Source organism: Numenius arquata, chromosome 3 (genome assembly GCF_964106895.1).
Source record: "Numenius arquata chromosome 3, bNumArq3.hap1.1, whole genome shotgun sequence".
Classification (NCBI taxonomy): Eukaryota; Metazoa; Chordata; class Aves; order Charadriiformes; family Scolopacidae; genus Numenius; species Numenius arquata.
The window spans coordinates 37,936,075-38,190,035 of NC_133578.1; the positions used below are offsets into that span (position 1 = coordinate 37,936,075).

Below are 253,961 nucleotides of genomic sequence, written 5' to 3' on the forward strand. Positions count from 1 at the left end.
GTAGTTGTGTGACTGCTAGCCTGAGTGGTGATTTGCCCTATCGCTACAGGAACTACTGCTTTCCTAAAGTGACAACAGATTTAATGAAATCCGATCAGCCATTTTTGGGGAATATTTCTACAGAACTTCATCCACCTGCCGGCATGGCAGAGACTATGCTACTGTGTTTACAGCTGCCAGTCCTCACCGATCCCGCAGGTTCTCCAGCTCTGTTTTCAGGAGATAACATTCAGGCGCTCAGGCTGCATTGCTAAACCCAGTGGCAGCAAATGTATCAGTTCATTAAACCAGGTGCTTACATGCTAAAACATCTGTAATTCAGATTGGGTAACTGCTCATGGACTGCTGATTTGTGCAGCTAGACAACTGTGGGCAAATATATGGGCATGAGCCAGCATGAATTTACAGATGGCATGTATGTGCTACCCCTCAGGACTCCAGCCCTCATCTTTCATGTACAAAGCAGACTGTTAGAGTCATGTGCTGCTGATGACCCTGGATGAGAAGCAGTTTTATAACATAGCATAACCAACAGGTAGTCTTCAGGCATTCAGGACCACCTTCTTCAGGCCGGGGAATTATTTCTGTCACACTAGGACGTGATGGGTGTGCTCATCGATCTGGCTGAGGCCATTCTCAAACCCAGACCGGACCACTGCATTTGTTGTTTGCACAAAAACTGAGTATACGAGGCTGAGTTTGAAGATGGTCATGGGAAAGAGCCTAATTACATTGATGCTTAACCACAGTTTTGATGAGAAAATAGACCCTCATTCTGTCTGCAGTGTCTCCCCTCTCTTAAGAAGGAACATCAGTGGTTTATTCATAGGCAAAAAGAAATACAAAGCCCAAACCCAAGATGAACTACGTTGCCCCATATTGTGGTGTTAACTTGATTAGGCTAATCTATTTTCAGCTGATAATTTAAGCTTTAGGCTTGGAAAATGCAGTAACATTTACATGTTTGAACATAATAAGAGGAGCATATTAAAAAGCCTTATCAAAATTCCACATTAATAAAACAAGCTATCAGCACATCAGAGAACTGAAGAGCTTCCATGTGCAAGCATGCAAGCATAGTAGTAGATTCCTTCTAAGTTCTTTAGTCCTCCATAGCTACTGTTGGAAAAATTCAGAATTTCCCCCAGAACAGGAAATTAAATCTCAAAAATAGTGCCTCATGTTCTGACCAGTTTGACTGTTTAGTAACTTGTACATCATATTTATTTTGAAATGCAACTTTTTCATACAGTTTTGCTACAGATGCAATGTAAAGAGATTTCACTACTTAAACCTTAATGTGTGTTCTGTTCATCTTCTGTTTGATCTTGTAGGTAGGCAGTGGATGGTTACTTTTTCTATTTCATTAGAAGCCCTAGTGAGACTGAATGATGCAGTAGCTTTATCGCCACAGCTTTCAGAACACATAAAGAAGGCAGTGCTTGTACTAGTGAGAAGCTAGGGATGGCAAAACAAACAACCCAAGCTCAAACTTGCATTTATTGCTTCCTGTCAATCATAATTCCCTGTTATAACTAGAAAATCTTAAAAGTGACAAATCTTATTTTCCTAGAGAGTTTGGTTTCTTTTTTTCTTTTTGTCGAGATGAAAACTTAATAGCTGAACTGTTCCTCTGTAGCCCAGAAAATGGGGTAAAGCAGTGAAAACTGGTTTAGGTTAAGAACTTTCTACAGCTGAATCCTGCAGGGATCAGTACTCCCCTCGCTTCCTTTTGAGTACATTCGCAAAACCTCCTGTGAGATGTCTCTAACATAACAAGTCTGACATCTAGCTTTTTCCTCTTCAGCAAAGGAACCAGCCCCATAACAAAGATGTCACAAAGCCTCAAGATCTGAGGGGAAAAAGCAGCTGGGTTAGGTAAATGACAGGGGAAGAAGGAAGCTCTGCGCATAGCCACATACTCTGTAAGGGACCTCTACTGTCCTTTTTTCACATTGGCATGTTATCTGGGGACCCTTCGCTTTCAGTCGCAGCAGCGAGAAACGGAGACGTCCACTGGAGTGCATTCTCTACGGCAATTCCTGTCTCTTGGCATTCCCAAGAGCAGGTGGCACCAGTATTTTGTACCCTCTCTTTGCTTTCAAATTATTCTACTTCTCATGCAGAGACTGACTTTTGACATCAAAAGCATTAAGTAAATTAGAGTGTAGCTCCCTGAAGCTAATTCTTCCATCATAATTCATGTGGGTATCTACGGTTCCTTGGACAAAAAGAGCAAAGATAACTACAGAGGCAACATTGCTCTGGTACAAGTCCTTCCACTGTAGCTAGATCTCACCTCTCCTTAAAGCTTTCCTGTAGCAACCCAAGACATACATTTGCAAACAGGTAGTATCTCTAAATAATCTTTAAAAGCTAAATGTAATCAAAAGGGAGACAGGCTTTTACATGGGAACGTTACTATATGAGCTGATGCGATACAGTTGGTTTCTTGTCCAAAACAGAAAGAAACTGAACATAGTTTATTATGCAAAGCCAGGGTTAAATACATACTATTTTCAGTGGAAGCTTTAACTTTGCTTAGTGGTTGATCATCATTTGAAGAAGCTTTTCAGCTCGCCTTTCTGCCTTGTTGCCTCTGTTGGGCACTAGAGGGACCCTAGAGTTTCTCAACCGATGGAAACATCTCGGCAATGCCCAGGCAGGAGCGCTGCCTTTCCCCGTCACCTTAGCCTAGGTGTTTCCAAGGGGAAAGGTGGCAAAAAACTGCTCAACCGGTTGTTGAACATGCCCAGAGACTGCGAATACGCCCCTAGGGAAATTGTGTAAAGGGGTCATGGTCATACTTTCCACTGTCTCATCATCCTCGTTGGTCCTCGTCATCCTCGTTGGTCCTCGCAGCTCTTCCCATCATGAATAGATAAGAGCTGGCTTTGCCTTGACCGCTCAGTTCGCTCAGCTAATGCTGTGACATTGGCACTGAGGCTTGAGTCACACTGTGTCTTTGAGAAATTAAATGTTTCCTTCTCCAGTCTGAAGTGAAGCCAAGCACAGAAGTTGCCAGCAATTGCACCTCGATAAACTGTCAGAAGAGCGGCAGTGGTTTGTTATTGTAGCTATACAGTAAAAGAAAAATACATATTGACACAAGTCCCTTTTCAAACAGCGTTTCCCAGCCACAGTTTCAAATGAATCTCTTCTAAAAAGGGCTATAGATAATGCAATTCCCTTTTCTTTTTGCAGGCAGGTAAAAATTCTCTGTATTTGATTTCCCAGACCTCCATATATAGATCCATAATTCAGTGTGTCAAAGTTTTGCTATAAACCTCATCGTTTGTGAGGTTATGTAAAAATCTATTTTTCCTTTGTAAAAAAAAATCTTTCCCCACTATCTCTTAGTGAGATGATGCTTTTTGATCTCTGCATGAATGTTTCTAATGAAAATATGTGCATGCATTTTAATATCTCTAACATAAATTATAAGACTTTTTCCTGTCTTAAAATGTCTAGTGTCAACACTGTTGTTGAATATTTAATGTAAAGTATAATGTAATTTGCCTAGATAATTATCTCGGGGAAAATGGTGAATGCCATGTTGTTTTTCTCTGTGTTTATTTTTCATCATCTTTGATGATTGTTTAAAGGAGAGCTGCAACTGAATGACTAACTTCCAAGATTCACCTTCCCTCTCTCTCTGCAGGCTGCTGCTGAGAAGAGACAGGCTGCTACCATCCTGCATTTGAGCTAGAGGCATTGATTCCTCTGTGGCACACGGAATATTCTGAGCGTTTCTCCGGTTATAGTTGTATCGCCCGTCTGATCTCTAGGAATGTTTATGGACAGTGGACAGCCTATTTATTGTACATGATGTCTTTTTGTTAAGACATCTCTTCCACGACACCCACTGCAGTATTTGTTTCCAACAAAAGTATAAGCTGTCTTTTCTTTCTCTCCCTTTTTTTTTTTTTTTTTTAATATTGTAAGCTTTAAATAAATCTAATTTCCATTTGGATGAAGTGTAACTGTTTCTCCTTGATCAAGTCAACTGCTTATTCCCTCTCAGGTCTCCTTCTGATTAGGCTTTATGTAAGCCTGCATTCCTGTTATCTAGGTGGTGAAAAGAAGGGCAAAGCCCCCGTGCTTGGGGGGGAAGAGCTCCGGCAGGGTCTGCCCATGGCCGCATGGGCCTCCAAAGGGAGGTATGGAAGAAGACAGCAGGGGAAAGGCATTGCTGATCCTTGGGGTGGTGGGGACACTGGTGCACATTTCTCTGTACTGAATGAATGGATGTCTTTGCTCCTGACAGTCTGGAAGAAAGACTGCCTGCAGCAAATTGGTTTCCTCTGGAATCTTCTCCTCTGGGTGGATATACACCACTGATGGTGGGTAACCAGAGGGGAACATTACAGCTTTCCCCTCTTGGCAAGATCCTGCTCCCTTTGCATGCCACTAATTTACAGATGAAACGCTAGAAGATGGAAGTGGCAGTGGTGGGAAGTTCTCCCAAACCACTTGAGGAGGGATTGGGAAAGGGACTGGAAGTGAAGATGTTTGTAGCCCTGACTCAGAGATTCAGAACTTTAAAGGAAAAGGAAATTTCTTTATGTATTTGTAAATCAAGATGCTTACCAACATAATTTTGCATCCCCAAGTCACTTTGCTGACATTAACATGGGATTGGAATATAATCCAATGTAGTTGTTGTTGAGGGATGGCCATCTCTGTATTGCAGCTGAAGAAACAGAAGCAACAGTGAGGCCTAGGCTTTACCGAACCTGCCTTTCGACCACCCAGTCTAAGACCCGTGTGGCCCAAATCACAGATAAGAAGCATTGTAGGTCACCTGCTAACGTCCAGAGAGAAAAAAGGGTGCTCAGTACTCCTGAAAACCTTGCTTGAAATCAAGCTGGGTACCTAAAATTAGGGAGGCTTAGGAAAAAAAAAATAGATGGAGTACTTGCTTAGAGTAGTGCAGCAAAATTAAAGAAAACTGAAATTAGCATTTAAAATTTTCGCAGTGCAGTCTGGGTTACAGTTAGTGTGTATTCTGGGTGCCCAAATATAAAGAAGAATAACAGTATTTATCTTTACCGGATCAAAACATAGTACCTGTTCCAAAAACATTTATTAGGCTAATACACACATGATACTCAGAATTGCTGGTGATGATTCTGTCAGACTGGCTTTTGCACGTTCATTTTTAACAAACCCATTAGACTAATTTGTTTAGGAAATGGAAAAGGGAAGAATCGCTTTTTAGTCTTTCATCTCCCACAAAGAGAACTGAAACAAAGTGACTTTGACTGGAAAGGGTGAGATGAGCCGGTGCTGTAGCTCCAGCACATCAGTGGCATCGCATGAGGGATGGCTTTGCCCTTGCCTGCTTTACTTTCACCAAAGGAATACAGAAACAGTAATTGACATCCCGAGGAGGAAAGTTCAGTTCGAGAAGCTGGTAAGTGACAAGCAGTAGGGTATCTTTTATTGCTGGATTCCAGTAAATGGCAGGGGAGCCCGGTCCTACACGAGCACGATTTCTAAGTTAGCAGCAGTGCCGTTTTCTGAGGTGCTGTAACATTTTTTTTAACCTATCTCAGCGTTATTGGTTCTCTTTTTTTTTTTTTTCCTAGAAGAAAAAGGAGACATTAGATTGGGCTGAGACTTGCATCGTTGGAAGAGCCAAACGCAAGCAGGTGAGGGAGGTTCGGGATGCGCTGCTACGACGGTGGGAACGGTTAGACCACGGGCAGGGCAGGGCAGGGCAACACCACACCGGTTCGGCGGAGGGCTGGGTACCGGGGCCGGTTGTCACGGAGCACCTCAGCGCCGGTGCCCGAACTCGCCGCGTAAACACCCACCACCGCGCCCTGTCAGACACGGGTCGCGGGAACGGGGGCGGCCCCGCACAGCTCCTGGGGCAAGCCGCGGGGCTCCTCCGCAATGCAGGGGCCGCTGCGGGCAGGGCGCGGGGCGGGGCGGCGGCGAGGGGCCGGCCGCAGCTACCGCCGCCGCGGGGGCCCTGCGGGAGCGGCGCCGGGGCCGGGGCGGGGCCGGGGGCGGAGGAGGGGGGCGGGTCCCGGGGGCTCGCGGCGCGCAGGCGGCCGCGTCCCGGCGACAGCCCCGAGAGCGGCGAGGCGGGCTGAGGCGGGCACGGCGGCGGCGCGCCCTCTCTCTCTGCCCCTCGGCGCGGCAGTGCGTCCCGGTGCCGGCAGCCGCCGCGGCGCTCAGGTAAGAACTCCCGCCGAGCCCGCTGCCGCCCCCCCTGCTGCGGGCGGGCGAGGGGCAGCGGCGGCTCCGCAGCCCGGGGCGGGGAGTGCCCGTCGGAAGAAGAAGAGGAGAAGGAAGGACGAAACGGGGCGGGGGGAGAGATCGGTGCCCTTCGGAGGGGTGGCCGCGCGCCGGCCGTTTCGCGGCCGTTGGGCGCGCGGGGCTGGCCCGCGCGTGCTCCCTCAGGCGGGCGCGGGCTCTGACAGAAGGCGACCCGGGCCGAAGTTTGCAGCGGGTCGCCGCTGTGGACCTGCCGGAGGTAAAGGGAGGGGGGCGGCTCCCCGATAAACGCCTGCTTAACCTTTCCTGGGGGCAGTCGACTTCTGCCAACTGCCTTCAAGGGTTTCGAGCATCTCTAGGCCGTAAAACCCCTCTAAAGGATGTAACCTTCTGTCCTCTCCTGCCCCCACCTCTAAGCTCCTCTAAAGGGATCTGTAAGGCTGAACAAAGAACGTTGTGTCAGACAAGGGGGTGCGATGGTTGTAAGCGCTTTTAATTTGCATCGGGGAGAGGGGAAAAAAAAAAAAAGAAAAAAGAAAATAATCATTCCCTGTATTGAATGGATCAGCTGCGGAGAGGAAACAACTGTGCGCGGGGAGGTTGGTAACCGCAGCGAGGCGGTGGAGAACAAAGCCTTTTTATGTAAGAGAAAAATTATGCAAAGTGTGCCTCGCTTGAACTGCTGCAGGTACGAGCCCTGAGCGTATGCAGCTCTGCGGTGCCGTAACGTTGCGCCAAATGTGAGCTACCCAAATAAAGACTGCTTGCCTCAATTTGTTGCCTATGTGCTTGAGACGCTAATTGTCACCTGCCGTTTGAATCAGGTGCGCTTTGTGAAACACCTTTGGGAAAAGAAGGGAGTGTGCCGCATGCCGGAAGAGTTGCTTTCGGTATATAAGATACCGATATTTATTTGCCCGTGCTAAGCATGAACTTTTAGTTTTCCTCTGAATAAAGATACTCTCTGATTTGTTGGTGGATTTTCATGTAGGCTTTTTCCTGATATGAAATAGCTGGCTTTCACATGTAAGTGGTCATTAACATAAAATCATGCAGTAGAATGGGGTGTATACCTATGTATTCTGTAAGTCTTATTCTAGCTCTCTAGCATCCCTTTTCATAATTTGTCATGTCTTTGTGGTTGTGTCAACAAATCTTTCTCTTTCCTTTCTCAAAAAAATCATTTGCTGTCCAGCATTTGCGCTGCTCACAGTTCAGAAACCTGTCCCTTTTGTTTTCAGAAGGGTTCTTCCTTGCAAGATTGAAGCACATATCCTTTCTGTTCTGTTTCTTCCCATTTCCTCCCCAAACCTTTGTTTTCTGCCTGTGAAAGAACCTGTTTCATTTAACCTGTGCTGGTTTAGACTTGCAGGGATGTCTAGACAGATCTCATAGCCAATGCACCCAACAAGAGGCTCAGCTGCAGGATGTATTTATTTTCTATAGCTTCTCCCGCTTCCCTCCCTCAACTGGATGACGTGATCACAGCATCCCAGCCTTTGCTGGGAAGAGAGAGATGATATGCTGAGAGAGCATTACCTAGAGAAGTTGCCCATGCCATTACTTTGTTGATCACTGAGAAGTGATTCACCAGCGATGAGAGAATGGGCACCTTCCCTGCATGTGCTAAAAACTCTGTCAGTTAGCATGGAGACAGTTAAGTTTGTGGATGGGTGTGTATTTCTGCTGCTGATGTTCTGAAAGTGTGATAAGTAATATGAAGGCCAAACTCACCGTTGTAGCACCTAGGTCTAGGAACTGGTGAATTCCTTGCTGTGTATTTCATTTCACCTAGTTGCAAAACACTCATGATGCACTCAGCAGTGGACAGGACCCCAGTCTTAACGTGGTGCCACTCTCCTGGAGCTCAGGCATTCACAGGTGAGCTAAAGTAACACATTGAAAATAACCCCAGTGGCTTAGTGAGACCGTTCGGTGTCGAAATGAAACGCGCAGGTGAACCCTCGTACAGCAGGGCTCTGGGAAGAGGGGTGGTTTCAGCAGTGAAATGCAGTGGTGTAAGTTCTAGCTCTTCTCATCTTTTACCCAAGGGACAGGATTTGGTTAATGGAACTTCACAGTTTGTTGCGCCCGTATTGCGCATTGCCTGTGGGTGCTTGAGAGAAGCCAAAGAGCTGTCATCCTGAGAATAAAAAGTTGCTGTTCTTCCATGGAGAATTTTAGCATGCTTGGAGCATAGAGGGCAGTTCATTGTGCTTATAATGCAGTTTGTTACATAAAGTGCCATTTGCACCCTTGATCTAGAGAGCTGATGTAATTGTTACGGTATGTTATGTCAGTACTCACTTAGCTGTGTTCTTTAAATACGTTCTGACAATAAAGAAAAAGTCATCATTTAATGGCCCCTGAGGTGCTGTGCCTAGACATGAGTGATCTGATTGCAGTAGTCCCTAAATGGATCGCTGCAGTCTGGGTTAAGAATTCCTTTGTTGCCAGATGTTTTTCCAGAAGCATACCTTTTCTTTCAGCCTGTGTCACTCTGTATGAGTTACCGTTTGCTAAAGGATATACCTGGATTCATGGTGGGAAGCGTATGCCATGTGTGCTAATACTAGAGCAGGCCGTGGCCCCTTTAGCTCTGGTCCCTTGCTCACTAAACAGTTGTCTGAGCTGTGGAAATTGCTAGAAATGTCTAATCACAGAAATGGGTGGGTAAGACTCATTGTAGACTCTGCTGGACTATTTCAGCTGTCACCCCCAAATGTGGCATGTCATACACATCTTGGAGGCAGGTTTATTTTCTTAAAGGGGTGAGAAGAGGGAGAAGTCAAAAAGAATTTAGGTTGTGAGGACTTTATGATGATGGCTTTCAGAAAGTTACCTCTCTATTGCTACAAGCTCTACAAAGTCACAGGGTACTGACAGAACTTGCAATGCAGCTGCAGCATCTGTGAGATCTGGAATCTGATCTGCCATGATGGGACAAATGACAATTAGTTTAAAAAAGGGGGGGGGGGGGAAGCTCCAGTAGTAGTTCTTCTCTGTAAATGGTGGGTCAGTACAAAGGCCTGAGTTTCTTACAGATCTTTCACCTACTGCACAGGCAGTGATTGTGCTGCGAACTGATCTGGTATAACCTCTGACTCTCAGGAAAAGGAAAAAAAACCACCCCTTGGCTTTATTGGGATTCCCTGAAGGGGAATCTGCAGAACTCCTGCCTGCAGGACATTTGTTGCTGAACTGAAGCCTCGCCTAGAAAGCGATCAGAGAGTATTGCAGTTAAAATGCATGTGAACAGCTAGAACTTTGGAAAGGTATAGTATCCTGGGGTTCTTGGACTAGGTAACTTCCCAAGATCCCTTCTAAACTGAATTATCTGACGATCTGGATATTTTGTTCGTGTGCTGCCTTAAAGTCCATGTGTGTACTTGATGAAGAAATAAAATTAAGCATGGGCTGATATGTAGAACTGTTCCCTAAGACTCAAAGGTGCTTGTTTTGGTCCATCTGGATTTATTCAGTTGTTTAAACACGTGTTTAATTGCTCTTGAAAGTGAGCCGTAAGCGTGCTTGAAACTTAAGGATTTTTAACTGAAAAGGAAAAGAGTGTAGATTAAGGGTATGTGGGCTCAGTGGTGGAAAACCCTTGATGATGTTTGGTGGTGCAGAGTACCTCCAGAGAAAGCATGGAAATGAACAATGTTCCGTGAAATCACTGCATTGTTTATCCCTCCCCAGACACATATGCACACACTAAGGAAGAGTATGGGTGGGTCTTGGCATGTTTAGAGCTGGTGCTTTTTCTTGTGTTCTTTTGCTTCATGTACAGGTGCGCTGATTAGCAGCAGTTCTGTAGTGCCTCTCAGCTAATAAGAAAAAACAGCATGAGACTGATTTCTGTAGGTTGGAGGTGATTTAGAGGATTGGTGCTGGAAACAGAGGTGGTTCCTTAAGCTGTCTGCCTCAGTAGACGGAAAAGCTTTTATTTCATGGGTAGGTTTAATCACAGGTTATGCTACGAAACTATAGGAAAGTGAGAAGGAGATTCAACGTGACATTTGTAATTGCTTGCCAGGTATTGGAGGAAAAGGACTGATGTATCTATGGGGTTAATTTGGATTGCTGTGGCCACATGGGTTGACTATGCTAGCTGTTAAGAAGATTTGAGGTCTTGATTGACCCATTTTACTTTAACACTAATTGTTTGCTGCTGTATTTAGGAGAAAAGATGAGCTAATGCTATTGCTCCTTATGGTTTTACACTCACTGCTGTTTTTTCCTCCAGCAGTCTCGCAGATGAAACTGATCTTTGTTCTTTTGTCTTGGAGGTGGGGGGGAGCCCGTCACAATCATTCAAAATGATAACAAGACAACAGTTTCAGAGTGTCGGTGTTTGTACTCAGTATCTTGCATCTTTGTTAGGGTGTCAGTTTGAAAGGAATTCTGGTGAAAAGGTGGAGCTTGGGCAACCTCAGTAATATAAAGATTTATCAAATCTCTTTGTTTTCTTTAATCTGCGAGACAGCTTAGTGCTGGTTAATAGTCTTGACCAATGTTACAGTATACTGTTTCTCTTTTAGCATTTTTTAAATGTGTTGCTTTTCTAACTTTCTGTGGTGCAATAAGTATTTGTTTATTTTAGCACATGGTGTCCATCTTCCGGATAAAATATATATGTGCATCTGTGTGTTCATATAGTACAAGGGAGACAATAGCCCTATTACAAGCAAGAGTGTTAAGTGGAGAAAATCAATATAACTGTGTTGAATTCATTGAATCTGCACCTGACTCGCTCCATCTGGAAAAAGACAATGCCCCTTTCAGCTCTGTTTTCTCATTATTGAAAATCTGGGGTACTTTTCCCCTTCAGGGAACTAATCAGTTTATACCTGAGAATTCTGAAGGTATGGATTTGTAGGTAGAATTCAGCCCCTCTGGCAAATTCTGCTCCTTCATTTACAGCTGGCACTCATGAGTGCGGGGATCTGAGAAATATTTATAGTCTTGTGTTGGTCAAGCCCCTGGCAAGAAGTAGGAAGAGTTTTCTGTTAGTATTTCTACTAGCCGTAATGCAGTTAGATTGCAATAGCTTCCAGTGAGTTGGGTCTATGAAAACTTACTTTTCTGTTTGTGAAACTTGTCACTTTGTCCCCTGAGGGAGATTTAAACCAAATTTCAATAGTCGTTTACAAAATTAGCTGTATTTAAAATGTATGCAACCTTTGGATAAACAACATTAAAAAAACCAACCCGAAACAAAACCAGCAGTCCAATCATATCAGCTAACTTGGCAGCATTTAATTATAAGATCTATTGATTCAATTAACCCTATGTTTTCACTTTATTTTCTGGAGAGAATGATAGCTGGTTTCTGGTTTAAAACTAAGAGCTGTCAGTTCTATTTTGAGGAATGTACATTATCTGTTAGAAGAGCTGCTTCGTCATGCAAAACTTGCCATTTTTCCTGAGGTTCTGATCTTGGATGAACAAAGTTAGAAAATATCTCAAATTGAGAACATAGAGTAGGAATATTATAAAGGTTTAGAACAGAGTTAGGGTTATGCTTTTGAAAACTCCAGCCTTGGTCCAAATTTGATCCAGAGAAGAATCAGTAGAAAGTGCTGTGAACCTTCAGAATTGACCCGGGTGCTTTACTGCTGGGCCAGAAACCCAGATCTGCTGGCTGTGAGTGAAGTTCTGCATTGGTTGGCCTCCTTCCCTACATAGCTCAACCATGGTGTTGCCCAGGCTGTGACATGAAGAACCCCATCTGGGTTTGAGGTAGAGCTAAGTCTCTCTCTCTCTCTCTCTCTCTCGTTCTTTGCATTTTCTGTAGAAGGTATCTGTATAACTTGTTAAGCCAGTGCAGGCAATTGCAAGGTGTCGGACCTGAAGTGTAAGGTCCCCCTTAACCTCTGGGAAAGCTCAGAGATTGAGGGGGACTGTGAGGAAAGCCTCTTTTCTGTGTTTGCTGTGAAATGGGCTGAAAATGCCTGTTTGAAGTCCTTTGACTTTAAGGAGGGTTCAGGCCCAGATCTGAATTCTGGTTAGCTGGAAAGCTGGTTAGCTTGTTCTAGCTAACTAGCTATTTTTGTGCCAAGTTACTCTGTTTTCTCCAGCAGCCCTTCCGTGGCTGCCAGGTCTGAGCAGAAAGACTTGATCCCCTCATGGGGAATTTGTCTGGACTCTGGACCCGAGGCTGTGCACTGCAATGTAATAACTCCCAGTGCCGACATCCAGCACTTGCTAATGTTGATATGATTTCACTGTGCTCTGGCCGATTTAAAGCCCCTGTCCCATTCTTGCAGCTGCTTCCATGTAGTCCGTTAAGGTATGCTTGAGCACCCATTCCTGTTCTGGCCATGTGGTATCACTCAGAAAGCAGAGCTGCTACCTTTGTTTGAGGTATTGTGACTATGGCTTTATTAACAGCAGCTGTATTTCATGTGCAGGGTGCCTCTTGCTGACAAATCCCTGTCTGCTGGTGCCTGACATGCTTTTCAGGTGTCTCAAGCTGCTGTTTGGTGGTTGTGTCGCAGGGTGTGGTGGGCAGGCAGGCTGCTGCTCCTGCTTGCAGCAAGGCTGTGTTCATGCAGTTAGGCATTTGCCTGTTTCTCTTGAGTCATGATGAAATCAATACTAGCTTTTATTTCCCTCAGCAATTAGAAAACATTCAAGAAGGCTGAGGAAAAAATCCAGGGGCTCAAAAGAGAGATGCAGGGGTGGAGTTGAATGATTTACAAAGGAAAAGGAGATTGAAGCTTGCTCCTCAAGGGGTGGTCTGGGTGTTCAGTCATTCACATCCCATCCTGCTTGTTGACCTGTAGCTTGGGGCGGGAGGGAATCAGAGATGAAGCCAGGTGTGCTGGCCTTAAGCCGTTTCCTGAATGGCAGAATTACCCTGTCCTCCTTCAGCACTCCCCTGCCTCTGTATTAGAAAATATGTGGTGCAGGGAGATAGCCACAAGAATAAGAGGGAGATTTCTGAATTAAGAGAGTCAGCTCCTCCAGATTTGTATCAGAGTTGTTCTTGATTTGCACCGATTCAGTCAGGGCAGAGTTTGGCCCTAAGGAAGCTCTTCACAGGCTGTTGGCATGCTCGGAATACACCTGGGAGTTAGTGTCTGTGTTGCCAGGAGTCCAGAGCAGACCTGGCGTTTAGGGTTGGGGCTAAGTGTGTCTGGAAGGAAAGTGGCATGCTAATTTTTTGTCCCCATCCCTGTCTTTTCTAATATGATCGATTTGATGTCCCATAAAGAAAATTTTCCCCAGGAAAATGATGAAACCCATAAATTAGGAGGAAGGAGTCTGTATATTTCTTCTTGTTTAGGGAGATAACATACGTATATTTCTTGGAGTTGTAAAGCGAAAGTTGGCAAACATGTGTGAGAGAGTAATTAAAAAAAAAAAAAGAAAAACAAACCTCTTTGGGGGGGGGAACAGTTAATAACTTGATTCATTCCAAAGAGCAAGGGATGGTGTGTGGTAAATAAGAGCTTTCATTCCATGTTGTTTTCTGCAAAGTTAAGCTTTTCGGGGTATAGAGAGCTGGTTGTGCTTCTGAGTAAGACTTAGCAAAGTATTGAATGTAAGTATTTCATAGTACCCAGTGCTATCTGTTACAGCATATAGTAAATTTATGTCTAAGACATTGAATAAAAGGCCTTTTGTAATATGACAAACTAATATCTAGTATAGATTGTTATCCACATAGTTTGCCAAAATTAGCAGCAGTGATTTATAGATAACACAGTCCTTTAGGATAGATTGTTTTAAGTAGCATCCTACTAGTGTTGCTTAAAACACTGTCAGTATTTTGAATGCAAGATTAAAAATACTCTTAAATATGTCTTTCAATGTGAATAGTTGAGAAATTTTTTTGTGAAGTGCATTTGGAAAAAAAAAAAAAAGTGTAGTCAAATTGCATTCACTTAGAATGACCTCTAGTACCAAATTGTTTCTACAGGCACAAAATCCTGAATTCAGTTAGGCTATTTCTAATTTTTTTTGCCTTCACTTGTTTTGGTCCACTGTACACTTGCAGCATCACTGTTAGCAATAAGTGGAATTAATAATATGTTGCAAAGTTTTAACTGATAATTACAGGCATTTGGAAGTTAGAAACATATTTTCTCATTCTACCATATTTATGATATTGATTCTTCAGATGACTGAATGGTTGTTTCTTTAGATGGTAAAGCTGGTATTGAGATGCCAGCACTGACCTGCCTTATTACCTGTATTTACCAACAGGCAGAGAGTCAATCAAGCCTTTCCCATCAGCTGTCTCTGCAGCCCTTGAGTCCATTTAGAGACTGACTTTTGGGTGAGTGCTGACTTCAGCAGGTGCTGTCAGTGTTGCCTGCTGTGCACCAAGCATCTGTAATCACAGGACTTTTCTGTTCTTTGGTTCATCTGGACTATGGTGTCTTTGAAGCCCTTATCACAAGCTCAGGCTTTGAGAAATTGATAGTAAGTCAAGTAGTATCTACTGAAATCATGCCTTACGCTGTGATCTGCAGTCTCTGTGTGAACTCGATTCTGCCTGTTGTCTTGCAGCACAACTGAGTAAGTACACTGCTATTTAGGAGAGAGTAGCTCTTGATTGTAACTGTTGTTTGTTTTTTTTTTTTAAGATGCTGACAAGGGCAGAGATTAATTGGTGGAAGGTGTGTACCTTCCTGAACCAGGAGGTGAAAATGCTACTGGTTGTTTTAAAGCAGATACTCCTTTTTTGGGTGGTGTCATGAATTTTGTGTTTTGTTCCAGAACATGGTGATGGTGAAAGCTGTGCTTGGAGTAGCTAACTTGTTTACACTTTGAATGAAGAGCTTTTGGACTGAATTTTGTTTACAGCATATGATAAACAGGAGAAGAGGGAGTAAATACTTGGAAAAAATATCGGGCAAACCTAACGTTTTCCATACTTCAGGACATGAAGCTATGTTTACTATTAGGATCAGAAAGAATTATTTCCTTGAAAACATGGTATTGCAGAGTTGGCATTATGGGTCATTTCTCTGAAAGACTTCTGACTGTGATCAGCACCAGGTGATTTGTTTTGGCCTTACTGCCCTGCCATTCTCAGGTGAATTTCAGTTCTGAGGTTTCAGTCGCTCGAAGAATCTGAGTTATTTTTGTTTCTAATTTGTTTTATATACTGATAGAAGTAGTAAATTTTTTCAGAAGAGGGTGGAATTTTCTTCTGCACTTTAAGTTACTGCAAGATCAGCCCCGGTAACATTGCTTATTCCAGTATGCAATGGAGTTAAGTGACCTGTCTGTGTCCTGGGATGCACAAGAGAATGAATATTTTAGATATAGCATGTTTTTGTGTTTTCTCTGGCAATGTTTTGGTGGCTTTCTCTTGCTTGCCTAAGGGAGAGGGAAGGTAAGTGAAAAATGAGTTTTCCTCTGGTGAGGGAGTGATCTCTGCATGCATTGAAAAGACAAAAAGAGAGGTCAGAGGCATATGTTATGTTTTTATTTGAAAAACTAGCTGTAGAGACTTGTTTCAGCTGTAGCTGGTAGGTTTCAGAGCTGACACAATAGTAGGAACAGAATTTGTCTATCCAGGATTTCCAGAGACTGTTGAACAACAGATATTAAAGAAACTGCTGTCTCTCTATGTTCACTTATTTTCCCCATCCAAACATGATATAAACATAACTTTCTTTTGGATTCTGTTCCCCTCATACCTTTAGAGTTGGAAAGTCTGGTGTATTTATTGTTTGCTCTACTGCCCTTACCTGCAGGCAAGGCATGATCTAGGTTGATGTGTAATCCTCCTAGATTAGTAAACAAGCCCTGCCCCATGCCTGTGTCACTAAGCAGATGAGTAGCTCTTTGAAGAATGTTTTGAGGCTTGTGAAAATAATTTCTAGCAGAAGCTTTCCTTTTAAAAGATATTAAAATGTGCAAACAGTCAAATGAGCAAGCATGCCTCAAGAATAAAGGTCCTGTGTCTCTGGTTACTTGTTAATGTTTCCCTTTCCATGATGCCAGACTTTGCAGCTGAACTTGAAAATTCTTCACAACTGGCAGTGCTACTGGGCAATTTCCCCTTCTACTGTTGCTCTGGCTGCATTTAAGTGTGTGTTTCTTTCCATTTGTTGCTTTTCAGTTTTGTCACTCATTTTGCATTGAAACACAGCTCTGTGCAGAGCTCCACATAAATAAGAAACCCACTATATAGATGAAACCATGGAATAAGAACCGGTGATGCTCTCCTGTTGGACCTTGTTTTGAAATGAGGAGTTCCTCCTCTTCTGAAGGGTTTATGGGAGTCTTGGATCATGGGCAAGACAGCCATAGGGTGGACAGTGTGTGCTAGCTGGTGGGGCTCTGGACCAGTGGCGAGAACCTCTGGCATGTCCATCACAGGTACACTGTTGGTTTTGTTTTTAGCTTGTCCTGTTTGCTTAGGTCCTGATGCACAGTAAAACCAGAGAAGCTCTTCTTGGCTTGGAAATTATTCCTTTGGGGATTTTATAGGAAAATTTCAGCCTTGTCTCTGCAAAATCATTTTCTCTGTATCCACCAATAATTTGATTAGGGTCTGACATCCCCATAGGCAGTGAGCCCTAAGGTACCTACAGACTGTGCCAAGGCCTGTGGACTGCTGGAGTGGCCTGCAGGCTGTAGCTCTGCTGGGTATCTGGCTAATGACCAAGCCTGGAAAAGCAGGTTCCTGGCTGCCAGGGCAAAGTACACATTTCTACCCTGTGTGTCTGCTGAGCAGTAGCAGTTGCTGTTTCTTACCCTGCTAATTTCCAAGGACAGCAGGAGCATCAAGCCTGAGTCTCTGGAGTTCGCCAGCACAGAGTCCCTTTCCATACACTGGAAGCAAGCCACAAGGCCTTTTCTCTTTGGTGTAGCAAAAATCAGTTTTCCCTACCCTGTTTGAGAAATATTGAGGCAATTTTGCTATGTATGTCCACTGACCCTGGTACTTATATTTAACCAGTCTGAAGCCATTCCCGAGAACAGACTACTGGAAGTGCCCAAGTAAATGTTTTCTGGGTTTAGCCTGAAATGTAAGACGCTTTATGCAAGCTAAATCTTAGTGTGATAGTGGGAACCAGGAGAAGCCTTTCAGTTTGGTAGTGTGGGTTGCTGTCTCTTGGCAGTCAAGGCTTGTCTCAGCTGGTGCTGTGGGGGTGCTGTGCCTGTTTGCTCTCACGGTGCCTGGTCCTTGCCTGACCCCATGAGAAGACAGCTCAGGAAGTTGAGCCAGGGCAATGCTACTGCTGTGCAAAAATTACTTTCTACCAGTCCAGGTCCAGAGTGGCAGGAATGTGCATCTGAGAGGTAGAAAGCCTTTACCTGTCTGAAAGACAGGGATTTTAAGGAAGTTAATGCTCCATTTTGAAAATAAAGACCACAGGATCTAACCTCCCTGAATAGGTTGTGTTGCTCCCTAAAAGACAAATTAAACTGGCTGTAAATCTTGCCTAGTATACTTTTTGGATCACCTGCTTGTTATATAAATGGTCCTGTTCTAAAAAACTGCTCTCTTAACTTTCTTTTTTTTTGATGGTGAGTGAAGGACACAAGACATGGGGTTACAGTGAAAATGTTGTACTTGGCTCCTTTCCTATTAACAGTCAGAAGTACACTTGGCGCGGTCTTTTGCTGGTAGTCACAGAGATATGTATGGTAATAAACAGCCCCCTAGGCTTTCTGCTGCAGCCTCTGAACATTGCTGTGCTGCAGCTGACTTGCTTGCCATAAAACCCTTGCCTGTGTCTTTAACGAAGGACTGTCCTGAGGTAGAAATTGCCTTCCTTGGAATTAGAGGAGGAGGAGGGATGTGTGTTGTGAGGAAAAGCTAAGCCAGGAAACACCTGGCAACCAGATGGCCCTTCGCATGCTGCATCATACCTATACCTTCATTAAGGATTACTGTGGCTGTCTCTGGGTAATAGATTTAGAGGTTTGGGGTCACAAAGAATTACAAAATTGTAGCCAGTTGCAATTAAATGTAAGTTATTTTTAGAGGACAAAGAACTGAGCTGAACTGAAAGCTGAATTAGAGCTACTTGAAATGTTAGGGCTCAAATACTATGGGTGGTATTTTCTAGGCGACCAACAAAAGAGCTCATGTACTTCAGTCAGAGGCACAAAGCAGCCCAGGGTGGTGGCAGGTGGGCTGGGGACAGCAGAGCTGTGAGCAGTGGCAGTAATGTGGAACCAGTATTGTTCTGCTTCCCGATGGCAGCTGGCATCATGTACTTTTCTCTGAATATTTATGTGTGCAACAGATAAGGGTTGCTTAGACTGTTAGTAGGCTAGGACTGTGTGGTTTGCACTGTGATTTATATAAGCTCGACTCAGTATCTTACACTAATGTTTTACCTGTATTTAATTTTGTTTTATATTCTCCCTTCAGTGTGCCTGCATTCCAGAAAGAGCAAACTCAGAGGTTTGTAAATTTTCAAGTGCATTTTGAGACTTTCAGTAGGGAAATAGAGATTTGGGAAGAACTGTGCTAGTGCACAAACCCTTTCTATGTTGGTGACCATTCAGCAGCAGTTGGTGGCATGTGGTGGGACAGGGATTCTGGCCGGCCCTGTGTGGGTGCACGGAAATGAGCATGAGGAAACTGCTCTGCCTCCTACATCCTCTGTACTCATCTGCCTACTCTGGCAGGTAAAAGAGGCAGTACTGAGATGGGTGGGTAGGTTTTGGCTGTCTCACTGCTGCACTGGAAAATAGGAGATGCCTCTTCTTGAGGGGGTTGTTTCTGTGAATCAGCGGTTCTTGTCTCCCAGCTCTTGCTGAATCTGGGACCGATTGATACCGTCTTGCACTGCTAACCTGCTCACTGCCCTGCTTTGAAAGGTTTTTAGGTACATTATGGGAATAAAAAGCTAAGAAGAAGAAACTTTGCTAATCCAGGGGCTGTGTAAACTCTGATTGCTTTCCTTACAAATGCTTTGGAGCATCCACAGGAAGCTTGAATAAGTTGTTTATTACTTCCGTTCTTGTGATGTTGATGGAATAGTAAAATGATCCCTGGCTGTTATCCTGTATATTCTTTGAGCAGCCTCTTTGCTGACAGTGTATCTCTTGTCACTTTTGTATTAAAATGTTGATAAGCACAACTTGAAAACACTTATCATTGAAATATCTATTTAATTACTTGTTAGTGCTGATATCAAAGCCTATTGTGAATTTCATGCAGTGAGTTCTGAGGAATCCACCTCAAAACTTGTTTTAAATATCCCTTTAAAGCTGCTGCTTGTGGGATTGGTTCTGCAGCTGAGATCCTTGTCCAAGATGCGCTAACTTGCATTATGCAATGGAAGTGTTTGTATTTTATTAAAGACAAGCCAATGACACCCTACCACATGATATGGGGCAGCCACATGAATATCGAACAACTCTGTTTTGAAAGGGTGGATCAAGTTGTTCAGTAAGTCTTTTCATTTTCTAATCTCTTTGAATCTGAAAGGCTATATGGTATTTCTTATTTTACCCTTGGGAGAGGAAAAATAAATCTTCTTAGTTCTTGAAAGCTACTGCCCCAGGTTAGGCAGTCCTTACGTTAACAGTTCGTTACCCAGAGAGGCTAGAATATCCTTTTGTTGTGCACTGATGGTGTCTTCAACCAGTGCAAAACCCCACAGTAGCGACTTGGAAAGAAAAGGAGGGGGAACATGCCTGAAAGATTTACTGTGCTGCTGTTGGTTTTCCCCTGAGAGGAGCCCAGCTGTCTTGAAGCTGAAATTAAAATGTAAATCCTTAAATAGGCATAATTATGATACTTTCTTTAGACAAAGTCTGGTGCAGGCAGCTTCAGGTTTTGAGGGTGTGCAGGTTTTTTTCAGTGAAGAGGTGTTTGAGCAGTGAATGAGGGAGGGGAAAATTATTGGTTGCACAGTGTGTTGGTGCTCTTCGGCTTGGGAAAGTTGTGGCAAAGAATGGCGCGTGAGTTCTTTTTCCCCACCAGTCTTGCTGCTGCAGTGTGTAAACCTTACGAAGACTTGTCCTGAATGTATGGAATTACTGCTGCAGTAACACATTGGTACTAAAACGAGCAGAAGGTGCTGGTATGGACCCTGTTGTAATTTTGTATGGCATTTTGCACAGTAGGGATGGAGAGCTCCTGGGGTGCCTTGTCTTAGGGGGAGCCTGCTAAAGTGCTAAAGACCTCTGTGAATCGGGCAGTGAGGTGGCTTGCCCTTGGTGGGAATCTTTGATTTAGCTCTGCTGGATTTTGGGTTAGTCCTTGAAAGAAGCATATTTTGCAGAAACATCGAAAGCAGAAACCAGGCAGAATAATCTCATTTTTGTTTTGGAGTTTGAATTCATTGTAACACTGTGAGGAACTTGCTGGCGGCCTGAGCATGTATGAAGTAGTAGGGAAAATCAGAGCTAAGTTTTGGTTGGAATGGGCCTGGAAAAGCAGGCTGGGACTTGTTCCCAGCTGAAAGCTGGGCAGCTGTAGTGTTTGTTGTTCTTCTGTATTAGGGTTTTGGCACCCACTTTCATACAAAATCAGCTGCTGAGGATGTTACTTGTCTATGTAAAGGTGCTTAGAGCTGCATGTGTGTGTCTGACAAATTTGGCATATTTGCCTGATAGGCGTTTAGCTACGTTTTCTTTTTTCTTTGTTATGTTTTTTTTCCAGGTAGACTTTTGTAATTATGTAGGGGATGTTAATGACAGAATAGTTTCAAGACTCCAAACTTATACCCACTTAATAGTATTAATTATTGTTTATAATATTATTTTGCCTAGGGAATGTGGTGAAGTACTTTGCCTTATTGGGGTAATTTTGATACAGACATTCATGATCTGAAGAGATCTTAAATGGTCTTGAGTTTTATTGCTGAGGCCAGCCTTCAGTTTCAAACCAGAAAAAGAGACCTTTCAGCCTGGCTTTTTAACAGAGTTATGAAGTGGTGTTGTGTTTGATTTAATCGTGGTCTTGTACATGTTTAATTTTGATGGCTCAGAGGTGTGAATAATGTTAAAACAGTGCTTTAAAATAGTGTTTTTTTCACATTGTCTAGCTTTACACATTAAAAGCCCCAAACCACTGAGGCAGAAACACAGAGCAGATGTTTGTTTTCCTTTTCCCATACTAAAGAATCTGTAGTTCAATTTTGCTTTTGCCATTCAGGTTTTTTATGGTGACAACTGGTGAAACCATGCTGTTGGTGAGGTGCAAAAGTACATCTTTATAAAATGTATTTTGAGATACTGACAAATGCCTGGCTGGGCTAATGCTGTCACCTTTTCTAAGCAAATAGCTTTGATACTTTCTGCAATTTCCTGGAGTCTTTAATGGTCTACTTTAAATCCTGTATTTGTGAATCTTGGTCAATGACTTGGGTGTTTGGTGTTTTTTTTTTTTTTTTTTTTTTTTTTTTTTTTTTTTTTGTTTTTTATTTGGGGTAGAGACTGGACAAGAGCCTAATCCTGAATCTGACAGAATTTTGTAGAGAATTGCTACATTCCTGTGAAAGTTTTAAACCAGCTCCTGTCCTTGACTAGAGAGGTCTCCCTGCTTTATTCTCCCTGCTTCATTACACCATCTGTTAGTTAGCAAAAATTCTTCAGGAAAAATATTTTTTCCAAAGTGCTGAGGATATTTGGGCCAGTCTTTTTTCAGTGGTGCCCAGTGACAGGACAAGAGGTAATGTGCACAAACTTTAACGTACGAAGTTCCATCTAAACAAGAGGAGGAACTTCTTTCCTGTGAGGGTGGCAGAGCCCTGGAACAGGCTGCCCAGGGAGGTGGTGGAGTCTCCTTCTCTGGAGACATTCAAAACCTGCCTGGACACGTTCCTGTGCAACCTGCTCTAGGTGGACCTGCTTTGGCAGGGGGTTTGGACTAGATGATTTCCAGAGGTCCCTTCCAACCCCATATCATTCTGTGATTCATTCTGTGAGGATATCAGGTTTTGTTACAAAACTGAATTCCACCCCTGTGATGTTCACCAAAGCTTTTCCATACTGATCAGCGTAGAAACCTTTTATGAAATTTTGGTAAACTTTCCACTGTACATCCTTACTCTTGAAAATATTTATGTATGGGAAAATGTATGTATGCACATATATAACTCCACTGAGCTGAATGGAACTTGTTATACAAATACTACTGGAATCTAGTACTTGGATTTTGTTAAATAGAAATAATGTGAACAATAGGACCATTACTGTCAATAGATGAGAGTTGTCACCTGGACAGTTTCCAAGAGAAATATGCTTTACCTGCAATCAATGCTACTTCATTGAGTTTCCTACTGATGCACATGAACGACTTTAAGTCCTTCTGCATACTACTTTCACATGCTAGAGCAATAGCTCCTCCGCATATAGAAGGACCGTAAATAGGAAGCTTTTCCTATGACAGTAGTGACTTCTGCAATAAGAATAATATAGTACTGTACTAAAGGAAATAAATTGTTGTAAAGAACATCTTTGGATTGTCTGTCAAACACAGTGTGCAATAATGTATATATAATCTCTGTCCATTCTGTAGAAATCTCTAAAATATGAAGAATGACAGAATAAACTGTGCATGCATGTTGAAATATGAACATTCATCTTGTAACCATCTTTATAATCAAGTGACAAGAAAAGAGTTATTAAATAATCTTACTCATTTCCTGTTTTGCCCTACTTGCCATGCTGACACCTGGATGACTTCTAGAGTGTACGTTGATAAGTATGTCCCTTATTTCTCTTCCCTCAGTGGTTTGGTAGCATTTTTGGTTGTACAGATTGTAACTGTGAGGATCTTAAAGGGAAGAAATAGATTTTCATTGTTGCTCTGTGAGGGGGAAGGTTTGGTGATCTGTTTCCCATTGCAGTGGGAGAAGTTATGCAGTTGTGAGATGTTTGTTGAGAGGCTGATGTCAGCTTCAGTTGTGAGTCTCAGCTTCTTGATTAACAGTTTTATTGTCCTTGAGGAAGGTAGCTGTCATGGAGGACTCCTGGATAGCATATCAGGCCTGGAATCTCAGTGTGACTCCAATAGGAGAGCAGGAATAAAGGGTAGAAAAGTCATGATATGTGATCTAGATCCTGTTTGACTCAATGAAAAGAAGCACGTATTGTTAATTATCATCTTCCATTGAAAGATCTTCAGAAGGCAGATTGTGTTGTTGGGGAACCCATAATCATCACTAATACAGTCTTTGACTCCTACAGAGCTGTTCTTTCATTCTTTACCTGGGATCCTCAGAAGAAATAAAGGTAGCTTTATTTCCAGTTGTTAGTGCAGCACTCATTTTATAACAAGCCCAGAGCTTTCATTTAGTCTCTACTAAGCCTGGGGGAAGGACAGTAATGACCTAGATCAGATTGTCAGTGATTTGCACATCTTTTTTCTCTGTTTTTATTCATTAAACCTGTCAGAAATAGTGGATTTGCCACAACTTTCTAGAGTGCCTTACAACTGAGCTACATACACACTTTGCTAAAGATTGTGGCTTTATTGCTGATTTGTGGGATGTATGAAGGGACCAAAGGCAGTGTGTAACAAAAGCAGTGGCCTGTCAATTCCACAACAACGTCTTTCTTTAAAGGGGGGAAGTGCAGGTCCTTCAGTGTCACTTGCCAATTATTGCACGTAACTTGTGTCAGTGAATTTTGGCGAGAAGGAGGGAGGTTTCCAGCATGTTTGGGCCATGAACAACAAGCAGGCAAATTCATGTAAAAACATAAGTGTGTGTATGCATGCACAGAGGTGAGCATTCATGTTTCTTTTCTGTACTCCACTGAAGTAGCAGGCAGAGAAAAAGTGTTTTGTGCTGGGTCGGAATCTAACTGCATTATTTCAAAGGTAACTGACATTTCTATTTACTCTTTCTTTATATGGTATTATGTGGACTAGATAGTACTACAGACTGTAATATCTGGAAATCTTGTTAAGTGTGATAGAGTTATTTTCCAGTAAAATAGCTAGCAGGCTTTATAAATCTTGATGTGTCAATGGAAGGTCACCTGCTTAAACGCCACCAAACAGGATTTGTTTAGGTATAAGAGAAATCTGTGCTTGAATTACTTGTTGGCCATTAGTTGATTTTTAGTTATTGTATCGGAGTTTAATTTTGACATTTTCCAATTGGGGCCAAAATCTGCTTTTGAGTGTTTTTTCCAGTTGTGATTGAGGCCCTAATCCTCTAGCAAAAAACAGGTATCCGTGGCATCAGTACATGCATGTGAGGTCCCAGCCTCTTCATTAGGGATAAAGAGGAGTCTGTACCTTTAGGCTACGTTGCAGGATTAACACCTAAAGCATGATTATGTGCTTACCAGCATGTTTATTCCCTTTGCTGCCCTTCGAACAGTACGCACCCTGCTGTGGCACTGTCCTGAGACCTTTCAAGCCTTTCGGGCAAAAGTCATCCTTTGCTCAGAAAAACCTATGTTAGGAGAGTATCTGTGGGTATAAATTTGAGAATTGTAGGTGTATTAACAAAAAGGTGGGTTGCAGTCTGCCCTTGCAGATTTGGCTGGCATTATCGTGCACTTAGCTGAGGGATGCTCCTAAATATGCAGGGAGAACAACACTGATGTCAAGGGATCCAGAGAGGAAAGGCATGCTTGAACTGAACATTTTGTCTGCATCCTGCTGCCCTGGTCCTGGACTCTTGCGTTACTTCTGAGGTAGGTATTTGCATTTGGCTGTTTGGTTGAGCTGAAGTTCGCCAGCGAATGCTGATGGAAATGGCAGCCACCTCCTCTGCCCAGCCTCCCTAACTAAGGTGGGCAGGCAGAAGAGTGCCTTCTTCTGGAGGAAATGGCACTTTGCAGTTCCTCTGTCCTGCAAGGACCTCTGGGTGATTTCGTTATTTCCTTTGTGGTTTTTAGCTCAATAATGTCATTCTTGACATAGGCTCTTAAAGCCCTAACACTCTTTCCAGCTGCACTGCTGGCAGCACCACACACTGCCCAGGTAACCACGCAGAGACCTCCTGATTCATGAATGTTCATCAGTTCCTATCAACAACATTAATCCCATGAGACAACTCCAATCAGTGGCTGAATTGGGGCCAGACTTATTAGGGGAACCAACAAGTTTCTCTTTGAATGTAGGGCATACAGAGGAGAAAAGGGCAGGTCTTAAATCAGTGTGTAGCTTAATTGTTTTTATTTTCTCAGAGGCCCTGAAGCAATGTAATGCAGGTTTTTCAACGCTGACATCACAAAATACTGGGACATGCTGCCAAGTCCATGTGGGTGGAGAAGAAAGGAGGTGTTCTTGAGAAAGGAGGTGTTCTTGATTCTTATAAACACTCATGCTTCTGTTCTCATGGAAGAAAAAAGGAACAAACTTTCCCGATGATTCTCTGAGAATGTAAATGCCACATGAGCATTTTGGCTAACGGCAGAAATGGCATTTCCTGTGCTGTCTTCACTGCTCAATTGTCTTGTCCTAGTTACATAAGTTGTGTTTTATCAACTGGAGCATATGCATAGAAAACCAGTTGGAGAACTCTAAGAGTCATTTATCACCTCCTCACAATTTCCAGCAGAATTACTCATACTGACAGTTGCTCTGAAAAGAGTGTTCAGGTATTCTACATCAAAGCATTGAAGTTGCATCCTTTCACCTGTAAACTAAATATTTTTTGTCTTATATCTGAGGATATTTAGGTTGCAAAACCTGAAAATTAGCAGGAGTATCCATCATTTTCCTTAGGAAAAAATCTCAAAAGTTTTCAGTCATTATGCTACTTTTTGATAGAAGGAAGATTGTTGGGTTAAAGTCATCCTTGATGAAACTTTATTTCTCTTAGTGACTTTAGAGAAATTAATTTTCACAGTTATATTTACACCTTTAATGGGAGGGGTGCTTGTCACCAGTTTACATAAATCATTTGCCTTACAACAGTATATTGGCCAGCCTAATATAGTGTTTTATTTATGTAACTAAATCTAAAGAAGATGCTTTTCATTCAGACATTCTGTGTATAGAAAATGAATTATAACACTTGTGTAGATAGTGTTCAGATCACTGTGAGTTCCTTAGAAGAGCAGGGACAGTGGCTTTGAAGATGTTCAGTTTAATTGATTTGTAGTAGAAGAGGCTTAGAACCACCTGGACTCTTAGTGCTGTTTGATTTGCTTTCCTTTTATCCATCATTAAGAACTTTTGCTCTTGCTACACTGACACAAGATGGCCCTTTAAAGATGCTGTGTAGTTTTTATTAATCTTGTTATTAAGTGGGCTCTGCATAAAAAGTGCTTTGCTGTTCCAGAGCTCTGAGATGCTGCAGGGCTGGGGCAACATTACTTGAAAAAAAAATGACTGACTTGGTTCCTGGCAAGCAAAGGAAGGAGATGTGGGAAGAAAGCAAATTTAAAGGAGCAGGGGACACAGCATTTAGCATAGCTCTGAATGGTTTGGACATGTGAATCTGGAAGGCTCACCTTATGTTGCGTGTCTCTGTCTGTGGGAGCTGTGAATTGTGTAGTGACTTTAGCAAGGTGGAATGCAAATGGAGGAACACATTTGGTTTTGCCTCTTTTTGCAAGCCTACCCTGAGCTTGCTTGCAGGTGGAAGCTGTTAGCTGTGGACCTGTTGATCCCAGCAGGGAAAACAGATTGTGCTTCTAATCATTGGGGCAGGTAGTGGACTCATAAATCTTGTTTGCTTTAATTGGCCTAGTAGTGCCTTTGAATCAGTGGGACTAGGGTGAATAATGTACTCAAGATTTGTCCTGGTATCTTCATCTTAGGCCATAGGTCTTACAATGTAAACTATTAATTTACTGTAGATGAAACACCAGAGAGACTGGTCTTGGAGTCCCTTGGGGACTGCGGAATTGCAAATTAACTCCTCACAATTTACTTAATCAGAGTGTGTATTTATTTTTTCAGAAGACATTCTCATGTGAGAAAAGTTCATGAAGCGGCTAATTGGAAATGAGGTACAGCTGGGACTCCCAGCTTCCTTCTGAGAGTAGCAGGCTCCTTTTGCATGTTTCTTTGTCTGCTCTCTATGATGTACTGATACGTAAAGACTTTACATTGAACCTCCGGCAGGACAGATAGGCCCAAAACTCCTTTGCACTCAGTATGGGGGGGGGTGGAGATTAGCTTCAAATTCTTTCCCAGAAGTCCTGGTAAATGATGACTTAACAAGACACAAAAACGCACGTGGATTAGAATAACTGGGCTGACATGGTGCCTTGTAGATAGTGCGGTTCGCTCCCAGGTTCCCAACATGTTCTTCTTTGTTCTTCCCACTATAATTAATGCTGCAAGAGAGATTTTTGTTAATGTTACTTTTGTTTCAAAGCAAAAATTTTTACTCTGTTTTGCCATAAAGTGATATGTCCCCCAGTTCATTGGATCTGCAGTGTCAATTACAGTTTGGATTGTAGAACAGCTTTTGAGCATAGGAACTTTCCTCATAGTCTGGAAAAAATCTAGGTCCTCAAAGAAAATGAGTACAAATGTTTGGTTTTTTTCTTTTGTGAATTGATCTGTTGCCTTCCACGTGCTTGCAGGTGTGGATGTAGAGGCCAAAACTCGTAAGGTTGGCACTTGAAATGTAGTGGGAATTGGGATGCTCACAAACCCTGGATTTCTTTGTACACAGTCCCATTAAATCATATGCAGCTCCTGGGGGATGCTGCTGCATGTGTAATGTGTTCCCTTGTGTGTAATGCAAAGTAAAATGTTTTCCTTCTGAGCAGCTCAGTGTTCTGGGTGGGTGATAGCATGGAGCTGTGTGGGGTGGGCATTCAGACTTCCTGGGTGCCACCTGGCTGAAGATACTGCGTCTGCAGCTGTCTGAGTTGTCTCAGAGGACTTGAGGGTAACTCTTAGAGTACCTGGGCCTTAATGGAGGTGCCATTCATGTTGATGGCCTGATTCCCTCCATGCGGTGTAAAACCAAAGGAGATAAAGGCCTTTAGGTCTTGAGTACAGGGACAATATTTCTCCTCAAAAAGTGAGAAGTGTGTCACTATTTCAGCTCACGAGATGGAATGAGGAAAAAAGTTCAGTGGTCATAGTTAAGTGTTTATTTTAATAGGGAGGGAGAGAATGTGTGAATTTGTCACTCAGTTTGCTTTTCCTAATGCTCGTTAAATTTTTCTTTACAGAATCACAGAATGGTAAGGGGTTGGAAGGGACCTCTGGACATCATCTAGTCCAACCCCCCTGCCAAAGCAGGTCCACCTAGAGCAAGTTGCACAGCAATGTGTCCAGGCGGGTTTTGAATGTCTCCAGAGAAGGAGACTCCACTACCTCTCTGGGCAGCCTGTTCCAGTGCTCTGCATTTAGTGCATTTGCATTGTGCTCAGATTATCTAATCAGCTTGCAATTACTCTTTTTCTTTTTTGTCCCCCATTTCTCATCTCTACCATCATTATGAAAGTAAGCATTCTATAGCAATAGGTTTTGCTGCTCAACAGGAGGGGACTTCTGTTTAATAGAAGTTGATTTAGTGTCTAAAAATAGAAAAGCCCTGGCTTGTCTCCTGGATCAGATGGTTATAGTGGTGAAGACCACCTGTCACAGTTTTTTATTTTGTTCTTGGGGACAAGTATTTTTCTGACAAAGAAGGATATGCAACTTTAGGAAATTGGGAATTGTAAGTACTTTACATCTGTTGTCTACCAAAAAATGAACTGTGTTCAGATATCAGAATATTATTTTTATGTACTTAAGGCTGTGTTTCCATCATAAGGACTTTCAATATCTTTAGGGATTACAGGATAATAATAACTTGGCAATTAAAAAAAAAAAAAAATTGGCATTGGAAGTTGGCTTCAGATGTGTTCTCCTGAGAGTAGATTTCTTTAACAACATCATAAAAAAATTAAAAAAATGTTATATTTAGATTATATCAGATTAAAAAAAATTCCTAGCAGTTTATGATCTGGGGGTTGGATTTCTGTGGTGAGAGCTGCCATCTCAAAAGGAGAAATGCAGTTTTGCTATTGCCACTTGATATCTTACTGGTTTAGGTAGAGCTTTTTAAAATGCATTGGTGATTTCCAGCTGTTTTTTTAAAAGTGTGCTTAATCTTCCTGTAGTTGCAAACAATTGTGGTGTCTACAAATCTTAGCTCCTACTGGAAGTGCTGGGAGGTGAGGTGCTTGGGCATTATTGGTAAATCTTAGCATGCCCCCATCTGCCCCTCTAGAGACACTGTTACATTTAAGGTTGTGTCCCTGCATACCACTGGCTTCTTAGTCATGCAGTCATGCTGTGACAGTGCCATGCGGATGCACATTTGTGGATCCAGATCTTGATCCTGCAGTGCACACTGTATAGAGGTATTCTGGTTCCACTGGGATCCTTTGAAAAGGAGTGGTTTGCTCTGGGAAGCCATGCCTCCACTGCGGCTCTGCGCACAGGATGGCTCTCCGTTCCCCTTTCTTCCTGCACCTTGAGGAGAACCGATGCCTTGCACAAAACTGAAGTGATCTCCAGAAAGTCATTCCAGCCTGCTTTGCAGTAATTCTTTCTCCTTCTGGTTTGTTTTGTTAGCAGTAGTGTCAGGTGTATTGAGTGCACAGTGTCCTGAAAGAAAAACAAATACATCCCTTTAATATGAAGAGATAGTTTATGTGTTTCTGCTTTGAAAATGAATTTTTGCATTGTTCTGGAAGCTGGATGGAATAGTCCTGGAAGCACAGAGAAACAGAAATAGCAAATGTGTAATGTGAGTGCAACATTTGAGATACTGTCTTCCTCTGCAGAAGCAGACCTGGATGCTCCACCCTGGCACTTTGAAGTGGAGTTGCTGGAACAATCCTCTGTAAGTAACAGATCTTAGTGTTTGCTTTGCTGTTTTTGTAATGAGCCATTTGTGAATCATTGTTTTCATTATTCATCTAGCCTCAAAGATGGAGAAATAACATTTAATGAATCCATGGATTAATATTTTTCCGTCAATAACTGAATAAATTACTGGGGGGCAAGCCATCCACTTCCATTTGAGGTGTGTGGCTGTTCAGTCCTTGGCCTCTTTGCTGGTGCTGCCACTGAAGGGGCCAGCTGCGTTGGATAATGGATCTTGTGACCTGGATTTCTGTCCATCAGCAGCTGGATTGCTCCATCAAGGAATTTCACGTAGGCCATTTATACAGGGGTTGGGTGGAGCAGCAGTGTGAGGTCTGGGAAAGAGTAGTGCAGATAGACAATGGTGTAGTACCAACCAAAATAATACTGTTTATTCTCAGAGCACCGGTGCTTGTAGCAGAGTTTAAGGCTTCAGCCACTGATGCCTATTCCTGGCTGAGCTACCTGTGTTTGCAGGCTCCCTCTCCCAGTCTGATGAGCTGAGTTATTGTGCAGTGGTAACTGTGCTAAACTAGCTTGGTTCAACAAATTTGTGCAAGTGGCTGGGTTGACAGCTTATGGGGAGGCAATCTCAAGTAGACAATGTTTATGATGCCTGGGGAGTAGTGACTGGAAACCTACCGATAGGTTTTCTTTTTGTAGACAGTATAGGAAGGCCAGCTTTGTGTTTAATTTTTATTTTTTATTTAAAAAAAAACCAACCACCTTTCAATCTAAGTCCAGCTCTTCATTTAGAGCAAGTGTTTGCGTTTTAGCCTTAAATCTGCTTGCAGTCAGAGCCACTAGCAGCACTTGCAGGCTGACGCCTCGGTTAATACTTGGTCCCTTTTCAGTTCTGCAGGAATTTGGGAAGGGAGATTAAAAGACTTGGGAAGACTGGTAAGGATGAGTAGGTGAATTGAAAACAAATTGGGTTGGTCCAACCTGTAATTGTTGAAAGATGTCTTCCCCTATACTGTAGACAGGAGACTTTCATAGCCTTGCACTTGCAGGCCAGGGTTACATGTGTCAGGTGACAATCAAGGGCATTCTTTGCTGACATAAACCAGTGACGTCTCACAACTGGATGGGTCATGTAATGCCAGACTTTAATTTAGCTGAATGGATCACACGATGCTAGACCAACTTCTCCATTTGTTTAGATGTTCTTGCTGTACAGAAACTCAAGTTTGTTTTCAGAACCTGGTGAGGGTTTTGCCTTTCGCTTGGGCTCAGCTGAGTCACTTAGGAGAGTTTTATTATGTTTTCTTCTTGGTAGGGAGTCCCTCCGCTGGGAGCTCAAACAATTACTCCCTTCTCTGTGAGAAGTATCTGTCCCAGCAAGCAGTGCTGATAGACCTGAACTCCGTGTGTCCCATTGCAGCTCCAGGAAATTCCATAACAGCAGTATAATGTGTCATTGGGAGCTATTGTGCTATTTCCCAGTAAGATTTAGCTCGAAACTGGAGCTTGTACCCATAAAATACATGCTTTTGTTGAGATGTAATACACTGCATCAGAGTGGGTGCAGGTGAGCTTTTGTTGTGGTTTGGGCTGGGCTGGGCTGGGCACTAAATGAATGACAGATGTTCTCTTTTACTTCTTTCCCCTTCAGAGTGGGAGAGCATCTCCCTTCAGGGAGAGAACGATGAGAGGGAAAAGAGACTTACGAGTTTAAAACCATTTTAATGAAAATATTACTAAAACAATAAAAAGAAAATAATGAAATATATACAACATATATATACATATTGAGCTCCCAGGATGACAATCACGTCACTGGCACGCACTGAGAGAGTCCCAGACTGGACTCAGCAATAGATGGGAACTGGATTCTGGATCTGGATGCAGGAATGCATGGATCGGTAACAAAGGCAGAAGAACAGACAGAGTCCTCCTTGGATGCCCACCACTGAAGAAGGAGAGGTGACCCTTCGATCCCTCAGCTTTTATACTGAGCATGATGCAGATGGGATGGAATACCCTTGTTGGTCAATTTTGGGTCATCTGTCCTGTCTGCTCCTCCCTGCAGGTGCGATCTCTCGGTGCGTTTCTGCTTCCGACCCTCCAACAGGGCATATAACAAAGTTAGCTGGCCTTGGTTGTTATTGCAGTAAGTATAAACAAGAGTCTCTCTGCATATGTAAATTGATATATATTATAAACATCAGGTCTTATCACTCTAGAAATGGACTACTGTCTTAAAAATACACCCTTAATTTCGGAGAGTTCAGTTAGTTAGAAGAGGCTTAGCTGAAAAGTGAAACTACCAAAAAGAAAATTGGTTCTATTTTAACTCAAACCAGGACAGCTTTCAAGACAGAGGAAAACATGGTGGAGTCTCTAAAATGCTTCATGATGGGAGCAGAGGTCTTGCTACAAAGCGAGTTAAGAGCAAAGGTTCGACAGAAGGTCAGTCAGAATTTCTGGTTGGTGTCTTTGGTGTCTTTTACCTGTCTTTGGGAACTGCACTCAGCCATTTCTGTAAAAAGCAGAATTATTATGTTTTCACGCCATGTTTGTGTACGTTGTTTTTAGCTGAAAGATACTGCAACCCACCCTTCAGGCAGGTGCTCTACAGAATCACAGCAGAGTATGAGAGCTCACATCTGGAACACTATGTCCAGTTTCAGGTTCCCCAGCATAAGAACAACATTGATATGTACTGGAATAAGTCCAGTGGAGGGCCACCAGGGTGATTAATGCGACAGTGAGGTATAGGGAGACACAAAGAGAGAAATTATTTTCTTCCATCTGGAGGAGAGGAGGCTATGGGAGAGTCTTATTGCTGCCTCATGGGTAGAGGGAGGATATAGAAAGGTGCTGCCAAACTCTTGAAAATGCACAATGAAGGGGTCAGGGTAAAGGATACAGGTTGCAACAGGGGAAATTCAAAGTAGATACAGGAAAAACGTCTGTACAGTGAGGATGGTCAAACACTGGAACAGGGACTGTGTAGACTCTTCAGTTGTGGAGGTATTTTGAAGCTCAGCTAGATGAGGTCTGGGTGACCTGCTTGGGATAGGTGCTTGGGCTAGAGACCTTGAGGGACCCTTCCAACCTGTATCATTACGTGTTTCTAGTTCTGTTTGAAGATCATTGACTCTTGAATGGAAACTGATGACAAAGATCAGATGTGCTGAGGGTAGTCAGCTGTGGTGCAACTTGTGCAACCATCAATTTGAGTTCTAGCATTGACTTTGAGTGTAACAGACAGAGTAAAGCAGGAGTGCGGGTCCTCCCTCAGTCCCAGCTCATTTTCCACTGCCGTTCTGTCGTGGGGAGTTTGCTGTAAGTTGTTGAACAATAATTGTATTTACATACACTTGGAGTTGTGAAGAACAGTGAGAGAACATCAGTGGATGTACAAAACTAGCAGAGTAGCTTTCTGAAACAGAGTAGGTTTTTTCCTGTCCTATCTTTGTATGCTTTATTTGCTTGTTAAAAGGGAATCTTATATGTGATGTTCTTGGCTCAGTAAAGAGTCAATTTTAGGTGTCAGGGAAAGAGCTGTACTGTTTTTGTTGAAAAGAGAGGACACGTAGGCCCAAATGGGCCAACAGAAGATCATAGCAAAGATAGGAAGAGGCAGGTTTTGATTCTGACACTTAAGAGTTCAGCTGCTGAGCAACCATAGGGTCTGCATGCAATTCATGACCAAAATAGCTGTTCCTGCACTGCAGCGATTCTCTCTCAGCAGCAGAACATGTCCCCTGATCATCGGTTACTTTTTTTTTCTCCTCTGGCCAGTCTGTGGGTGACAAATGTTTTTACCAAGATCAAGCTGCTGGCTGTTTTTGTGGCTTGTGCCAAGGTTAAATCTCTTCTGCCTGGTTAAGGCTGACTTTTGTGAGGCAGGACATGAAAAGTGCATGAGCCCGGGAGAAAAACAGAGGAGCAATAAACCAGCTTCTGGTTTGTATCTCGGAGCCTCCTTGGGAATCTGCTGTGGAAATCCTCAGTCTACAAAATTTCTTTCTTTAAAGGTTGAAAACATATTTCAGAAGCTTTTAAAAAGCGCTTGGGATAAACAGCACCTTTCATATGTGGCTAATATTGGAATATTACTAAGATTTACTGCTTTCACAATGATCGCTTCGTTCCAGTGCATTACTGTGCTTGGGCTCTCTGCCAGGTCTGAGCTGTGCCCAGTATTCCTTAGCAAATGAACATGGCATGTGAACATATGAACATGATATTTATGTGTAGATCACTCTAACAGAGCAGAAATCTTGCTGAACCCTGAAATTTTATCTGATAGATTCTGATTAGACACAGTTAGTCTGCATAATTTCTGTGCATTCTTTTGTACTTGGCAGTTTGAAACAGGTCTATAGGCCATGTCAGGCACCATAATACCACAGCTGTGCATGACCCCGAGTTCATTTGTGTCTCCTTGAGACTGAAGCCGGCAGACATCGTAGTTAAAACGATGCCGTTCACAGGGGCTCTCGGCGGGGTTCGGTCCAATAGATGTGGGCCTTGGAGCCACCTTCTATCACAGATCCTGTGTGGCCTGAGCTGAAAGCTTCACACACATAGCAAAATGGGGTTTTAGAAAATGTACCATAGCGTATTTCCTGAACAAATCACGTTGCTTCTCTGTATTGGGGAAGTATTGCAATGATAATTCTCTAGAAACGTTTGTTTCTCTTCTGCGTTGGCGAGCAAGAAAGGGCGATGGAGTAAGAGATCTGAACTTTGTTTTAAAGGACTTCCCACAGGCAACGTTGCCTATAGGCAGTGTGGTGTTTAGCTACTAAGGATCCATTTGCTTAAACTACTGGAATTCAGCCAGGAGCGCTTTACTTTTCTCAGTATTAGTACATTCTCTGGGAGTAAAACATTTTTTTGTTTCTGCTCTCTGTGTTCTTACTACACAAAAAAAAGATTGATACATCCTTTGCAGTTGTATTTGAATAGATGGGTCACACACAAAGACAAATAAGCATTGAAGAAGCAAACCAAAACTAGCCAAACCAACAACAAGAAAACAAACAAAAGAACTGTGTCTGGGTAGAAATACTTAATTAGTTCTCCTGTGTGGTCTGTTTCTTACCCTGCTTAAATTGCTTGGGTCAGGATTAAAAATACATATGTTGGTGTTTCCTAAACACGTATATGTAGCTATTGTGTGGAGGTGTGCTTGCGTGGGAGGAGGAACTGGGAGATTTGGGAGGTGCTTGGGTACCAGGACCTCTGCCTTCACATCTCCCTGTCTTCCCTGCTTAGGCAGGTGCTGCTGGGGGCTGTGCTGCTCCCCTTGGGAGAGTGGGCGTGTGTTCGGTGTCTTTAAATGAGAAACTCTTCAGAACAGCAGTCCTTACAGTATTCATGATGCAGCACGTGACTCAAGTGAGGTCCTGATTTCATCTCTTGCTCCATGATACATGTTTGGTATCAAAAAAATTGACTGACAAGATTTGATTTTCACACTTGGTAAATTGCTGCATACCACTGACCTTTTCTTAACGGGATGGTAAATTATTTCCAAGGATACTAATTATATTATGATTAAAAAAGTAACAGTGTACTGCAGGCAGTAAAAGGGGTCTTCTGTGAATGGTAAACAAAACAAAATTTTTGAGTGTCATGATACTAAATGAATTGCATTTGCATCAAATAATTCTTCGTTTTCTACATTGCAGTTCCTGGTTTGCTACTTCTTTCCTGCTATTAATTACTGATTTCAGTTAAGATACTGATACTTTCTACCTTTTTACGATGGTGTTAGATTTCTGCAGGAAATAATGACCAATGAGTTCCCCTCATTGGTTTTGGGATTTTGTAGTTTTTTGCACAGTTAAATATGTTTTAAAAGGCTGTAACCCTAAGTATATCATTGCTGCCGCAACAAAGCTAGAAGTGCTTCTTACCTATTTCAAAATCAGTATTCAGGATTGACTGAATGATAGGTTTCTTCCCCCATATGGTATAATAGGCTGAAAATATTAGGGGGTTTCTTACAGAGGTGCCCTATAGAATTTACAGAGGTGCGATATAGAACTACTGATTGCCTGGACTTGCAATCCTTTAGAGTATGACCGATACCATAAATGCAAACTATGTGCTGCACAGATACTTATCAGCAGAAGACTATATTTGTAGATTTTGATGTTCTTGACTTAAGACTGGGACTGTGCCAGTTGTGTATCCCAAGTTTGTGGGAAGATTTATTTTCCAAGGAGATAACTAATTTCCTTTGGGCTTCTGATATTCTGATCTTAATTTGGCTTAAGGGCGTAACTGTTATTGTAAATGATACAGTAATACAATTCCTGGGAGAGAAGCTGAAGAATAGTTGATGATCACTAATCAGTACTTTTTTCCCCTTCCTAAATAGAGTGGAAAACAAAGCAGTATGCCCGTCAAATGAATACGGAAATTATTGTTAATCTTTTTGAAGTGCCTTCTGCTGGTAATGAAAACTGCATACACAGTTAAGAAACAAAAAATAAATATTTGTCCAGATGAGAAGTCACAAGGAGGAGATAAACAAGGCACTGTCACAACTGTCTTGAAAGCCAAAAGAACAGAGAAGAAGATCAGTTTGGATTTTAGCAGCTAATTTAGGACAGAATGTCACTGAGGGCAGCAAAACCTAAACTTTATCAGTATTTTGAGTATGTTCTGATATGTTCCAGGGTATGTAATTATTTATTATTTCTCTTACTGGGCTTGGAGATGTTGTTTAGCTCCTAAAGCAGAGCTTTCCCGTTTTTATTCAGCCACTGTAGGAGAAGTGAAGTAGCTCTGAGGAAATCTTAGTGCCTGTAGAGAGATGTCGAGTGGAGCCTGCTGAGTTGCAGCAAGCCTGAGAAATGTTTAAGTGACTCTTGAAATTGGGACTTAAGTTTCTATGTAGCTTACGTTGATGCTGGAGCCTAAGTGTCTTTGCTATAGAACTATTTGTGCAGTGTCTACATGCTGGAAGGGAGGCTGCCTAGGCTAGACAACATAAAGACTTGTGGTAAGGTGTACGTTGTTATTCTGGACAACAGACATCAAAGTACGAGGATGGAGTGGCATTGAGCACTGATTAACCCAGAGTTATTCGGGGCTGGTGGGGGTGAGGGAGGTGGGGATGTATTGTGTAGAAGCCAGACCTGCTGATTGCTGTGCTCTGCTATTCCCACACATCAGTGAAATGTTTGCTTTCTGTTGTCCCCAACCTGCACATGTACTTCTTCCTCAAAGGGGGATAGCTGGCTTTGAAGGGCTGCAGAAGGTAGTTTCTCCCCTGAGCTGGTTAGAGTTGTCCCTTACTGGTTTTACTTTCAGAGGGGTTGAAAATTTGCATCTTTGGCTAATGGTACTTCTTAAGAATTGGGTTGCAACAGCCCCTGGGTTAACAGCAGAACTGTGAACTCTGCTCCAAAATAACGGAGGACCAGGTGTGAGGTGTTCACATTAGCGTTGGTGGGTAATGAGGCGTGATGTTGTGCCAGCTGCTCACCATGCTGTACCATACCCAGGCATTCTCTCAAGTTAATCCTTGTGGCACATCTTTCTACCTAAAGGAATTTCTTATCAGAGGACCTGCAGAAGTTGTTTTCCTTCTGTATAATTTTTTTTTTACCTTTTCTGTTTCAGGTTGTTCTGTTTCTTGGTCTTTTGCCATACTGTCTCCCTAGTCTACTCCCCCCTTTCCCACAGCACTGGTTCTTTGGTCCCATCCTGTTGAATAGCCCCATGTCCTGTCATTCCCACAGGCTGAGAAGCATAGCACGTGGCTGGGCACTCTTGAAAAGAGAAGTCAAAGAGCAATAAATGATGCTCATTAGCCTAAATGTGCCAGACAGCCCTGGACACCCAAAGAGGATGCTCATGATGTTTTAACCTAACTATTGCAGGGTTTATATTAGTTTAAATCAGTTTGTATTTGTCTGCATTTGAAAGGGAGAGGAGTTTTCCCCTTCCATTATTGCATCTAATTCTTCTCCATAATCGTTGAATCACAGACTTGTCTGAAACTCTTGACATCACAAGGGGTAGTATATGCTGGCACAAAGTTTTTTGGGTTTTTTTGGGTTTTTTTTTTTTTTTTGGTGTAAATCAGGCCAGCCTGATAGTTAGATTTTAAGGGTGGGGAGAGGAAGGCAGTGAGACATCTGTGCTTTAATCCCCTTATGGTTGTTTTCATGGCAGTGAGAGATATACGAGGAGTCGTGTTTGCAGGGAGGACTAGTGAAAAGTTCTGTGCCTGACTGGGTTATTGCTGGGCTTTGCTTTGAACAGATGCAACTAGTTTTTCTTATGCAGATGCCACATGCTTGTGCGTTGGACAAGACCAGCTTCTAGCTGAAAACCAACCCAGCTGCAAAGCTGGAAGCAGCAGTAACAGACTCCCTTCCTGTACAGCGGAAGCAGGTCTTAGCAACGTGCAGCAGATGTTGCCCACTGGATGACAGATGCATTTAAAATCAGTTGTAAAACTGGATTTGGGAATTTGCAAATTAAGTCGAACAAGGACAAGTGCTATTTAACAGTCTGCATGCTTTAACGGAGAACTGTATTTCTGTTACACTGAAGTTCTGTGAAAGATAAAAGTCAAGACATTGAGTTCTGCTCTAAGAAATATGACACTGAATTGCACCTGGACTCTGGAAAACCAGGTTGAGTCCTTGTTTTGTATATAAACTCCATTTGGGTAACCATGTCTGGGTAGTGAAGTGGCATCCTATATGATGCAGAGATCCCTGATGTAGTCCAAGACCCAGAAGTGGGGATATTAATGGAGATATGAAGGCAATTAGCCTGTGAAAAAATGCTGCAGTATTGCAGCTGTACAGCTTCTGGGATGCAGTGCCAAATGTGTTTCTGGGCTGTGTGGTCAGTGCAGCCACCTTAGGATTCTGTCACACAGGACTCTGCTCTGGTCTGTTCTGCTGTGGGAGTGACTTGGTGGCAGTGAGGCAGCTGGGTACAGCTGTGATAAGGACTCTGAAAGTCAGTGAGTTACTTCAGTTGTGTTTCAGATCCTGCTTTGAAGTCATGTAGATGTCAACATAGATTATGCTGCAGTAGCACTGCATTGCATATTTTTTTTTTTTTCTTTCTAGTTTTGGAGGTGTATTCTGCAGGTACAGGAAGAGGGTTGGGCAAACACCAATGTCGGTGTCAGTTTTGGGAACTGGGAGTTGAAACAGTTTGTACTGGTCCACTTTGAGGCTTTCTCTCAAATAACACCTAAAGTGAAATCAAACTTCTTAGTGTAACATGCTGGGAAGACCATTTGAAGGTGTAAACAGTGGCTGAAAACAGGTGATGTGCCATACATGATGCACTTCTTGCACACAGGAGATGAGGTGGAATGGTGGTGTGGCATTGTGTCAGGACCTCTGTTTATTTTATCTTTTCAAATGTCTATTGTTCCTTTTAAATATTTTTATTGTGTACTTCTGAAATACAGTTTTGATCATTCAAGGATAAATGGAAATAAGATGCTGTTATATACTATGGCTGTCTGAATGGCTAAGGGTGGCTGTGCTGATGGGAAAACAATGGAGGGACCAAGAAATGACTACTAAATAGAATATCCCAGCTATCCCAAGCACTGAGAGTGTAGTATATGATGGTTAGAGGCAAAAACCCTGTGTATTTTAGAAGAGCACAGAACATAAAAGATGTAGCACTTAAATGTATAAAACACAAGGTAAATACATGCACTTCTAAGAGATGTCTTATCTTTCCTTATATTGATTCTTATTTGAGAATGGAAAGGAAGGCTGTGGTCAGGTTCCCAGCTCTTCAGTGGTTGCTCTGAGGAATATCCGGTTATTCCTGTTGTGTTGTCTGGGTGGAGTGCGCTCCTTTGTCCTTGTTTATTGCTGACCCGATAGAGGTGCCATGAAAAAGAAGGTTGAGGAGGAGTTATGACCCTCTCTGCCACCCTATCATTGTTCTGCATGGAGATTTTTTTTCTTTAAGCTGGTGAGGTTTGCTACTGTATAATATACTGCAAATTCTCATAGGAAAAAAAAAACCCCACCAAAGTACTGATATCTTTTCTAACTTCAAAACATTTATTTGGGGTAGAGGGCAAGACACTTGTCAAGCATCTTTTTTTGTGAATTAAGTAGCGTCAACAACAAAGTGAGAACAGCAGGAGTGAATAAAATACATTTTCCCCAGGAGGTTGCTATTTGCAAAGGAAACTCCTTTAATAGTTTGAACATAGAATCTCCTTTTAAAACTTTGATACGTTTGATAAAGAAACTGAGGGATTTCCACTGGGGAAACTTGAGATCCGAGGAATAATCATCAGGAACAGTATATAAAATAGAAAACAAAGATCCTGAGAGCTCTACAGATGTTTGACTTCAGTATGCAAAAAGCAGGCTGAAGGCGAGCGTGTGGACGGCATTCTTTGCTACATCTGATGTACACAACACAGAAATGGTTGGGAATGTTTTCACAGTTAGTCATGTTATTATAGGAGCTAATTTAGAAAAGAATCTGAAACATTTTTATCTGAGGGACAAGTTTCAAAAATAGTATTTTAGAATTTATCTAGTAATGTAAATTCTTCTTTCTGTGGCAACAGGATCTTATAATTACTAATAAATATCTTAATTAAAAGGTATGGTACAGCATTGTTGCTGAGATTGATTTTATATACCATAATGAGAGTGGCTTGAATAATATAAACAAGCATTTCTGGCAGGTTGAAAAGGATGGCAAACTTTCATCAGCGAAATTTCAGGGACGTGACTTTTTTTAAAATTTTTTGCAAATTTTTCTTTCAACTGAACTACTTGCACATTGTTTGCAAATGGTTTGAAATTCAGAAAATCTCAATCTTTCATTGCTGATCAAAGAAAAACCAGCCACCTTGAAAATTAAAGAGACTTCCGTCAAAAACCAGACCTTTTGCTGGTTTTATCCGAGTAATAGTTTTTTCCAAGATTTTGCCTGTTGTAATCTGCAGACAAGACATAATGGAAGAAGAGTATGTTCCCATGGTTGCTTTTTTCTATCTGGATAAAATGAGATTTACAAAAAAATTCATTCTCTTGTGTGTGCTTGAAAGTTTTAAACGGGTAAAAATGCAGTAAGCCTATTCTGAAGAACAAAAAAAATAATCTTTTTGTGACAGCTGCTGAGGCAGCCCCATTAATTAGCCTTCCTGGTTACAGCATGACAGTGATGCAGAAACTACTGAGATACTTGGTTTTCTTTTTCCCCATAGCCTTTGGTTACAGCATGACAGTGATGCAGAAAGTAGTGAGATACTTCATTTTCTTTATTCCCCATGGCCTTTGCAGAAAAAGGAGTATGTTGGGTACCTTTTCCCAAGGACACCTGCAAGCAGAGATATTGCTTTTAATATAATAATAAATAGAATTATACCTTTTTCTCCTGCATGTTGCTGGAAAACAACATTGGAAGTTATATTATTGTCAAACAGATCATCATATGAAAAGTCTTTATTTCACCTTGTAGCACACAGTTTGAATGAGTAGTCTAATTTTTCTGGTTATTCTTCCTTAGCTATTGTCTAAATGTTTAATATTGAATATAATCTGTGTTTTGGAAATTGCACATGCAATTTATAGGCTCCTCCTCTTCCTATTATAAAGCATAATTCATGCACGTACACTTTCCTGCAATCTTAGGTAATATGAAAGCTTAGCTGCTTGTTATGGAGCATCTACTTTAATAGATGGGCAAGGTTTTGGAAGCTTGTGGTGAGGTGTTTGCAAAGAGAGGAAGAAATCCAATTACACTTTTTGTTGTGTTAAATTCCTTAATAATGATTAAATATTACCAATACCATTCAGTCAATAATATTTTTTAATTGGAAGATTGCCATTTTGATGAACTTTAAACTTTTGTAAAAGTATTTTAAAGAAAAATGGAAATCCTTTGCTTGTGAGGTAAAGAGTAAAATTATCCACAAAGCCCCAGAAGAAAAGCAGATTTAACTTATAATTTTTCACAAAGCTGCATAATTCTTCCACCAGCATTACGCACCACTAGAGAGCTGTTAAGAGTTTATTTGATTACAGGATTAGCCAGGCCACAACCACCTTTTTGCTTTGATTTTCCCCTTGGGAGGCTGTCATGCAAGAGGCTGCCTTCCCACTTGCTCAGCATCCACCTTTACGCAGGATGTCCTTCCGTGCTGGCGGGACACTGGCATGGCCATGGGCCAGGCCTGCTCCCACTGCTGGGCGTTGTGTTGGAGCGGCTCTGCTCTTACCCGCAGCTTGATGGAAGTGGAAAATCTCGGAGTAGGGCAGGCTCCCACACTGGGATTCAGGACGGTTTTCACTGGCTCGAGAAAAGATATATTTGGTAGCCATCCAAAAGCTGCTGCTGTGTGTTTAGCTGGACAGCTGTGGTCTCTGCAAAGATCCACAAGGACCCTCCAGGAATCTTGTGGTTCTGCAGAGAAGCAGCCAGCACTGTATTTTGAGGTGTGTCTGTATATATATATATATATTACCTCCTCAGTGGATCAGTTGCAAACTATCCAAACTAGACACATACAAGAAAAAGATCCTTTCTGTGCAGTAGAATTTAGCTTTTTTCCTTCTTAGTTGCAGAAATCTCTTAGATTTTACTTGATTAATTGTGTGGTCAAAGAATGTGGTTTATAATCCCCTGTTCCATCTTATTTTGAGTATAACTAGTACTGTGGGTCTTGTTACCCTCTTCAGAAGGGACTGAATATTTGAAGGTCTGCTTTTTTTGAAAGGTGATTAGGAATTTGCATTCTGTGGTCTGTCCAGGTGCTACCATGTTTTTAAAAATTTCTACCCTAAAGCTAAGAAGTCTAAAGAGTTGGTGTAACACATCCATTTTCTTGGAAAGCATGAGAAATTTTATCAACTTATTTTCTAATCTGACAAGAAATTAAATCCTTTACTGAAATGGATTCCATATATGCCATGTTTAGCAAATCTTCTCTAAAGAAATCCTTACTGTAGCAGATAACGGAATATTTAGGATGATTCAAAGACTGACAGGTATAGAGTACATAGGTGAATATTTTAAGTGTTGGATAGGAACCAGAACTGCTATCCTGCACAGGTATGAATGGTAAAAGCAAAGCTGTCAGTTCATATTATTGGAGTTAACACTGGGTAAGATGATGAGGATGATTTTTCTGTAAAAATAAAACATTTGGAAATGAGTAAGTCCCTCAGCAACCATTGACTGTTTTTTATGTACCCGTCTCTTATTCTTCAAGAAAAGGAAAAGTGAAAACAGTGATGGGGATGGCGAGTTGTATTCTATTTGCTTGTCTCATTTACCTTGTTTAATTTTTGGTTTATGGTTCTCAGTTGGGAAGCTGTGCTTTGGTTCTGTGCCTTGTCTTAAGGCTGATACTTGCTGAGTAAATGTCAATGAAAGAAAGTGCACAGGCAGTGACCACACAACCAAGTCTTGCATGCTGAACGTGTGATTGGTTGTGCTTGCCTGCAGTACCGCTTTGTTCTGATGCAGTGATGCTAGGCCTGCCATGCTATCACGATGGCTTCCTCTGCTGCGCCTAGACCAGGTGTGTCAGCTTTGTTTAACAAGATCTATTCGCAGTGCTCAAGTGTCTCGGACTTGCAGGTAACAGCAAGTGCCGAAGCTTTCTCTTGCTGGGGATGTTCTAGCTTTTGATTCAACCGTTATGAAATGTTTTCTCCTTAGGGCAGTTTTGGTTCAATTACCATTACTGCTGGCATATTTGCCTTTGAGCTGGAGGCAGTGCAAAATAGGCTCTAGCCTTAAAGACATCATCAACTCAATGTACCCATGTATGTAACCGTGATTGCATTTGACTTGAGTGCGGTTTGCTGATTGTTGCTTGGTAATTTTCTCTATTGAATGCTCTTTCTTCCATGGTCAAGTGCAGAAGATTCGTCTGTGAGGTAATTATGGCTATGCAATGTTATCTGTAGGGCTTTAGCACGGAAATTTTGCCTCTCAAGTGCATACATCCCATGTTTGCCTGAGGGCCGTGGATGGCAGGACTTTGTTGCATTCAGCTGATGGGGGAAATCATCATTGAACTATGAGTGTTTGTATCTTGTGCTTTGTAAGGAGGTACGGTTGAGATGTTAGTGCTAAGCAGAGGAGAGAAATCATGGGGATTGCAAGGAAAAAAGCGCAGGAGATCCTGTGCCTTATCTGTTTGGTGGTGATGATGGTACCCCTCTGCTGTTAGAACACTTGGCTTATGTGTGTACTCGGGACTTCTGGAAACAGTAGAGAAAGGTGGTGACAAGGGTGACAGTAGCTGCCCTTACAACAGCACATTGCCACAGTTAAGTGGTGTAGCGGAAAGGTATACTTGAGGATTGCAAGGAAGCAGTGGGAAATCAGTGGGAAAAGTGTTGTATTTGCAGAGCAACCTGCTGAGGATTGAAACCTGAGGGACAAATTCTGCAACAGTGTAGTTTGTCCAGCTGGATGATGACCGGTGCTTCACTGAGCACTGAGTATCCTAGCCAAAGACAGCTGATTTTAATCACTGACATTAAGTGGCAGAGTAAACACCCTTATCAGGGTTACCTGATGTGCACATGTGCCTTCTGAAGTGTTCCATGAATTTATGCTGAGGCCATATATCCCACAGTATTCCTGGGGTCAGTGTGTGTGGGTAAGATCCCACTCTTAACACGAGGGGAGGAGATGGGAGGAATCCTGAGACCTGGACAGAAGAGCATACACTTATTTGCTCTGTGTAGTTTTCAAATAAATTGACACCCTACAGATTTTTGCCTGAGTGTCTTAGAGAGTCTCAACCTCAATTTGTCTTGGCTAAAGGTGTCCAGCTACCCACAGCCAGTGTATGTCTCACTAATGTTATTCAAGAGGAGTGATGGAAGGACGACCAGAGGAAGTGATTTGTCTGTGTTGCTGAGAGATTGCAAAGTGCTGCACAGTAAATTGGGAGGAGCGAACGAGAGAGAGAGCCTAGAACACAAAGCTAGTATAGTGCAGAGAGAAACTGAAAATTGGATGATGGGACTTACTGGTAAGAGACAGCAAATTCTTTTCTGAAGAACTGTATGCTCACTGTACATAGCAGGGAAAACCTAGCTAGCTGCAAGTGTAGAATGGTGCAGTGAGGCCACAGAGTCATTAAGTCCAGTTTCCTGTAACTCCCATATGTTCCAGGGTTTGTTCAGCGGGGTCAGAGCAGGCTGTTGGAGGTAGAGGTTCACCAGGGGTGAGCAGCAGAACTGGGTCCCTGGCTCGAATGTCCAGCAACCAAATGGTCAGCAGTGGAGTTTCTGGACTCCACCTTTGTAATTTGAGGTGTCTGTACCTAAATGTAGGGACTGGTTTTGCACCTAGGAGAGGCTATATGCTTGCAGTGTGCTCTTGCAGGTTGTTGCCTTACTATATCTCTGTGGACCCACATAGAGGTAATTCTGCCTATGGTTTGCCATTGATGCATATGAGGAGATTGAAGCCATTAGTACAGGCTTTGCATAGAAATGATTTGGCATCTGAAGTCCTTTTTTTTGTTGTGCTGTCTTCTGCGTTGCTCTGTTAATAATCTTATTGGTGCTTTTTGAAACCTGCAATTACAGTGAGCTCTGTGAGTGATGGGAAGCAGCATTAAAGGATTAATGAGTTGAACTGAATATTTTGTGATTCCTTGAAGTGTCAACATCAGCATGCAACAGCACACTACTGATTAGCTTGATTCAGTCTTTGGCAGCCAGCACAAGGCATTATCCTGAGATAGTGTGCACTTCAGCCACTGTAGAAGGACTCAGTGTCAGAGTTACTGTGATACAGCATTAAAAAAATATTAAACCTCTTTAGAACTGGGACTGTGCCTATATGCTTTGCAGGTATAAACTGGCATGGCATGAAGGGTCAAATCAGGAGTGCTGTTGGTTTTGCCTCAGTGGAAACGGTCATTCTCATTCTTGTCTCAAGCAGTCTTGTGCTCGTAGGAGCCAGTGCTCAGAAAATACTTGTAGAACCTACTATAATTGAATAGGATGTTTAATTTTCAAAATATTTACTCTTCAGATATTTGTGTCCTGGCTGCCTTTCCTTTCCATGTGCTTTTCTTTCCTATCTCTCCTTTAAAAAAAAAAAGTTTGTATAATTACTCTATGTGTATATATACATACAGGCACATACATGTGCACCTGAATACTGAGGACCAGAACATGTGCAGCTTTCATAAACCCTCATCTCTCTTTGATGTGGGTCCTGAATATAATTAATTCAAGTGGCTTCTGTCTGTGTGGTTAGGTTAACATTGCATGCCCTGTCAGACACCTTCTCTATCTCAAATCAACATATGGTCTAGAGTTTTGACAAATGTATTCTAATTTATTTAATGCTGCAGCTATACTTGCTTGCTCCCAAGTACTTTCCTTGTATCTTTTGAAGAAAATACGCTGTCAAAAAGACTATTCCAGAATCAGAAAGTGTCAGTGGAAATGCTGCATGGGATCCCTTGAGCCCTGTGCTTGGCACATCTTGGTTTTACAAATGGTTATGTGGTAGGACCCACTGAGTTTAGTATGGCTGATTGCGTGATTAAGGACAAATTTCAAGAATCACAGCTTGCTGTGTCAGAGCCCAGTTTTCTTTTTTGCTTATAAGTATAGTTGCCACAGTGGTCAGCTTAGGCCTGTTGGAGCAGTTTTCTAAGTTATCTGATTTGAGTGACCAGCCCCTGTTAAATCAAACCCCTCCATTCCGAAAGCCCTTTGAACCTTTGAAAATCTCTACTTTGAAAAATAGCTGGAGATTAATTATATATGTAGCATTTTGAAATGTACCGAGGCAGGCTCTTTGCTCAGCACCTATAATTACAAACAGCATTCTGATCCTGAATAGAGGGTTTTAAAAGAAGATCACATTCAAAGCTGCTCATTAATTATGTTACTGTCAGCCCTTTTAATAAAGGAAGAAATGCATTATTCTTTGGCTGAAATACAAATACAATAGAGATAATGTCACTGCCCAAGGAAGTATTATTTAAGACTAGAACGATGCTTGTACCTACTAATTAGAAGTTAATAAATCTGTAAAAAATGGGATTTCTGAGCCAGATTTGAATCAGTTTGCTGTTGTGACTTGTGACAGGTCTCTGGGTGAGGGACCCAAAAAGCCCTGCTATGTGTCCTTGTCTTCCCCAGTTAGCCTTTAGACTGGGTAGCATTGTTAATGTGCTGTTTCTGTGATGCCACAGTCAGTCATATGGGGACGAGGAGGGCACCAAAGACTTAGTATTTATGTATTTTATTCAGAATAATAAAAAAAAAACTTATTTGAAATGTTGGGTTTTTTCATGAATTCCAAGTTCTGTGCACTTCCACATATGTTTCTAGTATGGCTGTAGAAACAGATTGAGTCCTAGTCAGCCCTTGCAGCTCAGACAGTGCCTTTTTTGTCATGTTGCAGCACAAAATGTTACTCTGATTCTTAATGCACTTGACCTCGGTTACATCTAGATGATGTATCACAGACCGAGAAAACTGTTAAAGGAACCTTTTAACGTTGCTGAGCCAAGTGGCTCATTTCAGGAAATACTGGAATAAAGGGTGTTTGTGCAGTCTTTGTGGCAGCCTTCTGCATATGTATTATAAAGCAGCCTTTAATTATGGGATCACTTTATTACTTGTTTCCACATAACTCATGCCTCATTGAGTGCATTACATAGATGTTGCTCCATTTAGGAAAAGCCCTCAGTGTTTTTTGTTTTCTCCTGTATTTTCAGTGCATGTCGTCTTTCTTTTTGTTTTCTGCAAACTGTGTAAGACTGTTTTGAAAATACTGACTTTTCCGTATCACTCATTCTTATATTATCTTGCTGTGTCACATGTTTAGGAATTTATATTTCAGAACCCTGCAGTGAAATGGAGGTGCACTTGCACTGTAGAGGCGGAACAAACTTTTAGAGTCCAAGTAACCCTGCTTGTTAGGTGTCCAGTGGAAGCTGCTCAGGTTTACTGTGAAGTCGTCAGCACTCTGCTCTCCCCCTCTGTGAGCAGTTTGGGCATGGAGATGCAGGTAGGACATCAGACCCTGGGCAGAGGCTGTGAAAGAAACAGTGGTCTAGGACATCCTGCTTTGACTCCAAGGCTGCCCTCCTCATACCTGCATGCTCCTTTCCACATCCCTAGTTCTTGTTTTATTGTGTGCCTTTCAGTTGTGGTGTCAGAGAGAGCTGTCCTTCAGATACCTCCTTTTCTTCATCCCTGGAGTACCTTTAATTTCTCTAAGAATGAGGAGCAGGTCCTGTGGAAAGACACTGTGATCTTTTAATTAAAACCTGTGCATCAGGCAGCTGGAGTTTAAACTGCTCAGAAAAGTTAATTCTTTAACTTCTTAATTTCTTTTTCTTATCTAGAATGGCAGACTCCTTTTAAATTACTCAAGATTCATATTTATCAAACCCACCCATTTGCATGTTTCAGATCTTTAAGGCTATCACAAATAGAATTGATCCTTTATCTAATTAAGAAATATGCTTCCTCAAAGTAATCCTTCATGTGTGTGACACTTAAAAAGTCTGGAAGAACTCTTACTGATTTCTGATATGAATACCTTAAATTGAACTTGATTTTTAGAAATGAGTGTCATTTGACTGATGTTTGGTTTTTTTTCTGCTCTGTATTATTGAAGCTTTGTATTATATTCTTTGATTTGCTGGTTGTTGAAGCTGCCTATGGTAGTTATTAAGGAGTTTTTCTTGACTATTAACCCTTAACTACGGCTGCTTATGGACTTTCCAAAGTTGTATAGCTGCTGTGAGCCTGTTTAACAAGTACCCTTAGCATCAGCTGAGGCTGTGTGACAGATGTCATCTGAATTGGGGTCTGTGTGTGTTTTCAAAGATTTTCTTGGAATCTTGCAATAAATAACTTAATCTCTTTGTGCCTTGTGTACCCTTCTGTACTGGGATAACTAATCCTTTGTGACCTTTGGAAAGTGAAGACTGTAGACTGGGAGCTCTTTGGACATTAAAATGGGAGTCTGTAAGGCAGAGGGAGACACTTTATTTAATGCTTCCTCTTGAAAAGTTGTGATTGGCAGAGCTAACTCTGGTGATGTGGTTGGCAAGTGCTGGTCAGTGGTGAAGCTCTGATTGCCTTTCTGGACTCGGGACCAGATGTTGTGAGAGTAACAGGACAAACACTCAAGCATTTGTTTTGGGGAGAGAATGGGAACATGTAAGTTCTCTCGCAGCAGAGGAAAGCAGATACTTTTCATCTTTTCATCACTGCAAAGAGAGGAACAACTCACGTTGTGGTTCCCCGAGACATGCATCCAAGATGGATCCTTATCTGCTATGAATCGGTGGCATTCCCTGGCATGTTGGTAGAGCTGTGCTGATCTGTCCTAGGTAGGAGTCGGGCTTTTGAGTATGAAATCTCGTGGAAAAAGTTTCAGGCAGTTCTTTCCTTGCACAAAGCTTCCAACCATGTTGTCTCTTATAGGTTGATGTCAATAAATTGAAAATTGGCTAAGTGGGTAATAAAAGGATGTGGTTTAATTTTACTTGCAACTGTATAGCCTGGATAAACTCCCTGGAAATCAGAGTTGCTATCAGGAAGACATTGCCTATGAATGAGAACAGGAAGCAATTCAGAATTTTCAGGTTCATACTAACAGAAGTGCCTTGCCATGAGAGGATAAAGAGTTTACTTGAATAAGAGCAGGGTTAGAGAAGAATTGATTGCTCTCGAAAGTAAATTTTATTTTGTTAGATGTTTTCTTGCACTGTTGGTACCCTTGCAGTGTGTTGAGTTGCACCTTTGAAAATGTGTTTAAGCATAAAAAATGGCAAAAGGATAACAGGATCAGTCAAAGAACCAAACAGAAGCTTTGAGGTTCTGTCACTGCAGAAGTACCAACAGCGCACAATGTACTTTTGGTGTGAATTCCTGTCCCTGAGACTGGCAGATTAAAGTTGAAAGGGTATGCACTCTGAATAGCTCCTGGGAAAGTAGGCTCTCAGCTTCCATTAAAAGTATTGAATATGTATCTGCTCCTTTTTTGCACAGCAGGGAAGATGCCCCACAGATCTGTTACATTACTTCCTCTTCAGCTCTGAGCCATGGATCATTTTTCATGTGTAAACAATCTAAAATATTCTGGGTTTTTTAGAACTCATTAAACTTTTCATATCATGAGACATAAGAGAGGCTATCAAAAGTACCATAGCAGATGAGGAGCAGCCTTACTCCAATTAGAGATAAAGTGGGCTTTGAAATTTCTGGCTTTTTAAAGAAACAGAGGATTCATTTGTTCTTCCTTCACACAGACTGCTGTGAGCGGCCTGCAGCAGTGGGCTTCAAATGTGAACCTCAGTTCAAAATGTGAATTAGCCTAGTGTATTTTCAGGGATAATGCCTTCAGAGTGCATCCACAGCTCCTGCTGCTCAGCTTCATCACATGCAGGCAGGCAGACAACCAGAAATCTTGTACTGTCCATTATCTGCACTGGGCAGATCAAAGAAAAGTAAACGCACAAGGCTGGAAGAAAATGCAAGAGATAATGATGTAGACCTTCGTTATGGAGGCAGATTCCTGAGATATCCCTGTCCTGTTTACCTGGTTCTTTTTGACTGTCCAGTGAAGGTGGTGTACAGCTTCAGTAGGTTCCTAATTTAGTTAGATTAGCCTAAATCTCCTTTGCAAGTCTTTCAGACATGTTGAACAACTGCTAGCTTTATACTTTGGAGGATTATCTCTTGTGTTAAGGCATGTCTGTGTTGCAGACAACAGCTAATAGTACTAGGTTGATTGCTCTGACAGAAGAGCTCTGGAAAATCTGACTGTGGAAGCTGAATATCTAGTTGTTCACTTTGGTTTTCTGTGGGGTGTGACTTGCCTCCACCTAGGAGTCAGCACAGCAGAGAGGAATGTGGGTTTGCACTCCAACTCCTCCTGCGCAAAATCGTTTACCTGGGCTCGGCCCCTTGGGCTTCAACTAAGATACTGGTGGGTGAAGCTGCGTGCTGAAATGTTTCTTTTTGTTGTCTCTGCAGCAGCACTACTGCAGCACTTTGCATCATTGAGTTTCATGGCATCATTTTTGGATGATTTTGGACCTAATGAAATACTTGTAAACTCTCCCAGCTCAGTGCTTTCTTCTGGCTATTCACACAAAATATTGCAAAGAAGTAAGCCTCGGACTGACCCCTCTGAGAACTCATTCAAACCCCTGAAGGGGAAGGCACAGCATTTCTGTGCTGCCCCTTTTTCCAGTAAATACGGAAAACTAGATTAGACCAGTTTGTCTTGGTTGGCTCTTTACAGAGGCAGATTTGCTAATTTTGATCATCTAACCATCTTCTGGGTATTTATAATTGATTAATGGTTTGTTTCAGAAATCTGAGTTAGACTAACAGGTCTCTAGTGTGTGGTCGTCATCCTCTTTCCTTTCTATGGTGGTCCTGTGCTTGCTTCAAGCAGCACTTGAGGACTTCCCTCATCTCCTGTGAATTCGCGGTGTCAGTAGTTTCATCCATCAATGTGTGGTTGTTTTGTTTTGATGAAGTTTTTTTGTTGGTGGCTGGTTGTTTTGGTGGTTTGGCTTTTTTTACATAATAAAAAAATTGCATTTTAATTTCATCTGTTTCAGCTGACTTACCTACACGAGTCTCTTCTTAATATTCTTTAAACATATCTCTTCTGTTTTGGTCAGCACTGTAATTACTTGAAGTCCCAGCTTTCTTTTGCCACATAATAGTTTACGTTTGTATCTTTATTCTATCTCCAGCACTTGTAGCTTTCCTGCACTCTTTTGGCCTCCCATGAAGCTCTGCTGACCTCTGCAGAGTTGGTTGAAGTCTGTCTTTTTTTTTTTTTTGGGATTCTCTACCCTTAATCTACTGCATTCATTTTGTCCTTCTGTTGGAATAGTTGGTGGTGTAATTTCATCATCACCATTACCCAATCTGTCTCCTGCCTTCAGATTTTCAAATAGTTTCTCCCTTTTAGCCAAACCAACTCCATCTTCTGAAATGTGGGTGATAGATGGATGTTAGAAGATCTTGATGTGTCCAGCTGCACCAATGGATATTTTGCAAGCACAGCTATCTTCGTAGCACATGCCCCTCTCTTGGGGCCGGCAAAGGCTGGAAGATGGAAAATACCGGACAACTTTATTTTCCTGTTGCATGTTACTGGAAAGCTATTCGTGATAAACTTTGCTAACCAGATCTGTCAGTGTGGCTCCTTGGGGAACACTGACTTTACATAAAAGCTGACAGAATTAGAAGATGCCACTGTAGTTAGAGGAAAGGGGTAGATAAATTATTCAATATAGGCATGTTCTTTAAAACAACTCCTGATTTTATTAGCCAACAAGTATTCAGAAGACAAAGTGCCAACATGTAGCAGTGCTAATTGTGTTTTCTCTGAGTCAAGCAATTGGCATGATGCTGTTTATTAGTAGTCTTCTCCTAAATGTGTCCTGGGTGTTCACCACAGACTCCATGAGTCAGGACTGTGATTCTCAAAATCTTGAGGTTCTTAAAGCAGAGTTAACTGAGTGTAACTGTAGCAGAAAATTAAATAGGTGTCTGATTAGTGTTTCACAGCCATATTATCTTGCTAGCAACAAGTCTGTTTCCCTTTTATCATGACCCAAGATATCAGGATGAACCTAGAGTCTCTCAAGGAGTAAACGTTGTGGACCAGGCCTTAAAGATGCTAGAAGTTCTGCTTGCTGGAGGTGCAAGGGTTGTGTGCCTGTCTATCATATGCTCATCAGAAACTTTATAAAAGGGATCCTGCTGGTACTGTCCCTAGTCATCTCTTGCTTTGGATATGCTTTGTGTACAGAATGGGAGCTCCTCAGAGATTAGGAGGTGCTGAATGGGGTTTTGCTCAAGAGAGGAATATTATATATGAGTTGTTAGATGGTTGTGTTTTGCTGACCATTATTAACAGTGTCTGGACAAGTAGCATCTTCCTAAAGAATGCCAAATCTTTGGTGCATGACACTGCACCTGGGGGTGGGGCCCTAGACAAATCTCATTTAGCAAGTCTAACCGGCTTAGAGCTGATTTCCTTCTCAGACATATGGAATTAACCAAAGATAATAGGGACCACGCCTGGCCAGCATATTGTAAGAACTGACTTTTCATTTTTTGGTATTGGAAGGAAAGAAGAAATAGTTGAGCTTGAGTTTTCTGCTTTTAGCTTGATAATGCTTCCATCTTTATTTTCCATTATGACAGCAATGCGCAATACAAACTTAATCTGTTTTTTGCTTTCAGAAAGTTGCACTATGCTTAAAAGCAGGAGGTAGGGATGGGGTCCTTGCTTTCTGCTCATGTTTCAGCCACTGCCTCATGTTAACTTTGGCAAGACACTGAACCTGCCCTTCACTACCTTTCTGTGAAATGAAATGCTTCATTTCTAAGTTTGATGAAGTCAGAGACAAGACTTCAATTGGTTTCAGTAACAATCCCTGTGCTCAGTGAGAGTTAGCAAAGTTGACTAAAAGTACAAAGTGCTTTTATTCCTGCTAGCATTTATCTTCTCCCCAGCCTTCTCCTGTCAAGCAGTGAATATCTTATATAGCTTTGTTCAGCTGTGATTTTTGTTACCCACATACTGGCAGAAGTTAATTCAGCAGGTAGGGTGCATGCTGATTAAGGGTGACAGTACTGGAAAATGGTCTGTTTGCTGGCTGTTGGCTTGAAGCTGGGAAGGGAAGCCTGTCTGATCTCCCTCCTTCTTGGGCAATTCAATGCAATTCTTAAATACCAACAATTTGCACTTTATAGGTGCTTCTCCCCTGCCCAGCCTTTCCCAGGATTTGCAAAGCGGTAATTAATCCTCATTTATGCTGTTACGATAATACTATACTCACCATAAGATACAGTAGTAACTAGAGCACAAAGTAGTTAAGGATATGACCAAGGTCATACAATAAACAGCTGTAGCACTAGAGAGAATTCTCCTCTGTGACTGCTCAGCAGCACTTCCCCATTGCAGCTCTTCTGTGGTACATGATACTCAAGTTACATGATGCTGAATTTATAGATCCCATCAGTCTGGTCTGCAGCTTGTAAGCACATCTTTTTTTTTATTGGGATTCCTGGAAACAAGGAAGTTTGTAATAAATGAAGTCATATTATCTATGTTCTTTATTTGCTGATTCCTGATGCTTTTGGTTGTTGCTGTTACTGTCTTTTCTAATTTTTGGTGAATCATCCCTGGTGAATCTAGATATATGAAAGGTCGTCTGCCTGCAGATCTTCTCCTTTCTGTAAAGGAAGAAGGGGTTTAGCTATTTCTGTGAAACTCTGATCTTAACAGAAACCTGCAGTGTAGCCTGTGTTTCAGTGGAATCTGCTTTTCTGTGGATATCCATTTCATAAGAGAACAGGCATTCTGAAGGCCCAAGCTCTTTGGTGGGACATGGTTTTGATGCATTCAAAAGCATGTAAGCTATGATGGCAGGAGAGGTTCTAGTTACTGGAAAGGAGAGTTTGGTGTAACTTTGCACATGTTACCAAAAGCAGAGAAGGAAGGTATTTTGTTAACCTCATGATGCAATTCATGAGTCTCTAATTAATTTAATAAAATGAGAGCCTTTTCCCTTTAATAGCTGCCACTAATTGAGAGCTCTTGCTTTGTTTCAGATTTTGGAAACCTGGACTAAAATATTTTGTGACTGACCTGACAACGACACCAAAGGGTGGGTTTTCTGTTTTGGTTGATCTCCTCTCAGTCATTCCAGAGCACTGGAAATGCTGTACATCTCTACTTTGCTAGGATAGATTGCCTAATGAATCACTTTGTCTTGTCCAAACAAAACCAAGTAGTTTGACAGGACTCCTCCTATGTCTGCCTGTACACGTGTTATGTAATTTGATGATGTTTTAAACAAAGAGAATACATACATTTCCTGGGCTGTACAGTGAAGGTGTTTATGGTACAGAGGTGGAAACTTAAGTGAAAATAGAAACGCACTGGGATTTTTGCCAACTTTTTTGTGCAGGTGTCTGTTTTCTGTAGGAAATGTTCTATTTGCAGTACGAGTTGAGCTATCCAAAAGCCGGTGCTGCTGAGTACAGCGCTGCAAGCTGAATCTATGACATGGCGTTTTTTCTCTTCTCACACCTCAAATTTAGGGTTCATGGTTGCCAAGAATGTTCTCTGCAACATGTGCTGATTACTTGTCTGTCAGTCACCACATGCCCACTTTGTTTGAGGGTTCGTTGCTCTGCTTTGTTGAAATGTTTTATTGAGGTTGTTTACAGATGCAAAGAAATGCTGAACCCTGGATTTCCCATTGTACCCTGGCGTCTTCTGTTCAGAGGAGGTTTTTTGTAATGGTTGCAGATGGCTTTTGGTTATTTAAATGGCTCAAGTGAAAAACAACACAAAGAGAGACGATAAATACGATTTTCACTTTATCCAGTTGTTGTTGCAAGAACAATTATTTGGTCATTCCTCTTCAGCCCAGAAAAGTGCTGGTCTCAGCTACTTGAAGTTTTCAAGCATCAGGTTTATCTGGTGATACTGCGGTGAAGTCATAGGTTTGGCTTTGTTTTTTTTCTTTCCTGGACCTCGTTCTTGTCCTCCTCCTTGCTATTGTGGAGAATGGAGTAGAAACTGGGACATGTGTTGCCTGCATCTGTGTGTGCTGAGGGCAGTTTCTCCTGGCCACAACATTGCTGCTCTTACTGCAGCCACTCGTTTCTGTCTTGGAGATGATAGTTCTTTTTTCCTATGTCTGAAGGCATGAGTCTTTCTAGAGTACATGTCCACAGCGGGAGAATGAGCGGCAGTATTTCAGCACAGAGTAGCGGTATCTCTGCTGGGTATTTCAGAGTGCAGTGTTTTTCACCAGCTGTGAAATACTGCATTGTAACTGTGATGGGCTGCAGTACAGACATACTGTTTGTATGTTCAAGATACTAAAAAGAATTGCTATAGTCTTGTAAGCTTTGTCTCATGTTTTTTGTGGAGGGTAATGAGAGAAACAGGTGAGGTGTGGAAATTTATCGGCGAGCCTCTGGTTGTCAACATACTTGAAATGAAGTTGCCAGGGTCCTGTTCATGGTATTAATTCTTGTCCAGTGAGAAAAGGTCTAGCTTTGATTTCAGTGAGTGCAAGAGGCTTCTTTTAGCTGCTCCTTGTCAGCCTCTGCGTGTCATTGAACATGATTCATTAGGCAAAAGGTTAAATGGTCAGGAAGAGCTGTGTCTTTCAAAGCTGTAATGAGGCCAAACCAAATAACTCTAATGTAAGAGAGTGGTTTGAGAATCTGAGCTTAAAGTGTAGACGAAGTTGTTTGGTGGGCGTTCTTTGCAAAGAACAACAATGAAGTCGAGGAGAGTTTGTTCTGCGTTTGAATTCACTGCTGCAAGTCTGAGCTTCAAAAGTTTTGATGGCAGGTGTTGAGTGTGCTGTCTGCTTTTACCAGGAGCTCGTCACAAACAGTGATGCGTGTAACAAGGAAAGTTGATGCAGGCTGACGAGCTGTCGGCTGAACGGGATGGGTAAACTCCTGTCTGCTCTTACAAGTCAGTAGTAATCCAGTTCTCCTGGTACCCAGAATATGGGTGCTTTCAGCTGTGTTTGAGCTGAAAGAAGAAAAGGTGTTCTTGCATAAATGGAGAGCAAAAAAGCTTCTTGTAATTAAATAATCAGTTGCCTAAATCGCATTTTAGTAAGCTGATCAAACAGTGAATGCAGGCTGCAGCCCCAGACCAAGGCTGAATAAACGCTTTAAACTGAGTTTTGTTAGTCTGATACTAACTGTCTGATACTATTCTCTTTCCCTTTTCTCCTGTGTGAATCTAAGACATGTTCAGATCATGTTACTTTTTCACAGCACCTTAAATGTTCAGCTCTGCCTTTTGTCTTGATAGCCTTCCTTATAACCCTTTCTTAACCCTGTACACAACCTGCACAATGGCACAGAAAAATTCTTCACACATTTCTGGGTTTGACTCTGTTGCATCACTTTGTGGACTGCCCCAAAGCACCTTTCCTCTCCTTCTTGCTGGTCACATAGCAATTGTGTATCTTGCACAAAGGAATGAAAGCAAGAACATTTGTCTCAGGCCTGTCTCTGCAAGCTCAGGCACTTACTAAACCTAAATGTTACCTATTTTTTTTTTTTCACACTTGCAGGGCAAGTGACCCAAATCCTCAAAACAAAACATTAAATGTAAGTGCAACATTTGTGTTTTACTGAGAATCTGGGGAAAAAAAAAAAGCAACAAACCCATATTTTTAAATTTTATCAGAATATTTCACAGGAAAAACATGAGTGTTATATAGGAAATAGTTTCCAGACCTGTACTAATTCACAGTGAATTTTCAGGTTGTATGAACAAAAAAATGGAGGTAATTTTATCAAAAGCCTAAGACCTGCATTGCCTAGCTTAACATTAGGCCCTTCTGTGTGGCTACTGCTTGTGAGAAGTGTGCTCGCCCTGCTTTCCTCCTGCAGAGAGGACAGTCTGTAGATTAGCACCTCAGGAGGGCTAAAAAGGTCATACGTGGTTGGGCCATTTTCTGGAGAATATCTCTCTCTCCTCTGAATCTAGAAAAAGCTTTTGGTTTTTAGGTACCTCTGTTCTCTGTTGAATGTGAGGTATGGAGAAACTGAGCGAGCTGGTGTTCTTACAAGTCCTATAAACGTAGAGATCTAGCTGAGCATTTACCTCTATACTGCTAAGAGTAATCTGAGAACTGTGACCACCGTTTGTACCATGGAGTCTTTTGTGCTTCTGTCTTTAGAATTGCTGTTCTTTTGGTCTGTTTATCTTGTAAAAGTGTTCTGCTATAGCACAGAAAGTAAATGATTGTAATAAGGCACTCTATCTCTTAGAGAAATCTGTGTTGTTGCACCAGATTGTACTGGTTCTCTAGTTTCCAGTATAAGATTATTCGCCTCCAGTTGTCTTCTGGAGCTGCTCACATCTACTCATCATTACCAGTCTCTCCTGCTCTGCTGCTAGGAACAGAAAGTGTGAAGGGGTTCAGCAATGGAAAGAGCTCCCACAGCAGAGGTTCCTGAGGAGGGCAATGCCATGTTGTGTGGTACAGGGGAGTGAGGACAGTCCACACAGACAATCAACAAAGATGTTATCCTTAGGCCCGTTCCTTTCTCTGTTACAGATTTCCTGTGTGATAGTCTTCCCTTTGTGCTAAAATAAAGAAGGAAAAGAGAAAGCCAGACCCACTTCCCTGTTGAAGGCACATCCAGCATCGTTTGGTTTGATGGTAAGGGCTGTAAAATACCTTAGAGAGTCATGTGAGGCAGAAACTATTTAGACCAAGCCTTGACTTTTCATGTTGAAATCACAAGGAACTTGAGCTTACCAAAAAAAAAAAAAAAAAAAGAAAATCCAGTTGATTGGAAGTGCTCCTTGTATCGTTGTTCCAACTGCTCCTCTCATAAGAAGGAACCCTCCAGTGCATGGGGCAGAGAAAGGCAGAGGTTCTCCATCTAGAGATCTCTTGTGGTGTTTGCCCCCAGCAGTGCACTGTTGGGATGTGCAGCATGCTGCCTTAGGTTCTCAGTGGGCAATGCTGTTAGCCCTGGGCAGAAGGAGGGCTGTGGACTGGCCAGTATGCTGAAGAGTTAGAAAAACACGTCGTGGACTGCATCCAGCAATTTAGGATGGAGGCCATCAAACCGCAATGTTAACCAGCCCTGTCGTTTGGGCTGAGAGTGTGCCTCGCAGACCTGTGCAATGCTCCCCGTGTTCGTATGTGGAAAAGCAGGAAGGGTGTCTCTGTGACGCCTTCTTTCCCCAAAGCCTGTGGGTCGGGTGGGAACCAGGGAAGCCCGTCTGTCCTAGAACCAGTGCCAGGGAGGAAACGAAGTTAGAGGTGTTGAGTGAGGGTTGTGGCTGTAGCGTCTTTTCTTCAGTAGGGCAAGGAAACTAGTGGGCACCCATATGACTGAACCAGCTCTGCTTGCAATAATAAATCTAATGGACCAGATTTCTAATTGCCATGCCTCTACTGAAGTCAGCACAAGTATGTCAATATTGTACAGCAGCAGAACTGGCTTGTTGTTTTTGTTCTCTTTCAGGTGTTCGGACTACATGTCCAAAACCCACTCACTCAAATAATTAAAATCCTGAGATTATGAATATACAAAAATAGGTGCGCTTTTTAATGGCCACTTTGTTTTTCATTGTCTGAGATGACATATAACATATAAAGATACAGAGTTTAAAAAGCAGAAGTTTTCTGAGTGGTAGCAAGTGCTTGAGTTAATGTCCTACCAAACACCAGATGTGAAAACCAGAGGCAGGGCCAGAAAAATATTTATTGAGGGAGTATCTGAGGAGGTTGTTCTTATTGACGCCGGCAGCTCCAGAGTGCTAGTTAGTGAACCAAGTAAGTGTTTGTGGGTTGTTTTTTAATGACTAATTCCATTGCCAGCAATGTCTTCAGGAAAAAAACAGCAAATGGAAGGAACAGGTGGTACACAACTTTTTTAAAAGGAAACAACATATTGTAGAACTGCAAGTGTCTGCTTCTACTTAATGCTCAATCTTCAAACACTCTCTGATGCAGTTCGTTTATGGGCAATAAATTGCTAGACCAGACAGTAGGCCCTTACAATACTTTTTTTTTTTTTTTTTTTCAATTCTTGTTTTACTTATTCAGTGGGGTAAAAACATATCCCTTGTTACCTCCTGCATGCCATACCAGGAGGTTGGGAGGCAGTAGGATAATAACAATTTTGATTAGACCCCTCTCCAAAGGAATGAGTGGGAGTTTTGCTCTTGACTTCAAATGGAAGTAGGAGCCAGGCCCTTTCTTTGTAAACAGCAAAGATGTCTTCTGAGACAGTATTAAAGAGGAGTCGTTGTGCCCTTTAATTCTAACCTTAAAAGTTTAAATTAGGCAAGAGAAGTCTCTTTGGAGAGAGAAAACATATTTTATGAGATTATCTGACACAGCAGGAAAAACAGGCATGTTTGCAGCAGAGTGATGAAGACCTGGATAAAAGTTTCTATTCCTGAAAGCTTTTCTTGGGTTTTTTTTGTATGTGGTTTTGTTTGTTTTGTTGTTTTTTGTTTGTTTTTTTTTTTTTTTTTCCTCCCCAGCTGCTTAGGTGTTTTCTCTGTCTACAGGGTTTACTTCACTTACAGACTTTGAGTGTAGTGGCTGCAATGCCTTTATAACTTAAGTATCTTTTGTTACTGGTGGGGAGAAAGCATTTCAGTGTGTAGCACTCAGAATTGGGGAAACTTTTCTGTTACTTAAAGTCCCGACTCATATTCTGTTCATAGATTTTTATCTCCGTTCCTTCCTCACGCATTTCTGGAACCATTACCACTCAACAGGTGATAAGTCAAGAGTCTTTCTTTTCTCCCATAAAGTCACTTCCAGTTTTTTATCCACTGGTACCAGTAACAGCAGAACCAGGGTTAAAGCTATTTGATATGATAGGGCAGTATGGAGGAGGGTCCCACTGCAGCTCTGTCTAATGGAAATGTCACATTTTCCATGTGGCCAGGTCTGTAAGAGAAAAGGGCTGACATCCTGAGAGAAAAGAGATTACAATCATAGGAGGAATCGGTTATTTTTCTTGTGGCTTTTAACTGCTGCAGGTATAAACACGCCTCATTATCTAAAGGCATTACAGTGTCTCTTTAAGTGTTGCTTCTCGCCTTGGAAGCGTATAGGATTAATGGGAGTCATTCACCAAATTCTTGATTTTCAGACTTTGAAAGGTGGATTGTAAAATTCAGTTCATTTGTCTGAGATGCAATTGATTTGCGTGAGCAATTGTTACGGTTTGAGAAACCCACAATAATTTATCAGACAGAGTCTTCTAAAAGTGCAGTGTTCCCAAGCATTAGAAAAGAAATTAGTTCTGTGTTGCTCAAACAAGGCCAGCAATGCATAAAGGCAGGAGTTACTTCACTGTAAAACTTTCATATGAAACCCCACTGTTTTTTCTTGGAACTGATTTGCCTTTTTACTGTTACAATCATCTGGTTATTTTACTGTATGAATGAAACACATAACGCTTTTTAGGATACGCAAATCATACATCTTCTGTTACTTTTCCTCTGGATATTTGTGTGTAGCTGAAATAACTTTGTGAAGTCATTTGTAGTTCCTAGTCTGTTTAGGATTGGTGTCTCAAATTCTGATGAAATCAAGGCAGCCCTGTGCTTCTAGGGAATGCAGTCTGATTCAGTATGGAGAATAATGTTAGCCTAGAAGTTGAGACAGTTGGGTATGAATGGGACCTTGTAATATTTTGATCCTGACCAAAAAACTTGTTTAGAGGTCCATGTCGTTGTCGCCCTTATATAACCACTGTTGAGCAGGGGACTCTTTACGTTTTGATGTTTTTCTCCATCAGATAGGTTTATAATCCAAACGCTGTACAATACAGTGCTTTGCTAGACACTGATATAAATGCTGTTATCTCACACTTTGCTGCTGCAGTGGTGGTTGTTTCGAGCTGAAGCTTCTAAAGACCCCTCTTCTGAACAAGAATCAAGGGGAATTGTGTGGCTGAAAATGTGAAAAACTCAATCCTCAGTTTTTAAGTGCAGTCATAGAAGAGATTTGGCTGTGGCACAGAATTGTAGGCAGGAATTCATTTGCGCTTTGCTGAGCTGTTGCACTCAGACTGGTCTTTCCAACTATTTGAATCAAAAATTCAGAACTAGGGAAGATACAATGCATCACAATGGTGCTGCATTTGAAATCCAGAACTTTATAAGCTTTTGTTCAATTTTTCTTTTTCCCTTGAGGTACCTGCTGAACTAAATAATGGTCTTCCTATAGAAACAGTGACGGGAATATGTGCAATGGGGATAGGAGCCAGGTGGGGGGCAAGGCTCTTTGTGGTTGAATGTCTGCATTGGGGAAAGGATTTTGGACCTGGGGCTGGTTTGGAAAAATACCAGTCAGCGAATAGCTCCGGTCCAAAAATCCTTGCTATAGAGCTGGGATGGGAGGCGAATGGAAAGGTATAGGAGTTGACTGTTTCCAAAACCAAACCTGCACTGATTCACAAATGAGTTTGAACTCATACAAGACTGGGTAGAGGGAAACCTGTGTTTCCCAGCAGTGTACGGCCCTGCATCTTTTCCTGCCCTGTGACTTGGGGGCTGAGTTTAGGAGCAAGAAAAATGCCATGTTATTCTTTTGTGAAGGTGTTTAGTTCCACAGCTGAGGCAGACAGAGGGTGAAGGAGGAGCCTCCTTGGAGATCTATTTCTGAAGTAGAAAGGGAGCATTAGTATCTCTGTTGCATGTGAGGAAATGAGGCATGCTTCAAGACATAAATATTATTTGCAGACAGTAGGCAAGTCTGTGGCCCAGCTGGATCAGACTCCAATCTCCTGAGCCTCATGCAGTGGTTTGTTGTCTCTTCCATCAGCGTCTGTTTCCACTGTACGTCCTAATTAACAGCTTATCCTGATCTAAAAACTAAGAAATAGCTCTGTAGTGCAGATTTGTGTATGTGTATACACAGATATGTGTATAAACACATTTTGTTTCATATTAGAGCAGGGGTGTGTGCATCTGAGGCATTTTATAATGTGCTCAGAAGGAGAAAATACAGACCCTAATCCATCAAGTAGTAAACTATTGCTTTGGATGAAAAGCTGTTGCTTTTCTCAAGCAAATACAAAGGCAAATTTCATATGTGAACTTTGGGAGCTGGCCTAGAAAGCTTGGACTTTTAAATACAATTCTGACTGATTCTGCCAGTATTTTTGTATTAACGATTATGCATTTTCATAATAAGCAAGAGGTGAATCTTAAGATTGCTATGCTTAAGCTTTTCATGTCAGAATGCAGTTGTGCACATTGTATTTGTGCTAGAAGGCTTGAAGCATCAGAGCCAGATGCTTATTTATCTCTGAAATTGGTGTAGCTCCGCTGATTTCAACAGACTTGCACCCACATGCATTTATAACAGCCAGCAAACAGGCTCGAGCCTCAGAAATGCACCATGAAGATACTGAGCAACATCTGTAACATAGCAACAGGAAAGCCTTTCTGCTGTTCGTATTACTGTTGGTCGCAGAGGTTGGTGGTAATAGTGAGCATGTGGTGGAGGGTTTGCTTTCTTTTTGTTCAGGCTTGTCAAATTGTTTGGAAGTGTAACGCCTACCAAATTTAAAACAATGGCCAGTTATGGTAGTGGTGCGAGGACCCAGCTTTGAGGAACCTCAGCTTTGGTTCAGTGTGAAAGGTTGGGAAGACATCACACCGCAGCACGTCTCCATGATTTCTTCTTGCTTTCTGTGGAATTTACGCTTCCCCTTTGTGAACTTTGGCCTTCGTGAATCCATCAGAAACTTTACCAGCAGCATCTGGCATCTCTGTTTTCCCCTTCCAGGCCCTCTGGAACGTTGTTGCAGGCTGTGTGGGCAGCAGAAGCCCCAGGCTGCCATCCCATGGTGGGCCCTTTGCTTTTGCTGTGTTGTCTGGGGATGAAAAGGAAGTGCCTTTTGTGCCTGACAGAGAAGGAGGTTCTGGGGCTTGGAAAATAGTTGTGGGCCGTAAGCAGCTATTATATATTCCTCGGGATCAGCATCTCTGCCGGTGTTAATCAGCACTGGGGCTTGAGATCAGTGCAGCACCTGCTGCTGTGCCTGCTTTTTGCCTGCTGTCAGGTGTCTCACAGTCTTATGCAAATAAACCATTTAAGAAAATGAATTACTTGGATCAAGCCATTCTGAAAAGAATAGCACCGGATCCTGTGCAAGCCAGACATCGCCTCAGAGATGTCCTATATTTACACAAAATGTAGCAATTAGGTTTTCCCCTGGTATCTTTTGTGTTTTCACATTGTTTGGCTATTATTTCTGCAAGGGCAAAAGGGGAGGTAGCATGAGTGTAGTAACTACTGTCTGTAATTATGCAGCCAAAAGAAACAGAAAAAAGCCTTCTGGGTGTTTTCTACATCTTGGGATTTATTAGGTGTCTTGTGCTGACAGAACAAGATGTAAAATTGCTTCAGTGTTCATCTGTCACCGTATGAGGCAGAAGAAGCAAGTCTCATAAAAGAACTGTAGTGCAGGAAGTTGGCATGTTTGTTTCTGCCCATCGTGGGCAATTCCCCCCATTTTTAAAATTTTTTTTAGGTCTTGCTGTGAATAGACAAAAGTGATTTCTGTTTTTACAAGTGCAGTACAAGGAAGAGCACCCTTCAATTAAAGGATACTTCAAAACAAAATCTAGAACTGAATTTGAAGTGTTCGATCTGTTTCTACAGCATTGCTAATCTTTCACAAATAAAATAATTTGCAGTTTGGAGAAATCCTATAGCCTATTTCCCTATGGGGAAATGTTACTTCTTTCACTGTTCTTTGGGGTAACTGTAATCATTTGAAAGAAAAAAGGTAAAGAAAGTGTGTTCTGCACCTCAGCTGAAGCAGCTCTGCACTTTCTTGGCTACTGTAATGAAGCAAACCCCTCTACTCAGGAAGATGATAAAAACAAACATGCAAACAGAAGCCACTTACCAGTCATGCTGCCCAGCTCCCCACTAGGATCTGATTGATGAACTTGCATTACCTGAGTGCTTGTACCACTCCTGGCTGGAAAGGCCAGAGAGCAATCAAATAGAAATGGGAAAGTCCTGCAGACCCAGCTCCTGCTGGTGGGAGGGCACCGCTGTTGGGACCCCTGGAGTCAAACTCTCTTCTTTATCACGAGGTTGCAATGAAAGCAGAAGGTTTAAGCCTGGCTGGGCCTTGCAGCCTGTTTGCTGAGGCAAGAACGTTCACATTAAGCTGAGCAGTATATGGAGAGGCTGCCTGGTTGCAGACCCGTGGGTTTCACAGTGGATGTGCCATTTAGACCCTGCAGTTTGCCTGGTCAAGCTGTGTGCTAGATAAGTTCATTTAGGGTAGGGGCAAACTCTGGTGTTTTTTTAGATAGAAGTCAGGAGCAGGATGTGCTTATAGCTGTAAAAAGAGTGAAAGCCCTGACTGGCATAAGGGTGCTGCTATTCTGTGTGGAAGCATCTCCTGCGTTCCCAATTGAAAAGTGAATTTTGAAGACGCAAACGCTCCATTTTGGGAGCAGTATTCATTTGACAGAGCACAGACACTGGCCACTGACGCAGTTGATGCAGTCTTTTTTAAACTGCAGTCTCTTTGGGCATATTAAAATGTGAACGTCATGCTATCTGCTGCTTTAGCTGAAGCCTATCAGGCAGTCGTGTCACCTCCTTGTTGTGACCAGCCCTACTGTAGAGTGCTTTTGCTGCTGTCCAACCTGAATGAGTATCTGCCCATAACCGACAGGTTAAGGGCTGCCTTAAGAAGGCTCCTGCTCTGTACGATGTTTCCAGAAGCTACTTTCTCCAGCCTCTGGTGACGCTGACATTATAAAGATGCTGGATCTAAGAGCTCTTCTCTGAGTGTGAACGCGTTTTGTATTTTGCTGTATTTCAGCTTAGTTATGGAGAGAAGGGAGGCATGGAAGATGCTAAGGGTAGTAACTTCCCTGTATGGTACGTATTTTGCAAGTAAGGAATGAAGCTAAGGCTGAAGGTTACCCAGCTCTTGTGAAGGTTACAGAGTATATTTGCAGAAGAGGCAATCTGCATCTCATTTTTAATCTTTAGAATTAGTGTCAGTGCAGAAGAGAGTAGGCAAGCCTCAGACAACTTTATTGTGGTTATGAATCATGTGCCCAGACACAGCAACTCTGATTTGTGGGTTCAGGGCATTTTTGAAGTGCATGACTTTGTGGCTAAAACTTGCTCTTGCGAGGAAAGAAATAGGGGGAAAAAAAAAAAAAAAAGAAAAAAAGACAAAGGCAGGGGAACATTTAGACAAAGTAGAGTGACTGAGAACTGGTCCAGAAGTTTTCAAAAAGCAATGGGATATTTTTGTTTTAAATGTCGGTTTAGAGTCTTTGAACAAGAAATCCCAAGCTTAGCCCTACAGGTCTGGAAATCCTGCTGGCCTGTCTGCAAATCCTGTGTTTTCCCCCCTCAGACAGAGCCCTTTGGAGCCGAAGCATGGGGTGGCATTTTGCAGAACCTTCTACCAAAGAGGTCAACGTGGCTCAACCCTGCAGCCAGGCCAGTGTAGCTGAACCCTTGCTGTAAGGCTAAGGGGTGGTCAGTGCATCCTCTATAATGGTGCAGAGCAGGCACGGCCCTGCCTCTGTTAGGCTGTGTCTGCCTCGATCCAGGAAGCAGTATTAGCTGCCTAATTAATTAGCTTTATGCAGCAGTTGGAAGTTGGGATTCAGGTATAGGTTCAGCAGTGGCATGTGTGGAATCGGAAGTCATGGGGACATGGGTTGAAAGAGTTTTGCATTTGAAGGTGCAGACGTAATGAAGAGTTTCTCAGGAGATGTTAGCCTACAGTGTGTTTTTCATATCAACTTTCACAAGAGCAACAGATCTCGGGAGGCTGTCATCAACCTTAGGAGTCTGAAAATAGATCCTTTAAGCAGGGGATAAGCAAAGGTGATGCTGCTGTACTAATGAAAGGGTTTGGGACCTGGTGTGGTCAGGTTGCTCCTGGCCTGTTCTCCAGGCAGATTGAACAAATGCTTGCATTTCTAGAAAGGCTACATTCTTAAGTTCCAATTGATTTCCTCTGCAAATATGCTACCTAGTTTTGTAAGATTACGTGAACTCTGTGTGTCTCAATACATATGCCAGTAGACTCTGCATGGGAGCTGTCACATCACCACTTTGATTTAAAAGTGGCTTTGATTCTCCTGTTTAAATCCTGCCCTCCTCTGGAGATGCTTTCTGATTGCCACTTGGTTAAAAAGTATGCTGCAGATCCTCTTCTCCACCAGTGACCGGTGGATGGGTGTATTGGTGGGTTGTCGGGGGATGGATGCTACACTTGCCCCCATGCGCACCCCCTGTTACAGAGACCAGTCTGTGTATTTTATGGAGCACTGTGTCCCTCCAGAGAGCCCCTGTGATTGTGTGTCTTGTCTCAGTCTTGCGTGATGCGGTTGTGTTGCGTTGTGCTAGGTCATGCTTTCAAACTGCAGGACTTCTGAGTGCTGATTGCAAATTCAACAGGAAAGATTGTTTGGATTATCAGCAGGAAAAGAGTAGAAGGCATGACCTTTCTTCTGCTCCTCGGGGCAGAGCAGAGATTTTTGTAGCATTTTGCTTTGAAACAAATTGGTAAATAGCAGGAATGTTCTTACCTATAACAGGTTAGCTGCTGAGATGTCCGTAGGCTTCCTAGGTGCTGAAGGAGGCGGGGTGGAAAAGACATTAAATAGAGATAAACTTAAAAAAAAAAAAAGTCATGCAGAGATGTGGAAATAGCTTATTCAGGACGGAATAACAAAATCTAGGAAAATTATGCCAAATCAAGCAGTGCAGATAAAAATTTTGCCTGAGCGCAGAGCACAGACTGTGACTGTTTACCATCATGAGGTTAGATTGGGGATGGTGTAAGCTGCAGGGAGTGCAGCAGCCAGGAAATAAAAACGACCATAAGGTCAATGCTCAGAGCCAGGTAAATGAGCCGTGCTGTAGGACAGGACAGGGGCAGCGCTAGAACTCCCTGTAGATGTGATTCCAGAGGTGACGTATTCTGGTCTTGTCCTTGACAAGGAGAATGGGGCTGACAGTGCCTGTCTATTCCTTGTATGCTTGTTTGAATTCATGGGGAATTTGCTGTCATGAAGTTAGTACACTATAGCCTGCATGAAAAGAACCAGTGAAAAACTTCAGGACTCTGTCATGACTTTCATTTTTAAGAGTTTTCATACTTTACAGTGCCTTGTAGTGTCTCTATAGCCATGTATGACGTAGGAGTAAAAACAACTTACCCCTAGGAGTGAGGGGGATTCTAGCAAACATGAGCTTTGAAAGGGTCTGGGAAGAGCCTCCGACCTGCCTCCTGATGGGCAGGGTGCAAAATCATTTTAAAGGCTCTTCAGTAGACAGAGGTACTAGGTTCAGTCCCACCTTTTGTAAAAGCATGTCTTCGTGTATATGGAACAATGCTGGTTTCAGGTGTTAAATACTGGTGGAGAATAAATTGAGACACAGTGTCTTAAACATCATGAACTTTAATTTTTCTTTTGGTAAAAGTAACTTTCAGAACCTGTTTTCTATTTGCTACCTGCCAGAAGATGGATTTCCATTATTAAAAATGATTATGACCTGAATATTTCTCCCGAGCTTTCAATATCAATTTCATGGCAGGTATTAGGGAAAAAACACAGTTCTACATACTATGGGATACTTATTTGAAATGTTTTTCTTTTAAAATACAAATGGAAAAAGATACTTGTTAGAGAAATATAGGAGCAGTTAGTGCATGATTGTATTATGAAGGATCTAAAACAGGCATAACAGTGTCCTTAAAACCTAACATCTGAATTATTGTAATTTTTGACCATTACATAATTCTGGGAGTGAGTACCGGGAGATGACAGTAATGCCAGGTCTGGCCTGTGCGTTCAGGTAGGGAATCCAGAGACATAGCTAGACTTCCTAGACCAGATGTTTTATGCGTTACATGTTTAAATTTTGCAGTTTCATATAACATCTTCCTCAGGCCAATCCTTTATTATGATCTGAATTTTGGCCTTCGTATCCGTGGCTGCAGCCCAGCTAACTTCTGTAATTTAGCTGGTCCTTTGCAAAAGCCAAACTCGTCTGCAGTGCTGGATTTGTGGTGCAGCAATGGAAGCATCTGGGGAAGAAGGCGCTAGTTAGTATGCATATGGGGGGCAGAATGTGGTCCTAAGAAGTACAGAGAAAAGATGCTGAGGATGGGGGAGTTACCTAGTCCAAGCTGGTGAATGGCTTTTCTAGGAATGATAATTTTGAGCCACATAATGGAAATAATAGAACTGGCCTAAAAGAGTGGGCCAATGAGGTGATAGAAGCTCAGCAAGTGGTGGGAAAGCAGTCCTGGCTTTTCTTGCTCTTTATTAGTGGTATATCAGGACTGATCCAAGGTTTGCTGTATATGTAGAAGGACTCTCTTTGTAACCATGACTGGCTTTTGAGAACTGTGATATGGGGCAGAGCATGGTATAATATCTGTAGACGTCAGTCCCATGGCCAACAGCAAGGGAGAATGGTGTTCAGGCAGGCTGTGCTCAAAACCCGGCTCTGCTATTGACTTCGCAGGTGACCTTGAGCAATATAAAAATAGGACTAATGGTATACTTACTATGCTGCAGAACCGCAGAGCAAGAGTGCTGTTGGTACATGTGTACTGGCAGTGTTGCCGTTCAGAGAAGTGGCTTCGTAAACAAAAACAAATTGTCAGCAAATAGTTTGGCTTTTTTTTGAGAGAAGCCTACAGTTTACTGCCTGCAGAGCACCGAGGAGTAACTAGTAAAAGCTGCTTGAAGTCTTAGCCAGATGATAGAGCCAAATTGTGTTTATGATTGCACATCATAAAAGCTGTCTGTTTGGGAGGAAATTTAGCTATTTGTTCATTCATGACTTAGACCCCATCATGCAGCAGTAGCCACATTTGTGCAAACATTTGCTCATTCTGTGACAAAATCACTCATATTGGCAGGTTAGGAAATACAGCTTTTTTTATATGAAAAGGCAATAGGTAGGCTTTGCCTGTAGCTGTAGACTGGTTAAGTAGTATGCTATTAAGCTCAATTAGAGTGGCACAGTGAAAATAGGTGTAATACTTCTGCAATGAAACAGCATGTAAAGACCCGAACAAATGAGACATCACTATGAATGATGCTCCCTCATATGAGTAGAACCACTGAAGTCGGGCCCTACATCTCTGTTTCTTGGTGTATCTGTTACTGTTTTGTTGACTTTGTTTTGATGCTTTATGTTGGCTGAAACATTTTAATGTTTTTATTTTAAAACTCAGTAACTGAAATTTGCTAATGCAGTGGACAGTGCATCTTCTGGGATCCTTTCTGCTTTGCTGGTATGGACTGAAAAGGAACAGCCTCTCCATTGCCTTTTTCTTCAACCATACAAGACTGCAAGCTAGGTTGTCCTGTGATAATATGCTTTTTTGAGTGTGTGTAAAACCATCCTGTCTCTGCATGATCCATGTAATACATGGGAAAAAATTTCCCATCTAGTAACTGATGAGGGCAATTTCCTGTAAGCCAGCTCTTCTTGTGGTCTCTGGTTTCCAGCCAGTTCTATTTTTACCATCTTTTTCTTCATTTTTTTCTCCCCCTTAGTTTCTTTCTTTTTTTTTTATTTAAAAAAAAAAAAAAAAAGGATGTTTCCTTTTGGCAATCTGTTACTCTAATGGTTCTTATACCTAGACAGGCTTCAGTTTTAAAAGGCACCAACAAAAGCCATGAAGGTAAGGTGTATCCTTATCACGTTTAATTAAAGCTGTTGAGCCACATCATAAAGTCAGCATCAGCTAATGGGAGCAGATGAGAGCAAAGCCTTGGCTATGCTGGTTATCATTGCTGAGTTAAAGCCAGGTCCAAGGAATTCTGTACTACTGTAGTCAAAATTGTGTTGTTCCTGACACTGCAAACACTTAGACTGATGTACCATGTTGCTCATGTGAGTAAGGACCTGTGAGCATGTAAGTAGTTGCAGTAACAAGCCTGATAATTCACCTGGCTCTAGTGAATAAAGCCCGGGAGACTTACACTGAGGGTGCAAGAGGGATCCAGCAATCTGAAGTCTGGTGTCACTGAAGGAGGTTTGAATGTATGGGCAGAATGAGGAAATGAAAGGAGATCCAAGTAGGAGTGCGGGAGGGTAGAGGTGTGAGAGGGGAGTCATTTAGAACAGTCACTTTTCCGTTGAAGTAAATGGAAATCTTGGCTGCGGTTATAGAAGTGTCGTCTGCAAGGCATGTGTGTATGTCAAGGCAATATCAGTCTATTTGAACTTTTCCCCAAGACTTGAAGAATCTGGGAACCTTTCAAAAAACAGTTAATGTCATGCAGGAGAATGGGTTGGAGATAAGACTTTGATGTTAAAAATTGTGCTTGAAAGGCATTCTGATAGTCAGATTCCTAGAAATACAAAAGGAGGAAAGCAAGGTAGTGCCATGACAGTTACTGTTTCACAGATGATACTGTCAGCTTTGGAGTGCTCTGACCTTACTTGGAGAAGATTTGGTCCTTCTGCACGCATATTCTTTTTCCCCCCCTTGACTTTGTAAATCACATCTTTGGACTGGATTAAGAAAGCTTCATATGCTGCAAGCAAAATGCTAGAAGAATGCAGCTTAAGCACAGGGCAAAGGGTAGGTTTCCGAACTAAGGGACAGTGCATGTGTATTTTGGTGCTTGCAAGCAATTGCCCTGGTTTGTGACCACAGTAGGGTAATTGGATATTTAATTAGGAAGATGAACATCCCTGCTTTCTCATAGATAGTAACAATTGACAGAAGATACTGAGAACTTAGTCCCAGGAGTCATTTGGCATCTGAAGCCCAGTTTGTACAAGTCAAACTGAGCAACAGTTACATTTTTCTCCCATTACGTTCATGTCTTGAATGGTTGTTGATTATGTTTTAAATGTTCGTTAACCTGGGTGCTCTATGATGAGCAATTCTGGTCCTCTGATGTAGAGAAGGGGAAACATTTGTCAAATTGCCTTCAGGTTTTTTTGGTGGTTTCTGGGTACTGGTCCCTTGGACCACGAGGACACTTGCTAGTTTTCAGTGAACAAATGCTTCCATTTATTTATATATTTGTTTCAGAAAAGCGTGTGCTGAAATGGCCCTTTTCCCGCATGAAATGTTAGCAAATTTTTTGTGCTACAATGACATCAAAATATCAGAGTGGCAGATTCGAGAAGAGGTGTGATTTCTGCCCCCTTGACAAGGTGCCACCATTGCTTTGAAGCATCGCTGAGGGGTGGGGACTGTTTCTGGTCTTCATTAGGCCTAGCTGCAGCCTTCACAGCAATAACATTGGACTCAGGGCTGACATTTCATTCCAGGAAATCATACGGTTATTGCGTGTTATTCCCAAGAGCTGCAACGTCACTTTGACTAAATACTGCTGGGGGTAGGCTGGCAGTGGTGTTTGCTGTGAATCATCCTCACTAATGGGAACTATTCGATAGAGAAACAATAGTTATTAGCAAGATGACATTTCTGTTCTGAATCCCTCCTCCTTTCTTTTTTTCTTCCATGAACTGTTTTGTAAATTACCTTTGGGCTGGAGGGCCTCATTGACTTTCATTCTAGCAACAAAGAACTTACGAGTGGTGAATATCAAGAGGGGCTTTTTGTTATTTCTGAACTCCAAAGGTGTTTGCTTCTGTTGTGTTTTTATTCTGATTTCATTTTGCAGTTAAATAACCATGGATGACTGGAAAATGTTCAATCAGTCGTATAGCTAGTGCTGCAGGTGGACTGTTTAAAGACATTTATTTTTGAAGCGCTAAAGCGAGGTGTGTAGACATTAAATAATAAAGTAAATAAAGTTGCCTTGGCATGCTGTTATTTCCCATCACTAGGAAATCACAGGCTTCCTCCCTCCAGAAAAATAATCAAGTACAGTCTTAATTTTCAAGCCCATAAATAAACTCTAGGGGATTATATGTATGATTAAAGTTATACTCCTACATAAGACTTTTTTTTTGAGCTATGGCCAGAAGTCTTAGGTGTGAATGTTGATGTTTATTATCTGCTTGAACATCCTTTCTGCTCGAGGTTTCTGGTTGTGCAGAAGGGATGTTGCTGAACTCCACTCTTGTCATAACAACATCAACCTCACGGTCAGTGAACCTGCAGAACAAATGGAATGAAATGTGCAAAAAAAATAATTTAAAATAGAGGTGATCTGCTACAATGTCTGGAGTCCACTATGACTGGGGATGGGTCACAAGCTTGGAAGAAACACTGGTCCGTTCCAGTCTGGCACATCTCAAATATCTTCCATACTGTGCATTGGGAGCATAGGAAGGACACAACTTTTTTTCTTAATTCCCTCTCATGTAACCCAGTTCACACCTCTGTAAAGAAAAAGTGTGTTTGTACCCCCTGAGGGGGGGCTCTGCAGCTGTTTAACAACACACCAGGTGAAAGAGACAATTCCTTCCCAATTGCAGCTGAAACATGAAGCTTCAGATAATACAGACTTTGTGTGTGTGCACGTTCATCTGTACAACTTTGTTTTCCTTAGCAAAACTGAATGGCTCACTGTTATCCTCGACTTTCAAAATGCACAGATTTCTTGTTTTACTTTAGACTGATTTGAGCTATAAGAATTCTGCCTCGTCCCCATTCCGATTTCAAATGTTCTCCATGAGGCAGAGGAATCAGCGCTCTTGGTAAAGCATATGGGATCCATCTAGGAGATGTCTGTGGATGCAGGTGTGGACCAGTCAGTCAAGGCAGATTCTTCAGAAGCTTGAGAATTATCAGAGGAGGTCAAAAGGTTTTGTGCTTCTGTGGGTGGAAGCCAGTTTGTACTAATACTTTCAGGGCTGTCCTAGTGTTGGTTTGGCTAATTGAGAAATATCAAAGGCCTCAAGTTGGCTGCGTTCTGCAAAGCTCCCTGATGCCTTTCAAAAGTGGAAAACCATTATCAAAGTTATGCCACAAGGACTTGCCCAACTGGGTTGTTTTATCTACCCCATTTCTGGCACTTAGGCAGCTGCCCTTCCAGTTTCACAATACTGAGTCCTACCTTTCTTTTCTACCCTTCAAGTCACCAAGGTATCTCTTGTCCTCTACAAATGCAAAGCAAGAAAGGATTCAAGATGCTTTCCAGACAGGAGAGTGGGGAAAGCCACTCTGAGGCTCACCAAGTGTCAGCAAGGGTCTGCTTCAGCTTGATGCATGGTCTTGTAGCAAGGAACACAGTGATGAAACCTATGTAAGGAGCAAAGATTTTCAGCAAGGATGCAAGCCATAGCCTTGCTTACCCAGCATGCCTGGGGCAGTTGGCAAAGGGGTAGCTTTGCTGGCAACTTCTTTGCTGGAGACTTTTCTGCTGAAGCAGGTGCTCTGTGCCCCCATCTGGCTGACCAGGCATGAAACTGGGACTAAGAACTAATTCCTGGATTTCTAAAATAGCAATCCTTGATGTGTGCTTTTTATTTCATTAACCATCTATCCATCTCAGAGTTCTGTCTTGCACCCTTTTCAATTTCTCCCCCCCCCCCCTTTCAGTTTCTTTTTCTTCCAATCCCTTTAACGGAAGGTGTATGTGTTTGTTAGTGTAAGCTTTAGCAGGACTTCAGAAGCAGGTAGGTTTGCATTTGTATGGAAGGCTTTTTTTATCCCCTTTTTGTGTTGCTCTTGTATTCGGACAGGAAGTATGGTTTAACAAATAGCACATAAAACATTCATGTTTTTATGAGCCTATAATGCAGTTCAGTGTTTTATGCAAGATATAAAACATGATACTGCGTCTTCCATTTAGAAGGCTGTGTACACTTTCTTTCTTTGATGTAATTCAGTTGACAGCAGTGGGGTTGTTTTTGACTTACACCTAGATAAATTCAGCGGGAGTAAAGAGCAACACAAGTTCACACACCCAGTGTGTGCTGACTCATTTGCTCTTGCTCTTGTGTAGCAGAAAATGCTTTTAGGGTACTCATGAGGAATGCATCAAAGTAGCGTCTCGGATATCAAGTTCAACTTTAGCTAAGGACTGTGTAAAACCAGGGGCTTGTGATATGATTCATAATGAAGGTGAAAAATCAGTGTTTTCAAGTGGGAAGAGGACTAACATCCATTGGCCTCACCAAATAACATGCAGGACTGTGTTGGTTGTTTTTTTTTCCAATTGCATTTCTAATTAAACTGGACCAAGGGGTTATTTTAAATGGGTTGTTTCTGGACAAATAGTTGCTGATATGAACAAATGCAACCCTGCTTGTTCAGAGGCAGTTGATCTAGATGATCTCCAGAGGTCCCTGCCAACCTCAACCAGCCCAAGATTCCGTTCTGGGAATGCACAAGGATTTTTGCTTTTTATAAAGTAGTTTGCTTTGTGCTCTCCTTAGTTTTCTGACAGCGTGTTTCATTTGGGATGTTTCCACTCTGTGAGTTACCTCATCTCAAATTCCTCGTTGCTTTCTCCTTTCCTCTGCTGGGGCCTGATCTCGGATGTTGATGTTTCATCATGGTGGTCTAGGAACCTGTTGCCTTTTTATGGTAGTTCTTGCACCTCTCTTAGCTCTGGGTGTTCTTGCAATGTGAAATAAGGGGCAGGCTACAGCACATAGGCCTCACTGTGGCTGGCCAGAGCCTGATTTTATATCTGGATCAAAGCATCTGAAGTGTGCATAGGTGGAGCCATCTTCTTCAATCTGCTGGTGGGCTTGCAGTAGTTTGCTTTGCCTTTCCCGTGCCAAAGCCATCCAGATCACATTAATAGTCTGGGCCTGTGCTAAGATGCTGAATATGACTAATCTCTTTGTCCAGAGAGCTTGGGTTGAAGCATCCTCTTAGCTAGCCTCTGAGCCAGGGATTTACAATATGGATGGTGGTTGAGTCTGATCTGACATCAGTCTCTTAACTGATGGTGTAGCCATGTGCTTAGTGTCTTCTGTTCCTCTGGGGCTTTCTGAGGACAGTTTGGTCCTGCCTGTACATCTTGCTGGCTCAGTTTTCTCTTCAATGCTCTGTTGTGTCCTACTTAGCTTATTCTTCTGTGTACACAAAAACTGGGTGGCTCTGAAACATCTTGCTCTCTTGTCTGCAGCATTTCTAGTTTATTAAATGTAGTTTTTAACATTGCTCATCTAGGGGAAGAAAAGGTATTATAACTGGTGAAGATTAAGTCGTCATCATTTAGGACTCTCTTGCAACTTCCAAACCTAGGTGGTAAAGGATCAGTATACCAAACACTGATGCCTGAGAGTTCAGAGCCATTTTTTTTTTTTTTAAATTAAGGATTATTTTGCTTGATGATTTGATGAATGGAAACAGCAGTAACTAAATCAGCAGCAAGCCTGCCAATGACTGTGGTGGGCTTGTGCTGAAAAACTGTTAAGTACTTGACACACGGCTCAAATTGTGTGCAGAAATCAATGCCAGAAGTAAATCATATAGGCAATTAACCTTGGGACCTGCAGAGCGCAAAATACAGGGCCTCGCTGTTAGGAGCACCTGAAGTAACTCAGCTTTTGGAGATGTGCATGTGGGGGAGATATCTAAATGAAAGCCACATAAACAACTCCAAATCAGTTCCAAGTTGGCTGAAGGAAGGGAAGGAAGAGGGGTAAGTATATTTGGTAGTTTTAGATGCATTGCCATGGTTACAACAGCTCATAAGCTCAAGCAAAACCAGGGCTAATCTATAATTGAAAAGTATAGCAGATGCAAAGGCGCATTGCTGTTTGCAGGGATTCAGGTACATAGTAGTGAACCTGCTGCTTCATCCATCATGCTCAGCCCTGCCCTCATTCTGAAGAATACTTTTATTTACTGTTGGTTTCCAAAGGTTCCTTGTCACTTAAAACACATATGTTTCTTTCTTTTAACAGTGAGTTAATGACACCTGCCAACATCTGATCACAATCAGAGCTTTTTATGTACTGCACGTAATAGGCTTGCGAAACATATACTCTATCTGTTAACCATACTGTCTTCAAAAAGCGAAGCCAGCTTTGGTCTGTAACTTCTGGAGCTGTTGGCTATGTATTATAGTTGTGCTATGGCAGCTGGATAGTCCTGTAAAGACATAACGTTAAAGCCTTGAGTTAGCGAAGTCACCAAGCACATGATTTGCTCTAAGTGCTTAAGTGCTCTGCTAAATGAGGATGGATTGCCCAAGTGCCTAAAGTTATATAGATGCTTAAATGCTTTGTAAACTCAGTGTTTAAGGACTTTATCCCAAAGGACGCTGTAAGAGCTTCCACTGAAGCAAGTGAGGATGGAGGGGACCATGTGCAGTGTTCAGCACCTACAAGAATTGCGTGAAAGAAAAGACATTATTGCTATTAAGCTCTTGTATGTTTTACCATGAAAAAAAAAAAAATCTCAAAAAGGCACGATTTTCAGGTTTGGGTGGTTTTGGTTTTTGGGGTTTTTTTGGGGTGTGTGTGTGTGGTGTGTGTGTGTTTATACTATAATAAGAATTTTGGTAGTTTAGTCACTATTAAAGCCTGCCTTGAGTATAAAACTAATATAGGTGGGAAACAGGACAGAATTCCCCAGGCAATCCATACTTTCATTTCCAGAGACATGTCTGATGTATCTATATAAATAATCTTGCTGTGTGATTGTGCAGCACCTGGAACAATGCAGCCCCGTTCTCAGCTGTTTCCTAAACACTTGCAATCAAAATAAAAGTTATTAATCTTTGGCTTTATAGGTATGACCTGCCATAAACTTGCTCACAAAAGTGCTCAGGTGGAATACTGTTGTGCAGAAGAAGCAATGCAAGTGTAGATCGAAAGGAACATTTTGTTTGAGGGAAAAGAGCAGAACTAGGAAGAGCTATTCAGCATAATGCCTGCTGGTTGAGCTTTGAGTTGCCCAGGCAAAGCATGTGCAAAGCACAGTGAGGGCAGACCCAGCAGCATTGCGTGGTGCCACAGCCCTTGTTTCGCACAGGGCAGGGTGGCAGCATGTGGGGGGCAGAGGTGTAATGTCATTTGGTTTCTGCTTAATTAGGCCAAGTTGGTGCTGAGACGTTAATCCCTTTTAGAAAGGTGCCTATTTTGCCTTGCTGCAACCATGGCAGTCGCTGGTGGGGAAGGGAGCCGCTGAAGCAGAGCAACTCCTGGGGAGCAGCCCGGCGAGCCAGATGGTGCTTGAGCGGCTGTGCGTGGGTTAGCATGCTCCTGCGGTGTCCCCCTCGACAGGGCACTGTGGCATCGGGTCTGCCCTTGCAACAAGTGAGCAAAACGTGGGGAGAGGGCTGCACCTCCACAAAGCAGTGCTGGTAAGAGGCACAAGAATGTGAGAAGCTGTAATTGTAAAGAGATGATACAGAATGTAAGATTATAAGAGTTGACCATTTCTGCAAAACAAACGAGCACTGTTCTGAATTTGTTGGTGGTTGTAAGATTGGATTTTTTTTGCGTACTGCTGGTGAGGCATGTAAGCTGTGCCAAGCCTTGGTGTGAAGGAGGTAAATTAAATCCTTCCTTGTTGAGCAAATCGTTAACTCCACACTCCCTACAAGAACGCTTTTCATGTTGGACTCACCAGTTCAATATGAGAAATTTCAGGAAAGAAAAATTTTGTGATTGGACAAAAAGTTTCAGTTTCATTGCAATTTCTCTTTTATTTTGGGAGGTGGGAGTGGCAAAACCCAAATAAACCCGCTAAACAGTCAAGGAAAAAGACTGTAAGGTTTTGTGAATGTTTTTATTCTTACACTTTCTTTTCATATTTTTCCAGTCCAGATACTGTGTAACCCGTGAACTTAAGTATTTAGCCCAGTGAATACTGGCTCAGAGTTACATGCAAGAAGAGGAAAAAGGCTATGTATTCTCTTTCTCTCCTGCCCACTCCTCCGTACTCTGCTCAATTACTTTCTGTGTCCACACAAATAAAAAAAGGTAATTGTTTTCTTCCTAACCTTGCTTGAAAACAGCCCTCATTAAACTCTTTGCTGGGAGAAGGATTGGATGGGACACCAGCGCATTAAAGGGCTTCTCTGTCCGGCTTGGGAAGCGCCTTATGTAAGGAGCAGTCGCATCGCAGCAGAGCTGAGGGCACGGGGACAGACGATGCCTTTTAACGTGACCCTGACTGGGATCCCTTATGGACATCTTGCAGCATTGAGGGTGGCCCTGGGAGAACAATGTGGTGTTTCTTCCCCACCAGCCAAAGTGCTTGTGTGCTCTGCCTGATCTGTGTTGGCATAGCCCTGCTGCTGCCTGGAGGGGTGAAATCGGCACAGAGCTGCCTCCGGCCCTTTTGCCGCTGGCGGGCATGGCAAGGAAGACGAAACTTTGTCATCTAAGAGTACCCTGCTGCTTGAAGAAATGATTTATCTTCTTACGGCGTATATAGTGGTGTTCTTATGCTTTCCTAGCTGCTTTTTCTCACCAAATGGCCTAGCTAGTGCCTAGAAGGTGTTCGTGGTATTGCTTCTATATTAAAACTTTCTGCAGTGTAGCAATATGCACCTCATGGTGCATTGTGCATCACAGAAAATGGAAGGTTAAAATCTAGCAGAAAGGCTTTTTGCTGCCTCTAGCAGCAGGATATTAGCTGAGGGAAAGTAACAGGGTGAAATGATGGTGTATTAAATTGAAAATCACAATAATGGAGGGGAGAAGCAGCTGTGTTGGGAGCTGCCGAACCTGCAAATTAAAGTACTCGGGTGAGTGAAGGAAGTTGGTTAGCCAGAAGTCAGAGCTTATTCCCTGGTTCCCTTGCTGTAGTTCAGGGTTGCAGTGCATACACCAGTGCTAGTGCTGTTCTTCTTTTGATTCACTGTCCTTAGTGATAGAAAATTTCTTCCAATAACTACCTAGATTTTTGGTGCTTCGATAGACCTATTTTTCATATCCACTGCACACATTCCCCATTATGCACAGTGATCTTGCAAATGTTTCGATATCATACTTTAACCGTATCTCTTTTTGGTCTTGTCTGAACTTAACTCCTGTTAATTTAGTCTTTCATATTGGCCTTGCCTTATTGAAGTAGGGTTATTTCTATGGCTGCAGAAAACTGGACAGCCAAAGGGAATGAGCTCCACATAATCCTCACAGGGAAATGGCTATCAGTCTGTGGCGTTTTATGGAGGGTCTGCACTGGCTTTGACAGCTCTGCTGACCTCAGCTGCAGCTGTATGACACAGGTGAGGAGGGGGATGCTGCTGATGCACAAATTAAACCAAAATGCTTCTCGTAATGTTCTGAAGTCCTGTCCGCAGTTGTATGTGGTTCAGCGGCTCTGCAATTGATGGCTTAAATCTGAGGTTTTTTTCTGCCCTGTCAGCTTTATCCTTGGCCACATCAAGTACTCGGAGCAAGCTGCCTTGGAGAATTCAGCCTTTGGCTGCTTCTAATTCAGAAGACAGATTTTCTGGATTGTGAATAACATGTTTGAGTCCTTGTATTTCCCTGTTGTTCTATCAAACTGGAGTTTTTATATTTCAGCTTAGAGGGACAATGAGAGGTGGAAAGGGAAGAGTTGAAAAAGGCCAGAACTGCATTTGATTAAGGACGAAATGCGGTGCTTTGCACCATCCTGGCCTGCTGTGTATGGTGGCTGTCCTGCTGCTTGTCATGCAGCCTAGCACCGGCTCTGGTGGGTGTGTAAATGAATGAACACCTGGTTGCCATTGAGAGACTTGTCTTTCTGTAACGTGAGTACAGCATTTCTGCCATATAGGAAACCTACCCAGATTCGGGCATTAGGACTTTTGGCACCAGCCCACAATCTTGTGGATATTTAGGTTTTGTTTATACACGTAGACATACCTCGCTCTGCTATGGAGGTAAAGGGATGGTGATTTAACAGCAAGTAGGCTGTGTGACAATACAGTGACTACTTAAGAAGCAAGTCACCTTGCGTGCTGTATTAGTTTACTGTTTGTAGGTGGATTTCCGGCAGGTCCCATGCAGGGCTTAGAGGAGATAGCAGAGGGAATCCCAGGGCCATTTCAGCATGCTGCTGATGGTGGTGTCTCTTCTGCTAAGGCTTTGCTGGCCCATGTGTATATGGCTGCGGCAGCATCACTGTGAGCATTTGTGCTCATGAGAGTCTGGGCTTCAAGAGCAAACATTATTCTCTGTAAGTGAGAGGAAGCGTGTGTGTCCTGAGGTGAGTAAGCTGGGAGAGCTGTCTAATGCAGGTGCAGTTCCACAACTGTCACACGTAAGTGTTAGTGAAAAAGGCTGCTACAACAAAATGATTCATGCTTATTTAGCAAGTGATCCTGAGTAATTTGGTGGGCTTGCCACCAGTTGTAACAACACGCTTTGAAGGGTTATTGGTATCACCAACCAGCTTGTGTCCGGCTGCTGCTTTTTTGCAGCTTCTCTTGTCCTATTTCTTCTTTAAGAACTGGGTAGGTGTTGCGATTTAAGTTTTACCTCTCTACTAACCAGAGGAGATACACGACATGGTAGATATGACGCATCAGGTTCCCTTGGTCCGTTCACTGGCTTCTCATTTGCTTTAGTAGTGACGACAAATCTAGCAATTCCTACTTCCATATAGACGCTGCACCTGTGGTTTCTGTCAGCCATGGCTATGAGAAAATGGATAGGTGAGGCTGAGATGTGAAATAGCAATCTATAAGCAGCTGGTTACCAGAGCTGTGTTTCTGTCTGGAATTTATGATGGTGTTAGAATGAACGACAGTGAATTTTGTGCGGTTCATAAAACATGAGAACAGAGCCGATTCAGGCATGTAGCTTCATAAAACACACAACGCCATCTCTGCAATAATGGTGGTTTCTTAAACAGTCATGCATAAGCGCTGCTTCTGAAGTAGCTATTTATACAGACGTTTAAGAAACCGTTTCAGGTATCTTCCTCAAGAAGTGTCTTTCATGTTTCTTACCCTCAGGTTTTATCATTTACATCTGCTACAGTTTTAGTTAAGTAAGGACAGTTTTCAGTAAGATTAATTTTGCATTTAAAGTCACAGGTATTATGCTGATGCTCTTCTTGATGGAACTTTTTCCTTCATTAATCCAATATATTATGAAATAGTCTTCTATGCAGTGATGTAAACAGCTATCAGCTTTTAGTAGTTGTTAGAAAGGAGAGGTAAGATGAGTCTGCAAATTAGGACAGGCCACAGATGAGTGAGTTAGATTAAATGTTGGCTTATTGAAAGCAATGAATGCAGTGTGCTGGGTGGAGAGTGCTGGTTGCCACATCCAAACTGAGTAGATGATAACCAGTATCAGCAGCTATAGAGGGTCTCTATTATTTGAGTGGCAGAATTCCTGTCCTTTCAAGCAAAAGACTTGGAGTCTTGGTTTTCCAACAGCATGTGAGTGGAACATTCACAGTTATCTGAGTACTTGTTATGTTGATTCATGACCTTGGCATCAGGCTGTTGGATTAAAGGTTGGTTGACCCTAGAAACTGTCTGTGCTCATGAGATTGCCAAAATGCCTCTTTATGTGTGATTCTGCAAACGGGACCTCGTTGCGGCTGGGTGAAACGTTAAGTTAGAGAGTTTACTTCTACCAGCAGCCAGATTTCTGAAAAGAGCCCAACATATGGAAATGGAGAAATCTGGTTCTGGGGTCCGCCCAGGAGAAGCATCCAACTGCATTTAGCACAACAGCCTGGTGTGAGGAGGTGCTGCCTCAGGGAGTGTGGTGAGTCTCTCCGCAGTGGCACAGGACTCTTTATGGCTACAAACTCTGGAGAGGAGGAAGAAAGCTGGCCAGAGTCACATGTCAGTGTTTTGAGGGTAAAGTTTATTTAGCTTTCTAGATAGCTGCAGTATTTAAACTGACCCGAAGCAGCAAACAGATGGAGGGGTATATTCTGTGACAGCGTGCTGTATTTTTGGCTTTCACTTCAAGCAAGAGGTTTGTAGGTAACTTGCTTAGCATTCTATGAATTTATTTCTCTATATATTGCTAAACTTGGCCTTTTTTTAATAAGTAACGTACATTATTTTTCATGCTCCTTAAGCTTAAACTTCCTCTTTGCCCAGAAGTTAAAAATGGGTTAGGTTCCCTGCTAGACCGTACCTTCTGCTGCGGCAGGGAGCAAGTCATTCATGTTGGCTTGAGTGGGAGTTATTTATATCCTGCTATGGGACACCATATATTTTGCTTTTCAGATGAACCAGTGAATTCTGGTTTTGTGTTTATATATCTGAAAGACAGGATTCTTTCAGAATTCTTTTCTTTTTAAGGCTTTTAAGTGAACAGAGGCTTTTTCCTGTTAGATCAAACTCAACTTTCACTAGTGCATGTTTGGAAATTTACCCTTCTCACTGAGGCCATGTCCATTTAATAGAGGAGGATAAAAGTGAACATTCTTGGGAAGGTTTCTTCTCATCGTGTAATAACTTCTTATAAAGTAAGAACAAAAATAAAATGTTGCAATGCTGCTTAAATAAAAGGCAGTAGAAGTCAGGGGCTTGGAAATAGTGTGATTCTCCCTTTTTAAGGATAAGCCATTCAGCATTCCAAACTGGCTTGTGCTGGGAGAAGCAGACATCACCAGCAAGGTATTTCCTGGCTCCTTTTGCCAAATGCTAATAATAATAATAAAAATAATAATAAAAATAAAGAAAGACTCAAATCTGAACTAAGCCACTTGTGACTTCATTTGGCAGCACAGACCTACTCTACATAACTTCTGCCTTTATTTTGTTACTCATATGCCTGCCAAGAGCTTCTGAATTAATTTGCCCCCTTCTCCCTCCCCCTGTTCCCCCTGCTGAAGTGAAGGCATAGTGTATCACATCTTGTGAGCCAGAGGAACATATGGGCTGGGGGAGCTTCAGCCTACCAGACTGAGGGCTCGGCTGTGATGCGAGGTGCTGCTCCAATTGAGGACAGTGCCTTGGCCACAGAGGTTGGGGTGTCTCTTTCCTTGGGCTCCATCTCCGGCATGCTGCCTCTCCTGACCCCTGCCACTTCTTGAGGTTTTAATTACTTGCTGGCTTTTCCTGGTGGTTGTCTTTTAGCTTGGGCTTTCTTCCCAATCCAGTTTGGCCACATTGACCATTAGAGACAGGTGCTCATCTTTTCCTCCCTACCTCCTCTGAAGGAGGAGTAGAAACCTGCTTTTTTTTTATGTGTGCTAGTCCGATGAGAGAGAAGACAGCTTTTGTGGGAGCACAAGGTCTCTCTGTTCCTTTACATGGGTGTCTAATCCAGGTCAGATCCTAACCCTGCTTTAAAATGTTTCAGGTCCTTTGATCTGTAGTTGTATCAGGCAAAGTGAAATAAAATGTCCGTGGGGCAGAGTGGTGGAGTGGAAAGGGAGCTTATATGTAAAGGGGTGAAAGCCTGATCTGCTGCCAACACACAACAAGAAGGCACAGCCTTGCCAACAAATTTCAGTGTTGCAAGGAAAGACGTGAGAGCATTTCTGAAGTTTCAAAAGTCCTGCAGAGAGTAACCAGGAAGGAATGACTGGGAAATTTTTTTTTTGATTGTGGGGAAAGGAAATATGTGAGAACATTTTAAGAGTGAGACTCTAAGCGGCCTCTGCTTATGAAATGGTGGTACTCTGAAGAGGCAGGCTTAGATTTGTGGTACGTTAAAATGAAGTAACAGTTTCATGGTAATTGATAATGTTTTATGACACATCAGTTCCAGTTTCTGCTTTGTTAAACACTTCTGAAGCTGCTTCAGCGCACCCAGCTTTCCTTCCCTAACTGCTGGGAACTCTGTGAATCACCGGCTTCTTCATCTCCAGCCAGAGCTGGAAATACTGGATTGGTCCCAGCCTTCTGTTTTGCCTAGGCAGCACCTGCATTTCATCAGGTAGAATCTAATATGCAAATGTGAGCATCATTTCTGGAATCGGTTAGAAACTGTTCATCCACATGGTCCTCTGTGTGTGCTTGTGAGTTGCTTTTTTCCTGAATTGTTAAATTCATTGTGGAAGAAACTGCTTTCAGTGGAGCTTAATTCTGATGAGCCTGTATAGGTTAAAAGGAAAGAAGGAGTTACTGTGCAGAAATCACTTTCTTTTGGCACATGTTCCCTCTAATTCTGTATGACCTCACCTGAAGCCTTTTATCTGACATTGGTTTTGAATTGAGTCTGCATTGCTGATGGTGCATTTGGCTGTAAAGATGAGCTTGGTAATAGTTTAATTGATTTTCAAGGATAGGAGAAAATGCAGTTCTTGATAACCATTGCAATTTCAGGTAATGTATGCTAACACTGATGTATGGGCCACTTAGAGCTAATAATAATCTGGCCGACCTGACCTGCCTTGGCTTTAAAATGTCTACTAGAACTTGCTGTGGCTTGTAAAGAGATTTTGTATTTTTGTGTCTGTCTGCTGCTGGATCTTTGCTGTGAGTCTCCTTAGCTTTGCATCAGGATTTAATTATCAATGTATAAACAAACCAGGTTGCTTCAATTATTTCTCCTGCCAAGACTTTGACCATGGTGTTGTGGCTTCTTAGGGTGGAGAGGCTTTCAGTGAGGGGTAACAGAGGACAAAAAACCGTATAGACTCTTTTGTAGCTGTTTCTTGGGACAGCACATGATTTGTGTGTCTTGATAACGTTTCATGAAAGCTCAGATTAACAGCCCTACATGTAGCCCAAAACTACCTTGGTAGCTTTGACAGTGAAAACTGGGTATCCTTGTTAGGTGTCCCATGGCTATTTCAGAACAGCAGCAGCAGGTGGCTGGAAAATCTGCTGTCCACTGACTCTCGCCTGACCTGCTCTTCTTGTAAAGTTCCTGCCAAGGACCTCAGAAGGAAACTGAGTTTTACTTCAGAGCACTGAGGAAAAAATTTTTAAGAGTTTAGAAATTAGTTGTCAGTGCTGGAAATGGGGTTTGCCAGAAGTAGTGACAGACCAAGCTTGTAAGGAAAACAATGCTGCACTATGGACTGACAATATCCCCCCGTAATCTGTATTAAAAATAGATTTTACAGGCTCCAGTTTTAGCATGATCCATTCAGTAATTCATATGGCATTCCATATGTTAGGGTGAGAGGAAGGTGGAAATAGTGGGAGTCGGGGGGAAAAAGACATTGACTGATCCAGATCCTTATGCCATTTCAGTTTGGTTAATTGCATGCGTTTAAAGTGTCATAACGTGAGCAGATGGGGTGTTTCACAGTTATGTGCTGTGTGTATGTGTGTGTGTGTGTATATATATACACATACATATATATATATATATGAAGTTCTCTAGCATTTAATTCCCAGGGCCACATTGAGGCTTTACCAACCACTCAAACTGGGTGTATATGGGGGAGAGGTTGGCAGTAATCAGTGGTGGGATGGGATGGGTGATTGCTCTAATATTGGGATCCTCAAAACTGCATGAGATGTGCACATATTCAGTGAACAGTCCCATAGCTTGTAGCTTGGCATTTGGTGGCAACCTCAAGGTGGACTTTCCAAGGTTGTCCTGTCTCCTTGTTTGAAGCCACCCAGCTCTGAAAATCAGGAGAAAAAACTTCTTCAGGGACTTGGGCCTCAATGTTACACCAGGGTAGTTTCCCTCAGTCTGGGGAATGACGCTTTTAGAAGGAGGAGGATTGGCCCTGGAAGCGGCAACTTTTGTGTCCTGCAAAGATGCAGGGTTGTGGGTTCCCTCCTCTTGGGGAAGGGGCAGCCTCCTGTCTGCACAGAGCAGCCTGCCTCGCACCGTGCTCCACAGCAGGGGGACAGCAAACAGGCTGCCTTCCTCCTCACTGCTACAGCCTTTTGAAGGATATAGTAAAGCAGATGGCGCCGTGCTTATACATAATAAACAGCAAGCAAATGAATAAGCCTGTTCGTCAGCTTGGGCTTTGCTCTGCGCCATCTATCCCTTGCCGGTGAATGCTGGGCCTTTCCGTTGGAGACTCTGCTCCTGCTGGGAGCTCACTGGGGAGATGTTTGCCTGGAGGGGCCCCTGCTCTCTCGTTCCAAACTCTGGTCCCTAGGGTCAGGCTTTGCTCAGCTCGGCTCTTCCCTGAGAGCAGCCAGGCTTTCAGCAGGACATTGATGTAGGGTTGGGCCTCATTCAGAGCAGTGTCATTTCTCTGAATCTTCAGGTAAGGCAGATTTAATGGTTTTTTTAAATCCATTTTTCTTTTCTATTTTTCTTATCTTAAAGAATTCTCTGGGCTAGTCTTCAATTTTTAAGAGCTTGAAGGGACCTGGCTACACAAGGGGTTTGGCTGTCTTTCACTTAGACTCATAGAGACATTAGATTCATATGGCTAAGGTCAGCATGGTAAGTGGTTTGGACCCAACTGCTCTTTGTTCTTTACTTACAGGGATTTTTAAAAAATTTTTGTGTTTGTGTGTGAGTCCCCTTTCCAGTACATACAGCACTTGCTGCCAAACCACTGTGCTGTCCTCAGAGGATTCCCACATCATGCAGTGCCAGCTCAAAGTGCACCAACAGGTACCAGCTGAGACTCCACCTCATCCTGCAGCGGACGGGTGTTGCCTATCTGTATCTACGTTGTCATTTATTTGCTGTGCAGCTGATAAGCTTGGTGCAAGCGGATGCAGTATCTGGTACTTTGGGGCTGGTTTGGGACTGACACCTCAAGCTGCTGCAGTGTAGATAAAATACAAACAATAAAATAATCTTTTGTGCTGCTAGTGGGTAAGGAAGGCCAAATGTGGGGAAGAAGCTGGCTTGCAGGAAATCTTTTCTCACCCAGTTTCTGAAAGTCAGGGCAGAGATGCAGTAGCTGGACTGGGCTCTTGCCTTTGGTTCCAGGGAGCTACTTTGCCCCTTGTAGCCTTTTTCCTCCTCCCACCCATTATCTTATCTTACGCATTCATTTCTTAACAGATGTTTGCGCAGTGCCCTTGCGCTGAGAGATCTTTCACTCCTGAAGAGTCTTTGTGGGCTTCAGAAGGAAAATAATAATAATTGACTGGGCAGTGCAGGCAAGGATCAGCTGTCACTAGCCTTGGTGTACCCAGGGGGAAATAAGGAGTTTCAGTCCAGTGCTTTTCAGGAATGAGAGATTAATTCAGGATGAGAGAGTCTTTTGGTCTTTTAAAGGGGCAAAACCTTGAGCCACAGAAATTAAATAGCAACATGTGGAGTGGTAGTTGAATAAAAACGAAAATGAGATAGCAAAAAAGCCTTAAGCTTTTTAGTTTATCTTGTTCTCAGAGTTCTCTGTCAGGTGGCAAACACCTGCTCAGTGTATGGATATTAGGGGCATGCTGTCAGAAGACTTTTATCTTCAAGTGATACCTGCCTTTTGTGCTCTGCCTTCTGCTTATCAGATTGCACGTTGCATGGTAGAAGGCATTTGCTGGTCACAGTGACTTGTTTTCAAGTCACTGAAGTGTAAAATCATTTCTACCAAGGCATAGCAAAATAAAATTGTGTTCAGTTATTTCTATCTTGGCTGTATGTTGGAGTCAATATGAACCGATGCGTGTGTGTGTATACTTATTAATGAAATACAGTTTTATACAGAGAAGGCTTCTACACTTGGTTTCTCCTTTGTTTAAGGGGTTGGAAAGAGACAAGGAAAAAGGATTTTAGGCTGGGTGGGGAAAGTGGAGAGAAAATGCTGCTGTATTTTGTTTGCCCCAATGGCATGCTTGTTGAATTTTTGAAAGCAGTTTGACAATGGGGGGGGACACGTGTACTAAACAGCTTTCACTTGAGGACTGAGGCATGCATTGCAAAACAGTAATTATTTGGGCCTCCTGACAACACTGTGAGATCATTAAGCAGCACTTGGTTTGCTTAAGATGAAGTGGGGTAGGAGATTAGGGGGAATGAGAGCCAGAGGGTGGAGGAGCACAGTGAAGGATGCACCAGGGAGGCTGTGTGGGTTTGGGGCATGGTCGAGAGTGAGCATTTATGCCATGTGCAGGAGGACGTGCATTTACCATGTACACAAGAACCTGCAGCGTATAGGGCGAGTGTAATGTGGCTGTGGAAGCCTTGTTCTTGGGAGGGCGGGAGATTGCAGGCCTTCAATGGGGGCCTGGGCAGAGGGCAGGCACAGCCCAGAGCAGCAAAAGTGAGCAAGGTGCCATGGCAGATCTGATGCAGGCCTTAAGGACACGATGGATGAAGAAAGATGTGAAACTGAGTGACAGAGAATATAGAAACGTAAAGGAGCAGCAGAAAGGAGAAAGAGATGGATGGAAGCCAAAGAGACGGAGAAAACTGTTAAATATTACAGCAGATAGATTGAAGAACATTGGCAAAAAAGATGGAAGGAGTGCTGGTAATGTGTGTATTCCACATTATCTAATTTTAGATTTATTTACATTTGCTACTATATTTATAACATGGAAATGTTTCAGAATTATCTTAAGTCTTTCAGGAGAAGACGATGTTTTCTTAGCCTGAAAGCTTTGTGAAGTTTGAAGGATAGCTGCTCTTGGTCTTTTTTGCCCACCATCAGGTGTGACCCCTCGGTAGTGACTCATGAAACAGAAATCAGAGTGTAAGATAAGGTCATGCATTTTTATTTTTTTTAAAAGGTTTGAATACTTCTAAGTACTCACAGCTTTTAACTGCATTGAAGGATTGATAGATCCTGTTAAATTCTAGAGTAACAGTATTTTGGGATTTGGGAAAGGTGGGAGACAGGAATCAGCTGATCTGTTTGACAGTCAGTAGATGGGACATATGTAGAGATGTGTTTTTAGTGAGAAGGTACTCTAAAACTCTCCAAAAAGGTGTAAGGAAAAGAAAGCCCTTTTGTCCTTCCAGCGTGTTTCACTGAACCTTGGCATATGCTCCTTATGTGATTTGCCTCTGTAATGTTGAACCCTGCCCTCAGGAGCAGCTGAAGAAGGTTTTTTTGATGTGTGAAAGCTGGTTATTTTGGCATGGTCCTGTATTTTTATTAGTAAAGCTGTTAATGATTTATTAATGACTTTTCATGGTTTCCCTTTATTAAGAAGTGCAATAAATACTTCTTTCTCTGTTCTTCAAAATTTCATCTCTGAATAGGAAGTAATAAGAAATTAAGTTGAAGAGAGGATTGGTAGTTTCCAAATGAATGCACAGGATGATTTTGTCGCTTAAAGGCCTCACATATGCAATGAATAGAGAATAAATCCCATAATGAAAACCCATTCCTTTTCCACTAATCTTGTCCCGTGAAAGCTCTATCAGGCACAAGATTTATAGCTGAGTGTAAGCAATAAAATGCTGAAGAAAGATATTGTCAGTTGTCCAGGTTCTGAGGTTTTGGTTTGCATTGACTGGAAAGCAATTAAAAATTATTAACGAGGGCAATACAAAATACTAGGCAATTTGCAAGTCCTGTGAATAAGGGCTACTATTAAGTGAGGTGAATCGCAAGTTTAAAGTACTTGAGCTCTCTCGGGGTTTAGTTTCTAGTCTGAGCTCAAGTCAAGGTTCTGCAGTTGTGGGAGGTGAGTGACTGTCGTAGTACTGAGGTGGCTGGGGTGAATGGCCACTGGAGCTCCCTCTCTGCTCACTGAAGCGCTGCTCAGCCACGGCACAGCAGGCAAAGTGTTCCAAGCTTACAGCAAGATCTGCAGAGAGGGACAATCCCAGGGAGACTCAAGGAAGTAGTGTAGTACCCAAAAGCCAGGAGTTACAAAGGTGAGTCTACATGTTAGAGATCCCTAGCAGCTAAAAGAAGATAATGCAAAACACCCCCCACTGTCCTCATAAACTGGAATCTGTCCATTTCTGTGGCTCCATGCATGTACCTGCAGAGTACAGCCAAGAACAGGTTCTGTAGGGTCTGTCCTGCCACGCTTACCTGGGTCGAGTGACTGTTACAGCTCCAGTCATCCTGCTGATTGCAATGAGGATATTCAGAGGACAGCAGAAGGTGACTCGAGCAAAGCTAACAGACCAGAAAACGCAGTCTTCGTGTGCAGTTGGAAAGAAGTCCTCAGGGTGTGAACAGCTGCAGGAGGGCCACCCTCCTCCTGTTTATGGCTTTTGTTCAGGTGGGGCTGCAGACAGGTTGTGCTATGGTGTGATGCTTTCTTGCATTTTCTGTCGTCTTGCACAATAGTGGATTGCTTTTTTCCCATTGACTTAGCTGTGGTGAGTGGTGATATTACAGTGTAATTCTGAAAATGCCTTTGTGGTTTGTACTACTGTATTCCTGGGTCTCAGAAGGGTTTGCAAGAATAGCTTTTTGGGTGAATGTATCGATAGTTAATTTGGAGTTGGTTACCCTGACAGTGTGAGCTTTTGGTTCGTGACGGGTTGCTACTAGTCCTTTCTGCAGATGATGCAGAGTTGTGGGTTAGTTTTGATTTTGTTTGGTTTTTTTCCCCTTCCCTCCTCCTAGGAAATTTATCTGACCTGATCTTTTCTGTACTGTTCTTGAAGTTGTAACATTTTATTCTTTATGATGAAAACAATGCATTTCAGTCTTACTGAGTTATTGTGAACATCTTTCTCCCAAGTATGGCAGTGAGCCAGTAAAACTAACGTGCCCATTGTTTGTCTCTGCACAATTTGGTTGCTCAGAAACTGTCTTGTGCAAAATTCAAGGCTTTGAACCAGAGACAGATGTGAATGTGCCTGACACCTTTTAAAATCCATCAGCAGTGGAATCGGTGGAAATTCCTCTGACCAAGATTTGGCTCCTAAGAAGGGATACCCAGTGTGTTTAGCTAGTAATGTTTTTGCTGACTTGGTCTGCAGAACCAACTTCCAAAAGCAATGAGAGCTCAAGCTCCCATCAACTGCATGCAGAGAATCACCAGAGTTAAGAAAAGCTCAGAAAGCTGAATGCTTGTTAATATTCATCCCTTAATGATTTATGAGGCTAAAAAATATAAACAAGTGATACATTATATTTTGCTACAGCAGTTTCCTATCCTTGTTTAATATCGTCAGTGGAGAGCTTGTGTCCAAAAAGGTGTTCCGTGACACCATCAGCTGAATAAAGTCTTTCAGATGAGTCTGTCTGAGAATGCTTGCTCTCAATTTACAAAGGAACCATTTCTTTTAAATATAATCTCCTCCTTCCCAGCCCCCTCTTCGCCAAATGATACCATCGTCAGAATTCTCATTACAGCCCTCTTTCATCCCTTTATCTAATGTTGGCTGAAAATGCCTTTGTCTTCAGGTTCCTTCAATTATTAATGATTCAGTTGTATTCTTTTTGCCAATTGGTGCAGAGAGAACCTTGGAGCAAATATGTATTAGTTATTCCATTTATTTTCTCCTCTTCATTCCTTCTGTAGTCTTTTTTAATAGTGTTGTGCTCCTGGTTTTTCACTCACAGGTTCTGCATTGTTGCTTGGGGTTTTTGCTCAAATATAAGAGCCATTGTGCCCCAAAGTCTGACTTTTATCCTGAACCCTTTTAAAAAGAGGTAGGGAGCCTTTTTTGGAAATGCTAGGAGCATCTGTGTTCTGCAGTCTCTACTTTGATGTTAATAAGTGGACAGACACCTTCATCTGAACCAGTCCCACTCTGTGCACCAGCTGGAAGTCTGGGAGATGGCAAGTTACAGACCCATTAAACCTGAATGTATGATTTTGATGGCACTGTGGAGAGGCAAGGGCCAGCCTTCGTCCCCTCCCCATCTCACTGAGGTGCTCCAGCAGCAAAGAGGGGAGCGGTAGGTGGGATTCACGTGGAAGAGCTGCAGGGCTTGTCATACCTGCCTTTTCTTCTGAGAGACCATGTTAATGTAGTGGTAGCATGTTGGTATCGTGCCATGCTCCCCTTGGCATACCTTTTCCAGCCCCAGTGTCCTTGCAGCTTTAGGCTTCGTAGCTAATGGCAGATTGGGGCTGAGGCCGAGGTCCCTAGCACCATGGCTGGCCCAGATTAGAGAGATGTGGGGGAAGCAATGTTGGTGCAGTGCGATGCTCTGCAACAGCAACTTTGATTTGGCTTCTCGGGAAGCCTGCTGAAGGATGGAGAGAAGGCAGTATAAATCAGTCCTGTGGCCCAGGTGAATTTTGCTGGGGGCTGTACCAGTTGCTCAATCTATGCACAGTTGCATGGTCACAGAAACCAGGCACCTACAGGATAGGACAACAGGATCCTCATTTAGTCCAAAGAGGATGCCAGCACGTCTAGGTACTGTCCTTGGTGTTTTTATAAAAATACATAAATTTTGACCTTCCTCAGTAGCAGTTTTTTAAAATACCTCACCAAAAAATCATCTTTGCTTTTAATTACCCCAGTGAATTCCTCTTCTATTACCCCCCCCCCCCTCCTCTTTCTCCCATTGATTTAAAATGTAATTGCTTGCTTGCTTTATCTTCATAAATTATATACTCTCGAAGATTTTTATTACTGTTTGGTTTTCTGCACTTTAGAGAAATGTATCTGAAAGCATGTGCTTTACAAGGAAGGATTAGAAGAATGTTTTCCCAAACTCTCCCTTTTGCGTTTATCTGGGCTCTGCCTAGTTTGCTAATATCTTTCTTACTGCGCGAACCTCAAATTTTGGCACTTCTCCAGCTGAGACATCACCACCAACAAAGAAAATGGAATAATTATCTCAGTGTTTTAGGGACAGCATCCCCATTAGGATAAATAAAACTATGATTTGTCTCTTTTTTTGCCCACAGTAAGCCTTCTCCTGCCAAGCTACTGCCTTGCTACTTACTCCCGATTTGTCTGGTTACGTGTTTGAGACCTTGTCTCTCAATATGCTGTTCAGTCCTTTTCTTTCTTGACTTCCTACTTTTAGATTTGGGGAATGCTCTGCACTATGTTGCAATGATCTTAGTTTTTTTAAGATGCCTTTTTTTTTTTTCTTTAAGTGTGACAAGCTCATCCCAGCTTGGGGTCAAATCCAAATTTTATAAATGCAAAATCAGGAGGGAATGAGATTAATTTGTTGGAATTTGTTACTGACATTTATATTGCCAGCAGTATTTTTTCAGTCATGCTCCTGTCCTGTAGGTGCTTGTAAACTGTTTGTTTATTCTTTCCAAAATCTTTGCAAAGATGAGGTTAAACTGACTGGTTTGTAATTTCCCATGGCTTTCTCTCGAGAGAGTGTGATGTTTGATCTTGTCTGGGATCTATTCTGAAACCTTAAATGGTCTTCTTGAGTCAGGCAGGACTCACAAAATTTGCTGAGCTGCGTCTTGTTTTGAGTGTTTCTTAAGCTGTTCTTTCCTATTCTGACCTCAGGTTCTGCTTCTTTTTAAAATTAATTGCACACAGCATTTGCTCACAGTTGATCTTGCTTGTGAGAATTCAGGCAAATGTTGAATTTATTGAATCCTACCCTTCTGTACATCATCTTTGCTGTGCCTCTCTGCTGAACCGTGGCTTTCCCTGTCTGCTTTTCAGATCGTATTGAATCTTTTTTGGTTGCTTTTTATGTTCTTTGCTAATTGTAATTCATTTTGTTTCTTAGCTTTTCTGATTTATATTCTGATGGCCCGTGCTTTTGCTGTCCCTTCATTACATGATGTTTGCCTCTGTTTTTTGTATGATTTTTATTTGAGGATTCAGACTCTTAAAAAGCTTAGCATATTCTTCTTCATATTGGTAGAGTTTGTTGTTGAAGCTGCTCTTACTTCTGTCTTTCCTTTCTGGTTCTGTGTAACTCGGGAGCCTTGCACAGAGCATAAACCTTTGTTTTTTGAGCTGTTTGTGCCTTCTTGTTGGCTGCCAATCTGAATGGAAATCTTCCAAATAAACCCAGGGAGGACAGTAGAGGAGCTGAGACCGGCAATTTCTCTCTCCGTCCTCACCTCTGCATTCTCCCCTTTTAATTCCAGATCATATTTTCATCAGTGCTATAGTGTTGCTGTGGGGTCACTGCTCTGTGAAACAGTACCATCGTTTGAATACAGTGTACACCAGTGCTTACAGTAGCAAGAATACCTGTGGCAGTTGTTGAAACAGGAGAAGTAGTTCCCTGATTTACTGGCAGTGCTGCTGTTTGGGTCTGTCATCTAAAATACCATTGATCAAAGTACTTCTTCATCTAAAAGAAGGTCATGTCCCTTGAGGTCTGTCAGATAAGTTCCAAGGTCCTCCATTTATCTGAAATTCCATTTTACCTAATGACTTTCTTGTCTTCCATCCCATTATGATAAACTAGATTTGACTATAATCACGTTACACCTCCCAAAAGTCTTCCTGGTGATGACGATTGGATGTGGCACTCTTAGCTTTGTACCCTGAGCTCAGGGGCAGTGTAACTGAGCAGCTGTTAAACAGCTGCTGCTTTTCACCCTCAAGGCAACTACCTGCTAGAGTTGAGGGAAGTAATCTCATGTACAAAGAGCTTAAAAATCATTTTGGACAGTGCTGTGAGACCAGAGTGAATGAAACCTGTGTTTAAGTTACCCAACCTAAGTCTCCAGTCATTAAACCCGTTTTAGTCTTGATGTAGCAAATGCTGTGGACTCAGTGGAGCTGTGGATGACTCAAATGTGTATAAGCAAAGAGGGAATTGGGATCATTATGTTAACCACAGGAAATCTGCTTTTATAGTGATGAAAACAAGAATCAATCACAAGTAGCTAATGAATTAGCCTGCAATGTCTGCTATGTTCATTTCACAGTAAATGCAACAGTCAAAATCCATTAAGAAGCCCTTTGCAATGGGGTCCTCTGCAAAGAGAATATCTGTAATGCACAGTGCACGCTCTGCCAGCCCTCCTTGCCTTTATCTGAAGTGCGTGTGAAATACAGGTTCTGATCCAAATGCATTGAAGTCAGGGAAGGGCTTCTGGTGTTTTTCAGGTTTTTGCTGGGCTTTGTCTTAGACGTCAAAGTGGTTATTGATTACGGTTGGGTTTACTGGAAATCTGCAGTCTGTGAAAGACAGCTATTGGACAGGCTCATCGCCATGCCAAGGACCTGTATGCCCATGCGAAGAAGGAATAAGCTGTTGCATCATGCTGGCACAGTGTCGCATATGTGCCCATGTGGGTCAGGCTGACTAGTCAGCAGCATTCTCATAAGGCGGCTTTTGTCATCTCCCCTTTGTAGTGAGGACAGAGTTGCTTCCCCTCTGCGCGGCTCAGCTGCTGGTAGCTCTTCCGTGGGTTTCTGCCTGACTGCCTTCGTTACATAAAGCACTGCTAAGTGAGAAGCTGTTCAAACCAATTCTGCTACGTGTTATTACACGTTACTGCAATTTCTATTGCCTGTCTGGTTGGTTTTGCTGTCGAGGAAAAGCAGTGAATTATTAGTGCTTAACCCATTTTAAAAAAAAATTTCTTGAAGGAAAGCGTGGACATGGGGGAAAAGAACTGGAAGGCATTACTTTGTTGACAGGAAAGAGAGCTCTTAAAAAAGGTTGGTCTTTAAATTGATGTACCAGCATGGTGAAAATGAAGGAGCACATACCTTTTCTCCGAAGGGACTCTCAGATACCGACCCATCTCAGGAAAACCTCAGTTTTCAGTACCACATTTCACTATGTGCCGACATCCCACTGACTGGAACTGAACTTAAACGTTTACTTTTGCATTGTCCTAAAGATAAATAGTTTTTAAATTGAAATACTGGCCAAAACGTGATTAGACAAAACAGATAAATGTATGAATTTTACATTGCATGTATATGCCAGCTCAGAGTGTATATTTTAATTGCATGTCATGCAAAATCTGATTCAACAAATGATTCATGAATTAAAATATTTTATTTATAAATTTTGTACAGAATAGTAACTGAAGCCTCTATGATAAGGTGTGACATGACAGTTAATTGAAAACCATTAGGTTACGTGGTTAAGTGAAGTACAAACTGACATTTGAATAAATTCTGTCACAGTAACTGTGATATTTTACTGTAAGCAAGTTTTTGTCTTGATTCATCACCCTACTGGTAGGCCAGGAGAGAGAAAAGATGAGAAGAAATGGTAGGGTTTGTACCTGCAGTATTTTCTTAGTCATAAGCTGGGTGATAGGATGGAGAAACATGGTAAGACAGGCTTTCACATGAGCCCACTCCATGGCAAGGCCTGTGGGTACTCAAGGGCTACCAAAGCACCTGTAGCTAAGTTCAGGTTAAGGCTGGGGTCAAAAAGGATGGTAATAACTATTGCATGCTCTCAGGAGTGTGTCTCATTCTAGGCAGAGGTGTAATGGGAAAGCTGGCTGTGATTTTTCAGCATTAACTGCTGGGTTTGGATCCTACAGCTTTAGAAGCTTGGTTTAAGCATCTCTTTCAAGCAGGAATTCATGTGAGTGTGTTGAGCAATTGCTTTCCTTTCCTCTGCAAGCAGAGAAGGAAGAGAATAATTGCCCCTAAAGACAGGATAAAGCTGTGAGGGAAGGACTAATGCAGGCAAACAGAATAAGTAACGCAATGCATGACAGACATCATTCAGCACATGCTATTCAGGCTTTTGACTTTTCTGTGGCCTTTACCTGTTGCGGGGAGGCAAGGGTTGTTGGGGGAGGTATCAAAAGAGAGAGGTGCATGAAAGATGCATGAAGAAGAGAGGGCAGTGATGGAAGCAAACGGAACGGGAAGAGTGAGAACGAAGCAGCATTTGGAAGAGAGCTGGGAGGAGGCTTTAGAGCAAAGAGCCAGGTAGCAAAGCGGGATTTCGAGAACTGGAATTACAAAAAGTGGTTGGTTACCTCGTTACATTGTTTTTAACTATGTCAGTCTATCTTTACCTTCTTCTGACACCCTTAACTCTTGATTTTCATTCAGAAACGCTCAGTTTCTGACAGATTGAGAAAACCTCATCCTCCCATTTATCTCAGGGGCGGTCGTGAACCCTGAGTCCTTCGCAGGACTTGGCACTTGTGAGTGGCCACAGGAGTTGCCTCCATCTCTTGGAGTGAAAGGGAAGATTTGTAGGAAAAATTGTATATTTAGGTAGACCAGAGGATTAATTATCATCTGTGTTTTGACTGTTGTGTGCACCAGCACTGCTCTGATAAGAGCAAATACTATTTCTAGAAAACTTGCTTTCCATTATGACCTTAGCTTGTTGTGGCTATAACACTACAGCTACTACTTTGTGGTAATGCAAAATGATGCAGTTTATGTCCCTGCAGGAAGTGGAATTAAAGTCAAAATGAAAAATAGAAGAGAAGAGTAGACCCACCTCTTCCACCTATGTGTTTAAGACAGAATCTGTTGTAGACACTCCAGTGGCTCTGGACTGTGTGAGCTTTGTCTTAGCTTATGTAGCCTTTGAGCCTTCTAATAACGCAGCGTTGACTGTACAGGTCTGTCTCGCAACCTCTGAAGGTGTTGTGCTTGTGGATGTGTGTGATCCACTGATCTGGTTTTGCAGAAAGCTGTGGCACTCTCGAGCGGAATTGCTTTCTGCAGCAGTGTTGATGCTGTCAAATATTTGTGATATTGCAGGCTGAAGAAACTGACTGAAAATTGAAATAATTTTCCAGAGGCAGTGAGGAAATCTAAGGGCCCACAGTACTAGTGACAAGGCACTTGCAGCTTGTGCCAATGGGGGCACATCAGATGAGTATAGTGGTGTTTCGATGGTTCTCTGAGATGGAGATTTGCTTCTGCCATGTTGAAATTTGGGATGTGCTACTCGCTCATCTCTTTACTTTTTGCTTTTTCTCTCTGGATGGATTTTGAGCTTGGGGTGTTTTGCCCAGCTGTCATTGACACTGGCACCCCAGAAGCAGAGGGCTGAATGAGCTGTGAGACTGGGCTGTTCCCCTCCACAGAGGGCAGAGTTGATGGTTTATTACGGGATTATTATACAAAAGCTTGTGTTGCGGCTGTTACTAGTAACTATACTGCATATACATACGAGGTTTGGGGGCTAACAAACACGTTTCATTAATTTTGTTTTCTATTCTTTTGTTCTCACTGGTCTCTAAGCTAGAAACGAAGGATTTAATAAGAAAACCCAAGAATACATTTATCTGTTAGCTTCAAAGAGTTCTGTGCAGAATTGGTTGTTCTGAAAAGCAGGCCTGGGAGGATTTGAATATCCTACATCTTCCACCTTGATTCCAGTGACGTGCTGGCACAGAATGAAATAGAAATGGGAGACCCGTTTCTAGGTATTCCTCATATCTATTATTTAGTTGAGAGTCAGCTTGGATTCTCAAAAGAGAGATCGTGCCTGAAAATATCTAACAGGTTTAAAACAAATAAGATGAGGTAGGGAGAAAGACAAGATATAATTTGCCTGGGTTTTGAAGGTTTGTTTATATAACCATGCCATGCAGAAGTCCACGTTCTGTCAAGCTGGTGGCTTAATGGGTGCAAGAGAGTTGACCATGATACTTGTCATGAAGGGATGCCTTTGCATGGATGCTGGGGAAGGGCAATGTTGTCAGTACAGGCCTGTTTTATTGGTTGCCTGGGTGGAAGGACAGGTAAATCTGCTGAAAATCTGCTGTGGATACAAAGCTGGGGGCACCACTGGTATAAAGGAAGTAGTGCCATTGAAAAGGCTCTGAAGGGGCTGGCTGCATGAGGTGGTAGATCAGCTCTTGACATGCGTTCTTTAGGGGGGAGACTAGAAACAAAACCAGGGTCCCCCTGCATCCTGAAACTTTCTAACCTGCCTTGAAATCCTTTGTACCTTGTTATGCACAGAAGCTGCTAACTCAGCATGCAGCTTTTCCTAACTCCTCTGTTATCAGTAACCATAGAGATACAGACAGTGATTCTAGCCTCAGCCTTCCTCACCATGTAGCCCTAGTGAAAAAGCTAGTGTGCTATACAGCGTGTGTTTTTTCGAGAATTAATTCATGCCCTTCTATTCTGTTTTCCCCACTCATGGAAGGAAAAAAAGGAAAGCAAGACTGTCCTTCAGATGGCCTGTAAAATAGGACAGTCTGATGTTTAGTACTACTGCAGAACAGGCAGTATCTACAGAGTCTGGTGAAGCATCCATTTCCTCTCAACCTCTCCAGTAGGCAGCCATCCCCAGCACTGTTGTAAGTGATAAGACAATAGTGAATAAAAAGAAAAATCCCTGTTCCAGGGCTATTTTTACCAGAGTGGTGCAGTTTCTGTTCAGTAGACTTATTCCTCTTCATCTACATCACTGATGATATTAGATGCTATTTTAGGCATTGCGTAAAATGTTCACCCAGTCTTTGCTAAAAAAAAAAGCAACCAACCCCCAAGTCCTTTGTTAAAGGACTTATTGCAAGATTTTGGCAGTGGCTTGGGTGTGCAAAGATCTCAGGCTGAGGTTCTGGGAGGGTCTTCCACCTCGTCTTGGCAACAAGTCATGTGCGACCTTCGGTAAGACCAAGCCCATTAATTGTTCTTTTTTCATTATCCTGAAAAAGAGAAGGCTACCACTACCCAAGGCATCTTGGCTCTTCTAAATAATCTGTTGTAATAGAAGCTATCTCCTGTTTTGCCCAGCACCTTCCATAGAGGGACCCAGTATGCAGCTGGATTTTCTAAGATCTCCTACAGCACCCTAATGAAACCAAGTGCATTGTCTTGCATGAATGTCAGAATTAAAGAGAAAAACACACCTGAACACGCAAGCTTTTTTAGAGTTCATACCAGACTTCAGTCACAGTCTCACCACCTCCTTTATCAAGACTGTGAATGTCTCTATTCCTCTTTCAGGGGTAAGGTGCTAAAAATGCATGCTGTGTAGCACAGCTTCATAATTTAAATACTTCCAGCACCTTTACTTGTCAACTTGCTGATGCTTGTATTTTCTGTTTGCTCACAAGCGTTCGTGTTTCACTGTATTGGAGTACATGAATTTTATGTGATGAGTTTGCTTTGTGGCTGATCCTGCTTTCCTGGCTGAGCCAGGAAAATACGAGGTTAAATCTCTGACAGGGCTGAGTGTTCTCTGTGTTCCGGTATCTACCTGGATTAGGCCCTTCATCCCTGTCTCCTCCTGACAAGCATTTTGTCGTGTCAGAAATGCTTTTACAGGACTATGAAAAGGCATATCACAGAGCAGCCGGAACAGACGTGATTATTATCTATCATTTGTAGTATCTTATGATAAAACCGTTTGCCATGGACTGTTTTGGCTGATTGGCATGGGTAGAATGCAGGTGGTTTGGATGGCTGGTTGAAGATTCATCCACGGGCTTCAGCATGTAGGAGGACAGCCCGGCAGTTCCTTGTGAACCGCATGAGGCCTGTCAGGAACATCTGAGAGGAATTACAGGACAGTTTTCAGGACTTCCTGCTATCCTTCCTCCACCATCCCAACTTCATTGCACTGTTTCTGGGACCTCATAGAGCTCCAGGTTGCTTTGGGGAAAGAGTGGCTGGAGGGAGGGGAGCTGTAGAAGCGGGGAAAGGATGATAGCAATGCTGTGAACAAGCACCAACTGTTAAATGGTGGAGTTGAGGAAGATGAGGGCAGGATTAGAGTTTCCTTGGTTTCTGCAGGGGATGAGCTCTGCAGTGGGAGGTTTGGCAGCAGCAGGCACCCCTTCTGATGAGTCACAGGAGGCTTTCTCAGAAGAGGGGTCTAAGAATTGCGCTAGTGCTGCTCCTGCTTTTTTTTTCCATTCCTGCTGGAGGCCTTTTTGCTGCCATGCGGTACCTGCTCCACCATCATCCTTGTCCCATATAGGCTGTCTTTGGGGGCTACCTTCCTCCATTTCCTTGTCCTCCTAACTGCTGTGGTGATTTAGAGAGAGGGGGGAAAATGATCAGGTCAGGACAGATGCTTTTAAGGTACTAGGATTTGTTCGTAGCAATGAGAGTGGAACTTCTGGTTAATGCAAAGTTTGAATGTGTGAAAAGTCGTCTTGTCGTGGTTGTGGGAGAAGGCAGGAGAGAATTGATTCCCTTTGCAGACCTCTACCTGCAATGTTTTGGGAGAGAAGCCCTGGAAATCCACGGGAGATTTGTTACTCCTTCCTGAAAGCCTCTTGTCCCCCTCAAAGATAAAAGGGGTTTGTTGGACCTCTCCCAAAATTTGTGGCAGGGAGACGTTTCCTTCTTCTGTTGACATCCTTCCTTCTCAAGGGCTCTGCAGTCATGGGGACTGAGAAGCACCACCTTGATGTTGGGAAGTGGATCTGGTTGGCTTGCGTGTCCTGACTGCAGGGACATTTACGCTTGTCTTCAGCTCTTAAGAGTGTGGTTGGGTTCATTGGTTTCTCTTGACTGCTCCTTTGCTACTTATGCTCTTTTGTTACAAACGTACAAAGCTCAAGAAGAAACCAGTTCATCTTTCAACTTTCTCTCTCTCAAAAAATGCCCTCATACTGCTCTAACTCTTCTCTGCAGCCCCTCCCCAGTCATACCATGTCACCTCCCAAAACACTGGTTGGTTTCCCAATTCACAGGTCCGTTGTCCCACTCAGATTAATGTTGCCCCGGAGAAAGCCCTGTAACAGGGAGGCGAGATCAGGGCAGGCATGATGGCTGAGTAGCGGCAGTAAAACTGGTCCCCTCACAGCGACTCGTTTGCTAGCTGAACCATGCGGTGAGCCCTCTGTTGTATTAGTCCTGAAGGGTCCCTGCTCATCCCTACAGTCTTGCAGCACTTCTGTGTTTTCCCTGGTTTTATTTCCCGTTGGTGTGAATAAGCAAATGCAAGGCTCAAATAACAGCATAGATGAGCCGGTTCCAACACGTGAATATAAGTGCTAGATAGAAAAATAAAGGGGGAGAGCGAATCCCCCTCCTAATCTGTAATGCAGAAAATGCTAAATCCCCCAAGACCTCCTTTTCAGCATGTACCGTTCGTAAAACCTGTTTAGGATTTGGATTGGCATCGCAGTGGAAACCGGGTGCACTGCTGCCTGTGTGCAGTGCGTGCCTGTGTGTGTCTGGCAGCAGTACAAAAGAAACCAGTTGATTATATTCATAGGATTAAAGGCCCGATTCCTGGGGACACACTTGGTTGGATGCAATTAAAATGCCTGTCAGGCATTTGATACCAGCAACCCCATGACAAACTGCTTCAGCAGCGGCGAGGTGCAGCATCCTATTGTAAGTGGATGATGGCGGAGCCTGCTGGTTTGTCATCATTCTCGAAATTTCTGTGGCCAGTGAACTCCCTCTTCCTCTCCCACTCACCCTTTTTTCCTTTTCACCACTGCGGGGACTTCTTCTAATTTGCAGTTTTCCTTTTCCTGACGTACACATGGTAGATACAAGCTGGTGGCTTGCAGACTGCGTCTGTCTGGAGATAGGCAGCGAGCCGATGGATAACAACACTCCAGCAGAATGATTATGCAGCAGTTATTTAAGGATAGGCTTTTGTGGTATGGCAGCATATGAGCTGGTAATGATTTTCTTTTAAAAATGTCAGCTTTGTTTGCTTGTTGAGGATTTGAAAGAGTTATACCTTTATGCTGTAGCTTTTGGGATTTAGTCTGCTGTAGATTCAATTCCATAGCGGTGCACGCTGCATGTGAAATGTATAGGTAATAAACTTCGGTGGTTTTGTTTATAAATGTATTTGATGCATACATAGTATATATTATATGCACACACATCTTCATACACATATTTGTATGGATATGTTTATGCATCTATCTCTTTGTATAACAGAAAAAAAACTTTTTTCATAGCTGAAAACTGCTTTTCAGCAAAAATTAAGTATTTTCAGTTTTTTTTCTCCACCTTTGTTTTATGCTAACAGATTCTCCAGTATATAGTCTTGGACGTGACGCACTGATTGGAATCTGCTTGTTCACAGATTGAAAAGGTAGGACACCTCTGTTTTTGAATGTGATTTTGAGAATGTGGGAATGAATGTGGTACAGGGTGTGGGCTGTTCTTTGTTTTTTTGGTATTTGTTTATTTATTTATCTATTTAAACAATAGCTGTTATTTGTCATTTTGTCAAATGATGTTTTGTTGCAGCTTTGCACAGATTTTCAAATTGTTCTGGCAGGCACTGTAAAGTTATTTTTTGAAGTGTATGCATATGCTCTACCTATTTAATTAGTTCTTTCAGCTGCAGCTATCAAAGGGTGAGATACAAACGTGAGTGCTTGTCCTTTGTCTTAGGTTAGTATAGCAATGGTGCAAAACTGCCTCCAGTCATATCAGATGCAGAGTCGTTTTAATATTGATTTTAGTATCAGCAAGAACAGGGTTAATCTCACTGGCTTGCTCAGAGCAGGTACAATCTATCACAGCGCTCAGTAGAAAGCATAGTGGTGGCTTCATACTGTATTGCTTTCATAGAGGAGGGAAACTTATTTTAACCTGTTCACTGCTGCCAAAAACTGCATGTGTCTCAACTTGGGGTTTTTATGCACAGTGTTTCAGTAGCCTGGCAGGGTGGGGCAGTGCTGGAAGAGAGTCTGTCTGATGCTTTTTTGACATATTACTGGCACTTCAGAAATTACTCTTACATTTCAAAAAGACATTAATAGACTGGGTTTTTTTTGATAGTGACATTACTAGTTCCCAAGAAAAGTATTTTATTATCCTCTTCCCTCTAATACCTTTTGGCTTTGGTTGCTTTAACCCCTTGATGCTTCAAAGGAAACAGCGAGATAAAACTCCGCAAAATAAAAAATATTAAGTGACTTTGTATTGAACTTTCAGATGTGTCAAGTGGTTAAGGCATACAGATCTCATTGATTTGCAGTGGAGGCTGTGCCCTTAGGAATAAAAGAAATCTAGGCGGGATTGAAAATCTGCTTCCTGCACTGTGATGGAGAGAGGGAAAGGTATATCCATCTCACATTAACTTCTCAGGTGCCAGATATCACCCAATACCTTCCAAACCAGACTTTGTCATGTGTCGGTCTCCCCAGGTGTGCTACAGCTGATCATACTTCTTAGCTCTGCTTTTAGACCTGAAGAATATGTGTGTTTGTAGGGCAACAGTCAAAATCTGCCTATCTCTCTACTCTGAAGTTTCAGGGTGTCTTTTGAAAACTGGAGTAAAAAAGGTGAGAAATTCTTCAGGAAAGGCAGTTATGTTTTCATTCTGGGTAAACCCAGGAGTAATGATAACTCTGTGAGAAAGCCTGGTCTCCTGAAATGGCCATTCTGCATCTCCAGACAGGCAGGAACCCCAAGCCAGAACATTAGTGTTAGGAAGGATGTGGGCCACTGCAGCAATGCATCCCTCTGAAGTGTGATGAATAATCAGTTTCATTGCAATAAATTGCGAGGGCTGATCGATAGATGCTCCTTCTGGGGGGAAAGCATTAGTGAATTTTCCAGGATACTCTCTCTCCTGTTTTTCTTACAAACTATTCTGTTCCTTGTCTTCCTGTTTTGCATATCTTTCTGTTCCCTTGGCCCTTTTATATTTTCTGTCTTGGGCGGAAGGCTTCTTACCTATCAGATATTCCTGGCTAAATAAAATTCTTCAAAGGAATACTTTAGTTGTTAGTTTTACTTAGTTGCTTTTAATACTGTTTCCTCCTAGTATCGGTTATCACTAGACTCCTTGAAATAGAAAAACATGAAGTAAATAGTGTATAAAATGCTTTAATTCTGGAAAAATACGTTCAGTGCTCTTTTATTTTTTTAAACTATAAGTAATAGAATCACAGAATGATTTGGGTTGGAAGGGAAAGTCCCTTCTCTTCTCTCTACTTTTAATTTCACTTCCATTATCCAAGGGCAACAAGCCAAACTGCAGTCTCATTCTGATTTCATTAATGTTTTGCAAACTCTGTCTCAAGGACTAACGCTGCTTGCTGGGCTTCATGTCAAAATCCAAGGTTTTGCTGCAACATTGGAGAAGGGGAAAGGAAGGATTTCTCACAAACAGAATGATGGCAGTGTTAGCAGACAAGTAGAACTGCCTAATTTTTACAGTATCACTGTAAAAACTCTGATTTGACTCACTGATAATGAGTCAAAATGTTGACAATGTGATCCCCTTGGATGAATGGTTTTCATCTGCTATGGAAATGCCTCTTATCTCCTGTGCACGGCATCTCCTAAAAACAAAGAAATGGTGTCACCTATTTGTTAATAAACCAGAGTTGGTGAGGAGACTTTTTTTTTTTAAGCAAGCAATACATACACATTTCTTATACCTCTGATCTATCAGTTACTTTAACCTCTGCTTTTGATCTGGGTTTTTCAGATCCATGTTACAAATAATTACTTCTGGCTACAAAGAAGAAAATGAGATGTTATGATGGCAAAAATGGAAATTATTTCAAAATGAAGTAGGGGTAAGGGGCACTTACTCTGCAAGGAGAGAATTAATTCTAGATTGACAGAATTTAAAAATCCTGGCGACAGGTAACATAAGATGGCTTGGAATATCAAAAGGAAAGCATTTTGTTAGTTGATGCAAAAAGGCAACAGAAGCCAGAGCATGCAGTGACAATGAGGTGTGTTGGATTACAGTTTGCGGACTCCAGGGCATGAACCCAGAATGACGTGATGTTTGGCACTCGCCTTCATTTAAACAAATGACATGGTGACCAAATGCGCCAAAGGCATTCAGGAGCAATGCGCTGGTGTTGGTTCATCCCCAGAGCTCTTTTCTGGGGAGCAGCATCAGGAACAAGCTTGGGCCCCCATGTCTACCTCTGTCCTGAGTTTGTCATCCATTCTTTAATGCCACTTGTTAGGTGGCCCTCTCTTAGCATGTGCGATGGAAGTAAGGAGGAAGTTTGCTTTACAGCTGTTCTAGGCTGGGGCTCAATATCCTCAGTTTGTTTACTAGGGGTAAGGTTAGATCACCAGTATTAACATTGTCTTGTCCCATGATTACATGAAACAAGTATTTTTTTGAGCATTGGAATTAACGGTGCTGACTTTCCTGTTGATTTGTCTTGTGCTTGATGAAGTATTCTCAGCGAAGATTTTCCTGCTGTTCTACTGATTAGAAATACTGTCTCCTAGGCAAATTTTTCAGTGGCAAATAAGAGTCCTATGTTATGGCTTTCCTTTCAGTTGGGACATTGAGGTGGTTGCTTGTAGGGTCTATCTTTTGTCCATGGATGTCTGTTTTCATGTGACTTGTAGGAAGACAGCTCACTCTGCTTCTGTGCCAAAGCAGATCGAAATTTGTCAATGGACTCAAAAAATATTAGCTAGGGAGAACATAATCCACATAAAACTGGTTTTCTGTGGGTAAGACTGGAGCTAATACATCGTGGTCCTGATGAAAATTTTTTTCCTATGGGTTTACATCTTGTGTCTTTTCCTTCCCTACCATATCTTCCATTACCTTTGTACCAGAGTACCCCAGTTTCTCTGGGGCTCTGTGCTGTCAGCTGGGCAGGACATGGCATGTGCTAGAGCTGCTCTAGGGTGCTGGCTGGCCAACATGTGCCTGTACTGCCTGCCTGGAAGAGCAGAGGCAGCAAGTGATGAGGTTATGTCAGTGCTTTCTTCATTTGAGGGAAGGGAGGATTCATTTCAGCTTTGTTTTCCATTTCTAGGAAGAAAATACATTTCTGTGCTTCACTCTCTGTCAACCTATGTTCACATATTAAGAGTTAGGGACAGTTAGCAGAAGTTTGGTTTAGTAACTTTAGGAAGGACCCTGTATAACCTGTCACGAAAATAATCATCAAAGTGCAGAAATCCAATGGAGAATGAACTGGACCAGGAGCTCAGCCGACATGGTCTCAACTGGAGGAAGAACTCAATAGGTGTAGGCCTGTAGTTCCTGTGAAGGGCTCTAAGCGGCCAAGTACATTTCTGAAAGTTTATGTCCTCCTTCTCTTCCTTATTTTCTTTGTCTGTAAAACAGACAAATGCCACTGTGTTCCTCAGTAGGGATATTCATCAACTTCACAAAGTTATCGAGATCCTTGGTTAGAGGAAGTTGCATATGTATAAGATTTGATCATGAGACTTAGTATGGTGGCTTTTGTCTTGGCTGCAGTAACAAAGGGGGTTGTGGTATTACTGTGGTACCAGTACTAATAAAAAGGTTAGAATACATTTAGTAAAATACTGGATTTCTCCTGCCTTCACCCATCAACTTAACTCTTTCTTCATGTGGAGCTCTTTCTTGTATGGAATTATATGGTGATCACACAGGTCTGCGATGGCTTTTAACGTGATAATGAATAAATGGCAATTAATTCATCTGTCTCATTTTATACAAAAGGTGGCTCTCTCCTGATGGAAACTTGAGCTGGCATACCAAAGCTGGGAAAGCTGGAAAAGACTGTATTGCCAGTAACATGGTAGGAAAAAACCCTCCATAGCAGCAATGCTGCTGACTCATGTATTACAAACCTGGAACATTCTCTGGAAGGCTGGAGGTGCAGATTAACTTCCTTTCCCTGTCCTGGTCAGAGGACAATTCACTGTATTATTTGCCACCAAGTGAAGCCTCTAGATAGTTATGCACTGCTGCATTTTCACGACATTTTATGGAGTGCATTAGCATGGAGCTTGCGAGAAATGATGGGCAATTTATTTTAATACATTAGGTGTCAGTCGGTGCTAAATCACAGAAGCTATTTACATTTGTTTTCTGAGTCATCCTGGTTCTTGCGATAAGGTGTTTTTTCAGTATGTGTGGTTAGTAAATTGGGTTAATCTTTTCTTTTTCTTACTTTATGAGTATATTTGCTCTTAAAAATGCAAATGTATGCCTTAATTGGCTAAAAGAAAATGAGTCACATTTAAGAAAGTGCCTTTCTTTAGCCTTTTCATCATCAAGGGGAAGAGGTTTATGACTGCTACAGACAGGAATAGAGAGCAGTGGGGGAGAGGTCACAGAGCTGTGTATTTAAGCATCAGTATCAAACTCCCAGTATTGTCCAGTTGCCTGTATCTCTGTGGTTCCTAAATCACTTCCATCCACATGCCAAAAGGAACCTGAGAACTGTGCTCCTCAGCATCGTAGCATTTAATACTGAAAAACTTCATCTTATGGTGGAATCCACATCCCTGAGTTTGACTGGGGAGAGAAAGGTGCGTGTGACAGCTCTGGGGACTTAAATGCAGCACATTCTCCCCTTACCTGTTTCAGATGTTTGAGTTGTGGAGACATGGAAACAAATCCACAACACATCTCTGTGAAAAGTTCCTTGACAAATCCCTGCCAGCTTCGTGTACAGGGCAACACAGTCCACTGCATAGGTAGTACAGCAGAGAGGAAATCAGGCTAAACTGGCATTTCATTTCTGCACTGGGGAAAGCACCTAGTTCTGGTCTGTAGGACCACTGTTCACCTACTCAGAATATCCTTATGCTGCAAGCTAGTAGTGTCAGTCAGTGTGCTGTGAGGCCCCACGTGTGCTTCTGGCAGCAGTGCACAGGCTAGTGACTGCTATTCTTTGCAACTGGATTTTACATCCTTCGTGAGTGTTAGGAAGACTTAGTGTTTTATTGCCATTTCTGTGCTGAGAATTGTCAAGATAAGATGGGGAGTTTCACGGGGTTAGAAGCTGCTCTTGGCAGTGTGGATTTTCTAAATTCTCCTGCTATTTTTTTTACATGTTTGAGACATCCTGGAGAAAGGGCAGCAGGAGTGGAAAACATAGGGCTGTAAGGATCTGGAGATGGATCATGTTCTGCCTTTGGACACTCAAGCCCTGCAAACCAGGTTGCCATCTGGGAGGCGGCACTGCTGCACCTTTCTTCCCTTGTATCCAGCCCTGAGCGCACAGGGGAACAATCTCACTGATAGCTCCAACTTGCTTTCATTTCTGTCTGAAAGCAAAGGCATAAAAACCCCGTCTGCAGTCACGGTCCACCTGAAGTCATCTCTGAATGGGGTCAGAGAAGGGACAAACCCAGTGACATTTAATAATTTAGAACAGAACTACCTGCTTTAGGATTTCCGTAGTTGCAGCAGTTTAACTGAAATCTGTTTAAGAGTGGATTTACTTGCATCAATCCAAACCCCTTCTCAGTACTTCTTAATGTGATGGCAGTGGCCTGGCTGATGGATTGGCATTTGGGCCCTCTGTATTGACTTAATGCAGTATAAACTAAGTTTATAATGATTCAAGACGGCAAATATCTCTATTGGTAACTTGATGGTAAATCAGGGCTTAGTTACTGCTGCAGTTTAAGTGTATGCCAGCAAGTCTGTGTTGCTGGGCCTCATCCTGGTGCTACAGCAGGGTCTAATCCCGGCCAGCCGCAGAGGTGATCAGCTGTCCAGTGAGGATGGATCCCCTGCCCTGATGACACACTGCTCCGGTGACTTCCCCCACGAAGTTGAGTGTAGTCTGACAGTTGATCTTGTCGCTTTCTAAAGTTTTTAGGAAATCTGAAACATGCTTGCCTTATTTTTAAGTGAAACAAACTGCAGTTGAATATGCTGTGCAGTGAGCTCCTCGCTCAGAACACAGGCTCCGCTGGAGCCAGCGTGCAGCTCCTACACTGTATGCTCTGAATCTCTAAAGGACAAGACAACAGTTGAGTAATCTTTTCTTGGGTTTAGCAACATGATGATAAAACTAAAGGAAAATTAGATGCCAAAGAATGAGTCAAGATTGAACTGATTATTTTTTTCAGTCATGATAAGATAGAAGTTAGAGCAACAAATTGGGATGCTCAGTAATGTGCTGAATGCCCTCAGAGAAGATAGAAATCTGAGATATAAAACTCTGTGACACACCACACCACGTAGTGGTGTGGTCCTATATATATATATACCAAAGGGACCTCTGACTCTCTTTGAAACCTGCTGGGATCCACAGAGGTTTGTGCTCTCAGTGCCTGGTGCTGTGGTCTCACTGTACTCAGAGCTGCTGTTGATGTCCTCCTAGGCAGGAGCCTGGTTTCTCCTTGGATGGATGTGCAATGCCTAGGAGAATTGAATTCTGAACTTCCTTGGAAAGTTGCCACAAAGTACTGCTGCAATACAACTAAGCATATTAATAATCATTAAAATAAGAATTGGTGCTATTATTTGTAGCAGTGGTGTTAGGTAATGAAAGATAAGAACAACAGTATTTGCAATGACAGACACGAGACATGGACAGAACTGCTTATTGCAGCAATCTTTCCTGCAAAAATACACAAAATGCCTTACATTTACAAAAATACACAAAATACACAAGTGCTTATTCTTAGGTTCGTTGTATTTAGTGCCTATTAGTAAAAATGTCTTTCAGCGAATGCTCGTGGAAGTAATTATGGAAAGGTAAATTCAAGACTGATGTATACAACTACTAGAAGTAGTTTTACAATTGTGTAACTAGCCAGTGTGTGTAAAAAGTTTAAATACCATTGTGTGCATTACTGTCAAGCAGGAAACTTGAGCACTTCAGGAAGTCATTAATTATAGAACAGAAGGAATGGAAACCATGCTCCATAGTACAAGTAATGCATCCATGTGGCTCATAAACAGTATACAAACCAAGAATAACTCCCTGAAAGAACTCTCAAAAAAATTTTGGGGAGGAAAAAAAAAAAAAAGTTCTCTGTGGCTGAGGCACAGACAAAAGGAGACAAAGAGAGTGTTGTTATGAACTGTTGTGCTTCTCATTGGTCCCCACTCAGTCCCTGCTGTGTGCCTTCAGGGTCGTGTTTGCTAAGGGAGGGATGTATAAGAGTAGGGTAGTCATCACAGGCCCTTTAGTATGATGTGGCTGTATGGCCCTGAGTACAGTGCGAGTGGCTGGGAAGGATTCTTGAGCAAGCACGCTGAATCCTCTTATTTTCAGCGTTCTTGTCCTGTAGCTGTTTCACCCTCAGAGAGATTTTTACAGATCCACCAATGCTTAGGCCCTGTCTTTTTTTTGTGCCGTCATTCCTCATTCATGTATTTCTGCAGGAGACTCAATGTGTTTAATTTTGTTTAGGATATTGAGTGCGGGGAACAACAGCAGAAGGGTGCATTAAGTGTAACAACTCCTGCTTTTGGGAGTTTGTGCTTGGCAGCTGGGCAGCCCAGGTGCAGGTCAAGATCCTGCAGGCAGAAGGCTCTGGGTAGTTGTATTGCTACAGTTTGCACAACAGTTGTGTACGTGGATGCTTTTGGGTACGAGGGTTTGCACTGCCTGAGAGGTACCTCCCGATTCTGCTGTCTCCATGCTGGTGATGTTGTTCTTTGCTGTGTATATAAAGGTCACCACTACTGCTGCCAGGTGTATCATTCCAGGGCTGGGACACCAGCCTTCCTGTGCAGAGAGAAATGAGGCAATTGCGCCTATTGCTAAAGACACTGCAGCACTCCTGACACCAATTTGAGAGCGGTAGCAACAAGACTGTCTGTCTTGTCCTTTTTCCCTTTCTTTTTCTTTTTATTTTTTCATATTTTCCTTTTCCAGTTGTAAGGTGATCTGTGGGGTGGAAATCCCTCCGCGTTCTGCTCATTATGTTTAAACCAGGGCTTGTGGAGGCTCAGAACTGTTGTGATATCCTTTACAGGCAGCTTGGCAGATGATTGTGGTTCTGTTCCAGAGACATCTCAAGTGTTGGAGCCACCTCAGTTACCTTTTTGGATTGCAATTTGATGCCATCACAACTGCACTACAAAATACTTGTTGGCTGTGCAAACGAAAACTTCTTTTTTGCTCTTCATATGTTAAAGGTTAATCTGTGCCCAGCAGGGCAAATATGAGTATTCAGCCATGGTGTCAGCTTTGCAAAAGATTTGTGATTTTCCCCCCTAAAATATCAACCTATAATTAAAAATGAAGAAAAGCAGTGGGACACAGGGAAGGAGGTATAGTCAAAGCATTGCGTTTGTGTCCATGTGTTCACTTGCATTTTGTTAGTGTTTGCATTTATATTTTCCAGAGCTCTCTTTATTACGAAGAACCCTTGTAATAACACTGTCTTGACTCAAAAAATGCCTTTCTGCAGTATCCAAATGGGCAGGAGAATTACCAAAACAAACTCTTCTTCCTAATATCAGTGAAGGAATGCTGGAGTTAGGATTATTTTTATGAGATCTGCTGGAATAAAGTACTATTGACAAACTAATTCCTGGAACTTCTTTCAGTAACCAAATGTGAATTTTGTCGGTGTATATATGTGTGTATAATCATATATAATACAGAAAAGTAGATTTTAAATCTATAATGCTAGGGGAGGAAATGGAGCGTACCTTCACTCACTCATAATTTCACTCAGTTTATAAAATCCCAGTGTTTGGGCCTTTTTTTTTTTTTTTTTTTGCTTTCTACATCTGTCAAAGATGAGACATTTGCTTCTATCTTGTTAGGGAAAAAGATTATTTATGTCTGCTGAAATACTGTTGCTAAAGTAATTGATAAAATAATTTTTAAAAATACTCTTACTGGGCCTAATCCACCATCTATGGAGGTGACGACTTAAAAAGCCTTAGGCCAGGCTTCTAGTGAAGGGTAGTCATAGATGTGAGCATCTCCTTTCCACCTGTACTTCTGTTTGTATGGTTTACTAAATGTAATGAGGGACCTAAACTGCGCATACGCATTCTGCCAAAAAACATGTTATCACCTTTAGTTTCGATTCATGTTACAGTGCTAATAAGCTTCCTTGAAGTTATGCCCCCTTTCTTCTTAAAACAAGGGAAAGAAATAGTTGTATAATAAACTGTGTCATGGGAAAGAAAGTCATATGTTATGACAGAGCTTAAAAAGGCTTTTGAGGATTTACAGCTGTGACTGTTTATGAGAACTGAACCCGGAGCATTTTCATTTCCCAGCAATGCTGCTTGCAGAGATCATCAGAAGACGGATGTATATAAAGATGAAGTAGTGCAGGGTGTCAGTCAGGTGGGAAGCAGGAGCACTCAGCCCCTGCAAGAAGTCATAGCTGCTGGCCGTGCCTGAAATGCTGACTTGCCAGGCTGCAGCTGATAGAGTGCCTTGCAGCAGAAAGACAGCAGCACTCTGTCTCTGTGCAGGTTTGCTGCGGGAAAATTAAGCCAATGGACTGGAGTACTTGCAATATTAAAAGCCCTAGTCTTGTGGTGTCTCAGGGGAAAGGGTCTATCACACTTCACAGAAACTTGTTGAGAGGGTCTGTCTCACCAGCACCCTGATGCCCCCCCCCCGGCTTTTCCACTTGCCTCTGGCTCCTGGTTTCTCAAACTCATCAGCATCTTTTGCTTTGGGTAAAATTCTCCCCATAGCAGAAATTGGCCTTGGATCCTAGGCGCTTGGCTGCTTAGTGGAATTAAGTCTTTCACCAATCCATGTCATTCAAAATTCACTGCAGCCTGCCCGCTCTGGCGACCCCAGCTGATACTACTGGTTTCCTGTTCCTTTTTCCCATGTTTCTGTCACTGATTCTCTCTGTACAGAAAGCCGGCCTGGGGGTGGCCTGCATCTCTGAAGTGAAACGGGCATCACTTGTGCAGCCCTCTGCCATCCATGGCAGCTTATCTCTGCCAAGGCTCAGAAATCTGATGAAGCACTGGGCTTGCCAGGCTGGCTGCTGTGTTTCCGATGCAGTGCTCGTCTGCCTCTCCCAGAGCTGTGCTGCTTTGTCTTGGGGTCCAGAGCACATGTTTGCAAGGCACAGAGGGTGTAGCTTATCACTGCTGTGCAGGAGCATCTGTCGCAGGCTTTGCCTATTTTATGTTTGACGGAGAGAATGGGCAAATTTGTAAATGAGAGTGTGGAAGGAAAAACCGTGACCTCTGCACCTGTTTCAGGTTAGAGGGCTCCATGCAATGAGAGCTGGTCTTTGAATCGGCACATGTCTGAGGCTGGGGTGGGTGTAGGAAGACTACTTATCTGTTTAAGTAGACTTGATGGCTATTGTGTGGCTGCCATCTGTCCTCTTTCACACAAATAACTTTGCTTTATTATTATCTTTAACCATATCTTACTAGGTCTCTAAACTGCTGGTCAGTCTGCATTCATTGTTGGATAAAGGAGCTGCCACTTTTCTTAACAGAAAATAATCATACTAAAGTAGTGGAAAATGAGCCTTCCCCCCCTCCTTTTTTTGGCGTGAGTGCCTCTCTGCACAAGAAACGTGATTGATAGGAGGGGCCTTACTGCAGCATTTATCATCCTGATTAATCACTGCACTTTAATAGGGCACTTTGCTTTAAGCAGAAAACAGTAGCCATATAAACAATAGCTGGAGCATTAAGCATTGAAAGCCAAAATGCATTTTATGAATTAATATATTAGGAGGGAAATAATTGTAAGGTTTGAAGAAGAACAAGTGTTAGAAGTGTTAGAACTAGTGCTAGCTAGAGTTGAGAGGTTTGAATGAGTTTTAAAGTGGGCAAACAGTAATAGGAATATAATGGCAAATGTGTCACATATTGTAGACGCTGTTCATTGTGCCAGTTCATATCCAAGTCAGTCTGCTTACCTGCTGTCAGGAGACAGTGCTGTTGCATAAGCCAGTGGCTGGTTCTGCTGTCTGCGTGGCAGTGTTGAGTGAACTGAAGGTCTTTGCATCTCTGGACCAAGTCCAAAGTCAGTTACGTACAGCAGCTGTGGAAGGTTTGCAGCACTGTACGCGAGTGGGAATAGGAGTCAGTCTACAGTTCATGTTTTATTGACCTATTTTATGCAGGTCTTCTCAACATCAGCAATAAAGACTTTCGAAGGGCTACAAACACTCAAGTGCCCAAGTGAAATTCTTCCCTTTGACAAGCTTCCCAAGTCACGAGAATTTTAATAAGTGCAAGAAAGCAGGAATATTCTGGAAGATTTACTAAGGTCTTTGTCATCCCAACAGAGGTTAAGCCCGTGCAAGTTCAGAGCCCCCTGCTGCTGTTGGAGGCATCTTCCCACTGTTGTGCTCCTGAGAGCTGCAGGGTAGCCCCGTGGTTTTGCAGAGACCACAGATTATTGAGTTGTCCTTGGGCACTTAACATAGCCTGTTGCTTGTCAGTGCACGTCTGTGAACTGAAAATTAAATGGTGTCTTAGCTCACTGTATACCAAAATCCTGTACATCTTTCTGTGCTGACAGGCTTATGGGAAGGGGTAAGCCCTCCAGTATGTGAAATGTTGTCAACGCTCTCAGGACCTTGCTTCCTTCACTGGAGGTGGTTGGTGCATGAGCAGGTCAATAAACAATTGAATTTTGAGGTCTTTGTTGGTCTCTTGCCATTTTCCAGTTAGTGACACATAGATACCCATTGAGCTTCCACGAAAGGTTTGAGGTGCCCCAGTAAGCACTGCATAAATCCATTCTTAATATATCCTAAAGGAGATGTTGTTATGGAGTGGTGTGTCTGGGCTGTTGAGTCAGTGGTGGTGGTAATCAACATATCAGCATGCTGAACAATGCGACCAAGAAAGTATTTCCTTTTCGTGCTCCTGGTCACAGCTATAGCATGTCAGGGGTCCTTGCAGGGAGGTGGCTGCTCGAGGGGCAGCATCTATTTGCAAGGCTTAAGCAGGAAGGAGTGTCTTGAAAAAACAGGTTGGCCAACCAAAAAGAAAGGTGGTAGAGGAGGAAGGGGAAGAGAAAGATCCTTCTCTGTTTTGGCCTCTTGTTGAGACTGGCCCTTAGTGAGGCTTTGGTGTTGTTCCGCTGCAGTGAGGACAATTTGTGGAAAATGAATCTTCATCCCTCCTGCTCTAACAACCCTGAGCATCATTTGCATTCAGGACAGGAGGACAAAGGACTGTGGGACGGTTGCAGTCTTACTTAAGCAAGACTAAGGAGCAACTGTGAAGCAGTCAGACCATTGTAGAAGAAAATGTGAGTAATCCTAGATGTTTAGGCGCACTGAATAAAACAGTTTGAGAGTTGAGAAACTAGTATGGGGACACTGAGACACAACGCGATTGCACGTATGAAAATATAGTCTTAGTTACTAAGTACACTTCACTGGCTGTGATTTTTAAGTCCAAAGCAATACAACAGTTGCTACCCTTAGAGAGTAAAGAATGGATTCAAGAAAATAAACACTTTCAGGAAAAAGATTTTATTTTTTTTCATCCTCCAGCACGTTGTACTGTATATGTAAAATGTACTGGTCGGAAAGACAGTTGTTCCTAGGGCTTGCAGCGTACTGATCACGGTACTGCTGTGGTGACTTGCCGCTACATCTTCTGGGTGCCTGCAGAAATGGGTGCTTGGAGTTTGTCCAGCAGCAATTGCATGTTTGCCAACTATTGCTTGGGTCATCTTGCCTTTAGGATTTTCCCCAATTTAGTGGTTCAGGTCTGATTTTTGTTGGTGGGGTGTGGTGTTTTTTTTTTTTTTTTTTTTTAGGCTCTATTTATGCAACTGGTGATCCTTGCAAGCCCCAGAGATTTTATCATGCTTACCTGGTATCAGTTACAGTTTCTGTGAGGGGGAGGGAAAGAGGATGGAGATGAAGATGCAATCTAAATATTTAAATAACTCATTTGATGGGGCAACTGTACAGTGCTTAACATAAGAGTTCTATAGATGCTGTTACACAAAATTGCTTGCATGAAGGCAGTTTTCTCCTAGATCTTTCACTGATTGCTCTGTAATTTAGGACAAGTCAGTTAATTCCTGCATTCTCACATGACTGGATTACTCGGTTTTCTTACCTAGGAAGCATGTGGAAAACCCCAAAACCTTCACATATCTGGAGGCTATGAGGTAGATACATAAAATACACGCATTTATATAGTTATTTAAAGCCTGTACATGCCCTATATTGCCTTGAAACTAGAATGACTAGGTCGGTCACTTGCCAAGATTGGACCTAGATCTTGCAAAAGGATTGCAGTCCTCCCAGGGGATTTGCAGGCTGAAGGCGGCATTACTGTGAGAAGGTACAGTTGATGGGCTAAATGCAAAGAGCAAAGTGACAGTGCTTTGTTTTGTGGAGCAAACAGAACACTGCAGTCTGTAGCATAGGAGATCACTAGCCTAGCAACTGCTTGTATGAGCAGAAATGGTGATATTTAAGACACTAGAAAAGAATGTTTTAACTGGCTAAAAATCACCCTATGTAAAACCCTTTGGTATTAGGGCCAAGGTGTATTGCACAGCATCTGTTATATGAAACTCCTGCAGGGACCTTGGGTCTTGAAACTGCCAGGAAAGCCACTTCAAGGATGACTCCTATTTGATTCTGTCAAGGCAGAGCTGTCAAAAGGCCTGGGTTTAGTTGTTTCCTGGCTTAATAAAGACCCAGCTGTTGATACTGAAGAAGAAAGATAAATGCTCCTGGACTCAAGGCAATTAAGTCCATACTACTGTTTTCCGTGCTCCCTCAGAGAGTTGAGATCTAACAACTGATCTTAGCACTTTAATATGCAGCTTCACCTTCTTGCTGCTTGTCCTCTTTTTTGAATCATCTAACCTCGCCATGGCACGGAGTGAATTTGTGTATGTATGTGTGCAAGCACTTCTTGTAGGCTTGTTAGTCTGCATGCAAAAACACTACCATTTGCCCCATCCATACGTTAAGGGGCTATGGATAATTAAACACAAAAACAAACAAATGTGAATTTTCCCTATTACATGTTCTAAGAAACTCTGAAGTTTTCCTTCATTCTGGGACCATGTCCATCTTCTTTTCAGTGTACGTGGTTCTTAGATCTGTAGAGATTTTGGCATTATGTGGGTTCTCTTCTTTGGTGGCGTGTCACTCCGATATGATGGTTTGTGTGGTCTTAGCCTTGACATAGGAGTTCACTTCTGGGAGAGAGAACTCTGTCCATGGGAGAGGGACTGGAGGCAGTGTCGACAGGGGCAAGTACTCATTGCCTAGGAACAGCCTCTGTGTACAACTGCATCCAGGAGGGAATCAGACTTGTTTACTCTGAGGATACACTCCACATTTCCACTAGGTCTCTTCAGCTGGTAGCTGTCATTGCACCTTGCACCACAGCTGTGAAATCAGCTTGTGATGGATTCCTGAAATCATCCCTTAGATCCTAGGCACTGCTTTTGGAACAAAATGATCCTTTTGTGCTCTTTCCTTAAGGTCAGGGGAACACAAGATTAAAATAAGCTCTCCCCCTCTTCCCTTTGCGTATCTTGTAGGAAGTGTATGATTGTACCAACAGGACTTGATCCAAAGCCTACTGAAAGCACAGTAAAAACTTTTATCAGCTCCAGTAGGTTTTGGATTGTGCCCCGAAGGAGCTCCTTTGATCAGCGAAGAGAGCACACTGGTGTAATTTAGATACTGGCTTGAGAAGAAGTCAACTCTTTGGTCCCTTCCACTGGTAAGGGAAGGAGAGGTACCCTGCCAGCAGGGCATACGGCAGCTCATCCTGAAAGCTGGGGAGGAAGACGTGTCAAATGACAGCTCACACAACATGCAGAGTGGCTTGTACAAAGTGGAATTGAGACGGCGTGACCTACTTGATGTAGAAGACCGGTTCACCTCCACTGCAGTCAGTCTTGTTCTAAGGGAAGACGGTGTAAACATGCATTTTTAAACAGGTGACCTGTGAGATAAAGATAAGAAAAGTTAATTGGATTTGTCACCATAGAATCTTTTGCCAGAGGCTGTCATTATGCTGAAAAGTGATGTTAATGACGTTGGCAGAATGGGAGAATTTATTGTTTAATATTAACTACTAAAATATGCCTTCTAGTTACTCACTTGTGATTTGGTAGAGCTTTGGTTTGCTTTGGTTCCTGAATTGCCATTTTCTCTAAAATGCTCGTGGCTGCTACGGATACACTTGTAATACAACCCTTAAGTCTAAAACGGTCTGAACATCTGCATTTTGCTGGTGATATCTATTTCTTGGTTGATCATCTTTAGTAGAGTAAAATGGTATAATAACATCCCATACATTGCTGGTTGTGGTGGGAAAGTGGAGGTATTTAGGTATTTACTATGCTTATACAAATGAAGATGTTTTAATTCACATATCTACATAATTATGATGAATATGTAAGCAGCAATTGTGATGGACTTAGCTGAAAGTTTAAAGGTAAGAAGGGCGGGAGGGGGGATATCAAAAAGGCTGTTTAAAATAAATTATGTTCCTTCTGAGTTGTTTAATAGCAACACATGCGACTGTGTGGGCTCAGCCTTAAAAATTAAACTCACGTTGAAATGCTTTGATTTCCTTATTCAAATAGATTTGTGTGGTTTTATTGACTGGTTGCAAACAGTACATTAAAGCATGTGCTGTCAAAATTAGGGCAGTGTTTCCTACTGTGTAGTTCCTTTCTTGTGTTATTTACTCTTTCCATCTACGGAAATCGTAGGGGCAGAAGTTCTTACATAGGTTCTCCATAAACCCATGAAGGATGTGTGTTTTATACAGAATGGGGCTCATTAACAATGTGAAAATGGTGCAGACTTGAGATGGCTTTTAGCTTTCTTATGCGTGTTTCGGGATTTCAGAACACTAGAAACGATTAGTTTCCATTTGGGCACCTTCTCAGCTGTTGGAGAATGCTGGAAGTTGGATGCAAGTTTTGGACTCATGGCATTTGTAGGACAGCCCTCGCCATGCTAGGCATTGCCTCATGTGCAAATCTTTTGCAAGATTTTTTTCTGTAGGTGGCAAGATAAGGGTGGATTGTTTGTTTCTTTTAACCAGTTACCTTACTTTTCTTAGGGATAGTAAGATTGGAACAAGTAATTCACAACATGCAGTTTATCCAAAAAAATAAGTTCCCTCCTCCAACCTCTTGAGACATATAAGCACCCATTTGTCTCTTAGCATTAAAACATCTATGTGGAGTAGTGTGAGACTGTTTCTTCCTTCATTGTTAATCAACAACTGGAAATATCTGAAGTAATTTTATTACAAGTGCACATATGAATACAGGAAATTGTTTTGTAGTAGTATTTTCTTGCTTTAAATGGTTGCTTTTTTACCAAGTGTGTGCTCAGACTTTATTTCAGACTTTGTTTCTGTTTTCTTGAAGTTTGTGCTGGTTGGTTAAATAAATCCTCTTCACCTGTTCAAGTTGTTGCTTGTGAAGCTATGACTAAGGTATGCCGTCTCCTATATCCATCTGAATTGAAAATACCATGGCTAACTTTGCAGAGTGAGCCACCGAGATACTAGAATATAGCAAAATTAAACTTGTATCCAGTAATTACTGATACAGAAGGGGTTGGTTTCACCTAGCTGTGCAGTTGCCAAGTGAAGGTTGCATGACAGCAGGAGGATGTAGCCTAATTAAGGTAAATTGATTATTTATCTTGTGACACCAAGCACATGTACTGGGTTACAGGAGATTCATTCTGTCTTCTGTTTCCCAGACTTTATGGTCCCACTGTCACATGTGGTCAGGATGAGTTGTGTCCATATTTACTTCTGGTGGAGCCTTTTATTGGGACACCATATGTTTCTACAGAACTCAGATGCAAATTTTTGGTAGTGTTATTTTCGTGGCAGCTTCTCCTTGTTTTATGCCTTTGTTTTTCCTGAGTGAAGAGCACTGTGGTGTACTTCTGCCTTTGTGAGTCAGACTGGACTTAGCGGTTGTTGGTAGGAGGCCTTTGAACTTCTGTGTCTCAGCCTTAATTCCTGTCTCCTGCTATCCCCATCATTAAACTGGAATGTGGCACAGCCTGAAGCACTCACTTCTCTGGGCTCTTTGGCCACAGGTGGGCAGACTGTAGTTTTCTCTCAAGTAATTTTGGGCTAATGCCCCCGTGACTGGAGTATAGCAAGGGCATATAAGACCACAACAGTCAATAAGGAAAGCAAAATACAGCCTCGCAAAAATGCGCTCAGCCAAGAGGTAATTCCTTGCAAAAACAGTTTTAATTGGTTTGGAGTAATTTGGGGTGAGCTACTTCACATGGCATATGTTTTCTGGGAAATGGGCCAGCTCAGTAATAAGAGGTCACCAGAAAATTGGCACTACACGAGTGGATGCAAGGGGCTCGAAGGAATGAAAGCTTAATAAAGACTGATACTATCTGAATAACCTCAAGGGGGCTCTGTTCAGGTGTCCTGCAGTTTCCAGGGGTACTGACAGTTCCGTTGCCATGACCAGGTGCTGTACTGGTGATCAAACTTTAAGGTCTACCTAAGCTAGCTTCTGCTTTGAGACCATACCCTCAGCTGGTGCAATCTAGAGTTGTGCCATTTAGGTCATTGTGGCTTTTTTGAGTCAGGTCAGGTGATGATATACCTGTTAGGCAGAGATACCATTCTGGCCAGGTAAACATAGAGAATTGCAAGTGTGATGGAATTAAGTGCCATTGTATTAATAAGGCACAATTTTATCTTTCTGACATCTGATGGTGTCATTACCATATAGGGTATCATCCTTTGATTGGCAGATCCAACCCAGTCCTGTTCCTGCAGTCTTATGGCATCACCTTCATAATGCACTTAGAACTGAGGAGACCATCTCCCCCAAGGAAGGGAGCATGTGTGCTGGGTATCTGTTACCTGATATTCTTACTCCTTACCCAGTTGGTTCCATGGCATGACAGTCTGATGAGGAGGTAGATATTCCTTCTTTTTGGTGGAGAAACTAGCGTTCAGCAAAATGTCCTAGTCCATGCCCAGAAGGAAAGGTTGGAATAAGGAGTAACTGTCCATTTGTAATAGCTAATTAAACAAGGTTTTCATCCTTCCACTCCTCCAGTTTGGCTGTTGCCTCCTCCTGTCTCCAGGCAACTTTTTCTGATCAATGTGCGACTGGAGGGTGCCCTTCGGCAGCTGAAAAGAGGAGTGAGACTTCCACCAACAAGGGAAAGGAGGGGCCAGACAAAGCTCCCTGCTACTCCATTGCTCATTTCCTGTTTTCATGTATTTAGCGAATTCTACAAAACCCAGAGAGATCCGCTTCTTAATGCTCGAGAATAAGAAGGAACAGAGCACTGAGATTTCTTAGTTTGCATTCGAAATACCATGTCTTCTAATCATCTCAGAGCAGCAGACATGAAAGCTCCTTCCAGAGAGATGTCACAAAAGGTCACACGTTTTCCTTTGAATGATGAGCTGTGCTTTTAAAGGAGCTTAAGATAAACTTCAGGCCTGTGGCCCATATGATCTGTTTACTGCATACAGAGACTGCAGCCCTTAGCTAAGAAGGAGCAGTGATTCTGTTAGAGCTTGGATTGAAGCTCCGAAAATTATGCATGCGCTTCCCTGATGTGCTGTAGAGTCTGTGCATGTTTTCAGGCAAGGCATTTTATCTTCTTTAGTCTCAATTCAAAATCTTTAAAAAAAAAAAAACTAAAAATGGGCACAATACAACACAGTTCTTAGATTTTCCTTAAAAATTAATCCACAGATAATCCTCAAAATTCAGAGGCAGGGAGCAGGCGAGAGCTCAACATCTGGGGAATAGGAGACAGGTTATGGAAGACCAAAGGCCAATAACTTTCCTGTTGTATAACTTAAATACGAACATAGTATGCACTGATGCTGAATTACAAGTTGTTTATTTATTACAGAGAGCCTCCTTTCCTATCATCTGTTTATCTATATTGGGCTATAAACTCTAAAGGACTAACGCCTTTTCTCATATGAGCACTGCCTTCTGTAATGGGTCTCACTCTCAACTAAAGCCTGCATGTGTTAAGGATGTACTTAGCACATAGGTATAAACTAGAAATAAGTAGGTTTGGATCCTATAAGATTGTTGGTGCTTGTTCTGGTGGTTAGGTCTGAGGGAACCATAGGATACAGAACTCAAAGGCAATGTGCTGAAAGAATGAAGTCCTTCAGGCCCTGTGGTTGAAAGGAAAATCTTCTTTTTCTTGGAGTTCAAGCCCCTTAGTCCCTAGTCCTGAGCTACAAGAAGACAGCTAGAAAGCTTGAGCTGGTTTAGCTCCGTAAACTGCAATGCAGGGCTGGCTCCATAAGTGAGATGGGGACTGAGTTCAGGATGCACAGGGTTGTACAAACTGACTCTATTGTGCAATAGGGCGTGGCTCTGTGCTCCCGACAAAGGGAACCCGTGGCTATAATATCTGGCAGCATTTAGAAGTGCCTGGCTAATCATGCTGCTGGAATCTGGTGGTATCTTCCATGTATACAGGAAGAGGCACCCACCTCTTTCATCTTTGGGAGCATGTGCAGGGTGTTCTGCCTCTGCACAACCACCATGGAAGTTTGCTGTTCTTCTTGGCTAAGGAGGTTTTGATATATCACTCACCTTGCTTATGCTTTTCTGGTACAGAAGTTTGCCCTCAGCAGAGCTCATTGCTTGACAGATTCTTGACCAGGAGCAACCCCTGAACTTCAGACCAATAACTGCAAGTGTTACCACACGATCTTGCATGTGGTGTGATGGGCAGAATATGATTCTAGAGTTTGAAAGTAAGGCTTTTACTTGTGGCATCATGTTGTATCACTAAACAGTATGGTTCATCCTTTTAAGGAGATCTAGTATCTCTTTACATTTATGGAAATAGTTTTTAAGCTATAAAGTGTTTTTTTAAATTGTTAATACCCTCAAAATAGAAAGTATAAATTTTGTTAGCAAATGCATCAGTGCAGAAATTGAGATCCTCCTTATTGTTATTCATTGCTATACACAAGTGTTTTTTAAACAGCTTTCTGTTGCTCCGTAATGTTGTCTTCAGATCTGTGAATCCATTTTCAGATGTGTGAATTGAAAGTGGATCAGGAATGTAAAGAAAAGTATCTGCCAGGTGGGCAGAAGTGCTGGTCTCTATATAAATTGAGTTTTCTTTAGGACTTCCCATACAATGTGTGACTTACTTGCCATGAGGTCTAAATTGTGCTAAAGTACCTGAAATTCTCTGTTACAGAAGGCTGCAGCCCTTGTGGTCAAATGGGTCAGTAACCTTTGGTTTTCAATCACCTTCTTTATTCTTTATTAAAGTATTTATATAACACAGCATAGTGTTTTAAGGAAGCTATTACGCACTTCTGAGTAATGAGCTTGTTTTGAAAGTTCCCCGAGTTTTACATGCTAGCTCTAAAAAAAGAGGTTCACTAGGTAAAATAGATAATAAAATACTTGTTTTTAAAATTGTTCCAACAGGTGTTTGGTGTTAATGGCTTTGTTATGACCTGTAAAATCCCTAATCTTAAAGTCAAAACACTATTTTTGACTCTTTCTGTCTTCATAAAAGTAATTGCAATCAGTGCTGTCTTTTGTTGGAGAAAGTACGGTGCTGTGAACAACCGGTGCAGCCTGGTACTTAAGTAGTCTCCAACAAGTGAAGTACAGCTTTCAGCCCGTAAATCATTTCCTGAGATTGGTCAGCTTAGGAAAAAGCATTGTTATTTTAATGCGTTTTGATACAATCGAAAGCATGTGGTGCTGAGGGAGAAGAATAATTTTCTTTACAGGGATTTAGTTTCAAGAGGGTAGAAATCTGTATTTGCCCTGCTTTTCTTTTTGGCTTGCCGCTTGCTAAGTGTTTTCAGATGTACCATACAGTTCTTTTTGAGGGAGGAAATAAGGCATCTAATACTTTCTACTGTGTTGCACCGTTGTTTCTCATCTCCTTAGCACTGCTTGCTTGCTTAATCGTAAGCCAATTAAAGTATAATAATGAAATACACTTTTGAACTGCTCATATATAAAGGGAATAATCAGAGAAACAGTGATAGAAAATTGAGAAGAAAAACTGTGAACATCTTGGCCAGCAGTATAGTCTGTGCCTCCCTTGGTGCTGGCTATTGATGTTGGTGGTGAGTTTCGTTTTGTCCTGTCAGAGACAGCAGGATTTTCAGAGGAGGGAAGGGGATATACTGTGGGAATTTGAGAGCGCACCAGGACCCTTTGAACTTTTCTCTGATTTCTATTTCACTGCTTCCTCTTGCACTAGTCTTATGTCACAATGTTATCAGCTGTTAATTAGTTCTCTGTTGGGAATGTCAATATCAGACAGGATCTGAGGCAGGTCTTGCTGAATCCACGTGGCAGAGACCCCACCTGCCCTGGGGCAGCTGCAAGCAAAGCCTGTGGCGAGGTACAGGGCTTCACTCTGGAAGCGGTGAAGCCTCAACAGATCAGTGCTCACCAGCCCATCTCAAACTTATTGCTGGAACTAAGGCCCTTCACGTTAACCTGTTCTCAGCTGATGCTCAAAACCTCTATAATTTGCAAAAAGTTGCCTTTGGATTTGCAGATTCCTGGTCTTCAAAATCAAGTCCTACGTCAGGTTAGCGGCGAGGTGGTGGGCAGTAACAGGCAGTGATGATTACTACTTTTTCTGGTGATTCCTCTGCATTACCCACAGTGGCCCTGAACCGCAGACTTCAGCACCCAGTATCGACCACCTGAACTTGGTGAAGCAATAAATGGTGACAAATCTTCTGCAGCTAGAGGCTGTCACTGTCACAGGCTGCTCTTAGCTGAGCAGATGAGGAGTACAAGAGGAAGTGGTACAGATTTCTTTAGGATTTCTAGACCCTCAAGGCACAGGAAGTTTTCCCAAAACGCAGGAACCTCAACACAGCTTCTGGCCTCTAACAAAAGTAGTTAGTAGTTAGCATTATTGTTTAATTATGTGAAAAAAAGGTGCAACAGTTCCTTGTGAAACCACAATGTAGTGGTCTCCCACTTCTGGCAGCTTCTAGTTATTTTAAACTTTGTGAACAATGTAGGGTATTTTATTAAAGTAAACAAAATTATCTGAACTGAGTGGTCTAAAAGGAAAACAGTCCTGTTTTTACAAAATCTCTAAACTTTAATAAGGACACACAAGTGTGTATTCTTTATGGCTATGCTGGCCTCAGCTTGACCTCAGCTAGCCATCTGGATCCCTGTTTCTTAATAACATATAGTCTGCTGAATTTGGCTTTTATGACTTACAGCTTAAGCTATTAAATACAGAACATTTGGTTTCACAGGAACAACATAATTTTCAAATAAACAAGTGGTTGGAATATATACATTGCAGGAGAGAGTCCTTGCAGCAGACTCTTCTCCCAAATGAAAGCATGTCAGTTTTCCCTATCTTATCTTTGGGGAAAGTAACAAAGGTCTTGTTTCCCAGAGTTAGGTTTGGTGTTGATGTTGAAGCTAGGAAGTTGAACTAACTTGAATTTTTCTAATCAAACACTGTGGGGGTTTTTTGTTTGGTTGTTGTTGGTTGGTTTTTTTTTTTTTTTTTTTTTTGATCAGAAAAAACTATTCATAAAATGGAAACATTTCTTGGGAAAGGATTAGCTGCAAAACCTTCCCATTCTTGAAAAGTCCTCGTCCCCCCTTTGCCTCTCACCTTCACCACCCCCCCACCCCCCCACCCCCCATCCCTTTTTCTGATTTTTAAAATACCTATTTTGGACATCCTGAAAATGGGAGAAAAAGGTTAAGTTTTCAATCAGTTTGGAATAGGTCAAATTTCTGAAAGAAAACTCAACTCAAAGAAAACCAAGTAAAACACAGTTGAAACATTTTCGTTATCCTAGTCTGAAATATGCAGTATAAATTTTTTTTTTTTTTTTGATATCTTGAGCTTGGATTGAGAAAACATTTCAGAAATCTTGTGGGACCTGGCAAGGCGATCTCTGCCAGCTTGATGATCAGTTCGTCACCACGCAAGCAGTGCTGATCCACCCAGGGAATTCCCACCTGGTTTGGTGCAGGCCAGTACAGAAATACTAACTCAGGTTTCAAAAGCAGTATAACTGCTTTGCCTGGCACCTCAGTCCAGGTGAAAATCTTCATGTTTCAGCAAGGCTTATTGGCTCAAAGTGCAGGGTGCTGGCTCAGCCAGGGCTTCTGCTGGAGCTGAGTGGGTCCCCTTAGGGTGAGGGGACCACTCCAATAGCTGCCCATTTAACTGCACATAGAGTAGGCCAGTCCACAGTTTCTTTAGAAGCAAAAGAATCAGCAAATTAAAATAATTTAAAAAAAAGATTAAAAAGAGAGAGAGGGAAAAAATGTTATTGGTCAAGTGGGTAGCAGCAAGACTTGTGTCATTAACTTTATTTATGGGCACAGTGTTTCGTTCCAGCCCTGCTGCCCACATCCTGAGCAGAAAGAGCTCTGAAAATGCAGCAGGATGTCTAGCAAGAGCGGACAGGCAGAGTGGATTAATGACAGGATGCACTTCCAAGTACCCGTGAACCCCAAACACAGCTGTGAGTCTGGCCCTTTGCGCCCACTTGTTATAGAGATGGTAATGTTGATACTGGTTAGCATTGAGCCTGGCTGGGGACCTGGGTGATTGGCAGGAGGCTGTGTGGGACTGCATCCCCCAGAGCCTGTGGAGGGTAAATGAGCTGGGGAGTGGATGATTGTGGGTCCTGGGGGGATGGAGGAGTCAGAGGTTTCTACTGCGAGTTGAGCTCCAGCCTTTTTACTAATTGTATAATGGAGGATGACAGACTTGCTGAGTATAATGGTCTAAACTCTGACTAGAAATTGTTTACATGTCCATTTTGGAGACATGTGAAGCTAGTCTTGACAGCCTGTCAGGAAGCACCCACAGTCTGTTTTGGAGCCTCCACCTCTGCTCAAAATTCTGTTTTATGACAGCCCTTTACCCAATACCACCACTATATTTACAGGTTTCTTACCTGCATACTGTGAAATGGCTGTGCCTGAATTCTTATCAGCTGAACCAACCTGTATTCTATTGCAAAGAGGCAAGGGCTTTCTTGTGACCAGGAGAATAGGAGGAGAGTTTTTGCCAATATTTTCTTAATTTCTTTATTAGATACAAAAGTAAAAGCTTTTGTTTTTAGGGAATTCAGTGATGGGAGAACTTTAGGGACTTCAGTCTCTTTGGACAGTTTTCCAACTGTCACACTTCTGGGAACCATGGGACTGTGGGATTTGCAAGACCCATGTCCCATAAGCATCACTTATCTTCTAATGAAGTTGGCATTTCTTACCAAATGTCTGATGTTAGGCAAATGTCATTTGACTTTGTTGCTCTTAAGAGTTTAGCAAGGAGGAGGGAAAAGTCAGGTGGACAGTGGGAGGAGGGGAAAACAGGAGAAAGGGGATAAGGCCTGGATGTGGACGTGGTGGTGCCAACCACCCTGTGTTCTGGGGCTGAATATGTGACTGCTGGCGAGTCCTATTTCACAGTGGAAACATCTCTTCCTGACTGGCCCTGGTATCATATTCTCTCTGGCATGGAGCATTGCTCATTTACTTAAGTCATCAGCAGGTTACTAGTACAAAGCAGGAACCAGATGCATGCTAAGAGGAATTTTACGGCAGACATGGTTACTTCAGCAGTCCCTGGCCTGGGACAGATAGTCCACTTTTATAAGCATTGACACTGGTTGAGCAGAAAATAAAGTGATGCTATATTTCAGATTTGGCAATAGGTGGTGTTTGAGTGAGAAGGACCTGAATTTTTTCAAAGATTGTTACTTCTTACAGAAAAACTTCCTTGCTACTTACTGAATTATAGGAAGGCGTGCATATATGCAAGTCTCTGTCTCCTTCCACTATGAGTGGCTTCATGGAGTGTGCACTCCCTAGTGGTTGTGTCTGGCAGGTTGTGCAGTGGTTCTCCTGTGCACAGCCTTCCTGACTGACAGATAAAAATTGGCAGCACTCACTGTCATGACTTTAGATGTTCCTCACACATAATATGTGCTCCACCCGTCTTTCCCATGGCAGTCTCCCCCGCTGGAAGGGCGGCAAGACAGAGCATGTCCCAGGGCTCCAGGTGACTCAGGTCACAGTTCAGTATGTGAGGTTGACCTACTGACATGGCAAGTGTGAGCTGAGATTCAAGAGGAATGACAAAGTCAAACAGCCAAGGCACATGTAGCTATTTTCTCCACCCCTCTGGCTACCAGGAGGGCACCTCCTGCAGCAGAGTCAAGTAGTTGGCCTGCAACAACTGTGACTTAACCATGACAGCTGCCTTGGTTAGACTTTGTCTGTCCAGAGCAGGGAGATGCCGTTGATTCTTTCCTTAAGGGCTGCTGTCATCCCCTGTCCTCTCCTAAGTCACCTCTCACTCTGCATTCTCACTGCAGACCCTGGTGATGTGTCAGTCGTGGTCTCTGGTTCCTCCGATGAGCTCTACCCTGGCACAGAAGGGAGGCTGGCACTTGCCAGCGCTGAAGTCCAGTCTGTGGATATCTTTTTGTGAAAGTGTTTCGCACCTCAGGGGCTTCCCCAAAACCTCTGAAGCTGAATGAGGAAGTTGTTTCCTGGACAGTGCTGCTTAGTGGCTCCTGAGCTGGTGTGCTGTGGCCTGATTAGGCTGATAACAGTTTGTAGATGCTGTCCCTGGGGTGCCTGGCTGGGATGTGCAGGGGATGTCGGTGAGCATTTCTCAGGACTCTGGAGGTGCAGACCTTCAGGAAGGCAAGCCTGGAGGAAATGATGGCAAGGGATGTCCAGAAAATCCCTGGCAAAGCAACCAAAAAGCTTCCAGTTCTCAACTGCCGAAAGACTTTGCTTTACTTAATTCCCCTTCACCCTGTGACAGGTGACTTGTGCATTCCAGATTGCTAATGGAGATAAGCAGTTTAGAGGTGATTTAGAAGATAAAAGATTTAAAGCCTCTGGGAGCTTTTGCTCTGCAGTTGTACGCTGCATGGGAAGTGCGTGTGTTACTGGGATGAATGTGAAATGGGTCTGTGAATATGATCATGAGCAAAGCGATGTGGCTTGTTCTGAAATACTGCCAGTAAAACTTCCATAATGCGCCATGGGATGTCGTCAGTACTGCCACACTGCTGCTTGCCTAGGGCGCTCTAAACTGGAGAGAAGAAAGTAGCAGAAATCCAAAGTACGGTACTAAAATTTCTGCAAAAACAAGGCTGGGAATGCCTGCTAACCTGTACTGCATTCCCTGTCACATTCGCTCCCAGGTGGAGGTCTTCAGGCAATGTTTTTATGCCATTTGTGTTTATCTTGGGCATCAGTGGTGGCACATATGCCAAAATGTTGGAGCCGTGCCTTTGAAAATGTGTTCAAACCAATGTGTTCTGTCCCTTCCTTATTTAATCTGGTGCTTTGGTCCTTATTATCTCAAATATATCCATCTCGGTGCAAAACTGAAGCATAAACTCAGTTACCATGGGTACTGGACAATTTGCACAGCCTGCTCTCCAGTCTATAGATTTAACTTTTGAGCATTGAAATTGGAGATAACATACAGCCAGCTGATTACAGGAACCTGTGGACTAGCCGTAGGCTGAAGCGGCTTCCCCATACAGCCCCAGAGCAGCCTTGAATCCTGAGCTGGCATAATGTAGTTTGTGTTAACAGCCATACTGGGAGAAGGCTGCACTTGGTTACTACAGGAGTACGGAGTTACACACCATGTTAAATCAGGGGCAATGCTGGCAATATACATTTGACCATACTATTAGAGGCAGGATCTGAGAAATCTTGGTTTTTCCCTGTCTCAGGCAGTAACGCTGTCACCCACAGAAGGTCTACAGACCTGTAAAATGGGTTTCTGCTACTTTTTCATCAGAATTGTCTACTGAAGTTTAATTGACACCCTTAAATTGTATAATATCACACCAACAAGAAAAGTAAACGCAAGCCAAGCCAAAAAAAAAAAAGTGACATATTTTTATTGTGTCTTACTTTTCATTTCCATCACACCTCTGAAATACTGTTGACTCTTGGGTATAGGATGTACTGAGGAAACTGTCTGCCTAGTATATCAAAGGAAAATCTGCAGGATGAACAGAACTGATGTGTTAGAAAAGGATCCTCATGCAAGAGAATGGAGCCAAGCCAGTGCAGCAGCTCTTGCTTTCTACCCCCCTCTCTTACATCCTTCATTTCTCAGCTGCAGAAAGCCCCCTTCCTGCCTCCTTAAGTCCCTCAGTAACAGTGAAAGACTCCTGTGCTGTCCTTTGGAAGTTAATAGCTGCAGCTTCCTTGTCTGTTCACCTCTGCCCCGTGCATAGGCTATATCTGTGTTACAGTCCTGGGTGCTGTAGGGAAAGGATACCCACCTTTAAATTCGGACACGAGAGCCTGGAAACCAGAGCAGCATAGAGCTTAGCATGGAGTAAGATACTGCTCTTTCCCTCTGGGGTGAATCTTCTGCTGCTGAGGCAGGACAGTAATCAAGACCAGCAACTGAGAAAAAGCCCTCATTGCTGCTGGGTTGAAGCATCTCCCTGGAGTAGCAGTGTTGGCAGCACAGACCTGTGGCTGGTCTGTGGTGTGTACTTACACCAGGCTCGTCCAGATGCATGGGGTCCTGCCTGCTCTGGGCAGTGCATCTTCAGCTTCCCTAAATCCATGTGTAGCAAGCAGTGGCTCTGCCCAGACATCAGTCTCGTTGCAATGCTTTATCCTGACACTTTGTCGCAGCTCCTCAGGACCTCTTCTTTCCTTCCCTCCTCCCTCCCCTTTTCCTCCCCTCAAATAACTGGGCTGTCTGAGGGAAAGACCCCTATACTCTTGGTTTGCAACAGCTTGGCTGTCAAGGCTTTTGTAAGGAGAAGAAAGGCAATGGCTGATTTTCTCTGTTGATGGTGTCTGTCACCCATGACTGAGAGAGAAAGCCCTCTGCAATCTTGGCACATCCTGGCTTTATTCGCTGCAAGAGCTCTGGTTGGAAACAGTCTCATTTCAACACACACTTTTGGTTTTGCATCCATGAGCTTACTGAAGGATATGGTTTGTTTTAGAAAGTGTTGTTAGTCCAAAGACAGATTAAATGCGGTGTTTAATAAAATGTATGTGTTATAGTACCCTTATTCTGAAGTAGGTTTGTTGTGGTTCTTTTTTGCTGTTCATTTACAAAACAATTAAAAAAAAAAAAAAGTAAGAAATCCTCATTACTTCTTACAAACTTATTAGTGGTGTTTGGCAAGGTCTTGGCCCCAAAAGGTAGGGAAGATGTAAAGTCAAGTCCAAAATTGAAAAGGCTCCAGCTTCTAATGGTAGCTTTGGGCTGAGGGGAGCTAGACCATAGTGTGGAAACGTATCTTCTGGTGTGTGATATTGAGGTGAGGACAGTGTGCCCCTAATAGGTGAAAGATTTCTCAGTCCCAGATCTTAATACTGTCTCTTGGCTACCAACTTGCAGGGTTGTTGGTTTCTTTTTCACTAAATGACTGTAGCAGCCAGTGCTTGTCCAGAAAGGAGTCTCTAGTGAGCTTTTCCTCTCCGGTATGTGGAGACTTAGCTTTTGTCCATAGAATGGTTTAATGGGTATCTGAAATAGCTGAGGCTTCTTAAAACAAATGGCAAAAACTGTGGTTTGTTGCAATGCCAGCATCTCTCAGTTAGCAGTGAGAGTCTTACAATGGCCCTTCTCATAGAGGCCAGATTCTTCCGTGGAGGAAGGCAGCCAGAACTGCGGCAGAAGGGTGCATCTGGAGGAACTCAAAGTGACCTGAGCTCTTTCTGCCTTGCTGACGAACTGAGGAAAAAAATAGGCCAACGATTCATTTTACAAGTCTCTTAAGCTATCATAAGAATTTATAGGAACTCATTATACAATAAATTATAGATATAAAATAGCAGGTGGCACATCTTTCTAGCAGTATGCATTAAAATTCATCTTGACAAGACCAGGAAAACAGCCCCCAGACCTATCTTCACTGAGCAACTACAAAGGAAGTAAGTAGTAGTTAAGAGAAATGGAGTGTTAATGACAGGTCTATGCCAGTAAACACAGCAAAGTGCCTCAAATGCCTCAGCAGTAATTGTCATCAAAACAATTTCTTTCCCTGTTACTTATAAAATCAGATACACTATTAGAAACACCATTTGTAAAACCCAGACACCGTATGTTTTGATCAAATGTAGCAATTGTCTCCGTCTCTGATGTTCCTGAAACATAAACCCCCTTGGGGTCCTAGCTGGGCTGCTGTATGTACGCAAGCTGTGAAAATATTGATGTACTCATTTTATCCTTTGCTTTCCTTGTCCTTCTCTGTTTCCTTTCTTTATTCCTTACTGGCAGCCACTAAAATAGCCAAGTCACTTCTGCGCCAATAGGATGAGGAAACTGTTTCCTCCCAAGCCAACTATGCTGACACTGCTAACCTTGATTTCCATAAATGATTGAACAGTGTCTCCTGCCTGCAGCGTATTTCAGGCTCCAGTTACCCAAGATTCTTGGATGCTGAAAGAGCTGCATCCTCTTCCTCACAGTCGTAACCAAGCCTGACTGTCTCCTCAACCGTTGTGGCCGTGAGTTGCTCAGACTAGCAGTAGCAGCCCCAAGATGCTTTTCTCCATGAAGAGACTTTTCTCAAGTTGTAGGGTTTTAAAAATTTATTTTAACTTACTGAAAAATTTGATGTGGATATTTTAGTGAAAAGGAGATTTCTGTAGTCACTGGACAAGCAGCGCTACTTAAGCGGAGGGAATTAAAAAGTGTTAAGAGTAATCCAATCATTTGTAACACAGGTGCAATTTAATAGCTTTTGGAATAAATAAATTTGTGATGGCAAGATCAGCATTGCTTGTTTTTGCAGTGTCGAAACTTTTTCTAGATCAGCTGGGTCAAAAGGGAGCACTTTCTAACAGTGCTGCTAAGCCAGCTTTCAGAGGTAGGCATGTTCTAGGAGTGAGAGGAGTACTGAGTTACCTGCTTAAAGCCCGTTCAAACTGGTGGTGACAGTTTTGGTATGCGTTTTTCTCAGTCAGGGTGGCAGCAGACTCTTGATTCTCGAGTTGAGGCACCATCCTACTGCAGTCCTTCCTGAATTTCTGGGCCATGTCTGCAGCCAGGGTAAGCTGCTGACTTCTGCTGATTGTCAGCAATTTACACCAGCATAACCCGGTCTCTGGCTTGCCTCCTTGAGCTGCAGTGCTTTAAAGACATTCGCTATCCACATTAACACCAGCTGAAATTCAGATATTTTTGACCTTCGTTTCCTAGCACTTTTGAAACTGAATAATAAATGTGTAGTGAATTCTGCCCTCCAGATATCAGATTATTTTTCTTTGCATCCCTTTGAAAAATGTTTGTTATCTTATTTTAAGCCTCTGCTGCCAAGGGGAAAGCATGAGGGGGATGGGGAGTAGGAAGGAGTAGGAGAGTGTAGTCTAAAAGGAAAAAGATGTGGAAAGCTTTGGTGCTAATGGATCAGATCCATTAGTGTTTGCAGACTAAGGTGTATAATGCATTGTTGGGCAATACACTAGATGCTTAAAAGTAATTTGTGGCAATTTACTTCTTTATCATTGCTTACATGCTGCTCTGGGGGAATATGTAGCAAAAAACAAGCTCCCAGACTGAAGAGTTTATAGTCTTAAATGTGCAATTCTGCAGGCAACTTGGTGAAGCTAATAGATCTCTGCAAGGCAGACTCAGAGCCTCGGGTGGATGGGCTCACCCCTCAGGATGACAGCACAGCTCCTTTCTGAGCTTAGGAGAAGTATGCACTTAGTCCTTATATTTTTTATCACAGATAACTGTGCAGAACTGGTGTGGTGTCGGATAGGTCATACAGGAGTCTTTGAAAAAGTCCCCCAAAATGAAAGAAAGAGAAACAGGTCCTGTAAAAGATTATTTTTTTGAAATTGAATAAAATGTGTAAATATACATTATATAAATATATAAATCTATCAAGCCAGGTTTTTTGACAGTTCAATTAGGGGAGAAGCAGAAGTAGGTGCACATTAGTGAAGAATAGTTACAAATACATTGTGCATAAAAGAGAGCCTTAGTCCTCTGCTGTGCATGTGTATGTATATGCACATTGGGTTTTTTTTCTATCAATTTTTACAGGTAAATGTGAAAGTGTTTAACAAAAAGAAGGGAATGCAATCCCTAATATATATAACAGGGGAAGTAGGATGCAGTCAGTGCCATACTTTACCCATAGGCGAATGTCAGAGCCAGAATAAGCAGGAATCCTTACCCATTTTGTACTAGGTCACAGTGCATCTAGCCTAGAGCTGTCTAGACCTGTGCTAGTCTACATCAACAGAAAAACTGTATGCTAAATGCACTTACCAGTCTGTATTTGTGAACAAGACTTCAGAAAGGTGTATTCATTGTGATAAACTTGCTTGATCTGATAAAGATTTTAATATCCAAGATTGAAGAGTCTCTGAATGGCAGCTTCCCATTAGGAGTGAAACATAGCTCGTCCGTTTTGTGCCCGGTCCCTTGGAAAGGGTGATGCTCAGAGCAGCCAAGGTGCTGTCCCCTGCGGTCTTGGCGCCAAAGCACCAACAAGCCAGCATGTTCAAAGCACAAAGCTTTTCTAAAGACTGTTCTAATTTCAATGAATTCCTTATTGGGACATTTTCTTCAGGGACTTCCGTCCAAAGGCTATGGAGCAAAACAAACAAAAAGAAACCTTTCTTGGTGCGTTCTCTGCTGTAGTTATTAGAAGATGCTCATAAGAAGTGGAAAACCCCATTCTTATATGTGGTGCCAGGTACTGACCAGGCACTTAAACATTAACTTCTTGCTTTCTAAATAGCTGTCCCTGATGTGCAGATGTTGGCTCCTCTGTGTTGGCTGGGTGTCTCTCCTGTTTTCTAGGGGAGGAATCTTTGAAACATCTCAGTTTCTTCCCAGTCAGCAAGAGGTGGAAGCGCCAATCACAGCTGGTCCCCAGCAAATTCCTGGGGAAGCAAAAGTGCTTCCCACTTCTGGCATCTTGTATTTCGATTGTGTGGTTTTTTTGGTATTGTAATACCAGCTAGAATCACATTTATTGTGGTAGACCTTTAGCAGAGAGGTGATTGAGGCCCCAGTTCTGACTATTAGTGTGCGTGCTCAATGCTAGTATAGTAGACAATGTGGAAGTACTAAGCCAGTATACTGGGGTTTTTTTAGTTCATTAAAAATTTCATCTGATCATCTGGGATTCGTTGTAGGTGTGTCCCTCCTTCTGCTAATGTCCCTGTTGAATGCCTCTTGTCTTCTGCATTTATCTTTTCCAAGAGGCGTGCATCCACCTCCTCTGGTTCTGACTACGTGGCATTATTTTGCATTGGTGACACATCAGAGGGCTGTTGGGACACTGAGTGCTGAACACTCAGCTGTCAAGAACATCGATCTTTCTGCTGAGCCAGAGCAAATTTAATTAGCTTATTTTAACATTCCTCTTCATCCTGTGGGTAGGTAGAATTGATGCTGGCTGGAGCCTCATTTCCACATAGCTGAGCTATTAGTGTAACTCATTATTGCATGTTAAGTAAATGGTACACTCTGCTGACAGCCTCTGCAGTAAGGTGGAGTGGTCACGGCCATGTATTTGCCATCAGAACCATCTAAAACCTTCCCCCTTCAAGACAGCAAGATTTTTCTGTTCTTGCTGGGTGTTAACTGGGGCAAACTGATGAAAACCTGTATTTAGCACAGCTTTATGCCAGTGACATGGTGCAGGCAACGAGACTAACTCAGTGTCAAAGAATGAGAGAATCCAGGCTTGGAAATAGGAAATGCTTGAACTGTTTTCCAACTTAAGGTTAGTCTCCTCTATGTGTATGCATTATGTTTCTCTCTAATTGTATACTTACATCCTACTTTTTTATCATTGCCTTAATACTATCCTTTTTAACTTGGTTTTAATCATGTATTTCTCACCATTCTAGTTCCTGGAAATGTTCTTGCTGAAGCTTTAAAGCAAACAACTCCCTAACAAAAGCATTAGCTTGAGTCACATATCATATATGGGGAATTAATTTCTGAACAATTAAAATCAGTGAAGTTAGAAGCACCTGAGAGGTGAGAAACACTGCAACCTTAAATATAGGTAATAGTACCAGCTGTCCGCTTAATACTTAGGGGATACTCAAAGATGCACGTGGCAAGAAGACCCCTTTCTCCCTGATTGCCACCACTTCAGTGTCCGTCTGCTGCTTGCAGCTGTAATGTTTTCCCTGGTGGGCTCTGATCAAAGACTTTCAATTAAGGAGAGAGGGTGTGTAGCAGGGCATGCAAAGGAGGCTATTTCAACAGGCTAACTGCGTTTGGTGTCCAAGCATTTCTCACTGAGCAAAGACGGTCACAAAAGGGGTGGTGGGGTCTGTGGTATCCTTTGCTATTTATCCCAGATGAACTGGAGAAGACTTGAAGAAGGTGATACAGCCACTCTTGATACAGACTTTCTTGTCTGTCTGTGTTACGCTGGTCATTACATGTACAGTCCTGCTTAAAATATTTCCGTGGTGGAGGTTTGGGCTTTCATGATTTAGGTTTTCTAACGAGGATCTCTGATGATTTCTTAGTGTTTTGCAAGGGTTTGACCTTCCTCACTCTAAGTAGGAGGAGAATTTCTCTCTGAATTGTTACTGGAGAATGAGTACGGCAGGCCCAGCTGTCTGGTAATCGGTACATCAATGCTATGTATTCCTGCTTTCAAGTCAGTCAGTTGGTATGCAGCACCATTACTATGTAAGGACCTAGGGTTGTAGCTGCTGTCACCACTGGAGTGGGTCATTAGCTTCTGTGTCCTAGGCTTGCAATGAGGAGCATTCCTTTCAACATGTTTTTCACATGCGCGTCTTCCATGCCAGCTCATTTCTGTTTTTTTTTAACACCTGTATCAGGAACATGTTCAAAATATCTATTCAGATACATGCAAAGTGCTCACTTTTAAAATTCAGCTGATTAAATTTTCAACTAAATACCGTCATCGGTTGATGCAAAAGTATGATTTATGCATTAAGGACTTGTAGAACAAAGAGTCAACAGTTACATTCTTGGACAGCAAAGTAATGTTACATTTTCTCTCTCTCTCTCTCTCTCTCTATACACACACATATAAATATATATCAGCAGTATAGTTTTACTGGTGATGATTCTGTTACCTTTGGTCCTTTAGAAGAAATGGGAACACTAAAAGGGAGTATCATTGCAATATGTTACTGTGGGAGGATGTCATACTGCTATACAAGTGAGGCAAGAAAAACAGTTTTAAGAAGAAATTGGAGTAGTTCCCTGCATTGGTATCTTCAGCTGCTCTGAAGTGTCATACTGGGAACTCAGTGGGGGACTCTTGCTCTTATTCCATTACTTTCTGGGTATCTTTGCAATCACTTTTCCTCATTCCTGCTTGAGATCCTCCTGCAGCAGAAAACTGCATATAGCAGCCCTGCCCAATCTCCCAGAGGAGGGAGTGAGTCTTGGAGTGTGTTGTGCTCCGCCTGCCTTCGCCGATGGATAGCTTTTTGGAGCCATTGCCAGCTTTTCTTAGGGCAAGTCTAGGGATTAAGGAGCTCCTTGGTGGTCCCAAAGCAGGCTGGGCATAACAGGGGATCTCAGTCAGTGTGTCTCAAGTGAGCCTTGGGAAATAGACCTGAGAGAAAAAGGCTCAGACATGAGTGTACAAATATGCAGCATCTTTTAGTCCTTACTGAGTTTATGCTAAATTCCCTGAACAGAAACTAAATAGAGTGTGTATTTCTATTTCTTTATAGGAACAGAGAGTTTCCCTTGTTTAACAACCAGACACAGCATCCTGTCATCTGCTTAAACAGGTATGACCTTTTTACTTGTTAGCATAGTTTCACAAGGAGGCTGCTTCAGCAGACCGGGGAGGCTTGAAAAAAGAGTAAGAAGAAAACTCCTCTAGCTCCTGGAACACTTTATTTTTTCTGGGGTTAGTTCCTGCTTTTGTAATCTCCATTTTATTTTATTTTTTATTTTAAAAGCCTCCTGTGTCTGATGGGAGACACTGTACCCATTGTCAAAGCAGCTGTCTTGCTTTTGGCTTAGCAAGAACCTGCTTACATCTCTGACATAAGATGGTGTTGGTACAAAGAGAGAACATCTGAGAGAGGTGACAGTGTTGCTGCATGCTGCTCTGGTTTGTGATGCCCTGCCGCTGCAGTGAGTCGTACCACAGGAAAGATGAGAATGATTTGGCAAAGTAAGGGCAAGCATAATACTGCCGCATCTCCAGAATTGAAAATAATGGCGTTAGATCAAGGAAATTGCACTTTTTCTCCTCTTTGAGAAAAACTTTCAAGAGACCACTGTCTCAGAAGACTGAAAACAAACGGTAGAGGGAACCTGTGCTGCCTCTGTCATGTTGGATGAGCAGATACTTTTTTTGCCGATATTTTCTTATACATATGTATGCATTTCAGTTTGATTTACAGGTGAACATAATTTCTGTTCTCACAAGCAGGAGTTTGAAATACTAGGAGAGAATACTGAACTTTGGGAAATGGGAGTGGATTTCAATTGAAAGACTTCATATGAAGCGTAAGAAAGAAATGCAGGAGGGCCGAATGAGTGGGTGGCAAAGTGCTCGAGTTTCTGTTGTTGTAACTTCACTTGGGCAGGGCAGGGGAGGGTGAAATACTGCTGTTCTTTTGGGGTGAAGTGTTTTCTTCGCGCTGGCCTTACAACACAACCTAAACAAGGGTTTCGGTGAGCTCAGGAGGTGTCCATAAAAGATCATGGAGAGTGAGATGTAAGGCATACTGGGATGGTGGTCCCCTTCCTGAGATCTCCCCTCTGCTCAGCAAGCTAGAGAAGGTTCAAGCTCTGCATCCTTTGAGGAGTAGCATGAACAAATACACACACAAAATTTCTATTCAGTTGGTAATAAGTTACCTCCTCTGTGTTGTTGTTAATAAAAAGGTGTTGGATTATTCCAGTTTAGGACATGTTCCTTCTGTGAGATTATACTTAAGCAGGGGGGAAAAAAAGCTATTAATAATGAGTGATTATTTGAGGATATTCATCAGTCAGTGGGTAGTCCATTCTGGACCTTTTTTTTCTGAAATTTCACAAGCTGTCATTTTTTGACATCTGAAAAGCGTGGCAAGGATTTGGTTTACAGAGAACGGACTATAGCATTATGGGGTATTTTTAAATCTTTCATGTTTTTTCTGCTTTTTTGTGAGCAAAATGAATCTTCACTATTCCCCCAAAAAATGCTGTACCGTGCTTCTGAGGCTGCCAAGATAGTTACTGATGAAAAAATAGAAAGATCAAGCACAGCTTTAAAGGAAGGCAAGCTACAAAAGGTAGAATCTGTATTAGTGTAATAGTGTGTGATCTGGGATCTGTGTGTACATGCACACATGGACTTGTATGTGTTAAGTGTACGTATTGGGTATAAGGCTGGTTTTGGACTTCTTGAGCTTTTATAAGCCCATAAATCTATCCATTTCCTCACCACCCCTCAAGTTTAATTCAGTATGTGGTGTCTCCTTGCCCTATGAGTTTGAAGGAAATGGAAATCAAGGATCAAATTTGGCCCTCTGGGTTTTCAGGCAGTGTAAAGCACATACACAGGTACGGGGCAGTTCACTTTTCATCTGTGAACTTCCCTCTCTCACAAGCCGTGGCAGCTCAGACCTTCCAGGGGCTGTGGGAGACAGATAAAGGCTGTGTGTTCCAGCCTCTCCCGTCCCTGAGAGACAAGCTTTAGGGTGTCTGTTGTTGTTGCACTAAATTTCAGTGCTACTCCTTCTCTTGAAAACCGTGGCACAAGCAGCCCAGCCGTTTGGGAAGGAGCATTTGCCTTCTGGATGGAGAACTGCAGCAGGGCAGGAGCTGCCTCAGCCCCGGCACAGCCAGCACATACAGCAACCCAGCATGCCTGCAGGCTGGCTCCCTGCCAGCGTCTGCCAGGGCGGAGGGCAGCATAAGGCTTCTTACAGTGATCCTGCATGCTTCAGGAATTTTCCCATGGCCCCAGAATACCCTTGCAGCAGCGTGCAAGTATTAAATGAAGGATTAAATTAGCCTCTAAGACTTAAAAGTAATGGGCAGTTTTATTGCATTCACCATTTCTCCATTGATAATATTCCACTGGTGATAAAAGTAAATTCCTAGATGTCTACTGTGCAAAGCTTAAATCGTTTCTGCAGGTCCCATTTTTAACTGACACACTTAAATTAGTGTGTATCTAAAGTATCTAAAGGGTGGGTTGAAGGAGGAGGGAGCCAGACTCTTTTCAGTGGTTGCCAGTGAGAGGACGAGGGGCAACGGGCACAAGCTGGAACATAGGAGGTTCCACTCAAATATGAGAAAAAACTTCTTGACGGTGAGGGTGACAGAGCACTGGAACAGGCTGCCCAGGGAGGTTGTGGAGTCCCCTTCTTTGGAGATTTTCAAGACCCGCCTGGATGCAGTCCTGAGTAATGTGCTCTGACATGCTCTGGGCAATCCTGCTTCGGCAGGGGAGTTGGACTAGATGATCTTTATGGTCCCTTCCAACTCTAAAAATTCAGTGAAATTCAGTGAAATTATTGCTCTTAAAATAATGAGTATATCCATGGGGTGCTCCGTAGCCTCTTGGTGCTGCTGGGATACCACAGACAGTTTTAGAAGTGGGCAAGTCTGAAATGAAGAGAGGGAAACAATTGTATGTCAGAACTGGCATTTTCTACACAGGGTCACTGCATCAGTGGTTAGGAGATAAAACCAGGACATAATACCTTGTGAGCATTGCTGTCTGTCCTGTCTCCCTTTGTCTCTGTAGTGACCAAAAGTAATGGTGAAAACTAGCAGTGGAAATAACGTGCTGCAGGTGTGTGACAGAGGAAAGTTGTGATAAAGAAGGTGGGGACTCAGGACAAGGTGACTGTTGTGTTGCCTCCTGTGTAAGGGCATCCCCCGAGGCTGGGCTGTTGGAGGAAGAGGAGAAGTAACAGAACCAGCAAGGTGGCGCAGAGGGATACATGGATGGGTGATAAAGCTCACGTCCCTCTGAGCTGGGGTGTCAGTACAGCTCATTTGCAACATTTGGAGCTGAGGGCTAAGTTTTGGAAGCGTTATGGCATTCTCTGGTAGCATGGTTTTGCTTCTGATGCTTCTGGGGCTGCTGCGGTGACTTTTCACACTGGTCACTGGGCCCTGTGATTCCCTGTGCACTGTGGACAAACTCAGCATCCCCTGACATGAGCTTTTCGCTGTGCTTCTCTGCACGTGAGCTGGTTGTATGAAGGAACTCCACAACAGGAAGGTACCAAGACATTTGCTGACCTGGACTCTGCCTAGGCCTGATGTGGGGCTGTTTCTGAGCAAGAAGGAGACACCTTAACACCCTCCAAAGGCTCTGTCATCTTGAAATTTCTAACAATTTTGAGTAGCCTTGTAAGCATAAGCATTACTTGCACTTCTTTTTCTACTGTAAATCTACTGATGCTCAGAAGGAGAGGCATGTAGATGGGGACAGTGCTTGGCATCAGCCGTCCTGAGCAGAGGCTTGAGGACAGCCTGGGGCTAAGGTGAACCTGTGGGTACTCAGAAAGAACATTTGTGTATCAATGTTTTGTTAGATTAAGTTGAAACCTCTTCAGATGCAAGCGTGTCTTACATTAATTCTGTTGAGAGCTAACTGCACTTTAAATGACTGCACTTGAAATACACCATAACTTGTATTTCAGGCTTAGAAACTTCCCTAACTACTGGTCTGAAGTTAACGTTGTACAGGAAGATGTCAGTGAGCAATGATTAGAACAGTTTTTAGGAAAAGGAATGCAAATTGATACCTGCTAGAAAGGATTTCTTATAGTACCTAGGGATGAAACGTTGTCTTGATTTCTGAAGAGTCAAAAACTCTTGATATGTTGTTCTCCTATGTACTTTTGCTTACTTTGTTTTTTTTTTTTCCTCCATGATCTTTGTAACACTAGGGAAAGATTGTAAGTGTATGGAGTGTAAGATATAGCTTAATGGTGTTACTGACATTGGCTTCTCTTTTCCCATGCAGCTGGCTTGAGCGTCTGCTCTGTGGCATTGGGAGGATTGCAAGGAGGCATCCCCACCTAGGTGGTTCTGATACAGGGCTGAAGGAGGCTCTTGGCATGCCTGCTGTCAAAGACAGTGCGGCATCCTATCCTCCTTCATCGACCTCCCTCTTAAGGATAGTCTCCTGCCAACCAGTAGGCTGTTCTGCAGTCTCACTTGGAAGAAACCTTTAGCTTCCAGCTAAGGCTTATGAATGGCCACAGGGTTCTTGTGCCAAACTAGCCTTTGGTTTTTCTTCCTTTATTCCTGATCATCAATCTACCTCTTTCCTCCTTTGAAAGGAGGGCTGTCATCAATTTTATAATCAACCTGTCTCTTTCCTCCTTCCAATTATCTGAATAGCCATTATCTGCACCTTCTTTCATTTGAAAACACCTGTTTGAACATAAGCTGCAAAGGCAGAACACTCTGTTACTTGTATTTACCAACTATGGAAGGTAGCATTTGCTACATTTTGAAAGGATTCAGGCGTGGCTGTTAAGCAATTGAAAAGAAGGAGAATGTCCGCTGTCACTCGTAAATCATGATGATGGTGGTGGTGGTGTTAGTAACAATCCTACCTAGCAGGCTGAGTCACTAGTAGATGCTTAAAACTTGTTTACAGCCAAGAAGCAATATTGTTCAGGTAGGAATTGACAGGCAGGGGTTATATGACTTACTGTGGCTTTTTAGTAAGCATCCCCCCCAACTCATTGAATGCAAGAGATGGGCCAGAGAGACAAGGAGGGAAGAGGAAGAGGGAAATGTCATCCTTCCTTTCCCCTGTGTAATGATGAGCAAAGAAGCTTAATTTTGAGGAAGAGATTGGTAAGTATGGGAAAGTGGACCATTCTGTGTGTTGCAGCTCATGCTTGATGCTTTTGTCAGGATTAGCAGCCAACTCTTAATACTGAGCTTTTTCACTCCTCTGCAGTCCTTAAGAGACTTTATAGAGGGGCAGAATTAAGCAAGGTGAAGGTGAGTTATGAGCTGAATTTTGGCTTTGTGAAGACTTACTGCGGTTGAGAAGTATATTTTCCTTTGCAACTCCATCAGTAAAGTCAACATAATACCTCCTGTAGCTCAAGAAACAGCTAATGTCGGATTCTCACAACTGTGAGTTTTGTCCCCTGAATCACGTGGAGGGAAAGAAAACTCAAATTCATGGAGCAGAAGCTCAACTCTGTTGGTCAGATTATGCCATCCATCAGAATGCGCCTGGGCTGGTGACCTGTTAAAAAAGGCTTTGTATCATTTGCCTCTTCCGGTGATCTGACCTACCAGATGTTCCCTGTTTTTCTTCAGAGAAAACCCTGCTGCTGTCTAAAACCACCTTTATCCATAGCATCCTACTGCCAAGTTCTCCTGAACCTTCCTGTGAAGCGTTTGGTTCTAGCTGGTATCGGGGCCAGGATACAGTGCATGGGGACGTGCTGTTGCCCGTCAGCTCTGAGAGGGCGCTGGGAGTTAGTGCTGCCTGCGAGCACTCGTGGAAAAAAATCATCCACTTGATAACTGTAAATGGCCTTGTAGCGCAAGTCACCAAATGTCTAAGCTTTGCAACCCCGTTATGTTCAGTGTTGGGAAACCTGATGCTCAGAGTTAAGCCCCAGTTATTGTGTATTTAAGCAGTTGTGTTAGTAAACACGCTTTTGAAAGAGTTAGTGGGAGTAATGGGAGTGCTTTGAGTGTGCTCCATGAGAGGGGTTTGAGAGGCACAGATTCGTTTGTAATGAGGAGTGAAGCTTATGAGAAGAACAGATGTTTGAATCATAATGTTCTTTCCAACATAGCTGATGAAAGAAAACTCCTCATAATCGTGACCAAAAAATACTCTAGTTGTCATCCTTAAGATTAGTCATTTTTTTCCCTCATTTTTAAACCCTCCGAGACTTTGATTCCCTTCTGAAGCAGGAAGTTATAATTCAGTCCGGTCTCTGGCCATGACATGTTGGGCAGCTGGAATAATGGTGCAAGGAGAGGGATGTAATATGCCGTGTGATTCATGTATAAGCAAGGTCTTCATGTGAAAAGGGAGATCCTGACATTACAGACACAGCTTGTTCTCTTTATTGTTTTCCAAATTATCCTTGAATCAGAAGGCTTCAGGACATTTTTGTAATAAAATTGTCAGATTGCCTGTTGTTCTGCCTTTTGCCATGTCTGTGTGGGATATCTGGGGTAGATTGCAAGGCACTTTTATCAGTAGTCCTTTCTCAGCAATTCATAACGTTACCTGTACCTGCATCTGTAAGATATTTCTGCTACGCTATTATTAAGTGTACTCTTAATAATAGCTCCCTGGAATCCTTATTTTAGTTATGACTTCTTTTGTGCAAAAAAAATGTTTTGCTTCTTTATACAATTACTCTTGCATCAGTTTTGCTGCTAAAAAAAGAATTATATTTTCTTTTTATGAGTGTAATGAAAACAGAGTTAGACAAAACAGGATCAAATCTAGGGTTAATGGCGGCATGCCTGGGAACTAGATACTGTGTGCAACAGCTTCTGCTGTGATTCTTGTTAATGGTCCATGATTCATTACTGTAGCTAACATAATATTAGTAACTAAGTGTCCAAGCCTGGATTAGATCACTGTTGTGTTAGATGCTGTGTTCTCGAACAGCAGAGTTGTTCCAGACCCCAAAGAGCTTACAGTCAAACCTAAGAAGAGGTGTGGAGGTGTAAGCAGCCAGATAGCATGCTGGTGAGATGATATTTGTCAATGTAATTAGCAGCTTAAAGACTCGGTAGTTCATGCTGGGAACTTGTAGATGGAAAACTATACTCATCCCAGGTGAACGTGATGCAGTTCACCTGGGGCATATCAGCATGAAAGCACATGCATTATGCAGCTGACAAGGGATCTAATCCTCTTTTATTTGGGTTTTTTGACTTAAAATCCAGTGTATTATGAGTTGTAAAATACACAAGGCCAGCCTTATCTCTGGTCTGTCTCCGCTGTTTTAGCATGTTTTCCATTGAGAATATTTGTCTTTCTAATACAGCAAAAGTCCAGTTATTAATGCAGCTCTGTATTTCTGCATATTGGCCAGTGTAGCAAGTAACAAAAATGGACAAAGTAGTTCAGCTCCATTAAAAAGTAGTCTAAGCACTGGCTTTAAACTGGAATTAGATCTTGCCTGCTCCCCCTCTCTCCTCCTCCTCCCTTCCCCCCAGGTTCTGAATACTTAGATAACTGGCTTCAGCTGGCAATAAACCCACCAAATTGAGATGAGAAAAGCTATTCTTTTCTTGCCTGAGAGAGGAGAATCTGGTAAAGTCATCAAAGTGCCTTTCCTTGCAATCCGAAATGTACCTATACCTTTCAGAGCAAATCTGTACTTTGAAGTGCCTGAAGTCGGATCTTCCTCTTGGTTTGCATTCAGCTCACTGCTGGAAATGGTGTTGCCAGTTAAACTACTTTGTAAATTAAAATAATCGGTATTATTTGTCAGTGTGGGGTGGTATCCAGCGTCAGATCCCTACTCGCAGCTCGTGACCTTTTTCACCACACTACCAACAGTCTGCGCCTTACTGTCCAGCCCCTGTATTCCCTTCCTGTGGTTCCAGCTACCACTAGTTTTCTATACCCTTGGCTCTCTGTGAAAGGTCCATACTCTCTCCTGTAATCCTTCAGACCCACAGCACTTGGTTCTTCCTTGCAATCCCCAGGTTTCTTTTCCTGTGTTTTTTCTGATTCTCCACCAAATTATCTCCATTTGCTCCTTGGATCTTTGGGATCTCCTGACTTAATTTGAGTTCCACATAGCATTTCCTCAGCAATTTTCTACATCCTCCTTGCAGTTACTTCTCACTGTAGGTTAACCAGCATCCTCTACCTGTCTTTGCTTAGTTAATTGGGCCAGAAAGAGCATATGCTATGGCTGCATGCGAGCTCCACAGCTACTGATTAGACCACCAGGGCACTGCCAAACAAAAGGAGTAAGGACTGAACTCTTCTCCTTGTATTTCCCTTCATAGAGGCATTAATATCTTCTCTCTCCTCTACCCATCTGTAGATTTCCTAAGGTGATAGGTAGAAGCTTAGTATCTTCTGTCAAACATGATAGAAATTGGCCGGTGTGATTCACAATTAAGGATGTGGATAGACACAGCAAACAGGCAGAGCCAGGAAACCCAAGCACAAACATAATGAGAGAATTAGGGAGCAAGTATTTTTGGACTGCTTATACATCACACATCTTCAGCTGAGTTAACCTGCAGAACTGAGCAGGGGGTTGACAACACTGGTTTAATGTCAGGGAGAAATTTTAAGTAGATATCATGTAGTTGTGGAGGCAGGTTGGTATCAGGAACTTGATGCACACCTTGTGATTTATGTTTTCTTAAATGGATTCTGGCACTACATTGTGTCACATTTTTAATTGCTATCAAAGGCAGTTCTTTTGTAAAAGTATTTTTAGAAATGACCATCCATCAGAAGAAGAAATGCAGAAAACTATATGTATAGATATCCCTGGAGGAAAGAGGGCGGAAGTGTTATGAACATTCTATGAAAGAATTAAGTCATGTAGAGACAAGTCAGTTTGTAGAGCTAGCAGCGCTACAGAGTTTAAACTGTGGCTATCCCTGATATTCCTGGCTGATCATTGAGAGTTTTAAGAGATCAGGGTCCCTTTCAGCAGTACCAGGGGCCAAGGCTTAGGGCTGCTTCTGTCCCCAGAGCTGTTGAGCAGGCAGACGGTGTCTGTCCTGGATCCCTCCGCTTCCCCAACGTGCTCAAGAGGGAACTCAGGCTGTGGTGTCAGTGGTCAAGGTTGCATTTCTCTCCTTTTGGGTCTCCTTTTTGTGTCTCCAAGTTTGTCGTGCTGCCTCCAGGCAGATGCTGTGTCTGGCAAATGTCCTTCCTTGAGCAAAACTTTCTGAAATCTGGATCCGAAGACATTGGTTGGGAGCCAGAGCGTCCTCACACATATGGGAAGAGACAGCCCTTGCCCTGAAGGGTTTGCAGCAAAAATAGGCAAGTTACAGCAGCATGAACATTATAATCCATGTTCTATAGCTGGGAGAACTGAGGCACAGGCTTATTTATTCATAAGTTCAAGGTCATGAAGCAGGTGAACAGCAGAGCCCTGGACTGAAGTCTGATCTTGCATCTCGGTGTTTTAACCATAAAACTGTTCTGCCTTTCAAAAGATCCTCATGATTATAGGAGTATCTATATTATACTATAGTGATAGGAGGAAGAAAACCTCTATTTGAGTGAGATAATCTTGAAGGCACTTAAATTGGTGCATGGATTTCTTCATCCTTTGGTCAATTTTAGCAAATTCTATGCAGCTAATGCCTAATGGAAGAAGATAAATTCCCAGCAAATAATAAATTAACAATAATCCAGAGAAGAGGTGAGACAGTCATAGTCTTAGCAGTCCATAGATAATAAAAGGGAAATCTCTTTATTTAAAGTACCTAATAATTGCTAATGCTATTACTTTCCTGGAAAATCCATGTCTATGAAGAATAAGCCAAGCTTTTCCTTGAACAGAAAGGAGAGAAATTTTGTTTTTCATCTCTGGGAGGTTTGGATGATTGTAACATTCTTCTTCCTCCCTTTGCAACCCTATGGGAACCTGACCCCAGATTCATTGGAATTAGCAGAAAGAAAGAGAGAAGGAAAGGAGGAAAAAAATAGAAATGTGATGCCATTGAGCTAAGGGGCTGTCTGAAGTGATCCTCCTGGCCTAAACTGGCACATCCACAGCATTGTGTGTTCCAGGCATGAAAGCACATTGTACAGAGCTCAACTGTGGGTACTGTAGTTCTGGTTGCTCTGCATGTTCCACCTTGGCCCTATTCTCTTGATTTCTTTGCACCATGTTCAACCGTCAGGTAAGATATGCCGCCTTCAAGCTTTGCTGATGTTTGGCCTGCATGGTGTATATCCCATGGAAGTTGGTGGGAGTCAGTCCTGTACGTGTATGGGAACAGGAAGGGGTTGAGGTGGGAGCTCCAGGCAGCCACTGGGTGCCAGATTTCGAGCTGGGACGACCTTGCTGAAGTCACTTGTGATGGATGCTGTGTGGAATTAATCCCAAAATATTGATTGACAGTGATTGACTAGAGCAACCTGCTCTAGTGGAGGTGTCCCTGCCCATGGCAGGGGGGTTGGAACTAGATGATCTTTAAGGTCCCTTCCAACTCTAACCATTCTATGATTCTATGATTAAAAACATCTCCTATACCTGATGGAGCGGGTCCAGAGGAGGGCCACCAAAATGATCAGGGGGTTGGAGCACCTCTGCTATGAGGACAGGCTGAGGGAGCTGGGGTTTTTCAGCCTGGAGAAGAGGAGGCTCCGGGGAGACCTAATAGCGGCCTTCCAGTACCTGAGGGGGGCCTACAGGAAGGCTGGAGACAGTCTGTTTACAAAGGCCTGCAGTGACAGGATGAGGGGCAATGGTTTTAAGTTGGAGAAGGGGAGATTTAGATTGGATATTAGGAAAAAGTTCTTTACCATGAGGGTGGTGGAACACTGGAACAGGTTGCCCAGGGAGGTGGTTGAGGCCCCTTCCCTTGAGATATTCAAGGTGAAGCTCGATGAGGCCCTGGGGAACCTGGTCTAGTTGGGGGTGTCCCTGCTGACTGCGGGGAGGTCGGACTAGATGACCTTTGGAGGTCCCTTCTGGCCTGGACCAATCTATGAATCTATGTTGCCTAATAGGGAGTATGACACACTCCTTGTCTGACCTTTGAAGTTCAGGCAAGTACACTTGTATTTTACTGCATGGCTGAGAGCACCTGTGTCACTGGAAGATGTTTGTGCCTCCCCCAGCCTACCTGTTATGATCTCCCCGTGCAGCCTGACAAATTCAGGTGGGGTATCACCTTCTGTTAGGGTGTCCCCTGCTGCCAGTTCATGGATTTGTTACCTCCTCTGGTGAAGAACGGTTTATCATCTGTGGTGCTTAACTCATGACAGCTGCAAATACACATATTACGCATAACATTCAAAATGGGTAGACCAACTGCTAATGTTGTATAAAGATGCAAGTGAAGAACTGGGAGACCTGCCTACTCCACTGAAATTATATTAATGGTCTTCCCCCCCCCCCCCCCCTTCTTTCCACTCACTTTACATTTCCCTCTTGAGAAGATGGTAGCCAGGGTTTCTGGCAAAGTGCATGCTATCTCTGACTGATAGATTTTTCCTTTTAGAGCTGATTCGTTTGAAGTCTTAAAGGATGCCTAATGCTCTGGCACGAACAGTGTCCTTGAGAGGGTGATTGATCTTTCACGGGGAAATTCACTCTGTTCTTACCTTAAATAGGGTACTGTCTAGCCAGTCTCTTAATTACAGTAGTGGTAGTTTCCCTCCTGTGGATGCATAAATGTCTGTCTTTTTTTTTTTTTTTTAAGACAGCTGTGTGAGATGACTTCTTGAGTAAGTGGCTAGTAAGCTATTCTGATCGAAAGTATGAAACTCTTCCTCCTTCCTAGCGTACCACTGGCTGCGTGCTGTTCTTATAGTCTGCATCAGCTCCTACATTTAACACATAACACTACTGAACAAGCTACTTTATGTAGTTTACTACTGGCTCTTGATTCAGCCACAGTGCTAATTATCTGCTTTGAAGTGGCTGCAGGCTTGGGGTGCCTGTTGTGCTAACTTTGGCTCCTAGTCAAACTGCAGTCGTGCAGTGTCCATAGCCATTAATCCAAAGAGAATGGGACTGTAAATTAAAAAGAAAAAAATAAAAACAAAACAAAACAAAAAAACCCCAAAAATAAAAACAAAACCAAAAAGAAGCCTAGGTGATACAGTGCTATCATTTACATTTCCGTATATATATGTATACATATGCATACATAAAACTCAGCCTAAATTTATAAAGCTAGCAAATGGGATAAGGTCGAGGGGAAACCAGAGTGTTCCATAGCTTTGATTTATCTCAGATATCATCCAAAATAAATGTTTGTCCTGAGTGGCTGTCAATGTTGCCTCCACCTCGTAATTGTCTAGTTTTCAAATTGTAATTGTCTAGTTTTCAAATCGAGCCTTGTGACGTGGTGCAGAACATCTATATGTGCTTTATCTTCCTCAAATGGAATATTGTGTAATAGTATTGGGTGATAATGATACTGTCAGCTAATTTTTTTTCCGGAACAAAGTATTCAGCAAAATATATCTGTTTGGGCATCTCTGCTGCCTCTTACTGCAGAAGGTTGTGGAGCTTATGAAAATGCTGCAATGCAGCAAGTGTACTACCACTGATTAAAAGTAGGTTTTTGTTGTTGTTGTTGTTGTTGTTTTTTCCCCCCTTCTACAAGCTTGTGGGTGGCATTTTAATCAAGTTCTCATGGTAACAAACATAACTTAAAAGCACTGAAGGCTACGAAATTAGTTGGGTTTTTTCTGTATGTGCTTGAGGTGGGTGTTAAGTCATTACAGCTGCAGTGATGCTGGTTATTTCAGTGTTTCTGGTGCAGAGATGGCAAGGGACGTAAAATGGAAGGAGGTGTTACTGAATGCAGAAAATCTTCGTCATCTTTTTACCAGGTTCTATTGTTGTCTTTTCTGTAACAAGGGTGCAATTAAAGTAACGTATAACATACTCCTTACGTTGCTTTTTCATTCTTCTATATTTATTCTTGCATCATAGTTCTTTCACACTTGTAATTCCTGAGAGAGGCAGTTTTATTGACAGGTGTTTTGATTCACTACTGCGAACATGAGCCCCCATCAAAACACACATGTAAATGCATGAGAAACTGGGGAGTGCTGTATGGCATTATGATTTATTTGAGTACATATAAATAGATGCAGAAAGGAGCAGCAAGAAGGGGTTAAAATGAAATCAGGGAGGATCTTAATTGAATGCTTCACTTTCTGTTAATGAATTAATCTTGAAAGCACCACATGGCTAAAACATGCTAACTCATGGAAATTAGGCATTTGTGCCTGATCGCAAGATGGTCTGCTGCTTTGCCATGTCTGATGTAAATGTGTTCAATTGTGTTTGATGCTTTCTGGGTTATACTTAAGAAATTTTTACTGCAATTGCAGTCCTGCAGATATGCAGTGATCAAGGGAATAGAAGTCAGTAATCCTGTGGGGGTGTCAGAAACTGTAAGAGACAGCTCACTTAGCTGCTGCTAATGAAGTTGATTTACAATGAGAAAATGTATTGGCTATTTCCTGCTCCTAAATACATGTGGAAATGAAGTTCCAGTGAATTTTTTTATTATTATTTTTATTTTTTTTTACTGCAGCCTGCTTAGAGGAGGTTAGCAGTGTAGAATTTAATGCTGTAACACCCCAAAAGTCCTTGCCTAGTTCACCTGCAGAATTGCAACCCTGTCTCAGGAGCTGTATGTCAGGGATGGTTAATTGCACGTTGGTGATCTCCCAGCATAGACCTGTCTGGCTCTGTCAGTAGCACCAAGCCTAGACCTTCAGAAAAGTGTTGAAGGTAGGATTTTCAGAAATACCAGCATTGCCAGTAAGACAGCATGCTCTAGTTAAGGGGTTGGGGAAAGGACAGAAACATCTCAGCTATGGGGAAGAAATCTCTCTGTGGCTCCCTGGTCTTCCACATTGCTATTGATCTCCCTTGCAGTGAGGCTGAACTGCTCTGCTCTTTCTCCTCCTCAAGAACATGTTGGATGCTTAGACCTTTTGCTGCACAAGGGACTGGTTATTCGTTTTAGTGTATGAAAGTCCAGTTGTGCCCTTTCTTGTCTAATTTGGCCTTGCATAAACACTTCACGGTGATTTGCAGAGATGGGACAGTTCAGGGACCTTAACATATTTTCTAGCATGGCTACAGCACTGGATTTTGCTGCTGCCCCCCATTTTTATGATCTTGTAATTTCCTTGTTCAGCAATTGCTGAAATGGAAAAATGAATGTTAGGAATTAAGTTGTGATGAATTTTTTTATCTGGATTTTGAGGAAGAGAGAGAGGCCATGTCTTCTGCTTCTACACCTTTCTTGCCACAGGAGATTGTTCTGGAGTGTTAAGGAGAACATTGCACAGTGTTCGTGAATCTCACCAATGATTTTGGAAATCTTTGTTGTTAAGATCTCCTGGGAATATGAACAGGTAAACCAGTAGAGAAAGCAGTAAAAGGTCAAGAGCCAAAAAAAATAGAGCCATGTTGGGTTTTATACTAAGGAATAAAGAGAGCAATTAAATGTTAGTTATATGGAGAGAACTGATTATACAGTAACTTCCTGTCACCTTTGTGTACGTTTAGTATTGATAGAAAGAAGCCTTCTATTTTAAAACATGTTGTCTCAATAGTCATTTCTTGCTGTGGAAAAAGGAAGGATGCCACCCTCATTTCAGAATCTGCAAATGGCTGTGAGCAATGCTCCTTGGAAGCAGTACAACCAAGTAAAGTGCAATATATTCTTCAAAGCAGCATATTATTTGAATGGTTGATGTTTGAAATATCAACTGTATCTTTTAAATGCTAATTTTTTGCACTTGATCACGGGCTTTATGTCAAATATAATGATATGGATATTTTAGTCTTTATTAGCCTGATGTTAACAATTCCCACTTCACCAAGTACAGTCTCTCTAAAATGTTCAGAAATTTAAAGAAATTTGAAATGTGTTGAGGTTTGCAGTTTCGGAGTACCCTCCCACATCCAATCCTTCAGTATCAAATAGGGTGCTTCTTCGAAGGACAAGTTAAAATTTACTTCAAGAAAAATCTCCTGACTTTTGTAATATTCCCAGAGAACACTGATAAAGGAACAGAGTGAATCCTTGCTGAAAATCTCCGCCAGTTGGCATGCACAAAGCAGGTTTGATCCTAGCAATGCTTAAGGAAAAGGGTTTTATTATTCTAGTTTGTGCTGCAGCCTCACGCACATAAAGTGTTTCAAACTGGTAACGGTTAAAAGGACAGCATCGGAGTCCTTCTTATAATATGTAAGAATTGTGTTGTTTTGTTTTGTTTTTTTTTAAAAAAAAGTGTTTTTCATCCTTTTTTTGTTCTTGACAGTGCATATGTAGGGTACCTAGTGATGGTACAAGCTACAAATACGATGCTTGATACTGTACCTTGGAAAAACACCCCTAAATGCCAGCTCAGCCTAACACAGTGCAGAAATCAGGTGTAGGGTGGGAGTAGACTTTTCACGATCAGTAAATTGATCAGTAAGTTTAAATGCCTGAAGCAGTTATTTTTATCTGTGAGCATTTATCATAGGGTTGTTTCAAAGATTGGTGTGAGACTAGACGTGGTCCACGTGCTGAGGCATGTCTTCTCTTGTGCCCAGAGAGGAATGAGACTGAAGAGGGACACCCTGGTGCTAGGGCAGTTTGTATCTTACTGAATTTAGTGCCTGTTTCTTCATGGGTACATTCTTCACAGTTTTGTAGGGGTGCCCAGCATTTGGTGTGAGGACTTTTTGTCCCACACAGTATAAGTCTAAATGCAGAGAAAGTAATGGTTGGTTGTCGCTTCAGAACATTTTTGGAGGCAAAGAAGTGTCCAGACTTCAGAAGAAGGTGCCCTGCAGTTCTGCATGTGGTCTGTCTCATGGGCTGTGAGGAACCTCCGTATGACTTTTCGGGCTACAGCCTGGGTTCTGGCCAGGAGAAACCTTAGTTTAGGGGCCAGGCTGAGTAAATTCAGGTCCTTTTGCACCTTTAAGACAGGATCTGGGACAAACATCTTGCTGCCTGTTACTCAGTGCTAGCTTGCAGAGAACAAGAGATTAGGAGGAAGCCCCAGCATGGTGCACCCCTTTGGATGGGTAGGACCTGGGGAGGGCGGCTGGGGCTCAAAGATGTAGTGGTGGCAGCATCAGAGGAAAGGAGCAGAGATTATGGGATCCACAACAGGAGACATAAATACTGCATTACCCTCAGCAAGAGGGGCTCAGAGAGTCCAAAGCCATTCCCTTTGCAGTCCCAGCATTCAAACTGGATCTTCCCCAGAGTCACTCCTGCAGCACCAGGAGTTTGGGCAGGAATAGAGCCCAGATCTGAATGATCTCTGCTGATGAAGAGGGTGCAGCAAATCCTTTGAGATGCCTTTGCTGGGACCTCTTACGCTTTCCCCTGATTGAAGCTGTACTTTCTTTCAGGGGATACAAAGAAGGGTTGTCTGCCTCTCTGTAAAAGTCTTTCTAGGTCTCTTTACACCCTGTGCTTCGAATCAGACCATCAGACTCTGGCCTGCACTGCTGCCAGTGCATCACTTGCCATCACTGTGGATACAGCAGTCTTACCTGCTAGTGCATCTCTAGCAGCATAACATACACATACCTTCACACATGGTCCATTTGCTGTTCGTGGTGGTATAGGTGAGGCTGCCAGCTAAGGTGGCTTGCTGCTTTCCATTATAAGGCTCTGTTTCTATTACTACTTTGCCAAACTTTTTGTGGTTTAGGCTGCAGTTTTCCTCTCTGGCAGTCAGTCTTGTCTTGCTCTCTTAGGCACGTGTTTTGGCCTAAGCTGCCCTTTCCTGGAGCAAGGCTGCCTTCCTGGCCTAGGTGGAGGAAGCCAGGTTTGCTGTTTTAACTCAAGATCTTCTCCATGGAGCTCTTTAGGATCCTTGTTGTTGAGGAGGGAACAACATATCTTTTGAAAGTTTGCTGAGTGTCAGGAGAGATTTGCTAGAGCCTCTGTTGCTTCCAACCTCCCTGAGCTTGATCAACCCAATTGATGTCATGTCATTACATATCACTGTGAATGGAAAAAGAAAAAAAAAAGTACAAGCTGCCTCTCCTTTGCTTATAGTCTCAGGGAGAGGAGAAAGTCCACACTTCCAAATGCAGAGGCAACCGAAGTTAGAAAACATGGCCAAGAACTTGTGGAAGCAGGGGGTCAAGGGCAGAAGAGACAGCTCTGACAAAGGATGCTTGGGGAAAGGTGAGTATGGGTAAACAAGGAGATGGAGGCAAGTTGTAGAGAGGGACTGGATGAGAAGTCCAGGAAGGAAAACTGGAAGTAAATAGAGAAATGGGAATGAAGAATCATAGAATGGTTATAGTTGGAAGGGACCTTAAAGATCATCTAGTTCCAACTCCTCTGCTGTGGGCAGGGACACCTTCCACTAGACCAGTTTGTTCAAAGCCCCATCCAGCCTGGCCTTGAACACCTCCAGGGATGGGGCATCCACAGCTTCTCTGGGCAACCTGTTCCAGGGCCTCACCACCCTCACAATAAAGAATTTCTTCCTAATATCAAATCTAAATCTCCCCTCTTTCAGTTTAAAACTATTACCCCTCATCCTATCACTACACTCTCCCCATCTTTCCTGTAGGCCCCTTTAGGTACTGGAACGCAGCTATATGACCTCCTCAGAGCCTTCTCTTTTCAGGCTGAACAACCCCAACTCTCAGCCTGTCCTCATAGGAGAGGTGCTCCATCCCTCTGATTATCTCTGTGGCCCTCCTCTGGACTTGCTCCAACAGGCCCATGACCTTCTTATGCTGGAGGTCCCAGAGCTGGACACAGTACTCCAGGTGGGGTCTCACCAGAGTGGAGTAGAGGGACAGAATCACCTCCTTTGACCTACTGGCCGTTCTTCTTTTGATGCAGCCTGAGATGCAGTTGGCTTTCTGGGCTGTGAGCACACATTGCCAGCTCACATTGAGCTTCTCAAGCTGCTGCTTGGGATGAAACCTGTAGGAAGAGGATCTGAAAGTGTATCTTGGTATGGGAAGGGTAAAATCTTTAAAAGTTTGTGGTGGTGAAAGCTATAGTCTGGACAGCAAACATGAACAGGCCCTGGGTGAGGGACTGGAGCCCACAGGGACGACGACTGGGATGGGAAGCTAATGCAATGAAAACTGGGATAATCTATGCAGAGGGAATGAGAAGAACAAAATATGTTTGTTGAACTAGGCAGTAGCCTAGTAAATATGCAGAAGGGGACCCAGTTACAATTTTGCAGTCATCTCTCATTTCTTTCACAGCCAAACTCCTGAGGTGTAACCTTGCGACCTTAATGTCATTTCAGATAGCTTTGTATGTGTGATATATGTTGATGCACCTCTTGATGAAATCCAGTTTGTGACAGTTACTTCTTTTTTTCTTTTTGCATTTTTGGCAGTCTTTAATATGCTCTGTCAACAAAAGCAGAAAACTTTCCATTCCTAAATAAATAAAGTTCAGCACTATCCAGATGTGTATATTTAAGTGGCTGCCATAGCTGGATTTTGTTGCTGCCAGATAGACAGTGATTTATTCTGTAAGTTTTGTGCCCTGAGCTTTCAGAAATACACTTCTTTTCATCCTGAAGCCCGGCAGAAATCTAGCAGTAATAATGAGCAAGCCATAAAAATCGACCTGATTTGTGGGAACCACTGAAGGATGCAAAGAGACGTTTCTGTCCAAGGAGCTGGGAACAAAAGCGAGTGGTTACTGACCCAGTCATGTCAGACTTAAATTTTGAGGGAATCCCAAGTGATAAGCGTTCTGCAGACTGAATACTGCCTATTCATTCAGCCCTTCTAGCAGAGTTGAATGAATCATCTTTTCAACCAGAGACAGCCCCTCTGGGTCAGAGTTGAGGTCAGTGGTGGGGCATATGTTTCAGACTGCTTGCCCTAAATGAGAAAGAAAGCATACAAGACTTTGCTTACGCTATTGCAGCTTTGAGCATCTCATTTATAAAACATTTACATATAGTATCTCATGAGACCCCTTACAAGTGGCGGCTCTGGATATACAACCAGGTCCTTCTGGAAGAGCCATCTGTCTTCCTAGCTGCTCGTGTGCTTTTTCTCTTCAGTATCGCCACTACCCCAGAACACTTCTCTCAGCTGATCTTCCAGTTGATGTCCCCGATCTTGTCATTAACTAGATGTCACCGTGTGCTGTCTGTAGATTTTTAGTATGGGCTGGTCAAGTTGATTCTGCAGAACAGGTTGAAAATGAGCCCCGCCTTGCTTCATCTGGTGAACCAGCCCCACGTAAGTGGTACGGTGTAGTCTCCAGAGCCTGTTTTTGCTGCATCAGCAGAGGGATATGGAAGAACACGTGTCTGGAATGTAATGTCATGTTTCAGTTAGAAACTTATGGGACCAACAAAGCTGTTCATTTGCTAGAGCCTGTCTGTGCAATAAGTGCTTTTCATTTGTAGTGCAACACGGTCTATGTCATACAGTGTATTTTTATTTAGAGTTTGTTAAACATTGTGATACTCAGCAAGTTATAATAGCAAATAAAGCATCTAAGCTGCGTAGGATTTAGATGTTATTTATGTGGTGAAAGCATTCCTTTCACAGAAAAGGCTCTCAAATTGAGAAACCATGGGCAAATTAATGAAAGAGAAATTCAGTAGTTGCCTTTTGAACCTATGTGAACTTTTATCATACACTACCTCCTGCACAGTGTAATTCCCTGTGGGGAGTAATTCACAATGGGAAGAATCACCATTCATTTGCAGAGAGCCTGCCACCAGCGAGTTGTTTATGCACCATAGCTCTTTGTGGAGAGAGTGATTATTTCTTCCCTCTTTCCTGTGCTGCATGTGTTTTTATAAACATCTGTCCCACTCCCCTCTTTCCCAGGATAAAGAGTCATAGCCTTGCACAGAAACTTCTCCAGATCTTTGATCATCCTCTTTGAGTTCTCTGTACCTTTTCCAGGTCCACTCTATTTCATTTGTGATTAATACTTAATGTTTTCAGGCATTCTAAACCAACATCAGCATTAGTGCTGTTGAAAGACTTTGCAAAAGAAAAAATACAGAGAAATTCAAGATGAATCATATGTTGGATCCTGGTTACCTCTCAGAAAAGACATCAGAAGCACCTGAACACATAAATGCATACATGATTTTTGTGTGTCCATTAATGCTCTGCATGTCCTATATCCCATTATGCTTTTTGTGTCTTGTTGTCCTTTTAATGGAAATCTCTGACGACAGTCCTTGGAAGAACACAGATGGTTTACTTCCCTTGCCCAGAAAGTCACCTTGAAGGTATCTTCTATATGCACTGCTTGTATTGGAAAGTGCGTGATGATCTGGATCCTCATAGACGTGTAGGCACCTGGCTCCGATGGAAATCAGTAGGTCTGTGTCACCAAGTGGAGACTTTGTGCGTTGAGAACAAGCTGATGTGAGACTGAAGCTCTATGGAGCTTCTTGCCTCTTTGTGTGGAGCAGCTCGTGCTGGCCACTGCTTGTGGCAGGAGTCTAGACTGGATGGTTTGATTTGAGATGGCAAATCCTAGCTTCCCTCCTTCCCCCTGGCTGTCTCTTTATATTAAAACAACACACATTCAGCCCCATGGCTTGGGTTATTTCCAGACTTTTTCCTCAGTTACTGAATTTGTTCATCAGTCACATCTTATCATTCTTGACATGCACTTTCTTCATCCGATGCAACTTTCTTACCCTTCCCTACTCCCCAGCCCTGGGCTTGGTCCTCGCCTCCCACAAAACTCATTCATTCTTCATCTTACCCCAGGAGAATGCTGTTGACTTCACATACATACATCAGCCCCTCGGCACAGGGTGGGAAGAAAAGGGGTGGCAGCAAAACAAGGTTAAACCCAACCTGTAGCAAGAACCAGGTAATTGCATACACCCATGGGAGCCTGGGGAGGAAACGAGTCTCTGAAATAGGTCTTTGCTGTAACAGCAGGTCCTGCAATTAAGATTTCAGAAAGGCTGAATGACTCGCTGAGTTGGTTCCTCCTCACGCTTTAGATAGCTTAATTTTCTTAATTCAAAAACCCAAGGAACTAAAAATTAAACTTAAAAAAAATCACTATAGTTAAAATACAAGCCGGGGCACATAAAATCCTCTTTCTGTTTCAGTGCACATCCCAAGATCTTAATTGAAGCCCTTTTAAGAGAAAAACTTCCTCTGAAGTCAAGGGGCTTCAAAATCAATTCCTGTGGCTTCAGGTTCCTTCAATACTGGCTCTTCCCTCCTGCCTCTGTGCCCGAACAGGCTGGAGGAGTGGCTGCTTGCTTTCTTTTCTTTTGTAGGCAGTAGGGTTGGCTGGGTAAAGATTTGGCAGGGAAAAGCTACCACATGATAAAATTATATCCCAAATATTGTGATTTTACTGTCGAGACCATTTGAGAACACAAAAGATTTCTGGGTATTCTCATTTCCAGGTAGGCAGAGATTATTTTATTTGCCTGGGTATAGAGTCATGGGTCATGTGAGTGGGTGGCTGAATGTGGGTGGACGTCATATCTTTAAGTCATACAAGCATGAGGGTATATTTAAGTTAAAAGAATTCCTTTGTTTGTAACATTGTTGGTTAAAAAAATAATACAAAGGGATGAAATAATCCTTCCACCTCTGTAGGTCCAAGGTTTTGCTGCACGACAGTTGCTGCTCAGACACTCCCTAGGAGAGAAAATTCTAGCAGTAGCTCATCTATGCCAAATTTGCTGTAACTATAGAAGCAAGCACACTTTGCAAATAACTTCTTTCCCAATCAGTTTTCCGACCCTTTTGTCTCCTTATTTCTATTTGTTTATTTACAGTTAAATGTTTTGTGCTACAGTTAAAAGCATTTGCTTCTGTTGGCTGTAATGGGTTCTTGGGCCTCTGCCTCTAAGATTTTTCTGACTGTGAAACTAAGAGTCAAAAATGCTTAAGTGGGTCTGGATGGAGGGACCTCGAAGCAAGCTTTCTTCTGTCTGGTGCTCTTTTTCAGCATGAATAAACAATGCTTCTGTTAAACAGTAAGATACTTCTGCTTCCGTTGTGTGCCTGGCATGATTGCCCAGTGTGTCTGAGTATTATGAAGTGAAGCTAAAAGCACTCTCCGCAAAGGAATAATCTGCTGCCCTTGACCTGGGGAGAAAACTTTTTTCACGTGAGCAAGAATTTTTACCCAAACAAACAGGAGCAGCACATGGTCTTGAAGACACTTTCCTCTATACCTCATTTTCACATCAGTATCTTCGTGTTGCTAGTTCAGTTGTGGAATAATTGACTGTGTTCATTTACTTCGCTATATGGAAAGACGGAATTAAGCTGGGATGGCAGCTGGATCAGGAAGGTCCACCCCTGGAGTTACTGACCCCTTTTTCAGTGGTCTGCGGCCCTGGAGAGGGCATTGAGAGACAGTGTGGTGCAAATGCTGTGTTCCAGAATTTTGCTGTAGGCGTCTTCTCCTGTATATATTTGTGGGGAAGAATCCATATGAAATTAGCCCAGGACAGCCTTCCTACCATTTGTAGTAGCTGACATGATGATGCTCCCAAAAATAGCATGTAGGTATTTTATTGTACTGGGTGGAATTAGTGTAGCAGGGGTGTAGCGGGGGTGGAATTAGTTTTGAAAGTTAGGCAAGACCTTTGAAAAATAAGAAAATGCAGACACATTTGTAGAGGCAGCATTTTTTTTTCTAATTAAAAGCTCACTGAGTAAAGTTAAGATTGTGTGAAAACGTGTCGTACTTGACGAGATCTTGGTGGAACCGATAGAAAAAGGGATGTGAAAGTAATTCCTGTATGCGGAGAAGTGAAAGAGTGTAGTTGAAGTGCTTATTCTGGGTAAGTGAGATTTTGGTTATGTGAGTTTTTTGTTTAGCTGTTAAGTTTGTAGCACCATTCTGCTAAACAGTCCAGTTTGCCTCACCTGCACGCAGAGTTGGCAAGAAGTTGGCAAGAACATAGACCTCTCCTATGTGGAGAATATGCAAGTAACATATTGGCATAATTAATTATATTCTTCACTACCTAATTTGAACTGTCATCCACACGGAGTCTCTTGAGAGAAGAGATGCAACATCAAATTAATGTGACTTAGCAAGGTCAGTGTGGGGGAAAAAAAATATCCTGCAAAATTTCACTCCAGCCTTTTTGTGGGCTACCTTTACCAGACCCCATCCAAATACAGGTATTGATTAGTATGACTTGAGAGTAAAGGAAGCCCATAGCCATGTAGCCTGTTTGCAGTAGCTGGGGAAAATGCACAGTTTGGCTGGCAATCCCTCAAACTACAGGCTTGAAAATATGAGTCTAAGAATTAGAAGACAGTAAACTGGGTGGTGTGTGCTGCATCACCCGCTGTACCTGTGCAATAAATAAGCAGAAGACGACTTTGTTTCAGCCTTTTATAAGCACTGAAAATTATAATGGAAGTGGCAGTGGGGAGGGGAACGAAGCATTCAATGTTCGTTTTTATTAGCCAGCCAGTGTTGGTTTCTGACAAGATTTCAGCTGGCCAAACTTGTGAAATGCTGGCAGCCACAGTGCTTTTAGTGTGATATATTTGTGAGTATTTCTAGTAGTTCTACCTTTTTTTTTTTTTCTATTTCCCTCCCTTCCCACCCCCTTCCCCCAGCCTGCAATGACTATATCAATTGTATACTACTTCTTTCCTGACTGATGAAGAATTTTTCCCCTTAGGTAGCATTTTGAACACCCTTGTCTTACATAGCCCTTCCTCCAGCTCGGCTGTGGTGTTGTTACGGATTTTCAGCTGTCTCCTTGGCGAGGATTGAATCGACCACTTCAGTGTACTCTCCTGAATCAATCCTGTGTAGCAAACTGGTGAGCAGAATTCCCCCTGAAAAAGCCCCAAGAGGGTCATATCGTGCAGCTGCTTCTTTGAATGTTTTCCTGTCTGATCACACCTGGAATAGCTCTATTATCTGCAAGCAGCGCTTGGATCTAGTGCTGTTTGTTTATGGTGCTTTTTCTGCTCTCTGTGCCTCCTGCACTGAGGGTGACAAAGCCAGTGTAGCCACGAGCGTGGGCGAATCTTTCTCTCTGCCGGGATTGGCACGGGTTGTTTAGATGGTCTCTGGCTAATGGCTGTAAAGCCGCGTGTTTTGAACAAGCCTGCCAACTGCAATGCTTTCTCTAAAGTGCATGGAGAGGGCTTACGATGCCCATTTAAAATTGTGCTTGGTGGAAAAATCAATGTGGTGTGTCTGACTCTGAGGTGCTCCCATGGGAGCAATCCTGTCCTTGTTCAGGGCTCGCTTCAATGAGTCTTCTGGAAACAAAAGACTCCACTGATAAATTTGGGAGTCTTCTGGCTGCCAGGAAACATCCCAGCTTCCCAGCAGTGCTCCTTCCATCCTTCAGTCCCTCCAGCTCCCCAAGGCAAGAGAGATCTCAGGTAGGATTGAGCAGGGACTGCTTTCTCTGTTTACTGATCAGGAGAAGACAAGGGTGTCATGGTGCCTCATCGTAAAATTTGCAAAAGGATTGTGTGCAGTTTCATCCAGAGGGACCTCTGTTTCTTCATGCTGGCACCTTTACTGACTGGTATTACTTTTTTAGTGCTTTTGCCATCCTTATCACAGACCAAATTTATTGGTAATAAGTTTTTGCCTTATTTTTTGTTTCAGATATCACTTATAGTTGTCATGGTGCTGTTGTTATGGTTACCATCTCCTTCACTAGCTAAAACGCCTTTCCTCTCTCCTGCAGGAAGCAATTATGATTAGTGATAGATGGGGGTGTGTGAGGGTGTGTGATGAATGGTAAGTGGTGTAAAAATGCAGCACTGTCAATAGAAATGGTTTGTAGAAAAGGGGTGGTGTTGGAACAGGAAAGGGTGTGTAGGGTTTCTTCCAGCTTTTTAGCTAGAACTGAGCTCTATGGTAGATGTTTTTGCAGGCAGAAGCTGCTAGTACCAGGATTTCCCCATTGCAAGAGAGAAGGGCACCTGGTTTTAGATTCCTGGAGTTTTAGCAAGTTGATGCAGACCCTGGGCACGGGAGCAAGGGCAGCCCGTGTGTCTCGGGAGGGGAACAGGTCAGCAGATCGGCTCAGTAGCGCTCTGCTTTCCAGCAGCCCAGAGAAATGAATAGCTTCTCCAGGGAGGAAGAGCTCTGTTGGTCAGGAGTGGCAGCTGAAAGGCTCATTCTCATACATTTACCTGTTCGTATGTTCTGCAACAGGGTGGACCTGTTTGCTCTCAACAGAAGTGCAACCGGTGCTGCATCTTGGCCATCCTGTACACCACCTGGGTGTACCACCTGGTCACGCAGGGTTTCTTACTCAGTACAGAGCAGAGAGGCTTTGTCAGATTCGTATTTCTCCAAGTGAAAGCATTCCGCTTCATCAGGAGCTGTGTGGCTCCTGTGGCGGGGTGACCTACCCTTCCCACCTGTCTGTCTCCGCTGATGCCCAGCCTAACCATGGGACACTCTGAGAGGGGTTTAAATCCCTGCACCCACAGGGCAGGACACCGTGCAAGAAGGTGCATAGAATCGTGGAGTATGAGCAGCTGCTCTTCCGGCTCTCTGCTCACTCTCTGCCATGCCAGTGCTGCAGTCATTCCTTGTTCTCAGCACTGGCAAGGATGCAGATTGCGGTAAATTTTCTTCGTCTTTCCACAGTGAGCCTCCTTTGTTCAGCCTCTGGTCCAGGCGCCATCCATTATTTTCCATCCGTTTTGTAATCCGAGGTACAATCAAGAGGATTTTCTACAAGAAAGAAAGAATATGTGACTATTGACTAACTGTTTGCAGTGTGGAAATGAAAAAGCCTTTTAAAAACTGCCAGACACTAATACAAGTGTGAGGAGATGAACACTGCCTGTATTTTTTAACAGCTGCATGGTAGTATTTATGAGGATAGTCTTACTCTTATTGTCTATAAAGAGGGATCTAGCTGCAAGCTAATAACTCAGGCGGTAGACAAGGAAGAAATAAATCATATTTGTTATAAATTACTGGAGAAACTTGTTCATCCTTTATTAGGCTTGAGAGGTAGAGTGGCTCCAATTGAGAGAATGTGTAATTCTGTCTAATAATACGCCATATTACTAGAATTACAACACTTAGACATTTAGCGTCAAGTGGTCACTTTTGTTAATTGTTTAGTGGCTTCTGGACCATGACTGAGCATTTTTAGTCAGCGGGAGGCTAACATGGTCCCTTTCAGACACCATGAGACTTTCTCTTCATCCGTGCTGTTTGCTGGGATTCTCCTTGATCAGTGTGAAGCACAGTGCTCGCATCTGGAAATAATGAAATTAATTTGAGAAAAGATGCATGTTAGCTGAAATGAGGGAGTAGAATGTGGGTGCAAAGCTCTCCATGTGTTCATGGCATCCAAAATTCTCTCTCTTGTTTTGTAAATATGTGGAGAGTCGATGAAGACAATAGCACTGGTAGGGTTTGGGTACTACATACTACAGGCTTAGCTTTATGATGGTGGCAGGAGGTTGTTGGAATTTGTCCATCCAGATTTCCCACCTTCTGTCTCTTGTTGCTTTTGTTCTGGCCTCCTGATACCTACCAACTTTCCTTAGTTCTTCTACACATAGTTGTCAATAAGGTAAATTTACCGTCAAATTCCCTTGGGACCTCTTCACCCGCAGGGCCTGATACTTAATATTGAGACACACCATCCCAACTGGCCAGCTGGTACGTGGACATGAATTAAGTTTTTTTCGGTTATTTGCCAGTTTGAGTTAGATTTTCCCCTATTGAGGTATGGTTTGGGCTTTTTATGTTAAGGAAGGATTTTATTTTTTTAATGTAACTCATTTTGGAGGCAATTTCACTCTTCTCTGCTTCTTGGTGCCCTCTCTTCTTTAAAAATTTATAAACAGCTTACCTCATAGATTTGTTTTCTCTGAAAGAAATTATCTGAATTTCTTAAATTTCATTAAAAAATTCTCTTTTCAGCAGTCTTATTCAAGAATTTGGGAGGCCCTGAGTGCCTGAGGTCATGCTAGCCATGTCTCTGCACCCTAGCCTGCCTTCATTTGGGCAATTCCTGGCTCCAGACTCAGGACCAGGGTAGCTGAGCCAGTGCTACGGTGCGTGCGAGCTGAATAGCCTTGTGGGGAACAGGATTTGGCCCTGGAGCCATACAGGGGGCGCTTACCCTCTTCTCCCCTCTCCCTTCCACTGAGCTCAGGATTGGGCCAGGCCCCCTGACAGGGTTTGCTTTTCTTTTTGGAGTCTGTTGTTTCTCCTTTTAGGAACCTCCAGTGTTATTCTCTCCCCTGAAGTGGAGTCGTAGCTCTTTCTCAGTGTATCCAGGTGGCTGTTTCTGTCAGTTAATGAATTAGCTTCCCTGAAATCAAATAGCTTCATTTGACTGTGAATTGTCTTACAGGCACAGGAGTAGGTAAAAACACAGCTTGAAGCAGGAAGGCAGGGTTTTTGCAAAATCCTTCAGTATTGGCCTAATTCTGTTCTCTTAAAAAGTGAAATGCATAGAAAATTCATCGGCTTACATGCAAAGGCAACGTTTATATAACGCTAAGAAGATTCTGCAAGATGTGGTCACAAAATGTATAGAAGGACAGCTAGCACAACAGGGTGTTTAAATCAGCGTTAGCTTGGGCTTTGCATATCACGCTCTCATGCTGTATTTCTGGGGGTAATTTGTTGTGTGTTGAGTTCAAAGCACTCAGGCTTGGTTCAACCCAGCCACGGCAGCAGGAGCGGGTATCACATAAAAGAGCGTATGGGTTACGAAATGTTTGTACTGTGCCTGTGAAAGGAGGAGGTAATTACAAAGTTGGCCCACATGTTCCCCACGAGGTTTGTAGGAAATTTTTGGGTCTTGTTTATTCCAAGTTATTTAAATATTTTTTGTCTCTGTACAGTTCCCAAATGGCTGAAAAGGATGGGGGAATTTGTTTTTACCATCATTTCTGCTACAAGTTATTAATTTAGAAGGCAGGATGTCCAGTTCAGATCCGTAATGCCATCCCTAGTGCACTTCCTGATTTACAAGGACATGAATTTAAGGTCTGCGAAGTGTCTCTTCACTGCTGTTTCGCTGCTGCTGCTGGTAGAGTGTGATCTCTCCAGACAAGGAATGGCCGGGGTTTCAGTAGCATCCTGTATGTCAGCCTGGGGGCTTTTTGGGGAGGGCTGTGCATGGTCCTCGGATGTGTGTCAGTATCACTGATGTGGTCTGGTGCACAACTGCGCCTGCTTGAGCCCTCGAGAAGGAGGGGGCATTTCCCATCCCCACTCCTATACCCTAGTTTGCACAGTGGGCTTTGGTCAGGCTTCAAGGTGGGGAACATAATGAAGGGAGGAGTGTTTCCACAATCCCTTGCCATGTAGCTGGCACAGCTTGTGCTGAGCCCCATGCTCATGCCCCATGGCATATTGGCATGGTGTCACCAGAATGGCATTGGAGCATAGGGCTGTGCTGGGGCGTTGGTGCAGCCAAGCCTGGTACAGCCCACAAGCTCTGCCGCCCTTCCTGCAGCCCTCCTACTTGCCTGGGGCTGCCATGGTCCAGCACCTACCTTGGTCACCCTCTTACCACCACTGTCTTCAGCTGATGGATGAGAAAAGCTGTGAGAACATATGAGTGAGAATGCACTAGTAAGATTGCTGCTGCATGTTCTTTGATACTGAGGTTCTGCTATAATGGGCAGGGAATATAAAATATTCATAAATGTCCAAATTATTTTTTAACTAAGCAACATGACATCTTAGATCTGATGGTTTTTTGAAAGCCTTCATTGCAGTTTATGCAAAGAATAAGAAAATCTTAGTGGAAAGAGGAACTTTTTGCCTTCATGAAGTACTGTGTTTCCCTAGATTGTCCAAACTATTTCAGGTTTCTTCTTTTTATATACCTAACGCTGTTTAAATTCTGCTGTAATATTTGTCCACTCTTGGTATTTCTGTGTCAATATTTGAATTACTTGATTAATTTAATTCCATGGTTTGCTAATGAAATGACAGAAAAACAACTAACCTGATGGTAAAAAGCACACCCTTGTATTCTGGGATTGAACCTGAGCTGTGGATGAATCACGCCGTACAGCAGATAGTCATTGCTAAATTGCTGAGTACAAAGATGCATTGTGTGATTCACTCGCTGTGTTTCTACTACCATTATAAACTCTGAGAGCACTTGATGAATAACAGAGAGTCAAGAATGAATTCATCCATGTTTCACTCTGTAACCATCTATTATAAATACTGAGACAAATTCTGCCTCCAGATATACACAGCTCTCATTGAAGCCTGCCCACTGTATTTATTTTTAAAGATAAAAGCACTTCTGTTACTTTCACAGAGGACTTCTATGACACAGTCCATTGTAAGGAAGTGAATAACCTTCCTCAAGAGCTTCAAGTGAAGCAGGGAGTGTCTGCCTGGAACAGGGAAGGGCACTTCAGGGATAACAGCCTCCAAACTGTAGCGGTGGGATAAGAACTGCGACGTTCATCCCAGATTTTCAGAACAGCGTTCCCCACGCTCGGCTCTTGCATAACCCTCCCTCTCCCTGCCGAGCCTCTGGGCTCCTCTTGTGGGTGACCCAGGGGCTGACCTGCTGAAGCTGATGAGCTGATGGGCAGGTTCATACTGCTCCTGGGGCTTGCTGTCAGGTATAAAGTGCACTGGATTAGTGGGGAAAGCCTTGAGTCAGGGTTTGGGTTTTTCTTTGTTCTTTTTTTTTTTCTCTTTTTTTTTCTTGGTGGTTTTTTTTTTTTTTTTCTGAGCTTCATAGGGGACATAGATGAGAATGCCTCCTTTTTTTCCCAAAACAGGCTCTGTTCTGTCCTCAGACCCCAAGTGTCAGTGGCTTTGGATGTGTGCTACTCACTGCTGTATGGAGGGAGACATTTGTGCTGTGGCCTTATGTTTTGGAAAGGCTCTGATCAGAAAAATGTTCTCTAGTGTCACGCAGTAAACAAATGTGGAGGCAGAGGGTTATCTCTTTGGTATACAGGAGATGGTCTTTGCCCATCTTGGCTCTCTCCTCCGTAATTACCCCATCAGCTCTTCTGGTATGATTTGAGATGGCTGCATTAAGGTTCTTGCTGTATATGCAGAATGGCTCACTGATGAGTCTCCCCATCAGGGGGGAAGGGGAAAGGAGGAGGGGAAGGCAAAGCGATGTGGAGTGTATTTATTATTTCTGTGGTTGGTTGTGGCATGTCTCATTGCCACCGAGCTTAGTGATACTGCTCAGCCCACCATTTTCATTACAGCTCAGAGGAAACACCGGGCTTGAAGTTTCACCTGCTCCTGCTGTCTTTATGCCATTAGTTATTCCCAGGGAATGGTGCTGGGTCAGGGTGGGAGCAGACAAAGCTGCGCTTCCCAAAACACCATGGTTTCACCAGGAGGCAAAAGAGTTATTACTCCCTTTTAGAGTGGAACTACAGTTTGAGTCACATATTTATTGTGATGAAATCTAATTTCCATGATTCACCATGCTTTTTTTAATTTAAAGTAGCTCTGGAAGCCATTATTATTAAATGATAATATCCGATCAGAAAGGGGTAGAGATATCAATTGTGAATGATCATCTGACAAATAACATTAGCTTTTTCTTAAATTTGGAGGATTTTCTGCAAAGTAACCTGACTCTGTGGGAACTAGGACTTTTTTTCTGGTTCGTTGGTTTGGTTTTTGTTAAATGTCTGCAGAATATATGCACCATCCAGTTTTGTGCATTCTTTTCTAGACTGCTCAGCCTCTGTGATATGTGGCTTGTTGATTGTGTTCAGCTGATTTCTTTTAGGTGATGTTTTGGGTTTGTTTTTGTTTTTTCCTCCCGGGGAAAAAAAGATGGCAAGATTTTTGGCAAAGGCCTGCTATGAAGTAGTTATCTCAGGTCAAGCCTTTCTCTCCCTGCCAGAAGTTACCTTATCATCAAAACACAGATTACACTATGTTGTCTTCCTAGGCTTAGGTATTGAGGAGCTGCTACCACTACTTTTTTCTATAGGGAATAGCCAAAGCTTGTGCAGTGGCTTCCTTTCCTTGCTTGGACAAATGAGAGCTAATTAACAAGAGTGAAATACGTGTGAAGTAGCAACTAATGACTAGTTTTGTTTATGTATAAATACTAATAGTCATAAGAGAATGCAAATGCTTGTGTGGGAAACAACTGTTCGCCACAGGCTGTTTTGGACAAAAGGGAATGAGTGTGAATGTTTGTAAAACAGCAAGCAAGAGGGGATATAAATAGGGTCAAACAGCACATACGTTTGGGAACCCAGTCAGTGTTCTGCAGTGTGGTTCCTGTCATGGCTAGCAGCAGATTGCAGGTGCCTCAGAGGACAGATCACACTGCAGTTCTGTGCCCGAAGAGCATTCGCTCTTTGCGACTGCAATGAAAATTGCAACAGCAGCTTCACTTCCTTTAGCACTTGTGCCATTCTTCCCTTTGTCACCCGTGAAGATGTCGCTGCCTTATGATGACCGATTCACTTCTCGTTAAGTAGGTCTAGGTTTAACTGCAATCAGTGAGTTAAAATCAGATTAACAAAAGGGCAGCCCTCAAGAAACCGGTGCTAATAATTACAAAGCATAGGAGAGTCAGGGAGGAATTGACCTGTAATTTTTCCTGCTTGTGGTTTGTTTTGATTTTAAAGCAGCTTGCTTATGCCCAGGTCAGACAAGCAGAGATACTTTTGCATTTAAAACCTCTCTCATCTGCTGGATGGAAGTTTCCCTGGCAGTGCTGCTGGTAACGTGCCTGTCCTGTGCCCAGTTGCGGCCTGTCAGGGGCACAGTCACCCACTTGGAGCTGATCTCTCCTGCTAATGTCGTTACAGGCCAAGCGGTGAAGGCAAGGAACCATGGCGGAGGATAGGAAAGACGAAGCCAAGGCACCGCACTGGACTTCGGGTCAGCTAACAGAGGCTTCTTCACACCCACATTCACCTGAAATTAAGGAACAGGGCAGCACAGGTGCCGGACTGGTCAGAAGTGCCAATGGATTTCCCTACCGAGAGGATGAGGAGCCGGGGCTGGGCAGCCACGAGCAGCCAGGGACGTATGCTCGGACCAAAGAGAATGGAATCAACGGAGAGCTGTCAGCAGGGGACAGGGAAACCGCAGGTAATGGCACCTCAATGCCCCGCCACTGAGCATGGGGCTCTACAGACCACTGGATGATGTTTCTCCAAGGGGAAATGTTAACTGGAACCAGGCGTGCCCCAGGGCACAGGGGAGCTGATGTGAGGAACCATGTGTCTTAGAAGGGCGCTAGCTCTTCACAGGGCTGCATCTTCACCTGTGTCTGCACAGCTTACATCCTTACCCAGGATCCTGGGCAGTGCTCTGAGAAGACTTCAGGAAAGGCAAGATGGTGCCTTAGTGCATCTTGGTAGACGGGACAGGGTCACCACCCTGGGGATGAGAGAATAGGCTGGTGTAGAGCAGCCACTCAACTACTCTGGGCTGGAAGGGAGTAGGAAACCACTCAGCTGTTGTGCATGGATAGATCATGTTGCTCTTGCATGTGTTTGTGTGTGCATGAAGGATGAGTTCTCCTGGTATTACTCACAAGTAACACCACCTTCTTGAAACCACCAACTATTTGCAGAATAATATTGCTTAATCTGACCAGGAATACCACAATTCAGCATCAGCATTTATTCATCCTTGCCCAGGCATATTTCACTGGATACTCACTGGGCCTTTGTCTATTTGTAAACTGTGTTAGGATTTTAGGATTCAGCTTGTTATTTGGGAAAAAAAAAAAAAAAAGTGTGACTGTGTCAAAATGAAATATGCAAAGGAAGTTTCCTGTTTTAGAAGTAAATGCTAATTCTCTCTGTGCAGAGTTCCGACTTTAAAACCCAAATGCACAGTGCAAGAATTTCTCTTGTACAGACATAACTGCCCTTGATGCATCCCTCCATGCATGCTAAAGAGATCTTTCGAGCAATGTTTGTTGGCTGTTGACAGCATTTGGAGATGCTATCCATAATTTCTCAGCAGCTGGAGAATGTTAAGGCTCTTGAACCCTGCAGTCATTTCATAAGCAATTGTGCTGGAAATGGACCTCTCTGCTAAAAGTAAATGGGTTTAGATTTTCAGAGTCTGTTCTTTGGCTATCCAGCCAAAATTTGAAAGCCAAAGGTAAAAGAAATCTTGTGTAAGCATTCAGGTGAACACACTGTTGGTGATTGTTTTGGGGGATGATAACAAGGTCATGCCTCTTTGCTGTAACCCAACTTTGTGCTATGCCTGGCCAGCAAATGCACAGGAGCAGATGTGCAGGAATCACAGAAGTAAGATGCTGCAGTTCTTAGGGGTTGACATGGGCTGTGGGGAGACTGAGTGCATTTCTCATCTTTGTCACAGATTTTTCACTCAGTCTTGGACAAGTCCCACCCATACACATGGAGAAGTGGGAATAACTTTACAGGATAAAGAGGAATTTCCACTCCTTAGAAAGGGAGGAGAGAAATGCTCTTCTCAGGCTTTCTTAAGCTCGGGTTCTGAGTGGTGGTCAGTGTCTTGAGAGAGGTTTAATTGGGAGTTTGCAGTTAATGGGTGAGAGGAGCCAGGAACCCACTGCTGCCTGTCAGCAGGCATTGTAGTAGTGTATTTTCATGTTGCTTTTTGAGACAAGGTGTTAAATAGCAGAACAAGAAAAAATGAGGCAGTATGATCCAAGGCAGGCACTGGGACTGGAATCACACACTTGCCAAGGGAAGAAGACTACTCCTGATCCGGGTGAAGATCACTTAAATCACCACTTTGTGGCCTCATTTCCTCCTCCCCTGCTTTTTTCTCACCGTCTGCTTAGGTTGCAAGATCTCTGGTGTGGGGACTTACTGTCGATACATACAGTTTTTGTTTGGGAGTCTTAATATAGCTTCATCTTTGTTTGTCCTTGAGCTCCAGAAAGTCCCTATAATTGCTTGCCTTCATACATGAATTCCTAGCTCTCTGGAAACTTGTGCACTGCACACTCACAAACTGTCTATGCCTGTATTTAATTAATGCAACATAAACCATCTTAGGATACTTAAGATATATTTTTAATTATTTTTCTCTTTTTGAAGAGAAACCTGTTGGCAACGTGCTGTAGTGATAGAAAGGGACCGGGGCGTGTGTTGCCATTTTACACTACTATTTACTACCTGGATGTGCTTCATGCATTGTGAAGCAGGAAGTTTAGAGGTAGATTTTTGCTATTTGATTCAGAGTTTGATCTTGAAATCGGGGTTGCCGTTCTCCACCAAATTCAGTCATCTTTGCTGTGTTTGTCTGCTTGTAGATTTTAACTGCAGTGGGGTGTTGCATCACTTAGGGTTTTTAAATGCCACTCTGATACACATAATTATCAATAACATGAATCGTTCAATCATTTGTAGAAGCTTACTGACTCCAAACAACTGAGGAGAAAATGCACAGGAAGCCAAGGTCAACCAAGATAATTAAGCCAAACTGTGAGTTTGAGTGGATTTACAGGGATTTTCTTTTCCCTGGTGCAAGTCCAGCACCATAACCTAGAAAAATCTCTGGCTTCTCATCCTTCGTTTCGGAATCCTAAATCCCCAGCAACTGCAACAACCAGCTCATCCACAGTGGAGCACTAGCATGAACAGAGCATTTCCCAGGCAGCCATCCATCACCCCATCCCTGCTGATGAGAGCTTGGTTACACTTTGAGGTGTTTTGCCTAAGGAAGCTCTCCAGTGCCTGACTGACCCGGGAGCTGGGATTTAGTCACAGAATGGGCCTCTCCTAGGGAGAGGTATGCTGCAGCAGTGCACTAGTCCCTGCGGGGCACAGCAAAGGAGCAGGGCACATGTTTGCAGGGCTCGTGCTGTAAAATCTGAGGGCTGTGCGTTAAGGGGAAGATTAGAGTCAGGCCACCAAGACAAAGGCACCTTATGCCAACACTGATGCAGAAGCGAGGGGTGGTAATGGGGGAGGAAATAACAGTTCTTGCCAAAACGCATCCAGTCCATCACTGCAAGTGACATTTTTAGGTTTGCACAGTTAAAATTTGCCTTCCTGTATATATGTGTTTCTCTCTCTCTTGGCATCTGTCTAAGAGTTATTGAGTCTGACCTCAATTTTGGAATCCTCTGAATCTGGCTGTTGTGTTGCCTTTGATTGATCTGTCTCGGTATCGCGCTGTGTAATGGCTGCATTATGGAGACACATCAATGCCCTCCTTTCAAATGGACCGATGGGAACGTGGGAGAGAGCACAGTGCTGCGGACAGGGCAGCCTCAGGGCCTGATCTGGCATCCACTGAAATCACAGGCAAATATCCGAGAGAGAATAGGCTGGGTTTTTTGGCATAACACATAGGAAACTGTTATGGATGTGATACAAGTAAGGGCGGTAAAGCAGTTATTCCTTTTTATATATATTTAGGCATATATATTTGTGTGTATACTTGGGCTGCCTCTGGCAGATGAGCTTAGCCCTACTCCATCCAAAGCCCTGTGCCTCTGCCAACCACAAGTCCCACACCGCTTCTGAGGAGCTCCTGAATACACCTTGCCCTTTGGGGCTGTCTGCAGCATCCCATAGCCTGAGATCCACTGAGTTTCAATGTGCTCTCCCTGATCCCTGCCTGTCCATGTCCTTTCTCACCTACAGACACAGAGTGTCTTTGGTGAGGATTTTGGAAATACTAAGAGGGGCAGATGAGATCTGTAGCTCGTGAAGCCAAACATTTTCATGTCATGTGAGATGTGTGCTGTAAGGGAGGCGTGATAGAGTAATCTTCAGGAACTCACACTGAAGTGGGCTGATGTGGAAGTTTTGGATTGGTAGAGCACAGGATGTGTTTGACTATAATGAAATATGAGTGGCAAACTTTTTTTTTTTGCTTACTGAAAAATCGTGGTCAGCTAACTGGAAGGAAGTGCAGAGGAGCAGTACAGGTGTGCTGCAGCATCCTCTGGGAACCAGCAATTCAACACAATCCATCGTATTTAACTTACAAGGAACATCATGCTGCAAAGGTTTGTTTTTTTACATTTAAAATGCATTTATTTTTCTTTTCAGTAATATAATGACTAACCTGTCAAATTTATATAATTAGGAGTAAAAGTAGTTAGATGCATTGTGAAGCATCTTCTACAATGTGTCTTTATGTACAGTGACTCAGCCAATTGAGTACTTTCTTCATTATATGCCAAATTCAGGTTTATAATCAGAGGGGGTTTGGATTACCCACACAGTTATTTGATGAATTATTTTTTTGACAGATGAAGGGAAAGCATTTCCTGAAATCCTATTACCAGAGCCTCAGGACAGTGGCTCTGTCTTGGTGTCAGCCAATGTTAAGGACAGTAATGCGTCTGCCCTTCATTAATTGGCAGAGTACCCAAACCACGTGGGATGCAAAGAGACTGCCAGAAAATTGTAGCAGGCTTCCTGACACAGCACAGAGGACTGACCACAGGTTGAGCTTTCCTGCCTTGTTTTTCAGAGCCCTTGAGTCATAGGAAGGGTAGGTGAGAGGGAGCCCATGACAGATAAATGAGAGAGGCCAAGATTTTTGGTGCCTGGGGGGACCAAGAGACTGATGTATTTTAGTCTATAAGTGGAACAGAAAGAAGGGAGAGCCCTAGACCTCTGAAGAGGAATGAAGAAGGGGCAGTATTGAGGAGGGGTGAGGGGCTTGAGGAATGGTGGGGGACCAAATCCAGCAGTGGGAGAGCTAGGAGAGGTGAGAGGCAGAGAGCTGTGAGGGAGCAGAGCCGGGCTGGGAAGCAGGAACAACCGAGGAGAAAAGTGGGAAGGGGCAAATCACATTACAGCCTTGAATGTAATTTATCCTAAGTCAGCCATTTGTTTTGGGCTTTGTTCAGCCAGACTAAATGGGCAATTGCAACAAATCTGTTCTTCTCACTAGCTAATCTTTAAGTGTATTTAAATAAACTGCAGGGAATGTCAGCCAGAAAGACTGCCCTGGCATAGCCAGTAAGTACTTGAGCAGAGGTGGGGAGTACCTTTAGGTTGGCTATGGAAAAAAGCCCGTGTTGACGACAGAGATTGTGCTTGTTCCAGCCACCTGGCAGGGTGTCAAGGAAACAGTCTGTATCCCATCATCTTCCATAGCCTTGCCTTCTAGTAGCCAGTCTCCAGGTAAAGAGGATCTTGTTCATGGCCCTCACCACCACTGTGCTGTTAGAAAATCACCATGATGCTTTAGTTCTTCTGGCTCAGGGTGCTCAGCCCATGAGGGCCAGGGCTGAAGCTGCGGTGGCAGGTTGTGCGGGGGCAGGACTGCAGCTTTGTGCATGGGTTCAGTAAACACAACAGCCTCTCCAGGCTGAAACTACACTGAGTCATCGCTTGGAGCCATGGCGTGTTAATGGTTTTTCCCTCTCTAGTGACTTCTCATTTAATCTTCTTTTCCTTTGTGTGTCTGTCTTTTTCTTTCTCTGTTGCCATACAAGTGGTAATACTAAGATGGCACTGCCAGTAAACATACAAACAGGCTTTCTTTGTATAGAGGCCACCTTAGTTTTTCCAACAGGACTGCTTTGTCAGAGCTTTCCTTTTCATTTGGCTGTTCGCACTGGTCGTCCTGCTGCTGCCCAAGCCTTCCTGGACTTACCAGCGCCCCCCACAAATTCCCTGAACGCCTGTTCCCCAAAGGAGCCTCCCAGCCTTATTGTCACATGTGCATTTTCAGGAAGCTGCATGTCTCGAGCAACACAGACAAAATGCACAGAAAGATGCAAAATCAACGGCGTTCAAAGATGAATGTGATTGCTGTGTTTTTCCCGTTTCAGTTGTTTATTTTACAAAGCTGGAAGAATGCGTGTTACCATGTCATTGATGGCTCCCATGGGAAAGAAGCTGTTAATTAGGCATTTTGATCTTCCTCCCTTTGCCCAGGAAATGTGACAGTAATTACTGTGCACCATTTTCTTTGCCAATTTAGATACAGGCAAACGTGCCAGACTTCTGAAACTCTTCTTCTCTGTGTTAAAAGTAATAGAAGTGTCATTTTCTGTGACACATTATTGGAATATTTTAGATGTGTTCAAATTACGTTGCTGAAGAAAGCATAGGCAGCAGAGCCTCTTTGGGGCACTTGTAGAAAATGTTATTTTTACTGTTCTCTGTTAAACTTGCTGAAGAAATCCTTCTCAGTTGTTCTGCAGAGGACCAGGAATGAGGCTAGAGAAATGCCATCTTTTCCCATGCATCCCCTACTCCCAGCTCTCTTCTCCCTGACTGAATATTCACTAACTGGTGCAGACACCAGTCTCTGCGGGTTTTCCTGTCCCTAAATCCAGTAAGACATTGCATTTTGCCTAACCCTGAGGAGCTGGCTCTGCCCTCCCACCTCCTTTTGGGACTTCAGAAATCAGTCAGTCCATGATTGAAATGTATTGGTAGGGGCTGGAGGGGCTGGCACAGCTTGGGGAGGTGCAAGCATGCAAAAATTATTGCCTGAAAGGGAGTGGGGTGAGATAAGCCAGTGTGCAGGTGCCATTGACTCCCGTGACTGGGAGTCAGACACCCAGAGAAGTTGAGCCATCAGTCTCTTTTATCCCTAAAGCTCTTCTGAAAATGCCAGTGTGCGGTTCAGATTTGCTTTTGAAAACTGTATTTCAAACCAGGTGCAGTTACACCATTAGAGTCAACTGCTGCATTGTGCCACGTCAGCGTTGAATCTGGCCAAGCGAAGGCATCAACCAGCCATTTCCTTTGCGCTCCCTTTTGGTGTTTTGATTCACTTCGGTGTTTTCTTGTTACAGCATGAGCATCGTAAGAGGAAATTTTATAAGCAGCTGTGCTTCCCTAAGGAGTAAGAGCGAAACGGCTCTGTGTGTGTTGGCCTGGCAACCAGTGCTCACTTGGTGCCGTCAGCATTCCCAGAAAAACGTAATCGATAACAACCTCGGAAATGCAGCAAGGAGCAACAAGGCTGGGATATGGAGAAAATATCTTTCATAACATGTTATTCCAACCACACCGGTAATTCAGACTGTACGCCATGAGCACTGTTTATCAAAGTTGCCTTTGGAAAATCTGCAGCCGTTCTTGGGGAGCTGCTGTAGCCAGGATAGCTGTTGCTGCAGAAGAATGAATATCCCATCAAATACAGAACGCATCCTGGGAGTTTTGTCCCCCCTTTTTGTGTGAAGAGAGCTACCCCGCATCACGCAGGAGGGCTGGGGCAGAGCCATGGGCAGGCGGCACGGCCGCGTGCAGGGCTGTGCGCTGCCTCTCTGCAGGCTCCTGCCCTCTGGCTTTGGCTCAGCTCTGCCCCTTGCAGAGAGGTGAAGGTGGAGCGCTTTGATGGCTCTTCCCTGTCTGAGGGGAAACCATCATGGTCTCCATCCCTAGGATGGCAGCACGAAGGACGTGCAGAAGCACTAGGCAGTATTTGGCAGTGGGCAGTGGTCTTTGCGATTGCAGCTGGAAGGTGCTATCGCTGGGGACTGTGCCAGCATATAATTTTCCATTCCAGTTTTGATCTCAGGGCAGGAAGATTTGGAAGAAGGTTCATTACAAAACAACAGAGCCTTGTTTTGCAGACACACAGCTGCTATTGTTTCAGGCAGAGCTGAAATGGCATCTCCTTCTCCAAAGTCACCTTGAAAGAGAAGCAGCAGGTTCTTAGGTGATGACCTGGGACATGCTGGTAGGCATTTCCTGCCTCATTTCCTGGCCCTCTCACCCCATGCACAGGCAATTATCTGTTCTCAGGGTCTCACACACTGTGGAGCAGAAGAACCCGGAGCCACAGTCATTAACCTGCTCAGCCACACGCTTTGCAAATCCCTTCCTCTCCTTTCCCCATTACGGATGCTCATGTGTGTGGCTTGGTGTGCTTTCCAGCCCTAAGGAACCACAGGTTAGCCTAGCGCAAGGCCTGTACAGCTCCCTGCCATCCCTAGGTGCATCTGATGGAGGCAAGTCCTCCCAGCACGCAGGCTGGACATCAGTCCTTCCACTCGCCCCTGGGCCAAGGGTTTAACCTTTGGCGGAGAGGAGGTAGGTACCATCAGATCAGTTACAAAAATGAGTCGCGCAGTCAGTCTGCTGCTCCTGCGAGGAGTGCCAGGCATTGCTGATTTCTTTTTTCCGTGTTGCCATGCCAACACGTCCCTGTGCGGAGTGAGATCTCTTTTTAAGCTCCGCCAAGAGAAAGTATGTAGCCTGGGAGCTTATTTAGCATTCAGGAGCGCACAGCTTCTATGTAACGGCTCTGAGCCACAGCCAGGGTGTCTGACAAAGGAGGATTTAGGTTTTTTTTCTTTTTCCTCTAGCGTTTGCTTCTCAAGGTTAAGGGAGACAGGGTAGATGGGGAGAGAGACAGGGAGCACTTTGCAATGGGAACCTCACTCCGCTGCCCTCACTGAGGCACAACTTTCATGGAAATGAAATGGAAATATTACTTTGGGGCATATTTATGGTGCAAAATACATGTGTGAGATGTATATACACGCAAATTTCTTGGTTTGACTAACCCTAATGAGCTACTCCGTATTAAGATTGGAAAGCAAAAGCAATCTGGGTTTTAATTTCAGAGGAACTCAAAGGAAAGATCAGAAGGAACCCAGGGACAACCCCCCTGTCTTTGTCTTCCCTCCTGTTTCAGTCTGTGAGGTTACAATATAGAGAAAGAAATCATCTCTTCCCATGTTATATTCATATCCTGAGTAAGGACAGCAAAACCAGGTATGTACTGGTGTTTCAGTTTGGGTTTTTCCATTTCGTGGACTTGCTGCTGGTAGATTTAACTGCTCACTTTAAATTAAATCCTTATAATGATAATTAATACAGGTTTGCTTGCCTTTGCCAGCTGAAGGGATGGAAATCAGCATAAAGCAGCTGGCATTAGCTGGCAGATGAGCACTGATAATCCTGTGCCTGTCCTTACCAGCTGTGAAAAGGTTGATCAGGAGAGTCAAAGGCAAGACTCAAAGCGAGAGGGCTACGAGCTGGTTTTGACTTTATCATTTATTCCTTGGGAGATGCTGAGCAAAACATTTACATTTTCCCGTGCTGTTTCACAGACCGACTGCAGAGTGGAGTCAGTGGTGCTTGGAAAACCTATTCTGAGGTGATGGTTTAGAAATGCAGTCTTGATTGTTTTTTTGGGTTTTGTTATTACTGAGGCATTCCTCATGACATGCAGAAGGGGCAGGAAACTCAAGACCCCCAGCTATGTGCTGGGGATCATGTGAATGAGCCCTTCCCCTATGTGTGGAAAATACCTGGTCAAAACTTCAATACTTTAATTGCATGCAGAATATGGAAAAATAACTGAGAGATATCATTATCTCCAAGGCAGGAAAACCTGTTAGCTGCTTCCCAGAGAGTCATTTTCACTCAGGACCGAGTAGATTGAATACTTCATGGAAATCAGTTTCACTTGCAGGCACTATATGCTTTGAGAGGGGAAAATAAACCCCAGGTATTTCACTTTTTTTGTTCCTACTTCTTTCCTTGAGACTAATTTATAGTGATATATGATCAGTTCAGTACAGCTCCCAGCAACCCACGTAGTCTATGGCAGTTTTGATAAAACTCATTTACAGTCTGGTCCTCTGTCCATGCAGCCCATGCATCTGGCGAGACAGGTACGTTAATAACGAAGAGCAGAAGTATCAGCTGCCAGTGCTGCGTAGATGTGGCAGTCTTGACGATGTACCAAAACTGTTTTCATCCATAGCCTTGCACCACATATGAGAGAAGGAAAAGGTTTCAAGTTGTGACTATTGCTTTTTACCCCAAAGCCAGGGTATGTGCCAAATCCAGGGTAGCACAGCCTGTGCAGGTTCTCGGTGAGCTCTAAAGTGAGAGGGCTTAGCTGTCCCTGTCCATTAGTTGTTTCCTCTTTCCTTTCACTGTCATCCCTTTTCTCTATTTAAGAATATATTGTCCTTCTAAACAATTGCTCTGTCAGCATTTCTTTGCCTCTTTTCTCGCTTATATTGCCTCTGGCTGTTTGGTTTTTTTTCTTGTTCTCTCTGCGTACTCCCAGCTTTATCCCAGCCATCCAGTGTAGCTCCTCTGTGACCTTGAATTTCCACAGCTGCTCCTCATTTCCAGTATGCTTGAGAGCTCTGCTTCTGCATGCAGACCTCCTCTGGTGGCTGCAGTGACCCAAACCCTGGTCTCGGCTCTCCCCACAGCACCCAGATGTCCCCAGCACCGTGGCTGCAGAAGCTTGCAGGTATTTTAAGTACCCAGAGAAGACAGCTCTGTCAGAAAAAGTGAAAGAGGTAGTTCAGAAGATACGCTGAGGGTTTTTATGTGCATCTCTCACATCTCCCTTCTGCAAGAGTAGGTGCACGTTTGTCTTTGGGAATCTCGAAGGGTGGGCAGGCAGCAGATGGGAGCAGGCTGTGTGAGCAGTTGGGGATGAGTCCCGGACAGACGCTGACGTAGTGCCAGAGGAGAGGGGTAGAGATGACACAACTGCTGAGCTGAGAACTGCTCTGAAAATCCATCCATGTCATGACCTCTGCGGGACTTGGTTAATTTGTATGTGACGCGGGACCTGTTCTGCTCTGCCTGTCTGTGGGAACACTCGCACATGCTCGTTTGTAAGTACGCAACACCGTTCCTCACAGTTGGCAGGAGAAAGACTTCTGTCTTGGTACAGACACAGGGCTAGGCTGGGAAGCAGAGCTGGGAAGAGATTAGCCATGCAGCGGTTGCTGCATTGCAGACCTAGCTGGTTAATCAGGGTTGGACTGGCAGCGTGAGCCCTGGGGTGTACCAGGGCATGGTATTGCTGTGTCTTCTGTGTAACCATATCCCCTGATGGGATGAACCAAGATTCTGTTGCATTGACGGAATGATTTTCAGTCCTTCTGACCGGGCACAACTAGGAATCCCACACAATGTGTGCACAGGTTAATGTTAATTTTAAATTCAGCAGAGTTTGTGTAGCATACTTTGAATTCTTTTTTTTTTAAAAAAAAGATCACAGGAAACACTGTAAAAAGTGTTTAAAATCGGCTCAAAAGGAGCTAAAAATGAACTTTAAGGGACGTGTCACCTCCTGCTGTAGGTGGCTGAGGCTCTATTGACTTCTATGGGGGTTCTTAAAAGTCTCTTTGTTTAAAATCTTAACTTGTACTGACGTTCAAAACAAATATTGATTGAAAAGTGAATTACCTGTTACGTGTATTTACTCACGCTGAAAGCATCAAATATTCAGTTCTTTGTTTTGAAGCCAAAGTGCTTTCTTCTGCATGAGTCCTAAAGAGTTCATGTTTTAATGACAGATAGATGCAGCTGCTTCGTATGTGTGAGTGATGTTCTCAGCTGATACCGGGTCCTGGGGACCTCACTGAGGGTCTGGTGTTTTCTTCAGTATTGCATGCTAGCTGTAAATTGTGTTGCTGATGCATCAGGCAAAACAGAACTGATTAGCTTTTCCCACCTCTGACTTGGCTGGGAAATGCTGACAGTAGTAAATATTTTGTTCCAGGCAGTAGACTTAAGAAGATGCGACTCAGGAGATGCGCAGGGAGCAAGTATTTGCAGTAATGAGAGCTCGTTTTAAAAGCATTGCTTTATTGTCCTGACATTTGTATGACTCCTTTTTAACAGACTTTCATAATTCAAGAGAAGCGGGGGGGAGGCTGATCCCTTAGTGTTTTGTTTTACAGCTGCTAGACAGCGTAGCCGAGGCCTCTGCCTAATGAATGTGTACGGAGGCGTTGGGGAGCTGGAGGAGGGGGGTCACTGGAGCTGTCAGAATTGCTCCTGGCTCCTAGCATGGGCCGTTTGGGATTTTGCCACTTGAATGCCTTGGAGATTTGGACTATTTTGTCCAGCTGTCTTGCTGAAGAAGGTGATCAAAAAAATGCAGTCAGGGCAGTGGAGCTGAAGTACACGCAGAAGGTGTGGAAGTGGTCTGAGGACAGGCAGCCAAAGTCCTGGGCTGCTGCTTCCCCGAATGCTGTGGAGTAGCCAGGGATGTGGAGTCAAGCTGCCCTCCAGCCTCCCTGTTTGTCTGTGCCAGAGCACGACCAGTCTGACACAGCTCAGCTGCAGTTCAGGATACAGCCAGGATATAACACTTGTACTCTGTTATAAAGCAGATGTGTTAAGGGGCTGGATAATGGCAATTCAGATTTACAATCTTGAGTTTAAGGAGAAGGTAGGAGGGGCTGTTGAATACCTGAAGTACCCCAAAACATGGAGGTGTAAGCTGTTTGCTGTGGGGCACACCAGGGCGTGAAGCTGCTGTCAGGTATCCAGCTGTAGCACCCCTGTATACGCTCTTCACATAGTCACTGCAACACATCTTTCCCCAAAGGCAGTCTGAATGTTCCTACCCTTGGTTTTCAATGCATTAAATAGTCAAAGCTCTTTCTTTCCCAAAACATAAGCCTCTTCTGACCTGTTCAGTTGGTTAGCTGGTAAATCCTGGTGACTAAATTAGTCTGTCACTATCCTCATTGATGCTACAGTAGCTTAAAGTCAATGAGTTTATTAGGGAAATGATACTTGTCGGTTGTGTTGTGGTTTCATTTAATTTAAAAGCTGATGTTCCCATTATTTGCCTTCATACCTCCTGCCAATTACTGTTGATATTGCCAACATCCAGATCAAGGACCTACTTACAGCAAAATATTTACACTCACAAAAACCATTTGAGAGCAAATATTTGAATTCTGTAAGGCTACGTTACTGCTTTTTTCTTCAATCGCCAGTACTAACCTGCTGGCATTATTTGGGTTTTATATAACTTATTCATACTGCTTTGATTGCTGCTGTGCATTTCTCTTTTAACCTGAGTGCAAAAGGCGGTACTTAGAGTTGTCACAATCCCAGTAATAAAGTCCAAGATGTGTTGTTGTGGTTTTTTTTTTTCCAGTGGAAATGTCACTGGGTGAAGCCCAGGTCTTTTTTCCCCAGCATTTCAGCAGTCTTGACTCAAACATGAGTTGTCCAGCAGCATCCAGGAGAGCTGAGTGTGAATTCAGGACCTGTCCTCAGGGGACTGGCTAATGCCTCTAAACAAATCGAATAGCTATTTGGTTTGTAGTCCTGCTGCACTCGGAATTGCAGTACCCCGTGGGGGGAGAAAAAAATCCATAGGTCCTATTTGCTTTTCAAATTGTCAAAGACACCAAATAGCCAACTTTGTATCTTCCCTTTCTGCAGGAATATATTTGGGGTATTTTGCCTCACTAAGCAGCACAGGTTGCTCTGTGCTCGCGTTGTTGACTCGATTCCATTGTGCCAACAATTAGGGCTGGTTACCTTGGAAACTGCTCTGCACCCCACTGAGGATTTTGACAGGCACATTTTGACTGAAATTGCTTTGTTTTCCCAATTCTGCAAGCACACAGGTACCTAATCCTTTTGCTGTGCTCTGCCTATGTTCCTTTCCTAAAATGTAGTAAAATTAATGAAACATATTATCTGTTTGCATCTTTCTATATCCCTGTTTTAGCCCCAATGCTCCAGGAGCGTTAATTACCCTGTGCTTTAGCTGAGCTCACTGTTAATTTTCTTGGTAGGTGTCTGAGGGGTGCCATTGTGAATGCGTGTGAAGTTTTGACATGATTTTCAGTCTCCTCCTCTCCATCCCTCCTTCCCATCATCCCTTCCCTTCGGTTTCCTCCCGGAGCATTTGTTGTGCTGTGTGGTTCCAGCACGTTAAACTTTGTTTATGCCTTAAACAAGTTCTGCTTTACAGAGCCCAGATGGCATCTTCCACGGCTACGGCATACTCTAGATCCGCTACCACCATAGTGGTGTCAGATAGAGCTGTTGCTAGAAAAAGCAGGAGGTGGTGCTGCTCCATTCTGGGAAGAGCTTCCCGGTAAAATTGTGGGGGATGTGAAATGCTTTTTCTTTTTAGGAGGAGCTGTTCCTGTTGCTGTGAAATGAGTGCTCAGGTGGGAGGAAGCGATAAGGTGGGCTGAGCAAACTGGCTGAATGGTAGTAATGAAACACAAGTGACTACAGTCGGGGAAGGAGAAGAAGAGCTGGGGAGACAAACTGGCCTGACTGGGGCAGCTCTGGCCTGAGAAATCACTGATGCTGTTGTGTGAGCTGACGAGCTGGCCCTTCCCCGGGGCCAGCTCTACCAGCCCCAGTTCCTCTGCTGGCAGGATCCCTGCAGCAGGGCTGGGGCGCGCACCTGCGGGGAGGAAGATGCCGTGAGCTGTGTTCATAGGAAGTTTCTTCTGTCAAAACCAATCCTCACAATAATGAGACAGCATTGCGTAGAGGGGTAGGAGGGAGAGAGGAGAAGAGGTACTGCTGGATGAGGGCTGTCAGAGGCCTATATCTGAGCCTGAGCAGTTTCACTTAGGAAGTGGTGTTCATAGCAAACTCAGCTCCTCAACGGACTGAGCCCAAGGTTGCGGTAGCCTGGAATAGAAAGAGAAAAAGTGCCTGAGGCTGAAAGAAAACCATTTAAAAGGGCACAAAGGGAGCAGAATTGTCAAGGGGAGCTGCTCTGGAGCCATCCCTATCCATAGCAGAGCTGCAGGTCTTGGCGCACAGGAGGCTTTTTGAGGTAGGGAAACACTCGTGCAGCAGAGAGAGTCGCCAGGAGTTTGCAGCTCTTGCAGGAGATGCTGATGAGGCCTGGGCATTGCCAGAGCATCCGTGACATCCCCCACACCTATAAAAAGCAGCCCGGGGAGTGTGAGCGACCAGGAGTGTGGGCGAACAGGGCATGGTGCGGCAGTTTGGGCAGAAGGGTGTGCAGGAAGGATGAAGTCACCCCGCTGTTACTAGGGTCTCTAATAATTTATTGCTTTCCCTTCTAATCTCTAACTTCTTTCTTATGTCTGGATTGGCTCTATAAGTTCCCGACATTTCCTTCCAAACTTTTAAATCTGCTACAGAAAACGGTGTTTTCACCCCCAGAGGTTCTCCTGCAGGTCCTACTGCTTCTCTCAAGTCTGGAGCACCACTCCCCCCCTTGCCTAGTACGATCAGCCACAGGACTATAATGCTGCCCATCCTCTGTCCCTTCATCAGCTTCTCTTTATATTTATTAAACCTTTTGCCAGTACGACAAGCCGAACAATGTTGCTTCAACAATCTTGATTTCCCATACTCCTGTTCTAATGCCAGGACATTAGTATCCGTTACCATTACACCACAATCTTTTCTGCTCTTATTGTCCTTTCTCAAGGTGAAAAATAAATCAACACAGGGAACTTCATCCCATTTACTTTCCCATCTACAAAACAACGTTAATTGTAATATAGCATTATATTTTAATGTGCCATTCTTTGGCCATTTTTCTGGATCTTCCAACAAGTATACAGGCCACCATTGATTTCAATGTTCAATATTAATTTCCCTCGCATTAGGGGATCTCTCCCAAATTTTCCCCAATGCTTCAAAATACATCCTAAGGGAGAAGTCTTTGTAATACTCCCTTGCTGGGATGATGACACATTTTCCATTATTCCAACCCTTTTTCCCACTCCGGTTGTCAGCGTACAAGCACAGGAAATAAACTAACCCAGCAGCTGCAAATACCAATTATAACCCACTGACACGTACCCCTTCTGGTACTATTTACTCAGGGGAAGTTACCATCACCATACAATATCTTACCGTGCAATATCTCAACTTGCTGTTCAGTTGGTTACTCACCACGCAACGGGGAATCACCAGGGAAGTCTCTGGAGAAGAGGTCTGGTGCGCACTGGAGTTCCACTTGTGATTCCCCACAGTGATGAGAAGCAGTCAAACTCCAAGCCTCTATGCGATGTCCCATCTGGGTCGCCAAAAACTGTTACCTGAAACAAAAGCTCTCGAAACCAGAAGTAGTTTATAGAGGAGATACTGCTTTATTTGACGTCGGGTGCTAGGTGGAAATCCACAAATCTAGCACACCTTACTGGGGACATTCACCCATTATTTATATACAAAAGATTCTCATTATTCTGCCTACCTAATACGTAACTCCACCTTGGCTTACACATTCATTAGGATGAATAGTCCATAAATAATTCTTTTACATGTGCGTATTAAGTTTTGCAGTGTCTGCAAAACAATTCTGCGCAGGCGTGAGCTCCTCGGTGGTCGTTTGGATAGGGATACTTTCCTCACATTATCCTTTTAAGGTATTACCATAGAATCATAGAATGGTTAGAGTTGGAAGGGACCTTAAAGATCATCTAGTTCCAACCCCCCTGCCATGGTCAGGGACAAGACAGTAAAAGTTTACTGCAAGTTTGCCAGCTTCTTGAGGATGATAAGGATGTTACTTGAAATAGCCACAGCTCTGTCCTAATCGGTATAGGAGTACATACTTTGACATATGAGAGAACCTGGAAGTGATTAACTACTTCTTGTAATCCCATCCTTATTACAATCAGCTCAGTGACCATTTTCTCACACAGTAAGAAGCCCAGTAATTAACTCATTTTAGTTAGCATATGGTTATAAACAAAGCAGAGGCCTGCTTTTGGTAACACTACCACTTCAAGAGGTGAGTTCCATCGGTGGTCGTCACCCTCTCAGAAGGAGCTTAGCTGTGGTATCCACCTGATGGAAAGCTATGTCCTCTGCATTCAGCGGAATGGATGTGGTGACCCAGACAGAGCTCCCGTGAAAACATGCAGCCACTCAGGTCTCAGGCTGCAGGGCTTGCCAGAGCCTTCTGCTGGTAACCTCGCTCAATGGCCCCTGGTTGAGTGTCTGTCAGTGAAGGGGGGCTCAGGTGTCTGGAAGGAGCGTCTGACTGAGACCTACTGCAGTTTAAACACCAGTGCCAGAGCAAGCTGGGGGGGTGACTGGGGAGCTGTTGTGCCCTTTGGTGGTCTTATGAGAAGGGCAGCAGCTTGTGGAGGTAGAGGAAAGGCTGCAGCTCCCCATACCATCAGCAGCTGGTTCAGCATCCCCTGTGCATCCCAGTACTCGGAAAGGGTTTGCGTCCCTGAGTTATCTATGGATAACTCAGAGGTTGTTTTTTTTTGTGGTTGGACTTGATGATCTCAAAGGTCCCTTCCAACCAAGAAGATTCTGTGATTCTGTACTGGACTTGGTACGCTGGGGGCTGGGGTTTGTAGAAACATTGGACTGACTTCCAAAACCAGGAGCAGAGACTGCTTACCTGTTTAACTTTGGTTTAAATTAGTTAAGACAGGTGCCTGCCCGCTCTGCAGTGCAGAGTCCTCTGTTCCTGACAGAGAGCAGCCAAGGCATGTACTAGTAGCAACCGGGCAGACTTGACTTGACAGCCCCATCAGAGCTCGGTCTGAAGTGACAACCTTTGAGGCAGCAGCAGAATCACCGACCCCGTGTGTTGGCTCCAGGCCTTTTGGCTCAGCCTGCTCCTTGTCAAGGTACTTTCAAAAGCTCATGCCAAAGATCTGGAGATCTTTCACAATGTCTCCTCTTCATAATGGACATCACGTTTGAGGACCACCTGTACTGTTTGGTACCACATTCCCTGAAAGCAAGCTGGGAGACTCAGTCTGTGTCCTGTATCGTGAGCAGCTGACATCTGGGTAAAAAGGAGTAGCACTTTACTCTCAGAAAAATGCAAAGGAAAGCCATGTTGCCGTTCCTCATTGTGCTGGAGTCTTATGTGAAGCCAGGGTCCTTGCTGCCTTTAAGAAACATATATTTGATGTTGTCATTTGTTAGTGCCATTTTTGTGGCACAAAGTACAGTCAGAGGATGTCTGCCTGCTTAAAGAGAGGGAAAATAAATCTCTACAAGCAGAACTGTCTCTAATGAATCCAGAGCTTTTAGGCTGTGAAGAATTTGCCTGGCATCCAGACTGGCTAACTCTCCTTTTTCTTTTTTTGTTCTTTATCATTAGGCTTCCTTGAACTTTAACTGAACCATAAGTAAACTATGAAGAGTCTCAATAGCTGCCCTGGGAAGGTTTGACTTACCCATTGGATATGCTATTTATATTGTCCATTAGTACAAAAATGTCTGTCCTTTTGCGGCAGTCATGTATAGCAAAAGCACTGCTTTTCTGGCAAACTGCCTGTGTCTCCTGTGTCACCCAAAATATCCATTAACAGAGTGTTCAGAAGTCAGCCTTTCTTGATTAAAAAAATCCAGCCAAAGGAAAAAAAAAAACACCCAACACAGAAAAACAAAAGCCCAGAGGCCATTTGTATTTTTATTCACTTATTTTGCATAGCCTGAAATTGAAATTTCCATTTTTCAGGAGGTAACCTTTTCACCCCCAGCTATATCTCCCTGTGGAACATAATCTTTGTCCCAAGCAAATTAAATCGGGAAGAGAGCTGAGAGGGTAGGAACTGTCTTCCAGCCTTGGAGAGCCCATTTGCACCCCAGAACCAGGCTGGATGTGAATAAGTATGAATTCTGTAACAAAGGAGACTATTTTTAATAGGGATTTGTCTTACCTTCCTGGGAGAAGGCTTGCAGTAGCTTGGGTGGTGGAGAAGAGGTGACCGAGTGGGTTTCCTTTGGGTATGCTCCAGGGTAGTAAATCTGGTATACGTTTGCATATTCTGTGTCTGAAAAATTAATTGGAGCCTTTTCTTTAAATTTTCATGTGAAAATAAGGATAAAAAAATTGATTCTCTAAACAGTCTTCCTAACTGAGCCTTGATTTGTTCATCTGAGCTAATAGTACAGGCTTGATGACGTTACTTTTGTCAGTAGTGTTGTGATTGGTAGAATCATGGAAATTTTGACAGAAGGGTCACGTCTCACATCATCCAGGCGTAAAGTGGTGGTGGCGGCATTTAACATGGGGTCTTCTGGAGCCGTGGTACTCCGCAAAGTTCTGTGCCATTCTCTGTGCTCACCAAAGCTGTTGGGACGATGCTCTTTCCTGTTCTGAAGGAGCAGAATGTGAGCAGGGATATACCAAGTATCAAAGGATGCTTTACGGAAGAGCAGTTTGTTTCCTACCCGTGTGTCCCATCCATGTGAAGTGCTGCAGCACGTCGGCTGCGTGGCGTGGTGTGGGAGAGGGCACCATGTGTCTGCGGGAAGAGGATGGGCCAAGCTGCAGGTTCATGCTCCCGCTTTTCTGCAATGCCGCTTGTGCTCTGCAGTCTGCATGTGCCTCACAACACAGGGAATTGTCAGGACCTGTAATGATTCCCAGGGGTCGTTTGTGTCCAGTCCACTGTTCTGGAACAGCAGCACCATGTGACAGTCTGGGAGGTATCTGTTCACGTTTCTCACAAGAGGAAGGAACCAAGAGGTGCCAAGAAGCACCCCCAGTATCCAGCAGGCATGGAAGCAGGAGAAATTTGAAAACCCCAAAATGAGGTGCACGCCCCTGGAAGGCAGCTGGGAAGATTGATGGCCTTTAAATCAATATCCCTGGTCTTTGGTTCATGGAACTAGCCACATGCATGACTTGATTTATGGAATTATGGTGCTCAATTTGATCTACTTAACAGCAAAGTGGAATTTCATCTAATACTAGGGTCAGGTGGTTGAAAAGAGGGACAGAGAACTAGAGCTGCCAGTCGCAGCCTCCTGCTAATTCTGTGTCCAGTTCTGGACCCCCCAGTTCAAGAAGGACAAGGAGCTACTGGAGAGAGTCCAGCCGAGGGCTATGAAGATGATCAAGGGAATGGAGCACCTCTCTTATGAGGAAAGGCTGAGAGACCTGGGTCCGTTTAGCCTGGAGAAGACAAGACTGAGAAGGGATCTTACCAATGCATATAAGTATCTAAAGGGCAGGTGTCAAGAGGATGGCGTCAGGCTCTTTTCAGTGGTGCCCAGTGACAGGACAATAGGCAACGGACACAAGCTGGAACACAGAAAGTCAGGAGTTCTGTCTGAACATGCAGAAAAACATTCCTTTGAGGGTGACAGAGCGCTGGAACAGGCTGCCCAGAGAGGGTGTGGAGTCTCCTTCTCTGGAGATACTCAAAACCCACTTGGATGCATTCCTGTCCAGCCCGCTCTAGGTGAACCCGCTTTGGCAGGGGGGTTGGACAGATGGTCTCTAGAGGTCTCTTCCAACACCTACCATTCTGTGATACAGGCATCTATATCATATCTAGTCCCTTTCGTAAGTATATCGAGCTCCACTCAAAACCAGTTGAGTTGTTTCCTGCTATGTGGAAGACTGCAAGAACTTCAAAACCCTTAACAGTAGGAAAGCAGCATCTTCAGATTTCTAGTCTGAATTTATCCCTGGCAAGTTTATACTCCTGTATTCTTGGGCTAATGTTTTTTAAATCTGCTTATTTATTTCATTGCTTGGTAGTTGTTCTGACATATTCATCCATCTACTCTTGCTATTGGCTGCAGCCAATAAGGCTATTGCAGTCACTGACCTCCTGGCAATCAGTCAGGAGGGAAGTGAATTATAAGATATAAATACCAACAATTATAAATGTTCTTTGCCAGTGGGTGGGTGTTTTTAATATCTCATTATATAGTTTGTGGGAAAGAGAGATTAATGTAGCACTTTGTTTTTAGACAAACACATCTGTGAAAGTCAAGTAACTCTCATCTATGCTTTTTGGGAGGAAAAAAAATCCGCTTTTCTAAAGGGCAAAGAAAGAGGAATAACTTAAAAGTACAAAGGAATTCTGTAAGAGTACTAACTGTGAGAAGAAATCATCGTTATTAATCTAATGGACAGCGTCCCTTGTTAGGGTGGCTGCTGTAAAGTTACGTGTAGGGCATTGATTTAAATATACTTCCCCTTCCCGGCCGGTCCTTGCCTGAAGGACGCAGTAATGAGTGAGCAGAGAGCTTCTATTTCTGAGCTCGGGATGGTGATTAATGAGGACTCTGCGAGCGTCTCCTGGTAGGAGATGGGTGTATTGCTGCCTGCCGTCAGAACCCTCTGTCTCCCCTAGAGAGGTGGAGCAGCACTGAAATTCTTGCAGTGTTTTCAGGTGCGTGCCCAGCCGTGCAGCCTGTTGCCTTCCCTAGGGCTCAGCTCTTTGTTGGGTCCTGGCACCCTGCATTTGAAACAACCCTCAGCCAGCACTGAGAAATAACTGGAGAGTGAAGGGGTTTGTTTCCGCTGAGCTGGGCTATTAGAGGGAGGAATGTGTTGATTAATGAGTAAGGGAGAGTGGGCTAATACACAGATAAGAAAAGGAAACGCTTTCTTTCTGAATTCTTTTGTAGATGGTCCTGCTGGACCAACCCTGAAGTCCTTGATTTGTTGGATCAAAGGTGGCTGAACTGCCCTTAGGGCATGGAACCTCTCTGGTTACTTCCACGTGCAGTGGTGTGCCTGATGACATTTCGCTGCACCTTTGAGTGGGTCTAGAGTGAAGATGAGATACAATTTCTCAGTTTGGGAGTATTTAATCCCTGAGCGGACCCACTGCCGCCCTCCACTCATCAGAGCACCCGGTTCCTCAGCCTTTCTTGGTCATGCCACGCATTGAGTGCGGGAGGGAAGAGCAAAGCGCAGGTCCTGTGATGCCCAGCTGTGTCAAGCGTGTGATGCCTCAGCCGGCACCACGCAAGTTGCCCTTCCCTGCGCTGAGCACAGCGAGAGCGAGTGGCCAGGAGCCAAGCCCGTGTCTGAGATCATGGCGTGAGAGCCCGGCCCACCAAGCAGATGTTATCCTCTGCAACCCCTCTGCATAATACTCGATTTAAACGAAGCTGTGTGTTGCAGTCTTAAGAGGGGCGAGGGGGACAAAGTATACATTTTAATCATACAGAAATGTTATTTAGACTTTCTTTTTCAAGATCCTCATCAGCACAGATGTCTGTCTGGACGGTGCCTTTAACGCATACTAACTGTGTGCTGATGAGGAGGAAATATCATCCAAAGTGCATGTAAAAATGCACCTAACTCCATATATTAAATGTCAAGAAATCCCATTACTCAGCTGGCCGTTCTACCCATTTGCAAAACAGTACCTGCAAAAAATTTTTTAGACATTTAATAAATGATCATCTTAAAATTCTGCAGTTGCTGCACATTGTCCCTAACAGAAAGAGCATTTAATAACGATGCTTTGTGCATCTTACTGTAAAGACTGCGGTCCTGGTTTTTATAAATACTCAGCATTTTCCACTGAGATCTTTGGAATATCTGGTCGTTCTGGTTTTTTTTAATGATTTGCCTGTATTTCAGGAAAAAAATACTACCTTTTAAAAATGTATTCAGTCAGCCTCTATTTTTTTTATTGCTTAAGCTAATCTTTATCATTTTAAAACATCATTCTTATTAGCATGCTTTTCTTTGTTCTTTTTCTAACTTTGCTGCTGCCACAGAAGAAGTGTCTGCGAGGATAGTACAAGTAGTAACAGCTGAAGCTGTAGCAGTCCTGAAAGGCGAACAGGAAAAAGAAGCCCAGCACAAAGATCAGCCTGGACCACTACCTTTAGGTAAAACAAGACAAAGAATGTTCATAGTATCCTGCCTGGAAATGTTGTATGTACCTGTGTATATTACAAAAACCAGTTACAGGCGTGTAAACTGCAGCACCACTGGATAAATGCTGGAACCACTTAATAATAGCAGTATGCTTCTTGCCTCGGTTCTTCACAGCCCTGTGACTGTCTCATTCACCGTTTGCTCTAGTGGCGGTTCTCCACGTGGTTTCTGGCTCCCGAGCAGCGCAGCTGTGAATGTAATTGGTGGTAGTGGTTTTGTCATCATGTTCGGTGGGACCCAGCGGTGCTCGGAGTCCCTCTGCGTTCAGCCACGTAATATGTAAGAGAGAAAGCTTAATGTCTGAAGAGGCAAAGATTAGAGGACAGGCGTATAAAAAGAAAGTGAGGCTTTGCTGGTTGGGTGGTAGCTACTCACAACGATGGAGGAGGAGCAGGAAGTAGAGAGGAACAGGGCACACGGTATGAGAATGGGAGTGGGGTCAGCATCCAGGCAGGATGAGGAGAGATTGTGGGAGAGGGAGTTACATCTTGTAGAAGCAAATGCCGGTGGTCCAGACTGGGAATGGTACCACCGCCACTGGTCCATGCTGTGGCCCCATCCTCCTGCTGGCTTCTTTGTGAAATGTTTCTCTGAGATACACGTGCCTGTGTGTGTGTATGCATAAATAAAAAGTAATTATATATCCATTTGTACCTACAGTGCTTCCTCCCTGCCAGAAAGCTTCCACAGTTGCTCAAAACATGTACAACAAAGGCCAGAGAAAGGCCGTACTCTGTCCTGAGGTAGGGCAAGTCTTGCAAGCCTGCCCCAGGATAAGTTCTGCTGAGCACACGTGTGTCGTCATCAAATCAAAATAATGCCTTGTGGTACTTTCCCCACGAGCACTTTTGCTTTCTTTGGTACAGCAGCTAGACCCTGCTTAGGAATGAATTAATGAGCAATTAAGAATATTTGTTGGAAATTTGTTTCCCAAGGTCTTTTGCTTCATTGTACTAATTTTGAACTGCATCAGGGAGATGCGTTGCTTGGTAATTCCCTTCATTACAGAGACTCAATTTTACATGAAAGACCCCAATTCTGCAAAACACTTCATACATATTTAAGCACAGATTGCTTCACTGGGGCCTGGGTGAGGCAGAATGGGTTTTCAGTTCCATCTAGATAAGAAATTTTAAAAATATTGTGAGAAGTTTGCCTTCAGTGAGCAACGGTCAGTGTTACAGTTCCTGTGGTCAGTGACTGTTAAATAAGCGCAGGTAGAATTGCATTGTGACAAAGATATAAACGCTCTGTCCCTGGACAGCACATCTTAAGGACAACTCACGTAATGGTCTCTTCCAAACCACGCTGAAATCGATAGACGGATTTTTGCTGGGGCTTTGAAACTGGCTTTTCTACGCTTGGGAAGAAGCCCTGAAGCAGAAACTGAGCTCTGCCTGTTGAGAGGTGCCATTTATAAGACAGATTTGTTAAAACAGATTTGTTACTTTTTTTTTAGATATATATAAAAAAAACCCAAAACATTGGTTAAGCCCCAGTAATGGATTTTCTTTTAAAGAAAAAAATATCTCAAAGGGATCGATCTGGAATCAGATTAAGAGGTTATGCTGTGTTCATTTAAGAAGTAGTTTGTTTAGGATTTCATTGTACTTGAATTGAAATAATTGGAAAACATCATCTGGTTTCAGCATCCCAGTGACTGGGATCAGCATCCATGACTGGGAATGGATCTAAGATCTGGCGCATCTAAGTGCATCTAAGATTTCTCTGCCCCTTGCTCAGCTGAACTTATGTCATGGCTGACATACATTCCCTGTGCTGATGTCTTTTGTATTTAGATAAGCAATATTTGCATGTATTCTGTGGTTAACCTTGAGCTCAGAAAAAAAAAAAAAAGCACACAGAAAGTGTTTTTTTTGCATGTATTCCAGGTAAGTTGAAGATATTAGATGTCAGTTTCTGATAGTCAGCGTGAATTTATAAAATCTCTCATGTTCAGATGCTTTGTTCTTGTTGCCTTGGGTGGCTGAAGGTTTTCTAAGTGGCACTACTGATTTAAAAGACAATTTCGTACTTGATTTTTGTATTGTACTCTATGACCAGGATTTTGAAAAGAAATCATACTATCTGAAGAAAAAAAAATCCTTTTATTTATAACTTTAAAAATCCATGTATTCTGAAAGGGTCTCTCTGAAAACCTGCTAGGTACAAGTCTCCATTGAATAATTCTCTCAGCTGGGCAGAACAGGCTGACTGCAGTTTGTATCAAGCATCGATCTTCCAGGAATTAATTGCTCTGTCTCATTTTCACTGTTTGATTTCTAGCAGTCGAAGAGTCAGCCAACCTGCCTCCTTCCCCGCCTCCGTCACCAGCTTCCGAGCAGACTGGAGCTCTGGAGGAAGGTAAGGGTCTCCCGGACATTGCAGTGTGAGCTGTCAGCAGAGGGATGAGATATGAATCTGAAGGATGGGGGAAGCAGAAAATGGAGCTATACTGTCTGCACCTTCATGTGAAAAGATAAGGCATTCCCCAGCAATAACTCCCCATCTGCAATCCAATTGCAATGCATGGATGAGGTAGACACATATGCACAGAGGTAACTGACAGGATACGTTAAGTACATCCATATTAAAGAAAAATAAGATGCTCACCTTTTTATCTGTTATATGCAATATGAGCCAAGATGTCTGCTGTCCCAATATCGTCACCAAAACTATGATTCAGTGTGGGTCTTCTTTCTTTTTTTAGGATTTGTTTGGCTGCTTTTTTTTACTTACCACTGACTTTGGGTTTGGAATCTTAAATGCATGAAAGCAAGGAGATTCAGAGTTGGATCATTTCTTTAGTCTTCAACCTTTAATTCATGCTTTAGTGCCTACACGTATTGGGGGTTCTGTACACAGAGCGCGGGAGTCAAATTCTAGTCTCACAAAGCAAATTTCTGCTCTGTTCTGCACAATGAACGTTCAGTTTCAGTAGCCCACGGTCACTACATTTTCCTCCTGCTAAAATACCCTTCAGCAAAGAACTTAAGCGTTGGCTTAATTTTAAGCAGAGGTCTAAATACCAGTGGAGTTGTCGCAATGGTAAGCATGTGCGTCAGTGCTTTGTTCAACAGAAGACGACTGCTGCATCAAGGCCATCAGTTTAGGGAGATAGCAATATGTTAAAATTGAGCCATACCATGTGGATTTGAGGGAAGGATTTGGGTTCGGAATCTCCAGGGAACTGTCAGTTGAACTCTGCCATGTCAATAGCATTTTTATGTGTCCATTTATTTCCTTCTTGGATTTTCTTTTTGCATCTTTCTTTGTGTTAAATAAGTGCATGAAAATAATTTCTTATCATCTGCTGAACAAACTTTGTTGGTATTTTAACACAGAGCCTCTATTCATTTTGCAAGTGGATGGTTCCTACTTCATGTGCTAGCATAGTCTGACTCTCAATTTATCAGGACACTGCAATTAGGCGTATTCCATCCTGCAGTCATTTTTGAGATAATGCAATTACAGGCTTTATTAACAACAACATTTGTCAGTCCGCTGTACTGGAAATACCTGCTGGATGCAGTTAGTAACCAATATGAAAAAATTTGATTAATTGACTCTTGGTAGGCTTTTTGTTTAAAACACCTGCACATTGTTTGTTTAAAAAGTAGTAGAACAATTCCTCGACTCATCACACTGAAAAGGAAGCTAGTAGGGCATTAGCAAGGGCTTTTGGAATTGTTACCAGGGTTTTACTACTATTTTTTAATATCACAATAAAGGGCTTGTTCTTGTGCTTCAGGCCAATCTCAAGGTTCTTACATCATACAGCCTTAGTTGAGGGTTAGCTTTGCGTACTGTTTATATCAGCAGTATTATTTATCAGGAGATGTAGTGACAGGACAAGGGGTAATGGTTTTAAATTGGAAGAGGGGAGATTTAGATTAGATGTTAGGAGGAAATTCTTTACTGTGAGGGTGGTGAAGCACTGGAACAGGTTGCCCAGGGAAGTTGTGGATGCCCCATCCCTGGAAGTGTTCAAGGCCAGGCTGGATGGGGCTTTGAGCAACCTGCTCTAGTGGAGGTGTCCCTGCCCATGGCAGGGGGGTTGGAACTGGATGATCTTTAAGGTCCCTTCCAACTCTAACCATTCTATGATTCTGTGATTCTATATGTATTTTAGGATTTTATAAAGTGCTTATATTGATTACTTGACAGGAGGTTGTAGATTGCTCCCTAAGCAAATGGAAACCATTTTGCTGCATTAACACAAGAAGGTGGCAGAACACTATACAGCTCGAGGTTGTTATGAGCTAGCGGACTCGGCTGTTCCCAGCTGTGCGTATGACTCAGCAAGTCACTCAACATAGTTGTTTTTCTCTTCCCTTGCATGTAGAATTCAAGTAATGTAACAGCACACACTTACCTACCCAGCAGAGGTGTTGCAAGGACTGAAAGGGCATTGTTTGGGAGGTGTTTTGATGATTTACACAATTCCACCATTTTAAAAAATAATTTCCTTTAATGTTACTCAAAAGAGGCTTTTTCAAGACAAGATTTTGATTCAGCTGTTCATTTTTTAGAGCAGATGGCCTGTATAAATCCTAAAAGTATAGGTTTATAAGGGAAGCACGGACAGAAATCTTGTGCTGAGTCATTAATGAACTCTGCTGGAAGCTTCTTGTTTATGTCTGGCTCTGAAACTGGAACTCACAGTAGAATTGGTTGATGAACAGAAGGAACTTTTTGAAAAAAAATTCACCAGAAGTATACGGTGCTTTTTCCCAAAATATCAGTGTTGTCAATTCAACGTAGTTAATGGCAGTAAAAATCGTGTGTTCTGCTCGGTGTTAGAAGATGTCGTCCTTATTTCCTGTGGGTAATTTGAGCTTTTGCTGACTTGAGTGAGCCAGACCTGTCATTTTTATTCAGGCAAAGCTCCCATTCAGAAGAGTTTGCCTCAGTAGGGTTTGACCCAATTTTACTGTACTTGTTTAAACCTTCAGTTCCCTATACCATCTGGCCATTCATCCTCATGCACCCTTACATTGTCTGTCTGTCTTTCTGCTCAGTAGAATACAATCTATTAATTTAACCCAGTTCCACAGTTGTTGAACAAAAAAGCTGAGCGCGTGGTGTGTGGATCTACCTCAGGCCTCCTTTTTTTCCCCCTACTCTTAGAACGTTTTCCTAATGCACTTGTCAGCGTGTGTTGCATTTCTCTGAATCCAAAAGAGACTTCCTTCAGTCATAGTAGGAAGGAAATCACTGTTGCAGACATGACAAAGGTGGATGTGGCCAGCCATGCAGCAAATACAAATTAAAAAAAAAAGGTAGAAAAGACAGAGAGGTTTGTGGGTCAAGTGTATTTCATGAGAGAAAGGAGCCAGTGGATGTAGAGTTCTCTCTTTCATTTGGCTGCAGAAAAACATTCAAATGAGCCTCTTCCTTTTTACTGCTGCAGAAGGTAAGATAACTAATTTGCCTTATTCGAATTATTTCATTTATTTCAACTATAGTAACGTAATTTTGCTCAGGAAATGAAATTTTCCCTAGCACTGTCTAATCCTTTTATCAGTTGTATCTGGTCATGCAGGGCTGATGTGATATTCTCTTGCCAACTTAGCATTTCTTTTGTGCTCTGCGTCTTTTGACAATGGTCAACACTGTCTTCATGGAAAAATTTTTCATAATGTTAAAAGATAGAAGGATGCTTTTGATGGACTGCCTTCCATTTTGAAATAGGCATTTCAGAATAGGCTTTATATAGCAAATTAGAATATTTTGCAAACTGAAAGGAACCAAGTGTCCTATAAAAAATGGATCTACTTACAGTGAAAATTACTTCTTGAAAGGCATTTTCAAAAGATACCTGGAAGCTAAAGCACAATTAGCATTTGTGAGAAGTGATTTTAATCTTGGACTTCAGAATACATAGGGGATTTTTCCCATGCTTTGAGGTGAAAAAGAACTATTAGAAGGGACTTAAAATACCAAAGAAAGGATTTTTCGTGTTGCCGAAATAAAAGCATATCCTCCTTTTAAGACATCATTATCCTGTGAATGAAATTATCTGCAGTAATTTTGAAAATATCTTTATTAAAACTGATAGATAAACAATGTAGATATGTGATAGTCACAGACATAACAGCCCCAAACAATACTAGACCTTGCACTCCTAATGATTTTGGACCATCACATAATATGCATTAAGCATTTTTACTGTTATCAGTTCCTGTAGTTTTAAGGAGCCAGAGGCAGGGCCAGTATTTTCTTGCCTACAAACCATTCAGAGCCTATAAAGAAGGAATTTTCAGCCTTGTTTGCATCAGTATGGAGAAGTCCTGGGGTTTCATCTTCACTCGTTGATGCATTTTACTTCTGAAGGGCCCTTGGATAAATACAACCCAAGGAGAGCCTTCCCTTTTGCACACCCTCCTCCATGTTCTTTTCTCCACAACGTCCCAGTTCCAGCAGAAGAGATGGCGACTGCGTCAACTGTTTCCGCTCTTGTCCATAGCAATACATGAACTAGTGGGAGGGCACCCTGCAAAGAAGCAGGAGTTGTAGTTTAGAATCTTCTCAGGTTTAGGAGGGAATTGATTCCTGATCTCTCGCATCCTGAGATGTGTCCTCACCCCCTGTAACTAGCCTTTTGCAAACCACGAGCCCCCTCAAATCTGTCACAGAATTTTGTAGAGCTTCTACGGAGAAGAAATCCACAGGCTCGGCATTGCAAGCGGATCAAGATGTTTCCCTGCAACCTTGCTGCTGGCTCTTAAGTACTAGGGAAAGGTGGGAAGCTCGGGATCAGACCTGTGTTTAGCATTTCCTATTGCAGTGCTCTGCAGAGCTTTCTGCTTGGCAGAGGCAGGTTGCCAGCTTATCTTTCCACACCTACCTCTTTTAAGCATGCATAAGCCCCTGAATCTGAGGTTTAGATTCCAGTACTAGAGCGCAGCAACTAAACTATTGGTGATTCAGGCACTCCTTGTGCCCTGAAAGAAATTGTGAGAACTGTTCTCTTGAACTGAGTTCCAGGGGTGGTATTTGTGTATGTGCATAGGTGTACGTAGCATACCTTCAGCCTCCAGGCTGGTGTGGAATCTTAAACATGGATAATCTTCCTTTTGCAGCATAATGATACATACTGGAGCTCCTAACAGAGATTGCTGTGAGTGGGGCAAAAAGGTGGTTAGCTATTTGGGAAAGGGGGTTTTTTGGTTGTTTAATGTTATTTATAGGGAAAAGAAGAAAGTGGGGAATTCTGAAATAGATACAATGAGAAATAAAACCACCGTTGACCAAAGTGTAAGCTGGTTTGTTGCTTTTTAATTAAAGGCCTTTTTAAAATTTACACTTTCAAGTACTTCACCTGATGATTATGAGGGATACAACTGTGTTGGGATACTTCAGGGGTTTTTAATACAGCCAGCAGCTGTACAGTACCTGTGACTATCAGTGCAAGTTGTGAGATGTGGTTTGTTTACAGTATGTACTCCTCTAAATAATAAGTGCATAGTTTTGAAATTCACTTACTCCAACAGTTGGTTTCCAATGTTCAGAAGCACTGTAGAGGAAACGCCACACACATGGCCCGTGTGTTAAAATGCATGGCTGCCTCATTCCTCCATCCTGCATTAACCTGTAGCCTGGCTGATTTCATGCGCTCTGCAGTGTGACGTAGTGGCTAGTGTCGCTAGTGCATGTCTCCATCCTATCTTGTCTTTTCTTTGTCTGTCTGTCTGTCTGTCCTGCAGTTTTTGTCTGTGTGTGTCTATTTGTAGATGAAGGGGCGGAGGATAAGGTGGGACCGCTACACCGCTGCCCAGGCTGTGGGCCTGCTGCCAGCAGGGAGTGGCGTAAACAGCTGACCCCCTCCATTTCAGTGTCTGTGCCCGATGATGAGCCCTACAATTCGGATGAGGAGTACTATGAACACCCTTTGTTCAGCTCGGAGTGGACTGGCTCTAGTACCCGTCCCAGTGCCACAGTGAAGAGCACAGTGGTCTTGTTGGGCCATGATGAAGGTGAACTGAACATGGTCCCATTTTGTTCTTCTTCCCCTCTACCCACCTGCCATCCATTCCATTATATACGCGCCTGGGATTGCTGCTTTCTGGGGAGGGAAACCTAGTTGTGTTTTCTCCCCACATGGAAGTGATGCCCCTCCAGAGCCTCTCCATCTCAAAGTCAAGCTGCAGCGTGAGCAATGAATGCAACTTTGGGGCCAGCAAAACCATGGTTCCTGCTTAAATCAGGGCTCTTGGTCTGCTGGCCTGGCTTATAGCAGAAGCAAAAGGAGCAGCTAGTTAAAAGAAGTGTTAAGCTAATTTGTTCTTTGTGCCAAGGAATCACTGCCAAGAACAGTGTGCGAAATAGGCCAAAAGATTGTTACTGGAGGTAAGTCAGTTGTTAACACAATGGAGAAAAAACCCCATGTGCGTGCCAAGGATAGTAGCAGAAGGTCTTTGATTCTCTAGTAGGCAGAGGAAGTCATTTTTTACCCCAATATACACAAGTGACTTCAGGCGGTATTGGGTCATGTTTGATCTCCAGGGTTTTTTGTGGATACATGCAGTTAACGTTGTGTCAGCTGACTGCAAACAAAGAGGAAACAGAAATTTACTGTTAGTGTATTTCCGAACCCTCTTTTTCTATGGCCTGAGCACATCAGTAGTATTTTATCAGCGTGGGTTACGTAAGAGTGAAATGGCTTTTGAGGAATCAAGGGAGAATCTATTTCAGTGGCTAACAGGAATGTTGACTTCTCCAAGGCAAAATAGATCACCTTTCATCTTGCAGCGTTTGACTAACTCAATCTTGGGATACAGGAGCTGAAGTTACAAACAGTACTGAATCCTCGAAAGGTTTGTGTCTCAGAAAGATGGAGATGTATACCTGAAATTGCTCACTGGATCATTTCAAGAAAATGAGAGCTGTTCAGAATTGACAGGATAATATAGCCTAATACTGCAACAGCACCAGAAGGAGATCAATGCCAATACGTGAAGATTGTTAATGTCCGCACGTCTGCCCGAAGCGAGGGGAGGCAGAAAATCACAGGAGTAGCCTTACTACTGCTGGGTGCCTACAGCTGTACTTAACAGCACTCCCGGATTGGTTAGTTCATGGGCAGCTTCCATTTCAGTCATATGCGTCTACCTCTGGTGAAAGTGTAAGATCTCAGGTCACTATGAGGAAGAAAAAAAAAAAAGGGAAATAAGCTGGATCATCAGTGAAAAGACAGGCGTTATGAAACAGCCCTCCTCACTTGCTGCCTGTAAGCAAGCAGTCTGTTTGGCATAAAAGAGTGCTGCACAAAGGGAGTCTGTAGAATTCCTTCTTTAAGTCAGGGATAACTTTCTACTTTGGTGAGGAATTAGTTTTAATCATGTGTGTCGTGGTTTTGGCTGAATTTACCAAAACCGGACCGGCAGATGGCCCTTCCCCCCCCCCTCCCCCCCCCTAAAAGAGGAGAGAGGAGGAGAAAGAGATAAGGAGATTCAGAAGTTTAGAATGAACTAAACTACTTTAATGAAAAATTAATATTAAAATAAAAATAAAGAAGAAAAATAATGAAATAGATACAATATATACAAAACCGTATCAAGTTCCCAGGATGACAGTCACATCACCGGCAGGCACTGGGGAAGTCCCAGACTGGACTCAGTGACGAATGGGAACTGGATTCCAGCTCTGAAGTCAGGAACACACGGATCGGGATCAAAGGCAGATGAACAGACAGAGTCCTCTCTGGACGTCGGCCATCGCAGGAAGGGAGCTGACCCTTTGGTCCCTCAGCCTTTATACTGAGCATGGGGCAGATGGGATGGAATACCCCAGTTGGTCAGGTTTGGGTCACCTGTCCTGTCCACTCCTCCCCACCGACGTGACCCCTCTACGTTTTTTCCGTTTCCGACCCTCTAAGGGGGCAAATAACGAAATTGGCTGCCCTTGGTTGTTATAGCAATAAGCATAAGCAAGGGCCTCCCTGCACACCATCCCTTGGCATGGAGCACAAACATTGGGCTTATCACTCTGAGAACGAGCAGTTTTCTCCACAATATGCCGTTAATTTCAGAGAGTTAGAGGAGGCCTAGCTAGGATGTAAAGTTACAGAACAGAAAATTGGTTCGGTTTTACTTCAAACCGGGACAATGTGGCATTGTGTGAAGTGTCTTAGGAAATGGAGGTGTATACCAGAAATTGCTCAGAGTAAAATGAGGGGCTTTCCTTAAAATTTTTTAATTCAAAAGGATCCACATACCAAACTACATAAAATTGGAAAAAGAAAAGTAAAGCAAGGTATTCAAGTCAGGGCCTCTTGTAGCCGGACACCTGCTGTTCTGCCAAGCTGCTTTTACAGTCTGCCCATGAATAAATATCCCTGTAACACTCAGGCATCAATCTGGTTCCGATTCTGAATCTTCTGGCTTCTGTTCATTTAAGATACAGTATCTAACCTTATTTACATTTTCATACGTTATTAATAATGTGTTGTACTTTACATAGTGATATTTTCTCAGCCTCAAATAGTGTTTGTGTTCCTTAAGCCACTTTTTAAAGGCCGGAACTGAAGTGGGTGGTTGATAGTCTGGTTTTAACCGGGCCAATCTCAGGAGAAAAATCAAGCCCTTGTACTTTAATACCAAGAGGCTGGATACATCTACTTCCAGATTCAAAACCACTTCGTTCTAAGTCTGATTCAGCAAAGTCCTTAAGCATGAGGACACATTTTAAACCCAGGGGGGTCATCAGGTTGATTGCAGCATGGCTGCTCGTCAACTGCTTAAGTATGTTGCTGAATCAAAGGTTTCACACTTAGTCGTGAGTTCTTATCATAAGGGATACTAATAGCACACAGTAATATTCTGTCTGAGTAGCAATGGCAGGAATACAGTCCAGAATGGAGACTCTGCTAATCGTTCTTCTGCCATGGCGTAAGTAAAGACAGTTCTTGCTACTATTATACCGATCCTAAGAGCCCATAGGCTGACTGATGTATTTTAGAAATTCAGATGAACAAATACTTCTATTGCACTCATTGGGTTTTTTTACTTCATTGGTGGCGAGGAGCTTGGGGGCTAGTGGGGAAACAGAAAATGAAGAGTCCTTGTGTTAAGTCTGTGATTTTCACATACAGAGTTCAGATGTCAGGCAGCCTAAGGGAGAAACTGTGTATAAAGTTGCTCAGTGTAGGAATCTTGGCTGAATTCTTGGCAAAACCGTTAGTTATCAGCTATGCATAAGGCTTATTAAGACTACAGAAGTGGATAAATATTTTGCCAAATCCAGGATCCATGTGGTAGATTGATTTGCTGGCATTTAACAGTCAGTATTGCCAAGGTCTGAGGAAAGAAATTAATGCCTCATACCTTCCTCCACCTCAACTGAATGTCTTGTACCGTACTAAACAGCACATTTATCAGAAAAATATCAGTGTACTTTGAGCTTGTTGATGCATTGGTGTTGTCAAGGCCATCCATCATTCAATACCATCTCCATTTGCAATGAGTATTTGACCCACAGTCATCTTTGGGAGAGGTATACCTGTAAAACACTTTCAGCTCTCATCTTACAGCATAAACGTGCTTTTCTGGAGGAGACGGATTTTTTTGGTTTATGGTTTTTTTTTTCCCTAAGGAAAATTCAGTTCCACAGTGACTAAAATGGGCTGGATACTAGCAGTCCTTTGATACACTTAAATCTAAAATGTTCAGAGCTGAAAGTGTTATGCAAAAGCAGTCCTGTTGAGCTGGGTGCTTGGTGTTTACTGTTGGTGTTGATGTCGCCTCCTTTTTCCATCCCCAAGAAGAAGAACCAGTAAAGAGTCCGATGGCTGTGGAAGTGAAACCTGCTGCTCTTCCTGGGAAGCACGTGGGGAAAGAGCACGGGCCCACTGAGCCTTTGGACCAGGCAAAGGGCATCTGTGAGGGTCAGTCGGATTCTGGTTTGGAGGCCAAAGTGTGTCGTGAAGACAAAGTGCCAAGTGTGGCATCCAGCAGGGAGAGTGTAACCGTTGTGGCGGAAACGCCCCTGAAAGACACCTCTCCTTCCTCAGCTGAGGAAGGTGTGTCCTCCTTAGGTTTGCATGTGTTTGCTGCCGGCGAATCCTTCTCCAGCTTTCTCCAGTGCTTTCCAAGGCTGTTTCATTTCCTGTTCTTCCCATTTATTAGTATGACTGCTCTTATTATGCTTGAAGAGTGTGTAGCAGATCATATGATTGCATAGGCGCTGTATGACAACATGGTTTCCCACCGCTGTGGCTGAATCCTGATTTTTTTACTTTGCCATGATAAAATACGCTTTGCAGCTAAGCTGATTCCTCTGCGTAAGCCTTTTTCCCTCATCTCAGATGTGTTTGCCAGTCACATTGCTAATCTATGTATATTTTTTTCTTTTTGGTGCAGAGATTCATCTGCTTTGCTTTCAAAAAGTAGATTTATTGACTTTGACTACGATATAATGAGCCTTAAACTGTAGAAATGTTTTTATTTGCAGCGTGCAGGTTTTTTGTTTGGTTTTTTTTTGTTGTTGTTTGGTTTGGTGGTTTTTTGGTTGTTTTTTGATGTGCGCTTAAGTGCATTCTGGTTTAGCTTCCCTAAAGCTATTGCTTCTTATGTCATATCCTTGCCATTCATTGCAGTCCGCCCCTCCTCTCCTCGATCATTGCCAGAACTCTGACTTTTTGTGTCTTACCTTACTATAAATGTTTAACCCTGCTGGAATGCCTTGGTCAGGCAAAACCTCTATCACTTCCGCTGGGATGTTTGCCCTTCATAGTGAAGTTTAGGATTGAGTGCATAGGGTGAAGTTCTGGTCTGCTTACTGAACAAAATATTTACTGCAATTTATTCTCTTTCAGTATGTAAGAACTAGGCTTCAAGATTTTCCTTTTAATGGTACTTCTTTTCAGCCAGTGCAACAAGGTGTAAAGACACATTATATGAGGTAGTGATGTACCCATTCAATACCTGGCTAAGAAATGCTGCATTTGGGAGGCTGGTGTTGTGGCTGGCCCAGCTAAAGAATATTAATTTCCTTTGGCAGTCAGAATATGTTTTGATACCATTGGTATTGTTCATTTGCACTACAGTAAGACGCACAGTAGGATACATAAAGAAAGTCAGTCAGCAGCTATTTAATTTCTGTGAAATGACAATGACATCAGCTTCCTGGCCATATTTTTGTACTTCAGAGTTTGCAAGTAAGTCACCAAGTGTAAAAACATAAAAGAGGAAAATTACTGTGGTTGGCCTGTTTTTCATACCTGTAGAGTTTAGAATGGCAGTTGCTTTTTGACTATATGTTAACATATGCCACTATTTCAAGAATGGCCAATACTTTGATACTAATTGTTCTAAGAAATTCAGATTCATCAGAGCAAAAAGGTGGATTTTAAATCAGATTTGAGGAGATTCAGAGTTGGCCTAATGCTTGTTGTAACAAGCTTTAGAAAAAACTCATAAAACTTTTTTTTACAGATCACTGCAGAAAGTTCTGCCACATTCTGCAGTATCTATCTTCATATTTTCCACAATAGGAAGTTTTCCATATGATAGGAATCATTATTTTCCGTAGGATATTAAAAAAGGACAAGCTATTAATCATTAACAGAGTGTGTATAAAAAGAACTTAACTAGTTATTACTCCCTAAAAGTATAGTGACAGACTGTAAGAGTAGCATTTTTAGTTTCAAATTAACTTAATTAGGGCCTGATCTACAGTCATTGAAACATGCCAAGTATTCTTTGACTTCAGCTATAGCTGAAGATGGCTGGCCATTTTGAAGACCAGACCTTCAAGATCTAGGACTATTATTAGCTCTGTTGCTGATTTACACTTACTGATTTCGTGACAGCAGTGAGATTTTTGCCGTTTGCCGAACAGTAAATGTCAAAAGTTGGTACAATTAAAAAACCAGCCTCTTCTGACACTAGAAAAATCTTTTGTGTGCATTATTTCTTTAGTTTAGGCTGCATGTAGAAGAAAAAAGTAAAATAGATATAGAAATGTATAACTATGTATGTTTTAAATGTCAGCAACATACAAAGATACTGCTGATTGGACTTAAACTTGCAGACTTCACTAACTCAAAACTAACACAAGTTACAGAGTCCAGCAAAGCATACCAACGAAGTGAAAATTACTTGTGGTTTTACTGTTGTATACAAACAATGAAGATGAGGAATTTACATGAAATCATCTCATTTCAGTGGTCACGTATTTGTATGTGTACAACTCACATTTTCACTATGAAACCTCATATATTGAAAGGAAACTAGGGTTTAACACTTTAAAGCAGATTTCTAGGTGGATGGCTTTGCTGCATGTTTGCATCTTTCTCCCTCTCCTTTCCATCATTCATACCAAGATGTTGTTGTAAGCCACATGACTGCCTGCCTGTAAGTGCTTTAAATAATTTTGTTATAAAACCCAAACAAACTACTTCAGATTTACTTGCAGCCACGAAGATGGAATTCCGTGTCCAGGAGGGCGCACGCCCTTTTACAGCAGAACCATTAGACACAAAGCAACATGAATCTGTGAAAGACAGTAAGACTGGTGAGCAACCTAAACATGATGCCTTAGTTCCACAGCCAGCAAAAACAGAGGCTATAGATAAAAAGAGCAAAGACAAAGAAAAAATGCCTTCACCTCTATCAGAACAGATCTTGGAAACTGAATCACAAAAGAAAAGGGAAGCCAGTTTTGCAGAATCTGCTGCCAAGCTTCCTGCTTCTCAAGAACAAAAGGACTTGTCCTCTGAACTGCTTAAGGGGAGCGAAACAGAAGAAAGGACTGCAGATGTGCCCTCATCATCCATGAAAATTAAAGACGACCTTAAAGATGTCCAAGATCTTGCCATCAGCCATGGTGAAAGTTCTATGTTGCCATCAGAACCCAAGGCAGAAGCAGCCAAAAGTGAACTTCCTTCAGGCCCCTCTCCCACTGTCCCCCAGGAGCTTCCACTCAAAGACAGTTCCAAAACAAAACTGGAACCCACTGACCAACTGTTTGCCAAAGATCTCACTAAAGATGAACAGATCCACAGAGACAGGACACTGGCTCTGCAAGAAGTCTCAGCAGTAACTGTAGATGGCCTGAAAACACCAAGCACCCAGAAAATCCCTGCGTGGGGGGAGGAAAAGGACATGACCAAGGATGAGAGTGATGAGGAAGAAAGGTATGACTTCTATGATAAAGGGGAGGCTCGAATATTAGATGATGGTAAATATACCACAAAACCTGAAGTTAAGACACTTTCCCTAGACAAAGCAGATTTTCAAAAGGAGGATGAAGCTAAAAAGTCACCCGATAGTCTCAAAGCGGAAAAAGAAACGGACCAAAGCGGGCTCCCAGTGACAGTAGACATGAAAAAGGAGGTTCAGCCAAGAACACAGGTACCCCCAGCCAAGTTAAGCCATGAACTGACCCTTGAGAAAACAGGAGAGCACCCTGATACCACTCAGTTATCCAGAATAACAGAGAAAGCCCCTGAGGCACCAAGTTTAACCACTGACAAGACCCCTATTCTAGGACTTTCTCAAGAGAAAGATGTTAAAAAAGATAGCAAGGAGGATAAGACAAGTGTTTCATCTCCTCATCAAATGAAAGAAGAGGAGGATCGATCAGGAATGTCTAAGTATTTTGAAACCTCTGCTCTGAAAGAGGAAGCCTTCAAAGCAGATGCTCTGAAACAAGGCAGTGATTACTATGAGCTAAGTGACACTAAAGAGAGTGTGTATGAGCCTTATCGGACAGATCGCCTGATACCTGAAGACAAAGAGGAAGAGGAGGAAGAATTACAGGCAGAGTTGAATCAGCAGCAGAGTGGGCCTACTCATGAAATAGGGTACAGTACCCTGGCTCAGAGCTATACACCGGACAAATCTGAAGAACCAAGTTCCCCAACAGAAAGAATGTTCACTATTGACCCCAAAGTATATGGGGATAAGAGAGAGCTCCACAGTAAAAATAAAGATGACCTAACTCTGAGCAGGAGCTTGGGACTTGGGGGGAGATCTGCAATTGAACAGAGAAGTATGTCTATTAACTTGCCCATGTCCTGCCTGGATTCAATAGCTCTAGGATTTAGCTTTGGTCGTGCACATGATCTTTCTCCCCTCGCTTCAGATATCCTAACGAACACTAGTGGAAGTATGGATGAAGGCGATGACTACTTGCCAGCAACCACACCAGCATTGGAGAAGGCCCCCTGCTTCCCCATTGATAGTAGAGAGGAAGATGAGCACATTGAAGAAGAAAAAGCAATGGCAGAAGAAAAAGTCCAGCCTGAGACCTCGGTCGAATCACCTTTCCTGGCCAAAGAATATTATAAAAATGGGGCTGTCCTGGCTCCTGACCTGCCTGAAATGTTAGACTTAGCAGGGACAAGATCTAGATTAGCCTCTGTGAGTGCAGATGCTGAGATGGTGCAGAAGAAGTCAGTTCCTTCTGACACTGTTTTGGAAGACAGCAGCACAGCCCTGCCACCCGTGACAGATGAAAACCACGTAACTCTAAAAGCTGAAAGTCAATTAGAAGACTTGGGCTACTGTGTTTTTAATAAGTACACAGTCCCACTCCCTTCTCCAGTTCAGGACAGCGAGAATTTAACGAGCGAAACCTGTCCTTTTTACGAAGGCACAGATGAAAAACTGAGACGTGGCCTGGCTCCTGACCTGTCTTTAATAGAAGTGAAGCTGGCAGCAGCTGAAAAGTCGAAAGAAGAATTCCTCAGTGAAAAAGACGTAGGTCAGCATGCCACTGGTGAGTCCATTCTGGCAAGGGACTTTGAGCAGGAGAAAAAAGAGAAGCTGGATACGGTGCTAGAAAGAAGTGAAGATCAAGTTGACTCTAAAGCGGTCTATCCCATTAAAGGTGCAGAGCCAGAGAAGACAAGACCTGAGGCAATCTTAGAAATGAAAGAAGAAAGTGTGGCTGATAAAATTCAGGTAACCGATGATACCATGTATGACAGAATATCAGCTTCAGAGATAGCAGTAGAAAAGGATGCTGTTTCTTTGTTGATGGAGAAGGAGGAGAAGATTCTTAGTGTTGTTCCTGAAGTAGCTGAGATGGAAGCTCCAATAAAACCAGATTACAATGCTATAAAGCACGACTTGGAAGTGGCTGCAAGGAGAGCTGACCAACAATATCAGAGTCAGTTAGATACTAAGATCAGTGAGGTTGTTTCTCTCCCTTCAGGGAAGGATAAAGCCTCTGTGAAACGAGCAGAGCCTGAACTCAGAGATACTCAACAGAAAGATTTGACCATCTTGTCCAGAGAAGCAAAGGATGCAGATGTACTTTCCAAGATTGAGCCTAGTTATGTGAAGGACAGCACCAAACTGTCTGAAATAGAAATTAAGGAAAAAGTAACTAAGCCCGATCTGGTACATCAAGAGGCAGTTGATAAAGAAGAATCTTATGAATCTAGCGGAGAGCATGATCAAACCCAAGAAAGTTTGAATGGAGAATCCTTGAAACCAGAGGATATCAAAGCAGAACCTCCAAAACCCCCCGTGTCTGGGGAAGAGGCGCCTGCACAGTTACCAGCAAAGGAGCCTTCTGTGGAGCTCCTCATTCCAAAACCTGAGCCGATCCAGGAAGAGCCTGCTGAGATTCAGATGGAGAGCATACCACAGCCTGCAGAAGGCACTGAAAAGATTCCCGATACAGCTGTGAAACCTATGGAAATCCAACAGCTGCTGCCATATGAAGTGGAAGCTGGGGCCACAAAAGGGGAAGATCATGAGGAAGAAGAGGTAGAAGTAGATCAAGAAGAAAAGGAAGAGGATAAACACCATCTTATGTCAGAAATGCCCCCAGAAACAGACTTTGGGAAACCTACTGCTGAAGAAATGCTAGCCAAGGGTAGCCCAGAAGCACTGCCTGAACTGAAAGGCATTATTGAATCGGTGGTAACAGTAGAGGATGACTTCATCACAGTGGTGCAGACAACAGTTGATGAGGGTGAATCTGCTTCTCACAGTGTGCGCTTTGCTGCTACTCAGCAGGAAGACATCGAAACAGGGGACTCCCAGGCTGAAGAGGAGCTGGAGGTTGAGGAAGTGGCTGACATTCAAGTTGAGCCCAAGGAGGGCTCCCCAGAAGCTCCCGCTTCACCCCAGAGAGAGGAAATCCCGCTCACCGACTACAAGACAGAGACATGTGATGATTACAAAGATGAAACAACAATCGATGACTCCATCATGGACACAGACAGTCTCTGGGCAGATACTCAAGGTGTGCATTATCCTTTCTGTTTTGTCTGTTAAGTATTTTTGCTTCCAAATCATAATGATCAAAAGCCCAAATTATTATAGTTGTAATAGTAATCTCAGCATGTTTCAGAAAAATGGTAAAATAGTCTGCCTTTTTTTATTAATCCATCTGCTCTGTCTTCAACTATTTTTCCCTGCTCCACTGCAGTATTGTTAACATTTGTTACTAATCTTTTGTTTGTTGTTATAATTTGCTCTGATCCTACAGATGATGATAGGAGCATCATGACTGAACAGTTAGAAACTGTTCCTAAAGAGGAGAAGGCAGAGAGAGAATTGCGAAGATCATCTCTCGATAAGCATAAAAAAGAGAAACCTTTTAAAACTGGGAGAGGCAGGATTTCTACTCCTGAAAGGAAAATAGCTAAAAAGGAACCTAGCACACTCTCCAGAGATGAAGTGAGAAGGAAAAAAGGTTCATTTAAAACTCCCTATTACAATTATTATTTTTTTTTACTTTTTTATTTTTACTATTGTACAGTACTATCTGGTTACTCTGTAGTAGATGATGTGCACCTTAACAGTATTAACGGTAGTGCTTTTTAATGAGACGTTGTACAACTGTATGAAGAGCCACGTGCAAGGCTCACTGCTCCATTGGTCCCGTTTCAATTATAGGCATCCCCGCTGGTCACTGGGTAACACATCTGAGATTAATGTACCCGTGCTCCCCCTCACCTGACTTAGGATTCGTTCACCCCAGTCGAAGTGACGCATCGGGATGGAGTCGTGGAGCAGTGGGCCTGCCACTTGATGTATTGTCATATGAAACTGTTTGCTGTTTTTTTTCCTGATTCTATGTTTTTGTGTTTTCTTGTCCATAGCAGTGTATAAGAAAGCTGAACTTGCTAAAAAAACTGAAGTTCAGGCCCACTCTCCCTCCAGGAAAATCATTTTAAAACCTGCTATCAAATATACTAGACCAACTCATCTCTCCTGTGTTAAACGGAAGCAGACAGGTGACTGCGTTCTGTTCAGTTATGCAATGTGGCTGGCAAACATAGACATTTTTTTTTTTTTAAATCTCATGGCTGTAGCAGCTTCTCTCTATTTTTTTTTATTTTTTTCCAAGAATATCAATCTTCACAGATAGTATTGCTTTTTTAGTGTTTTGTATCATTTTTCTTTTCTTCTTTCATTCCTGGTATTTGTTTGTTTATTTAATGGAGGCCATGATCATGTATGCTTGTCATTGCTTGGACCTCCAAGTGCTGTGGTTGTAACTTGGCATCGTGCTTATAGTGTGGTGTTGTAGGAAACTCTACTCATCTTTTTTTTTTTTTTTCTTAATTATGCTTTTTTTGTGTTTTTTTTTTTTTTCTGGTGGGAAAATGTTGACAGCTTAAACCCATGGTATGCATTTCCATTATTTTGCTTTTTTACTCTCATGCATAATAAGGAGTGTTTCAGACTTATATTTTGTTGATTGATGTTATCTGCATTGACACTTCCCAATCTGTCACTGATGTTTATGCTGTACAGTCAAAATCCACAGGGGGAATCCAGCCACATGAAGCTGAGAGAAGAAATCTGGGCTCACACTACGAATGCATTCCAAGCAAAAATCTTAATATTTGGTAGAGGAAGATGAAAGGATGAAACAAATGATTCCTGTTATACCTTGATAGGTGTATCGTTATTTAGAGGACCAAAAAGAACACTTTCAGCATTTTCATCATATTACTTGTTGTTACTGTGAGTTCAGGGTGGAAAGATGAACATCTTGACTTTTCTGGTGATGTTAGAAAAAAAAAGCTTTCTGAAAAGAGGCCAGGTTTTCTGTCACATAATATAGCCGCATGCTGCAGTGCGGTTGTTCATGAGCAAAACTAGGGCTGTTGAGAGAAGAACCATGCACAGCAATGCAGAGCTACATAGGCCTCTTCTCATGGCTTAGAAATTAAGAACCCATCCTGTAGTTAAACAGTGCAATATCAAAAGTGTTCCTAAGAAGTCGTTCCCATCCAGTTTTGCACCAATGAGTCGCTCCTGTTCTAAATTTAGACCAGTCTCGATATGGAGGTCCGACTAGTGAAAATACAGTGAAAGGATAGTTATGTCAGGGTGGCCTTAATATCGTGCCCCAACTCTATGAAGTGTGTATTGCCCCCTGGTTGTATTCCATTAGGAAAACCAAACTAAATACTCAGTCCCGTCGCCTTTCTGCTGGAAGAGAATCTGGTGGTTTTACTTCCCCTCTCACGAGAAATGGAGCCAGGGAAGGAAAGGCTGATCCAGGCCCCTCTGTACTGCAGTGATGGTCTGTCCTAACTTGCACTCTGGACCAGAACTACCTAAGAGCGAGGAATTTTAAAAAAAGGATTAAAACGACTCTTCTTGCTACCTCTTGCTGTTTGCCTAAAGCACAGCTTCATCAGCTGAGAAGTTATGGCCCATAATTCACATATGCTTTCAAAAGACCCAGGAGGTTCAATAAGCAGTGGGAATGGGGGAAAAAAGTGTCAACTTTATAGCGTTCTCAACTTTGTGGTTGGTGCTCTCTTGCCCTCAGGTACTCTACCACTAACTCGTCTGAACTGTTCTGGCCCATAGCATCCCGGAGAGTACTGTGTCATAGCAATAGACTTCCATAAGGAAATCTGCCCAGTACCTTAAATGTGTGCTGCTTGGCAACCGTCAGAGCCTTTTCTCTCTCAATTCAGTACGTAGTGAAGCAGATGTATTAGTCAAAGTGGAAAATGCAAGACAGAAATGACCTCCCAGTAAATTTAAGTCCTGAGATGGAGAGCAACCAAAATGATGGTCCCAGATTGATGATAAAATTTTCAGTAATGTAGTTTGAGTTTTGAGGTTTGGGCTCTAAAGCAGAGGAGCTTGAACCACACCACAAAGTGAACAAAAATATCTCTTGGAAAGTTTCACCATACTCAGTGTTGCTGGAAAATTCACAGCATCCCTTATTTTCTTCTACCTCACCTTTTTATATTAACTGATGGGACTTGAGGGAAGGCCATGAGAAAGAGTGCAGTGCGATGTGATGTCCTAAGAGTGTAGTTGGCCATACGTTAACCTACGTATCCCTGAGCCTGAACCAGTCATTCAGCTCCTTCCAGGATCTGGAATTTAGAGGGACATTGTCTCTCTCTCTCATTTTCCTTTTATGTGAGATATAGCACTGTTTCTTGAAGCCAGTTTTGACTGTCAGCGTGTCCTATTTGGAATGGTCTTGTCAACTTTAATGATACCTGGCCAGCGGGACCCCACCGAAAGTCCCTCACAGTGTACAGCTTTGAGTGTGTTGCAGTCAGTTAAAACCTCCATGTTGCATTTACTGTGACTTTAAAACAAAACATGCCCAGTCATAAGATACAAGTGTCTACCAAAAAAAGTTAATATTTGCTCCTATTTTCTGCATAGTGGCCTGACATCTTTCCTCTATTTTCCCTCAATACCAGAAAAAAATTCCCATGTAAAGCACTGGCAAATAGCGGTAACTTACAGTGCCATATCCACAAGGAAGGGACTGCTTTTTAAGAGACTCATCCTTGTCATTTGAAAAAGAAACTGCATAGCCAGCTCTGAGGAAAGAGTTGTGAAGTCTTTGCCTGGAGTGGTGTAGTTCCATGTGTGAAACCCCAACCGGACTTGTGTTTTGTTAGTGGCTGTGAGATGTCACTGCAGTTGTGCCATCAGAGGAGCATTTACAGTGTCAGGGCCAGGACAACTACCTGGCTATGAGTGGGAGTCACTATGTGATATGCTGCTGTTCCTCGTCTTCAATTCTGGGGTCACCCCCTGAATTCACCCCCACGGTAATCCATGTTTGCCGTGTATTTAAACTGGCAGGAGAGCCCGTAGAGATCTTTTGTTCAGATGGAGAAGTTGTGGTGCTTTCAGGTAAGTCAGTGCAAGCAGCACAGCTATTCTTTCCACTTCATAGCGGTGGCTGCTCAGGGTTAAATACCAAGGGAAGGAGGAAAGAAGCTCTTTGGGATTATTTAGAAGAGATACAAAACAGACCAAAAGCAGCAGTGACTGAAGTGGTAAAATGTGATGCAGGAGGGCTGTGCTGTACTTATCCTTATTACAAATTCAGAAAAGAACTGAAATATGCAGTTATATATTCTTGTCCCCATCACAAGCTTTCTCTCCTACTCCTTCAATTTAAAAAGAAAAAAAAAAAAACCAGCAATGAAATTACATTAAGAGGGCAGAACTAGAGTGGGACGTGTGGCAGAAAACCAGGGATCTCCTCACCACGCCTGGGAACTGCACAGGGAAAAGAGAAAATAAATTGGTCCCATCCTGTACAGTGTGTTAGGGTTGGTTTTACAGCTGGAAGACAATTGGGTTTACAGCTAGAGGTTGTCATCTGTGCCCGCTGTCCTGCTTCTGCATTTACTAAGGGCATCCTGGCACAGATGCCTAAAGATTTCACATGTAGTTTTTGTGTGGCAAATCGCCTCCTGAGCAGCAGTGTTGGGGTGAAACTAATAACCTGCTTTCTGAAAAGCTGCCCCATTCCAGGATTTTTCCTAAGGATGGAATCCAAGTCAGGGAAAAATCTTACCACAAACCATGTTGTATCAGATAAATGAAATACTGAATTAGCATACTTGAAGTCCCAGATATCATTTGAATTGCTAAAGTCTGAGGGCTTAATTGAGCCATGGCACACTGACCTTGTTGACAAAACTAGGATGATAATTCAACAGTGAATCTTTCTCTTTCCATTAGGAATGTTGGCTAATATTTTGAACAGTGGTGATTTCAGGGTCCTCTCAAAAATTCTCATTTGTGTGTTACTGAAAGGAGCCTGATTTTTAGAGGACAATCCTGAAAATCAGGATTCTAAGGTGTCTGGTGATTTACCTTCAGAACGAGAGCTTCTTATAGTTGTCAGCTATTTCTTGAACTTTTTAATGTAGTTTCTAAACTTCTAGGAACATGAATACAAAATTTTGATTTGTTGGAAATGTGTATAATACCATTTTACCTCAAGTATGATGAATATAGGACATTTTAAAGGCAGGTACTTTTCTGTATACCGTTCACTGAGAGTAATTCACAGGGTAATTGCTTTGCACAGTAATTCCAAGGCTTTTAATTGTTCTAACAAGTGTAAAGTGTACTAAGTGGAAATGCTTATTATTGTTTTTAACTATCAAGTCTTTCTTTGGGTCTCTCAGCAGCAGGTGGTGAAACAAACCAGGCTCCTGCTGTATTTAAACAAGCGAAGGAAAAACTCTCAGTGAGTAAAAATCCATCTTATCATTCATCTTTATAATCTCCTTTTGTCCTTATTTCAGATCTTTTTGTGTTAATTCAGTAAGTAATTGTGTGTTCCATTTAATATTTGTGTTCCATTTAGAATTTGTTTGCCATGTTCGTTATTCACTTAAAGGGGTAATTAAAACCACCTTTCCTAAATAACCTCTGAATTACGGTCCCAGATAATAGATGATGCCAGTTTGCAGATCCGTAGGGGGTACACAGACTCCAAACTGCAGGAGCTGGATTGTTGTTCAGCATTTTGAGCCAGGTCATCCTCTGGGATGTACTGTGTACCTTGGCCCTTTCTGCAGCACCCGATTCATACTGCCACCTTGTAGACTGCTATGCAGGCAGAAACCTTCCCCCAGGACTCAGTGCATGTCTTCTGATGCACCATTACATACCCGTGCGTTCTACACAGGTCATGCCTGTGTAGAAGTTACTGGCCAGTAGCATTTTATATGCGATTAAGTGCTTTCTGAATGGCTGTTTCCTGGACCGCTGATTTCTCTCAATGTTTTAACCTGACAGTTGTGTGCCCTGCCTTCAGCTGCTCTGCAGGCTGTTCTGGTCCCTGTGAGTCTCTCCTCTGCTGAGTTTCCTTCAGCAAATACTGCAGTGCGTCTCCGCCCTGCTCCCATGCTGACCCCATGCTCTTCCTGTCCCCCCACTCCAAAATCCTCAGGAAACCAAATTCCCTGTGCAACTATTTTTTACGTGACACTGACACATGCTAATTCACATCTGCAATATGACAATACTTTGTCATTGTTAGCCATCACTCACAATGAAGAAGTTCATTAGGATTCCTCTAAATTTTCTAATATCTTCCATAGCTCATTTGTTTCATCTGTCTAACCAGATAACAAAATTCTTTGGGGAACAAAAGACTGCCTCATAAAGTGCTGCACATTATTTTTGAATTGTAAGAAATTGTTAATGATGATAGCAGCATAACTGATTGGAGGCTTTAGAGGAGCTGTGAAATTTAGACCTGAATTCAGCCATGGATTCTGGGATTTCATGTGTTTTTTCAGGTCTGACCCATTTCAGCTCATAACTGGCAAACTGCTAGAGCTTTTTTACTAGTACAGTAAGAAATATCTGGGCAAATTTCCGGTCTGAGTCAACAGTATGGTTTATTACTGTCTTTACTTGGGGGGTGATCAACACTTACTCAAAATAAGTCAATACTAGCCCATTTTCAGAGTCGTCTCTGTTCATGGAGCGCTCCAAGTACAAGCACTGCAAAGTCATTCTCTGAAATTATCTGTTTTCTATACACCTTTCTTCTTTCTGCCTCTTACACTATGGCAAAGATCAGAAGTCTGTCCCATGCTTAATTTCTCTCCCTGTTGCCTCACTTCTCTGATTGCCACACTATTGCATCTCTCAGACATTTTATATTCTGTGCCTTGGCTTCACCTCTGCTTTTATAAAGACCTCTCCCGTCTTGTTGTTGTGTTTCTCCCTGATTTTCAGCCTTCATGTCCTTCAAGTGCAGCCTTTTCCTCTCCACTGGTAATGTTAGATCATCCAACCTGGTCAGTTTTGTTAGCCATCTTCAAACTACAGTTTACATACTACTTTGCAGAACCAGTTCAGGAAAGGCTAAGCAGTTCCATCTGCTGGAAGGAGTTGTGTACCTGCGGTAGCGAGATGAGAACATCAGCCATGTGTTACAGCTCTAAAACAAAGTAGAGGTTTCTGCATCCCAATGTCAGTAATCCCTTAGTCTTACTCAAGGTTACGCAGATATCTGTCCTGTGGACAGCTGGTACTTCCAGCAACATGAGTTATAACAGAGGCCAAAGGTAATGTATTGCTATCAGAGAATAAGAACAGTTTTCTGGGTAAAGCACTGGGCAGAGAGTGAGGCATGTGGTTTCTTTGCTTGCTTTACCAGCCTTGAGCATGTCACTGAAATCTGGTTGGGCCAGATTCTGCTGCTATTACTGATGCTAAAAAGTGCCTTGCTCCCTAAATAACACTGAGGGTATCTAGACTGTGATAATCTTGGAGCATTAGCTCAAGGTGATGCCTTTTCACAAGCTGTTCCAGTGAAAGATCTCGGTCTTGTCCATCTTTAGCATCACCATTAGATGCACATGTTCACGGAGGACACTGTGTGCAATATGAGTGAAAGGGATGAGGTCTCTATGTTGTGCTTAGAATCTTAATCTGTAAGAATTTTCCAGTCTCGTTAGGGGGAACGTTTTGCATAACCTGCAAGTTGAAAAAGGTGAAAACCGCTGAATGAACATTTGAGCCTCAAACTGTGCATGCTTAGGTATAAAAAACAGGTGAAAGGTGTTTGCAGAATGTCTGCTTCTTGGAGCCACCCAACATAGACACCCTGCTTCCACAGAATTTGAGCATCAATAAACGCCTTAGTGGACTTGTAAATATGGCCCAAAGTTTCACAAGTGGATGGGACCCATAAATGGAACTATGACAAATCAGTCAAAGTCTGGAAAAGCCTTTGATGTGACAGAAACACATACTGTTCAGTTTCTGTTTAAAATAATTATTTACTGATTTTATTCTGTGTATTCTCAGACAGTGAAATAAGTATTAAAGAGACATAAATATGTTGCAAAATTCACTCTAGGGATACATTCTTGCTAGTGAAGCACTTCCATCCTTCAAACTAATTTCCTGTCTTGCTCGGTAGAGCTACTTGGTATGGATGATGATATCCAGTAGAAGTCTCTCAGCTGTGTTGTAGGACTGGAATTGTTTGTTACACGGTTCTGCAACTCTTAATCATGTTGATGACGTCATGGATGACATTCAGCACACCAGCCTCAGTTTTCTGTAGGCTGGATATGTAGCCTAAGCCAGATGCCTGTCAGTAGAGAGCTGTCAAACCATTCTTTTCTCATTTTCTACAAAGACAAGTTGAGGAGTTTCTGAACATCGAGAAAGTCTAGGTGACTGAATTAGATCTAATGCCAAATTTTTCGTGGCTAAAGTTCTGTACCAAATCTCATAATTACAGGCCCAATGGGATTGGTCCTATGTGTAACTTCATGCTTGTGTGAATGCAGAGAGAATCAGGACTATATTGCCAAGATAACAGCCTTGCAATTGTTCTTTGTAGTATCAGTTATACCCATGGGAGAAAAAAAAAGTGTTGCTTGAGTAAGTAGCCCTATTCTCATTCAAGAAAATTCCTTTTTGCAAAGCAGTTAGGTGCTCCTAAGTGTCAACAAAGAATTTTCAGTCTGTCCTATCAATGTTTAATTGTTCTTTTAATGGGATATTATCATTATTCAGAATCAGACAAGTATCTAATCACAGTGACATATCATGTCAGTCTTTCCACCATATACGAGCTTCCTCATCCCATGTCTCCATATTGTCACTTTATAGAGTGACACCAAATGCACAGAATACAGTGTTGGGGTGCATTAGGGATTTTGTGTGTACACAAGAAGCAATACTGTCATGCCATTCTGCCCTTGTGGGAATACTGGTTTAACTTTGCTTTTACAATTCCCACTGTTTTATTCTTGACTGTAGCCTGGAGGGATATATTTGAAATGCACAACAGTTTTAAAGGACTAAGATCTCTTGGTGCTCCTGTAGTTTTGCATTTGCTTCTAATGCAGCCAACCAGCAGTTGTACCAGTTAAATGCCATACCTGGTACCAGTTTTGTCCTATTAACACAAGACAAAAATAGCATCTGCAGAAAAAGGCACTTCCTAGAATCAGTAACTCTCTCCATACCCAGACAGTTTCAGTCAAACAATACAGAACTAAAACTTCCGTGCACGTCAGAACCACAAAGACACCATTAACAGACACAGGAAAAGTATTAATTCTTAGCTTGCCTTTTTTTTTTTGTGTCCATGTTGCATGTGTTTTCCTTTTGTCCAGCTTCATGTTGTGTTTTCTTTTGTTTGTTTTCTCATAACTAGACTGCCTCTTTGTCAAAGATTCCTGCCTCAAAGTCTAGAGCAAAGTCATTGCTTCCTCCAAGACCCAGCTCAGCTTGTTCATTAACTACTAAAAGGGCCGCTTTTCTCGATACAGACAGTTATTATGTACGGCCCTCCTCAGCAGGCCCAAGAGACTGCTTGCCCTGCTCAAAATCAGATGCTAAGGTAAGGTAGAAGAGTTGGTAGAGAGAGTTAGCTTGGAGCTGTGTAGGTGAATTCCATGGATCACATTCTCTCACCACTGAATTTGAGTAATTCTCTGTGAAGCTTACATAGGATTACATATATCCTGTGGCAGGAAAATTGATTATCAGGCTACAAGATTTGAGCTACAAAACTGGTAAAAACAACGGAGATTGTCCAGAGGAAACATAAGTGAAATAAGTTATAACTAGAAGGACGTATCTTCTTTTTATTGATGATGTGGGTACTGCTTCATTGACTGCTAAGAAGTTGCACTCATTTGCATGTGGGTAAGTGGCAAAGAACATCAGTATTAATTTGCCTTCCAAGTTTAAAAAATGTAATTTTCGACCAGTTAATATTCTCTGAAAGCAAATTCAGTCCCCAGTGTAGGAGAGTACGTTTCTAATCACCAGCAATAAGGGCGGAAGCCAAATGCTCTAGAAGCCTAATCTGGTCTATGCATGGGACCATGTTAAAGAAGTTGCAGTATGAATTTAAGGAGATATTTGGCAGTCCATCCTAGCTTCCCCATGTTTACATTTCACTTGTGTTTCCATTGTACTTAATGCTTAGTTGATGACTATCCCCATTTTAAAACTATTTTCACTGTTGGCTTCCATTTTCTGTGTTACGCTGTGCTCAGTGTGTCTTTTACTGGTTGGGACCATCACAGTATTTGCCTTTGGGAGTACTATCTGCTTATGCCAGACTGTCTTTGGCTGCCCATCCCATAAGTTCAAAAATATTTAACATATATGTCCATTGCTCTAACCCTGCTAAAAAGAAGGTATCTGCTGATTTCAAAAAGTAAAAAAAAAAGACGAGTATGGAAGGAAATAAGAGAAGACACCATGACTAATAATCCTGCACTCAAAAAATAAGCTGTAGCTAAACATTTTTCTCCATAAAAAAATTACAAGTTAGTGTTTGAAAATGCAAAAATCACACATCACATAACAGTAGTGTGGGGTGTATTCTGGGCACCAGTACTGCAGTTACTTTGCAGGCAAATTTACATAAGAATTTCACACCTGCGAATCAGAGAGTTTTTTTACTTTCAACTTGCACTAAAAAAGTGCTGTTCCTTATTAAGAACTAAATGTGGAATCCATCCATATTTAGATAAAGAGTAGCTCAGAGGATGACTGTTGGGTGTTTTGATGCAGTGAAGAAGCACCAGGGAGCTAAGCGGAGCCTGGGAGGTGGCTGGATCCTCACAGCTTCCTGTGTGAATAGTAAATTGGGCCCATAGGATGAGGTTTCCTCCACTGTATATAGGTTGAGAGAAATCAGAGCCCAGAGAGTGAGTTTTGAAAACTAAACCTTCCTTTTTAATTTTGCTACTATTAGGATGGAGTAAGCAAGAGTCCTGAAAAGCGTTCCTCTCTACCAAGACCTTCCTCTATTCTTCCTCCTCGAAGAGGTGTATCAGGAGACCGAGACAGAGAGGAGAACTCTCTCTCCCTCACAGCTTCCCTTTCCTCTTCAGTACGACGGACCACACGTATGTTTTTTTACATAGTAACCCTCTCCTACTGCTGTGAATGTTTCCCATCCTTGTTAGATTTGTCACGTCGCCGTAGCATGATGTGTCCCTACCTTTTACACACAGGGGAAGGTCTGGGGTATGCTGTTGGAAATCAGAGCCCCACAGACTGTTTTTGTTCAGATAGCAAGTGCTGAGCTGCAAGGGCTTGAAACCAGGGTCGGGGTGCACCCTCTCCATGATCTGCCATGCCCAGAGCTAGGACTGCTATTCAGGCTAATTGCTAATATTAGAAAATGCCTTTGCAGGGTGCTCAGAGCTGGCTAAGATGGTTAACACGGGGCATTTACAAACAGCAGCAACACAAATGGGACAAACCTGAAGTAGGCAATATAAAATATTCTGACGGATCTTGGAAAAGTGAACCTAATATTATTAACTTGCTGTTTCACTGTAATGGTCTCCCTGTGCTCTAATCCTAGGGTAAAAACTGCTGAGAATTGAGATGTTAGCTAGCAGAGTGACTCACTGGGGAAAGTTAAGATAGTAAACCAGCAAGGTCCTTTTATGAGGACCAATGTTACCAAATCACAAGCCTAAAGAAACTACAGAATAAAGAGAATTTTACCAAATACCACCAGAACTTATAGATGGATTTGCATTCAGCTCAGGCCTCAGAACCTGAATGTGGCTCCCTGCTTTCCTATAGGAATTAGTCTGGTTTCCCTCTTCAGAAATCAATCTCAGCCCCTTTTAATGCAGCTTAAGGAAAGGAGATAATTAAATTAGACAAAAAAAGTCGTTTGAGATTCTTGGGTGATGCTCCAAGGGTAAAAACAGAGACACTTTGTAAGCAGAGTGACCTGCAGCTGGGGCAGCAGCCCATTCTACTGACTAGAAGTGAGACCATTGAGCATTTGCCAATGGGGTGAAGGGCTGAGGAATGAAAAATAAATATACCAAAGCTGCAGGGAACTGGAAGAAAAAATCATTCTCTTTCTATCTCAGTTGGTATATTGAGAACGTTCTGCTTGAGAGGTTGGTTTGGAAAGAAAGAAGCCATTCAGGGGAACTGGAGGTGAGAATAGAGTATGTTCAATCTAATGAATCATGTAAAGCAAAGAGTTTCTCCTAGAGCCCAGGGGGAGCAATGCATTGTATTTGGTCCACCACCATTAAATAAACAGAGTGATTAACAAATAGTTTAAATGAGATTTTGGTTAGTTCCACTGGATGCTCTAGAGAGGCCCGTTGAATTTATAATTCCTGAACTTTTTAAAGGTGAAAACATGTATGCACCCACTCAGCATTGGAATTCTCAGGCTTTGGAGGTTGGATTGGCCTTTCTTTCCTAGAATATTCTCAGCAACGGTTTGCTTTAAGCAGAATATGGAGATATCTCGGCTTCTGTACATTTGTGTTTGAGAGTTACCAGCAGAGCTGGCTGCAGAAAGCACAATGTCACTACTAAACTGATTGTTGTGCTCACTGAAAAGGACTAGCAATGCCATAAACACTGAATGGCGCCACTACGAAATGTTACACTATTTATTTATATTTAACTTGCATGCAGATGTAACTAGAATGTGACTTTTAATCAAGGTTGCCTTCTGTAACTGCGTTCTTTCACTGGACTAATGAAAAATAGCAATTGAACGTGAGGGACATCTGCCCATCCACACAACAGAGCTGTGATTTATTCATCGGCTGAATGCTCACCCAGGGTTCAGCTGCCGACACCAGATTACCAGCAGTGGTATGTGACCAGCAGTATCCAGGCCCTCAGGGTCTTTAGTTTCAGGATCACAATGAGAATTTGCGCCACTCTCTACTTTAAAGCCCAAATCCATTGAAATTGGTGAAAACATTCTTACTGGTTAGTCAGGTTGTCAGATTAAGTCCCAAACCTTAGATTCCAAGGATACTTCTAGTCCTTTCCCCAAGATGGAAATTGATGTGATTATTGTGCCTTGTTCAGCGAGCTTTGCAGGAAGCATAGTTGTTGTGGAAGGCACACCTGTGTTACAGAGTGGAGAGCTCAGTCACCGTGTGGGCAATTTACCAGCTCAGCCACACATGACAAGGTAACTCCTAGCAGGTTGAGTAGCAAAATAAGACACAGGGACAGACATCCAGCAGTTCGAGCACTAGCAGAGCCATCTTAGGGCTGTATCTCGCTTTGCACACAGGGATGCAGTCTTAGGAGGTACAAAGAGAAGAAGAGCTTTATTTCTGTGGGTCTAATGCTGAATTTTTTCTTGCATGTAGGATCAGAGCCAATTCGTAGCAGAACAGGAAAAAGTGGAACTTCTACCCCCACTACTCCTGGCTCCACTGCCATCACTCCAGGGACACCACCAAGCTACGCCTCCCGTACTCCAGGCACTCCAGGGACACCCAGCTACTCCAGAACCCCCCACACTCCTGGGACCCCCAAATCTGCCATACTGGTACCTACTGAGAAAAAAGTTGCTATAATTCGCACTCCTCCTAAATCTCCAGCCACTCCGAAGCAGCTACGAGTTATCAATCAGCCTCTGCCTGACCTCAAGAACGTCAGGTCCAAAATTGGATCAACAGAAAACATCAAATACCAGCCCAAAGGAGGGCAGGTAAGGATTCCACTCTTTATGTTCATCCATACGTGATTTGTCTTATGTGTGCACCTTTGGGATTGGTACGAGGTAGGAGCCATTTTGAGGTGCCTTGCAAATGCTGCTTCTTTTGTCCATATACGTTGGTTGGTTAAGTGATGTTAAATGGCAGGGGCCAGGACAATCTTCAGAAAATAAATTTGTCACATGGAAACTAACAGTGCCTCGCTGCAATCAGTTGAAAAATTTTAAACAAGAGTTTGCACTCCATGCCATAGATGTGTTTCAGCCTGAGTCTCAGCAGTTGCCGCTTACTTAGTCTTCATCAATATCAGCAAATGAAAGAGATTTGTTTTAATTCAGGCAAGTTCAAGTTCAACCTAGATAGATGTTAGCAGGATTCTATAGCACCATGACCTTTTCCTGGGGCATTTTATGTGACATGTGCATTGTATTGGGTGATGTTAATGAGGGTTGCGGCTTCTAACCTGGTAAATCCACCCCAAGTTAAAAATTATGGGAAAGGATAGATACTAGACTTACATGTTTTTCTTGCTGTAGGGTTTGAATAAGCAGGAACGGGGCTTAAATTGTATAAGTCGGAGAATGGATATAAAATAAGAAAAGGTAAATGTGTAAGAAGACAGATCAGGATTTTCTGTTCTCACTATCTGGAAGAACAAGAATTCAGGGACATGTTGATCCAATTAAAAGCTGAAAAAGAGAGCTAGTTTTCTACCTTGCAGAGTTATACAATGAAGCACATTGTCATGAGATTTGCTTTCAGCTAAAGACTGAACGTGCATGTAAGGTAGCAAAATCCCCTGTTACTACAGACAGAAATTGCCAAACTTTGGAAAGGACAGTAAACACGAAGGCTATTAAGCTAAGCAGAGGCTTTTGGACACTGAGGAAAGATCAAATAGGAAGTACTATAAATCTTCCTGAGGTATGGTGCTTATACCTTTTTCTGAAGGGTCTTTGCTTGATGCCCTGCCAAGGAGAGCTATGGCCAGAGGGGGAGTAGCCTTCTCTCATTTTTGGGCAATGCAGAAAAGGTAACATAGTGGCATTAAAAGCCAAAATTATGTCCAAGCAATTTGTTTGTCTTTCTATTTGGAAAAAAACGTGGTTCTAGCTTACAGGATGAAGTGGTCCGTTTTATTAATATTTAAAGAGTTATAAAGCCATTTATAACCTGAAAGAAATCCTATTTTATTTAGAAACAAAGAGGCTGAATGAGGAAAAAGAATATAGCTTACCAATATTTAGGCTAAAAATATGGACAACTCAGTCTTGTGGTTGTAAATAATTGCATTGATTTATTTTTTGTAAAAAGTACCTGTGCATTTCATATTGATTCTGGACACAACCCCATGATGAAAACACCGTGCCTCCAGCTCCTTTTTATTTCCCTGAGATTGCCGAGTTACAGCAGTGGCAGTGTGAGTGTTTTATAAAAGGTTCACTTCTCATCTACCTCCAGGGACGGGACATCAGTGGAAATGACATGCTCCCCCGTTCAACTGTCCTGAAAACAAGACAGTCCAGGAAGCTGGGTTGCACAGTGTTTCCAGATCAGATACTTTTATATACTATATATAAATATATGTATATATGAGTTTTGGAATACAGAGTGGAACATACAGAACAGTGAGATTTGTCTAATGCTGTCTCAGGAAAAGCATAATAAATTGGATCAAAACTTAACATTGCAACCCTATGCCTACTGCAGGTCTTCCAGAGAATAAAAAAAACACCAGGCTCATGTATTAAAGAGGAAGGTCTCTCTTAGGCGTTCATCCTGTTTTCATGGTAAATTAACACATTCAGAGCTTTCCGGCATTTGGACAGCAGCTAGTTACTCAGATAAAGTCAAGAAGATAATGCCTCAGCAAGGATTCTTCTGCCTTTATTTTGACAATTGTCTGTAATTATTTTGTTTGGGAGTTCAACTCCCATTTGACATATTGCGTAGCAGATGGTCAGGGTGTGCAGGGGCTCCAGGAAGCTTGGAACACAAGTTCAGACTGTGCATCTGGATTAGCATTCCTCACAACAAGCCCAGCTGCTGAACCTGGGGCTTGAAACCAGTATCATGTTTCCCTGTTACTCTCTGTGGACTGCAGCAACCGTAGGAGACCAGGGGGCCACAGCAAATTGTATTTCTTTGTAAACACCGTGCCTAGACAGCTACACTTCCTTAGCAGTTCTGCAGTCTTTGCTGGGTAGCAGCACAGAAGTTGGCATTTAACTCTCTTGGGGATGACAGGAAACCTGCTGGGTGGACATAATGTCACTTAAGCTAAAGCATTTTTTAATTCCCAGTGGTGTGAGGCCACTGAGCTCTGGGTTCGGCAAAGAGAGACTCACCGAGCTTTTCCTTTATGTCTCCTTTATGCCATAGTTGCTCAGTCTAGACAAGAGGGTTTAGGATTAAGTTTTTTCCATTTTCGGCAGTTGAATTTTATAGGGTCTATGAGAGGAACACATGAAAGCTAATTTCATTTCCCTGTGTCTGCTCCCTTACTTAATGTCTGGTGGCAGATATTGCACTGGCTGAAATGAGCTGTTCAATGCTATCTGCTTTTAGTGATGATACATGAAACAAACAAAAAGCTGCTCAAGTTTTATAACCTGAACTGGAAGTGCTGATAGAAATAACAACAGGAAAAACAAGCAGACAAAAAGCCAGCATATATCTGGGCAAGTTAAGTACATAAACATGACATGCAAATCACTAAAGGAATACAGATATGCAGCCCCAAAGTGTCATTTGGAGACAGACTATCCTTTTACCAGAGGCATATCTGAACCTAGCTCAAGGTCTTTTCTTAGCTTACAGCTGTCCCAGAGAAAGCAGATGCATTCTGAAACTGCCAGAGGTTGAGGTGTAGAAATGAAGAAGCAGGGGATGTCTGAATGCTAAATAAATCAAGAAATGCAGTGCTTCAGCCTTGAATCTCATCAGATAGCACCCTGATTTTACTTCAGTTCTGACTTGCCAGCCAGAGAAACAAAGAAAAGGAGAGAAATGGCTCCACCTGATAGGGGGAAAAAATATTTAAAAAACAAGAGCATGCTTCTAAGGGAAGAAGCAAGCTAACTTTGCACTGCATTAAGCTTCTACTAGAAATGAGTATGTGTTTAATTCGGTATTCTGCAGTCTGGAGAAATGAGGGCTTCTCCACTCTGTGATGCAGCCAGTAGGTGGTTGTCTGGTTTTCTCTTTATAGTAGAGTATGGTGAAATGTATCATTCTTGGCAAAGCTCAGAGGCGACTTGCTCATGGGTATGTCTGCTGGGCTTCAGATGGATTTTCGCACCGCATCAGCTGTGGAGGAAATGCTGTGCTTTCAAAAGTAACCCATTTGCATCTGTTATTTCTCAGACAGCCCAAGGGAAGTATGGAAGAACTGGGGGAAGGGGTTGGAAATCTGTTGCAGATGCCAAGAACAGGGTTTTTTTCGTTTCTGTTCTGATATTTTTTTTCTTCTTGAAATTCTTTCTATGGATGTGGTTTGTACCATATTGGAGTACTAAAGTGCACCAATTGAATTTTTTCATTACAGACCAGGCAGAGTATTTTTAAAGCATCATAGGCCAGCAACCAAGGATAAAGCCAACCTAGATATCTTTTAATTTAATCTTAAAATGTATACATCAGAGCTCATGCATGGGCAAGAACTTGAGTGGATGTGAGTCAGCATAGCTTCATCAAAGTGAATGGAGCTGTACAGACTAGAATGGTGGGCACAAGATTTAAAATATCAGTAACTATAGTAACAGCCAGGCACCTTGTAAGAAGATGACACATAGGAAAATAAAATACCTAAGCCATGTTGAAGAATGAAATGTTCCTTGAAGGTTTTTAGGAAGATTAAGAGAGAACTTCATCTTCCCTAAACTGTAGAAAACAAAGGGCATTTAGTCATGGATCAGAAAGTCTAAATAAATTGTCGAGACAACTATTCAGTAGAGTCTGTCCAGAAACAACAAAAAGTGCTGACAAGGAGAACAGGCTTCTGCATTAAATGATAAAGGAGACTGGCACAGGGAAGGATAAGACATCTCAGAGCTGGGCAGACGAGGCGGCTTGGATGGCTATCTGGTGTCACCTTTGCACAATTTTTTGTTAGGTTCAAAGTCAGTTTGGATGGCAGGAGAGATTCCCCTGCAGCACACACCCCCATCATCACAATTTATGACCCAGTCTGCAGAGAAAAGTGGGCTCCTGAAATGTTCCCTACCTCAGCTACAGTCTGCCAGGATGTAAAGTCAGTGCAGAGACAGGCAGGTCTGGTGGCCCACTAAGAGCTGAGCACTTCCTAGGAGGACTGCAGCTCAAAAGGAGGGTATTCAGCAAGTTCACCTTGAGACGGCATCTTACAACTCCTCTTTCTCCTGTTTCATATGTATTTGCACCAAGTTACAAACACTGATGACAGCCCAGAAATTAATCTGAAGATCTAGATAGTATGCTGTTGTTGCACTGGTTGGTGAAGAGCGTCCTAAAAGGTGGAGAATATAGGCTTAACAAAAAGTGCAATCTGAGTTGTTACTGGGTCCCGTCCTGTCTCCCATCTCCTTCTGGCACATCATGTGCTTTTTCTCTAATCCATTGTGATCTGCAACATACGTGAGCCAGCACTTTGAGAAGGTCCCTGCCCAGGACAGTGATGACCATAAATGAGCTATGAGGTTCAAGCTTTGCTTTCCCAAACCAGAGCCACAGGAGGCAAGTGTTTAATTGGTGATGTAATATGGCTGTTGTTAAAGTACTTAGCTAATGAGAGATTGGAAGGCAATTGTTTCCACACTGTTAGCTACATTCATTGGAATAAGCTTGTGCGTTTACCAAGTCAACAGTTCGTATCTGTAAGATAAATTCTTCTCTGTCAGTCTGGTTATGTTTCCTTTATACATTACCGCTTTTGTGGATTTACAGGACATTTGAAGGAATTTGTTCTGGACTGAAAATTAGAAACTAATTCATCCCTTGTTAATTGCATATCTTCAAATGGAAAGAAAAAATAGGACTTTGAGGCACAATTTCGAAGCTCAAAACCATAATTTAAAAATTTTTGAAATTGACAATTTTGGCTGATCATTGCAGATTGTGCAGAAGTAACATCTTGCAGCTCCTGTGTTCAGTCTGCGCTCATTTAATGGAAGGTTTGCCCGAGTACAGTCTGTACAGTTAAGCCTTGAATTATTCTGAATAAAAAGCAAGATCCTTCTTCCTGAAGAATTTTAGAAAAATGAAGCAATCATTGCCAGGCTCTAGCAAATTTCAGAAGGTTTCTTTGAGGAAACGTGTTTGGTTGGTAGAAATGAGCAGGGAATCGGGACTTTCTTTCCAGATCTGACATTCACTTTTTATGTGGCTGAGCCACAGTAGCATCCCTGCTGTGCCTCAGCCATCTGTGAAATGTGTATCATGCTCATTGAGGACAAACTGTGAACCACAATCAGGAGGGTCACAAGCTGTCTGATGGGGCTTTAACCAGTAACAAAACTTCCACTGACTACGGTAGCCATAAGTCAATGCTTCTCCCTCTTGTGAAGGCAGTTAGCAGCAGTGCACTGGTTTCTGTCAGTCAGATGGAGTGTGTTCAGTCTGTCTAGCTAGAGCTGAAGGTATCACTCTCTGGAGGATTCGATATCTTTCCACCAACTATAGTGGCAGCTTAAGTGACCAGCTCCAACTCCTAGCTGGCTAATCCCACCCGTGATGTACCATACGTTGTTGGTCTCTTGTTAATAGAAAGGGCAGAAGCTGGGTTTTTTTCTAGAGTAGATTGAAATTACCAGGACATAAATTGCCATGACAGTCTGAGTCATCCCAGCAGCAAGTTCAGCAGAGGAAGCATTTTCAGCTGCGCTCTAACTAGTCTAGATTTTGGCAATAAAATGGGGAAGGTTGTTCGTTTGGGAAAAATGTTCAGGCAATACATAATCTGGGTCAGAGCTGCTTAGTCATATGATGGGAAAGGATAGGAAAGGAAAGAATAAAAACCTTCATTTTGTTTTTTTATTTGAACAATAAAAAAGAGATGCTAAGGGACATAGGTGCTAAGCTTTGGAAAAGCCAGCTTGCATGAAGAGACAAACACAAGATATTTTTTTGAACTTGAACAGGACAACCTAATTTTCTCCATTATGATGGAGTGAAGAAAATCCAGACATAGTGACTCAAAACTCATCCCTTCTTAAAGATAAGGAAACTGATTTGAAAACTGTGATACTTGATGCTCAACACTTGATATTTGAAGCTATTATTACTCTTTCCATGAGTAGGAACTGTTGCCTCTAAAATTTAAGTATCGAACTCTGTAGTTTAGCAAAATCCGTTTGGTTGGGTTTTTTTTGTTTAAGGGAGTACTAAAACAAGGATCCTGTGTTTTAACTGGATTAATTGAGCTCCTAGGATCTTTTTTATTTGGTGTGCGTGAATCTCCTTCAACTTGTTTTACTATTCTTTTCATCAGCTCCCCAGATTTAGTGAGGAGTGTATTTACGGAACACGTTACAGTTTATCTGATGTGGATCCTGCACTTCCTTGAGCTGTCTGTTAAATTCTTTGGCATGGAAAGTGGTCATTTCATTTTGTATTTCCCAGGGCAATTATGCAAAACCTCTTAGTGTTTCTGTGTAAGCTTTTCTCCCTTTATTGACAGGGACATGCCTAGTTCAGTGTAGCCACCTTATTAATTAGATGAACGCAGTTATTTGCAAATAGGTAGAAAGAAGCTTGTACATCAGCCATCGTTGTCCTATGCAAGTGTTAAAGAATGGCTGATTGCAAGACATCTATTTTACTGACACTTCCCATTGAAACTATTTTCAGTTCAGGCTGTTCAGGCTAAAATATTACATGCTCAGTGTCTGTCTCTGGGTACGTTTTTAAAAGTCAGAAATATTCTCCTATCTTGTTCACCCTGTGTTGAGAGCAAGATGAGGATGGGACATTATTTTGCCTATGCTATGTCCAGTGCAGCCTTTTATTTTGAATCTCACTAGCTTGTAGGCTGGCAGCTTCACTAGTGTATGTATCCAGTAATTTCAGGAGTGCAAAGGCTGAACATGACCGCAAGCTCTGTTTGTCCATGTGGAAAGTCTGAGGCACAGTCTTTCTCTTCAAGGGCTTTGCTAGACCAAATATCCTTCTGCTTTTCATCTACCTGTAGCCTCTGCCAGGAGCATGAAAACTGTAGTATTATCTGTCCCTGGCAGCATATAGATTTGGAAGCACTTAGGACTGTCTCTTGATTCTAATCAGGTTTTAACCTTAAGCTTGCTTCCTGTACTAGACCAGTTCTTGTCTCACTCAATCCCTGTGCTAACTAGGAGACCAAACTCTGAAATAATGTCTAGTTCCTGGGATGTAGCTGTGTCAAATCGCTGTGATGCTGTGGTAAGAACCTGCCCTCTTTGATAAGTTACTAGGAGTCTGGGAGCTTTTCCCAATATCACAGCCCCACAGCATGTTCAAATGGCAAGTGGAGCCAAGCTACAGTATTTTAAAATGCTTAAGGCACATTGTTTGTAGTAGAGCTTCTCAGAGGCCGTAATTGCTAAGCAGGGAGAGTATAATCATCAGCTTCTTGGAAAATATATACATAGCCTGTAATTTTATCAGCATCACAATTCTTGTTCTTTGAGTATCTTTATTTTCGTGTGTACTAAAGTAGTAAGCCACAAGAGGGAAGCTGTTTATGGATTCTCTGCCCAGATGCTGATAAGTTAGGGGCTTTCCCTCTTGTTGTGAAAAGCAGCTGAACTGAATGAATCTGGGCAGCAATGGAACATAATTCTTTCTCTTTCAAAAGCACTTTTCAGTCATTGATGTTGTCTTTAGCAGTGAGGCACAACCAGACTAAATTCTCTCTTGCATTTCTTTGCCTTCCACTCAGTTCTTCTACAAATTTTTGCTCATCTTCAACACAGTGGTGCGGTACTGACAGAGGAGAGTCTGCTCCAGGTCCCCAGACTAGAAACTGTTGTATATGGAGACTTTGAAATCCAAATTGACTTTCTGTGAACAGCCATAATGAGGCATATATCTAACTGGGAGATTCACAGGTATTGCCAGCCTGTCACATCTCCTAATGTTAGTCAGTGTAACCCAAAACATCCCCTGTTATCTAGTGTAGATGTTGCCCTCGGACCACAGCCCCTTCATGTTTAGATTGCCAGTCGGGTGACTATAGGTAGGAAGGGAGTTAAGAGTTTACCCTGCTGTGTGCAGATCAACATATGCTTCATAGAATCATAGAATTGCCTAGGTTGGAAAGGACCTTTCAGATCATCTAGTCCAAGCATCAGCCTAACACTGACAAAAACCATCACTAAACCATATCTCTAGGCACTACGTCCACCCGTCTTTTAAATACCTTCAGGGATGGTGACTCAGAACACCAAGAAAAATTCCTTCAGCACTTGGTTTCCTAGCAGACTACCCATTAGTGTGCACATTCTCTTTGAACGGATGCTGGTTTGCCATTCATCTCTTGATGCTCTGTCAGACAGCATTCAAACAGCACAGAAGGTATTGGAGCACAGTGTCCAATTCCTGTTGGGGACTACCTAGAAGCAGTGTGACTCAGTGAGGCTGCACTGTGTGTATGTCGGGACACTCTATGCCCTGGACTTCACTTCTGGACTACTGCTGAGGAGTTATCATAGGACAGAGTGTGGTTAAGGTCTGTAAGACTTCCAGGGCTTCAGACAAAAGCCATTTTTATCCTTGACCAACGTGGTTTTTGTGGAATAAACCCCGCGTTGCCTGTAAGGCTTAATTTTTCCACTGTGGTTTAACTTCATGTGGATATCACAAATGCTGGAGGACCTCAGCTTGGTTCTGATCAATATAGTAAATTCCAGGCTCTATCCAGCATACCGGGGCAACCAGTGTCCAGTCAGAAAAGAATGTACACATTTCAGATTGGCAGGTCAGCACAAGAGTTATGAGGGAATCTGTCAGGACATTACTCTTGTGGGATGTTTAGTGAGTGTGAACAGAAAGCGGTCGTGTTTCTGCCACAGACTAAAACGTTCCCTTTCCTGAATGAGAGCATGAGCAGGCTTGATCTTTCATTTAATGTGCAGCACAACTGAAGTGCATATATATACATCCCTACCACACCTCCACCCCCACACAAGATGTACATACACATTCAGGAACACAGAGACCTTCCTGGTGAGTCATGGTGTTCAGGCTGTCTCTGTCAAAGGCAGCTGCATCGTCTAATTCCTTTCATCATGGCACTTTCACCAAGTGCCATCATAAAAGTTTACCATTTTCTTGTTATAGCTCTGTTCCCTTGGGAGGCAGTTCCAGAGCTTCCCTGTTCTGATAGTTACAGATTTCCCTCTAGGTTCCAGCTTCAAATAATTCACAGTCAGTTTACATTCTTTATTTGCAAGCCAAAGTTTCTCTTTAGCCTTTAGTTCCTGTCCCTCTCTGGTAGTCTCCCTCTGATGTTTACAGTCTGATTCTCAAAGGAAACAAAGCTCGTGCAGTCATGCTGGCTGGATGGCAGTCTTAGCCTTCCTCAACTCATTTGTAACTTGTTGGCCCATTTCAAGCAGTGCTGGCAAGGCAGCGGTGGTTAGAAACACAAGCGGTGGTCCCTTCAAGTTGGGTGATAATTGTTGACTGGATATGAAAGAGAGACTCAGCAAAACACTGTCATTGGAAGAAAGGCAGTGGTAACTCAGCCCCTTCTCTACAGTCAGAGACAACAAACAGCTGGCCAGTTGTGTATTGGCTTCTATTTGCCCGGTCTAGCAGACCTGGGAGAAAGCTTGGGAGACATTGCTAGCAAGAGGGGATAGAGCTTGCTGTAGAGTATAGGATGGAGGGATTAAGCAGTTTAAAGCTTTAATCTGTGGGAAACAAGGCTTCGTTAGTTTGTGGAACACTTTGTTATAGAGGGCAGTCATGATTTAAATATGTGCAGGAGTGTTGATATATCCCAGGAAAAGGAGAAACAGGTCATCAGGAAAAACCTGGATCATCTTCCTTGTGCCAGATGACCAGCAGAACACATCCGCATCATTCAACTCACTTCGGCCCTCACCATAGGACATAAATGATACATAGGTCTCCTGCTGGCCCCTCTACACAGGGCCATAGTTCACCCAGTGAGACAAAGAGGATAATTGAGATGATTGGTCCTTTACGTATCTGCTAGCCAGGTCCATGGGCCATGAGACTCATAAATTGTCAGGCTTCCGGGTGCAAATGAACCTTTAGGCACTTGATCAAAGGCACTCTCTCAACTTTTCACCTTGCTTTCGCTCCATTTTTAAGCTACAGACCCCCAGTCCACAGTGCTGAGGTCTTCTCATGACCCCTAAGTCAGCATTTTCAGAGCAGATGCATCCCTGTGGCCATTGCTAAGAGGTGCTGGTGATCCATTGCTGAGAGATGTGCTTAGAAAGTGCTAGGAAGGCTTTCTGTTTTGCCCAGTTGTGTCTGGCCTGAAGCTCTCTGGGAGCCAGATCTGACTGCACATCTGACGTGTGTTTCTGTAACTGATGTGACACCTGTCTTGTATAGTACTGGGGTACATTTTTAAACAAATAGTATAGTGAGAGAAAGCAGAAGCATAAAGCTCTAAAGGCATTTGCTTTCATGTTTTAGTGTACATTGGTTTACTTGGATGGATGAGGCAGATAGGAGAGAGGAAGACAGAAGTCAGTTTGCCTACTGAAGATGCCCTTCTGAAGGTGACCTACCAGTTGTGGAGTTTTCTGGTGCTGTCATCACCCTTCTTGCTGAGCATGTCATCACCACAGATCTTTACCTATTAAAGCAAGAGAATACTTAACATCCTAATGGTTTGACTGATGTAGCAGTTATGTTACATATAATGAGGAGGACCCATGAAACATCTTGCTGTGAAGAAATTGTTCATGTTAGCTGCAAAGTGTGGCCCTCTGAAAGTTTCTTCTGGGAGTTTACTGGGCTTAAGTCAAGGTTGCCCTCTAGGTGTTTAGTGCCAGAGGATTCAACTTGTTATCTAAAATGTGCCATTATCCCCACTGCAGGAGCCAAGAGCTGCAAAATCTGATATCCCTGTAAGGGGGCAAACAGTCTTTTCCTAGCTTGGAGAGTGGAGGCGCAGAGGGAATGATTTGTCTCAGATTTATCAGGGAGCCTGGGGCAGTTTGGGGACCTGAAGCCAGGAAGCAGAAACTGCACAGGGTTATTCTTCCTACTGACCGCTTCAGCTGGTTTGCAGCTGCTTTTGTTCCTGGAGTGGTAAGAAGCCACGTTAAGGTACACTGGTGTATCTGTCCCTCTCTCTTATCTCAATATCAATAGTCACTGTAGGTTCATCTACAACAGCAGCCAACGGGACTGTGCCAAATAATATGTCAGTGAAGGTTCTACAAGTGCCATTTAGCAAAATGAATAGATAACGCCCCAAATTCTGTGGCTTTCTGTAATTTTATATTGTATATTAATAACATAGAGATAAATAAAATACAACATAACATTTGAATAAAGACTTCATATTTAACCCAGAGAAAAAATATGCTGCATGGGTGGGTCTTGTTGAGTAAGTAAAAGCTCCTGGTGTGATGAAGGCAGGTGCAGCCTTGACCAAAAACACCTTCTCACACACCTGAAAAGCCTAACACAATCCCCTGCCCTTGCTGGGAAAGAAGTCTGGAAGCGGTGTCACTCAGGTGTGTGCCCAGCACCCAGTTGTTCCTGCCCTACTGGTAACTGCCATCCAGCAGAACATCTTTCCCTGGGAGGACAATCGTTAGTGGCACCTGAGTTCTGCCAAGTGGAGGAACAACTTTTACACAGAGCTCAAGATGTGGGGGTCAGGCACGGCGCAGCTTGGCCTTTCCTTTGCAGAATTCACCTCCAGGAACTGTCCTATGCCTGCAGTGCATCTGTGGCTAAGGTAACCCAGAAAAAATGTAGGCTCCTGGCATCTGTAAGGGAGGCTGGCACCATCAAGGGAAAGTCAGGTACTTGTTCTGCCAGAAACAAAGAGCACAGTGGAGAAGGACAGTGCTGCTAGCGCCAGAAAGTTGTTGTGACCAACTTTATGGCCAGCACCAGAAATCAATAAGCAGTGATTGCAGCTGTAGATTTCCAGATGCTGTTGTTTTCTGCATTGCCCTTTACTAAACGACAGTAAAGAGAGAGAGTAGTAAAGAGCTCTGACTTCGGTTTAATTAATTGTGTCAGCCCCCTTTAACAGGACACTCCGAGGTCTGTTGTATGAATGTAGCTGCTGTTATGGATGTATTGCAGAAGAAGGGGTGAAATACCTCAGGATTTCAACCCCTGCCTGAGCTGGCTGGATCTGGGATTTCTGCATCAAAGGCTGGAGTGCTGAGCTGTGGGAATGAGGATTTCCGTCTTCTCGTTGTGGCCAGTTCGGCAGAAACTCTGGCCCATCACTCGAGAGAGCTTAGGACAGGCTGTCCAAGGACTATGTCCAGTCCAGGCAAGAAAACAGTTCTTTGAGCTTTTCAGGGAAAAGCCATCTTTCATATCTACAGGATAAAAACTTCCCCCTTTGTATTTCACCACCACTTCGACAGACAGAAAAAAAGAGCAGCTTAGTATGTTTACATGTGCTGTGTTAGCACACTAAGTATGGACATCAGTGTGGTTTACTTTCTCACATTTCAATATAAGAGTCAGAAAAAGGAGTCACAGCAGGAGGAAAAATTGCCCTGGCTCCCTTGTCCTGCAGCCCGGTGGAGTGTGTGTACGGTATATAGTAAGTTACCTCCGATTCCTTTTAGGTTAGGATTTTAAACAAGAAGATCGATTTTAGTGATATTCAGTCCCGGTGTGGTTCCAGAGATAACATCAAACATTCTGCAGGGGGAGGAAATGTAAGTAGCACAGACACCCTGTGAACAGGCATCTCCACTGTGGTGACCCACCTTGCACAGCTAGACCCCTCTGTTTCCCTTCCTCTGAGCACTACTTTCCTTCTTGCTACTGTTTCACATGTCAGTGTGGTCTGGTAGTCATGTGAGCCCTGTGTATGCAGTGGTGGCTTTCTGATCTTTCTCCTCAGAGCACAACATGTTTCCAGAATGTGGACAGGAAAAGGAAATGAGAAAAGAAGGTTTATCTCTTAAACACCCAAGGATGCTGACAGTGAAAGTCCAGTGTGAGCCAAAATGGTTCAGGGCCTTTCATGGGAGTTGCCCAAGAAAGTAATTTCCAGAAAGAGACTCCAGCTCACAGTGAGACTCCAGCCTCACAGTTGGGCATCTTCCAGTGTATTCGTCCTTCCTCAGCTAACCTGAGAGGAAGAAGAAGAAAAATAAAACTTAAGGACAGAGAAAGCTCAGAGAGAGGATGGGATCATCCGGATTGCTAATGCTAATGCCACATCATTATTCCAGTACAACAGACTGAGGTTGCTCAGGATTTGACCGGACACCCGTTAGTTCTAGCAGTTGCAGTGGAATAGCTTAAGGTGGCTCTGACCCCTCTGATGGAAATAATTTTCCCTCAGATGGAAGAGCTGATGATGTGGGCACATCTGATCCAAACAGATTCAGTACAACCACCAGTGCTGGTTTAAGGCATTGCTGGTGATGTGAGCAAACCACTGGCATTGCGGTCATCCTGGAGCTCTTGTCTGGCCTGGAGCTGCTGCAACTTCTTAAGACCTGCTAACACAGTCACTGTGATTGTGGGCCACTTCTGGGAGCCAGCTGGGAGTGCAGCAAGGCAGGGGTGTTGCTCTGTGGCTGTTCCCGAGCTGGGCTCAGCACAGTCATGGCAATGCGGCAAACGGAGCAGCCGGAGGAGGGAGGGTGCCTGTGGTGCTGCCTGGCTGAGCAGAGCGATGCCACTGCTATCCGGTGAGCACCAGCCAGCTCAGGTACAGCTGCAGGAGTCACATGTAGATTCATCAGACTGTCCATAGTGGATTGAGCTGAAATGCACACCGTATTTAGATGCAAAAAAATATGAAACAGATGGTAGAGAAAAAAAACAGTCACTGAAATATTCCTAGTTGCCAGGATGCACATTCAAGAGCAGAAGCAAACGGGATGTGTCCTGCTGCCTGCAGGGCTTTGGAGCATCCACCCTGAGGGGAGGCTCAGAAACATTTTAGGAAGAACCCACAAGCTGATCTGCTTTGTCCTCCTCTTACATTTTGCTAATAGTAAAGCTTAACCCAGCTCTGTCGTTTCCCTAGGTGGGAAGGAAGCTTGCTGTCTTAATCCAGGTGTTTCCTCCTTTGTGGCATGGTCTGTTTTCTACTAACCATGTCTCCTTTTCCAGTGGTTTGTAGAGGCTTGGGCTCTTTCTCCAAAGGGCTTGGCTATTTTTTTATTTCTTTTCATTCCTGTAATTTGTGTGTGTGTGGTTTTGACAGGTACAAATCGTAACCAAGAAGATCGACTTGAGTCATGTGACTTCCAAGTGTGGTTCGCTCAAGAATATCCACCACAAGCCAGGTATTGTAGGAGTTTCTGGGGTGTGGGACAAAGCAAAGACCTAATCCTGTTATGTGAAGGAGAAATCATGGACGATACCATTCTCTTTTGGTCCAAGAAAAAGTAAATACGCTTTAGTAATAAAAATAATATTCTTAACTCTACTTAACTAAATATATAAAGACATAAAGGTAGTTTAGAGAATCTAGTTTAGAGAATCAATAAAAAATAATGTAGAAGGATGCTGCTGTGGCATAATGTCAGTTTGACAAGATACTGAAATGCAGACTGAAGTCAGCAAAATACTTAAGTACGTGCTTAAATCCCATGAAAATCAGTAGGGCTGCAGCACATGCTTACAGTTTGAATACATGTTGAAGATTTTAAATTTTACTGAATGTGCAGTGTGGTGTTCTGTGCTTCTCTAAAACCATTAGATCTCAACTAAAATGGAAGTGGCGGGAGCACACCTGTGTGCATCGGGTCAGAATTTCTCCTGAGTCATTCCAGCCTCTTAATCTGTATTTCCTTTTTCTGTGTAGGAGGTGGGCGTGTGAAAATTGAGAGCGTGAAACTGGATTTCAAAGAAAAAGCTCAGGCTAAAGTTGGTTCACTGGAAAATGCCCACCATGTACCTGGCGGTGGTAATGTCAAGGTAAGGGGACAGCCGTCAGAGAAAAGGCTACCACTGTGCGCCTGGTCCAGTGAAACTATTAGAGCTGCGAATTCAGTAACAGCTCTGAATTAAATAGGAAACATCTTTTTGTTCTCCTTTGAGCACATTCACGTGCCCTTTGCTCCCTTTGGAATTTGGTATGACTGATCTCACATCCATATCCAAGCTGAGAGTGAATCTTAAAGTAAAACGTCCTGTAGTTTGTGCACTGGCTTTCCCCCTAAAGATAAACCTTGTTTGGGACCACTGTACAGCACAGGTGTGATCTAATAAGTTTGTAGTATGGGGATCCCAGAGGATCGGGCTTGCTTTGTGAAACAGGAAGAAGACATTTTGAAAGTAAGATCACTCCACAAACATTTGAAAAAATAGATTTCAGAAACAAATCCCAGTGCCCATAAAACATCTATTAAATTCATACAGGTAGGAACAATGGTACTGCTCATTAAGGCATCCATAAGAGGCAGAAATGGTAAGAGAATATAACATAGTAAGCCAATGTATATTAAAGATGTGATAAAATCTTCAGTTTCAATTATTCTAATGAGTGAAGAAGCTTCAATCCTTGTAAGAGTTCTTAAAAGTAAACAAAATGAGACCCAAATGATGATCTATAACAAGGTAATTTGGTGAATATATAATGTGTTAAATTCTTTGCTTTCCTGGAGCAGATTGACAGCCAGAAGCTAAACTTCAGAGAACATGCTAAAGCTCGTGTCGATCACGGGGCTGAGATCATCACGCAGTCACCAGGCAGGTCCAGCGTGGCTTCACCACGCAGACTCAGCAATGTCTCGTCCTCTGGAAGCATCAACCTGCTTGAATCACCCCAGCTTGCTACCCTCGCTGAAGATGTCACGGCAGCCCTCGCTAAGCAGGGCTTATGAATTTGCTCATTTTGCGTTGTATGAAGTAATAATATTTAGGCATGAGCTCTTGGCAGGAATGGGCTCAGAGCAGGTGTTACATTCATTCCTTACCATGTCTAAAACTAAGTCACATCCCAAGACTTGTAGTTACCATACAGTTAAAAAAAAACAAGAAAAAAAAAATTCAATAAATGCAGAAATTGGCCTGATTTCCATTTACAACAGGAAGACACTGGCTTTATATGGGTATACAACTGCAGTATGTTACATTGGACAATTATTGTTGCTCTGCTCTGTCTTGCATGGAGTACCGTACTATGATAAAATGCATTTTTACCTTTCATGTGCCTGAAGGCCATCCACCTCTTTCTGAAGAGCCTTGTTAATATCCCAAGTTGCTCATTTCACTGTTCTGTTGATAGATGGAGAAATAAAAAAAGTTGCCCATTGTAAGTTATTACAGGTTAAATTAACAGTCAGCTTACCGGAAGGAAGGGCATATAGAGAAATTCAAGTTTAATTAAAAATAATGTGTTATTTTGTACAAATGAGTAGAACAAAAGTTGAATTAAGTTATTAACATTTTTTTGGACCTGGTTAATTCTGTCAGTGTATAGCTGAGAAGCCAATAAATTATTTAACTAATAACTAAAAATAGTAGTTGAAAACATTTGAACCATACTTGGGGAAGTGACGTAAAAAAGCTGTTGAAAGCAAGCACTTCCACCCCAATGGACTTGTGTCTGATTAGAAAGTTGGTTAAGCGGCTAGATTTGTGTACGCACCACCGGTTTCACATCCTTTCCATCTGTTTGATACAGTATTATAGATATATATATTTCTCTGTGGCCATTTGTGATACGCCCTCCTCATATACTTGAATATTCTACTTCTTTATTCACAGTATCTGTGTCTCTTGCACCCTTTGGTGTTGCAATTTTAGGTATGTAAAAGTAGATGTTAGCAGGGTTTTTTTTTCCCTATTCATAAGAATACATTTTAAAAAGATGAAAATTTTAGCATGAAGTTGCTTTCTGTAACAACTAAAAGCCGTGACCCTGTTTTAGTGCCAGATTCAAGTCTCTTCTGTGATGCTAGAAAAAGGATTCCTTCACTCTTCCCTTCCCTCCCTTTCTTCACAAAGGTATGATTTTTGTGGGGTCCAGACGTTTGTAAAAGGGTCTGCAAAGATGGCTGAGGTTGGATTCTGGATTTTTAAAAAATCTGCAATAGTTTGGTTCTGGCTTTTTTTCTTTCTTTCTCTTTTTCTTTTTCTTTTTTTTTTAACTCCTGTAGTAACAGTGAATGTTAGAGTTATTTATTTTTTTCTTTTGCTAAAGTTGAAACACAGAAAAAAGGATTAATTTGCTATTTCCACTCCTTCAGTGATGTCTTACGTATACATTCAGGCACTCACGTAACAGTGATAAACGTTAACAGAGATGCCTCTAAATTATAGTACACGAATAAGTAAAACGAGCTCCCTCGACTGGGTTGCCATAGCAATTCATCAATAAATAGGGCATCTTAAAATCTGAGCAAAGTGGGATTCTATTGACTATAAAAAGTATAAGAAAAAGTGTGCATAAAAGATAAAGGGCAGAGATATATAAACAACCACTCTAGCGGAGTTACCCGTGAGAACTCCCACACTATCTTATGGACATTAAGAGAACACTGAAGGTAATATGGTAGTATTACTCATCAGCAGATCATAATCTGCTGATACTATATGTACAGTAGATGTTATTAAATGACCAGTTTACATTCTTGCAGATTGTTTGATCTTTTCCTTTTGAAATCTCTTAACTAAACTTTGCACTGTCAGTTGAGCTACACTTGATACATGTATTAGGTTAACATTGTGTGTTGGAAGCTTTTGATCTGTTCTTTTTCCTTCTTAATTTGTACGTGCGCGTGTGTGTGTTGGGGTTTGATCTGAAAAGACTCATAGAGAAGATTTTTATGTCTGTGGAGAAGTATTCTAATAATTAATAGCACAGGATTCCCCATCATTAAATTCAGGTAGTAAATGCACAGTTACTAGACAGTAAATATTCAGTGGACCAAAGGGGCATTTTGGCTAAGCTGTCACAGCGGTACAAAGACAAAACAAAATGGTTACATCTCTAAAAATTTTACTGAAGATGAACTCCTAACAGCCCCACACATGACATTTCAGCTCTGCAAAAAGCTTTTTCACACTATAAAGTACCTAATACTGTTTGTAAGTCGGTTGTTGTATACAAAGGACAGTGAGTTTAGAACCATGCTAAGTGCATCTGGAGGATTCTGATTTCTGCCTTGTATTTGTTACACTTTTGCTTACAGTAATCCTAAGAATTCATATGGAAACAGTGTCAAGTGAGGTGCATTAAAAGCCTCTTCCCATTTTTGCAGAAAAACAACAGACTATAAATAAAAACAACAAAACAGTATTTATATCACATTGCTTTGATCATACTATCAATTAATATGAATTAGCCTTGCAGTGGGCTTTTTTTATGCCTTTTGCCAATGTGGGAGAGAGTCTGTGGTACTACTGAACCTCAGCTTCTCTGAAGCTGAGCACCAGCTAGTGAGAACAGTGTTAACCAGTGACTCAAGGTTTTTTTTTTATTCTGCTTTTAAAATTGACATGCTTTTGAAAATGAAGCTTAGTTAACCCACCTATGAGTCCAAAGCTAGAGTCGTGGGTGGCACACACCAAGTCATTTATTTCATGCATTAAAATGAGCTTTCTTGTCTTGATTCAAGCAAAGACCTTTGTAATCGCAATCATCCTTCCATAGAATCCTAGAACGCTGTGGAGTTAGATGAAAAGAAATCAAGAGTTTTGTGCTGTTAAATAAAAACATTTAAGAAAAAAAAAAACACAAAAACAAGTTATGTTACATGACTAGATGTTCACTGAAAAAGCTCATATTAATCTTTACTTCTCAAGAAGAGTGTTGGTTTTAAAAACAACTGTTTTGTAAATATGTAATGCCCACTAAAGAAGATGGAGCCAGCTTCCTGGAAACTGCATCCGTTGTGTTTCTTTTCCACAGGCATGTTGAGCCAGCAGGTGTGTTGGGTGCCTGAGACCCAACTCTGTAACAAAGCAGAGCTAATCCAGACAAAAGGAATAGTGAAACCTTGTTTGGATAGCTAGGGGAGAGCCCCAAATTAATAATCCTTCAAGTTGTAGAGACAAAAGAAAAAGTACTTCTGTCCCATCTGCGGAGTTCTGTTTCTATGTAACCACAAGCAGAAAGAAATCAAAGTTGAACAAACCTTTGTCCAGCAACAGTAAAGGAAAAACTAATACTGATGAGGGAAATTGTGTGCCCACAAGGGCTACGTATATTTTTGCTGTACAGCAGTAAATGGTATTACCCATTCAATGCTCTGCTAAGGTACAGTAGTAACCTCATCGTGACTGCTTACAAATCTAAGTTTGCCTATATACACGACCCAAAGGGAGTCGAAAGGCAGCCTGTGTGGACTACCACATATGAGCAGAAGTTTTTTCCACGCTGGACCAAATACTGTTTGAAACCCAAGTACAAATGTCCCTTCAAAGGCAAACGCCTTGAAGAGTAGATCACGTTTGCTATGAAAACCGGCACAGGTAGATTTCTAGCCTAGGTGTGTGTCGAGTTCACTCGCTAGCCAGATTGCTAAAGCAGCTCCCTCTGCAACTCCAGCAATTCCCACTGCAGGAAGGTAAATTAGTTTCACACTTGGAAAACTCAAGCATATAAAAGCCACTTCAACTTTAGCAAAGAGAAAAAGCCAACAAATAAACATGCTGTATGCTGGGATGTCAAGGAATACAGTCTGCTGTTACAAACCTGTGTTTTTTCTGATAATTCTAGAGCCTGTTACCATAAAAGAGGCATTTCTTGAATGGCTGGTGGTAGGTAGTTCATGTTTTTCAATCCGATTTGCAATTGTATTTGTTGCTGTATAGTGATTGTTTTGCAAAATAAAATCGCTTGTCATCTAACTGCTTGTGTTGGTGTTACGGTTTGAGAGAACCCATAACAATTTATTGTCCTCAGACAATTAGTCTATCACCCGATGACCCCTCCCCACCCAGAATGGGGAATCGGGGAACACAAAGAAACACAAGGGTTGAGATATAAATAGATTTAATAGACTAAGACTAAGTAATTAGCAATAATACTAAAGAACCAGTTATTAATCCCGATACTGATGTAAGATATACAGGAATTATTCTCAGCTAATTCTCTCAGCAGGAAGCCGTGCACTCCCAGCAGGGACAGCAAATGGCGGACACTGGGAGCGCAATGGCTTCAGGAGGAAGGGAAGGCCTCAGGGTCCCGGCACCAGGGCAAGGAGTTGCCTGGACCCGCCGCCATCAGGGAGAGAGCCAGCCACGCAGCAAACTTTTCTAATTTATATTGAATGTGACGTTCATGGTATGAAATAATCCCGTTGGCCAGCCTGGGTCAAATGCCCAGGCCTCGCTCCTCCTTGTCCCTGCCCCTGGCAAGGCTCGAAAACACTAACCTTGAATCCCACAGAGCCTGGCTGGCTATAAAGGAAATATTTTCACAAATTCAGACACTAGAGTCTTCTAAAAGTGCAATTTTCCCCAGCATTAGAAGAAAAGCTAGTTCTGTGTCTCTCAACCCAGGACAGTTGGTCTCCACCATTTGTGACACAGCTTCCTCCTGCATTTAACCACTGCGCATCGCTGCCCTGCACGGAAAAAAAAGTGTCACACACCTGCTGGTTCCACGTAGTCATAGTCAGGAGAAGTCCGAGAGGATTAAGTTGTGCTTCTCAGCTAAACCCTGTTACTCCGTGCCGAAAGAATCATTTTTTACAGCCAGCACCCTTTTCTGCAGGCTAGCGTTTCCCTGCTTTGTGTGGATACATTATTCTGTCCTTCATCCCGGGGTCCCAGCCTGGAGGTGAGGTTTGGCATCAGCCTGCGCTGAGCCCCGCCGGCAGAGGAGGCCCACGGCTGAGCCACCTTCCCCTCGCTCGTCCCCCCCGTGTCTTCCGGCAGCCCTCAGCGCACAGGCCGGGGCCGCCCCTGTCCCTGGGCCCAGCACCGGCGGAGACTCGTCACAGTTTTGTATCGTGGCTCCACCGCTTTCTCCTGCTTGGCTGAACTGGGGGGCAGCCCTTGGTTTGGCCCCGTGAGGGGGGTCAGCGCAGCGCTCTGTCCCCTCACAGCCGCGGGAGTGCCCTGGCCCGCCGTGAGGAATGAGCATGGCGGGGCCCGGCTCCCCGCAGCCTGCTGAGGACGCCGGGGTCGTGTGGAGCAAAGGTAATGGGAGCCGCGGGTGACGAGCCCTCAGGGTCATCCTGAAAACTTAACGGGTGGTCAGCCCGAAGACTGAGGGCTGGGTGAAGTAGTTTGTTATTTTGGATCCGCTGGTGGGTCTGCCTTAGCTCCAGTCAGGGAGGAAGGGCAGCTCTGTGTGGCAGGTGGAACAGAGGAATGCTCTAGTAAATGTTTGTATGCTGGCCCAAACCACCTGTGCAGACCAGGTGCCTTCTCAGCACGGGCCTGTGGTGTGGGGAAACAGAGGAGCCTCACCTCAGGAGGCTTTCCTGACCTTGGGTTGCCTGCTCAGGCCAGGCTGCCTCTGATGCCACCTCCTCTCTGATGTCTGCCCTGGAGGGGTTTCAAGCCTGTGCCAGGCAGATGTAGATGCAATGATACAGGTGAAATGAAAGCTTCGGTATCAGCTACCGTGTGAGCTCTGCATGTTCTGCAGAGTTGGATAGAAGCAGTGGGACTCGCTAACAGAAGAAGAATCCTCCGAACACATCTGGGAGCCTGAGCAGTAGGAGGCAGATACAGCTGAGTAGGCTACCTTGAGTTTCCCAGCACCTAACTTACCCAAGCTGGACTTTTCACATAATGCTGCAATATTCATCAACAAATGCAGTGAAACTACCTGGAAGAATAATCAAGTGCTGTTAATTATCCATTAGAAGCACCCTCCTAAGGGTGCTTAGGCACAAAGCAGAACTAATGTATCATCTGGTAAAAGAAAAAAGATTAGGAGGTTGAGAACAAAAGGGTAAATCCTGATTTAAGCATTCACAGCTGGAGCAGTGGTTGAGGACAGCTGCTAAGAACCTGTTTCCTCTTTGCAAAGTGAACAAAGAAGAGATGATATTTCTATGATTGTTGTGTTTTATTAGCAGCGTGAGGTAGGTGATGTATTTTATAATTTGCTGGCAGTTTGTGATGTTGGAGCACCGAGGTGAGCACAAGCTGCGAATAAAACCTTGATTAACTACAGTGTTAACTGAAAGTGAGCAAAGCCCAGGAATCCTGGTACAATGTTTGCTGGATGTACAGAGGCTCTGTCCGTCCTGTGCCTGTCACAGCTCATGGGGCGTTCCTCCCATCCTACAGGAACATGGCAGGACAGGTGGGTGAGTCGGAGAAACGGATCTGATCAGAGCGGCAGGCAGAAGGCCCTTCGCCTAGAGGTGTGTGGCCGCGCAGAAGTCCCAGCTGCTGCTTTGAAGAGACAAGGCAGTGTGGCAGTGATGGAGGGGCTCCCAAACCTGGCTTGTGTGAGCGCCCTTGCTCTGGAAGGAGCAGCACGTGGTAGCGGCAAGTCCTCAGGTCTCTTCTGAGCAACGGAGAGGAAGACGTGTTTGGTAACTCAGTGGAACGAGAGAAACCCACTTTCTTTTCCAGGGAGAAGTTGAAAAAGGTGTTTGGGGGGAGGAGATTTGTTGTCTTTTTTTCCCAAAAGGAGGTAAAAGTTTCGCAGCTACTACCAAAGCAGGCACATCCCAGAGCTTGGGGAGTCCTGATCCAGGGAGTGGTGTGATACCCTGACACTGAAAGCTGGATTATTTTATTTTTTTTTCTTAGTCTTGTCCAGAGATCCCCCTGTCTCATCTCTAGCATTTTGTTCCATCTCTCCCTGCCTTATCTAGCCGGAGCACAGCCTGTGCCTGTTACGCGTTTAATTGCCGTTAAATGGCTTTGTGGATACGATTTGTTGCTTGAAGATTATGCAAAGGCAACAACTCTCTTCCTGCGGTGGCCGCGGAGGGTCTGTGCGTCCCCTGTTCTGAAACAGGATCCTCAGGCGTGTGGGCGCCCCGCCACCCCTACTGATCCCAGCTACAGGTGGCCCAAGGACCAAACACCCGCCCGTGTCCCGCTTTGGGGTGGCGCAGGGCCAACTTCCTGCTCTCGCTGGTTGCCGCGGCAACCGGGGTCAGCTGACTCGGTGGTTTACCCCGTGGAGGGCTCGCACCTGTGGGGAGGAGTGGAGAGGTCAGGTGGCCCCCAACTGACCAATAGGGTGTTCCAGCCCGTCCGCCATGTTCGGTGTGAAAGCTGAGGGAGGAAAGGGGGGCAGGTTGGATCTTCTTCAGTGGCATGGCTTTTTTTTGAAGGCTGGCTTTCTCTGATGGCTGGTGCCTGAGGAAGACCCTGTCAGTTTGTCTGCCTTCAATCCCCGTCAGTGTGTTCCAAAATCCAGTTCCCATCTGTGATGGAGTCCAGTCTGGAACTTCCCCAGTGCCTGCTGGTGACATCTCCCAGGGAGCTTGGTATGGTTTTGTATGTATTGTATCTTTTTCATTATTTCTTTTTTATTTTATTATTAATATTTCATTGAAGTAGTTTAATTTTTTCCTAAACTCACAAATCATACAATGGTTAGAGTTGGAAGGGACCTTAAAGGTCATCTTGTTCCAACCCCCTGCCATGGGCAGGGACACCTCCACTAGAGCAGGTTGCTCAAAGCCCCATCCAGCCTGGCCTTGAACACTTCCAGGGATGGGGCATCCACAACTCCCCTGGGCAACCTGTTCCAGTGTCTCACCACCCTCACAGTAAAGAATTTCTTTCTGGTATATAATCTAAACCTCCCCTCTTCCAATTTAAAACCATTACCCCTTTTTCTGTCACTACACTTCCTGACAGAGTCCCTCTCCGGCTCTCCTGTAGGCTCCCTTCAGATATCCCTTCAAATCTCTGTTTTCTTCCTCTCCTTGGAGCAAGAGGTGGGGGAAAGCTTTTGTCATCTTGTCATTGGCCAACTCACCCCAAAGCACGACAGATTGTCCTCATGGAATCTGATCCAGCTAGACTGCGGTCTGCTGCTCCTGCCCAAATTCATGTAGCAATAGAAGCAAACCTGGTAGTTTTAGGGGTTCGTTACATAGTTTAAGGTGTTCATTTATTCGTGTTTCTGAGTGCATAGTTGTGTTGTGTTTGAGCAGGGCTGGCAAGAAGAGCTGTGAATGAGACTTCTGAAGAACCTTAGTTGAAATGTTCTCATGTTGAGTTTAAAAACCAGTAAAGAAAAAACCAGAGCTTTCCTAGGTTTCTTTAATTTTTACAATTCACCTGGGAAGGGGAGAATCAGGCCTTTGTTTTACATTCCCCTATACTTCTATCTTGTGTAGTTCATGATACTGCAAAGAGGACGTGTACAGTTGCCACGCTGAAACAGCAGCCTTTGACCCGCTCTTTACACTGATGTAAATGACAGCGTATACAATACTGCCAATGAAATAGTCCTCCGTGCCCACACTCTGCTGGTGTTCTTGCCATGTTCTAGTGTAATTACTTAACAAGCTTCAAAGACTTCCTAGGAAGATAATGGAGAAATAACTTTGGCTTCTAACTGACAGATCTGTATGAGAAAGGGTAAAATGAGCGGTGTCCATCAGTGCTGACTTTCTGTGACTGGTTGTCCCAAGAGAGAAAGGGTCTTTAGCATGGGTCCTTTCAGCCAAGGACAAAAGCCTGCCGGCAGTTTATGGAAGACTAAGCTCTCAGGAGTGTGCCAAACAATTGTCTTTATTCTCTGCTCTGGGGTGTACAGTTCGGAGCTGTTTATAGCTTTGCTCTTGAAAAGGCAGCTGCACAGCAGAATGGCTGGAGGTACTCATGAGAGTTTGGATTCTGGTTCTTTCAGCACAAACAAAATAACAGATAAATTAAAGGTGTGAATACTTAGGAGTATGTGTGGCAGGGATTAAGGCTGGGGGCTTGGAGAGCATCAGCATGAAGACAAGTGCAAGATGGTGAGGTTTAGAGCAGTTCCCTGCTCTGGGAACTCCTATGTAGAGCGAGGGCTTCATGCTGAAGTTCTGCTCAGTGTTCCCAATCTGTGGCTTGCTGCCAGCTTTCACTGTTTCTGGGTCAAGACTGAATCCTACTCTGATGGATGTGTAAGCAAAACTGTATGGTGAAGAAACTGGTGATCAAGCAGAATCATGTGATTTGGGGGCGTGTCAGACTGATGCTGCCTGTAGTAAGAGAAGAAATGGAAAAACAGTGTCATGGACATCTTTTGTGCCCAAGCACTTAGGTTGGCTGGGAATTGCTGGAGTACAGCAGAACTAATGATGCCATTTAAGCTCTTCCGCACGCCTCCTTCCTGAAAGCAGTGACTTCTTGCACTATTCTTGATCTTTTTGCAGGCGGACAGACCTGTGTTTCTGTGCCTGCCCAAAATGCCAGTGTAGCCTGATGAACGGAGCACAGGTGAATTTTCAGGACACCTTGCTGTTGTTCTACTATAATGACCTCCCTGCCAAGTTTGCTTGCTTCCTCTCTATCCCCACTGTAAGGGAAAGCAGGGGACTGATTTGATCCCCATCCCTGGAAGTGTTCAAGGCCAGGATGGATGGGGCTGTGAGCAACCTGGTCCAGTGGAAGAACCCCCTGCCATGGGAACTTGATCTTTAAGGTCCCTTCCAGCCCAAACCATTCTATGATTTTTCTCTGCAGCACCCACTGCAGTGTTAGTAGTTAGGCACAGTCAAGTGCTGACTGCAAATGTGAAAGCCTCTACTGCAAGCAGAAGTTCAGTTTAGTGATAATCAAAATCTTCCAGGCTGCAAAGTTACTTCTTCTCTTATGCATGCAATTCCCAAGTTGCAAGCTTACGTAAGTACAGATCACTTCAGCTTTGTGTGCCCTTTGGGGTGGGTGGGTGGGTGTTGTCTCCAAAACAAGGCAAGAACAAAATTGGTCTCTAGCCACTGTCAAACTAATATAAACCCCCTTTGCCACCTCTCAGGTAAAGTGCTGGTTGCAGCCTGGTTGGATTGGAGAACCTGCACCTTTGTAACTGCAGTTCTTATGACGGTGCCAGCTGCTGATAATCTTTTCTTTGTTCTCTGATTTGTTGTGCATCGTAGTTCTGTAGTTTTGCATCTGAAGTTCTGTAACATCAAATCTCTGTACAAACAGAGGGATTTAGCTGTCTTTTATGGCTGCGTGTTGTTGGAGAGTAATATTCTGGACTCAGAATGGCAAGTTTGACTAGAAGTGCAATCTGCAGTTACATTTTCTGTTTCCAGGAAATGGTAGCTATGCAGTTTCCTCTCAGAGTCTGTTGGGCTGCCTGAGCTCCACTTGCTAATGGCTGTGTGACAGGGCAAGGCTATGCACAGAGAAAGAGTAAGGAAAATAATACTGTACTTCAAAGCTATTTGTTTCTCCTAAAGAGTCCTTCAAGGATGTAAGAAAAAGCCAGGTAGCAGTATTAGTATGTTGTCCTTCTGCTTTCTGAGTGACATCTAACGCTGATAGATGTGGAGCTGGTGTGCAGTGACCTCGTGTGTGCTCCACTCCTGCTCGTCTTCTGACTGAAGAGCGGACATTTGGATTGGCCTTTGGAGGCTCAGTGAAGTGCTGCTAGTGAGCCTCCGAACTCTGCTGTCTAGGGCTGCCTCTGTTCAGGGACAGCAACGATGCTTACCTGGGTAGGTTTGAAACCAATGAATGCCATTATTTTCCTATTAAGCTTTGGTTTTTGAGGAGCTTTGTGGTCATGTTTTCATCCCTGTCTGTTTACCCATAAGCAGCTGCCCTGAACTGACCACACCGAGTGCCTCTGGTGTCCCTGTTAATCAGGAGAATTCATAAGAGGTTCTGGCTGTGGTCTGCGAGGAAGCTGCAGTGCTCTTTTTTGCTCTTGTGTTTCCTGTTGTGAAGCAGAGCATAGGAATAATGAGCGTAGGCTTAGAGCAGCAAACTGGAAGCTGCTTCTTGAATGCAGGAATAAGGAAAGATACCCATTTAAAAAAAAACCCACAACAACAACCAAACAAAACCCACTCCCACCAAACAAAAAACAGATCTGAACGGTGCTTACCAGTTACTGAGAGAATGCAAGTGTCTTAAACCTGTTCAATATTATAACTGACTAAAATGCCTGATGGCACTGATCTTGAGGGTGAGACTGTACGATTCTTAACATAACACCCGCATAAACCATGCCCAGCCTGCAACACTCATCCCTGGCTGAGGGTTAGCAATCCTTTTAACTGTGGTGAAGCTACAAGTTCTAGTTATTCATCTTGTGAATGTCCATGGGGAAGACATTGATCTTGCACTTTTTGAGGCCTTATAAGATCAGCTCAGTTAATTTTTTTTCTTTAATTGCAAATAGCATTAAAACTTTCTTTAGTCCTTATAATTTCCTTGGAAGAAGAGTGATTCTCCTGCTTGATAATTACTAAAACTCCCAATAAAATTAGACTTCAGATTTGTTGCTAACTGAGGTTATGCTTTAGTCAATAATTTTCTAACATGTTACAGGACTGGAAAAAAGTAATTATTTAAAAATAAATTTATCACTCCTGCTGCATTGTATTTCACTTTTGACTGTCAAGAGTCAAAAGTGAGGCATGCTGGCACGAATTAAAACTCAAATTTGCTTTATAAACAAGAAGACTTTGTAAAAAAGTCCTGGATCCATTGGATTAGGGAAACTTCTTTAATAAACACCTTGTATTTAGACGTAATTTTTTTAACCATTTCTGTAGTTAGTTGTCATAAGATTTTAGAAATCAAAATTATTTTTTTCCTGTCTGACCTCACCTAATTGAAGGAAAGAAAACAGTAACTAGAAACTTTCCTGTCTAAGGAAGATAATCCTGGGAATACAAAGGCCTTATTTCTGTGCACCAGCAGAAAAAGTTGCTGCTAGTAAAAACCCCGACCAAACAAGACAAACAAAACCAACTAGTTTAGCATTTCAGCACTCAGTGATTTTAATTATTTGAAACTTTTTTGTTGTAAAAATATTGTTAAGGTTTTATTTAACAAATTACCTGCTAATTAACTGTCTTAATACTCCTTTTGTGCAAGAGGGGATTTTAGCAAAATGTAGACCACATAGGGTCCTGTTCTCCATGAGCAGAGGGCAAGACCAGCCTAAGTCACTGCAAGGAAGTATCGGGTTGGGCACGAGAAAAAATTTTACCCCAAGTAGGTGTCAAAGCATATTATCAAAGTAGTAGCATTGGGTTTTCTGCAAACCTATTTTCTCAAAGTATCCATAAGGAAGGAAAGAGGTGGTGGTGATCGGTTCAGCTCCTGTTCCAGGAAGCAATTTGGTAAGTCTTTTAAGTGCCCAATATTAAGTAGGAAGATTGAAAGACAGGAAGAAATATGGCCTTGGCTTGTTGGAGCATCTCTCTTTAAACTTGCCATCTTTTTATATAAGCAATGGGATATAAGATTATTTTTTTTGTGTGTAAAATTAACTGATAAGGATGGACTTGCATTGGTCTTTTATTCTATTATGTTATTTGTAGTTGTGTCCTATTTTCTGATATCCTTAAGGTATGTAAGGAGAGCTAATCTAACAGGGACTGAGAAATATTTCCACCAAACCCTGACCCAAATATGCCTTTGTAGTAGCCAAATCAGTCTGGTGTCTGGTTGGAAACACAAGTAAATCTGCTTTGGCACTCGCCATTCTCTCCACCTCTAATTCTCTCTGTTAATTTTCTTCACAGCAGCTGGTATGGGGCTGTGTTTTGGATTTGTGCTGGAAGCAGTGTTGACAATACAGGGATGTTGTAGTTACTGCTGAGCAGGGTTTGCACAGAGTCAGGGCCTTTTCTGCTCCTCACACCCCCCCGCCAGCGAGTGGGCTGGGGGTGCACAAGACTTTGGGAGGGGACACAGCTGGGACAGCTGACCCCAACTGACCAATGGGATAATCCATACCATAGGATGTCGTGCTCAGAGTATAAAGCTGGGGGAAGAAGGAGGAAGGGGGGAACGCTCAGAGTGATGGTGTTTGTCTTCTCGAGTCACCGCTATGCATGATGGAGCCCTGCTTTCCTGGAGACGGCTGAACACCTGCCTGCCGATGGGAAGCGGTGAATGAAGTCCTTGTTTTGCTTTGCTTGTATGTGTAGCTTTTGCTCTACCTCTTAGGCTGTCTTTATCTCAACCCATGAGTTTTTCCTCACTTTTAGTCTTCTGATTCTCTTCCCCATCCCAAGGGGGAGGCAGAGGAGTGGGCAACTGGCTGCGTGGTGCTGAGTTGCTGGCTGGAGTTAAAATGCAACACCATGGAATAATTATCCCAAACTTCTCCTTGCTCCTACCACCAGCCTTTGCTTTCAGAGAGAGTTTATTACTTGCTTCCCTCTCTACCCAGTCTCGAGATAAAGGAGCATCTCCCTGTTTAACAGCCTTGCTCCGTGCTCTATCAGGTGCTTCGGAGGACTCCTGTCTTTGTAGATCCAAGGAGGGGAGCTTGGCCTTATAAACTATTAATGAGCTCCTCAGCACCCCGAAAAGCCCTCTTTCAGTTCTGCCCCTCTGCGGTTGTGGGGGAGCTTGGTCAGACACACACACACACACACCCCCCGCCCCGAGTCGCAGAAGCTGCCTATATGAGCTTGTCCCTGCTGCAGGCGGGTGGGGCGGTGAAGAGACGTCTCCTGGCCCCACCGCTTCTCGCCTGCCCCGCACCTTCCTCTCGCTGCAGGTTGGCCTGGCTTCCAAACTCTCCCGCGGCGGGGGAGGGAGAGGCGGCAGAAGCCCTGTTGCTGCCTGGCCGGCGGGAGGAGCGGGCCCTTGTCCCTCGCCGGGCGCGGGACGTTTGGTGGGGACGCGGGGCGGAGCGGGGCCGCCCCCGCGCCACCCGCTTGCCCTCCCCTGTCACC

At 43.0% G+C, this 253,961-nt stretch overlaps 1 protein-coding gene across 1 annotated transcript; it reads left to right on the plus strand.

Moving 5' to 3' along the window:
• Window positions 1–6,074: 6,074 nt before the first annotated feature.
• MAP2 (microtubule associated protein 2) lies at window positions 6,075–240,047 on the plus strand. The gene is made up of 17 exons (XM_074145841.1): window positions 6,075–6,189; window positions 102,844–102,909; window positions 138,161–138,220; window positions 169,859–170,144; window positions 192,185–192,298; window positions 194,634–194,711; window positions 204,112–204,369; window positions 206,754–209,183; window positions 209,232–210,551; window positions 210,798–211,004; window positions 211,414–211,548; window positions 215,740–215,801; window positions 221,307–221,460; window positions 223,711–224,054; window positions 238,424–238,505; window positions 239,027–239,139; window positions 239,832–240,047. Exons 4-17 carry the CDS (start codon window positions 169,883–169,885, stop codon window positions 240,045–240,047), a joined length of 5,775 nt encoding a protein of 1,924 aa, XP_074001942.1. The 5' UTR covers window positions 6,075–6,189; window positions 102,844–102,909; window positions 138,161–138,220; window positions 169,859–169,882.
• Window positions 240,048–253,961: the final 13,914 nt, after the last annotated feature.

Bases quoted from the DNA above. Each gene is read 5' to 3' on its own strand.
- MAP2 (XM_074145841.1), top strand. From the start codon at position 169,883: ATGGCGGAGGATAGGAAAGACGAAGCCAAGGCACCGCACTGGACTTCG. The intron at 209,184-209,231 runs GTGCAGAGCCAG...TAGAAATGAAAG, and splicing joins AGCGGTCTATCCCATTAAAG to AAGAAAGTGTGGCTGATAAA. The intron at 210,552-210,797 runs GTGTGCATTATC...CTGATCCTACAG, and splicing joins TCTCTGGGCAGATACTCAAG to ATGATGATAGGAGCATCATG.